The sequence below is a fragment of the Sminthopsis crassicaudata genome, chromosome 2 (genome assembly GCF_048593235.1).
Source record: "Sminthopsis crassicaudata isolate SCR6 chromosome 2, ASM4859323v1, whole genome shotgun sequence".
NCBI lineage: Eukaryota > Metazoa > Chordata > Mammalia > Dasyuromorphia > Dasyuridae > Sminthopsis > Sminthopsis crassicaudata.
This window is the reverse complement of record NC_133618.1, coordinates 645948036-646236393: the sequence shown is the minus strand read 5'-3', so window position 1 is coordinate 646236393 and position 288358 is coordinate 645948036. Positions and strand designations below refer to the sequence as shown.

The 288358-nt window shown below is 35.0% G+C and overlaps 1 protein-coding gene across 1 annotated transcript; it reads left to right on the top strand.

The window, feature by feature from the left end:
* Positions 1-55788: 55788 nt before the first annotated feature.
* SH2D4B (SH2 domain containing 4B) lies at positions 55789-193169 on the top strand. The gene is made up of 7 exons (XM_074296651.1): positions 55789-55942; positions 56586-56733; positions 75322-75469; positions 106997-107213; positions 110139-110263; positions 184073-184293; positions 192302-193169. The coding sequence occupies exons 1-7, from the start codon at positions 55842-55844 to the stop codon at positions 192392-192394; spliced, it is 1053 nt and encodes a 350-aa protein (XP_074152752.1). The 5' UTR covers positions 55789-55841; the 3' UTR covers positions 192395-193169.
* Positions 193170-288358: the final 95189 nt, after the last annotated feature.

The window sequence follows — 288358 nt, the reverse complement described above, 5'->3', positions numbered from 1 at the left end:
ACCCCCCCACCAGCATGCTTCTTCCTATAGTTACCAGTTACAATAATAATGTTATGTTGTTGTTCAGTCATTTCAATTGTGCTCGACTCTTCTTGATCCCATTTGGGGTTTTACTTGACAAAAACAATTAAGTAGTTTGCAGTTTCTTTCTCCAGTTCATTTTATAGATAAGGAGACTGAGGCAAACAGGGTTAAGTAATTTACCCAGGCTTACACTATTAGTAAATGTCCAAGGCTGGATTTAAACTCTGGTTTTCCTGATTCCACGTCTGACAATCTATCCATTGTACCATCGGACTGCTGGAATAATAATACCTAATATTCTTTATAGTGCTGATTATGCATTAGGTATTGTTTAAACATTTTGCAATTAATATTTTAATTGATCCTTCCAAAACCTTGGGAGGTAGGTGCAATTGTTATTCTCATTTTACTATGAGAGATGGGAGTAAACAGAGGTTAAATGATTTGCCCGCAGTCATATAGCCACTAAATGTCTGAGTCTAGATTTGAATTCAGGTCTTCTTAACTCCTAGGTTGGCACTTATCAACCATATCACCTAGCTGCCTCCAAGAAAGAAATACTTACTAGGATAATATAGTAAGGAAATTTGACATGAAAAATCCCTCCAAAAGTCTATTAAACTCTCTCCCATCACTTTTCAATTTATACCTCCAGTTCATTTGTTTGATGGCAGTAATCTCACCTGACAAGGATATTGGGGTATAACATTTTGTTACTTACTTTAAATGGAGTGGGTGGATTCACTCAACACAATTGGTATACAAGTTTCCTATTTTGCATTTGATTCAACTGGCATTTTTTTGAGTTGGATTTGCTGAAATTAGAGAAATGACTAGAAATTCCATTTCCTAGTTTTTCTTTCTTCTGACTTTTATTTTATTTTTTTTTTGCTTCTTAAGCTTTTTGTAGTAAAAAAAATGATTGATATTAAATTGTTGGTCTTCTTTGTGTTGCTTTGAGTTCTTATTTCACTTAAAACCAGGGGTTCATGAACTTGATTTTCAATTTTTTGATAACTATTTCAGTATAATTAGTTTTTGTTTTAATCTCAAATGTTTTATTTTATGTATTTAAAGTATTATCCTGAGTAGGAATCCATGGGCTGCATCAACCTTGTGAAGGGGTCAACAACACAAGAAAGTTTAAAAGTCCTTACCTTAATCTTTTAATTTTTGCATTTAATTGATGATTAATGTAATCTCAAGTTTTTAATATACTTTTCTTTTATGGATTCTTTTTTATATTTTTTCATTTAATTGTGTGATACAAAATCACATTTTCAATTCGCTAGATATTGATCTCATCTTCCAGTGCCTTTCCATTCATCTTTAATAGTTTTTTCAAATCAGATTTATCATGGTAGTATTTGATGCCTGTCCTTGAAAATATTTCTTAGGAGCACTCTTAGTTATGGCTCTGGTTATAAGCATGAAACAACATAAATATATTATCAAAGAGCTGTGCAGACTATCCCAAAAGTTTGTGCCATTTTAAATATTAATAGTTTTAAAATGGCATCAAGACTATTGCATAACCAGAAAAGAAGGTGAGATATAGTGAAAACAAGTGGTAATAAATGGACAACTTTTACTTTACTTTGGTGCTATGATAAATCAAGCAATAATAATGTCAAGACTTGAAGTAGAAGGCCAACAGCATGTTATATTGAACCCCTATGCAAGATTTTTGCAAGAAATGGACAAAAGGTGCATATGATAAGAAGAATGGATTTTTGTGATTTACGTTTTTGAAAGGAGTATCTTTGTTGTTTGGAACAAGGATCATTATTAGTACATTATTATTGTTTTTACTGTTATTACTTCTGATTTTCCCACTCATTATCTAGGAGACCTAGGACAAGTGATAATAATAAGATGTGTCAAGAATAAAGCTTTTTAAGTTTTACAAAGTACTTAATGCACATTAGTTCATTTGTGTCTCACGACAATTCTGAGAAACAAGTACTACATATATTATCATCTTTTTATGATAGACATGAAAACTGATATTTGTGAAGCAAGATAACTTCTCCGAGGCCATGTGGGTATTATGATTGGAGGTAGAATTTTAACTTAGACCTCTCCTGACTTCAAGTTGAATGTTGTTTCTATAGCAATATGCCACTTTCTTAATCTAAACCTCAGCTTCTTCATCTATAAAATGGGATTGCCTTCTTCTAAGGTTGTTGGAGGAACAAATTGGGTAATACCAGGCACTTAGAAGATACTTAATACATATTTTTATTGGCTGATTGATAAGAATAGGTATAGTAATGGAGATAAAAGTGCTTTATAAACTGAAAAGCATATATACATAATAGGTCATCATTTTTGTGTGGAAATCAATTTTGGCCATTTTCAATGGGGCAATTATATTTATATCTACAAATACATTTTATGAATATTTTTTGTTTTTAGATGATGGTAATTTCACCCCCTCTTAATGATTAAACCCTTTACCATGACAAAGAAAGGCAACTAAGCAAAACAATATGACAGTGACAGTATCTGACAATGCCTATAATATTTTGTCTTAGTAATCTCCTAACTCTTTTCAGTGAAGGAGGAGATATATTTCGAGATTGTTGTTTTTCTTATTATTTAGTGTTCAGCTTCCTTTTAGGCATCTTTGAATTTCCTTTATGATAATTATTATGTATCTTGTTTCCTTGTTTATGGTAATTTCATTCACCATCAGTTCATTCAAATTTATCAGTGTTTCTCTGAATTTTTCATATTTATCACTTCTCTTTAAAATTTTTATTATCTTTTGTTTTTATGTCACCTTCGTTTCCAAATATATATTTCTCTCACCCTTTATTTTTATTACACAGCAGTATTCCATTGTTTTCATATGCCATAGATTTCTTCTTATTTTTTTCTCCTTATAAGACATTTCCCAATCGATAGTCATCTACTTTGTTTCCAGTTACAAAAAGTGTAGTTATGGATATTTTCGTATACTTTGGACTTTTCTTTCTGTTACTGGCTTCCATAGAGGGATAAAGTATATGCCTACTAAAGCAGTCCCTAGCTCAAAGAGTATGGCTAGCTTAGTCATTTTTTCTTATAGAATTACAAATTGAAAACCAGAACATTTGGATCATGTCACAGTTCGATCAGCAGGGTATCCTTGTGTTCCTTGTGTAACCTCCCAAAAGTAGTGTTCCCATCTTTGTTATCTTTTCCAGTTTGCAATAGGTAGAAGGGAAGATTTGGTTTTGACAGATGCATGCCCCTGTGCTGATATTTGAGATCATCTAAAACCATCCTTTTTACATTCACAAGCTAAAAGAAAGGATATGAAAGGAGTGTATCTGTGCTGGGGCAAAATTTGGTCTTTTTGTTTATTCTCTTTTTTCTGACTACAAATTACTTGGTCACACAGCCTGACTTGTCACTAATAGATAAAAATAGAAAAAATGTCTTTTGAGCTCCACCCTCCTTATAATGCAATAGTATCAGATAGTTTGGGTGACAGTTGCTCTGAGGGGAAGACAGATACCTAAAATGTTAACTGCAAAAATATTTATATGACAATTTGTCACACTGTTGACATCTGCATTTCCATATATAAATTATACATTAAACTTATTCAGTTTTCTCGGAGCAAGAGACTATTTTATGGGCAATTAATTTTCTGATTTATAAAAGAATGAAAAAAGGGAGAAAATATACCAGAAATCTAAGGATTATATGCCTGAATTGGGCTTAGACATGTCACATTTCTCAACTTGTGCTGTTTTGGAATCTCCAGTGGAGATTCTAGAATTCTAGAAAAAAAAGGAACATATCCAGAAGAAGATTTTGAATTGTTTTGCTGCTTTCTAAGGACATTTGATGAGATTCACAAGAAAATGACAATGTCCTTACCTCTGGGGTTTTCTGATTCATTCTGTCCACACTTTGGAACTTTTACGATGTTTTTCTACTAGAGCCACCAGATTAATATCAATAGAAGAGTCATAATTAGGATTTCCAGATGGAAAAAAATTCAGATGGAGATGGAAGTGGGAGTGGGAAAGGAAAAGGGATGTTGAAGATATGCGTATCTGGTAGGTTGGAGACAGAATTCATGAGGATTGAGAAGGTTGAATAACTGGGATACCAGAACAGTTGGAAATGGGAAGAGATTGGAGTAGAGAAGACTGTGAACCAGGCACTGAATATATCATGGAGGAATACAGGGAATCAGGAAGTCTATAAATGATGGCAACATGGATATCACCAGAGTGAATGGAATAAACTTTAAAGGAGGGAAGATTGTTGAGAAGTGGTAGCAAAGAGATCTGAAGGTGACAAATGGAAAAGGGTGAAGAAAGAGTAAGTATTTATATAGTGCCTACTATTTGCCAGGTCCATAGTAAATTATATCATCTGATCTTCCCAACAACCCTGTGAGGTAAATGCTATTATTATGTCCATTTTAAAGTTGAGGAAACTGAAGAAAGCAGAGGATACGGTGGCTTAGCTAATGGCAGTCTGAAAAGTGGGGAGTAAAGAATTTACTAATTCTTCCTACTCATGTTGTATCTCTGGAGATGGTAGCGGAGGGAAAATCTGAAGTTGGAAATTGAAGGGAGCTAGAATGAAGACTTATATAGCACCTCCTGTATTTCAGGCATTGAGGTAAGAGCTTAACAAATAATATGACATTTGATCCTCACAAACATCTCTATGAGATGGGTAATGCTATTTTCCCTATTTTACAGTTGAGGGAACTGAAGCAAACAGAGATTGAATAACTTGCCCAATGAGAGTATGAAAGTGGGAAGTAAGGAATATGTTAGTTACCCTCTGCATCTGGGGAGATGAGAGAAAGATCAGTTAACCAACGAAGTATGAAACTTGGATTATAAACTCCAAGAGCTAGAATTCTTAGACTTCTGCATAAAGTATAACCTAGCATCCTTGCAAGACATGTTAGATAAAGACAGAATTTAAAGGGATCTTAGGGGCTTTCTAACCCAAGCCATATCATGATAAGGATGTTCCCTAATCCTTCTGCAGCAAATGATTAACTAGCCTGTATTTGCAACTATCATCTTTCCTAGCAGTCTGCTCTAGTTTTGGTCAATAACTTCAATCTATTCTTCCTAGTTCCTCTTTCTTTAGCTTACCAAAAATAGTATCGTCTCTCTTTTAACATGTTTTAGTTGTTGAGTCATTTTTAGTTGTATTTGACTCTTTCTGGCCCCTTTGGGGTTTTCTTGACAAAGATTCTGGAAGAGTTTGCCATTTCCCTCTCCAGCTCATTTTGCAGATAAGGAAACTGAAGAATGAAGGATTAAGTGACTTGTCCAGTCATATAGTTAGTAAGTATTGAGGCTGGGTTTGAATTCAGTTCTTCTTTACTCCAGGTGCAGTGCTGTGTCCATTGGGCCATCTAGAGGTCCACAATGGCCCTTTCAACATGACAGTTATCAGTCCTCTAAATAGATGAAAACAATAGTTATGAGTACTTTCTTTTAGGTATTCTAAAGCTTGTCAACGTTCATTCTGAAAAGTGCCATCTAGAACCTAGCACAGTCCTCTAGACATGGTCTGATCAAGACCTTCCTCTTCACCATGTATCTAAAAGCACGCTGAGACTATAGTGCTTATTTTTAATTAAAAAAATTGCAATGTTCTACTGTTGACTGGTATTAAGCATAACTTTCATTAAAATCTTCAGATGTTTTTTCCACAGGAACTGCCATGCTGATCTGTGGTTCTTAAAATGTGGTTCAGGGATTCCTGAGAGTCTCTAAGATGCTTTTAGGGAGACTGTGAGGTCAAAACTATTTTCATAATCATAGTAAGATGTTTTCATTTTGAATATGACAAATAATGATTGCTGTGGTCCATTCAAGCAAAAAATTCCTGTGTGTGTCTGTTTACTGTCCTCCAAAATCAGCACTTTCTCTGAACCTAGAATATTAGAATATTACTTGGACAACTGAGAGAAGAAGTGTCTTGCTCCTTTCGCACAGTATATATCAAGAAGTGGAACTTAAATACAATTCTTTCTGACTCTGAAGCCAGTTTTAGCTACTGCATTCCTGTTCAGTTATTTTCAGTTGGGTCTGACATCTGTGACTCCATTTGGGGTTTTCTTGGCAGAGATACTAAAGTGGTTTGTCATTTTCTCTTCTAGCTCATTTTACAGATGAAGAAAGCAGTTAAATGGCTTGTCCTGGGTCACCTAGCAAATAAATGTTGGAGGCCATATTTGAACTTGTGAGTCTTTCTAATTCTAGGCCAATATTCTATACATGCAGCCATTTAGTTTCCTCTGTTTGCTACATTACATTACCTTGAACAGAATAGGTTTTTAATAATTGAATTGAACTAACAAATGCGAGGGTTTTCAACTTTTTTTTGTGGCCCTTCCCTTCTTCCCTTGTTCTTCTCCCCATTCTGGATCTCATTGATCAACCAACATTAAGTTCCAGCCAAGCCCCACTTAGTCATTGTTTGGGCTCTGATTAGCTCAGAGTTAATGTAAATAGAAATGATTTCTGAGGGTCTTTTCCCTCTGGGATTGATATATCCATATCTATCTCAATATCAATATTGATACATCTCTATGTAGTCATATCTATAGCTATATTCTTGCTCTAGGAAAAGAATTCATTGTTTGCCTCATTTTTACCCAGCCTTAATCACTGAATGACTATTGCCTCAGTCAGACTGAGACCAGTTAAAGACCTTAGCTTAGTCCTGCAGCTAATGCAGCTTAGTCCTTCTGATCCATTTCTTGCCATTGAACTCAGATGGAACATAAAGTGAGGCTGGTGACTCTGCCAAGCCTCCCTCACTTAAATCCAATTCACTTGTATGTCATGGCCTTCACCTTCCTGATGTCATGGTCCCCTTTGAGAATGAACACAGACATCCACAATCCCCAGTCCCCCCAAATCTGCCTTGACAGCCTGGTGAAGTCTACTTAACTCTTCTCCAAATGATATTTTTAAGTGCATTAATTAAAATATAGAGGACCACAAAGGAAATCAATTATATTGAAATAAAACTAATGAAATATTAAAACATTAATTTATGAACCCCTGTGCTAAAGCAATTATGCTTCAGACCATTCCCTCCCTCATTTTAGATTTAGGGTTTGACTGTCTTTTCTCTTCTCTAGAAGAAATTGGCCAATTTAAATTAATTGGTAGAGCTTAGACACCAGTCCTTTTGTACACTGCTCCTAGATGGACTGTTCTCAGTTCTCTTCAAAAGAAAATTGTAAAAATGATAACAAAAGTGAAACATTTCTGCCACTGGCTATTTGAAAGAAACTGAAAAGAAGGTAAGGGAGAGAGGAGACAAAAGACCTTTGCTTGCTGGCAGGTCCTCTGGTTGGCCCCAAGGACAATATTCTCTCATACATACTTCTTCTAAGGAAAGCAAGGAGACAAATTAGTAGCTAGCTTGGGAGCATAAACATTGGAAGAAAAAAAAAGACTCATTAATTCTAATTGTATTAAGATGCATTTTATTTAAATGAGAAAATGCTGCAATTTAGCAAGAGCTTAGGATAGTAATGGGGAAAATGTTCCTTCTTTATCACTTTGCAGGTTTCTGGCCACCTCCCTTTCAGCATCACTTTGTTATCCACTGCCAGACAAAAAATGAGCTGCTTTTCCTCATATTTAGACCCTTGGTTTTCACATCTCTCCTCATCCTCATAATTGTGGAACACTTGCTCATAAAAATTCCAAATATATTTTTAATTTGCATTTGTGAAAAAAAAATTATATGCTAAGTGAAACTAATGCTTCATTAAGAAGGATGTTCCTCAATCTCCTTGGCTGAATCTGTGAGTAATTTCCCTCACCATCTTCCCAGTTTATAGTATGAGCTGGGGAGGGGAGGGAGGAGTCATCTGAAAAGTGTAATTAATGTTCACTTCGTAGGGCACCCACCACAGCTATACCCAATTAGGCATTTGATAAATACTCTTGTGTGGGAATAAACTGGGCTGCTTTTGCAGGGAAGCAGAGTAGATAATCATTTTTGGGGGGATGCTTTCAAGATAGAACTGAGTTGCCCCCAAATCTTTCTCCCATTCAGGTAACAATAATGAGCATTTATGTACCATATTAGAGCTTGCAGGGTCCTTGATAGTTGTATACATGATCTTACTGGTGTCCCACAACTACCCTGTGAATTAGGTACTGAAAATGTAATTAGCCCCATTTTATAGATGGACAATCTGAGGCTCAGAAGTTAAGCAACTTGTTCAGGGTCAAGGAGTTAATACCTGTCAGAATGGATTCAAACTTAGGTTTACCTGATTCCAAATATTCTATTCCTCTGCTCAGAGAATGATAAACTATTAGCATCATGTTCCTTTAGCCTAAATATTGTCCTTTTAAAATGAAGTGCCTCCATTTTGGGGACTGTCCTAGGTCATCCATCTTTTTTTTTTTTTTTTTTTTTTTTTACTTCCCAGCTCTGTTTCTTTCTTTCTTTATTTTAATTCTTATTATGTTTTTAATAGATATATTATAATATCCTTGCCCATGCCATCTCCCTTCTCCCACTGGTGAATTTTTTTCCTATGCCTCTATTTTGAAATGGGCCCATGAATGCAATGTCAGAGAAACTAAGGCAAGATAGAGATTAGAGGGTTTTTTTTTAAATAATTTATTAAATGGGAGAGATTTACTGGGACGAAATGGATCCATGGTTTGGTCCCAGGGCTGAATGAGACTATGCTCTCCAAGGACCCAGTATCCAGCCAGCATCCAGCCAGCAAACAGCAGCCAATGCAAGTTCTCAATGACATATATATACACAGTAGCTAAACAAAGGCAGGGGGTGGAGTCCAAACTCTGGTGAGTAGGAATCTCCAGGCAGGAACCATAAATCTGGTTCTGACAGGTTGGGAGGGAAGACCATAAATTCTAACTAAGTAGGAGTTAAGAAAGCATCTGACTATAGACACAACGTCTGGATTCCCCCTTTCTGAATTTACACATTGACCATTTATAACCTTAGAGCAAATAGCCCTGAGTTATATCAATCTTCATGAACCAGAGGGGGATTTGAGGCAGAACAATTAGGAAAACTGAGGCAGAACAATGAGAGAAACTGAGTCAGGACAATAAAAGAGAACACAACATGAGGATTATCTTTCATTCCCTTCCACTCAAAGGTAGAAGCTGTCTTTCTAACTCTCTCGACTTTGCCCTCATGCACCTTTGTGGGTACTTTCTCTTTCCCTGCCTTTATTCCAGCTCTATTTTATTAGAATATAAGCTCCTTAAATTCAGAGGCTACCTTTCTTTTTGGTCATACTTGTTTGGAAGAGATGTATGGGATGTTCAAGGACTAGTGCCTTTGGTGGGAGGGCTTGCCAAGTACTTTTCATCTACCTTTGGTTTCTACTTGGCATTCAACTTTCACCTGTGGCTATAAGGTAAGTATGATTAGTCCACCTCCCATTAAACCTCTCAGCAGATGGGTGAAACCAGGCTGAGGGGTACCAAACTCACTGGTGATTTAGGAGGGTGTCTATTTCAAGCATGAGAACACTTTCCCTGGAGTAATAGTTGGAGGACAATTTGTTCCATTGACCATGAAATCAGGTGAAGCAGGTTTTGTGGAGCATTTAGAGCTTGGTTGAGCATCAAAAACATAAAGGTCATACACTATGTCCCAAGTCTTAACTTGTCATGGACCTTTGATGACTCTGAGAGAAGGAGGTTGATGACTTTTGCAATTCTGTCTCCTTTAAATCTAATTCACACACAAATCAAGACATTATCCTGTAGTGTCATTTGTCCTCCTTGAAAAAGGAAGGAAAAACAATAACAATATACCTATACTATATCTATCTAGCTAGCTATCTATATCTATCTATCTATCTCTCTATCTCTCTATCTCTCTATCTATCTGTCTGTCTGTCTGTCTGTCCCAGGACTTAGCATAGTGCCTGGCACATAGCAAGCACTGAATTAAAGCTGGTAAAACTACCTATTGAATCCCTTTTATAACATCCCTAAGAAAAGGTCATCCAGCTTTCATTTAAAAGGTTTTTGGGGAAGGAATTTAAATTCTAATAATCCTTTAGGATCAAGTGTCAGTTCTCTCTCCTTGAGTAAGTTTCCCTCAATTACTCTCAACTTATAGTAATTATTTCCTTTGATTTCCCAGAGAATATTTGTTTGTTTCTCATACCAAGGTTCCTCCAAGCTCTAATCTACAAAGACCAGAACCATGATTAAGTCAATTAACAAGCAATTTTTAAGTGCTCACTATGTGATAGACACTATATTAAGTGATGGGAATAGGAAAAGAAAAGATAGCCGCTGACCTCAAGGAGCTTACATTCTAATGGAAAAAATTACATAAAAGGAAGCTGAAAAGGAAGTTGGGAAGAACAAGGTATCTGGCAGGGCAATGATGGAAAAGTTTAGAATAGTTCAGCCTGGTGGGAAATGACTCCTTAAGTGGAGATTCTAGGAGGAGTAATCTCAACAAAGAGTGGGGTTTAAAGGGGTAGAACTTATTTCTAAGGTTTGGATTTATTAATATGATCTTCTAGGATAAAGAGGTTTCTGGGGTATAGTATAGCACAAGGTTTCTTACATTTTCTCTACTTGTTATCTCATTTGATTTGAGAAATTTTATGTGACCCCAGGAATATAGGTATACAAATCAAACATCAATGAAAATAAATCATAATTTTGTAATCCCAACATTCAATTAGTTACCAGCCCCCATATGGGGTCTAGAACCCCAATTTAAGGGACTGGGGTCTAGAGGAGGAGAGTCTTTTCTGGGCAGTTCTAATAAATCATTCTACTTAGGCAGTCACTCAGAAGATGCTCAGCACCTAGCTTAGGCACATAGTATTGAAAATTGAATGAAGCTATTGAATGAACAAAATGACTAGGAAATGAATGCCTAAATCTTCTGTCTATGAATAAGGCCTTAGATGACTCAAATATGGATATTTTTTCAACCCTACTTATTGCCTTGTCATTTTTTGTACATTCTAAACTGTTATAAATGTTTTTCTGTATTGCGGATCCCTTTGGTAATTCCAGTCATAAAGCCCTTTTTGGAATCATGATTTTAAATGTATAAAACAAATTATATAGGATTACAAAGAAAATTACTTATAGTGAAATACAGTTATCAAAAAGCTTTTTAAAAATCTCATAGACCTCAGATAATTAATCAATTCTTAATTTAGAGAGATGAAAGGCATTGGAAGGAAAATAGCAAACTATCTTCTATAGTCAAGGTCAAGCTGTCCTTTCTTGACTGGTCAGACATGTTTGGGTGCTAGGAAGGCTTGATGTAGATGCTCACTCTTGGTTTATCTAGAAAGAAGAATTTTCCACAAATCTCCTTGAACTAACCAGTGCTCTAAAAGTGTTTCAAGGCATTTGTTTTTCTGAGGGAAGGAGAGGAGACAAGTCCCAGATCTAGCCATGTCTGTGAATGAAAAGTGCTTTGGGATTGATTACTCACACAATCATTGTTAACATTACTACTATTATCATAATTATGATTATTAGCACATTTACTTCTGCTAAACAAGGTGCCAATAAAAGGCCTCCTACACAAGTGAGAAACCTGAATCTTTCAGGTTAATGTAGCTGACACAAAGCAGAGAAAGGATGTCAATTCTATTTCCTCATAAAGGATCCTGCATCTGCTTCTGAAAAGTAATTACAGAATTATAAATGAACAATAATTTCCTTTTGAAACAGGGAATAGAGATAGCAACCTCATTTGGGGTGATGAATCTAGACGTAAGATTAGGGAACAGAGTTCTCTGGGAAGAGTTGCAGGATAAACAAACCGCAGATCAGAAGGGGAAACCTTGTGATGGCCAGAGAGGGTGGCTCTCATTATCTCTGAGTGATTTGGACACAGCTTTTCAGCTGCTTCTTAGGAGCAGGGTGACAGCAGCTGGGATGGTACTGGTGACAGGAAATGCCTTTAAATAATCATGTATTTTTTTTTTTTTCATGGAAGGGAAAATTTCAGAAACTCATTTTCTATTACCCAAAGATTCTGCTTCAGACATGAGGCCTCTTTGGCAGAGTCTGATTGTGTGACCCTGGACAAGTCACTTCATGGCTGTCCGTTTCTATTTTCTTATCTGTAAAATAAAGAAAATAATTGCATCTACCAACCTCACAGAGTTCTTGTGAGGATCAAATGAGGCCAGTGCATGCTAATTGCTTTGTAAATTTAAAGCACAATATAAATGTTAGCTATTATTGTAATCATCACCATTAATCAGCATGATATGGAGGGAGGATCATGGGATTTAGAATCAATATTAAAATCTTCTCTCTGCTACTGTGTGACCTTGAACAAACAACCTCCCTGAGTCTAAGTTTCCTCATCTGTAAAAGGAGAGCCTTAGAGTGCATATTTTCTAAATTCCCTTCTAAATCCTATAATTTTATGAATTGTCTTAATATGTTAAGAGAACTGTATTAACCGTTCATGGATTGTTGTTGCAAGTCCTTTATTGTGTTTTGTATTTCCTGTGGATAGTAACAAAGGTTGTCATCTCCAATATACATTGTTACCTTGAGCACTTGCTCAAGACCTTGTTACCCATGCACAGTGCCAGGCACATACAATGAGCTTACTAAATGCTTGTTAACTGGTTGAGTGACTTTGCAGCCTAGTTAGCTGATTTTGGGGTTCCCAGAGGAAACGGAGCAAAGGCAAATCAGGCTAAACAGAAATGATTTGGGGGGGAGGAGCACCACTATAGGGAATCAGGTCAACGTAAGCCCAGAATTTACAACTTTGGGTCACAGTCATATTAGTGTGATTCCAGGAGTTGGGGGAAGGTTCAATTTCTTTAAAGACAATACACACACACACACACACACACACCCCTTCTACCTTGCAGCTGATGCCTGAAATTCCACCCTTCAGACTTTTCCTAGATAAAGGCTTTGATTCTCTAGGGATAAGTGCATTAATCTGTTAGCAATCATTTACACTCAATGTGATTGAATTTCACATCATTTCCCAAGAGCAAAACACTGGGTCGCTAGGCAGAGAAAAAGCAGAGAAGAGAGAGCTAAAAAAGCAAGAAAAAGATACACTAACTTTAGAAATTTGAGGACAACTTTCTTTGCAAGTCACCTTTCTAAGTATTTGCTAAGGAAGACAAGATGTTCTTTTTCCTCTATCCCTCTAGGGTTGGAAGAAGATGAATTGTTTCCTCTGATACATTACTTGATGCAGATACTATGTATTCAGCTTATGTTTTATTTTTATGAAGATTGTCTGCATGGATATTATTCTCCCTTCTTCCTTGCCCTTCCTTCAGCTTGAACATCCCTGACCTCTGTGTTGCTGGATATTTAACTCCATAGGAGATTAGTCTAGGGAGAAAGGCAGTGAGAGTGATGTTTTCTATGTCAGATCTGGGTGAAAGATCTCTATTTGGGAAATTATTTGTGTTTCTCTTGGTTTAGAGTTTGCTTTTGTGTACACATACACAGAGGCATATGTATATGTGAGTTTGTGTGTGTTTGTGTGTGGTGTACTGTTTTTCATAGCTTCCTCAGTTGTAATTGCAAAGAGTTACTGTGAGGATCAAAAGAGATACTATTTGCAAAGCTCTCAGGAGCATAGTTAGGTGCTGTAATCTCCAAGAGGACCAATGACATCATGGAATGATGTCTTGACTCATGAGTGAATTTGATTTAAGTGAGACAGAGTGGCAAAAACCCATCAGCCTCACTCTCTCTTCCAAAATCATTGAAGTCCAATAAGACAGAAATCAGGATAATTGGCAATAATGTGAGATTCAGTGGGTGATTTTGGTATCTTTGATGCTTGACCAAGCTCTAAGTACTTGTTTTAGCTACTTTCATTGCTCTTGGAACAAATTGTTGTTATTCACTCATGTCACCAGGGAAAGTCTTCACATGCTTGGGGTAAACACCCCCCTAACTTACCAATGTGTTTGAAGCCTTTTAGTTACTTTCAACTTGGGTTGACACCGTATACTGGGGTATGGTCATTTCCTATGCTACATCTTCTTTGAGCCACAGGTGACAGTTGGGTGAAAAGGAGATTTCACAAGTGGATGAAAATCCCTGAAAAGACTCAGTAAGCCCTCATGGCAGAGGTGTGAGTCCTCCCAAATACTCTTTACACCATTGTTTATTCTCTTCTCTCTTCCCCTTGTTGCTTCCAATAATCTATAAACTTCTTGAAAACAGGGATTGTTCCATACCTTGTGTTTTTTATCCTTAGCACTTAGCACATCATTGATATTTAATTAATCAAAAAGTAGGTACTTAGGAAATGCTTTTTGATAGATTAAATCAAACTTTACCTTTCAAACCTATAACTTTGAAGATTGCTTCACAATATCTTTGACACTAGCATGAAATGACTCTTGTTAGTTCTTAAATTTCCTTTACTTTTTTCCCCAACATTCTTTTTAAAATAAAAAAAAAAAAAAGATTTTAGGCTAGACATGCACATTCATAGAGAAAACTCACAACAAAAGGGAAAATCAATGAGAAAAAGAAATAGAAGGAAAAAAGGTGAAAATACTGTACTCCAATCTGCATTCAGTCTCTGTAGTTTTCTGTTGCCATTCAGATGACATTTCTCATCCAAAGTTTATTGGAATTTCCTTAGATCACTGATTTGCTAAGAAAACCCAAATCTATCGTAATTAATCACCAGACAATCTTGCTGTGGCTATGTATAATGTTTTCCTGGTTCAGCTTGTTTCACTCAACATCAATTCATCTTGCCAGGCTTTTCTAAAATAATTTCTTATGGAACAATAATATTCCATTACTTTCATATATCACAAGTTATTCAGCCATTCCCCAATATGAACATTCACTCATTTTTTCCAATTCTTTGCCACCAAAAAGGGAGCTGCTACATTTTTTGCACAGATGGATTCTTTCCCCTCTTTTATTATCTCTTTGGGACACAAACCTAGTAGTGAGACTGTTGGATCAAAGGGTATAGCCTTTTGGTTATAGTTCTAAATTCCTCTCCAGAATGATTGGGTCAGTTCACAACTCCACCCACAACGCATTTTTGTCCCAGATTTCCCACATTCCTTCCATCATTTGTCATTATCTTTTCCTGCCATTTTAGCTAATCTGGTGTGATGATATATCAGATTTGTTTTTATTTGCATTTCTCTAATCAATATTGATTTAGAACATTTTTCACATGAGTATAATTTGTTTTAATTTCTTGGTCTGAAAATTGTTCATATCCTTTGATCATTTATTAATTGAGGAATGGCTTGTATTCTTATAAATTTGACTCATTCTCAATATATTTTAGAAATGAGACCTTTATCAGAAATACTGGCTATAAAAAGTGTTTCCTAGATTTCTGCTGCTTCCCTTCTAATCATGGCTGCATTGATTATGTTTATGCAAACTCTTTTTAATTTAATGTAACCAAAATTATCCATTTTGCTTATCATAATATTCTCTAGTTCCTCTTTGCTCATAAATTCTTCCCTTCTCCAAATATCTGATAGGTGAGCTATTCTTCTCTCTCCTAATTTTCACAATATCTTTAATAATACCACTCTTTATGCCTAAATCATACACCTATTTTAACTTTATTTTAGTATGGGTGTGAAATGTTGATCCATGGTTAGCTTCTGACATACTCTTTTCCAGTGTTTCCAGCAATTTTTATCAAATAGTAAGTTCTTAACCCAGAAGCTTGAGTCTTTGGATTTATCAAAGAGTAAGCAGATTACTATGGTCATTGATTATTGTGCCTTGTATATCTAATCCATTCCACTTCTCCACCACTCTGTTTCTTAGCCTTCTTAAATTTTTCTTTTTTCCAAATGAATTTTGTTATTATTTTTTCTAGCTCAATAAAATAATATTTTGGCAGTTTGATTGGTATGGTATTAAATAAATAGACTAATTTAGGTAGGATTGTTTTTTAATTATATTGAGCAATTGATATTTTTCCACCTGTTTAGATCTGACTTTATTTGTGTGAAAAGTATTTTGTAATTGTGTTCATCTAGTTCCTGGGTTTTTCTTGGCAGGTTAGCTCCCAAATATTTCATTTTGTTTACAGATATTTGAAATGAAATTTCTCTAACTCCTGCTGCTGGGCTTTGTTGGTAACATATAGAAATGCTAATTATTTATTTTATATCCTGCAACTTTGCTAAAGTTATTGATTTTTTTGAGTAGTTTTTAATTGATTCTCTAGGATTCTCTAATACCATAATATCATCTGCCAAGAATGATGGTTTTAATTCTTCATTATATACTCTAATTTCTTAAATTTCTTTTTCTTTATATTGCTAAAGCTAACATTTTTAGTATAATATTGAATAATAGTGGTGATAACGGGCAGTCCGATGATTTGAAAACTTCTTCCACTCATGTTAATCAACATTTTTTCTAGAATTGTTGTTGGGTGGAGGAAGTCCCTGATGTGTTGAACTAGACCCCTTTAATGAAATTGGATGTATGCTTTGGCTCATTGCTGAGAGAAAGCATTTTGATGCTATTGTCCTCTGATGGCTTGGGGCTCTGCTTGGCCGCTGAGGTTCAGGGTGTAGAAAGGTAGACTTTTGTCAAGAAGAGCTTCTGTCAGGGTGTTTATTAAACACTGAGGAAATGACTCTGCTAACTCCTTAGAGCCCTTCTTTTTGGGGAGTCTTCTACTTACTTTTTAAAAATCTTTTAGAAAATTTCTTGGGGACACTGAGTAATAAAGTAAATTACCCAAAATTGTAATATAAAGCTAATGAATACAGGAGAGAAGATTTGATCTCAGGCTCTCCTGACTCCAAAGCCTGCTCTCTATCCATGCCATACTGCCTCTCATTTCTTAAATAGTATTGTGATATCAGACACAGCTATACCCCAGTACAAGCTCTGCAGCACAATTATTTGGACATTAAACACCCCCATACACTTTAAATTATTTAAAGAACAGGATTTTCTTAGAGGAAGAAGAGCTAATGAAGCAACTGGGAAGGTAAGTGTGGCATAGGATAGGGAATTTTAGGGAAGATAATGAATCAAGACTTCACCTGCTTCACAATTTTGACCAGAGATGGTTGTGGTACTCAGTTAAAATAAACAAACACAAAGAAACAACTTTGTGAAGATGGCATTCACCCTGGACCTAGATGTTCCACAGTTGAGAAAGGTGGGGGGAGGTGGCCACACAAAGTCGGGACTCTGGACACTGAGCATGGAAGTCATACATGAGTTTAATTAAAAAAATGTTGATCTAACCACATTCTTACTCAGGATATGATATCCTGTTCCTATAGAGCAAGGCATTCTCAATGCCTATAGATAGAAACACTCATTATCACTCATAGTCCTCTGGAGAGTGGGAGAGACAATTTTTTTCTCTCTTTCTTACACACAGGGAAAACTATATTAGCTCATTTCCGAAATTGTCTTGTGGGGTTTGAAAATAGAAACCATAACAGCTCATCATGGGCTACAGTGGTAACTTAGTGTTTGTTCTTAATCTATTCTGTCCTTTGACCTTATACTTTGAATTCTTACAATAGCTTTCTTAAAAATAAAAGCTTTTAACCTGTAAGGTCCATGAATTCCTAAAGGATCCATTAATAGATTTCAAGAGATTTGAAAACTTAAGTAGGAAAAATCATGTCTTTATTTTCACCAGTTTCTAGTTGAAATTTGGCATTTCCTTCAATGATGAATGTAGGTAAGAATATCATTCCAAGAAGGGGTTTATAGATTTCACCAAACCACCAAAGGGATCCATGACAAAAAGGTTAAGAACCCCAGCTTTTTAAAAAAAGTTTTTTTTATTTTCAAAACATATGCATAGTTTTCAACATTCACCCTTGAAAAACCTAGTGTTTTATTTTTTTCCTCCTTCCCTTCCCCCAACACCCTCCACTAGGCAGCAAGTAATCCAATATATGTTAAACATGTTCGCACATTAATTCTTCTATACATATTTCTACATTTATCATACTGCACAAGAAAGTCATATCAAAAAAGGAAAAAAATGAGAAAGAAAACAAAATGCAAACAAATAGCAAAAAGTGAAAATACTATGTTGTGATCCACACTCAGAACCCAGAGGTCCTCTCTCTGGATGCAGATGGCTCTCTCCTCACAAGACCATTGAAACTGGTTTGAATCACTTTTCTGTTGAAAAGAGCCATGTCCATCATGTATAATCTTGTGTAATTAGGCCTTTCTGGACTTATTCCAAAGGCACATATTGAGGGTAGGAGACCTAATTTATGGCCTCAGTTTTCCCGCTGGCTGTTTGTGTTTTAGTTTTTCAGAATCCAAAATGTTTAGAATAACATTTTCTCTCCCTTCCTGTAAAAAGAAAACATTCAACATCTGTAAGTGCTAAATTTGGGCTCCTGAGATAAAAGGCTTGTAGAATCTCATGGTAGTAGTACTTCAATTATTAGTTTTGCTACCAGTAATTCTTAAGAGTATTTGATATACAGTAGAAAGTGTCAGATTCTAATCTTGAATTATTATTTAACTCTTTTGGATCATGGCCCACCTTGTAAGCTACTATTCTATACAATTCAGTTGAACCAGCACCTGAAGCTTCTACTAAGTACTAGGCAATGATGGTATAACAACAAAACAAAAAAGTTCCTTTACTCAAGTTTACAGGGAAAGGAGGGAGAAGAATGTAGCATATAAACACACAAGATACACAATTAGTTGGGGAGAAATATATCACTAATGTCTGGGAGTCTTTGGTATCTACATGGCTGTCACCCTGTCACCCCACCCTTTTTTTTTTTCTTTTTGGTTAGGGAAAAAGACACTTGGGATTAAGTGACTTGGCCAGGGTTATGCAGTTAGTAAGTGTCTGAGGCAGAATTTGAATTCAGATGCTCCTGACTCCAGGACCTGTGCTCTCTATCCACTACATCACTGAGTTGCTTTTTCTTTTGCCTGTGGCTCCAAAAAATTGTAGGATATGCAACAGCATTTTTGTAACCATTAAAGTGCTGGATAAATATGGCTTTTACCACTTGAGAGCTCACCATTTTCCAAGTGTTCGAGGCCCATCAGTGTAATTGTTGATTGGATTGTTGTTGGATGTCTGGGAATGATTGATTGAGAGGGGAGCATGTGACAGCAACGATTGAGAGGGAAGAATGGGAAAGGATGCTCACCAGAAACTGAAAAATGTGTTTCTCCTTCCCATCTGCAAGATGATCATGAGAAAAATAATTCTATATTTTTTTAATCTCATTTCCTTCATATGTAAAATGGGGATGATAGTGCCATATTTTTCTCTTCTTATTCATCTAATAATGAGAACAACAGTGTAGTATTAACTCTTTGCCCTTAATTTGTAGAATTGGGATAATAATGTAGTATTTTCTCTTCCTATTCTATCTATAAGCTTAATAACCAACAGCATGGAATCAAAATTTTTTCCCATAAAAATGTTTATTTGTTATCCCTCTACTCCAGGTTTGGCTCTGACTGAGGCATCCAAGGTCAGGTGAACAGCAGGAAATGATGAAGCAGATGGATTGCCTTTTCTTTTAATCCTAATTTGGCATTGAATGACTGTCTAGTCTTTATAGTGTAGACAATAGTAGTATGTGAATAATAGGTGCATGAGACAGCAAGGGAAAAAGTTTTCCAGAGGTAGATTTTGGTTTGTTGTCAAAAAACCCCAAACTTAATAATTATAACTGTCCCAATATGGAATGTACTCTTAGAAATCAATGGACTTCCTTTCACTGGAGGTCTTTAAGCAGAGTCTGAACATCTATTTGTTGGCAATGATGAGAGAAGGGACTGTCATGTAGGAATGGCCTCTGGTTGGGAGATTCTGATTCCCAGAGCAGCTGGAGTGTTTTGTGTCTTTCCTTATACCTTAGAATATTTTCTGCCAGCTTTTTGTTCTAGCTTAAATATCTTTCACTGGGGCAAGACTGGATGGTGGCTTTTCTTTAGGAAGTCAAAACTATTGTCTCTTTACAGAAAGTTGCATAATTAGCTGCTCCATAAAGGCTTGTCCGTGATGTTCTGGCCAGTTGAGTGATCCAGGGTATTTTGAAGAAAATCATAGTAGTGTGCTGGTAAGACCCTGAATGGCTCCAGTATGCTCTAGCTCAGCAGTATAAGAAGCTGCTGTTGCTGCTGAAGTCAGCTCTGTGCCACAAAAGGTCTTGTGGTACCCTTGCTGAGGGATTTGGAAAATGATTTACTCAGCTTTGTGTACAAGTACTGATATTCATCCAGGAAAAAAATATTTTCTGCCCTTTATCTCTACATCCCTCCTATCTCTCCCCTCTACCTCCATCCCTCAGAGGCCTTGGGAGTAAAATGAAAAGTGTAATGAAAAAAATTAGGATTTGTCCCTGCTGTCTCCCTTCCCTTAAATGAACAAGGATGTTACAGCCCGAGTAAATATAGGTCACATTTCCCACCTCCCTTCCAATTCTGCTTTGTTCTAAACACATAATCAGGGCAATTTTTTCTAGTATAAACTCTAATTTTTTTCCTCATTCAAAGACATATTTTTGAGGGTGTACTCAGCCATATTTGAGTCCATATGGTAGATTGTTCCTTCTAAATCTTGGTTGGATTGTTTCTGGGTGTCTGGGAATGATTGATTGAGAGGGGAGCATGTGACAACAACGATTGAGAGGGGAGAATGGGAAAGGATATTCACTAGAAACTGAAAAATGTATTTCTCCTTCCCCATCTGCAAGATGATCATGATAAAAATCAATCTACCTTTTTGAAACTCATTTTCTTCATCTGTAAAATGGGGATAATAATGCCATGTTTTCTCTTCTTATTTATCTAAAATGGGAACAATAGTGTAGTATTTACTCTTTGCCCTTAATTTATAGAATTGGGCTAATCATGCAGTATTTTCTCTTCTCTTCTATATATAAATGGGGATAATAATGTAATATTTGCCATTTCTATCTCATATGTTAAATAGGGATAATAATATAATATTGTTCCTTCTCCTCACAAGGTTATTTTAGGGTAAGTGCTTTTTAAATGTGAGTTAGTATTATCACTAAATTAATAAAATAAGGGGATACCACTAAATGATTCTTAAAGACCTTTCATGTCATAAGATTCTATAATTTTGAAGTTGAATTAGATGCATGCTTATAATGATAATAGCTCATAATCATATAGCACTTTAAAATTTGCAAACCAGTTTTTCCATACAGTTTCTTTTTGATCCTTATTATTCCTTTCTATAAATGAGGAAACTGAGGTTCAACTAGTTTAAGGGATTTGTCCAGAGTCACAAAACTTTTCAAAATAAGAGGTAGAATTACCTTTAGGGTTATCTCTTTCCAGGTCCAATCCTTTTAGCTACTGAGCAATACTGTTTTCACTAGGCAGATTGCAAACTATTCTCCTGTTCCCATGTCATATGATTCTTCTCCCTGGCTTTCTGTAAATTCTCCAAAGAGGAGACATTCAATGAGCCAGAGGCCTTGCTCCAGTTATTTTAATGTCTCCAGAGTAGTTCACCTAATGTTCAGGGGCAAGTTAGGCTATCCATCTGTTGGTTCTCCTTATCACATGACTGGTCTATCTTGTTTTCTCATCTCATGTGGCATTGATGAAGTTCTTATGTGACTTCTCATAAGGGAGTCCAACTGGGAATGGGTTGTAGCCACTTCTGCTTGTCATTGCCTTTGGTTACATGCAGGTCCAGTTCTTTAGAGGCCATGTGCGCCATGATTTATGGCCAAGTGGCAACATGAAGGATCCTGGTGCTAAAAAGATGGGTTTTTGTTGTGGCTAACAATCTGGAATTATTGGAAGCACTGGACACATCTCCAGATATGATCCAGCCTGATTTCTTCCTCCTCAATTGTGACCCCAGCTCAGTGCCCAAAACAGGATGGATCCAAGACATAGATGCATTAATGGACTAACCTAATGGCCTATTCACTGAGCTTCATGCCATAGCCTGAGTAATTAAGGCTTTTAATTATCTATCTATCTATCTATCTATCTATCTATCCGCGCGCGCGCGCACACACACACACACACACACACACACACACACACACACATACTTTTAAAATCTATTTTCTTTTCCCAGTGGGAGGGGAAACCCTAATGTCTTTTTCATTACTAGAAATTTTTTAAGGGAAGTTTGTAATAGCCTGGAGCTTGATATAATTAGTACATTTCTCTCTGATCAGGAACTTGAAGAACCTTTCTATTAATAACAAATTTTTTTTGTTTGAACATTTTCCAAGACATCGGACAACTCAACTGGTGAACATTGCCCCCTTCTATTTCTTCCCCACTGTTTATCCCTCTCTTGATGTCAGTACTTAGAAGCTCATTGAATAAAGCTATTTCCATATGTCATAGACATATAGATCTCTGTCCCAGATTCTTGAATAATTTTTTTTTATCTGTAGGAGAGAGGCCGCATTAAAAAAAATTTGTTTTTGAAAGAGTCTGTTCAAGGCTGCATTGTGTTACAAGCTGAAAGCTTTCAATAAATTTACCTCCTTAGGCTTCCTTGATGTTCATTACTTAACTTTCTCTTAGAAAACATCATAGATTTAGAACTAGGAGGGAACTTTGCCATTTAGTTCCTTCTTTCCTTCCTTCCTTCCTTCCTTCCTTCCTTCCTTCCTTCCTTCCTTCCTTCCTTCCTTCCTTCCTTCCTTCCTTCCTTCCTTCCTTCCTTCCTTCCTTCCTTCCTTCCTTCCTTCCACAGTCTTCATTGGAAAAAAAAGAAAAAGAAAATCTCCTATAATAAATATGTATATGTATAAGAAATATGCAAACCAAATTTCCAAATTACCTATTTGTATAAATATACATCTACTTTCATATCATAACTCTATTACCACTTTCTTAATAGCTGGGGAGCATGCCTCATCATAATTTTCCTAGAACCATAATTTGACATTGAACTGATCAAAATTTTTGAGTTTTTCAAAATTGTTTTTAATATTGTTATTGTAGGGATTATTTTTCTAATTTTATTTACTTCATTCTTCATTGGTTTATACAGGTCTTCCCATGTTTCTTTGAAGCCACCTTTTTAATCATTTGATATAATATAATATTCGATTGTGTTTAAATTCCGTGATTTATTAAGCCAATCCCTAATATATAAATATCTCTTTACTTTCCAGTTTGCCACTACAAAAAGAGTTGTGATATATATGTGTATATATATGTATATATATATGCCTATATGCATGCATACATATATACATTCTTTTCTTCTTTCTTTAATCCCCTTGGGAAATACTAGGGTCAAAGAGTATACATAATTTAATAACTCTTTAAAGGCATATTTCCAAATTGTTTTCCAGAATGAATAGATTAATTCATGGTTCTACCAACAATGCATTAGAGTACATGTCTCCCTCAAATGATTGTCATTTTTCTTTTACATATATATATCTGTCAATTTAATATGTATGAGGCAAGATATTAGACTTACTTTAGTTTTCATTTCTCTAATTATTGGTTATTTGAAGTATTTTTCCATGTCCATTTTCCACTGTCAACAACAGTTTAGAGTTCTTCTTTAGAAAATTCCCTGTTCATATCCTTTGATGATTTATGTTTTAGAGAATGGCTCTTATTAAATATCTGAATCAGTTCCTCATATACCTTGGCTATTAGACTTCAGAAGTGATACTCATAGCTAGACTATTTGATCCTCAATCCAGTACTCATCCTACCAGAATCCTTATTTTACATTTCATCAATGTGTTAACTTTATAGTCTGTTGTCATTTTTCAGAGGCCATAGCTTTTGATGACAGCTTTTTGAGGCTTTTCTGTGTCTTATCATCCTTGCCCTTTTGTTTTCCTAATTTGATATTTACTTTGATCTCTGCTTCAACCAGTCAATTACATGGCTGTACACAACCAACTGTAACTACTAGTTTTCTGCTTGGTAGGATTATAGTCAATTTTGCTTTTTATGATATTGTTGGGTGCTTGCCATGCCTTCTGAAAATGAAGGGTCAAGGGAATACTATGTGTCAAGTACTATGCTAAGTACTTTACAAATATTATCTCATTTGAGCCTTACAATCTGGGATATAGCTGCTGTTATCTCCATTTTATACATGAGGAAACTGAGGCAAATGATTTGAGGATAAATGATTTGCCTAGGGTCACATAGCTAGTAAATGTTTGAGTCTGTATTTGAACTCAGTTCTTCTTGACTCTACCCCTACCACTTTATCCATTTTGCCATCTTGCTACCCCTACTTTTTTTAGTAAAGTATTTTAGTCCCATTACTAGATATGGTTCTCCTTGGAAAGATGAATAACAGAGGTGGAAGCATGGTTTTCATTAGGTGCCTTAAGGAAACAAATACCATTTCATGAGATACTTGGTTATCTCTATTGCAGAGACTGAAGAAATAGAAAAAAAAACTCCATTCAGAACTTGACAAAATGCTGTGAAGTAAGTCAATATATACCTCAGTGTTGAAACTTTAGACTTCTCTATGCAAAAAAGAGTCACATTCCTTTAACTTAACTAAAGGAATTACAGGAATATGATATTCACAAATTCTAAAAAATTCATTGAAGCACTCTTTAGTGGCAAAAAATTTGGAAACAAAATCGATATGGGGGGTGGCCATCAATTTGGGAATGGCTGAATAATGGAATGTGAATGTGATACATCGTTATTGTGTTGTAAGAAATGATGACTAAGAAGAATTCCAAGGAATGTAGGAAGATTTCCATAAACTGATGTAGAGTAGTGCCAGCCAAGCCAAGAGAGCTATATTCACAAAGACTTTAATAGAGTAAATGACAATAATATCAAAAGACAGCTGAATGCAGATTAATTGCATTGAACAATCTTGGTTCTGGATAATGAAGGATGAAAGTCACATATTTCTCAGTGGAGAAGAGGGACTAGGGAGCAGGATGTTGTTACTATGTGGTTGCTTTGTCAGATCGTATTGCTCGTTTCAAGGGAGTATTCAGTGGACATGAGGATGGTCTATTGGGAAATTATACTGATTCAAACCACAACAAAAGCATCAATAAAAAAAAGAAAAAGGAGAGAGAGAGAGAGAACAAAGTATTTATGTTGGGCAGGTGTCACGTTTCTGCAGCTTAGAAGCCTTTGGCTGCTTCCATTTCTTGATCCTGTACTCTATTTTCCAAAATAGTATTTATCATTCTCTGTTGTATCTACCTTTGTAGAGAAAAATCCCAAGTTTCAACATCAAAGTATATATTGACTTACTTCACAGTATTTTGTCAAGTTGTTAATAGTGTTTTTCTATTTCTTCAGTCTCTGCATCAGATATTGGTGCATAAACTGTGATTATCTTCATGGTGGGCACTGTGAGCACTGCAGGGTGAGACAACTAAGCAGTTCATGAAATAGTATTTCTTGTTACCTTAGGGCACTCGATAAAACCTATGTGACCATCTCTGTTATTTACCTTTCCGAGGGAGACAACAGGCTGACATTGAATTTCGTTACTTTTTTTATGTCTTTTGTCTTCAATTATAGCAAGAATGGCAATTTCAATGCTATTCAGTTTTTACAGCAATGTCAATTTGTTGGTCTTTGAATGATAAATTACTAAGAAGATTAACAAATTATTAGTGTTAGAGATGGTATTATCATTTTATGTTTAATATCTTTTGCTTCCTTTTCCTACCATTGCTGTAGAAGTAGAAGGGCTATAGAGGACTCAGATTTTGTTTTAATTTTTGTCCATTGCTTATATTAAAGAATTCAACTGGGAGGAAGGATTTATTGTACTCCCATTTTTTTTCCAATCAGTAATAATCATTTCAATGTGATTCCATAGAGGTGGTGATTGTTGGTAATTATTAGTGACATATTTATCTAGTAATATGCATTTAGTCAGTTTTTAGTCAGCTTCATTAAATAATATTATTATAGAAATTACGTATTTTACATATATTATATCTAGGGATAATTAGATAACATGAATTCTTTCTTATAATAAACTTCCCAAATTTAAACTCCAAGCTATAGGTTACCGATTATATTACCTATTATATTACCTGTTATAAAGTTCACTTGCCTAATCACAAAAATGCTGACATGGGAATCTCTTTTGATCAGTCATTATGACAAAACTCAGTGTGAGTGGGATGTCTTGATATGATATAGAGAGTCCCCCAATTTATTTTTTTATCTCTGGATTACCTTCTCTTGCCCAACATGAAGAGGAGACCATCTCATGACCATTTGGTCAATGGGAATGACCCCTGCTTTGTCCATCCATGCTGATGCATCATTTTTAATCTTCTGGAGGATCAGAAGTAAAGTCTGTAAACCAATGACCCTCTCTTTTTTCTTTTGCCTCTTCTGAGTGTCTGGGTATCAAGTCTTAAAAAAGTATGGCTCTAGGGAAAGGGGGCATTTGAGCTCATGAGAAAGATCTGACATGGACCTCATGGCAGGAGGAAGGTCCCTGTAATAAAGTGCTATTGGTTTGGTTTCAGTTTTTGAACTGCCAAAATTTCTTTTGGACATTTTGGATTCCACAGGATTATAACACTAGAGTCATTCAGTTCAGTTTTTTTTCCTCCTCCCTTCATTTTAAATGAGTCCTCAAGAAGTCAAGAGCCCAAGTATTATAAGTAGTAAATGTCAGAAGTGGCTTCTGTTTAGTTTGCTTCACAAACAATAGTTATATTGCTTTTTTATCAGGTGCTACAAAACTTTTCCAACTTTCAAGATCTCTTATATAAGTATATATTTACAAGTCACAGATAGAACTTTTAAGAACTTATGGTCCTAGTGCTACTTTAAAGAGAGAAACTTCATGAGATTTCTAAGTGCCTCATTAATTCATCCTCCTCATGGCACAGGAAAAAAGAGCATCTCAGAAGTTATAACAGGAGTGGCTTGGGTTAATATTTGTTTAGCCCTGTTAGCAGAATGGTCCTTTGAGGTCATAACATAGACTGTTTGCATATATTCTATGACAGCATAGGGTATTAAGAGGAATACTGGATTTTTGATTGAGAGGACCTAGATCTGAATTCTACCTTTTCTACTTCTTACTTGGATAAACTTGAGTAAGTTACATAAAATCTTTGATCCTCGTTTTTTCATCTGTAGATTGAAACTTTTGAAGGAGAGGACCTCTAGGGTCCTCCAAATCTGTTCCTTCTTTGTGTCTATTGATGGAACTATGATCTTTTAGTCAGTCAAATCCAACATCCCAAAGTGACCCTTTTCTCCCTTCCTATAATTCCATTCTCTCTATCCTCCCTCACATTTACTGATCAATATTTATGGTATTGATCTTTTCCCCATTCACACTGCCAAGCATCCTAATTCAGGAGCTCATCACCTTTTGCCTGTGCTGATATTCTTGCCCTTTTCTCCTATAGTTCATACCTGTCATATAGTTGCTGAAAAGTACAGGACAGGTGACTTTCAGATCTTGGGGATGCTTTCTCCCTACTTCCTAGTGAGGATAAAAAGCAAAAGTCATATGCTGGCTTTAAAGCCTTCTTAAGTCAATTTAATATCAATTGACCTTTCTATTTTTATTTCACATTATTTCCCTTTAGGTACCAACTCTACATCCTAGCTAAAATAGAGTACTATCTATTCTCTGATCCTATCATGCTAGTTCCTAGAGCTTCTGAACTCTCTTCCAGGATATTTCTCTATGTTTGCAACATACACTTCCTCCTCACCTTGATGCTTTGATATACTTCTTTTCCTTTAAAGCCCAGCTCAAGGACCACTTCCTCCACAACACTTTCCCCAATTTTGCCATCTGAAAATAATCTCTTTGAATTTTCCTAGAATCCTTTGCCTTTCAACCTAGTTCTAGACTTTCCCTTCTGCCTCATTTCCCATCTTTGAGACCCCAATGTTAGCACAGTGCCCTGCACACAGCAGACACTCAAACATTTGCTGATTTGTTTTGAATGGATGAGTCCGGTCTCCTGTCAGGATGAGTACCCTGGCTCTCCGCCTGCTGGCAAACAATACAAAGTGGAAACATTGTCTGCGAGCTCATGAAAATTTGATGTGGAAAGAGAGCAGGGCTGCAGCCAAAGGCAGGATGGGATTTGCCAAGGTGAATTCAATATTCTTGCATTGATTTTGGTCATCATTTATAGCACAGAGATCACCCAGAAACTAATGACCCACCTGGGTTAGACTGATTCCTTGGGGCTTTATAAAGTGTATGATAGGATATTATACTCATGATTGAGTGGTTTTCTTTGAATTTTATTGGGAAGAATCAGTATGTGTGTGTGTGTGTGTGTGTGTGTGTGTGTGTGTGTGTGTGTGTGTATCAAATCATAGAATTCGAAATTATGAGGGTCCTTAGGGTTTGTGTTACTCAGTTGCTCAAACCAGAAACATGGACTTCTCTTTGGAGTTTTTAATGAATACAGATGACTTTAGTAGGGGTTTGGAGAAAAATAGGAAGTATAAGACATAGATAACCCTTTGTCTTCAAGGCACCTAAATGGCTCAGTGGTTAGAATGCTATGCCTGAAGGCAGGAAGATCTGAGTTAAAATTCTACTTTAGACACTTACTAGCGGTGTGACTCCAGGCAAATTACTTTTACAATCTCTAATTCCTTATCTATAAAATGGGAACAATGTTAGCATCTACCTCTCTGTCTTGTGAAGATCAAATGAGCTAATATTTGTAAAATGTTTAGTACACTTCCTGGCATATTGTATGTGTTATAGATGTTATTTCCTTTCTTAAAAATAATTAGGAAAAAGAATCACAGAATCTCAGACTTAGAAAGGATTCCAAGTCATAAATAAGAATTTTTTCTAAATCCTCACAGACAAGCAGTCATCATTAGTTTTTGTTTAAAGATTTATAGCAGAAACCTTTTCTTCCCTAGACAACCTGTTCTACTTTGGGACAGTTCTATTTGTCAGGAAGGTTTTATTTACTTGAATCTTAATCTGCCTCTTTATAATTTATATTCATTTCTCCTAGCTTGCCCTCTAGGGCCAAGCCTATCAAGTCTAATCTCTTCCATTTCCAGTCCTTTAAATACTTTCAAGCCTTTTCTCAAGGTTAAATATTACCATGTCTTTGCATTTATCTTTATGGAATGAACTCGAGATCCTCTCAGTTTAATGTTTGCTCTTAATCTATGACTGTCTTAATACATGATATCAATAACTGGGCATGATACTTAAGCTGTCTGACCAGACCAGGGAAGAGTGCACCAAAACTATGGATATAGCACTAGGCTTTGCGTCAGGAAGAACCTGAGTTCAGATCCTTCCTCAGACAGTTAAATGACTGTGTGAGACCCTAGACATATTACACATTTTCTTCTGGGCTTCAGATTCCTTTTGGGCTATAGATTCCATCTATAAAATGAAAAGAGTTGAAGGTTTCTTGTTCTAAATCTATGATCCTATATCACCTTCCTGTTCTGGACACTGAGGTACTCAATGTTGCTGATTATCATTTTTTTTTTTTTTTTTTTTTTTTTTTTTGGTTTTTATATCATACTGTTGACTCACTTTGAGCTTAGAGTTTGCTTCAAGATTTGAATGAAGTCCAAGATAGATTCTTAACTTTGGTCTGTAGAAGTGGGTAGGATTTGTCTGGACAGAGATGAGGTTTAATAATATGTTAGAACTTTAATGACAGTTTAATTCCATTTTTATTTTCATTTTTATTTCTTTCCTCCCATTAAGTTTTATTTCTCTCATTTCTTTTGGACAACTTCCTCTTGTGATTTAGGAGTGGTTTTTTCCCCCCATTAGAATTTCCTCAATAATATTGGCATTTGGGGTGTGTGACTCATATGGATTGATAAAGCCATAGTTTTGAAAGCATGCCTGAGTATCTTGGGAGCCATAACATATTGGAGAGGCTAAATGATTAGACAATTCACAGCCAAACCCTTGTTCCCTCAAACACCACATTTTTGAGCATGCCCAACTGGCCATTAGCACACCATCTACAACTCACATCTAGGTTTACTATCCAGGCTGTCCATGATCATTCGCTCCACAATTAAAATGACAGAAAGGAACACTTTTCTTCTTTAATGTGATACTTTTAACATTTAATGATATTTTGTTAAATGCAAACTCTTGATAACTTAGCAAATTTCCTAGGTTTTGTTGATGGGAACTCTGAGATTTGAACTCTTTGACTTGTATGAATTTGCAGGGTTCTTTGTATCAAATGAGTATCAGCTAATACCAAGAGATAATATTCGGACTACTTATAGGAAGAGCAATATCATGATTTAAAACTAAAATATAAAGAAGGATTTTTAATTTTTTTTTTTTTTTTTTTTTTTTTTTTTTTTTTTTGCTGAGGCAATTGGGGTTAAGTGATTTGCCCAGGGTCACACAGTCAGGAAGTGTTAAGTGTGGAACTCAAGTCTCCTAATTTCAGGGCTGGTGCTCTATCCACTATGTCAATTAGCTGTCCCAAGAAGGAATTTTTGAAAGGGAGAAATTCCTGGATATATTTTTGATTTCTTCCATATTCAAACATTCTGTATAGTGATTCAAAGAAATATCTTTAGTTTATGTACCCTTTGCAATTTACAATTAAATTACAATTATTTTTATCATTTGTTAAAGAACCTTAAAATTTAGTATATTGTCATTCTTATTTTCTTCATTTCTAACTTCCCTTATTGGAATGCAAGCACTTTGGGGGAGAGGTCTGTATCCTTTCAATACCAGAACACCAGATTTGGAATCAGAATGTCATCTAGTTCAACTATATCCTAAAGGAGGAATTTCCTCATTTAGTCTCTAATTAAAGCCCTCCAGTGGTGGGGAACATAATACTTCATGAAGCAAGTCTTTCAATTTTGGCACAACTCTAGTGATTAAGAAGCTTTCATTATAAATTTAAAATTTTCTTTTTTCCCCTCTTTGCTTATACTTCCTGATTTGTGTAGCATTTGTAGATACTCAATAATTGTTTAATGATTTGGTTGAGTTTAATTTGGGATATTTTTAATGGCGGAAAAATCTTCATTGTATATTGTAATAGTTGTTTACTTTATAAGGGTAAATTAGAGGAATGAAGGAGGAGAAGCAAAGCTTGCTGAAACATTCCTTGATGGGGTGACTTTGATGAAGCATGTGACTGATGTAATAGCATGTCCAATTGTATATGTGAAGCCTTTGTACTAAGTACTATGGAAGAAAGTGTTGGTCCATAATGAGTACCCGTAAATTAATTGTCCTGGTTTCTAGAGCCATTTCTTCAAGTGGTGATCATGACCAATAGGAGCCATCTTTAACTGGCCTTGATTGACTTAGAAGGCCATTAAACTAGCCAGAATTATGAATTCTTGTTTATAATTTCATATAAGAGGCAATGCGTTGGGTTTTGGAGTCAGGAATAGATAAGTTCATGTCTAGCTTTTCACACAAATTGACTCTGGATAAGTCATTTATTTTCTCAATGATCCAAAGGCAGGCAATTTTCTAAGACACTGAGGTGCAAAGTTACCAATCTACAGTGATAAAGGGGGTTTCTACCAGTAAAATCAGGGACCAAATGACAAAATGATGTCTTTCTTTAGGGAGAATGAAATTTCTTCTGCTAATTAGGGAAATCTCACCAAGTTAGAGTAGATATAATTAGTCACCCAAGACTAACTAGAAAGACAAGAATTTCAGTGGAATCACAACTCCAAGGATATAATCTAGGTTATTCTCTTCAGACCACACAGTGCTTGGAACACAGGGAGGGCTTAATAAATTTGTGTTGACTGATTAATTGTGAACATCACACAGTTTAGAGAACACACAGGTTAGCTGAAGAATATCTAGAGGAAAGCTATTATAGTGGCAATGGGCTTCAAGTTCAGACCTATAAGGAATGGTTGGAAGAAGTAGCCTGGAGAAGAGAAGACTTAAGGAGATCAGAATAGGCAAGTTATAATGAGTGCTGGTTCTGGAGTGGAAGTCTTGGATTCAAATTCTACCTTTGGAACTACCTATGCGACTTTGGCAAGTCATTTAATCCCCATGATCTTAATTGTCTTCTCTGAAGATGTAGGCATTTTACAATATGGCATCTGAGTACTCTTCCAGCTCTAGAAACATGGTAAGAACTTAAGATACATTTTTTTTTATTCATACATCTGACCATCCATCCATTTATCCATCTATCCATTCATTCCATTTTATGATCCTCATTATTTGCAAGTCTGGATGCCACATAATAGAGCAAATAAACTTGTACTTGTCTCCAGAGAACAGAATCAGAAATCAGGAGTTTTTGTGTTGCAAAAAGGCAAATGAGCTTGATTTAAGGAAAAAAAAAACAGAACTGTTCAAATTTGGAGTGAGCTCATCTTGGGGAGAAGTGGGTCCCCCCTTCATTAGAGGACTTCAAGCAGACATTCAAGGATCACTTGTTGGACATATCAAAGAAAGTGTTCTTGTTCTTCTCCATACCATGATACCTGCAGTCCTGGGTTTCTCTTCTTCTGTTAATCATTTGTATTGTTGAGGCAGCTAGGTGGAGCAGTGGATAGAGCGCCAGCCCTGAAGTCAGGAGGACCTGAGTTCAAATCTGACCTCAGACACTTAACACCTCCTAGTTGTGTGACCCTGGGCAAGTCACTTAACCCCAATTGCCTCAGGGGAAAAATTCATATTCTTACCCCTGTGACTCTCAGTGTACATGATACATTTTCACCTTACCTAATTGTGATTTCAGACTTACTACCCCAGTCATAACAGTCTCCATGCTATATTGGGTCTTCAGTTTTCCACTCCCTAAATTCATTTTCCAACTCTATCTTTTTGCAGTCTGCCATTAATAGAATAAAATTTCCTTAGGGTGGGGACTGTCTTGCTTGTTTTGTTCCCTTAAAATTGAGCACAGTGCCTAGCACATTGTAAGATCTCAATAAATGCTTTTTTATTCATTCATACATTCATTTCACTTCTAATGGCAATAATTCTATAAAAGCATGCCTATTATTTCTTTTGAAAAGCCCCAAGAGTATCTAAAATGGGACTTTATTTCCAATGGATGTACTATTCTTACTCTCAAGAGATATTTTCCCTGAGGAGTCAGTACCTACCAGAGTGTTAAACTCAACAAAAATTTGTCAACTGACTAATTGATTGGAGTCAGCATTAAGCATCGAAAAGTAGCATTACATATTTGACTATTCCTCCATGGTTTTAATTGGTCTTATTTGATGTCCCTGTTCTCACTGGACTTTGCTTTTTCCTTCAAGTCTCTTGCCTCTTACTCTAATAAAAGAAGACTGGAAATGACACCCTTACTCTTGGTGGGCGGCCATCAAACTGGAGATGGATAGCAAATGGAAATTGTCTGGAATGTCATAATTGTTAAAACAATGATGAATGAGCCCACAGGAAGGATGCTGATGTTGGCAATCTACTGGCCATGACTGCTCCAGTTATTTTAAACCACTCTTCATTAATCTCCATAATGCAAATAGCTAGATAGAAACTTAGTTCCTATTAAAAGCAATTTGATTCTATTCACCCATCCTGTTTCTTAGAGGAGACAGGGAAAATGTGTGTGTGTGTGTGTGTGTGTGTGTGTGTGTGTGTGTGTGTGTGTGTGTGCATGCATGCACATGTGTATGTGTACTTCTTTTGAAACCTAATGTAAAATCCTTTTGATTGTGTGAAAATGACTACCAATGAAAATTTCAACCTGATAATTTTTACTGCCTACCCAGGTTGAATGTTTTTTTTTTTTTTTTTTTTAAATATGTGGCTATATCTTTGTAAGAGTGATGATATTCCCATTTTTGCAGTGTCCAGCAAATGAGAGCTGTGGGTTCTTCCTTTTTTTCAATCAATGAGTATCCAAAGGCCACATTAGTGCAATGGAAACCTGCATAGTCTATTTTGGAAGCCCCAGCCCTGTGGTCTTGTGTCTCTGACAGGTATTTAAGAGCAGATTAAATACCTTTTCATGAGTATTTTGGGACAGAGCTTAGGAGAGTTTGCTTACTCTGTGGACCACATGTAACAAGGGCCCTGAGAGATTCTTAAGTGTCTCGTCAGGCAGTTTGGAATGTGACAACACATTGCATGTGGTTGAATTGTGGTTGTTGCTAACTGAGAAACAGGAAGAGTTTTCCACGTTTCCAGTTAGGGTCTCAGTAAGTAGCTGATAGACAGTTTGAAAGCAGAGGGAGAGTTTCAGATAGGTTTTGCTGAATGCATGTCCACTGGAGGGCAAAGCGCAGATCAGGCTTTGGATTGACTTTATGGCTGTCTGGCTGGATCTCTGTGAAGGGCAAATCTTTACATCTTTTGCAATAAGTCAATTAAATAGTAAGCAATCATTTTTTAAACAACTGTATGCCAGGCACATGCTAGGTGCTATGAATACAAATTCAAAAGACAGTCCCTGCCAATAAAGGAGCAAGGAAGGAAAAGGAAATAAGCATTTATTAAGTGCCTACTACATTCCAGGCACTGTACTAAGTGCTTTACACACATTATCTCCTTTGATTTTTATACAACCCTGGCACAAGATACCTATTTTACAGCCGAGGAGACTGAGGTAAACAGGATTAACTGACTTGAACAGAGTTACATAACTAGTTAGTATCTGAAGCTGTATTTGAACTTAGGTTTTTCTGATCCTAAGAAAACTGTGAACTGTGTGAACTGTGGTGCCATTTACATCAAGGGATTTACCAACTACTACCGTGTTTCCCCGATAATAAGACACTGTCTTATTTTTTTTTTGGACAGAAAAACACCAGAGGGCTTATTTTCAGGGGAGGGCTTATTTTAATGAACATTGACAGCAATTTTAATAAACAGGTAAATGTGAATAAAAAAATGTACCTTTATTCAATAATGATCGTATCATCTTCTTCAACAACATCATCATAAGTGTCCGTACCCTGAATTCAGTCCTGGATGTCTTGCGCCTCCATTTCCTTCAGAAGAAGTGGACCCAATCTGTCATGTCCAGCAATATCACTGCTGCAGCTCTGATTGGATGCAGCTCAGAGCGCGGCATGTGCTTCATGTGGAGGGGGGGGAGGAACGGGGACGACGGTGCATACAGAGGGTACCATAATGTAGTGTGTAGCGCAGGGGATCACCTTCACTACAGTAGCAATCTCAATAGGGCTTATTTTCGGGGGAGGGCTTATTTTAGAGGAATCTTACACAGTAAGGGGAGGGCTTATTTTCGGGATAGGTCTTATTATCGGGGAAACACGGTAGATGATAGAAATAGCTGCTACTAGATTCCCAATGTGTGATGTTAATTATCATAGCAATGATATTTTTTTTTATGGTGGCATTGAATATGGCACTGCATTTGTCAAAGAAAGAGGCAATAGAATCAAAGCTTAGTAATGATTGCATTGATTCTGAATGGCAAAGAAATGACCAAGTTTGGTGTAGTGGAAGTCAGTGGCTAATGAGAAAAGAACGATTCAAGTGAGCTTTGAAGGAAAAAATAGAAAAAGCAGAAGGCTGCTTTTTTTTTTTTTTTTTTGTCAATTCCAATCCTCTTTGTCATTAGCTCTGGGAGTGACAGTGAGACAGAGTGAAGTTCAATGATCCTCATTAAAGCAGAACATTATTCATAAATATTTCTACATTCATGTCTTACTTCAATGCCTTATCTTGGAGGGAAGGAATGGAGTTAGGTACTGTCTTGTCTTACCAAGGTGAAAAACTTTTAAATATTGGTCAGCAATGTATATAGTATGTTTATTGTCCAAAGACCAATGTCCAAGGAAGCTTATAAGCAGAGGGTTGGACACTAGTTGTTGATAGCTTTGGACCACAGTGAGTCATGAAAACAATTTGCTAAAGTGAGGAGCATCTTAAAAAGTGCTTAGACCAATGACATTACTGACATTTGGAAGTATTGATATGAATATTAAAAGATAAACCATCTCTTTTTCAATTAATACCAATTTCTACAATTTATTTTCTTTTCTTAACAATGAATTTTTGTTAATATTTTAAAATTTTCATTTCCTATATTTTCCAATATAACCCTTCTTCTTGACCCTCTCAGATAATAGCAAGAGAAATAATGTGGACACAAATAAATAGCTAGTACTATCCTGGATTAGGATCTGAGTTTGAATCCCTATTCTGTTGCTTACTACCTGTGTGATGTTGGGTGAGTGATTTAATGTCTTGGTTTAAATTCTCTCATCTGTAAAGGGAAGGGAGGACTAGTTGATCTCTGAGGATCCTTCTAGCTGTGAATCTCTAATTCTTTGTTCTTAATTCAGCCCCACAATTCATCCATCCCTGTCTCTGGTTGATGCACCAATGCCTGGTCAGTGTGGGCTTCCTTGTACAGAGCTAACTTTGAAAGGTTATCTCAGGAGCAGAGCTCAATATACTCCCAGCTAACTTTAGCTTCATATAATCATAATAACAACAAAAGCTGACATTTTCATAGGGCCTTACTGTCTGCCAAGTGCTTTTTATATAACTGATCTCATTTAAACCTCACAACAACCCTATGAGATCGGGCTACACAAATCATTTCTTCCCTTGGCAATACCTTCCCATCTCCCCTGCTCCTCCCATTCTTCTCATGATGAAAATACAAAGGGCATGCCAGAAGATGACCAGGTACAGTCCAGAAAAGGTCACCCACTTAAGTTTCCTACAAATTTGCACATGTGGCTCTTTTAGCAGAATCCTTGAGGGCCTTCTATTTGAGAGCGGCGAACCATCTTCTTGGGTCCAAAGACCCGCCTCTAGCATGCCTGCCAGTGGGTGACAAATTGGAGTTAAGAGGCAAAGCTACTCCTAAATGGTCTCTGAAACTAAGAGAGGGAGGCTTGACCTGTCAGAACTCAATGGATATGCTTTTTTTTGGAATATAATCTTAAAAAAGAAAAAGATTAAGAAGTTTTAAATATCAAGGCTCTTCAGTACAGAGGGAGAAGCAGATTTGAAAGAAAAATGCAGTTAGTGTGAGAGTAACTTTTAAAGAGTCCTTCCTGGGGGAATAAGGGGTTTGATACAAGTGGTGAGATAAATAGGCAAGCTGTGTGCTTACAAGATGCTCTCTATCTTTGGGGACTCTGGAAAAAAGCCGGCTCTCTCTAAGGAGCCATTTAATTGACAGGCTGTGATCCAGCAGCTCTGAACCTGCTGAGATCACAAGTAAACTATGGGCGTGGGAGACTCTGCAGAACTGCAAGATGTGACCCTTGTTGGCTCCTCTGCTAATTGTTGTGAGGTGCTATGATACTAATAAGAAAGATGTATCCTCTGAGCAGTCACTGATGTTTCTTAATAACATATTTTCATCATGCTTTAAGGTATACTTTTTCATATGTTTTCCCAGTAATAACCTGGAGGAAGGATGGAGGGGTAGAGATAGTGGAATGATTATTATTCCCATTTTACAAATGAGGAAATTGAAGCACAATGCATTGTTAGTGCCTTGCACTAACGATTAATGACATGAAATCAATGCCAGGTTTTATAAAGCTAAGTCTATGGTTGATCCCTCATCTATCTTATCACACAGCATATAAATAGGTTTTTGGATTTGGAGTAGGGGAGATTTGAATACAGATCCTGCCTCTGATACTTCCTGGTTGTATGATCACTTAAGTTCTCTGTGATTCAGCTTCCTTAGCTTTAAAATATGAGGAATAATACCTGTTGTATCTGTATAGCAGGCTGTTATGTGTAGTGGATGGAGGACTGGATCTAGGATCAGGGAAACCTGGGTTCAAATTCCATTTCTGAAATGTAGGAGCTGTGTGTCCATAGGCAAGTCATAATTTTCCTATTTGTAAAATGGGAGTAATAATAATAATGAATAATAATACTGCCTGTTTGAATCTCTCCTTGGGATTGTTAGGGCAGCCAGATGGAATAGTGGATAGAGTTCATGGTCTGAAGCCATAAAGACTCAGATTCCTGAGTTCAAATTTGGCCACTTACTAGCTGTGTGACCTTGGGCAAGTCACTTAACCTGGCTTACTTCAGTTTCCTCATCTACAAAATAAGCTGTAGAAAGAAATGACAAACCACTGCACTATTTTTGCCAAGAAAACCACAAACAGGGTCATAAAGAGTCAGTCAGACATGACTGAAATAGGGTTTTTATGTAACTCTAATGAGATAATGCAAAGCACTTTGACAACTTTAAAGTCGTATATAAATATCAGCCATTATTATAAATGAGAGAGGGAAGGGTTGGTATTTTATTTTCTCTCCAGATATAAGAAATTAAAGATAGAGGAAGAGAGTTAGATAGATAACTATGGTAAGAAGGTGGTCAGTTCTCACTTCCGTGGAGTAGAGGTTATGTCATGTTTTTACAGAACAGAATTCTTCAAAGTAAGGGATCTGAAGAAGTGAACATACCAAGCCCTCTGGAAATCTGAACCATTCTCAAGTTCCTACGGGAAGAAATTGCTCAGCTTCCCTTGGTCACTTCTTGTCAGAAGATGCAACCAGTGCTTCAATTCAATTAAGATAAAACTAGTGCCTAAGAGAAGATGTGAGCAGTCAAAATTTAGGGGAAAATCTTTAAAAGGTTTTGTTCAAACCACAATCCTCCTCCTCCATCCAGGTTCATTTTTGTTCTGTCATGAGGGAAGGTTAGTATCATGGGTGCCATCACCCAGGGCTGACTGTATTTAATGGAGTCAGCCACCTCTGTTTCCTGACCATTGTCTGGCAGGAGCTCCATCAGTATTAGGGTTAGTTTGGCCGGATTCCTTCTACCTAAGCTCAGAGAATATAGATTCATGGAATTTAAAACCAGACCAAAGTTAATCCTTGCCTGTGCTGTGGAGTAGAGGTGGGATTTCTAAAGCATCAGAGCCTGGCTATGGTGCAAGTTTTCTATGCAATGCTTCCTTTGTTCTGTCTGTATTCCTCTCTCTGTCCCTTTCTGTCTCTCTCCCTCCTTCTCCCTCTATCTTTCATTCTTCATTTCCTTAAGAAATTCCAGTGGTAAAGGTAAACAAATAAAGATTTGGCTTTCTCCAAGTAAGTGAGATATTAGCTGGCTATGATGCATTTTTTGGGGGGCAAAATCATAGTTACAGAATCTGAACTGAACACAACCTTAAAGGTAATCTAATTCAACCACAATATTATAAGATTTCTGATGAGTTTTCATTCTGTTTCTGCATGCCTTTGGTGATGGGGAACTCATTACCTTTTGAGGGAGCCTCATTCTGTTTATAAATAGCCCTAGTTTTTAGGGACTTTCCCTTTATGTTGAATCTAAATCTGTCTTACTGCAATGTCTGCCCATGCCAGAACCCTTGGTTTAGCCCTTTTGAGAAAGTGGAATAAGTCCAATCTCTCATCTAAGTTTTGCCCTTTAGATGAGTTATTTGAGTTAGATCTTTAAATTTGGGGAAGATTTCCCTTAGGCAGAAGTAGGAGACAAAAGCATTCCCATCAAGGAAAAGGTCATCTAAATGGCATATGGCATATTTCCTAGAATTTTTGTTTATACCATGTGCCTAGAGTCTTCTCTGGCTGTTATCAGCTTGTATCATCAAACTCAGCATTTTCCAAGTCCATGGTGGTACCCAGTTACATCCATTTCTCTTTGGGGACACTGTAACGGGAAAACAGTGTTCTTGGACTTGGAAGAACTAAGTCCTGGCTCTGCTATTTATTAGCTATGACACTCAAGGGAGACCAGTTTCCCTCGCCCAACCTCAATTTTCTCATTATAAAATGGGGACAGTGAGACTTCTCTGTGCTGTGCTTTGCATATGAGGATGGTGTTATTGATACTTTGTTAACAGAGGAGACCTTTTGTTGCATTCTACTGGAAGGCATGTGTTTACATTGAGCTGTCTATTCTTTCTCCCCTTGTGAACAACAGCAATGAGATTTTGAAAGGATTGCTCAGGGATAGTGTTGTTGTGGCCAAAATGGAAGCTAATGTATCTATGTGGGACTCAAATATACAGCCTTGCACATACAAATATCTCTTAAATGAGGACAGGAAATCATGTTCTTGCTCCATCATGTAACTGTTTCATAGGGAGCGATACTCTGCAAGAAGGATAAATGAAGGCTACAATGTTAACCTTCTGGGACAAAGAAAGCAGGAGGGGAGTGACCTCATCAAATGATGTTCAAGAGGACTAATTAGTCTCTAAGATTCTTCTGCTGATGATCTGCTTTTGGCCATTTTTGGTCACTACCTCAGAGAAGTCATTGTGATGTGAAGCTCCTTAGTTTCCCACAAGAAACTTAATTAGAATTGCAGGATATGCACATTTTTTTTCTCCCTGAATTCAATAGTATTTTATTTTCTCCAACTACATGAAAAGATAGTTTTCAACAAGTTCCAATTTTTTTTCTCTTCTCCCCTTACTTCTCCCCTCCCCAAGACAGCAAGAAATCTGACACAGGTTATAAATATATAATCATTTTGAACATATTTCCATGTTAGTCATGTTGGGAAAGAAAAATCAGAAAAAAAGGAAAAACCAAAACCATAAAAAAGAAAAAGAATACAAAAAAAGTTGAAAATAGTATTCTGTGATCACATTCAGTATCCATAGTTTTCTTTCTGAATGTGGATGTCATTTTCCATCCCAAGTTGATTGGAATTGTGTTAGATCAATGTTTTGCTGAGAAGAGCCAAGTCTATCGTAGTTGATCATCATATAATCTTGTTGTTCCTGTGTACAGCATTCTCTTGGTTCTGCTCACTTCACTTGGTATCAATTCATGCAATTCTTTCCAGGCTTTTCTAAAATCAGTCTGCTCATATTTCTTATAGAACAATAATATTAATAATATTCTATTACATTAATATATCATACCTTATTTAGCTATTCTCCAATTGATGGACATCCACTCAATTTGCAATTGATTATGAAAATTCTTGACTTGCTGTACTGTGGGGTCAGCCTCTTTTTGATTATGTATGTGAGGTTGTATGCTTCCTTTGAGATATACAAATACACTTTTAGACCTTATCCATGTCTGTGTGTTCCTGGGGGATCTAAGGGCCTCAGTCCAGGCTCTTGTTGGTTTGTTTTTATCTAAGAATAATAGGATGCTGGACAGGAATTGGAGAATCAGCATAAACTGGTCAGATTGCTAGGGAGTCAGTCATCACTGGTGCTAGATTAGATGATTGTTGGTACAAGGATTTAGAGCTTCAATGATTATTGTTTACACAGTATCAGAGACCTAGAGCTGAAACAGACTTTTGAGATCCTCTGGTCCCCAACCTCTTAAACTGTGGTTCGTGACTCCATATAGGGTCTTGTAACTGAATGTGGGGGGCTGATAAAAACTTTATTATCAGTAAATGTTTAATTTGTATACCTATTTCATGTACCTATATATGATCAGGGTCATGTAAACATACAGCCTTGCATATACAAATATCTCCTAAATGAGGACAGGGAATCATGTTCTTGCTCCATCATGTAACTGTTTCATATAGGGAGCGATACTCTGTGAAAGTGGGTTTCAAGTGGAAAAAAGTTTAAGAATCCTTGATTCTAGTCCAACTTTCCTATTTTATGAGGGAGAAAACTGAAGCCATAATGGAAGTGACTTCCATAAAGTCATAGTGTAAATGTCATAGCTGGGATTAAGATGTAAATTTTTGGACTTTCAACCCAGGGCTGTTTCAAAAGTAGCTAAATTTGGGAATCATCTGCAATTTTGGCTCTGAGACTCCTTTTTTTTCATTTTTTTTGTTGTTATTGTTAAGTAATTTTATTTATCTGACTCTTTGTGACCATAATTGGGATTTTTTTTTTGGCAAAGATACTCAAATGGTTTGACATTTCTTTTTCTAGCTCATTTTATAGATGAGAAAACTGAGGCAAACAAGGTTAAGAGACTTGTTAATGGTGCCACAGCATGAAGATGAGTCAAATGGTTTGACATTTCTTTTTCTAGCTCATTTTATAGATGAGAAAACTGAGGCAAACAAGGTTAAGAGACTTGTTAATGGTGCCACAGCATGAAGATGAGTCTTCCTGACACACTATCTGGTGCTCCATTCACCATTACTATCCTGTCTTCATTTTTAAGGCATGCTAGCTTGAGAAGAAGCTATTCCCTAATCAACTGAACTGATGACATTTGGGATTCAATAACAGAACAAATTTATCTCCACCTTGCCTAGAGGAATCTGCCACTCAATTTAATTTGAAACTTTTTGTAGTAAAAAAAAAAAAAAGCTAGGACTACTGCCCACTTATTCTGGAACTCATTGACTAGAAAGCTGTCTCCAAAAGAACATCTACAAAAAGACAGCTGAATGATTCTGTCAAATTTACTCAGGGAAACAATGTATGCTTCTTACATCTTATGACCATTAGCAAAAGGTACTAAGAAATCAGCAAAGCTCAAATCTCTCTATTTCTTTCCAAGAAAATGATAGCTCATCTTCCTATCTAGTTTCCATTTAGTTTTGCTTTTGACTTAAGAGCTATTCTTTTCCTGAAGGGCAGAGTTTTGTTTAGAAACATGATCATATTATGTAGAATGATTTGTAGAAGACCATCTGTCTTAATCTGCTGCCTCAGTTTTTGGAGAGGTTCTAATCTGGCTGCTTCCAATTTGGAAAAGAACAGTATATGGCTGGTTATTACCAGCCTTGTTGTTGTTTAGTCATGTCCAACTCTTTGTGACTCCATTTGAGATTTTCTTGGCAGAGATACTGGAGTGTTTATAATTTCCTTCTTCAGCTCATTTTAAGGATGAGGAAACTGAGGCAAACAGGGTTAAGTGACTTGCCCAGGGTTACATAGGTAGTAAAAGTCTGAAGCCAGACTTGAACTCAAGAAGATAAATCTTTATGATTTCAGACATGGTGCTCAATCCATTGCCCCATCCATCTCCGTCAGCCTAACTAAGCTTAAAGAAACTTGGCCCTAGGTAAGATGGAAGCCAGCAAGACTGTGAAAAAACTTGATTCAATGAATCTCTTCCATCCACAATCTATGATATATTTTAATGCACTTTAATTCAAATTCCATCTTTAAGCTACAAAAAGCCTAAATCAATTGTCAACCAATCTATAAGTATTTACAAAATGCCCCTGTGTACTACATATTTGGGATGCAAAGGCAAAAATGATATAAAGCAGTCCCCTGACCACTCAAAATCAGAAAAAAAGCTTTTCTGTTATTGACCTTAAAATGACCCATTCTCATAAAATATATCGATTTCTTAGATTAGGTGGAGGAGAAGGGAAAGGTGGCCAATTAGAAGGCACATTATAAACTATATATGATTTACTAGATTGAGGGCTTCTGCTTAACATCTCAGGGCTGTTTAAGAAATGTATCTGTGAATTAGGAAAAAAAAAAGGCTGAGAATAGAGAGCTCATTTTCTGGCACCTCTGGTCTATATGAGGATGATTGTTCCCACACTTTCTGGGTTTGGTCCCAGGTTTTAAACTGTTTCTCTTAAGAATACTTAACTAAGTCAGCTAATTTTAGCAATTAAGCTTAATTTAAATCTTGCTAATTTTAATAGCATTCATTTTTAGTATTTGCTATCCCTCCACCTGCCAACCATAAAATCATGTCTCACCCTCCTGTGTCTCACTGAGCTTTTTTTTCTAAGCTTCTGTTCAAGTAGGAGTCTGGACTTTTGCTTATCATCCATATTGTGCTATTCTCTGGTTGACTATGTGGGTTAATTTTGTTTTTCCAATGACACTGGAAATGCTATGATAGTGAGGACCACATCACACAACTCTTGAATCATCTACGGATTTGAAATCAGTTTTAGGCATAGATGAGCTGCTCAATTAATTGTTTATATGAATGTTTAGGAACATTTTGATGAGTAGCACATGGAATTTTTAACTTTAGTACATATATCTAGGATTGATAAGACAGATAGAAGTAAAAACAATACTGTATTTGGAGTCAGAAGTCTTGGTGTTAAAACGCAGCTAGGCACTTGGATTACCAAGTTGATTTTAGGAATATTATCTAATTTTCCAGAGTCCCAGTTTCCTTATCTTTAAAATGATGTAATGGGACTTAGATGATTTCTGAGGTGATTTGCAGCTCTAAATCTATAGTTCTAAAAATTAAGATAAGGAGGGAATCCAATTCTTCCATGGGAGAAAGCTGTGCAAAGTCATATCAATAGGAAATATAATGCCAAGTCCTCGGTGGGAACGGTTGTTGAGTCAATTTAGTTGGAACAGAAGATGGGTAAAAAAAGTGTAATATACAATGTCTATAAAGTGTGATTGGAAACAGATTGTAGAGAGATTTGGATTTTAAAAAAATCATATCTTAGAGATAGGTATATGCTGGAGTCAAATCAAAATGGTTCTAAAGATGGATTGTTAAATTTTTAGTGGAAATTTTGTAAGTGGTATAAATCGGAGCTTAGTTTACTGTTTTGTTGATTATCTAGATTTAAGAAAGATAAGGAGACAATGTTAAAATTCAGATTAAATTTAATTGTGTTATATATATGCATATAGTTAGTTTAATATTTATTTATTTAATATATTTTATTTAATTATTCAATATATTATACATTTTAAATATTTTATATTTTTATATTTTAAATATATTTTTGAATGTGTAATACAATAGTTATATACTATATATTATATACACACATACTATATATATATACATATACATATAAATGTATATATTTCCTCCCCTCTCTCCCAAAATCTGCTTGTTAAACATTTACCAGCACACCACTGCCTAGTGGTAATAGAAAAACATTGCAGAATTTTGTGCAAGAAATAACATTGTGAGTGTTGTGTTTTAGGATTGTTTGTCAGTTGTAGAGAGCTTGGAATGCAGAGCAAACTGATTAAAATACTGAAATTAATTAAGTAGCTGTTGAAATAATTTAGGTGACAGGTGATGAGGGTCTGAAGCAGATTAGTCAGTTGTGGATGAGAAAGGAAGACAATTACAACTGATTTTGAGATAGAATTGAGAAGCCTTGGTTGTAGTATTCTCTGGTTCTGTTTTCTTGTAGTTTCTGGGAGCAGGCTTCATTTCAGTTCAGTAATCACCACAAGAACAGCCAGGTATTAAAGTCCAGATTCTTTATTATCTCTTTCCTGGGGCTGGGCAGCTTTCTGGAGAGTCTTTCAGATCAGCCTTGTTCTTATTGGAGAAATGCAAGAGGAGAGCCTGCCCCCAAGATGGTGTGAGATGGGATGAAGGAATCGGAGTCCAAGGGCTTGTGCGTCAGCCTCCAGTCCAGTTGTCTTCTCTAGCTCTCTCTATGAATGAATCTAGCTGAGGCTCCCGGTTTATATGCTCTACACTGAATATATCACTAGGAACCATTACTTGTTGCAAGATTAAATCAATCATGCTGAATTTAGCTATTAAACATCATGATAAACTAGATAACCATTGTCTCATCAATTCCACTTAGTACATTGTAAGAATCCTTGTGTCAAGTTCAGAGTTCTGGCCCATAACACTTGGTGACTGATTAGACATGAGTGGTGATAGAAAGGACAAAGTCAAAGGTTATTCTAAGGTTGAGAATCTAGAAGGATAGCAAAGTTCTAAATAGAAATAGGGGAGTTGAAAGAGGAATAGGTTTAGGGTAGGCAGTTGTCCTCAAACTTTTTAAATAGGGGGCCAATCCGGAGGTCCGGACTATAGTAAAAACAAAAACTCACACTCTGTCTCCACCCCTCAGCCCATTTGCCAAAACCAGGCTGCCGCATAAATGTCCTCAGCGGGCCTCATGTGGCCCGCCAGCCATAGTTTGAGAATCCCTGGGGTATAGAGTGGACTTAACATTTAGATCATAAGGAGTTTCATATCAGAGATTATATTTAGAGCTAAATAAGACCTTGTGGGCTGTCTAAATCAAGCCCATTATTTTACAAATGTAGAAAATTAAGTTCGGAGATAGTAAATGTATTGATCACCTAAGAAATAAATGACATACTCAGAAGCTGAACCCAGGTTTTATGATAATCTTTCCACTGTATCCCATTGGATGCCAACGAAACGTTCAGGTGTAGATTTTCAGGAGGCAATGGACTACTTGGTCAAGTCAGTAAGCATTTACTAAATGCTTATTATGTGCCAGACATTGTGCTAAGTGCCACAGATAGACTAAAAGATGAAAAAAAAGTCCTTGCTTTCAAGAAATCCTTATTCTAAAGGGGAAGTCAATATTTAAATAACTATATAAAAACAATAAACACAAGTCATATAGAGATAATGGAAGGCCATCTGTAAGGGAAAGGCTAACTGGGAGGACCCTGAAAGGCCTTTAGCAAAAAGGTGGTATTTGAGCTGAGTCCTGAGACAATCTAAGGACACTAAGAAGCAGAGGGAAGATGGGAAAGAAAGGCATGGGGGACAGTCAGTGAAAAGGCAATGGATGGGAGATGGTGTGTTCTGTTTGAGAAATTGCAAACAGGTCAACATGACTGGATCAGAGTGGGTAAAAGATAGTAGTAAAAGAAAACAAGTAAGATCAAAAGAACTTTAAAGACTAGAATTTACATTTGATACTAGATGTTTTAGGGAAACATTGAAATTTATTGAGTAATGAGAAAACCGGTCAGACCTATAACTTAGAAAAATTACCTTGGCAGCTTCATGGTGAAAGGATAGATGAAAAGGGGGAGAGGCTCGAGGCAGGGAGAACAATTAGGGGCCATTGTACTAGTTAAGTAAATAAGGTATTGAACTACTATAGTGTCTATGTGAAGGGAAAGAAGGAGATGAATATGAGAGATGCTGTAAAGGTTGAAATGCCAAGACTGGTAACTGATTGGACAAGTGAGAGTAAGGCTTCAAGATTAACATCAAGGTAATTATCTAGGAGTATGGTGGTGCTCTTGATAATATAGAGAAGTTTGGAAGAGAAAAGAGTTTTTGGGAAAAAAGAATTGCTTTTGTTTTGGTTCTGTGGAGTTTGGTTTGCCTAGGATTCAGATGTCAAAAAGGCAATTTGTTCCATGTGAGAATTGCTCTGGAGAAAGTGTAAGGATAAATATAAAGATCTGAAACAATCTGCTTAGAAATAATAATTGAACTCATGAGAGCTAATGACACAATCAAATTTGAGAATTATAGAGAAGTAAGTCTAGAACAGGGAGTAGAATGACATTGATGAAGTCTCTGCAAAGGAGCCTGAGGAGAGGGATGACAACTGGCAGGAGAACCAAGGCCCTAGGTAGGCAGACAGATCCATTACAAATTAGAGCTAGTGAATTCAGGTATAAGTGATCAACCAGGTCAAATACTACAGAGGTCAAGCAGGATGATGATGATTGAGAAAAGGCTTTTAAGTATGGTGGTTAAGAGAAGGAAATAAAAGTGCCTACTATGTTCCAAGCACTACACTAAGTGCTTTGCAAATTTTACTACATTTGATCTTCATAATAATTCTGGAAGATAGCAGTCATTAATTCCATTTTGTAGTTGATGAAACTGAAGCAGAAAGAAGTAAAGTGATTTGTCAGGGCCACATCCCTAGTCCATATTTGAATTTAAGTGTCTGAGTTCAGGTCCAGTGCTCTGTCCATTGCACAACCTAGCTACTGATGAGATCAGGAACTTTGGAAGAAGTAGTTTCAGTTAATGAGGTTGAAAGTTATATCTTAGGACATTCAGAAGAAAATTAGGGGGGGGGTGGAGAAAACTGGATCCAAGAATTGATAGCTTTTTTAGGAGGTTTGGCTGAGAAGGAGAAAAGTGATCTAGGACAATAATTTGGATGAAAAAATCCAGTGAAATAATTTTTTAGGAGGAGGAAGACCTACTAACTGTAAAAGACCTAATAGATACAAAGAGATTTGTTAGGTTCTTACTAAGTGCTAATGAGATAATGAGATAGTGGGTTTTTACTAAGTGCTAAATCGGTACTTGACAATTTTCTAGTTCCAACCTTTCCTGATAGTTTGACTTGTGAATTCCTGGGGAAGAGCTTGCATGCTTGGGAGGAGCAAGTTCATTGGTTGAAGTGGTTCTTCCCAGAAGCCCTTGTATTATCCCACACCCATTCTCTGGGAGGATAAAGAGGGCAGCACTCCAGAGATAGAGAGTCTCTCTGCTCTAGACCAGGCTTGACTCGGCTCTCTGCAGGAAGGGAAGTCACTTCTCTGGATGAGAGTTAACTGCAACTGTCTGTAGACAACGGTTCTCTACAGGAAGAAGAATCTGTCTGAGAGATTTGAGTTGACACAGAAGATCTCCTCCCAGAGAGAGATCAGCAGCTTTTGGAGACAACAGCACATTACAGAGATTGATAACTAGTGAAAGATTAGGGATAAAGAGACAATCTGCTGGAGAATATAGGGATGGAATGAATAAAAGCTATAGGTAGGGGCATTGGCTTCAGACACTGAACTGGAGGAGATAATGGGGGAGCTATCTGAGTAATATAAAATAAGGAGAAATGAAGGAAGTTTCAAGATTTTCAGTGTAGTATGAAGCTATGTCCTCAGCTAAGAGTGTGACAAGATAGGTGCTGTAGGAAGCTTGAGGAGAGATGAGAGGGTTTGCAATAGCCACTGTGGAGAGTAGAATTGTGAACTGATAAAGGAGAAGTAAAATGATTGCTTTGTTGAAGTGACAGCTTAGTAGAAATTGGGTAACAGAAATTTGTTGTGGAGCCTTTCAATATAGTTTTGTGCTTTCTTTTAGTTCTGTTCAGAAGCATGTGGGTAGAAGCAAAGCAGATGGTAGGTATAATCACAATTAGAGTTTTGGTAAGGCATAATCAATAATAGGACAAACGACAGGGAATTTAAGTTTAGGACATTTAATTTATCAAGAAATGAGATAAGGAAGGTAGGAGAGTGATGACTTGAAAAAATATTGAAATTTGGAAGAAAAAAGGTCACAATGAAGATCAAAGGACAGGCATTATAGGATGTTGAAGCATAAGAAAAATAATGATCAGATAAAGGAATACCATAATTTGTGAATATCAAAGTGGAGCACATGATTAATGATCTCTCTGTGTAGCACAGGTGTACTCCACTAGTAGGTCATAGAAACTGGGTAGATTGAGCAATTAGGAAATTAAGGTATTATGGAGAGAATCAGCCTACAGGAAGTCCTCTAGTATGAGAGCAGGATTAAGGAGGTGAGAAAGGGAAGGGAAACAAGACTGGTCTTATTTCTATGTTAGGGCAATACTGGAGATGCCTTTGGCACAGAATTAGAGGTAACCAAGAGTAGTAATAGATGTATAACTTCACAGAAATTTGTAAGCCTTAAACTGATCTATAAATGTGAGCTGTTATTACTAATATGGATAAATTGAATTTTTTTCAGCCACATTTTTTGTGCTTTTCATCCCCAATCCCATCTTTTTTGTCTTCTTTTTTCTGAGCTCTTTATATCCATTGTTTTTGCTCCTGCCTCTTGAGTGAATCTTTTCATTTCCCTAATCATTCCTTCTTTTGGACTTCCTCCAGGGCACCCTTACTCTCTTGCCTCAGAGATGCGTCAAAGGTGGTACAGAGTTTCAGCCCTCCTTACCCCACTGAGCTACGATCTCCTGCCTCTTCTGTAACTCAAACCCATATAGCTTGGGCTGCAGCTCAATATAGCCTGAGTGCTTTGGCTGAGGTTGAGTGCAGCAGATGCAGCTACATTCCTTGCTATCACCCTGTCATCTAGTATTCCTGCTTTCCAGGTTTCTCTCACCTGGGAGCTAACAAAGCTTTACATTATTTTTATCAATGAGAGTTGGATTTGACATTTTTCTTACTCAGAGTTTAATTTTTTCATTTTAATTTTCACACTCATTTTCTTTACTTTTTAAGACCTCTGAATTGATAGTGGGTATCCACAAACATTCCCATGAGAAACCTTTGTGGATATCGTGATCTTTCTCCCTTTTCATAAAATTGTTAAGTTGTTCAAAGTTACCTGTACCTGCCAGAGTGCTATTAGGGGAGATACTGAGTCACAGAATCATAGATTGTGAGAGTTGGAGAAAATCTCAGTGGCCATTCAACTTATAGCTTCAACCCCTTTTCAACAGAAATTTTTATGAGACTCCAGATGTGTATGTAAAAAAATATAAATCAAATATAATAAATCATAATTTCTTGATCCCCACATTGATTTATGTGGAGTCATGACCCATAGTATAAAAAGTTTTGATAACTCATTCTTAATGAGATATGGGTCAGGAGAACTCTTTTGGTGTTACTCATATTATGTTATTTAGGTGACCTGTGTGTCTATGACTGGTTTTATTATAGATCTGTTTGTTTTACTAGTTATATTCCTCTTAAAAATAAAATAAGATGCAAAATCACCTTGTATCTCTCTCTCTCTCTCTCTCTCTCTCTCTCTCTCTCTCTCTCTCTCTGTCTTTGTCCGTGACTGTCTTTCTCTGTCTGTCTCTCTGTCTCTGTCTCTGTCTCTGTCTCTGTCTCTGTCTCTGTCTCTCTCTCTCTCTCAATCTCTCTCTCTCTCTCTCTCTCTCTCTCTCTCTCTCTCTCTCTCTCTCTCTCTCTCTCTGTCTTTGTCCGTGACTGTCTTTCTCTGTCTGTCTCTCTGTCTCTCTGTCTCTCTCTCTCAATCTCTCTCTCTCTCTCTCTCTCTCTCTCTCTCTCTCTCTCTCTCTCTCTCTCTCTTTGTCCGTGACTGTCTTTCTCTGTCTGTCTCTCTGTCTCTCTGTCTCTCTGTCTCTCTGTCTCTGTCTCTCTGTCTCTCTGTCTCTGTCTCTCTCTCTCTCTCTCTCTCTCTCTCTCTCTCTCTCTCTCTGTTTCTCTGTCTGTCTGTCTCTGTCTCTATCTCTTTCTCTGCCTTTTTCTGTCTCTGTCTCTGTCTCTCTCCCTCCCTCCACCATACTGTTAGTTGAGCACATTGTGAATAAGGCCAAAACAATTGAGCTCATTCCCATTTGAGCCAATTACTTTTTTCTGGTGCATGATTGAAGATCATGCCTTTGGCCTACTTGGAATAGCCATTGGATTCAGGATCAGGAGTCCTGGTATTAAAACCTGGCTTTGCCATGGATGGCATATGTTAACTTGCCCAAATCAAGTTTTTCTGAAATTTAGTTTTCTTACCTATAAAAAGGATGGAAGTGGGGTAGTGATGGTAGGTGACCACTAAAGAATCTTGAGATCATAGGATCATCCAAAAGTCCATTACCCTTATTTTAAATATGAAGAAACTGAGGGTCTGTCAGGTTGTGACTTGCTCAAAATCTCACAATTATTAAAAGTAAGGCCAGATATCAAGTTATCTGACTCTAAATCCTACATGTTTTACATTATACCATGATATAAATACATGTGCTATAACATTGAAGAGTTGGGTAAACATCACAAGTGTATATATCCACAATAAATAAATTCATGTCATGATATTGACACAGACAATATCAAATAGCATATAACTTAATGTGAAATGAGCAATTAAGGGACTGTTTTTGAGCTTTTTATCTCATCTTATTCATTTTATTTTTAACAATTGGGTCTCAGTCCCACTTTGATCAGTATGGACGCTCTAATTTCTTATTGGAAATGGTTTGCCCTTCCTTAGGAAACCTTTTACTCTTCCTCTTATTCTTCCTCATTATCCATTCCTAGGGACACACCATTTTAATGCCAAAATTAATGTAGTTATCAAATCAAATTAGTTTACTGCTGCTTACAATACCTAAGCTTAAGAAATCCACCAGCCTCAGTCTCCCTGGTAGCAGGAATTACAAGAAAAACTATTATACCCACTTCAGGGAGTGTTATGAAATATTGGAGGATCAGGAGAATAATTTTAGTGAAATTTTTTAGGAGGAAGTATGACTTAGTTTAGATCTTGAAAGATCAATAGAATTAGGACAAGTAGATGTGCATCTGGGGATAATTTTGTGAGCAAAGAAATAGAGGAAGTTAGTAAGGGAATCTTATTAATTATGACCTATCAAAAAAAGTCAACAAGAAATCAATCAAAATCTTTTAAATATCTACAATGAGTTAGGCACATATGCTAAGCACTGGGAATACTAAGAAAATTTTAAAAAAGAATATTTGTTCTCAAGAAATTTACATTCTTTTGGGAGACACATCATACAAATAATTATGAACACAAATGTAAATGCAAGGTAATTTCAGAGGGAAGGCACTGATAATTGTGAGGGGGACATAGAGAAAGGCTTCTGGCAGAAGGTAAGATTTAGGTTGAGTTGTAAAGAAAGCTATGGAAGTCAGGAAGTGGAGATAAGGTAGGACAGTATTCCAGGCTTGAAGGATAGCCAATGAAAAGGCATGGGTTTGGGAGATGCAGTATTTGAGGAATAGCGTGAAGGTCAATATGTTGGACTATAGGAAGAGGTAAATAAGAAAACTGGAAAGGTAGAATGAGGCCAGAAAATTAAGGTCCTTAAAAGTCAAATATGATTTTGTTTGATCTTAGAAATAACAGAGAGTCACTAGAATTTACTTGAGTTGCGGGTTCAGACCTGAGTTTTAATAACTTTGACAGCTGAGTGGAGGATAGACTGCAGTGGAGAAAGAATTGAGGCAAGGATGCCAGTCAGCAAGATGTTGCAATAATACAGTTCAGGTGTGAGGTGATGAAGGTCTGCATTAGGGTGGCATCTGTAAGAACAGAAATACATGAGACATGTTGTAAAGGTAGAAGTGCTAATATTTGGAATGAATATTTGAGTAGATGAATAAAACAATAGTTTGGGTATGTGAACTGAGTATAAGTGAGGAATCAAGGGTGATATCTAAATTATGAGTCTTGGAGATTGGGAGAATGGTTGTGAAAATAACAAGAAAGTTGGAAAGTGGGGAAAGTTTTGTTGGGAAAATATAATGAGCCCTATTTTGGACTATTAAATTTATGATATCTACAAGACATCCAGTTTGAGATGTCCAAAGGCAGCTGATCACAAATGGAGATCAAGAGAGAAATTAAGGCTGAATAAACAGAGAATCTGAGAGTTGATATGATTAATAAGATAATTTAGACTGAAAAGAGAAGGTCTAGGACAGACTCTTAGATTGATCTATGCTGTCACTGATGAGGCTATTCTATCACCAATTACCATTTCTATAGAGATAATTTCCTGATGTATATATCCAGCCTTGTCTTCTTTCTTGAGTTCTAGTCATAGACTACAAACTGTCTCCTTGGGCATTTTAAATATTCCTTCCTGTAGACATCTCAATGTCAACATGTCCAAAACATTATTCTCCTTCCCGTCTTTTTTTTTCTGAACTTCTCTATTTCTCTTAAAAGACATTTTCTAGTCACCCAAATTTCCATTGCCAGTGTCATAAATGGGTCCTCATTTTGCTTTATCCCATGCATCCATTTAGTTGCCAAGTCTCATTGAATCTACCTCCACAACAAAACAAATATTTGTTTCCTTCTATTCACTTATACCACCAGTACCTACTTCTAGCACCAATCACTTACTGCCTGAACTCTTGATATAGACTCCTAATGGGTCCTTCCCTTTCTAATCCATTTTTCACATAGCTTCCAAAGAGAAATTGCTGGAGTACAGATTCAGCCTTGTCATTCTCCGCAAGTCCCTCAAAACAACAACAACAACAACAACAAGAACAACAAAATGCTCCACTGGATTCCTGTTGCCCCTGGGATTAAATGCAAACTCTTCTGTTTAGACTTTAAAAACCTTTGCAATTTGTGTTTTGTCAGCCTTTCCAGGTTTATTACATATTACTCCCCTTTCCATTCTATATGGTTCATTCAAACTGACCTTCCTTGCTATTTCTCACTGATTGCACTCCATCTTCAACATCTGAGGCTTTGCCCAGGCTTTTTATATGCCTATAAAACATTCCTTTCCCATTTCCATCTCTTATAATTCCTAGCATCCAGCTACAACCATAGGGAAAAATATGTCAAAACACTAATATTTAGAGAAATGTCAATTAAAAAATTCCTATGTTCCATTTCATACCCATCACTTTGGCAAGGATGAACAAAAAAAAAAAAGAAAAATAGAAACAATTACAATTATTAGAGGGACTATGGGAAAGCACAACTGTTATGCCCAACTGTTGGTGAAGTTGTGAATTGATCAACCATTCTGGAAAGTAATTTGGTATTATGCCCCCAAATTGTTTGTACAAGTTGACTTAGTAATGTCACTGTTAGGCATATACTCAAGAGATCAAAGAAAGAGGAAAAAACTTGTCTCTCTCTTTCTCTGTGTGTATGTGTGTAGCAGCTCACAACTGGAAACTAAGGGGCGCCTATTAAGTGAAAAATGGCAGAACAACTTTTGGCATATAAATACAATAAATATTATTATACCATAAGAAATGAAGAAAGAGACAATTTTAGAGAAACAGAGAATGTTATATAAACTGATGCTGAATTTAGTGAATAGAATTAAGAGAAAAATTTATTTAACATTGTAAAGTAAAACAACAGGGCATCTGAGTGGCACAGTACATGAGTGCCAGACCTGGAGTCAAGAAGACTCATCCTCCTGAGTTTTGTAATTTCTTGATCAATTAAATCTTTCTTATACATTAAGACTCCCTTTTTATTCAAGTGTCTCCCTAGTATCTTTATGATCGAAATGCTTCAGTTTATCATTTACAGTTCCTTACAGTGAAGTCCCTTTTAACTTTTCTAGTCTTGGAAGAATGTGCTAGGGACATACAAAAAACTTAATAAATGTTTACTGACAGCCTTACTGATTCTTGTCAATGGCTTCTTATGTGTTTGCTGAAGAGAAGTCTACTTGATGTGCTGGGGGGAGGGATCTTCATTGATTTCTTTTGACATTGTGAACAGACCAGTGAAACACACAATCTGTCCATTGATAATCTCTTTTCATGTGACTATCCCAATTTCTTTTTTTATTAGGCATCTATTTGATCTTATATAATATATATGTATATATTATATATGTACATAAAATCTCTCTTTATGGCAATATCTGTTGTTAAACCAAACAATTTGAAGTCTACAAAGTGACCTAATCTCTCTACTTCTGGCCAGACTAGCATATCTGAGATCAAGACTCACTCCTTGGCCTATATGATCTAGTATATATGGTTCTGCCTTTATAGTTATACTTATTTAAAAGGTATTCCCAGAAGATTCTGGGAATTTGGCAGAGTAGATCAGACTTATAATTTTTCCCCAAAACAAGAGGCAGTGTGGTACTGAGGTCATAGTGCTCTGTGGGGAGACAGGAGATCTGGGTTTAAATCTCTTTTTTTTCCTCTCTTTTTATCTATTATCTATAGTCTATATGTATATAGGCATACACACACTTACATATGTCTTTTATATTTGACCTTAATTAAAATTTTTTTGAGTTTCAAATTCTCTTTATTCCTGTCCCTCCTTTATCTCAAATCTTATTCCAAATCTTGCCTTTAAAAAAATTTACTAGTTGATGTTAGGGAAAAACAAAACAAAACAAAAGCTTTTAAATAATCAGCTATTCAAAAATATTGTGCTGCTCTAGGAGGTAGTAGATTTCTTCTCATTGGTGGTCTCCAAGAAAAAATTGAAAGTACATTAATAATGTTGATTGTTTGCTATGGACAGTTCACCATTTCTATCAGAATTATCATATCTTCACTTGGAAAATTGAGAGAAGTCTTCTGATATCTACCTTATAGATTTATTGCAAGAAAATTGTTTTGTAAATATAAATGAGTGGTTATCATTTGATTTTGCATTTCTCCCAGTGTCTAGCATAGATACTTCATATGTACTTATTAAATTGAATTAATGTCCCATTTGGTGTTAATATATGTATTTGCTTCAGCTATTTCCTAGCCAACTGACCTTGTATTATTTTCCTTTCCCCCTCTCTTTTTGGGGTGTATATCACAGCAAACAATAAGCACATTCAATGGCTTCATGGGATTGATGGTGAAGTTTGGGTCTGGATTATGGGAGAAGCCCCAGGCGACAAGCCATATGAACAGATTTCGGAGGAGCTGATAGCAGAAAGGGCAAGACGACAGGCTCAGAAGGAGGCCGAGGAACTCTGGTGAGGGGGCATAAAAATGATGTCATGGAAAGGGCACTGATTGGGACAACAGAGGATCTATAGTCTAAATTTCATCCCTGACACTTTTTAGCTAATTAACCTTGAGAAAAGCATTTTACCTCCTTTCCCTATAAATTAAGAGGTTGGACAAAATGAATTCCAATCTCCTTTTCTATTTTAAATCCTGTCATTTTATGCCCATGTGTGATGAAGGGAAGCCAAAATGGTGGCAAGATTACAGGTTTTGTAAAATTCAGGATTTAAATGGATTGGTTTCTTGGCAGATCCTGATGTGACAGTCTTGCAGTTAGTTAGCTTTCTGAGTAGAAGAGTAGATTAAGACAGTCTAGGAAGGTTTATCCAAGGGCCTTCTCGAAGCATAATTAGCAAGGTCTAAAATTTTGGAGCAGGCTCATTATACTATTGGATTTTTCTCTCCTTATTTCACTTTTCAGACTGTCACAAAGTTGTTCAGTTCCCACAGTGATTTTATCCAGGATTTGCTTCAAAATCCAATTTTTTTGTTCTCTCATACTGGAAATTCAAATGGCAATTGTATCTGGGTATTTTTTTTAAAGTTACCTTCTTTTTTGGTTGCTTGTTTCAAAATAAGTGCTTATATTTATTGGTCTTCTCTTGGAAGGCGACAAAAGGAGGCAGAAATCACAAAGAAATTCCGGGATGCTATGGCAAATGAGAAGGCTCGGATCTTGGCAGAGAAATGGAAAGTAGAGATGGAAGACCGCAAAGCAGCCAAAATTCTAGAAGAGAAGATCCATGAGGAATTCAAGGTTGGCCAATGGAAATTTAGTAGCATTCGCCTTTACTCTTTAGAGTCTTTACTCTGAAGATAGAAAGGAACTGTGATTACTTATAAAACTGTGGGTTCTTGAGTGTTTATTAAATTATAGATTTCAGAAATAAAGAAAAATGGGCTCTGGTCCACCCTTTTATTTTACAGGTGAGGAAACTAATGTCTTGAGAGGGTTACTCTCAACATCACCTGCTTGTGATTTATATCTATATCAGAGAACCATAAAATTTAGAACTAAAGGGGACTTCAGAGGCCAATGGATTCAAATCATACACAAAAGCAACCTACACTATTAATTAGCATGCTTGAAGACCTCCAATGAGGAGAAATCTACTACCTCCCAGGGTAACCCATTCTGCTTCTCAAAAGTTCTTATTGTTAGGAAGTTTTTTCCAGACATGAAGTTTGAATTTTCTCTTTTGCAATTTTTACCCATTGCTATTAGTTCTACCCTCAAAGGAAAAATGAAAACAAGAGTAATTTTTCTTCCATATTCCTCCTAAGTTTTCCCTCATGCCTTTAAACAAATAAAGGTATGTATAATGAAAATATTTTGCTCAGGTAATAAAAATAGCTTATATTTATGTAACACTTTAAGATTTGCAGGTATTTCATTTGATTAATTAATGCTCTGAGAAAGCAACTATTATCATTCCCATTTTACAGATAAAAAAAAAACGATGTTTAGATTTATAAGTGACCAAATGTTCAAAGCTGGATATAAATGAATGAATGAATGATAAATAGATGGATGGATAAGTGAAAGAATAGATGAAAAAGGCTGTATAATAAATTTACTTCATACAAAGTATTGCACTAAGTGCAAAGGATTTAAACAGATAAAAGAGAGTCCTTGCTGTCACGAATCTCAAATTCTAATAAGAGAGATGATTTGTGTTAGAGGGTTCAGCTATAAGTCACCTGAGAAGGTCCATTGGTCCTTTGGGTACAGCAACAAAGCTGACAATAATGTATCTTTTTTTTTTAATTTAAATGTCATTTGAACTCAGAGTCTTCTTAATCTCTGGCCTTTAATCTCTGGCTTACAGCTTTATTTTATCCACTATGTCATTCCCTTAGGTACCTGATTGGAGAATAATGAAAATAACTCACAGTCATATTGAGCTTTAAGATTTCCAAAAACACTGCCCTCACAACAATTCTATGATATAGGTACTATCGATGATACTATTATTTTCTTTTTTATATCTAGGCACAATTAGTGTGGATAAGAAATGTCTCAAAGTGTTCTCAATATCTCAATTCACACACTATATTTCCATTGCTCTGGAACCAATGACCATATTTCACAAATTTGTAATTGCACATAGTGCAAAGTATCTGAGGCTAAGCAATTCACTTGAAGTACCATAAGTTGTAACTGTTGATGCTAAGTCTAAGTTCTTGTGTTTGGACTTCAAGGCCAGGATGCTTTCCATTTCACTTTAGCTCTTGGTGTTGTCTGTGGGTAGAACACAATTAATCTTCTTTTTTTCTATTTTTTTCTTTCTTGGTTCTGGAGTAGGCAGTATTTTCCATAATTCATCATCATAGCTTAAATTGTCCCTCATTCTTGTTTGTAGAAGATCACAATGTTGATTTCTTCTTACAGCACATGTATCTACCCTCCAATTCTTTCAAATCTTGGACTCCTTATATATGTTAGAAAGTTGTACCACTTAGTATCACTATTACTAAATATGTGTTAAAGTCTTTAGCTATGGGAAGTTAGATATTAATTTAACTGTTTTTGAAAGGACAGCAATTAATTTAACAGATTCACAGAACTAATTTAATAGCTATATTATTGAATTTATCTGGAACTCAAAATGTAATTGAAATCCTTTGCTTTCTAAATGGGCTAAGAGACTGACTAGAAACCAAAGAATTTCAATTATTATTATTTACTTTTTGGACTGTATTTTAGAATCTTTAAAAATTCTTTGTAGACAAGAACTGAACTGCTTCTCTTATAAGACAACAAACAGTCAACTATTTTAGGTATCTGGCTCATTTTAAAGAAATAGACAAATATCTTCTTGTCAATTTTTTACTAAAATTTTTGCCCAATGTCAGTTTAAAATGATACATAGAGAGAAAAAGCTATAACTTGGTTCTTTTAATTTATTTTTATTTCCTTATTTGCCATGTTGCAAAAAGGCAATAAAAACAAAGTGAAAAAGAGTATGCTTCAATCTGAACTCAGAGTTCAACAGGAATCTGTTACTATATACAATGTTCCCCTGATTCCATTCACTTCACTTTGCATCAGTTTATATCTCTTCCTAGGTTTTTCTGAAGCCACCCTGCTCATTGGTTTTCCTTCGTTCCTTCGTTCCTTTCCTTTTTTTTTTTTTTTTTTTTTTTGCATTTTCTATCCTAAGTTTATTGGTATTGATTACTTTGGATCACTGAACTGCTGAGAAAAAGCACATCTTTTATAATTGATTATCACATAATCTTGCTGTTACTATGTACAATGCATTCCTGGTTCTATTTGTTTCACTCAGCATCACCTCATGTAAATCTTTCCAGACCTTTCTAAAATTAGCTTGTTCATTATTTTTATAGAACAATAATATTCTATTACCTTCATATACCACAACTTGTTTAGCCATTCCCCAAATAATAGCTTTTTCCAATTCTTTACCACCACAAAAAAGCTGCTACATTTTTGTACATGTGGGTATTTTCCTCTCCTTTATGATTTCCTTGGGCTCATCCTTTCTTATAATATAATAGTATTCCATTACAATTTGCTATAATTTGTTCAGTCATTCCCCAATTGATTAGCATCCCCTCAATTTCCAATTCTTTGCCACCACAAAAAGAACTGCTATAAATATTTTTGTACATATTGATCCTTTCCCCTTTTTTGATCTCTTTGGGATATAAATCTAGCAATGATATTTGTGAGTTAAAGGGTATGCACAGTGTTATAGCCCTTTGGGCATGGCTCTAAATTATTTTTCAGAATGGTTGAATCTGTTCACATCTCCACCAAAAATACATTGACGTCCCTATTTTTGGGTTGTAATTTTATTCTATCCCAAACAGTTCTGACCTGCAATGGGCATGGACATTTTTTCCCCTTCCTTGGAGTATAAAATCCAATTTTAAGGCCCATAATTTTGTTCCTAATATGTACAATATTAGAAGACATTTAGCCTAATTTTTTCCTTCTTTTTTTAAATAGTTTTTATTTACCAGATATATGCATGGGCAATTTTACAGCATTGACAGTTACCAAACCCTTTGTTCCAATTTTTCCCCTCCTTCCCCCCCCCCAGATGGCAGGTTGACCAATACATGTTCAATATGTTAAAGTATAAATTAAATAAAATATATGTATACATGTCCAAACAGTTGTTTTGCTGTCCAAAAAGAATCAGACTTTGAAACAGTGTTCAATTAGCCTGTGAAATCCAAAATGCAGACAGACAAAAATAGAGGGATTAGGAATTCTATGTAGTGGTTCATAGTCATCTCCCAGAGTTCTTTTGCTGGGTGTAGCTGGTTCAGTTCTTTACTGCTCTATTGCGACTGATCTATTGGGACCCATTGTTGAAAATGGCCACATCCATAAGAATTGATCATCATATAGTATTGTTGTTGAAGTATACAACCATCTCCTGGTCCTGCTCATTTCACTCAGCATCAGTTGATGTAGGTCTCTCCAAGTCTCTCTGAAATCATCCTGTTGGTCATTTCTTACAGAACAATGATATTCCATAATATTCATATACCACAATTTATTCAGCCAATCTCCAATTGATGGGCATCCACATAGTTTCCAGTTTTTGGCCACTACAAAGAGGGCTGCTACATTTTCTTGCACATACAGGTCCCTTTCCCTTCTTTTTTTAAGATGTCTTTGAGATATAAGCCCAGTAATAATAGTGCTGGGTCAAAGGGTATGCACAGTTTGTTTGGTAACTTTTTGAGCATAGTTCCAAATCACTCTCCAGAATTAGCCTAAACTTTTCATGTTACAGGTTAGGAAACTGAGGTCCAGAGAGATCTGTGCATAAGACAAGATTAGTAAGAGAGTGGGATTCAGAAAGAAGGAGCAGCCTGGATTTTCTTTCAAGATAGATAGGATGGTAGCTTCATTGCTAAGATGTTCCCTGTAGAGCAGTGTTTTTCAGCCAATGGAGAGGGGAGCATCTCTTTTGTTTCTAGAAGTAGTGGGTTTCTGATCTTTGAAGATCCCCCAAATAGCAGCTAAGTGATTAATGTAAGGAGCAGGAAAGATATTACTGCTCAAATACAAGTTGGATTTGAAGACCTTGTTCTTTGACCTCTGAGAACTTTTTGATAAGTAACTTTCCTAAGATCACAAGGCTAGTTAGAGGTAGAACTGGCACTAGAATGAAAATCTCCTCACTCCCATAACAATATTCTTTCTACTGGACCCCTGGATCAATTAGGGGCACAGTAATTTCAGAGATCTAGATCATTTAGTCAGACTCTCTTTTCTTCCAGGTAAGGTAACTGACAGATTGCAGAAGTTACTTGCTCCAAGGTCATAAGATGATCTCATAAATAAATGGAAGAACTGGGATTTGAACACTGTTTCTGTGACTCCAAGAATCTCTTTCACTACATTATGTTTCTTCCATGCCTTTGAAAATATCATCTGGATATCCCTTTCTACTTGATCTGAGAGGCAAATCAAGTATTGTCTAGATTTAGAGCACTAGATTTGAAATCAGAAATACTTGGGTTTAAATCTCACTTCAGGCATTTACTGTCTGTATAATCCTGCGCAAATCACTTCCTTCTGTGTGCCTCAGTCTCCGCATCTGTAAAATGAGGAAGTTGGGTGTGACCTCTAAGCTCCCTTTTAGCTCTCCATCGGTGATCCTGTGATCATTATTCAAGCATCAGACAGAGGATTCAATTATGACTTGGCTCTGGGACAGCTCTGGTTCTTCCTTTGACTTTCTCTATTGTTCTACTGATTTCAAAGGATGGGAAATGACAGGCAGCCACTCTGAATACCAGGATGCCATTTGGTTAAAAATCTCTTCATGTTTAACTGCAATCACAGAAAGCCCTTAAGAAGTGTGACTTTCATGAATGATTCAATCAGGGTACAGAATGAAATGCAGATCAGTTAACAAGCCCACTTTAACAAGTTTAAAATATTTAACAAGTCATTAATCATCCTTCTGCAGTGATGACCACAGCATATTTAAAACAGTCTCAGAAAAGGGGAAGGAAAAAGCCTGAACTCCATTAAAGTTTCATTATCTTGAAACATTCAGATTTGCAAAATTAAAGCTCACTGTCCATTCAGGTGATGTGTTTAATTTCCAATCAAATTGCCTCAGACCCACCTACCTGGGGGTAATCAATCGCTTTTCTATCTCTTGATGGATATGGGACTTTAAAGCTGGCTAGACTAGATAAATGATGTTTGCCATTATCAGAGTGAGTGATGATCCCAGTTTTCCCCTTGCCATTACTAATTTTATTACCTCCCTACTCACTAAACCAAGCAATATTTAATATATGATGCTGAAATCTAAGTGTGATGACTCTGGATTTGGCATTTAAGAACCATGAATGTTTTTATGCATCCCTTAATGTGAACAAATAAGCATGTTTTAGTATTTGGCAATTATTGCTCACTAATGTTCTCAAAGTAGTGATGAACTGAATATCCATTGTCCAAGAACTATCATCACTAAGTTCTGAAATGCTCATTGCTGGAATGGTCAGAGAGTAATGCTTTTTTTTTTTTTTTTTTTTTTTTTTTACCACGGTAACATTAGAAGACTTTCTACTAACTTGTAGAATTGTGATTTTTGCAAGTGAAGGGAGTGAACTTCTCTATAAAAGAAATCCCAGGGTCTTTTAATATTGAAATAATTCTCCAAGAGATATTGGGAGCTGGAATGTAATTACCTTACTATAGGCAATAGTGGGCCAGTCCAGTTGAATAGGGGTTAAGACTGGGGCAAGAATACAAGATGTAATATTGGAGGGTAAGTTTGCCATGAAAAATTTCTTAGAAAGTGCTCTTCTCCAGCAATAAAAATAATGGGTTAATTCTAATGAAGTTCATCTCCTGAAAGGTAGTTTAACAGGTCTGATCAATGGCTCATTCTTCTATGATTCTGTCTCTTATTGAAAGGTTTTGGAAAGAGTAGGTAATTGCTCCTCTTATAGCCAGAGATTATATATTCCTTGTGTTTTCCAAATTATGAGGTCCACAGCATATTGTATATCCTCAATTGAACGAATGAACAAATGCTGACAACCTAAAAAGTTAGGAATATTCCCTTCAAATTTGTGGCGCCTCCATAGTATTTGATTTCTGTCCAACATAAGAAGGCATTTCTAATAAGAAGTGTTGTGCATGATTAGAGAAGATTTTCTCAATGGATTCCCTATCATTGTCTGTATTCAAGGGGGTATTTAAAAGGCTATATGGGGTGTCCAAGGAGGATTATCACTTTTAGGATGAGGGCTGGCCAAGACCATTTCAGGGCTGCTCAATGGCTCCAAGAAGTTGTAACATGTACCCCACCCTAGTAAACCTTCTTAGCAGATGAGCTAAACCAAATTGAGGGTAACCAATGGGTCTGAAATCTATCAATGGCTTAGTGGAGTGTCTAATCCAAACATGTGAAGATTTCCCTAATGGAATGGGCAGATGAAAAAAAAATTCCACTGGCTGTGATAGCAGCTGAAGCAGGTGCTATGGGATACTTAGAATTTGGTCACATATTTAGGACATCCATTGCATCTTAGGCCAGCCCAGTCATTTTAATTTTTGTCCTACCAGTGGACTTCAATGACTGGAAGAGAATAAAGCTGATAAATTTGCAGAGCTCAGCCTCATTTAGAATACAATTCATAATAGAAGACAAGATATCATTCTGCAATATTATTGGTTCTCCACCCCCTCCCCCACAAAAAAGGACAAATAATAGTAGGAACAACATCAAAATAAGTATTCAAGAAATTGTGTGTATGTGTGTGTGTGAGTGCATGGGGTGAACAGGGAAGGGGGCAGTGTCAATCACCTGTCAGTAATATTGTAGGGAGGCAATTTGCTATTTTTGGATAAGAGGATGAACTAGATAATCTCTGAAGTCCTTCCTAACTGGGAGATTCAACCATTCTAAGACTCAATGACATGCGATCAGGAAGGAAGGATTGAGTTTACTCAATGAGTTTTACTACCCAAAAGCAAGTTATATCTCATACATTTCTTTTCCTCTTCTGTACTTATAAGGATACTTATATTATCTATCTCAAAATGCTCTTGTGAGGAAAGTGCTTTGTAAATCCTGAAGTAGTAAATATATATGAATAAGTTATTATTAACTGCTGCTTAGCAGCTCTTGTGCTTAAATGTTTGCAAAGTCTCTATATATGATACCTATCTATCACCTATCTACCATTTATCTACCTATTTTATCTATCTGTTCTATTTGTTCTATCTTCATTCCCCCATTCCTTCCTTCCTTCCTTCCTGCTATCTATCTATCTATCTATCTATCTATCTATCTATCTATCTATCTATCATCTATCATCTCTCTATCTAATGAATAATCTCATTTCAGTCTTATAATACTCTTTTGAATAGGTGCTGTTATTATTCCTAATTTTACAGATGAAATTGAGGCTGAGAAAGGGTAAGTGAGCTGCATTGGGTTATTGGTAAATGTCTGAGGCAGAACTCAAATGCAAGACTCCTGGTTGATCCACTGAAGTTATTTTGATTTTCAGCCTGTGTTTCTCAGGGAGACAAGTTTTTTTTTTTTTTTTTTTTTCATTTCTCTACTCTCTCTTTTCTTCCTCATTTCCTCCTCTTGACTTCCTTGGCTTCTTCAGGTGTAAGTTAAAGGTACCATCTGCAAGAAGACTTTCTGGGTCTTCCTCAATTTTGGTGCCTTCCCTCTGAGATCATATCCTCTATGCATGCATGCATACATATACATTTATGTGTATTGGTACATATATGTGCAGAGTCATAATATATGCACACATATATACACATGCATATATATATACATATTTACCTATAAGTGTTATATATCCATCTCTTCCTCTCTCTTATTCTGTCACTTCATCCCTCTCTTTATTTGCATGTTTTCTTTCCCATTTGACTTTGACCCTAAAAGAAAGGTTTTTCTCCTTTTCTTTTAAGTTCTTATTAAGCCAGTTCTTAATAAACTCAGTTGCCTGGGCAAGTCTCACCACTTGAAGGTGTCCACTGGAATCTTAACTTTTTATATGGGATGGAAGTCTTCTCAAGGTGACATGCAAGCATATGGATAGAGAATGGACAGTGGTTTATAATTTTAGGAATATTTTTCTAGAGTAGAATTGAGATTTTACTGAAATCTCTGATCCACTGATGACAACAGCTAGGAAATAGATACCAAGTCAAATCAAGTCAAGAAACATTTATTAAGCAGTCATCATGTATTGGCACTGAGAAATGTACTGCAGATATAAATGCACATAAAAAAAGCTGTCTCTGACTTCAAGAAAATTGCATTTTTTTCTTGGGTAAATTAAAATCAGTTTTGTATAATTGGTGGCCAAAAAGAGCGAACCTGTTCAACCTTCAGTATTTATAAAGTCAAAAATTACATTCTAATATAGTTATTTTATCATTTTTCATTCATTTTCGACTCTATGACCTGGAAGGTCTTACTGGTTAGGGATACTGGAAGGACTTACCATTTCCTTCTTTAGCTCAGATGAAAAAACTGAAACAAACAGGGTTAAGTAATTTGTCCAAGGTCATATAGCTAGTGAGTGTCTGAGGCCAGATTTGGACTTAAGAAGATGAGTCTTTTTGACTCCAGCCTGATAACTCTATCTACTGTGTCACTTTGCCTAAGAGGAAGAAAGGAATACTCATGTGTGGTGACAAAGTCTAGAGAATAAAAGATGGACTCATTGAAGGAGAAGGGAGCTGAAGAAACCCTGATGGTATAATTTCAAAAAGTGTAATATTGAATAAAGCACTTTTCTTTAAGTGCTTCACATTTTCTAAAGAAGGTCCTAGGAAAAGAAAAGAAATAAACTTTACAAGTTTATTTCTTTACTGTTTATATACACACATATGCGGGGAGGGAGAGAGAGAGAGAGAGAGAGAGAGAGAGAGAGAGAGAGAGAGAGAGAGAGAGAGAGAGAGAGAGAGAGAGAGAGAGAATACTTAGCATAGTTCTTGGTACATAATAGTTATAATTAACTTAAAATGTTTATTGATTGATTTATAGGGTCATATCCATGACTAAACAGTACTAAGAAGTCACTCCTATGGCTATTGGCCAGAGTAGGATCATTTTACCATCTTTCTTCATGAGCTACTATAACTTAAAATCTAGGGGGATATTTATTCATTTAGATACCTGGATCTGAAAGGAATTTTAGAAAGCATTAGTGTATCTGCTTCATTTTAATGAAATAATTAATAAACTTTATTAAGTGTAATATATGCTAAGTACTATGCAAGATTCTGGGGTTACAAAGAGAAAAAAATGGAAGTTTTTTGGATTTTGAGTATATTTTACAGGTAACAAAATGTAACAATAATAACTAGCATCTGATAGCTCTTTGAGGTTTGCAAAGCACTTTACAATGTTATTTCATTTGGTGCTTAGTATAAATTAGGACTTTCCTGGGAGAAAGGTGATATTATTATTTCCCCTTATGCAGATGAAGAAATGGAAACATAGAAAGGTCAAGTAGGTTTCTCAGGTTAATCACACAACTAGAAAATGAATGAGGCAGGATTTGAATTCAGATCTTCTCAATTCCATCAAATCTTCCAATTCCAAATTCAGCATTGTAGCAACCATCTGACAATTATAATTATCATCATTATCTTTATTAATCTGAGGAACTATGTATAACCTTGTAATGATTGTTGAATTCAGCTGTTTTCCCTGTTCATAAGCTCTCCTGAATGTCATTGAGGTTAGTTCCAGTGGTCTGGTTTCAATTACAAAAAAGAGACCTGGCAATATACAGAATTAGGCTTTTTCCTCTTAAAAGTGCTAAATTGGGGGCAGCTAGGTGGCGCAGTGGATAGAGCACCAGCCCTGAATTCAGGAGGACCGGAGTTCAAATCTGGTCTCAGAAATTAACACTTCCTAGCTGTGTGACCCTGGGCAAGTCACTCAACCCCAGCCTCAGGGAAAAAAAAAAAGTTCTAAAATGCACCTTGGGTAATAATTTTTTAATCTGCTACATTTAAGATGTGTCTATAACTGTGATGACTGTTTGGTATTGGGGCAATTAGCTACTAATCTGGAGACCCAGCTTTGTATAGCTAAGCACATGAACTGCCTTCTCCTAATTAGGCCTTTTCTCTTCAGTTTCTGGGATGTTAGGGGTCCAGGTTCCTAGTGGAAATCTGACAAGGAGTCACCTCCAGCTCAATGATATTTTCTATTGGCAGTAGGGAGATGCATGTCCTTTGTGGATCATATTTGATGTGAAATTACTGATGAGTTATCAGAATGAGACAGATTAGATTAGCTGAGCAGCCAGTAGAAATGCCCTGGTCCTAGAAGGTCTTCTGGACTCATGTGGAAAAGGTGTCCAATTCTTCATCTTCTCAGGATTTTCCTGAAGATGGAAAAGGTCAATTAAATTGAACATTCATGTTGGCTTAGATATTAATAGTTTTAAAAATTATTAGTAGGAATAAGAAAGGAGATATTATTAGTGAATGCTGCAATTAATATTATACTTGATAATCATTTTAATATGTATAATAATAATTCTTCTTTGATAGCCTCTCTCCTACTTGGGTAAAACAGTTATAATTATAATAATATTGATTGGCTAAGTTAAGGAAGTGGGAATCTACTATTTTGACAGTATTACATATGCTTTCTTTCTATGCTTGTCCCATTACAAGGACATATTCAATCTCAAGTATTTGGCCAGTTGAATTTCTACTGCTATTATGAGTTCATTTTGGATTCTTATCAATTTCTCAAAATAAAATGAATGAATGAAGAAACATTTCTTAAGTGTTTATTTTGTTCCAGAAATTATATAGGTGATAAAGAGACAAATGCAAAAGCAAATAAGAGCTGATACAGGCAATTACTAATTGTGGGACTGGGCAAATTAACTTAACCTCTCTTAAATCTCATTTTCCTCATCTGGAAAATGAGTATAATAATGGCAGCTATTTTATAGGGTAGTTGAGAGGACCAAAAGAGCTAATATATGTAAAACACATTGCAAACATTAAAACACAATATAGAGGTTATGGTGATAATGATGATGATGATGGTGATAGTAATGATGGGAAGATAGCATATATATGGGAATGATAACCAGGAAAGATGATTTTGCTCTCGGGAGTCTCAGGGATTGCTAGTAGAGTAATAAAGCAGATTGTCATGCACTTTTATCAGCCATGGTATATTGGATTGGATTGGACAAGCTGATTGGAGTATCATTTCCAGACTAAGGACTGGAAAATGGAAGAGTAGTTATAGAGTTGGGGGGAGGAGAATATGTGCCTGGGAGTAAGGGTAGATGGCAAGAAGCGCAGGTGGGGCCTATGATTTTTGATGGATGATTAGGTGAGATATGAAGAATGATCTAGAGCCATTAGATAGGTGAGTTCATGCTACTCACTAATAAGCTCAGCCCAAAGCAGAATAATAATCCTTCAGTTTTTAAACTTTTTTTTCAATCTTTTAATTGTACTCCAGCAGATTCATCATTCTAGGACGAGGGAGATAGGATTGAGGATTTTTTCTCTGAAAAATTCAGGCAACTGTTGAAATTTCTTCTTCTACCAATAAAAGAATTTATAAAATAAATAAGCATTTTCTCCATTCAATCTTTGTTGTTCAATTATATCTGATCCTTTGTGACCCCATTTGGCGTTTTCTTGGCAGAGATGCTGGAGTGGTTTGCCATATCATTTTTCAGCTCATTTTTACAGAGGAGCAAATTGAGGCAAACAGGGTTAAGTAACTTGTTTAGGGTCACACAGCTAGTGAGAGTCTTGGGTCAAATAGGAAAATGAATCTTTTTGACTTCAGAACTGGCATTCTATTCATTGTACCACTTAGCTGCCCTACCACAACTAATGTCTCTAATAAATGACAATTTACTTTAAGAAATGATCTTCATCTTTGAGTATGTGAAAAGACAAAATTTTTCAATCTTTCTTCTGATCTTCCATCACAACTTAGTGATAAACTCATGTTGCATCATACTCATGGTTCTCCCCTCTCCCATTGTATTAATTCTTCAGGTTCTTGGAATAGAACTCACTCTTCTATACCAACATGTATTAAGAAACTAAAAAGGTAAAAAAAGAAACTTATAGGTAGAGAAAAGACCATTTAAAAGTGAAATGGCAGTAAAAAAATACTGGAGATAGTGTGTGACATCTCTCATTTGAGGCCCAGGAAATTTTTAGTTCAATGTTAAAACTGCCTACTCTGTGAAGAATATTATATGTTCTGAATGTCATGAGAAATTAAATGTTTTGCCATGGAATCTTCCTAAATGACAAATCTTTTTCCTCTTTCTATATGTCACTTTCTTACTCAAGAATTTTCAGCGGCTCTGTATTATCTTTAGGGTAAAATACTTACTCTTTAACATGGCATTCAAAGCCCATTGTGGTTTAGATCCAATCTAATGTTTCAGCTCTATTTCAGATCACCATCTAACTCATTCATAGGCCCCTAGGCAATGTGTGAGATTGCAATTCCCCCCCAAAATTGACACGAGTATGTATTCTCATACGTGCTCCCCTTTTACTTAGAATAATATGAAGGAGATAACAAACAAGTGAACAATTAACAAGAACTGCTAGATCTTTCTCTTCTAAACATATTGCATGCAGGAAAATCAGCTTGGGAAAAGTTCTCTTCCCTAATGGGTCATCAGATTACCTTTTGAAGATCCCAGGAACAAGACATCATTATCAGTTTTAGATTGGGATTAATGATAGGCATTAGTGGAATCATTATATCTGAATCATGGATCAGAATCACGAGCTCAAGGATGAACAAGGCCAGCTGTCAGGCCTATGATAAAATGGATTTGGTTGGCCATTCTGACTCCATACTTCCTTTTTTTTGCAAACCAAGGCAACTTTCTAGGTTTAGAGGTTGAAAACAACATGAGAGACTGTGTACTGGATAAATATCCACATGTGGTTCAGAGAGTATAACTGAAACTGTATATAATTCTAACTAAAAAGTTCTGAAGAACATGGGACTAGTGCCCCCTTATTCTTGAGAACCTGCTGAAATCTTTTTGAATAAAAAAATCTGCTTTCTAAAAGTTAACGTAGAAGATATCCATTAAAATACCTCTTTGATGTTTCATTGAGGTGTGGAGGTCACTCTGGGATCTTCAAAGTAGGGCCAGAAAAAGCACAAGATGTACATTGCGGGGGGTCTTAACCTTTTTTATGTCACAGATCCCTTAGGCATAATGGTAAAAGTATATGGACCCCCACCCTCAGTGGAATAATGTTTTTAAATGCATCAAATACAATACATACGATTAAAAAGGAAATTAATATTACAATAGTTATGTATATACATGCATGCAATCATATGTATATTTGTATGTATGTGTATATGTAAATATACACATACACACAAATATAATTCCCAAATATCAGGTTTATGGTCCACATATTATGCTGTAGAATATCTGGCCAAGTTAAAATATTTCTAATTTGAAACTGTCTCCACTGTTTTTCTATCACTTGAGAATAATTTCAGAGAGGTTCAACACCCCTTTGGCTATATATAAAGTGATGAATTTTTAAGCTACTGCAACTCATAGTGAAGGTCTAACAGGTTATGAAAAAAAAACTCATCAGTGGAGAAATACCAACCTGATTAATTCAATTTAAAACTTTTTAAAGTATGTATACAATGATTTTTATACACACACATATTTATGTCTCATGGTAGTCATCTCTAAGGGGGGGAGAAAGAATAAATAAGAAATGTGCATGATAAATTTATTAAATAGCAAGTTGTACATGATAGATTTGCAGTTTCATGTGCAATCGTCTTTTTATTTTGCTATGTTATGGAAATGATTTTTTTATTTCATAAATTAAAATTAATAATAAATTAAAAATTAAAAATTTGAAAATACCCACTATGTGTCAGGCATTGTACACACTAAGTCTTTGTCCTTATAAGGTTAAATTCCATGGCAAATAAATTCTGACTCCATTCCATCTTTCTAGGTTTCTTTTTGATACCCTCTGAATGCATGCTATATACTATCCAGAATGAATCAGTCATTGCTCCTTGTACATCACATTCCACTTCTGATCTGAGTGCTTTTGTATTGCTTGTCTTCCATATCTGTAATGCACATATGCCTCTTAGACTCCTTACCTCCATTCAGAGCTCAGTTTAAGGGCAACCACTTTCATGGCCCCTCAGGTACTAGGACCCATGAAACGATTTTGTATTTATCTTCCACGTATTTCTAGAGCCTAGCACTATTCTTGGCACATGATAGGCATTTAATGAGTGATTATTGATTGGCTTAATACAAAGCCTTGAGAGAGAATGAATACAAGATGTTTTACTGAATACAGGAAAAATAGCTAAAGTCATTCTAGATTAATTTCTTTCACCCATTGTACTTGATGTTGGGCCAAATTTTGAATGAGGACCTTTTTTTAAGTGATGGGTCACTGGGGTAGTAAACGGACTTGGCTTGATCTTTTTTCAACCTTGAACAAAAATATTGGGAGGACTTTATCATCATCAATCAACACTTGCTGAAAGTAATCTTTTCACCTTATATACTTTTAAAAAACCTTTCAGAAAATCATCTTGAAGCCATTTGGTTACTACCAACAAAATAGGCCAATGATTAAAAGGAAAGGAATAATGGATTCCTAAGGGGATCCATTAGGTATATGGAAATGAGAGAGCTCTCAAGGAGGCTTAATAGAAAAGTGGGGCATGTCCAGTTGAAAATCTTGACTACATCCCTAGGAGAATAATAAGTCAATCTCCCCCTCCATCTTTGCCTCAAAAATTCACCTTCCTTTCCCTTTTCCTCTGTGCCAAGGTATTAATTCTAAAAAGCAGCACCAAATTGCAGAAAGATTAATTTAAAACAAAGCTAAGAATTCTAAATATCAACTGAAGGCTGTGGAATTTGTTTTATGGTCTGAATTGAAGAAAATCTTTTATATACACACACGTGTCTGTGTGTGGGTGTATAAAGTATGCATATATATGTATAGATTTTTTTCAACTGGAAATGGTCAATTTCCAGAGAAAAATGGGCTGGGAGCACATGTGTCTACACATGCCTACATAATGCTTTCATATTCATTCTTTAAAAGATTCCTATGATGATTCCTTTTAGATTCTGGAATTTTTGTAGAAAAAAAGACAAGTGAATCAGACAAAATTGTCAGAGATGGAGGAGAGCCTGAGAAATGTCTCCATGCTAGTGGATAATTTTTGATAGATTACCAAGGCACTTTCATGACTTCCTTTTTTTCTTAAATTCACATTCCTGTATAGGTTAGACTAGTCTATTGAGAATTGCTCATTGTTCATATCAGAGTCATACGTCCATCAGAAACTTGAAGAAATTGATATTTGAACCTTTTATTTTTCAGTTAACTAATTTTAAATTAATTCAATATATTTATTAAATGGTTTTTATTTCTTAGCAATGTAGAAGGCACTTTAGGGGACATGAGAAAATATAAAACAGTCCCTGCTCTCAAAGGGCTTGTGATCTTTTTAGAGCAATTAGACACGCAAACATAAACTCACACACAATGTTGAATAAGAATGCATACCTGAAATATGAGACCATAGTACAGTAGATATCACAAAACAAGTGCCTAATGAGTTGTATAAACGTGTTCAAGGGGAAGTAGTGAGAAAGCATGGTTAGTGTTTTTCAATCAAAGTCAGAGAGACTTGGATTCAAGTCCCCCCTCTATTACTTACACTCTATGACCATGGGTAGATTACGTTTGCTCTCTAGACTGATTTCCTCATCTGTAAAATGCACATTGTAGTACCTGCCTTACAGTCTTATTGTGTACCTACATTACAGCCTTATTGTGAAGCTCACCTCAACCACAACTTTTAAACCACTCATGTTTTCCCTTGATGTAATGTAAGCTCTTTGATTTTTTAAAAAAAATTTCAATGGCATTTTATTTTTTTCCCAATTATACATAAAAATAGTTTCCAACATTCATTTTGGTAAGATTTTTGACTTTAAAAGTTTTTCTCACTCTCTTATCTTCTCTCTCCAAGACAGCAGGCATTCTGATGGAGGTTATACATGTACAGCAATTTAAAACATATTACCATATTAGTTGTAAAAGAAAAATTGGAACAAAAGGGAAAAAACATTAGAAAGAAAAAAAAACAAGCAAACAAAAAAGGTGAAAATAGTATCCTTCGATCCACATTAAGTTTCCATAGTTCTCTCTCTGGATGGAGATGGCATTTTCTATTGCTGAGAAAAGCCACTTCCATCATAGTTGATCATCATGTAATTTTGCTATTTCTGTGTACAATATTCTCCTGGTTTTATTCACTTCATTTAATATCTGTTCATATAAGTCTTTCCAGGCTTTTCTGAAATGAGCCTGCACATTATTTCTTATAGAATGATAATATTATATTACTTTCATATATCATAACTTATTCAGTTATTCCTCAATGATGGACATGATTATACTCATTTTCCAATTCTTGCCACCACAAAAAAGCTGATATAAACATTTTTTACATATATATTTTCCCCCTTTTTATGGCTTCTTTGGGATACAGATCTAGTCAAACTCTTTGATTGTGGGAAGAATTTTTTTCTTGTTTTTGTATTCTTTATTCCTACCACATTGCTCCGCATATAGTAATCATTTAATAAATGATTATTAAGCTTAATTGAGTGATCAGTGAGGGCAAGGGTGGTCAGAGAACATTGAGACTTAAGTAGGTCCCTGTGTGATTTTTAAAAATGTATCTAAATAGCTATTTTTAAGTGGAAAAAGACTGAGAATCAAATTTAATGAATGTTAAAACTACAAGAAATATTATATCTAATTGGGAGGGCCCTCAGAGATTATTAAGCTTTTCTCTTTTCTGATGAAGATCTAAAGATTAGGTGACTTGACCAAGGTTATACAGGTAACAGGGCTGGGATTTGAATCTAAAACCTTTGATTCCATCTTTAATAATCTTTTTACTGTACCACATTGAAGACTTAGGGCCTCAGAGACAAAATGACTTGTTCAAGGTCACAGATCAAGTAGCAGAATTGAGATTAGAATCAAACTCTTCTGACTTCAAGTTCTTGGGTCTTTCTAACAGGCCATGCTTGCTTCAGAAATTCATTAATTTATATCAAACTGTGCTTGCTTCAGAAGCTACATTCTTTCCTACATATTTCTCTCTTAAGTGCAAAATTTATTTCACCACATAGATACATGAAAAAAAAATAGCAAGAGTATCTCTATATCAATAGTGACTTGTACCATTTATCTACTTCTAATAATTCATCATGGATTCATTACCAGAGCATTACTGGGAATAGCCTAATGAGGGATTAATGTAGATACAATACTGCTTTAACTGAAATACTAATGTAACTTTCCTATTGATAAGACATTATTTTCAAATACTACTTGAAGGGTTTTTAATCTTTATTCAGAAGTTGCCTATGAGTGAAGAACAGAGATTGGGATCCATGTCAGAGCCTTCAGTAAGAGTTTGCCTCTATTATGAGTGTGCCATCAATCAACAAATACCTTGGTATATTCCCTATTGGATTGGAAAGGCTTATGTTTGGAGGTGTTTTCAGAGCAGGAGAGCATCCCCCATAGGTTTTTTTCCAGGACTTCTGAGATTCTGTATTGTAATCTCATTTTTGGTTATTAAAAAAATTAGTGAGTAAAATCCCCATTTTTTGCATACTATTTAATGAAATTTAAAATGGATTGTTGAAGGCAGGAAGATCCACATACAATCTAATCTCTTGGGGAAAAGGTAGTACAGAATTAGATTGTCATAATCCACTGAAAGAAATAAGGTAGACACATTACCCTCTGAAGAATACTACTTGACTTCTCTAGATAGCTTGGATCCTTTTTAGTTGTTTAGAAAATGTATCTTTGAATTGGAAGATAGTCTATATTCTAAAAAATGTTACCAACTAAATCAAATCTTGTTAGGGCCACTGAAAAGGAAATAAATCTGTTGTTTTGCTTCTGTTAGCATTTTGTACTGGAACAACTTAGTACTGGGGAGATGTTCACGGATACAAATCATATTCTTTCCACAAGGCTTCCCAGCCGAATAGTTCGTCAGGCTGAATTTGTTCTTGGGAACATTGCTGATTTGTGGTTAGTGGGAGCACAGACATGACTGGAAGTGGGTTTGCCTGGACAGTTATGCAGGTGTTTTGACAAAATGCCTTGGCCCTCAGAGCTCATGTTATAGACCTCCCTCCCCTTTCCCATAGAAACCCATTTTCTTCTCTTTAGTAAAGTATATGACATCTTTCTCAATATATCCCATTTTAGAGAAAAGAAGAGGAGGAGAGGAAAAGGGGAGAAATGCAGATTCGCCTTCAGGAAGAGCTGAGAGCCAAAGAGTTATACTGGACCTTGAAGCAAGCCCAGCAGCAGAGCCAAGCCAGTGAAAAGGAGGAGCGTGAGTGGGAAGAGCAGTGTGAGTAGACTTCATGTTTGCAGTTTGGCTGTGAAAACAGCAAAGGGATTTGGGCTGACAACTCTTTAGTTCTATTGAATGACTTCATCAGTGTCTCCATTTTTAAGATTCCTTAACTGTTAGTATGGTTCTGAGTCTCAATAAACAGAAAGAAAGCCATTGTTATCTCTACTATGGCATCAGGCTTTGCAAACAGCATATAAACTACTGATAAAACTCACCTATGTGAAAGGGATCTAGAGAAGCATTCCCTTTTTCCTATCATGGCAGCATCCTTGGGGGTCTGGTCTGGCCCTTGAAAATGGAAGCATCCATATGATAATAGCCCAGGAAGTTGGAACCTGACTACCTGACTACAAAATGACCTTACACTGAAACTATAAGGGGCTGTGTGATTTTATTCTAAAATAGAAAACACAACTCTAGCTTTTATAAAAGTAGCAAAGTAGATTAAATAGGCAACCAAATAACCAGTGACTATACTGATCCTCTGCTTGGTTTTTAAAGCTCTTCATTACCTGACTTCTTCTGAACTTTTCAGTCAGCTTGCACCTTAATCCATTTCCTGTGCTCTAAGATCCATGAGTTTGACCTCTTTGGTCTTTTTCACATAAGACATACCATCTCCCAGCTCTATGTATTTTTATTCTCAGTCTCCCATGCTCGGAGTTTACTCTTATGATTTTGTTCCTGCTTTGTAGATGTTCCTTATTTTCTTCAAATCTCTGCTAAAATCTTGTTTTCTGGAAGAAACCTTTCCTATTTTTCTCACTGCAAGTACCTTCTCTCTGAGATAATGTTCAATTTATCATTATATATCATGTTTATAGATAGTTGTCTGCATGTCATCTCTTTCCTTTCCCTCAATTCCCTATTGCCATTAGACTTTGAATTATTTAAAGGCAAAGTTGTTTTTGGCTTTCTTGTATCTCTTGGCATAAAGCCTGGCACATAGTAGGTTCTTAAAAAAATGCTTGTTAATTTGACTTGATCAATCACAAAGGGGTCAGATAGCACTAAATAGAGGGGTTGGCAGAATTGCTTTGGTGTCAGGATGTGTACTTTGAGACTTATACAAAGATTTTAACTATATTTCCATATCCTTTCTCTCCTTCTTCCATTATTTCCCTCTAGAAAAAAAAAGGGCTTGGTATAATCATCTAGAATTATATATCTGCTCTCTAAGTCACAGTGACAAAATGTCAGCTAGCAAGGCAGTAATAATGAAACAACCAGAATTCTTTGGAAGAAATAAATATAAAATAAGATTCCCCTCCCAAAGGTTTTTTTTTTTTTGTCATCAGGAATGGATTAACAAATTCAGAGGTTGGATTCTCTTTCAGGAGAACAAATTATGCCTGAAAAGTCAAAAGACCGGAAGAGACAAGTTAATATGGTTTTTGCTCATCTCTTAGTTTTATCTCCTCAATGGGCTCTTACTACTAGAGAGAAAACTGTGAGGGTACTAAGGAAAAATCTTTAATGTTAGCTTCTGAAAGAGCAATTTTGGTCATTCTTATTACTAATAATAGCATACATGTCTATGATGCTCTTAGGCTTAGAAAGCATTTTTCTCACAAGAACCTTGTGAAGTGATAGGTCAAGTATTAGCCCATTTTAAAGATGAGGGAAACGAGGCGTAGATTTTCTGAAGGTCATGATAATTCATCAGTTTTAGAGCAATGACATTTTTTGATGTGACTTCAGGCGTGGGTGGGAAAAGGAAAAATGCCTACTACTTAACATTTAAATGGTCTTTTAAAGTTTACAAAGTTCCCTTCACAATAGCATTGTGAAATAGGCACTATTATCATGCCCATTTTTATATGAGAATGTTGAGGTTCAGAGAAACCAAATGAGCCTTGAATTATATTCAGATCATCCTTGTAGGCAGTGTCTTGTCTTTGAAAAATTGTTTCTATTTGTTTGGGCCCTAAGGAATCTGCTGAAAATAAGATTGACAATGTTTTTCTATTAAAAGTATTTGAAATCAAGAAATCATTTTATAGGAAAGTGTCTCCAAAAGTCACTTAGTCCATGCCTTTGTTTTTCTTTAGGGCCAAATAATTCCCTATGGATAGTAATTCCCTATGGATAGTACCTCTCTTCTTTCTAAGGTATTTCCCAAAAGGTGATTCCCTGGCTTTCTGTAGTAACTGATAGTGTAATAATTCTCCACTCCTAAGAATTTTTAAGTATTCCTATTGTGTCATTAATATTGAATACTAATTAACATAAATATTATATTATTCTTAGCAATCAGTCAATAAAATTAATAGTATTAACTCCCATTTATCTAGAATCTAAAACAATTTAAAACTTAAACAGATATTTCTTTTGCTAGTTCTAGGTAATAGTAATTGATGAACATTATATTGATGATACTCAGGCATAACAAAGTCTTGACAGTCAAAATCCTGAATAATCAAGGATAATTTCAATTCTATTTAATGTCATTTTAGGGACAGCTGTATTTTATTGTATAGTTAATCTATGACTTACAAATGGGTATTCTCCATCAAAAAATCCATTCAATGGGTCATATGTCATATATTTTAATAGAGAGAGGAGAAGGGTGTCTGTGGAAAGAGGAGGGGATAACGCCTACATTATATGGGCTGTAAAGGCCAAGGCATTTTGTCAAAATACCTGTATGACTGAAAAACCACTCACATTCACTACTGAATGCTAAAGTTTCTGCTGCCATGAGAACTTTTGAAGAAGCAGTTGATTCAGAATTAGAAGGAGAGAAGAAACTTTACAAGTAAGAGATATTTAAGGAGTCTGATTCTAGAAGATTCCCAGGTCAGCTTGGCTGGCTATTGGAAAGAATCTTGGACTTCTTTTCAGTCAATGAGCACTATCTTTTAAAAATGTAAATAAATTGAGGGGGAATTTTTTTCTTTTTTTTCTCTCTTTTTATTAATTTTATAATTATAATTTTTTTGACAGTACATATGCATGACTATTTTTTATAACATTATCCCATGTATTCATTTTTCCAAATTTTCCTTTCCTTCCCTCTACTCCCTCCCCTAGATGACAGGCAATCCCATACATATTAAATATGTTACAGTATAACCTAGATACAATATATGTGTGTAAATCCAATTTTCTTGTTGCATGTTAAGAATTTGATTCCGAAGGTATAAGTAACCTGGGTAGGAAGATAGTAGTGTTAATAGTTTACATTCAATTCCCAGTGTTCCTTCTCTGGGTGTAGGTGTTTCTGTCCAAGTGAGTTGGATCTTCTTTATGTTGAAGATATCCACTTCCATCAGAATACATCTTCATACAGTATTGTTGTTGAAGTGTACAGTGATCTCCTGGTTCTGCTCATTTCACTCAGCATCAGTTCATGTAAGTGTATCTCCAAATCTCTCTGTATTCATCCTGCTGGTCATGTCTTACAGAACAATAATATTCCATAACATTCATATACCATAATTTACCCAATTCTCCAATTTATGGGCATCCATTCACTTCCCAGTTTCTAGCCACTATAAAAAGGGCTGCCACAATCATTTTGGCACATACAGATCCCTTTCCCCTTTTTAGTATTTCTTTGGGATATAAGCCCAGTAGTAGCACTGCTGGATCAAAGGGTATGCACAGTTTGATGACTTTTTGGGCATAATTCCAGATTGCTCTCCAGAATGGCTGGATTCTTTCACAACTCCACCAACAATGCATCAGTGTCCCAGTTTTCCCACATCCCCTTCAACTTCATCATTATCTTTTTCTGTCATCTTAACCAATCTGACAGGTGTGTAATGACATCTCAGAGTTGTCTTAATTTGAATTTCTCTGATCAATAGTGATTTGGAACACTCTTTCATATGAGTGGAAATAGTTTCAATTTCATCATTTGAAAATTGTCTGTTCATATCCTTTGACCATTTATCAATTGGAGAATGGTTTGATTTCTAATAAATTAGGGTCAGTTCTCTATATATTTTGGAAATGAGACCTTTATCATAGCCTTTAACTGTAAAAATATTTTCAATTGAGGGGGAAATTAATGTAATTAGATTTTTCTCCTAACATCTAGGTATAATCAGCCACACTAAAGGGAATGATGGTTGATCTGGGAAATGAAGGTCTCAGAATGCAATTGATATTGAAATGTAGAGAAAAGAGAGGGGTAGATAAAACTTGTCTGAATGGTGCAGAAGAAAGAATGGGGATTTTTCAGTAAGAGGAACCAAGGACTGACTTTTGAACTTATTGCTTAGATGATCTTAAACAAATTGTTTTAACTTTTTGGGCTTCAGCATATTAAAAATTGGTCTCAAAGTCCCCCAGAGTTCTCAAACTTCGATCTGTGATTATCAGTTCAGAGGACCCAGAATTCATCTTACTGCTTTAAATATGCACACAAATTAGAGCTATTAAATACAATTACTTACTTGTTTGTATTCCCTAACTAACTCTGATCCTGGTAGCTCTCTGCCTCATCCCTCACTACTAGACTATTGTGGTAGACTCTGGTTGGTCTCCCCAGATTATGGCTTGTTACAGCAGTCTGCCTTCCACTAAGATGTCTAATTGATCTTCCTAAACTGTGGATGTGACTATTTCATTCCCTTATTTATTAAACTTCAGGGATTCCCTGTTACTTCTAGGATCAAATGTAATATCCTCTCTTGGCATTCAAAGCCTTCGTAACCTGGTTCCTATCTAGGTTTCCAATTTGCTTTGCTGGAGGATTCCACATACTCTGCCATGCAGGGACACTGATAGACTTACTGCTCCTCAAACCTCTTACTCCCAATTCTTTTTATTTTCCCCTGCTGTACCCATGTCCATTTGCCTCACTCCCCTCTGCCTTCTGAGTATAGAGACCCAGATTCAAGTCACACCTCTAATTCATTAGAAAGTTTTTTAACCTGTCATTGGCTCAGGACACTCTCTATAATAATAAGTTACAGAACAAGAGGAAAATAAAAAGAAAATTACTAGTTACTCCAAAAAGTGATGTTAAATAATCCCATGTTGCAACAGGCAATTTTTTTGCACCTTCCTAATTGACTTGCTATCCCACTCACCACAATAACTTTCCCAAAACTTCCAGTGGTTTCCCTTTCCCTTTCCATCTCAGCTGAGAAGCTTGCTCCATATTTCACTGAAAAAAAAAGATCATAGGCCCAGAACCTCTTCTTCCTCCTCCTTATCTCCTGTCACTCAGTTGTCTTTTGCTACTATCTCTTCTATCACTTCATCTCACATAAAAAGTGGATCTACTTCTTACCAAGTTAAAACCATTCCTGATTTTTTTCCTCATTTTCATCTTTGCCTTCTGACATCTTTTAAACATCACATAAAATTTTACTTTCTATAAGAAACCTTTCCCAATTCCTTTTAATGCTAATGCTTTCCTTTTATTGATTATCTTCAATTTATCTTGCATAAATCATCCATTTGTATATAGTTATTTACATGTCACTATTTAGAGCAGGATCTCATCCATCCATAATTTGCTTTTCTTTGCATCCCTAGTTCTTAGCATACTGCCTGGCACATAGTAAATGCCATTAATAAATATTTATTGACTATTATTGATGATATCAGAGGATCTGTCCAATTAATAATACTTGCCTTTGCTTTTATAAAGTTGTCTGCAGGGAAGGTGCTTTTTAAATCTTAAAACATGATGTAGAATTGAGCTATTATTACGGTTAAACTTTAAGGTTATTGGACACATATCTCACTCAAGTCATTGCTTATAAAGGGCTGAACAACTACTTGATGGTAGCTGTGGTTTTTCATGAACTTAAAATTCTATAGAACTCATGGGTATAGTGGTAGAATTCAAGAATTCATGCACTTTGTGCCACAACAGGCTTTCTGAGAAAATTTTCTGTCAGAGATTTTATAAAATTCCTGTTACCATCTTTTGGGAATAGCTATGAATATTGGGAAAGAAAAAATATTTAAAATCTTCACTAGTATTAATGGGCATAGGAAAAAAAGATGGGAGGAGTATTAAGGATGTGTCTGCTTTAATTATTCTCCAAGTAACATTTTATATATATTTTTCCACTGCCAAACTCCTAGAAAAACTCATCTAAACTTACTGTTTCTACTTCGATTTTCTAAACAAACTTAAAGCTAACTTTCTGACAGAAACCATCGTCTCTAAGATTATCAACTATATTCAAACTCATAAATCTAGTAGCCTTTTCTCACTTCTTATCCTTCTTGATTTCATCTTTGGAAAATTTTGACTACATCTTCAGCTTTTTTCCTTTCTCAGCTTCCCCCTGCTGGTTTTCTTCCTACTTCTGTGACCATTCTTTTTTAGTCTCATTTGCTAAAATACCTTCTATTTCCCACTCTTAGCTGTGGACATTCCCCAAATTTCTGTCCTGGGTCTTCTCCTGTCTCTTTACAATCTCTCTCTCTTTTGGTGATTTCATCAACTATCTAGGTTCAATTGTCACCTCTATGATAATGCTTCCTAATATTTTTCCTGACTTCCCGTTTTTCATTACTAATTGTCTGTTGGAAATTTGCATATGGATTGTTCCGTAGATATTTCAAACTCAACATATTATCAATCTTACTTATCCTACAAACTTCACTAATCAGGAAGAGGGTGCTATTGTTCTTCTAGTCTCCCAGGTTCATACCTTGGAGTCATCTCCAATTATTTCTTCTTCTTAATCTTATATGTAATCAATCACCAAGTCTTGTCAGTTTGATCTCTATCACATCTGTCCAGTTTATCTTATTTTCTCTATTAACAAGGTTATTGCCCTAGTTGAGGCTGTCATCATCTTAGACTATTATAATGCACTTATAATTAGTTTCCTAGCATCCAATTTCTTTCTTTCCAATGTATTCTCTACCCAGTCAGTGAAATAATTTTCCTCAAGCATAATCACTTGACTCTGGGACTCTAACAATCCCTTTTTGTCCACCAGGTAGACCATCACATAGCACTTAAAAGTCAGCTTTTTCAGACTCTGTCTCATGAATTCAGCATTCTATTTGAACTGACTTAGTTCCTGGTCCCTGAAGTTGGCATTTCACTGTACATAAGAACTTATACATAAAATCTGGTACACAAAATCTTTCTTCCTCGACTTTACTTCTTGGAATCCTTAGAATGTTTTCAAGACTCATTTTATTTACCACCTCTTATAGGAAGGTTTTTCTTTTCCTACCAATAGCTATTCCCTTTTGTCCCTCAAATTATCTTCTATTCACTTATGAATTCTCATAAGGAAGTATCTTGAGGTCAAGGATTCATTCATTTTTGCTTCCCCAGTGTCTTTCACGGTGTCTTGTACATAGCAGATACTTAAAACATGTTCATCAAGCATAATAAAAGACAGTATATTTTAAATGTTTTTTGAAAAGTAAAATGGCAAATAATCAAAAGGGAATATATATGATATAAATCTTAGAACGTTGGGAGAAATCTGTCTTGGAGGTGAAAAGTAATCAATTACATGTGGATATTTCAGGATGTTTTCATAGATTCATAGACTATATGAACTGGAAGGAACTTTAGATGACATCTTACCCATTCCCTTCATTATATAGATGAAGAAAATAAAATGCAGAGAGCTCAATTTCTCTCCTCAATTCTTCTTTTCTCTCTTTAAAATATTAAAGTGGAAAAAAAGAAATGTGATGGTCTAGTGCATTTCAGGCTATAAAGAATTGAAATTATCTGGCTTATGGACTATAGTTTTGCTAATTAATGTACTGTGTGATAATAGAAAATGGAAAACCATTCTAAAAGAGAAAATATACAATTATTCCAGTCTTGTGTTTTTCCTCTTTTCATTTAGGGTTTCTTAAAGACAGATTAGCTGAACTCAGGAACCTGCCATTCACATGCAACTGAGTTATTCTGCACCATATTAATTTAATTTGAAGGAAACAATGGTGCATTAATCCGATATGATGCCTAGTTATCAGAATTTCTTGTTAAAACCCCAAATTAAATTCTCCAAGTTAAAAAAAAAAGAAGGAGAATTTATCTCATGTGGGATCATTTGAATATGGAGTTAACTATTCATTCTGAACTGCAGAATTGGTCGTAGGTCTCTAGGAGATGCTGAGAATGAATTTAATTTACCAGTTTACCAGCTGTGAATGGTTTGGCAGGATAAGGGCAGTTCAAGCTGGAGGCATGATCCATTCACCCAGAGAAGTTTCAAACTGCATAAATTTAAAATATGATCCACTGTAATTTAATGGATGAACTTTTTTCCCCCAATGAAGTCTCACCAATTTCTTTCTCAAGGAAGGCTGATTCTAAGTATGTATTTTTAATATTCATTCAAATTCACCATTTAATTTTTAAAAAGTATTAATAGAGTTTGATTTTAGACTTTCATTTTCCAAAGTATCCTTTCTCTCTCCCCATCCACAACTATCTCATATCAAAAAATAAAAAAGGAAGAAAAAAAGAAATTCAGAATAATTAGTCAACACATTAGCTTTATCACTATATTCAATATTTTATAGCTATAGTCTCAAGTAAGGGAGAAAGGTACATTCTTATATATCTCCTTTGGGGCTAAAGTAATTCATTATAATTATAAAATTTAGGCTTTTTTCCACTTACATTCAACAAATATTTATTAAGTACATACTATGTGCAAAATACTAGACTAGATGCTGAAGGTATAAAAGAAAAAATTGAAACAATACTTGCCCTCAGGGAGTTTTTTATTCTCCAGAAAATAGAGATGAGACACCATACATGGATAAATGAGTATAATATAATTAACAGTGAAAGAACACTAACAACCTGAAGGAGGAAGGATGGAAACAAAGCTAGAACTTAAAGGAAGATTAGATTTTTGAGAAGTACCATTGAGGACCAAATGTTTTATAGTTGTTTGATGACCAGTACAAATATGTCATGAGATATTCCTGAAAGGAACAATGGTTGATTAAGAAATTGTGACAAGTGAACTATAGAGGTACATGAAAAGTGAGTTAGATATAATGCTTAATTTTACATTAAATTATTATTATTATTATTATTATTATTATTATTTATTATTATGTAATGGAATTATTGGGAGATTGACAAAAATGAAAGTGAATCATAAGGGGGAAATTCTGGAGAAAAAAGAGATATCAGTTCATGCAAATGAGATCAAATCATTGTTTTAAATGTACCCTTTTATGCTTATGAAGTCACAATGTTTGCTTCCCTCATTTTTTTTGCTTCTGAAAGAAATTTTGCTATGAAAATGAGGAAATTTATGGTTGCTCTGTTCCAGCAGTTAGAAACCATAAGCAGTCCTGACTGATGAGAATTTCAGAGGGAACTAGAAACCATTCAAAAGTGATATGAGGATTCCTAAAACTGTTATGGAGGAGATATTTAGGCTCTTTAATGATCTTGCTAATAATTTAGCCAAATAGTGGGAAAAGAACTATAAACTTGTAGTTGGTGGAGTCAGATATGCAATCCAGGATAAATTATTTCACTTCTTTGGCCCTTAGTTTCCTCATCTATAAAATGGAGATAATAACACATATCCTATATATCTCACAGGATTGTTGTAAGGAGCCAATAATGTAATATAGGTAATATTGACACTTGGTTGAAAAAAAACCAAGCAAACAAAAAAAATAACCAAACAACAATTGTGTGTGTGTGTGTCTGTATACATACATACATACATACACACATACATATATATGTATATATGTATATATATATATATATATATATATATATATATATATATATATATATATATATATATATATATATATATATATTAAGAGTGATATCCTTTTGTTCAGTCATTTTTCAGGCATGTTTGACTCTGACATCAACTGGTTGGAATGATTTGCTATTTCCTTTTCCAGATTATTTTACAGATGAGGAAATTGAGACAAATAAGATTAAGTACTTATACTTGTACAGGATCACACAGCTGGTTAAATGTCTTAGACTATATTGAACTCAAGTCTTTCTGACTCTAGGCCTGTCACTCTTTCCACTTCATCCACCTAACTGTCCTGTACTGATATCCTAGGGAAGAGATAATTTGAAAAAGACCTAGCACTTTTAATGGGCTTCATGTTCAGTACATCTGCATGGCTACAGAGCAGTGACTTCCATGTTGTCTTTGTTAAATTTTGTTGTTATTATTTATAAAACTTCCATGAGATGATAACTAGATTCTATACCCTCAAATTTGTAGGAATATCAACAACACCTGAATAATGCATGTACAGGAACATTTCTTATGTTTTTTTGAAGATCAAAAAAATTAATCCTGCTTCCCTCAACCATTAATTAGACATACCTATAGAAGTTCAGTTATCACTGAGCAGATATTGATAGATTATTGTTATTATTCAGTTTTATTGGTTATGTCTGACTCTTTGTAAACCCATTCTGGGGTTTTCTTGGCAAATACACTGGAGAGGTTTGCCATTTCCTTTTCTAGCTCATTTTACAGACGAAGAAATTGCAACAAACAAAGTTAAATGACTTGCCCAGGGCCATACAACTAGTAAGTGTCAGAACTCAGGAGGATAAATCTTGTTTTGATTCCAGGCCTGCACTCTATCTACTGCACTACTTAGCTGCTTCAAATAACAGAAGCTTAGGGAGCATTGTGAAAAATGGATAAAAATGCTTATGTTTCCTTTTTTACATTTAGGAAACTTGAAAAACAATGTAGTGCAAAGAATGCATCATTGGGGAACTCAGGTTGATCCTCAACCCATATGTTAAATCCTAGTGAATTGTATGACCAGAGAAAGGTTAAGGGCTAATAAATATCAAATGCAAGATTTGAACCCAGATTTCAGTCTAGCATCCTATCTATTTTATCATATTGCCTTTATGTAATGAATGAAAGTGGCAATGTAACTTAATCCAGCACGGATTTCCCAATACAATAGTCCTTGAGCCAAAGATCATAACAAGCATTTGTTAAATATTTACTAAATGTCAGATATTATTTTAGCATATAAAGTCAAAAGTGAATGAGTCTCAACCCTTATAGAGATTACAATCTAGCAGAGGGATTTAGCATAATTACATATATATATACATATACATATATACACACACATATATATACATATACATATAGATACATATACATATATATATATACATATATATATATATATGCTATATATATGTATAGACATGTGTGTGTATATATATACTTCCAGTCACCATTTCTGGTAAGGAAATAAATGAGACTCAGAGAAAAGGAAACTTGCCCTGGGTCACATAATTAGTTGGTAGCAAAGCCAAGATGAGAATTGAGATCTCTTTGCCCTCATGTTTGAGCTCTAGGCTTGTGTTGACATCAACCCAGACCAGCTGGAATTCCATACTCTATTGCTAGTTTGGCTTGGCTTGGGAGATTGACTTGGCTCCTGCTCTTCAGCTTTTCACTTTATCCTTTTTGGGATGAGCATGTAGGCTTTTTTTAAATTGGAGTATGAAAGCTCAAGGCTGAGGAAGGTCATCAAGATTGAATATCCCACTCATAAGAAGATGCTCATACTGCTCTAGGAAGGGATTTAGAACTATGACAGATTCCTTTTCTCCGTGGCTATTTTTTCTCAGGTTCTTTAAGTAGTATACAATAGAATGCTCAGGTAGCTACAGCACAGTGAATAAATGGAGATGATTTTGACCTAGAAAAAGAGAGGAACATTTATGAGGGCTTGCATTCATATGGATTTGGGGATAAAATTTCTTGCTTGGTATAAATATACAAATTCAAAATGCTTTTATAAATAATATAATTCTCAAAAGTGACACTAAAGACAGAGACACAGATATTTCTGTGTCCATAGGATGGAATTAAATGGCCATTTTATGCTTATGATCGACCCCTATGATCTTTCATGTGGCTGATAAAGAAGGGTCAATGGGAAATCATGAGAGAGGATTTATTGGTAGGAATGAGAACATTCAGGGGAAAATCTTGTATGTCCTTTGATCTTACTTATTAGTTCTAATCAATTCAAGAAATGTTTAATTTTTCTTATTAGAATCTTTTGGCTTGCTCTTTTACCACCTCTAGAATGTTAGAAGTAAAATCTATATTCCAAGTTATATAGCAATTCTGAGAACCAGTTTGAGGATGCTTTCTTTTTTTAAGGTGGGGAGGGGATAATTTATTTTTTTTGAATCAAGAAAGCCCTATCCTAATAACAAAAGGAAGTCACCTCCTCAGTCTAGTCAAATTTCTTATTAAATTTAAGTGAGAAAAAAGGGGAGGAAAAGAAGCATTTATTAAGTACTTACTATGTTCGAGGAACCATGCTAAATGCTTTATAAATATACTCTCACTTAATTTTCACACTAATCTTAAGAGGAAGGTGCTATTTTCATCCTCATTTTATAGTTGATGTCACTGAGTCAGATAAAAGTTAAATGATTTGCTTAAGATAACTTGTTAGTATGTGTCTGAAGCCAGCTTTAAACTTATTCTCATGAATTCTCATGATTCCAAGCCCAGAACTCTAGCAGCTGCACTGACTCTACCAGCTAACTGCTGGGGATGAGGTATCATTCTTTCCATTCCAAGCAGCTAGAAGATCATGAGATGCCAGTTGATAATTATTATTTTTCACAGGTTATAAATAAGCAGACTCTTAACAGATTTTAGGTCAATTAGTAGGTGAGAGTAGAGAAATCCCAGTCTAAAAATACTTCCAATTTAAATAGCACTTTTCTTTTGAAAGACTCATTGTTTTCATACTATTTCATTTGTCTCACAATATTTATATGAAACATTAATTATTCTCCCCATATGGAGAAAGTCAGAGAAGCCTCAAGAGCATATTCTAAGAATCTAAGGCAAAATTGAGAATAAAGCCTATTCTTGTCCATTGTATTTTCTATTCATAGAGATTTCCAGTAGAACAGCTTCAAATATGGATATAATAGTAAATATCTTTCTGGGTATTTCAAAGGGGCTTCAGTGACTCCAACCTTATTCTGCAAAGTAACAGGGAAGCAGTAGTGATAACCCAGGCCCTCCTCTCCTATTGCTGAAATTAATCTTCCAGGAGTAGACTGGCCAAGTTCCATCATCTCTTGCCTCCATGCAGCCAAGTTTGACTCTGGGGCAAGATGTACAAGGGGTCAGGGTGAAAAATGAGCCATAGGGTGAATAGCAGGGTTGTAGGAGGTGAACATGGCGACAGTATCAATGTCATTAGCTAATTAAGTAAAGGGATGAAATTTAGAATGGAACAAAGATTCATCTCTCAGCACCACATTGTCTCCAAGTGGTTTGTGTCTCTAGAGAGTGGATTATCTACTTCTACTTTTAGTGTCTGCTTTCTGTAGTTCCTTTACATCTTGCCAGACCAAATAAGACCAATGAAAAGATCCAAGACTTCAAGGGGGTATGTCTTCACAATGGCAAATTATTATTTTTGCTGCTACTTTTGAGGTAGGAAACACACTGGATAAAACATCTTAATTTATCAGCAACAATAAAATAATCAGGCAGAAGATGACTAAATATAAATTAGGGATTTATTTTGATGTTTATTTTATAAGATAATATTCTGCTGTGGAACCAAAATAAGTTTGTGACCAATGTTTCCCTTACTTTTTAGTAACTTTAGAACTGGATCAACACATGGCTTTCCATGCCCATTAACAAAAGTTTTTGTCCAGAAATTATTTTTTTTCTTTTAGTTAATAAATGCGATTTGTGGAGCAAAGTGACTGTGTTCCTTCTGAAGAGGCAGTGAGAATGCCAGGAAAGATGTGGAGATTTATTGGGGTAGAAATTCCAATATTTCATGCTTGCATGTAACAGCTAAGGATTCCTCTCTTGATACCAGAGACAATTACTGAAAAATTAAGCTAAGCATTATAATCATATCAATTCCCACAAGTTAGGGGAAATTGTTCTCATAACTTCTGATGGCACCATTGGGAGGTGAAATTAAATGGTAAATGTTAACTTCTCAAGTGTATCTAAGTTTGTTATATTCTAATGATGAAAATTAGAAACAACATCTCTGGACATTTTCATACTTTTTGAGCTGCATGACTCAGCATATGCTACTTAACTTCCCTGGGGTCTCAGTTTCCTCATCTGTAAAATGAGGGGATTGAAGTTTCTCCTTCTACTCAAAATTTATGGTCCCATCAATGTTTACCTTTTCTAGTTTTGTTTAATTTCTGATCTAATACTGACCAGTCGCTTTTTTCAATCATATGTATCATTTATCTGCTGATATCTGTACTGTTCCCACCATCTGTTAGGTATAATAAACTCATAAAAAGGCATGGCCTATATCTATTTAACCTTGCTGACTAGTGTGTTGCACAACATATATCATTCTGAGGACAGTTATTGACTATTTGATGATTATGATGATGAATGATGATCTTAGGATGATACTGGTTATGAGAGTGGTGACGGTGATGACAGACAGGTTTTTAGTGAAAAAAATTTCTGCAAAATGTCATTTTTTGACTAATAATAGCAATAGAGAGCAACTTTCATTTTTATCCTCCAGTGTTTTTCACAGCACCTTGGACCTCATAATAGATTAATGAGTTGTAAATCAGTAAACAAGCATTTTAAAGGGTCTATTATGTGCCAAGTGTGCTAAGTGTTAGAGATATAAAGAAAGGCAAAAACAGTATCTGATCTCAAGGAAGAAACAGGAAGAAACTTTTGACTGGAGGCTCAGACTCCTTATCAAATTTAGGAGAATGACCCAGGTAGGAAATATTTTTGTAACCATATTATAGCAAGAAAGAGTTTCTTTTAGGGCAGGGACATTGCCAATATCTTCCTCAATACTATGTTAAATGCATAGGAGGTAAATGGATTGTCTTGAACAGAAATTTATATAATGATAGCTTACTACTTTTATTTGTTTCAAATTTTACTTTTTGCTCAGCACTGAAGCTGGATGGATAGTTCTGAGGAAGAAGAAAGTTATTTGGACTTCAACAACTGTAATTGTATTGGTAAAGAAAACATTAGTCTAATAAAAGCCCAAGTATAGGACTGAGTGTTGAAGGAGAAAAGGCAGAAGATTTTTAAGATATTACCTCTTGGCAAAACTTTTTACTTTAATTCAAACTGCCAGTCTTTCATTGGGCCAAAAAGAACATCTGTTCCATTTTTGAGATACTTGTACCTTTAAACAAATTTTCTTATAATTTTTAGAGATAACAATGTGTTGTGACCATAAAAAAAAAACATAGTGAACCCTTTCAGCAATCATTAACCATGAAATACTGTCCATTTTAAAAAGTATAAAAAGACAACTAGAATTACTAATCTTTTCCAAAGAGGGTATTTGATTTGAGTTTCTTCCCTGACATAATAGTTGAATCTTCCCATGTATCCCTTAGGGATCCCTGGACTCAGTAATAGGCAATTTCCAAGAACATGAAAAAATGCTTCACAGTAAGGACATCGCTGCTGATAAATGCTCTGTGTTTTTCTCTAATCTCTGACTGCTTATTACATGTCTAGTAGCTGTTCCATAGGCAGTTTATTAGTATCTCAGAGCTTTGTTCCTTATAGTAACCATGATCCAGGTTCTGTTGAAAGTACTTGAGTGGATTTAGTTAGGGAATTTTTGACTTCATCTTTAATGATATCGAGTTCCTAGGACTCATGGAAACTTGCAGTAACATGTTTGGCAGGATATCATGAAAGGTCTATGAGAGGACAAGAGGAAAGATGGACAGGAAGAAAAGAAGTGGAGTTGTTAATCCTTCTCCGGTGTCTTTAATCAAACAACAAAGGGGTTATCAAAAGGCTTGTGAGATGATATAATGGGTATTCCACTCTACTCTGGCAGACCTCTCACAGGTCACTTAGTTTTAATGTTAGGGATGGCTTAAACCCCACTAAATGTTTGCCCCATAAACAGAGAAGAAATATATTTCAAAATCATTAAATTAAGGCAAATAGCAAAATAGATGAGCAAAAATCACATAATAAGATCATTCTCAGTCTTTATGAATAATATCCCCCTGAACAATCACATGCCAATGGAGAAGAGAACAAATTCCTTGAAAAATCACAAACTGGGTAGGAGGAATATCAGTACTATATGCTCTTTTTTCATTGTTGCTGTTGATTTGCTGCTGTCCCTTGCTGTGGTTCTGAAACTCTGAGTTGCAGTAGCTGTCAGCTAGTGATACTCTTCTATGATGCTATGGGTTTCTCTGCTGCATTAATGCTCCTCTCTGCTTCTCATACTACTTTACCACTACTGCTGCTGCTTAAGGGAATTGTCATCATTTTACAGAGTGAGAACACCCTAGCCAACATGCCTCAGGGCCAGTCAACCTATTCTCAACTTCAATGTTAGTTTTATTGCTCAATTCTGCTTGGTGGGCAAAAAGGCTGTTTAAGAAGCTCTAAGAGGAGAGTGACACTTTTTATCTCTTTCCTTTTGGCTTTTCTTCACCCTTCCTGACCCCTAGTAACTAACATTTGACCATGAAAGATCAATTGTCTTAAGGTTTCGATGTATCTCAAAAAGGGACTGGAAATATTAGAAAAGCATATAGCACAATTTGGTGGCCTTTGCTAAAGGAAGATGGAGCTGGATAATTCTTTTGGTTTACAGAGAAGAAATCAACTCCCAAGCCTCTGCCTTTCTAATGAGATAACCTATTATTCCCAAACATAAACATAGGTCAGTGTCCTCATTTTTCTTTGAATGTGTGAAGTTTATCAGAAATTTTCTTTATTCATGCTGGAGTATCTTTTTCTGGAAGATTTCCCCTTTGATCCACCCATCCAAATCATATCTCTCTGATAAGATCTGGGTCATGTCTCTTTTTTTCTCATTTAATACAATATGTAGATACTTCTACTTCCTCTGAGTTCATACAGCACTAGTCTTTACCACTTGCTCTTTGTCTTAATTGTAATATATCATATATAATCATATATATATATAGTTATAGTTATAGTTGTTTTATCTCACCAAGTAGATGGTTAATTCTTGGAAGGATGGGATAATTTTTTCCTTTAATTTCAAACAATTTCTACACAGTACCCATTAGGGTAGCCAGTGCCACAGTGGACAGAGTGCCAGCCCTGAAGTGAGGAAGACTTATCTTTCTGAGTTCAAATATGGTCTCAGACACTAACTAGCTGTGTGACTCTAGGCAAGTCACTTGATTATTTTACCTCAGTTTTCTCATCTGTAAAATGAACTATAAAAGAAAATGGTAAACTCTAATATCTTTGCCATGAAAACCCCAAATGGGGTCACAATGAATAAGATATGACTGAAACACACAAAAAACAGTGCCTACTAGACATTCAATAAATACTATGCCAAATGAATAAATGAAAATAGAGCTTCCGAGGACTCAGATGAGTTCAGAGAAACTTAGTTAGTCAAATTAGTAATAGCATCTACTGAGCTGCTATTATGTGTAGAACCCTAGTCATCTATGTTTTTAGCTTTTGTTAATTTTTATTAATCCTCTTAAACATGTGGCATTATTATGCTGGTCTTTTGTCCTATGAATATTTGAGTTAATGCATTATTATTATTTTCCTCACACCACTCTGAGTAACCAGAATGAAATCTCATTATAAATAAGAGTACTTCCAGCTTTATTTTGTGTAGCTTCACCTGAATTTTCTGCATTCTGCTAGATTTTTTTTGAACTGCAAAGGACTTTACATGCCAACTGCCTTAGACAATCCAATTATGTACTAAGAAGAGGGAAGTCAAACCCAAAGAACTCTGGGGACTTGACCAAGGTCATATAACTAACTAGCAACAGAACCTAGACTAGAAAGCAGGTTTCCCAATTCTTAGTTAAGAGTCTTTTCCACCATTTAGCTCAATTCAATAATTTTTTAGCCATGTACGGCATGATTTACCCTTTTGTACTACAGCTCATTTTGTAGATAAGGAATCTGAGGTAAATAGGGTTAAATGATTTGCCTAAGGTTACACAACTAAGACGTCTGAATTCAGATTTGAACTCACAAAGATGAATCTTTCTGGCTCACTGTGGCAACTAGCTGCCTACTTTCCACCATATCATGCCAGAACTCTGATTTCCTGTATCTAATGTCAATTTGAGAAAACCACAACCATTTATTAATTGCCTGGTAGGAACAAGGCACTTTGCTAAGTGCTGAGAATCCAAACACAAAATAAGCTCTTATTTTCAAATAATTTATATTGTTCTGGGGAGAGAGAAGGCTTTGAACATGCATATAAGTAAGCACATAGAAGGTATATGTTAAGAAATACAAAATAATTTTATTTGGGAAAAAGGACCACTGAAGGGATCAAGAAAGATCTCATGCAGGTGATGATTCCTAAGACATAGTTAGCAATTAACTAGTAATTGTGTATGGCAGTGGGGAGAATGGAGCATATTTAGACATCAAAGATCACTTGTGGGAAGTTATGGAAATGTCATACCATGTGGAGGAGGGCAGTTTGAATGGAATAGGATATACAAAGGAGAATGACATGAGACAAAAGAGTAGATGGGATCCAAATTATTTAAAATACCAAGATTTTGTATTTCATCCTGAAGTAACTAGGAGCCACTGAAGATTTTTGAAGAAGGAAGTACAGTAAGATTGAGTTTTAAAAATATCAATTTGTTGGTTGTATATTTGATAGATTGGAGAGGGGGAATGACTCAATCCAGGGAAATTGATTGGGAGGCCAAAGTAACGTTCAGGTAAAGGATGGTGATGTCTACCTTGGAAGACAGAGTCTGTGCTAATGGAGAGAAAAGAAATGGATGCAAGCAGTGTGGAGGAGGTAGGATTGATTAGACTTGATAACTGATTTAACATAGGGGTAGAGGGAGAAGGTCAAAGATAATATTAAAGTGATCAGACCTGGATGACTGGAAGAATTGTAGATCTATAGTGTGAAAGTTAATATAATAAGTTAGTTTTGTGCATGTCAAGTTTGAAATTTCTTTGGGGTATTTGATTGGAGATATACAAGAAGTGAGAAGTAATAATGAACAAAGGTTAAAGAGAAAGATTAGGTTTAGATTTAAGAGTCATTTGTATAGATGATAATTGAACTCATTTGAGTTTAGTGAGAATGAGAATGCTTCACAGCTCTGGGCTTGACATGGCTCTTTGGCAGGCCATATTATTCTAATGGATACTCCTGCCCTCTTCATCCTCTATTACTCTGATGCAATATTTCTATAGGTCTGTGATCTCTTTAATACAAGAATTCTCTACAGTGATAGAGATAGCAATTAATTTTTGCCCATCCTGTGTAACTCTTGTGCATATGCTTTCATAAATCCTTCCCATGGAATCTGATTACTATCTTAGGGGATTTCTCCTGGATATATTAACCTTTAGTGGCCACCAGTGGAGCAAATGAGCTACCCATTGGTTATATCTTGCTTTAGATATATGACTAACCTATTTATTTTTTCTGGCTTTACATTATGAAGGCCTTCTTTATACTTATTGTCCTAAACTATTCTTCACTGGTAACTTATTTTTGTGGCACACATAAGCATTAACTTTTCCATTGTTCTTTCAGTGACTTTTAATTTTTATTTTCTAGACACTGAGATTTTCCCTGACTTACATCTTCTATTCTCTCATTGTCATCAGATATCCTATGAAAGCCTAAAAATTCATCCTTCTAGGTTGGACAGGCAATATTCGAAACCATGGATTCAAATGTTGAAAATTCAAAATACCCACTAAAGCTCAAAACAAAACAAAAAAAAACCCCTCTACCTTTGTATTGACAGCCCCTGAGGGAACACGAAGAAAGCCTTCTCATACATAGATGGCTTATGAATTTTCCAGCAGGCAGCTTAATTCAAAATATCATGAACTATACTTTCTCTTTCTTCATTCTGACATTCTCTAGGGAATTCCCTTTTCTGTCGAGCATCATTTGTAGACCCCACATATCCTTCAGCATTCATAAAAATGAAATACAGGAGTCACAACTCAGCTACACTAACTCAATAGCTGCTGACTGCTTAACAGTGATGTAATGTCTTGAGGTTAATAATAGCTTGTAGTCATACAAAGCTTTAAGGCTTCCAAAGACCTTCACACATCTGAGCCTCACGCTTGGCAGGAAAGTGACCTATGTGTTACTATCCCCATTTGACAGATGTGGAAACTGAGGCTCAAAGACTTATTCAAGGACATACAACTAAGATGTAGATCTGAGTCTTAAGCCAAGCTCAGTGCTCCTCACTATCACTGCTGGCTCTCAGTTGTGGAGCTTGGCTTTCATTAGCTAAGGCTGGGTCTTAGGCCTTTTGATAGAACTTATGAACTAGATAGAATTTCCGGGCCTTAGAGATCTTCATGTTATGAATAAGAAAAGTGAACAGAGAAGGGAGCAGATTTGTCCACAGCAAATGTCCTGACTTAGGATGCCAGATTAATTCACTTCTCAAATCATCAGACTCTAGTCCGTTCTGGCACAAGCTAGAAAGAGTTAAACATGAAATGAGAAATTAGGCTTTTAAGCTGCTTTTTAAAGAAAAAATTAAGAGAGTTTTTTTTTTTTTTTTAGTTTCTCACTTCTATTCAATAACAAACACCTGAGTTATCAACATAGGACCTTCAGTACTTTTACTAAGAGCATGCATAAAATCCCTACAAGGAGACAGTTAGTGGTCATATTTTGTTTCAAAGGAGACATCTAAGGTAATTTCTCAAGACCAGAAATGAAGTCAGCAACTAGTTAGTGAATCAGATGGTCAATAAGCTTTTGCTAAATGCTTATTATGTGTTAGACACTGTTCTAAGTGCTGGGAAAGCAGAAAAAGTAAAAAAAAAACACAGTTCCTGCTCCTCAAAGAGTTTACATTCTGATGGAAATAACAACATGATAAAACTATACATATATACTATATATATATATATATTTATAATATTGAAGCCATCTCAGAAAGAATACACTCACCACTGGGGAGGGGGATGAAAAAGGTATCTGCTAAAGTTGGGATTTGAGCCAAATTAAAGAAAGCCAGGAAAAGTAAGAGGTAGAAGCAAGGACATGAAGCATTTTATGGGGGCCAATAGTGCAAAAGGAAAGGGACTATCATGTGGAAGGAAGCTGAATCACAGAGTTTGGGGAGAGAATAAAGTGTAAGAAGCTTAAGTGGAGGCTATCATACTATCTAGAACTGCAGGGGACATTAGAGTTTATTGAATCCAATCCTCTAATTGTGCAAATGAGGTTGAGAGAGGGCAGATGTGCAGAGAAATTGTGGAACATAATCTATATTAGCACTTGTATCTTTAATTCCTCTGAGGTCAAATTGGGGGGAGTCATTCAGCAAGGATATACTGACAGGTGGCGGTGCTTTCCACCAAGGAGATTGATAAGTCCCCATGATGTCAGGCAATTGTTAGTGTTCAAAGATTTGGACTATGGCTCATTCTTTCTCTCTGAAAAATGTAAAAGACTCCCCTTACTCTCTGTTTCCTAAATTTTACATGCCCTATCTTCTCCACAAGGCTGACTAGCCTTGAAAATGATCCATCCACCAACCCCTACAGGAATTAAAATCTGTGCCATTCAGAAAGTTTCATTACATTTAGAGTTGCAAGAGATCTCAGAGGTCATTTACTCTAATCTCTTTCATTGTACAGATGATGCCGACAGAAGTGACTTTCATAAAGTCAATAAAACTTGTTAGAAATAGAAGTGGGATTTGAAACCAGCTTCTCTGGCTCCCAATCCAGACCTCCTTTTGCTCATCCATCCTGTTTCTCATATTGACCATATAACCTCCTTTATTGTCCTGTCGTTCTATTCCAATTTTTTGGTGACTTTGCTCTGTCTCCCCTATATAAGACTCTGAATGGTTGAGTTCTACGGCTATATCATGTCTATGGTGTCCATATCACGTGGCATAGTGTCCTGAATTGACTTTAATAAATTTCTATGATAATGAGAGGAGAAGGTAGTACTCAAATCATTGTTGTCTTGGCAAATACTGTTTACTGAAAACTTATTGCAAGGGAAGGTACCTACCAAACTTTAGGCTCTCTAGGTGACATTAGACAGTCATAATTCTTAAGGAGCCTAGAGACAAACTGAAGTGATCATTAATAGGAATCACAATAACAAATAAACCTCTATTTATTCTAACAAATGCTTATTAAGTAATATTATTATATCCAAGGCATTGTTCCAGGTTGTGTATTCCACAAAGCTAATTCAAGACATGGTCCTTACTCTTGGTAACTACATTCGAATTTGGCAAAAGATGAGGATATAGGTGAATATAACAGAGGGTAGAGAGTGCTAAGATTAAATGAGCAGCCTAAGCAAACTGCTATCTAAGAGATCACTTCAACACTAGGGAATATGAGATAACTATGGCACAGCTAGGAAAAATAGGAAGCTAATAGGTTGACTTCAAGGGGCAAGTTTCCTGGCTCAGCTCCAGACATAGCACTTTGTGTGCACTATTTTCTGCTTTGTCGCTCTGATTTTAATAATCATGAGGCTTTTGAAAAAGATAAATACTGTGGCAAGTTAGGAAGGTCTTCCGCTCACTTCTATAGTATATGCTCTCTGGTAAATGGACCTACCCTACTCAGGATTCTGAGGTTGAGAGTGGGGAGAGGTCCTCTTCTAACTCTAACCCTAACCCTAACTTTAATCCTAACCCTAATTCTAACTCTAACTTAACCTAATCCTAATACTAACACCACAGTCCTTAACACTAGTTCTACCCAGTTGCTATCCCCTTTTGGCCTCAGTCCCCACTGCTCCCTTTGCATCCCATCTCTACTCTGGTACACTGAAAAGACCTGTGGATTTTTAGAGTCCTGGCAATAACTAATTTTGAATTCTGTCTCTTGTTCACTAGTTAGTTGTATGACTGTAAGTGAGAGACCTCACCTTTCAGGGGCTCAGTTTCATGATCTATAGAGTAAGACAATTGGAGTAGATCTCTCTGAAGATCCTTCTGGCTCCAAATCTGTGATCCTTCTGGCTCCAAATCTGTAATTCTCCGATCTGATATCTCCTCCTTTCACATTCTAACTTCTAGGGCTCACTGACTTCTATATTTCTTTCATCTGAAAATACCACATCTCTTGGTGCCCCTCTTTGAAGCTGGCTGTCTTGGAATTCCTACTCAAAGCTCTGGTCCTTACATCAATTGACACAGGAATTAGGCTTTGAAGGAAGAGAGAGACTTCAGAAGATTGAATGAAGAAGGTGGGATGCCTAAGCTAGTCACGAAGGACAGGATTAGTGAGGAAGAATTCATCTTTTTTTCTCATGTCTGCCCTCACCTGGTTATATTTTCTCTAGTTTCTGTGACAAATTCTCTCCTGTGGAACTGTCTCTGAACCAACCCTGGGCTTGATATTCCTCAAAAGTGATTTTGAGGCAGGAAATTAATTTCTCTTTCACCCTGACATGTGATCTTCTAGAGAATCCCATTCTAAAGAGTTGGTGTTGGTGTGTGCATATATGTCTCTTTCCCTCCCTCTCTTCCTATTTCCCTCTCTCTGACTCCATCTCCCTCTCCCTCTCCCTCTTTGTCTCTGTCTCTGTCTCTCTCTGTCTTTTTGTCTCTCCATATATGTCTCTGTCTATTTTTTGCCTTTCTCTGTCTCTGTTCTCCCCCCCCTCTCTCTCTTTCACACACACACACACACACACACACACACACACACACACACACACACACACACACACTAACACTAGTCCTACCCAGTTGCTATCCCCTTTTGGCCTCAGTCCCCACTGTTCCCTTTGCATCCCATCTCTACTATGGTACACTGGAAAGACCTTCTTGGAACTTCAGAGGCCTTGGTGGCCATCCTCAGGTAGTAAGTCTTGGAAGCTCTCTCTGATGTGTTGCAGAAATGAAAACTGCCATGGATGAGTCTTTCTTGTGGCAGGATCCAGAATATGTTTTAATTTTGTCATAGTTGGTTACCTCTGGAGAGGAAGCTCAAAGGCAAGAGCAGACAACAGATGGAAGGAATTCATCATTGAAAAATAGGGGAAAAAAGAAAGACATAGATAGAAGTTTTATGGACATTTCCGTTTATTAATGTCTCTGCTAGAGAACACAACAAAAGCCTGTTGGTGATTTGAAGTTTTCCCACTTCTCCCTCTTCCATCTCTTATCTCTTTCCTTATTTCCCAAAGTCTCAATGGATCTGAAAATTATCCTTGAAAATGTCCAGTAAATATCAATGTAAATTAGTTTTACTTCAAGCTCTTTCTTTACTATATTAATGACATTGAATGAAGTGCTTAAAATGACAATCACTGTGATATTTGGAGACTTAAAAAGAAGTTGACTCAGAAAAATGGATTGGTGGATCTTTCATCTCCTCACACAGAGACAATTGAGGTCTGTGCACTTACTTAGGATGTTCCCTGTGCCTGGAGTGCACTCTCCACCTTTGCCTTTTAGAATTCCTAAGCTTCAAGTTTGGTTTAGGGGACACCTTTTAGATGAAGGCTCTCCTGTTCCCCTTAGCTGCCATTGTCCCCCAGTCCAAAAGCTTCATATTTACTGTGTATATACAAGGATGTGTGGGTATCTTGTCAGTATATCTGTTTGATAAGGGCAGGGGACCCTTCTACCCTCTCTCTGTCTTTCTTTCCTGAATCCTTTCTTCTCTCTGAATCTCTTTCCTTCACTCTTTCCCTCCTTCCCTCCCTTGTTCCCTTCTTCCTTTCTTCATTTATCTTATCTGTCAATTTTTTTGGTCTTTTTATCCCCAGCATTGCTCCTGGCATAAACTAAATGTTTAATAAATATTAGATTATGTGAAGTAATTTTTAGTACTACTAGGCACAAGAATTCTATTCCATGATTCCTTCCCATCTCTATGTGAAATGAGCACAATAGTGAGTATTTTTCAATTCAATTGAGCAGACATTCATTAAGTGCCTAATAATAAGTAAAGAAATAGTATATAATTATGGATAAAGGGCAGATATTTATAGTGAAGACCTAGTTTCTGATAAATGCTGGTAAAATACTTAATCTCCCAGTACCATGGATAAGTAACATTTATTATATATCTAATATATTTCAGGGCAGCTGAGTGGCAGCCTGGAGTGAGAACTCAACTTTCTAAGTTCAAATACAGCCTCACACTTACTAGTTGTATGTCCCCTGTGGAAATCACTTAACCCTATTTGCCTTGATTCCTCATTGGTAAAATGAGCTGGAGAAGGGAAAGGGCAGATTATTTCAGTATGTTTGCCACGAAAATCCCAAATGAGGTCTCAAAGAGTTGGACATGACTGAAACAACTGAACAATAAAAATATATGCCAGGTACTGTGCTAAACACTGATAAGACTTAATCCTAGAGTCAATATGGAGTCACTGGAGTTTACTGAGTAGGAGTGACATGCTTCTGATCTGCATTTGGAAAATCCAATTGGAAGTATATGAAGGATATATTAGAATGGGGAGAGATGAAGCAGGAAGACTGATAGAAGATTATTCTACTAATCCGATAAGAAGTGATGAAGGCCTGAATTAGAGTGGTGGCTGATTAAAAAGAAAAAAAGGTAGAATTAAAAAGATATGGCCATTGATTGCTTAAATTGATGAAGTGAGAGAGACAGAAAGAATTTGAACATGATACCAAGTTGAAAAATGAGGTAAATAGAAGGATGTTGATGCTCTTGAGCATAAAGGGGAAATTTGCAAAATGGGTGGATTTGGAAAGATAATGTAGGGAGGAATGAATGAAACAAGCATTTATAATTATAATTTTTTTTGACAGTACATATGCATGAATAATTTTTTTTTACATTATCCCTTATATTCATTTTTCCAAATTTTCCCCTCCCTCCCTCTATTCCTTCCCCTAGATGACAGGCAATCCTATACATATTAAATGTATTTATTAAGCACCTACTTTGTGTCAAGGACTGTGCTAAATATGTTGTAAATATTGTCTTATTTTATCTTACAACTATCCTGGGAGGTAAGTGCTATTATAATCCCCATTTTTATATGTGATTTGTTCAAGTTTGCACAGCTAGTAAGTATACAAGGACAAATTTGAACTGTCTTCCTGACTCTAGGTTGCTCTGCTATCTAATGTTTTCCAGTGTCATGATATTTGTGGAGTCCCTAAAGCACTTGTGCAGCTTCTCTGGGTAATAGTTTAGGTTACATCTGCTTCAGGGGGTCTGTACCAGACTTTAAAGGGGGAACCTGGGAATTTGCATAGCTGAGAGAGGAGAATAAATATTGAGAGAGAGAGTTAGATATAGCCATATTGGAGATAAACCCAATATTTGTCCATTTCTCAGATATTATATCCCATGTGAGGTACTACATATCTTCCCACTTGCTTGAGTTCACTCCCTCTGGAATCGGACCATGGCTCCCTGAATTGAGATTGTATCCCTCCAATCTTTAGTCCCAATTTTATTTTATTTTATTTTTTGTTGAGGCAATTGGGGTTAAGTGACTTGACCAGGGCCACACAGCTGGGAAGTGTTAAGTGTCTGAGGCCAGATTTAAACTCAGCGCCAATGCTCTAGTCACAGTACCAACTACCTGCCCCTTTATCCCCAACTTTAGAGACCACTGTTCTAATGCATTTATCATGTGTAACTATGAGTGATAGTTACTTTATCTTGTGTCTATGTGCTTCATGAAAGCAAATATTGTATATTGTGTAAACTCCTTATCTCTCCCTGAAATCATGTGAACACAGTAGGTGTTTAACAAATGTCTGAATAGACAAACAGGTATTATTACCACCCCCATTTTAGAATTGGGAAACAGAGGTTCAGAGAGAAATTAAGTGATTTGCTATAAAGTTACACATTAAATGGTAGAGTGGAAGTTAGAACTTGTTTCCTAATGTAACAACCAGACTTTTTCCATTACACCATGATGCCTCCCTAGAGTATCTGCCCTATAGCAGCCTTTGTCCACGGGCTATGTTTTCATGGACAGAACAGTGAGGGCTCTGTGGCAGTCATGATTAAGTCCAACCTGTAATCTCTGGAGTCTCTTCCATCCTCACCATTCACAGAGCTGATTTAACAGCTTCAGGGGAGCTTCCAGCAAGTTGCTTACCATCTGTTGGGAAAGTTCAGGCCAGAGTCATATGTGAGCATGTAGGAAATTCTAGGGATAATGCCTGAAGTAGACTTTCCATAGAGATCTATCTTCTGTGATTTGCTGTCTTTGTTATCTTTTTAACAGACTTTCCCTGCCCTTGGGAATTTACTACTTTTGGATTCATAAAGGGGATCCTTTTCATCCCTGGCTTGGACTTGACATTGTAGTTATTAAAAAAAAATCTCATCATAAAAAATGTCTATGAGTTAGAGAGTGGGGCATGAACAATTATTGTTGCACTGAGATTAACTAGGTCTTCCCTGATGATTGACCCCATTAATCAATGGCCATGCAGCAGGTCCTGAATAAATACTTGCTGACTGTGTGTGCCTGAGGATCACCACAGTGGCACCTTATCTACACTGAGCTAGCTCTGATTATTACCTATCTTCATCTCTGACATGCTAATGCCCCAGAAGCTGATCCCTGGGTTTTTGAATGTGCTTCATTTTAAAGTGAGGACATTTCTAGGTACCTGACTGCAGGGCAGATCCATGCTGAATTGTCTTCTGAGAGTATACAACTTGACCAGGGCTTTCTGCTACTCAAGATGAAAAAGTTTGAAATTTTCAAATATAAACAAGCAATCAACCTGCTAGTAATTGGGCCCAGATTTCTGTTCTATATAATTTTCTCCATTTTTGTCCAGAGTGAAACTAGATAGATGGATTTATTTGACTTATTTTTAACAACCAGACCCCCAAATGACACACTTAACTTTTCCTTCTAAGCATCAGGGCCCTCATCTTTTAAGTACTGCTTTAAGTTTGAGGACTCTTTTAGTCCCCATGCTTCAGGATTCTAAGAGAAAAAAAAATTAGTGAGATAAAAGAACAAACTGATTTGTCTAGCCCAATTCATTCACATAATTTGAGTCAAGAACTTTATTTCATTGATCTATGAATCAATAGACATTTAAGCACCTACTATGAACCCAGTACTTTATTAGTCACAAGAGAAACAAAAATTTTAAAAAATTGTTTTTCCCTCCAGGGAGTTTACTCCCTATTAGGAGAAACAACATCTACTTATCTATTATATTATTATTATTAACTAAATTCATAAGTATTAATTACATTATATTATTATGATTAAATTTATATTATTAATTATTATTTTATTATTAAAATTATATACAAAGTAAATGTGCTGTATTTTCTTTTTCTTTTCTTTTTTTTGCATATTAATATTGTTTTATTTTTATTTTTATTTTTTTTTATTCATTTTTCCAAATTGTCCCCTCCCTCCCTCCACTCCCTCCCCCCGATGGCAGGTAATCTCACACATTTTACGTGTGTTACAATATAACCTAGATACAATATATGTGTGTAAATACCATTTTCTTGTTATGTGCTGTATTTTCAAATTGGAGAATACAATAGTAGCTGAAGGATAAGTAAAGCTTTACATAGGAATTACTAGATGAAATGAGCTCTGAAGGAAGGAGGGATCACACAAAGTAAAATTAAAGAAGGACTTTATTTCAGGGATGGTAGATAAACTGTGTAAAGGTGCAAAGATAAGATGAATTTTTGGGTATGAAGAAAGGTAAGTAGACCAGTTGGCTGAACAAGTTGAGTGATTTGAGAGAAGTAATATATAATAAGCTTTGCAAGGATAGCTGGAACCAGATTGTGAAGGACTTTCAATGCCACTTTGTATGTTATGCTAGAAGTAATAGAAAGGCATTGGAGTTTATTAAGTATGGGTTATACTATATTTGAATCCCACTTAGGATGTATTAGCCAGGAAATGACTAATTATTGGGTTTATCTTAAACACAGACATATCTATCTTTATCCATCAATATTTATTTCCCTCTCTCAGCTATGCAAAATTCCAAGTTCCCCCTTTAGAATCTGGTGCAAACCTCTAGAGGCAGAATTGGTTGAGGTGGTTGGACCCATTCTTTAGGAAAACTATTTTGGCATTGGTAAGGAAGATAAACTTGGGAGAATAGACTTGAGGCAGGAGGACCCATTGGAGTATCATTGCATAAGATAAAGGTTGTTGGTATAAGTAGAGAGAAGGGGACAGATTAAAAAGATGTCATGGATGTAAAATCAACCAGGTTTGGCAATTAATTGGTGAGGGATGATGAAGAATTGAGAATAATTGAAGTTGTAAGGATGCTTGTACACTTGACACATTTGGGAAATTTTTAAGATTTTGTTTTTGGGGAAAGGTAATTAGTTCCCTTGGATCTGTTTTATTTGAAGTATCTATAGGATATCCAGGAAAATATATGATAGGAGATTTGTAATGCAAGATTGGAGTTAGGGGAAAGACTAGGAATAGATACATTTGAGAATCATCTTCCCAGAGATAATTGAAGTCATGGGAGATGATGAGATAGGTGAGAAAGAATAAAAAAGGGACCACGACAAAGACTTGGGATATTTTTACAGAAAGGCAGGTCCTAAATGACGAACACAAGAAAGGATACAAAGAACAGTCAAGCAAATAAGACAGAACCAAGACATTCAGTATCATAAAAACTCTGAGAGGGGAGAATATCCAAAAAGTTATGGGGGTCAGCAGTGTCACACTACAAAGAGGTCAAGAAGGACAGGAACTGAACAAAGGCCATTGTATTTGACAATTAGAAATGATTTGTCACTTTGACTATGGCAGTTTCAGTTGAGTGATGAGGTTAGAAATCATATGGCAAGAAGTTTCTAAACAAACTGGAGGAGAGAAAATGGAAGCAAATATGTCACTAGCATTTTAAAGGAATTTCTCTATGGAAGGGATTAAAAGTATAGGGCAATAACTTGAGGGACAAAACAGTCAGAACCTTGGCGTCTATATAGGAAGAAAATGCCTGCAGATAAGAAGTAGCAAGAAAGGATTTTGTGGGGAGTTATTGTATGAACAGTCTAGAGGAGGGGAGAGAGAGGAGTAGAATTAAGGGTTCAAATAGAAATCTTGACTTTGACAAGGAGGATGTTCACTTAACCAAAAGTGTAATAAAAGAAGAGAAAGCAGAAAATGAACTTGAGATACTCTTATAAGTTGGGAGGAAGGGAAGGCAAATTAGGTAAGTAAGCCCCTTCTTGCATGATTTTTTTTTGGTGGGAGTAAAGGAAGCAGATGACTTTAATTTGATGGAGAACATTTAGAACCAGAACATTAGTATATAACTGATGTGTTATGTCACCCAGTGCCTTAAGCAAACTAATTTTCTGCCAGTTAGGAAGCCATTCTACTGATACCACAGAAATTTAGCCTATTGTGCTGAACGAAATTTGGCTTTACAGACTTCCATTATAGTTTTCATTTTATTAGTACATATTACATTATTTGGAACAGGGTATTAACTGGGGCAAAAAAGATTCCCCCACACCCTTAAGGGTATACTTCTCTACAGGTTGCTCTGTCACCAGTGGGGGAGAAGACATATAAAGGAACATGTATGTCTGGAGAACACATGTAGGGAACACATATGACCAGGGCAATTTAGACCTCTAAAAGTATAGAACCTCTGATATCTAATAGTGATTTTATCATATAGGTTTTTCTTGTTTTTTATTGAGATCCTCCACACTATGTTGGATATCCCTTCAGAGTTGCTTCTCTACCCACTGCTGTTTATTAGTGTTTGTATATTTTTCAATCTTCTTTATCATGAGGATAAAAGTCTTTTAGTTTTAGTTTAACATCCCAGTAGATTATCTTACCCTTTTTCTTATGCATCTACCAGCCATATATTCCTAGCCAGCTATTTTTAGAAGCTCTTAAAAGTTCTGAATTTTTGGCCATTCATTTTAAATTCTTAATGGACATGAGTGAGAAAATTCTTTTTTATCTTCTTTTTGCTTCCATAACTCGTTTCTGATTCCATGATGCCCCCTGTGGTTTATGCATATCACAGAATCTGCTTGGGGAATATCGAAAAAAGACTGGTGATGTCTTCTATTCCTTGCCTCCCTGAAAGCAACCAGGTTGCTACACGACCTACACGTGCTTTCCCCTCCCCACTGTGACTCTCAGTTTTGCAAATCTGCCTTTTCCTTATTATAGATGTTCAATATTCTAGATCTTTCATGTTAAAAATCTGTTTACATTCAGCAACATTGAGTTTCCCTAATTTCATGTGAAAATATACCCAGAACATACTTCCAGCACAGTCACTGACTGTTCACATGACTGTGAACAGAATACCCAACTCATTCTCTCAATCATTCATCACTGACCAGCTTTGAGGTTAATTTCTAGAGTTTCCCAACTACCCTTTAAAAAATTACAAACATCTGCTTCCTTTACAATACCATTGAACCATTAGCTTGTGAAAGAAATCTGCAAAGGTAACAATTCTATCCCCCTTCAATATAACAGCATCCTTAGGAATTCAATAAATATTTATTTCTTGATTCACTATTTTTTTAAACACATTTTCATAATTTTTTTTCTCTCTCTTTTTTTTCGCAGTACGTCGTTCTAAAGCAGCAGATGAAGAACGGAGAAGGAAAGCTCAGAGAGCCCGAGATGAGTACCGTCGGCACTCACTCCGAGCAATTCAGAAAGGGACAGTTGCAGGTCTCAGCAACATGTTCCAAGAAATTGGCTTGTACAATGAACAGGAGGCAAAGCCCAATAACCATCATCCTAACCCCACTCCGCCAAAGTCCCTTCTTGTCCCAGTTAGGTAGGTATCAATCAATCAATTAATTAAACCAGTATTTTTTAAGGCCTCTCTTGTTCCAGGCACTGTCCTAAGTAACAGCATTCAGAAGCCAAGACAAAACATCTCCTGTCCTTACTTGTGTTTAATTCTGATGGAGAACATGAACGTTTCGAGAGACAATTGAAGCAAATTTGTTGCTGATTGAATCCACTGTCACTTTTTTACCTCACATATTTTCCTTACTAGAAATTTCCAAAATCTTTGCTTTTAACTTGAAATATCAGAGATGAAAAGATTTGTCAGAGGCACAGATCAAAAGTATCCTTTTAAAGAAAGTATTGTTTTGGTAAGTGCTATTCACAATGTATATCTGCTATAAACTGAAGATTCAGAAGACAGTCTTCCATTAACATTTTGAACCAGGGAATAAATAATATGAAATACAAACTAGCTATGGTTTAAAGTAAGACTTGTAATACTGTAACATATGATCCAACAGTCTAGAAATGAGTACCAGACTGCTTGTAGAAACTATTTTCTGAAATGTGTCAAGCTCTAGTACATCCTTTGCAAGTCAGGTTTTTTTTTGCCAGAAAAGTTCCTATACATTTTAAGTTCTTAATAAAAACTGATCCCTCATCTGTTTTTCAAATACATATGAAATGCCCTAATAAAACATATGCAGACCTAGCTGTAGGATAGCTTTGCATAGTTATCAAAAATTCTTCTGGGATATTAGGACAATTGCATAAATGTGATGACCAACACAGTTCAAGCAGTCCATGGAATTAGAATTGAGAGTCCTGGCAATGAACAGTGGACAGTTCCTTCATCATTCCCCGCCCCCTGTCTGCTCCATCTTGCCAGTGTCAGTCACTGTGGCTGTGATATGTAATTGGGGAATAAACTCAGAGGCACTTGTGTCTCTCTCTCTCTGATCAGAAGTATTTGGCTTTGACTGGTAATCTCTCTGACCGACTGGGCTGAAACTCACTGCTAACGTGAACTGAAATTCCCAGCTTGTTGAAGAATCAAAGTGAGCCATCTGAAGGGATAGCAGGCTCTTAGACTTTGCCAGGCTGCTGACAGGCCACCTGTCAGAGCAGCCTTTCTCATTATTTTTATTTTTGTGAGATGCTTAAATCATTTGGCCTTCATGGAGAGAGAGGAATAGAAACACTAATGAAGGCAGTAAATCCCAAAGACAAGGAGCTGTAAGGCTGGATAGCAAAGTCCCAACTCTTACTAAATTAGGTTGCTGGCTACAGATCGCCATGTTTAGTAGAACATTGCTGATTTTTTCTTCATCCTTGGGGCTGAATAGAGGCTTTGAGATGAATGTGATATTATGTCACAGTGCTAGATGCTAGTCTTTAGCCTTTCCCACCAAACATTACAATATTACTCAAATATTCTTCACTCAAGTACATTATGGTTCACACACACACATGTGTGTGTGTGTATATATACTTATACACATATATAAAATATATACAGAAGTATTATCTATCTATCTATCTATCTATCTAATCTATCTATCTATATTGTGTTTGGGGTTCCTTCCTCAAGTAATATGCAATTCTCAGTATCATTATTAGGAAAAAAAAATCTCCTAATTCCTTTCCTGCCTCCTATTCCCAACTCTAATTTTGTTATGCAAAGCATAATTGATAAGAAGGTGAGAGAAGGCACAGTAGTGTGGATTAATGGTTTTTGAGAAATCAATCCTTGATCCTTTAAAAAAATAAAGTTTCATTAATGACTTTTGCTTTTTACATTACAGGTATTTCATAATATACTTTATCTGCCCACAAAGAGAATCATTCCTTGTTACAAACAAGAAATTATTTAAGTAAAGCTGATACAACAACCACATCCAAAGACAAACAACATACGCTGCACTGTTTACCAACATTTCCCCATCTCATCTGACTTGAGTTCAATTACTTTTTACCATAATTTTCAATGACATAATAGCAATCACCATGTGTACTGTTCTACAAGTTTGATTCTATTTGTTTAGCAACTCTTCTTAAGAAATATACATTTAATTGGTTAACCTGCCATCTAGGGGAGGGGATGGGGGGAAGGAGGGGAACATTTGGAACAGAAGGTTTTGCAAGAGTTAATGTTGAAAAATTACCCATGGATATATTTTGTAAATAAAAAAGTTATAATAAAAAAGAAATATGCATTTATTCATTGAATTTTCACTATGATTTGTCCCTCTAAGAAGTAAAATTTTTGTTTGTTTCCTTGTTCATTCACTCATTCATTGATCTATTTTTATTGATATGATTTTTTCCTATCATCTTCATGTTCATATATACTTCCTCCCTCCTCTACTTAGAAGCCACTCTTTGTAACAAAATAAAAGAGAAAAGACTATCTCCCTAGAATATTAGTATGTGCAATAAACCATTTCCATAGTATCCCACTTCTATAACAAAGACAGAGGAGTACATTTTTTTCTCATCCCTGATTATTAGAATTAGATAATATTTAGTTTCTTTATGGTTGTTTTTCATCTATATTGTTATTACCATTGTTTACCTTTAAAGTTTTCCTGGTTCTACTACATCACTTTATACCAATTCACATATGTTTTCTCATGCTTCTCTATATTTATCATGTTAATTTTTTAACAGCATAGTAATATTGATTTTCAGTCATTGGTTCAATCCATCTTGCCAATCTCCACTGCAATTAGTGCAATCTTAGGGAATTAAAATAAGTAACAATAATAGGAAGGAAAGAGGTAAATTATTTGGAATGCTAATCATTAATATACCCCAAACACAATGAAATTATTTGGGGGATTTTTGGGTGTTTGGAAAATTTTCTGCTTTTATTTTTCTCTATAATCCCAAATTAGGTTTTAGTGAAGTTTGTTGATTCTCATTGAATGCCTCATGCAGCATATTGATGTCTATCTCTTTATTTCAGAGCCTGGGAAAGGCCCCTCCGTCCAGTCTCTAAAGATGTCATCATTCGCTGGTTTAAGGAAGAGCAATTGCCCCGCCGGGCTGGCTTTGAGAGGAACACCAAATCCATTGCCCCTTGGTTTCATGGTAGGAATGTTTTTCATTTCTCAAAGGAACAATTTAATATGTTTGTCTCTATTCCTAGATATGAGTAAAAGTGGATTGATAACAAAAGTCTGAAATAATGAAGGGGAAGAAAAGTACCTGAAATGACTGTCTTTCTTTTCAATATGTGAAGGTGTCTAAAGCTTTAGAGGTTAAAATTGTTCTACTAAAAGAGAAAAAACTAAGGCAGGGATGTAAACATGGCTTTGTCTAAGATGATAGCATTTTCTTTTATCTGCAGACTAGTATTTCTATATTCCATTGGTGTAGCCAATACCCTGGCCTATGTCCCCACAGGTATTTGGAGAGATGACTTCTGATACTCACTGAAGCTTAGTTTTCTCTGGGTACTCTCTTCAAGCCTGGAAGCCTTCATTAGATTTTCCATCACACCAGGCTAGAAGGAAAAATGGCATACCTATTACTCACCATGGCCAAATTCAGGCTTTCTTATTGCCTCAGAAACTACTTTTTCTGCTCTAAATTTACTATAAGCTTTCTTGTTCTTTGTTTACTGTTACCTATGAATCTCTAAGTCATTGTTCCTTCTCTCCAGTAAGCTAAATATTGAACTCATTCTGCTTGATGGCAATTCTTATTGGCTATGAACTCCATGATTTCTGAATTTCTGTATTTCCATGACCATTCTCCTCCCAAATGAATCTATTAAATACAGAATTTTAAAAATGAGTAGATTTCTTAATATTGTCAAGTTTCACTAGTTAGATTAAGAATTTTGTTTTTTTATTATATAAACAAAAGGAAATTCATGGCTGTGATTCAAATCTCAGATAAAACATAAAACTAGTCATTTGGATCAGCTCATTAATATGCTGGATTGATACTCTGCCATAGAATGAAGTTTTGGGGGAAAAAACTTTAGATATCAAGAATGTCAGCCTCACAATTTTATTTGATGTAGCAATGTCACAAAAGAAAAGGTAGTTATATAGTCACATCCAGACATGTAGTCCATAAAGTTAGGGGAATGGCATGTAACAAAGATTTCAAGATGGGGCTGTACAATCATTTATATGGATAAGATGAAATCAGCATGATAAAAATACATAATTATGCATTTAAGTTACTTTTATTTTAAAATTATTTTATCTCATTGCACATTTCCCAATAACATAGAAACTTTTAAAAATAACCATTTAAAAAAATGTTGGCTTCCAAATTTTTCCCCTCCTTTTCCTCCTTCCTCCCTCCCCCCTCCCTGAGATAATAAGCAATCTGATAAAGATTGCATATGGACACTCATATAAAACATTTTAATATTGGTTATTATGTTCAACAAAACCCAAACAAAAAAGGAAATTTAAAAAGTGTGCTTTAATCTATACTCAGACATCATATGTTCTTCTCTAGGCAGATAACATTTTTCATCATAAGTCCTTTGGGATTGTCTTGGGTCCTTGCATTACTGAGAAAAGCCAAATCATTCACAATTTTTCATCATACAGTATTGGTTTTTTATTAAAGCTTTTTATTTATAAAGCATATGCATAGATAATTTTTCCAACATTGATCCTTGCAAAACCTTTTGTTCCAAATTTTCCCCTTCTTTCCCCTACCTCCTCCCCTAGTTGGCAGATAGTCCAATTCATGTAAAATATGTTGAAAAACATGTTAGATCCAATCTATGTGTGTATATATACATATATACACATAATATATATATATATATATATATATATATATATATATATATATATATATATATATATATATATATATATATATATATACATATAGTTATCTTGTTGCACAAGAAAAATCAGATCAAGAAGGAAGAAAAAGAAAAACTGAGAAAGAAAACATGCAAGCAAACAACAACAAAGAGAGTGAGAATGCTATATTGTGTTCCACACTCTATTCCCATAATTCTCTCTCTGGATGCAGATGGCTCTCTTTATCACTATACAAGTGGAACTGGTTTGAATCATCTCAATGTTGAAGAGAGCCTCATCTGTCAGAATTGATCATCATATAGTATTGTTGTTGCCGTGTATAATGATCTCCTGGTTCTGCTCATTTTGCTTAGCATCAGTTCATGTAAGTCTCTCCAGGCCTCTCTGAAATCATCCTGCTATTCATTTCTTACAGAACAATAATATTCCATAACATTCATATACCATAATTTATTCAGCCATTCTCCATTTGATGGGTATCCATTCAGTTTCCAGTTTCTTGCCACTACAAAGAGAGCTGCCAAAAACATTTTTGCACATGTGGGTCCCTTTCCCTCCTTTAAAATCTCTTTGGGATATGAGCCCAGTAGTAACACTGCTGGATCAAAGGATATGCACAGTTTGATAACTTTTTGAGCATAGTTCCAAATTGCTCTCCAGAATGGCTGGATGTATTCACAATTGCAAGGAGAAAGTGTACTCCTTTCTGTCTCCATTAAATTTTCTTCAAAGATCTATTATATCTAGTTTTTCTAGTATTCTATTTACTTCTTTAGCTTCTTTCTTATTTATTTTGTAGTTTGATTTATTTAGTTCTGAGAGAGCAAGGCTGAGCTCTCCCACTATTATAGTTTTGCTGTCTATTTCTTCTTGCAACTCTCTTAACTTCTCCTTTAGGAATTTAGATGCTATATCACTTGGTGCATACATGTTTAGTATTGATATTGCTCCATTATCTATGGTACCCTTTAGCAAGATATAATTTCTCTCTTTATCTCTTTTAATTACATCAATCTTTGCTTTTGCTTAATCTGAGATCAGGTTAGCTACTCCTGCTTTTTTTTTTTTTTTTTTAACTTCACCCTGAAGGATAATAGATTTTGCTCCAACCTTTTACCTTTACTATGAATGTATCACTCTACTTTAAATGTGATTCTTATAAACAATATATTGTAGGATTCTAGCTTTTAAACCACTTTGCTATCTGCTTACATTTTATGGGAGTGTTTACTCCATTCACATTTACAGTTAAAACTACTAATTCTATATTTCCTGCCATCTTATTAACCCTAAATTATACTTTTCTCTTTCCTTTTCCCTTTCCCTCCTTCCCAGTATTTTACTTATGAGCACCACTTGCCTCAAGCAGTCCTCCCCCTTTAGAGAACCCCCCTGTCTAATACCTTTCCCCTACTATTTCTCTTTTCCCTTCTATTTAGACCACTTTTTCCTTTTTCCCCTTTCCCCTCTCACTTTTCTATAAGATGAGAGATGTTTCTCAGTGAAACCAAATTTATCTAATATTTTTTCTTTGGATCAAATTTGAAGATAGTATGATTCACACACTATTTGTCACCCTTCCTTCTTTTCTTCAATTATAATAGGTTTTCTTTGCCTCTTCTTGAGATGTAATTTTCCTCATTTTACTTCCACTTTCTCCTTGAATTTTTTCCTGTTACAATCCCCTTTCCACCTCCACCCCCAGAAGTCCCAATCATACAGTATTGTTGCTACTGTGTATGATTTTTTTTATTCTACTTATTTAATTTTGTATCAGTTTATATAAATTTTTCTATTTTTTTTTCTGAAACTATCCTACTTGTCATTTCTTATGGGACAATAATATTATATTACAATCACTTACTACTACTTGGTTAGCCATTCCAAAATTGATTGTTATCCTATTTTTTTCACTTCTTAGCCATCACAAAAGAACTGCTATATATATTTTTGTACAAATAGGTACTTTCACTCTTTTTTATGTCTTTGGGATATGACTCCAATCTTTGAAGAAAATTCCAAATGAGATCATAAAGTATAGAGCATGTTACAACAACTGAACAATAAACTAGATTGTTTTCATGATCACTACTTTGTAATATTGTGTGCAATATGGAACTATTCAAATGCTTTCCTTAATTTTATTTTTCAATGATTCTCTTGGTATTCTTAACCTTTTGTTATTATTCAGATCATACCATATCATCATATTATACTATCATTCAGATGAATTTTTACTATTTTTTATAACTCTATAAAATAACATTTTAGTAATTTGACTGGTATAGTACTGTATAAGTAAATTAAGTTAGGTAGAATGTAATTTTTATTATATTGGCTTGGTCTGCCTTTGAGCAGTTAATATTCTTCAATAAGATCTGTCTTTATGTGAAAAATTCTTTGTAACTTTGTATAATTCCTAGTTTTGGCTTGGAAGGTAGAATCCCAAGTATATTATACTCTTTGAAATTATTTTAAATGAAATATCTTTCTCTCTTCCTGCTGTTTTTTTGGTAATATATAAAAAAACTGATAACAAATGTATTTATTTTGCATTCTACAACTTTTCTGAGGCTGCTGATTATTTCAATAGTTAGCATTTCATTGAATAATGGGACAGTTAGGTTACATAGTGGATAGAATGTCAGCTCTGAAATCAGGAAGACACATCTTTCTGAATTCTAGTCTGTCTTCAGACATTTACTAGCTATGTGACTCTGGACAAGTCACTTAACTATGTTTACTTTAGTTTCTTATCCATAAAAAGTGGAGAAAGAAATGGCAAACCTCTCAATTATCTTTGTCAATAAACCCCCCAAAAGGCCATAAAAAATTGGACCTGACTGAAAATAACTGAACAACAAATTGAATAATAATACTGATAATATATATCTTGTTGATAATAGACATCTTTTTTGACCCCTGGTCTTATTTGGAAGGTTTTAAGTTCATCCTTGTTGCAGGAATGCTTGGTCTTGGTTTTATATAGATGGTACGTATTATTTTAAGAAAGGCTCCATTGATTCTTAAGCTTTCTAGTATTTTTATAGTAATGGACATCGTTGTTTGTAAAAGTCTTTTCCCTGCAATCATTGAAATAATTATTTTTTGTTCTGTTTTGTTTTGTTATTGATATGGTCAGATATGTTTTTCCAGATACTGAACTAGTTTTGTATTCAAGGCATAAATCTTACATGGCCATAGTTTATGATTTTGTGATATGTTGCTATTATCTCTTTGATTTTATTAAATTTTTAATTTTTAAAAAATATTTTAATTTTATTTAAAATATTTTATTTATTTATTTATTTTTAATTTAATTTAATTTAAAACTCTTTTATTTTTATTTAAAATTTTATTTTATTAAATTTTTACTTTTATTTATTTTTTATTTAAAATTTTATTTTATTTTTTAAATTGTATTTAAATTTTTATTTTATTTAATATTTTATTTAAAATTTTTGCATCAATATTCATTAAGGAAATTGGTCAATAGTTTTCTTTTTCTGTTGTGTTGTTTCTGGTTTAGGTATCAAAATAATATTTGTAACATAAAAAAATTGGCAGGACCTCTTCTTTGTCTACTTTTTCAAATGGTTTATATAGTTTTGGGAAAATTGTTCCTCAAATTTTGTCAGATTTCATTTCTGACTCTATCTGGTCTTGAGCATTTTTTTTCCTTAGGGAGTTCAATGATGGTTTATATTTTCATTTTTCCCCCATAAGATTGGGTTATTTAAGCATTTTATTTCCTTTTATGTTAATCCATTTGACTCATGACATATAATCAGGCAAATAACCCCTAGTAATTACTTTAGTTTTATTTTCACTGGTGGTATATTTACTCATTTCAATTTTTATAGTAGCAATTTGATTTTCTCTTTAAAAATATCAAACTAATAGTTTATTTTAGTATTTTTAAAAAAATAAAATTAGCTTCTTATTTTATTTAATGAATAAAATGTTTTGTTTATTGTGTTCAATGTTTTTAAACTTACAATTTTAATAATCTCACCTATATTTTTTCAGGATTTCCATTTTGATATTTAATTAGGGATTTACAAATTGTTCTTTTTCTAATTTTTTTTTTTTTACAGATGCATGCTTAATTCATTGATATGTTTTTTCCTCTCCTTTATTAATGCACAATTTGGAGAAGTAAAATTTCCCCTAAATACTGTTTTGGCAATATGGAGTCATTAGCTTCCAATTGCTTAATTCTAATTTGCAAAAAGTTATTTTTACTAGTGAATTTTTGTACTTTTTTTTTCCCATTTGTCAAATTCTGCTTTTTAAGATGTTATTTTCTTCAACATTTTTTTGTGCCTCTTTTACCAAGCTGCCAATCATGCTTCCATATTTTTCTTCCTTTGCTTTCATTTCTTTACCTAGTTTTTTTCCTTTATCACATTTATTTTATTTTGAAGTCACTTATAGCCATTCCAGGAATTCTTGTTGGGCTTGTATCCAATTTATAATTTTTATTTGTAGTTTTGCTTGTAGGTGTTTTGACTGCATTATCTGGTCAGTTTATGTCTTGACCTATCACCATTAAAACAGATATTTTTTGTTGTTTTTTGTTCACTTTTCCCACTCTATTTCTTCATATAGAATTTTATGTTGATGTTGGTCTATGTCTATCTCAAGCTTTAGTTGTTTTTTTTTTTTTTTTTTTTTTTTTTTGCACTGATGTTTTCATAGGTAGTTATAAAGATTTGGAAGTTTTAAGTGATTCATAGGTGGTATGGTCTGGGGAGAAGTGTGGTCAGTGCTCTCATGGTTTGCACTCTAGTCCTTCCCCAGAAAGAATCTCCAATGCCTTAGGATTACAATTGATTTGTTTCTCAGGGCACTTTTTTCCTTGAAACCAGAAAGTGATGTTGTTTCTCAGGATACTTGATCCCTAAGGACTAAATTAATATTGCCCCCCTCAGGACTTCTATTCCTTCCTGACTGAAAGTATTTCTTTCTGTCTTTGAACTATGATTTATAAGTGGGTATAGACAATAGAGTTATTAAATAGCATTTATTCCTGTGTCTAGTGCTAGCAGAGGTCTATCTTGCAGTTTCTTTCTGGCTAGTTTCCAGGTCCCTTTACTGTCTTTGGCTTAAGAGATGCTGAGTTGCTGCTATTCCTTTTGCTACTATCTAGTCATACCACTGGTGTTTCATAGCCTCCTCTCCCATGCTAAAAAAACTCTCTGATCTTCTGGAAAAATGGCTTACTCTGAACTTTTGTTGGCTCAGACACTCCAGAATTCAATCTGAGGTGTTATTTTATGCTTGTTTGTAGGAGAATCTTGTTATTCTCCTACAATATTGCTTGCATAATAAGTATATGGAAAAAAGTACTCTGTTGATGTTGCCTACATGTTTAGTATGAGCTAATAGTGTGATGAAGATGCAAAAAATTAATCCAATATTGTTATTTTTAAAATGTGTCAAAATATTTTGTGATGTAATCGTCAGAAAGCTAACTTTTGAGCTGAGAAGATGTGAGTCTGACTGCATTTAACATGTGCTGACTGTGTTGCAAAACTCTCTAAAATGATATATAAGTTGCAGAGAAGGTACAGATATGAATAGGTAATTTCCTTACTTGTGTCTTCTCTATACTAGTGGAATTTTAGGTCCAGTCATATCCTTCAAAATGCATAGATAAAAGAGAGATCACAGTAATGGAATTCTTCTCAAATCCTCTCTGAAGTATTGTGTTCAGGTCTGAATATCATATTTTTAAAAGGACATTGACAAACCAAGTGATCATAGAAGAGGGAGACCAGGAGTCTGGACTGGTCGAAGGAACCTAGTATCATCCTTTCAATTAATTTGGCAAGAATTAACATCTGGGCTATACCTAGGAATTAGGACCATCTATTCTAATTAAATTAATTTAAGTTTGGAAAGCTATCTGTTTGGTGGTTACTTTACACTTTCCCAAAGTGTGTTCTGTGTCAATGAAAATATTTATAATCATAATAATAGTCCAAGTTCTATGCTGAAATATATCACAGCATGGGATATGTGAACTTGCAGAATTGAGGCCCATTATTAATTCTAAGCTGGATCTTGAGTGACCCATTGTCTTTCACTTTTGAGCCCTAGAAGTTGATGAACTGATTTCTATGAAATTTCTTTATTCCTTCTTTGATTCTAGGGTCTCTTCATATCTTTTAGGACAGAGGAAAGCACATTGGTTTCTTACTTCTCTGAGACTGCTGCTATAGGAAAAAAAAACATATAATTCATTTGTAAGTTTTCTGAAGGTTCATCATTAGGAACTGTAGGTAAATATACAAAAGGGGAAGGTAATAAGAAAAACAAACCAATGAAAACCCAGCTATTTACAAACTCATGTACATACATAGGGAGCTAGACTATGATTCTTGGTTCTTCCCATTTCCCCTACATTGACTGGTCTTCTATTTCTTTCTTTTCCATATTCTTTGGGACTTTGCTTCAGTGACTAGACCAAGTTTCTAGATTCACTCATTTTATTTTCACAACAACCTTCTGAGTTGATTGCATAAATATCATTATCCCTGTTTCATATCTAAGAAACCCAAAATAAGGACTAGAGCTAGGATTATACCATGAATCTCCAAGGCATCGGGAAAGCATCAATTAATCATTTACTATGTGTCAAACACTATACTAAGCATTAGGGTTACAAACAAAAGTAAAAACATTTCATGTACAGAGCTATTTCCACTAGACCATGATGAACACAGGGATTCTCAAATTAAATCCATCAGCCTTTGGGGAGTCCTAGCAAAACACAAGGTACTATGTGAGTAGATTGCTTCAAATTAATATTGTCTTTTCTTCTTCAACTCCCATATGTTTCCATGAATATATTATTAATTCAGGTAGATGTCTCTTTTGTCTCTCCTGTGTTCCAAGATTCTGGTCTTCATAAGTTAAAAAAGGTAGGTATGAGGAGTGAGAAGGAAAAGGGAATGATGCTTACTGACTGCATTTAAGAATTATGACAACTGAGGCTTTTTTGACAATTAGAAATTACTTTTAGCAATTCACTATACATTCTTTTTAATTTAAAAATGTTTTGCTACAAATAGTTTATATTTATTATAAGAATATGGATCTATAGACTCAGTGGTGATTAGTCCATTTGGAAAGAAAAAAAAAAGTACTAAGAAATAATAGTTACAAAACAATGAACTCCCATTTTAAAGAGAGAAAATCGGGCAAATAAAAATACCAATTTAGGTGAAATTTAGAGTATTTTTTAAAATGAAATATAGTATTTATTTATTTTTTTTCTGAGGCAATTGGATTAAGTTACTTGCCCAGGGTCACACAGCTAGGAAGTGTTAAGTGTCTGATTTGCATTTAGGTCCTCCTGACTTTAGATCTGGTGCTCTATCAATTATGCCCCCAATACATTCTTTTTAAAAATATATATTTACATCTACAATCCTACAAGCCCTTTTCTAACTTTGCATTACACTGTATGGATCCTTTAATATTTATATTTTATATTTATCAAAGTTGGTTTTCTTTTTGGTGTTATAGTTTCAATTGGATTGATGCATTACTTTGTTCAGTCAATCTCCGATTTGGGGTCCTAAGATTGTTTCCAGATTTTTTTTTTAATACCACATATAAGACTTCTGGAAACATCTTTGTATAAGTTTTATTTTTCCTGAAGACATTTTAATAACAAAGTTATTACCTAGTTGAACTATGATCACTTTTATAATCCTTGTCTATTGTCAGATTGCACAAATTCTGTCAGTATTGGAAATCTTTTTTCCCCAAAGTTCTGCTCAATATTTGAATTGTTTTAAAGCAACTTTTGTCAATGTTTGTGATTATGAAAGCAAACAGCTTGGAGATTTTAACATAGCAGATACCAGAGAAAGTTTAAGTCCTTACAAATTCTACTCTTTTGGAGATTATTTGAAAATTTCCTACATTAAGGATTTCCCATCCTTCCATTGACAACCCCACTTCAGAGCTCTTAACTTCTCTTCTTAAAGACAACATTTATGCCTCATTTTGAAGAAACTGATTATTAGATTTAAATACATACCTTTCAGTAAACTGAGGCTTTTAGAAAGATTATGTAATAACCTGCAAAGTAGAAATTTTCTTAAGTTTTGCTTAGCCCTGACTATTTCCAAAGGGGAATTTGGGGCTGTTTCTTTTTAAAAGAAAAGAGAAATGTACAGTTTGTGATGGGTTATTTCTTAGGGAAAATAAAGTCATTGATTGTTAGTAGTTAAGACAAAAGCTCACTGGGTCTTGTTTTGGCTCAGCTCTTGGATATTGAGAAGATTGGGTTTGGTGCTACAAGGTCTTTTGGTGAATTATTTTCAGTGTGGAGTGATGAGATCAGTTTTATCATTTCATCTTAGTTCAATTCTATCAGGTTTTGATCAGCAATCAGGGAATAATAGGAAGTACCCTTGGGTCCATTCAAGAATGTCACAAATCACTGCCTCCTGCAGAACTCTGTAGGTACCCTCAATTGACTTTGGTTAGCTCTCTCATTAAATTATAGGCAGTCATTCCTACTTTCATTCAGATATTCTTTTCTTTTGCCACATACTTTCTCCCCTGTGTATTCTTACTTATTTTGTTGAATTGACATTGGTTTTCCCGATCTCATTTTTGTGTACACTATCCCCCGAACATCCTAGTATGTCTATATGTATGCATGTATATACACATGCATATGTATGTGGATAGTTAGCAGACATGGAAGAAAGTAACTAGACATGTGTACAAAAAAACAGAAAAATGAGACTCTAAGTATATAGGAGTACAAAGTGTTCTGAGATCAGATGAAATTTTCGAGAGTGGGTTCTGTTTAATTTTGTGTCTGTATCCAGTGATTAGCATGTTATCTGACATACAGTGGGCACTTAATAAATGCTTGTTTTATTAAAACAAGATAGAAAGCATTTCTATCCCTGTAAATGATGAAAAGCTGAGAAGCACTGGGTACTAGGTGAGGCTCTCTGCTGCCCTCTGCTGATAGGTAGGTTGGGTAAGCCTCTCTACCCAGAACCCAACTAATTATCAGTCCTAATTCCTTTATAGCTTGTGGCACATTTGATTTAATTCAACTTCCAAGTATTAGGCTATTGGTAATATAAAGAAATATATACTAGGGTGCTTGCCCTCCGGGGCCTTATAGCCTATTTGAGAAAAGGATGTGTAAGGAGACCATCCTAATGGAGACCAAATCAAGATGCAATTTAATGAAATACAAGCAAATATGGCAGCAGGGAAAATCTGTGTTTTAAAGGTTTAGAGAAGAGAGGCAGCCTTGTGGAGTACTGGGTCTGGAGACAAGAATCTTAACTTGGATTCAAATTCAATATCCTACATTTATTAGGCATGTGATTTGGACATATAACTTCTTAACCTCTGTTTGCCTCAGTTTCTTAAAATGTAAATGGAGGGGCAGCTAGGTGGCGCAGTGGATAGAGTACCAGCCCTGAATTCAGGAGGACCTGAGTTAAAATCTGGTCTCAGACACTTAACACTTTCTAGCTGTGTGATCCTGGGCAAGTCACTTAACCCCAACCTCAGGAAAAAAAAATCCTGAAAAAAAATGTAAATGGAGATAATAAGAATAAGAGCATTCTAAAGTAGCTAAGAGGATCAAATGAATTAATATTGCAAAGTACCTGGAACATAGTAAGAAAGTATACATATGTTAATTTTTTGTATTAATGTAGTCATTTTGCCAATTCTAGTTATAGTCATCATGATAGTAGTAGTAGTAATAATAGTAGTAGTAGTAGTGGTAGTAATAGTAACATTAGTAATAGTAGTAGTAAAAATAATAGTAGTAGTAGTAGTAGTAATAGTAATAGTAGTAGTATCAGTAATAGTAATAATAGTAATAGTAAAAGTAGTAGTTGTATCAGTAATAGTAGTAGTAGTAGTAGTAGTAGTAGTAATAGTAATAGTAGTAGTAGTTGTAATAATAGTAGTGATAATAATAGTAGTAGTAGTAATAGTAATAATAATAATAGCACTACTAGTAGTAGTAATAATAATATTAGTAGTAGTAATAGTAATAGTAATAATGGTAGTAATAGTAGTAATAATAATTATAATAGTAGTAGTAATAATAATAATAGTAGTAGTATTCTACTACTACTAGAAGTATTACTTTAATAATAATAGTAGTAGTAATAGTGTTAGTGGTAGTAATAATAGCAATAGTAGTAGTAGTAGTAATAATAATAGTAGTTGTATTCTACTACTACTAGAAGTATTACTTTAATAGTAGTAGTAGTAGTAGTAGTAGTAGTAGTAGTAGTAGTAGTGGTAGTAGTAGTAGTAATAGAAGTAATAGTAGTAAATAGTTGTAGTCTTAGTCATAGTTGTAGTTGTCATTAGGGAAGGAATACTCATATTTTATCTCCTATACTGGGATTGTTAGAAGTATCTTGGTGGTCTGGATTTAGGCCTGAAGGCAGAAATAACTCTTTTCATATAAAATAGTGAAACACCTCTTTTCATAGTTCTGCCTCTAACACTATTTGATATTTCCTGTTTGTGGGGCTTAAAATAAGTTATTTTCTTCTTTGAGTTGAGGCAGCTCTCTAAGGCTTTTACCTACTGAGTCATTAACAGGCAGTAGAATTTCTCCTACCAAAGAAAGCAGAGATCCTGGGTCTATTGAGCAGATTATAAGATCCCTGAAGGCAAGTATATAGAAGGCAAGTCTTTTTTTTTTTTTTTTTTTTTTTTTTTTTTTTGCTTCACCATAAGCATTTTATGTGATGTCTTGCCCATGGTGGGATCTTACAAAATAGTTGCTGACTGACTATAATTGAAGGTTAATACAGATGGGGTTGGCTGGAAAAAATTAAAGGGAAAATCAAAGGAGAAAAAAAACCTCAATGGGCATTTGAAGCAGGGTGAACCCAGCAACAAGCTGTTTCCTTCCCTGAGTGGTTCATTATTTTTAAAAAGCCTTTCATGATTTTCACAATAATGATAATAATAGTACCTAACATTTATATCTAGTATGTTAAGGTTTGCAGAGAGCTTTGCATATCTTTCTTCATTTTATTCTTGCAGCAACTATGAAGTAGTTACTATTATGTTCCTCATTTTACAGATGAGGAAATGTAATCTGAGAGAAGTTAAGTCATTTGATCAGAGTCCCATAACAACCAAGGAAGAATTCAAACTCAAATCTTGATTCCAAGTGCAACCCTACTTTCACTGCACTATCCACCTGGGTCTGCCCATAACTCTTATATCTAAACCTTGTAGAGTGTTAGTGTTCCCATCTCTCTTGAAAGAGCAGAACTCAAAGAGAATGAAGGAAGGACTTTGTCTCCCTCAGGATCTGAATAGAGAGAGTGGTTAAGGTGGTGGTGGCCTGGCACATGATGCTTCAGTTAAGCTGCTTGCCTGCAGCTGGATGGGATGATTGACTCCTTCCTCACAGGAGTCACCTCTGCAGTTGATGACCATGAAGGCTAGGTGAGAAACAGGACCTAGAAGATGTAGCATCAAGAATATCTGAGTTTGGGATAGCTGGAGAGCACAGTGGATAGAGCACCAGCCTTGAAGTCAGGAGGACCTGAGTTCAAATTTGATCTCAGAAACTTAACGCTTCCTAGCTGTGTGATCTTGGGCAAGTCACTTAACCCCAACTGCCTCAGTAAAAAAAAAAAAAAAACAAAAAAAAACAAAAAACAAAAAAAAGAAAAGAAAAGGAAGAAGAAGACGATCTGAGTTCAAATTTCTGGACAAGCTTTCATTTTTTTCATCTATAAAATGGGAATAACAAGAACACCTATTTCACAGGGTTGTTGTGGGAATCAAATAAGATAATGTTTGCATGTAAACCACTTTTCAATCTTTAAAGTCTTATACTGTACAAATTGAGCTATTATTATTTGGAGATCAAGCAACTGGACATATATGGAAAAATCTATGAGATAGGAAAGTTAAAACAAATAGACAGACATTGCAACCAATTGTGAAAAATCTGTGAAAAGAACAGGCTTCCTTCTTCCCTAACCATCAAACACACATATGCTTGCTAATCTTGGGATGTCAGAACAATTGATGTTATTATATCTAGAAAATGCTTTTAAATCTTATGTAGATCTTAATAGTAGTATATGGTATAAGTGAAAAATTTAAGGTCAAACTGATATGGATTTAATCCCTTTATGTAGGAGAGGTTAGAAAGGAGAGAGGAGTAAAATGAACTTGGAGCTTTAAGTAATTTGCTTTCTTGTCTTGTTCAACTTCTTCACCACTGTTTGTAACTCAGCACTCTTAATCCTAGACACTCTAACTGGTTTTCTTTTAAACTTATCTCTTTCTTGCCTGTGTAAGACACCCAGACTTGAGCTGTATTGATCTAGCCTAAGGGAATAAAGCTATTGAGTTGTCAGGGATTTTTAGAGGTGGTGATATTTTTAGTCTTCTAAAGTCAAATAATTCTTTTCTTAGGCAGTATCTGCTTTAGCACATTATCATCACCTTCACCTTCATCATCATTGTTATCATTTGTCAAATAGAGACATTGCATCATATGATTTCTAACTTGCCATCTTTAAAATCTATGAACTCATATTCATTATCAGTTATGTACTGGGTGACTACTATGCTCAGTCCACCAACTAATGTTGAATTTAGGATGTATCATGTGTGATCTCTGCCTTTAGGGGAGCTTGTGGTCTATTTAAATACATAAAGCTAAAAATATAAATGAAACTATAGCTAATAACATAGACTAACATATATAAAGGGCCAAATGAATGGTTCAAATATATCAATAGATTTCTGCCTAGTGGTCAAATGACTCTGCATAAGGGAAGTATAAAGAAATGTGAGAGATTATATAATGTGTCATTTAAAAGTCTCTGGTGAGTAGAATACCAGGCCTAGAATCAAGACTTATCTTCCTTAGTTCGAAATTAGCCTGAGTCCCTTACTACCTGTGATCATGGGCAAGTCACTTAATCTCATTTACCTCATTTCTGTTCAAACTCAAATCAAACATGCCTTTTTTCATTTATAAATTTATATATATATATAAATATATAATTACATTATATTATATTATAAAATTATTTATAAAATGAGCTGAAGAAGGAAATGGCAAACCACCCCAATATCTCTGCCAAGAAATCACCAAAAGGGTTAATGCAAAGTAGGAGCTGACTGAAATAACTCAACAACAACAAAGGAAGCTAGACTGACATTTAGATGAGTTAATTATTATTTTTTTGGGGGGGGCATGTTTCTTTTTTAAATTATTTATTTAATATGTCCCCCAGTTACTTTTAAAACAAAAAAAAATTTGTTTTTAAAACTTTTGAGTTCCAAATTCTCTCTCTTCTCCCCACCCAAGTCCATGTTAACAAACCACATGTGAAGTTATACAAATTATTTCCATAAAAGTCATGTTGTGAAAGAAAATTCTCCCACCCTAATAAGAAAAAATACTCAAGAAAATAAAGTTGAGAGACAGAAAGAGATTGAAAATAAAGTTGAAAGAGAGACAGACAGACAGAGAGGGAGACAGGAAGAAAAGGAGAGAGGGAAAGAGAGTCCTTCAGAATAATCAGGAATCATTGTACTGCTGAGAATAGCAAAGTCATTTACAGCTGGTCATCTCAGAACCTTGCTATTACTTTGTAAACAGTACATTTCATTTTGCTTGAGTTCATGGAGATGGAGGACTTTCCAGGATTGTTCTTTTTTTAGAGCATCCTGCTCATTATTTCCCATAGAACAATAAAATGCTATGACAATCACATAGCCCAATTTATCCACCCATTCCCCAATTGTTAAGCATCCTCTCAATTTCCAATTTTTTGCTCTGAGAGCTGCTATAAATATTTTTGTACATGTTGATCCTTTTTCCTTTTTTAAAAGTCTCTTTTGGTATTCATACCTAGTAGTGGTATTGTTAGGCCAAAGGATAACATAATTTATAACCCTTTGGGCATAAATCATATCTTTTGATCATTTATCAATTGGGCATGAATCTTTTTTATTTAAATTTGACTCAGTTCCCTCTATATTTGAGAAGTAGGACCTTATCAAGAAACTTGCTTCAAAATTATTTTTGCAATTAATATTGCTAACCTTATTTCTCTCCATTTATTTTATTCAATTCATACTCAAAAGTGTTTTGCAATTGACTTCTCCTTATCCAATATGCCTTCTCTTTTATCACCAGATCCCCTTCCCATATCCCATGCCCCTCTTATTTTCCTGCAGAATAAGATAGATTTCTATACCCATACTGAGTTTGTATGTTATTTCTTCTTTGAGCCAATTCTGATAAGAGTAAGATTCACCAGCTTACCTTCTCCTCTCCTTTTTCCCCTCCATTTTAAAAGAATTTTCTTGCCTCTTTTTATGGGAGATGATTTACACCATTTCACTTCTCTCTTTTCCTTTCTCCCAGTACATTCATCTTTCACCCCTTAGTTTCATCATTTTAAAAAGATATTATTACAATTACTTCATATTCAATTCACACCTGTGCCTTCTGTCTATATAATCTCCTATCTAGCTGCCATTATAATGAGGAAATTCTAATGAGTTACAAGTAAATTTTCCATTGTAGGAATATAAAGAAATAACATTTATTAAGTTTCTCATTATGTCACATTCCAGAGTCCTGTATTAGAAATCAAATTTTCCATTTGACTTTGGTCTTTTCATCATGGATGCTTGAAAATCCTCTGTTTCAATGAATGACCACCTTTTCCCCTGAAGAATTATATGCGATTTGATGGGTAGGTAATTCTAGGTTGTAATTCTAGCTCCACTGCTTTCTAGAATTATATTCCATGCCTTCTAGTCCTTTAATTTAAAAGCTGCTAAATTTTGTGTTATCCTGACAGTGGCTTTACTATACTTACTTGAATTTCTGAATGCTTACAATATTTTCTCATTGACCTTAGAGTTCTGGAATTTGACTATAATATTCCTAGGAGTTTTTGTTTTGGGATTTCTTTCAGGAGGTGATCAGTGGATTATTTCAATTCCTATTTTACCCTCTGGTTCTAGAATATCAAAACAGTTTTCCTTGATAATTTCTTGAAAATTGATATCCAGGATTTTTTTTTTTTTATCATGACTTTCAGGAAGACCAAAAGTTTTTAGATTATCTCTCCTGTTTTATAGGTCAGTTGTTTTTCCAATGAGATATTTTATTTTTTTTTCTATTTTCTCTCTTTTTTTTGTTTTTCTTTATTGTATCTTGATTTCTCATAAAATAATAAGCTTCCATTTACTCAATTAAGGAATTATTTTCCTCAGTGAGCTTTTGCGTCTCTTTTCCCAAGTGACCAGTTTGGCTTTTTGAGACATTTTTTTCTCATCATTAACTTTTTGCATTTCCTTTTGCATCACTCTTAATTCTTTTCCTAATTTTTCATCTATCTCTCTTATTCGATTTTTCAAAATCCCTTTTGAGTTCTTCCATGGCCTGAGTCCAATTCTTATTTTTCTTGGAGGCTTAGGATTTAGGAGCTTTAATTTTACTATCTTTTTCTGAGTATGTATTTTGATCTTCCTTGTCACCATAGTAGCTTTCTATGATCAGAAACTTTTTTGTTGTCTGCTGATTTTCCTTGCTTATAATTTAGCTTTTTATTCTTTTGTTAAAATAAAGCTCTATCTTCAGGGTGGAGAGTGCGATGTCTGAAACTTCAGGGATTTTGTGTAGTTGTTTTTGGAGTCCTTCTAGGGACGTGTCCACAAGTACTCTGTTCTGCCCTAGAAGTGTGAGTAGTTCCCCTTGCTCTATTATCTGATGCTGGGATTGGGACTGTGCTGATGTGGTCTATACTGGGATTGCTGGTGGCCTTTCACCCTATTGCCATAGACTTTTTCTGCTGACCCCAAGTCATCTTTGGTGTCTCTGGGCTGAGAATGTAGAAACTGCCACTATTGACATTAATTATAAGGTACCTAGATCTGTTCCTGCTTTGCTAGTGTGAGGCTGGGAGTGGGGGGCGGGCAGGGAGGATGGGCAAGAGAAAAGGCCTGGATTGTGCTGGCCTAGCCTGCACAAGGACTGCAACTGGACTTCCACCCTAGGGTCACAGAACTTTTATAAAGACCTTTTGAGTTGCCAGCAGTTATAAAATGTTTTATTGATTTTCTGGGTGTTCTGATACTCTAAAACTTATTTAAAGTCATTATTTAAAGGCATTTTTGAATGATTTGGGGGACAAGTTGGGAGTGTTCCTCCCTTTACTCTACCATCTTGGCTCCATCTCTGAGTTAATTGTCTTAATTTTATAAAGGGGGTCAATTTACAGAGGCTAGTAGAGGCTAAGTAATTCAACTTAAAAACTGTATTTTCAGGAAATACATTCTACATAGGATGGAAGAAATAATTAAATGCAAGTTAACAAGTAGACACCTAATATGGTGCCTAATCGTTGGCACCAAAATATTGGTTTATGTATTGTTGATGAAAAGACAAACATGAAATAATTCCTGTACTACATGATCTTATATTTTATTGGATGAATATGTTATGCATCTAGAAAAATAAATACAAAGTAATTTGAGGAGTAAGAGAACATTAGAAATTTTATGTGGAGGGTGTAGGTGGTAAAAATCAGAGAAGACTTCATGGAGAAGGTAACACTTTAACTGAGGATTTTAAAAAATAAGAATTTTTAGAAATTGAGATAAGGTAGGAGTTCATTCTAGGAATGTGGGATGAAATGTAGAATTCAAGGAAAAGCTGATGGTATAGTTTAACTTGAATGTAGAGAACATGAAGAGGGAATGACATGAAATATCATGACTAGGTTGGAATCAGATTGTGAAGATTCTCAAGCAGATGAAGAATTTGCATATTGTTTTAAGAAGTCACTGAAGGCTTTTTTTTTACTAGTAAATTTTTAATATACATTGCATTATGAATCATGTTGACAAAGAAAAATCAGAGCAAAAGGAAAAATCATAGGAGAGATTAAAAAAAAGAAAAAAGAAGACTGTGTTGATTTATATTCAGATCTCAATAGTCCTTTTTCTGTGTACAGGTTATATTTTCTGTCCAAAGTCTATTGGGATTGCTTTGAATCACTGAAGCAATGAAAAGAATCAAGACTTTTTATTGTTGATCATCACATATTCTTGTCTTATTTTGTACAATGTATGTCTGGTTCTGCTTGTTTTGCTCAGTATCAGTTTGTGAAAATATTTCCAGGCCTTTCTAAAATTAACTTGTTCATCATTTTTATAGAAAAATAGTATTCTGTTACCTTCACAAAACACAATTTGCTCAACCATTCCTCAAATGGTGGGCATCAACTTGTTTTCCAATTCTTTTTTATTACAAAAAGAGTTGCTACAAACAGTTTTTGCACATGTGAGTCCTTTTTCATCTTTTATGATTTCCTTGGGATACAGACACAGTAATGGCACTGCTGCCATTTGGGTCAAAGCTTGATAGTCCTTTGGGGATAGTTCCAGATCCTCTCCAGAATGGTTGGAGCATTTCACAACTCCATCAACAATGCATTAATGTTGCAGTTTTCCCACATCCCCTTCAACATTTATCATGATCATTTGCTGTCATCTTAGCCTATCTGAGAGGTGTGACATGATACCTCAGAGTTGTTTTAATTTGCATTTCTCTAATCAATAGTGATTTAGAGCATTTTTTCTTATGACTAAAGATAGCTTTAAATTCATCATCTAAAAATTGTCTGTTAATATCCTTTTATCATTTATCAATTGAGGAATGACTTGTAATCTTGCAAGTTTGACAGAGTTCCTACTATATTTTAGAAATGAGACCTTTATCAGAAACAGTGGCTGTAAAGATTTTTTGCAGCTTCATATTTCCCTTTTATTCTTGTTTCTGTTGGTTTTGTTTGTGCAAAACCTTTTTAATTTAATGTAATTGAAGTTGTCCATTTGCCTTTCATAATGTTCTCTAGTTCTTCTTTGATCATAAATTCTTCCTTTCTCAAAAGATCCAATAGTAAATCATCCCTTGCTCTTCTAGTTTGTTTATGATATCATTCTTTATGCCCAATTGTGTACCCCTTTTGACCTTATTTTTAGTATGAGGTGTGAGATGCAGGTCTATGATGAGTTTCTGACATATTAGTTTTCACTTTTCCCGGCAATTTTTATCTAATGGGGAGTTCTCATTCTAAACTCTGGAGTTTGGGGGATTATGAAATCATAGATTCCTATAGGCCTTGATTATTGCCATGTATATTTAATCTAATCCACTGATCCACCATTCTATTTCTTAGCAAATACCAAATGGTTCTGATGACTGTTGCTCGATAATACAGTTTTAGATTTGATCCTGTCATCCTATGTATTTTTTTTTTCATTAGCTCCCTTGATAGTCTTGACCTTTTGTTTTTCTAGATGAATTTTGTTATTTTTTTCTAGTTCTACAAAATAATGTTTTGGCAGTTTGATTGGTGTAGCACTGAACAAGCAGAGCAATTTAGGCAAAATTATCATTTTAATTATATTAGTTCTGCCTACTGATGAACAATTGATATTTTCCCAGTTGTTTAGAACTGACTTTATTTGTGTGAAAAGTATTTTGTAATTGTCTATTCATACAGTTCTTGGGTTTGTCTTGGCAGGTAGATCCCCTAAGTATTTAATTTTGTTTATAGCTACTTTAAATGGAATTTTTCCTTTTCTCTCTTGTGGATAGGCTTTGTCAGAAATATATAGAAATGCTGATGATTTATGTGGGTTTATGTTATATCCTGCAACTTTGAATTGTTTCCAGTAGGCTTTTGGATGATTTTATAGGATTCAATAAGTATATCATCATATCAACTGCAAAAAGGAATAGTTTTATTTTCTCATTGCCTATTATTATTCCTTTAATTTTTGTTCTTTTCTTGTTGCTAAAGCTAACATGTTGAATGTCTAGAACAATGTTGAATAATAGTCATGATAATAGTCGTCCTTGTTTCACTCTTGATCTTATTGAAAACGTATCCATTACAAATAATGCTTGCTGTTAGTTTTAGATAGATACTATTTATTATTTTAAGGAAAGTTATTTTTATCTTTATGTCTTTTATGTTAGGTATCACTAGCATATTTGTGTCATAGAAGGAATTTGGCTGTACTCTTTCTTTACTTATTTTTATAAATAGTTTACATAGTATTGGAATTAGTTGTTCTTTAAATGTTTGGTAGAATTCACTTGTGAATCCACCTGGTCCTGGAAAATTTTTGTTAGGGAATTCATTAATGGCTTGTTCAATTTCTTTTTCTAAAATGTGACTATTGAAATACTTTATGTCCTTTAATGTTAATCTAGGCAATTTATATATTTTAAATATATTTATTTAAATATTAATTATTTAATTACTTAATATTAATTAAATAATTAAATATTAATTATTTAAATATTCATCCATTTCATCCATTGTCAGACGCTGCCATATAGTTGGGCAAAATAGCTCTTTGGACATATTGTCCTTGCTTTAGTTGATGTTTTGGTCTACTCTGTCACTATAGTAGCTTTCTATGGTCAAGATGTTTTCTGTTTCTTGCTCATTCTTTCTTTCTAGTATTTCTTTTTTTTTTTTTTACTTTTAAGGTTGAGCTCTGCTCCTGGAGTAAAGGTGCAGTTGTCCCAAGCTTCCTATGTAGCTCTGAGCCTTGGTTTTGAGCACATGGACCTTTTATGTTTGCAGGAGGTAACTTTGCCTTCTCTGTTCAGAAAATAACTTGGTTTCTCAGAGTTTGTTTTCTGAGCTGGGACTGGAAGCTGCCACCCCTTTCCCCATTTGCTCCTCTAGGAAGACAGAAGTTCTTAGTTGATGATTTGCTGTGATTAAGACCCTCTAACTGTCTTCTGCTTATTCTATCTGAGCTGGGCTGACCACTCTTTTCATTCCTGTGAGACTGATTTTTTTTGAAGTTTTTCAGTTTATTTTGAACTGGAGATTGGTTTCATTCCATCAGACTCTGTTCAGAGGCTTGGTTTCCTGTGGTTTTAGAGGGAAACTGGGAAAGCTCAAGCATCTTCCTGGCTTTACTCTGCCATCGTGGCTCCTTCCCTCTTCCCCCTGTCTTAGAAGTGTTTTTTTTTTTTTTTTTAACCTACTCTACCTACTCCCTTATATTGTATCTCACTGAAGGTTTTTGAGCAAAGGACTGGTGAGTTCTGATTAAAGAAAGGAGCTACAGTCAAAATGATCTTGAAAATATCACAAGGACAAATTAGTATAAAAAGTTATAACAATGGATAAAAAAGAAGAAAAGCTGAATCTTTGTTAAGTATGAGATATCTATAGAGTGCTAGACTTGGAATCAGGGAGACTATTGAGCAATACACATTTATTAAGCACCTACTATATTCCATGCATTGTACTAAGCACTGGGGATATTAAAAAAATAGGCAAAAGACAATCTTTGTTTTCAAGGATCTAAAAAACAACATATAACAGAGAAACACAAAGCAAGCTATAAACAGGATAAATAGGAAATAATTAAAGGAGGAAAAGCATAGGAATTACATGAAAGATTAGAAATGAGTTTCTATTGAAAGTGGGATTTTATTTGTGACTCAGAGATTTATTAACTCTTTGACCCTGGTTAAGTTACTTTACCTCTCTCAGCCTCAGTTTCCTCATTTGCAAAATGAAGATAATTATAACATCTTCTTCATAGAGTTGTGAGGATCAAATAAAATAATATGTAAACTATTTTGCAAACATCTGAGTATTATATAAATGCAAAATATCACCAGATATGTATTTCCATTTGTAAATTAACAATAAGGAAAATTCACATGTATATATCTCTCAGTGTAAGGAAATGTATTACTCATCCCAGAAAGAAGACATTATCATAACATTTGTAATTTATCAGGATGGGTATGGTTATGATCATAACTGGGCCTGTTGTGGTCAATATAGTTGGAGGCTGTCATAGAATCATGAAAGCTGAGAGTTCTAAAGGATCTTAACAGTCACTTAGCCCTTAAGCGTTCATCCTTGAAGAAACATCTTCAAAAATGGTGATATAAATTATGCTTGAACATTTCAAGATAAAGAGTAAAATTAAATAAAAAATGAAAAATTAAAATTAATTATTTTAAAAATTCAAAGCATTTACTTTCTTTCCCTCCCACAAAAAAGGAGGAAAAATCAAACTCTTTATTTTTACAGTTATAATGTTATGACATAAATTGTTTCCATGGTTCTGCTCATTTCACTCTGTTGCAAAGACTTATAAATATATTTATGTCTTCTGCCTCATGTAGTAATAGATATTATCTGTTAGAAGAAAACTAAAATATCTCTCTAGTTATTATGAAAAATTTATAGAAAACTAAACAACTTGGGATATTAGTGGGATCTTAAACATCTCTTCTAGTTAAAATGTGGAACTTTAAGAGAGAAGAGGGGTGACATGGGAAATTAAAAGTTGGATATATGGATGTTGTCAAAAGATAAGATTTGTTTGCCTGAACTTCCACTTAAGATTCAGAATTCTGGGCTCCTAACAATGGATAGAACTGGGAATAATGAATTTGATAAGTGTCTTAAATACATTCTATAGAGAGTTAAATATGAGGATTATGGAGATAGATGTTCAAATAAAACTATAATATTGTATAACTTGGAGAACAATGGGTGTATGTTAGGAACAAAATAATACTGGTTATACCAGATTATTCATAGAAAAAAATATAAAAGTGGGTTAAGGAAAGTATTTAGAATTTATTCAGAACAACAGATGAACAATAAACTTTGAATCTGAAATTTCAATACAAAAAAGTAAATATCAATAGATATCATTGAAACTTTGTCAAATGGACTTTAAGACTTTGGTTCAAAAGAAACATTTGATAAAAAGTGATGGTAAGTAGCACTGAATCTCATTTACATATATGTAAATCCAAAAAGCCTTTGAGTAAAAGTCAGGTGAAGAATATTTGCATAAGGATAAAAATGAGGAAATAATGATTAAAAGGAGGAAATATCAAATTTCTTCAAGGGCTTCTATTTTGGGGAGGGGCCAATATTCTTTCCTCCACTGATTCTGCTATTGGATTATCACCATACTTCTGCTATCATCTCACTTTGGATCTTCCCTTAATACCTGGCACTTTTTCACCTTCTCCTCTTACTGACCTTACTATGCTCCACCCAAGGCTTCCAGTTTGAAAGAGACCAGAATTCCCCTTCTGGCTTTGCTTTTGACAGTTGCATGTCATGGCACCATCCTCTTGAAAAATGAACAATAAAGAACAAGCTTTGTGAACAGCCAGTTGAGCAGTACAGCTTTTTCATTTTCTTTTCTCTTTCCCTTTCCCATCTCCCCTTCCCTTTTATTCATTTTTTTCTTCTACTTTCCTTTCCTCCCCTTCCCTTCCCTCGATTCACATAGGATATACCATATCTGTGGGTTCTTGGCCTAAAAGAACGTAAATTTTTATCTATGAAACTTTGAAAGATATCTTGGGTTTACAGGCTAGATTTCTTTCTGAGTTAATCAGAGCCCAAAAATGACCAAGTGGGGTTTGGTCTGGGACCTATTGTTGGTCAATCAGTGAGAGCCAGAGGGATTTGAGTTTAAGGCATAGTTCTTAAGAAAGAAACCTAGCCTGTAAACCCCAAGATGTCTTTCAAGTTTCAGATATAAAGAGAAGTTTGCTTGAGACTTAATCACTGATTGGGTGTTGCCTCAGCCAAACTAACACAGTGTCCATTGTTTGTTAAATCCAATTCACTTGCATATTATATCATAATCTTCCTAATCTTAATGGTCCTTCTTGAAAATGAAGGACAAATACAAACAACTGATAACTGTACCCCAGTGCAGGTACCTCATTTTTTGTTTTCTCTTTGTATAATTTTCCTTTATTAGAACATAAATTCCTTGAGGGAAGGGACTATCATTCTTTTTGCTTGTATTTGTACCCTCAGTATAGAGCCTGGCACATAATAAGTATTTATAAGTAAATACTTATTACTGTGTCACATGTCTTTGTGGTAAAAATTACAGATTAGCCAATCATACAAATAATAGCAATAGAAATAGGGATTGGATCTGTGATTTTATTTGTATAATGACGTTTCCCACTTTAGAAAACTCCTATTAATTCAGCTAACCATTTATTTTACAACTTTTATAACTGAAATGACTGAATCTGTAGATTTAAAGAAATGAGTACTTATATGATTTACCCAGGGACATATAACCAGTATTTTTCAGAGATAGAATCCCATTTCTTCCTATCTTGGAGGTCAGTGCTCTATATTCTATGCCATCTTGCCTCTCATACAGATAATGTAGATGGCAATTTCATAATGCAAATTATAAAATAGGCACAAAGGCAAGATCTAATGGTGGTGAAAACTATTTGACTATATGCCAAAGATTTTGTTTCATTAGAAATGGAGCTTATGATAAATTTTTGACTCACTTAGTGACAGTTTCTTTTTTGTGATGTCACTGAGATTGCGGACAGGGGCTGCTATTCTAGATCTTATACTGATGAATGAAGAACTAGTTTGGGTTTTGAAAAAGATAGAAAGTTTGGGGGTATGTTGACCATTTTTTCTTAGTGTTTGTGATTGCCATGAAATATATTATTGGGTTTATTCCAATATCTATCTTAGATTTTTAAAAAGCAGATTTCAGAATATTCTAAGGAAAAAAAGATATATGATCTGATGATGCAATCTAAAAACAGAGTCAAGAATAAAATGGACACTATAATTTAAAGAAGAGAATGGAACAGAAAAACATTGAGTACTTACTGTATGCCGAGTACTGCAAGGTGTAAGGCAAATCTTAAAGTGTCATATAAATGTCAGTAATTTTTATTACCATTATGTCATGTTTATAGAACTTTAATAATCAGTAAAGATAGATAGATTTTGCTTATAATTATCAGAAAATAGAAAAAAAGGGTATATATTCTTATAATTTCCTGTCTGCCTGTCTATCTATGTTCTGTTTGCTGTTTATTTCTCCCTATATCACACTACATCTTACATAATACTAAGAATCTTTCCATTGTCTTGTCCATATCCTTATTTTAAGAAAGGTATTCATTATTATTTATACTAGACCATTTCTTCTAATAGATTATAACTAATTTGAAGGCAAAGACAATTTTTTTACATTATTATATCATCTTTTCCCACGCTCCTTAGACAAAAGCCAGAAATGCTTAGTATAGTGGTTCTGCGTAAACAGTCACAAAAAAATGCTTTTTGAAAGAATGAACAATCTGAGGCCAGTCAATAAACCTTGAAGGATGTTAGAATTAGTACAAGACTTTGAGTCATCATAGTCCTAAGTTAAATAAAATTCTGCTTCTGAAACATATTATTGATCTAACTTTCAACAGGTCACTTAATATCTTTAAGTACCTGTCCTTCATCTAAAAAATAGTGATTAGTATTTTTACAGGATTGTTTTAAGGATCAAAATAGATATTTGTATTTAAAGAGCTTTAATTTATCCAACAAGAAAGGATAGGATTATTATATTTATAACTGAAAGAAACTTTAAATCTAATCTAATCTAATCTTATTTTTAGATATAAAAATGGGCTCAGAAAGCTTAATTAGTAAGTAACAGGGCAGAGGCTTGACCCCAGGTCTTGGGAGAACAAATCCAATTATTTTTCCATACCCTGTCTCAGTGTGATACAGCCTCATTAAAAGCATAAAATGTACATAATCATCTAAAGATGAAACCATGATTTTATTTTTAAAAGAGATATAGCTTCATATGGTTTCTTTAAAGTCTTAAATAAAATATCCTAAGGAACAGTACTAGCACATCATTTTGTTTAAGTATCATTAGCTCTCTTTACATTCAGTAAATAGTTCAAGGACTATAATCCTTTTTCCTCCTACAATCCTCCTGATTTCCTAGCTTTTAATTCTGACTTTAGTATCTCAAAAGCATCATATAGTTACTGAAAGAATAAGGATCAGAATTCAGGTCCTGGAATTAAAACTCATTATGAGTAAGCCTTGAAAACCCCTAGACCTTGAGCACATATTGTTTCTTTTGAAGACATTGAAAAGTGGGAGATGTTAAAAGAACATGAGCCATCCTAAATCCTCTTCAATATCTATGAGCCCTTTATGTGGCATGGGGACAAATTTCCAGTTAATGCTAGCCACCCTATGTATGTGCTGTGAATCACTCATCAGAGCAGGTCAGCAGGGGCACATCCCATTAACCCAAAGCATCCGTCACATCCGACTGTTCCATGTGATTGCATGGCCCCTTGACTCTCTGTTTCTTTTTCTAAATGGTCTTGACATATCTGATGGAAATGGGAAAGGAGGACCCTGGGAATTGGTTTACTGGGAACTTTTTGGAGTTCAATTTTAAAGCTGCCATTTTTGATGGACTTTTCAAATCAAGCTGTAATAGAGTGATAACTACAAAGAGTGTCCCTTTCTCTAGAGAGCTGGGTCTGGAAGCAGAAGACTTGGGTTCCAGTACATGCTTTACAAACACTTTGGAATCATTTCATCATTCTAGACTAAAGTTTGCTATTTTCCCCCAAGAGCAAAGTGCCAGATTAAATAATCTTTGCAAATTATTTCTCATTGTTTTGTAATAGAAAGGGTTTTTTTTTTTAAATTTTCATATAGAAATCAGGGAAGAGCATTGGGACAGTTTTTTGTGATAACTACATACCTTAGGGAAGAAGCCTAGATTTCTTATAGTCCATTCTATCTTTTGTTATAGTGATTAAAACCAGTGCTAATTGGTGAATTTAATAGAATATAGAAAAGAAAGTTATCTCTTTAAATATTTACTCTATAATTCTGATGTACAAAGCATAATTTATACAGATCCTACCATTTTAGGATTTTATAGCCTAGGAGAGAGGTTTCCTATTTTTATTGTATTTTTTAGTATAAAGGCAACTTTATAATGTCAAACTTTTTTTAGATCCCCTCCAACATGATAGTATTAGTATTACTATCTACTGAATGATAAAATACATAATGAGTTTTGCCTAACCAATGGTTAGTTACAAGGATAGTTTTTTTTTTCTTTTTCAATGGAGGACAAGGGAGGTAGGAAGGAATAAATTTTTGTTAATTATAAAAATTGGCAAAAGAAAAAAAGAAATGACAAAAAGCTGCTATTAATTATATAATATTTCCCCATTAGTTTGTTAATTCCTGATTTGGGGGACATCTGAAAAAAAAATAATAATATATGTTTGTGCAAGCCACATTATTCAGTCTACAGAGAGTAGACCATTTTTTATCTCCTTTTTCTATATCATCTAACTGTTGATTTTCTCTAGTGCTCTATCTTTGGCCCTCTTTTCTCTCTACATTCTTGCTTTCATTAGCTACCATCATTTAATTATGCTGATAATTCACCTTTATTTCTAGTTTTACAGTCTCGCCATCATGAACAACCTAATGGACATTTTGAATTAAATGTCCCATAGGCATCTCAAATAAAATATGTGCTAATCAGAACTCATATTTATCTTCCCCCGAATTCTCCTCTCTTTATTTTCTCCCCTGTTTCTGTTAAGGGCATTCTTATATTTCCAGTTTCCCTGATTCACCACTTTTGTGTTGTCTTTAAGTCTTCACTTTCACTCCAATCTGTTGCTAATTCTTATTGTTTCTGTCACCACAACATTTCTGGCATACATTCTCTTCTCTCCACTTCCCATTACCACTCTAGTTTGGGTTCTTATTATTTTCTCCAAGATTTCTAATTAGTTTCCCTGCCATCAATTGATCCTTTAGAAAGTGACAAACTAATTTTCCTAAAGTCAATGTGACTGTTACTCTCCTAAATTCCGTTAGCTCCCTATCACCTTCTTAATCAAATAGATACTCCTTTCTTTGTCATTTCAAATGCTGACTGCCTGACCCTCATCCACATTTCTATTTTTATTATATATAACTTCTTTCTTCCCATACTACTACAAATTATACTAAGCTTGTTCTTCATACAGGGCACATGTACAGGCTTTCTCTATGCCTGAAATGTATTTTCTCCCTTCCAAATCCCAGCCTGGTTTTCTTCAAGGCTCAGCTCAAGTATTATTTTTGACATGAGGACTTTATTGATCCCTAAGCTGTTAGTGCCATCCCTAACCCATTTCCCAATCACTCATCTATTCACATACTATTTCCACTGGCTAGATTATAAATATCTTGAGGATAGGGATAATTTTTTAACTGTTGTCTTCACAACCCCAGTGCCTGACACAGTGTCTGCCATAAACTATGTACTTAAGTGTTGATTGATTATTTGTAGATTCCCTTATAGATTCCCATACATCTCATAAAAAATAACTCTGCGGTCCTTAGCTTGAGAATCACTAGTTTAAGATGAATTAAATAGCTTCAGACATATATTAAAGAAATGCAGATGAGACAAGTCTTATTGGTTCAAGTAGTTATATGCTCTATTGAATATGTACTTGAATTAAAAGAGCAGTTGACTAATAAAAAGCTGTTCAGATTCTACTCTAAGAGGATGAATTGTAGGTGAAATGAATAGTTAGTAGTGTCTAATGAACCTCATTTCCATCCGACTTGTATCTGTGAAGCAACTAAAGTCTGGAGTTATTGTTCTTCATTTGCTTCAACCATATCTGACTCTTCATGATCCTGCTGAAATGACTATACAACAACAAAATGAAGCCCTGGCCAAAATTAATGAAGGTCTAATAATAGATCTTAGAAGGAATTTTGGAGCAAGTGTTTCCCTTGGGCTCTCTTATATCCTCACCCCCTACCACTTAGACAATACAATATAACATATAATACTTTCAGGTTAAATCCCACCAAGCAAAAGCCAAGGTTTTCAGCATTCTCTTTATTTCAGATCAATATGGAAGTTTAGTCTTTCTGAATCCAGACAAGCATTCTAGCCATTGTGCCATCTTGTTGCCCAACCTTACTGTTTAGGAGAAGGCAATGAGGCAAGAATGATCTATAGCCAAAAGAACACATGAAGCAAATTGGACACTTTTGTTACTACTGTGTGGAACAGTTTATTTTTAATATGCGATATTCTTTCAGTTTATTTTATATGATGAGTTTTGGGGTTTGCTGATAATAATAAAAAGAAAATATTTTTAAGAAAACATTGAGCCAATCAAAATACAAGACCAAAGACACATTGCCTTTAGTGTTCCTAGGAGACATGAATGTGTCACTTCACTTGGCTTCAGAACTATAGAATTCCCCACATGTCCATTCTCTTATTATTCCTGAAGGACTGGCCCAGCATGTAACCCCAAGACCTCAGCCCTTTGGGAGAAAGTAAACAGCCAAAGGAACAAAGGTTCCCTCAGAAACAAGACATTTGCATTAACAGAACTGCTCAGTTGACAGTTTCAAGCCCCCTAGGGTAAATTTAGCAAAACAGAGGCCTTGACCCAATTTTCCTTATTTCACTCATGCTTATAGGATCATAGAATTTTAGAGCTGAAAAGGACCTTAGAAACTATGTAGTTCAATCTCCTCATTTCATAGTTGAGGATACAGATATCCTGAGGGGATTTAGATCTGTAGAACTGTTATGATCTGACTAAGCTTGATTTTGATTTTTATCTTACAAACTAGAAGGAGTGGAATGAAAATAAGAGGGTATAGTAAGAAAGAAAGTAAGAAAGCATGGTAAAGAAAGTGGGAGAGGGGAATGGTAAAGGAGGAGGAGACTTAATGATGGAATCGGCTCATCATTAATAGTCCAGGTTGCTGATGTATATTCTAAAATGGCCCTAGATTAACTGGAATGAAGGAAGTGATTATATGGACAGAAGGGGGATAAAGTACAATTTTAAAGTATACATTGATGATGTCTTATATTTTGGGGTTCCATGTAATGGGGTTAATGTAAGAAACAGTCAGGTGAGAAGATGGTATTATTGAAGACCTTAGGAAGAATTGTAGGATGAACCATCTTCCTCATTGAAATGTGAAACTTTACCAAAATAATTCCTTCTTTGTGCTAAAGTGATGCTCTCTTTCCGAAGTGTCTTTTAATACAGGTAACCCTGGATCCAGTAGTTAACTCTTAGAAACCTAGGATTTCTCTCTATTTTTCAATTTGGGTGTGTTATTTTGGATCTTGAGTTATTTATATTGTGAATAGAATTCACATCAATGTAACTTCTATATCAGACCATGTAAAAGACACATAAATCCAAAAACAAAAAGCGCTTTTAATTAAGACAGAATTGTAAGTAAACAATAAGATAATGAACCAAGCTGTAAAACCACACACAAAATAGATGCTGTCTCATACTTTTAATGGACGAATAATAAAATTTCCCTCTAATCTGTTTTGATCAGTTAATTCATCCACATGGTCCTAGTAGTTGGGCAGAGACTTGATACCATTGATTGAGGTTTTTCATTCTAGCATTGTGATTGGAAGGGGAAAGTATCTATAGCACTGATACCTCAAGAATAGCTGAAACATGTCTCATACCACAACCAGGTGTTGCCATGTTGTCTTCTGCTATCCCAGTTCCTTGGTCCTGTTCTATTTTCATATCTACTTGCATCCATGGTTTTCTTGCTGTTTAGTTCCAGTTTTCTCTGTGTTAACTTGTCTCCTATTTAGTCAATTCTTTATCATCTGAACCTTAAATTCACCTATTTGCCTTCTAAATCTGGGCCACTTCTCTTTCCTTTTCATGTGGCGTCTTTATTCTCCAAATGAGTCTCTGTTTATTTATTAAAATTAGAGCTTTTTATTTTCAAAATATATACATGGACAATTTTCAACATTTACCTTTATAAAACCTTGTATTCTAATTTTTCCCCTCCTCTTTCCTTATCCCATTCCCTAGATTGCAAATAATCCAATATATGTTAAACATGTATATTCTTCCATACATATTTCTACAAATATCATGGGGCACTAAAAAATCAGATCAAAAAGGAAAAAACTGAGAAAGAAAACAAAATGTAAGCAAACAACAACAAAAAAGTGAAAATACCATGTTGTGGTCTACATTCAGTTCCCACTGCCCTCTTTCTGGGTGCAGATGGCTCTCTTCATCACAAGGCCATTGGAACTGGCCTCAATCATCTCATTGTTGAAGAGAGCCATGTGTGTCATAATAGATCATCACATAATCTTGCTGTTGCTGTGTATAATGCTCTCCTGGTTCTGCTCCAAATGAGTCTCTCTTGAAGTAAGCAAAGTACTCTGGGACTGCCACTGAGAATTTTCTCCAGTGAACAGCATCTCCATGAATCTGTAAGGTAACAAGTCTGGAGTTATTGTTGTTCACCAACTCTTTGTGACTCCATTTGGGTTTTTCTTGGCAAACTACTGGAATGGTTTGTCACTTCCTTTACCAGCTCAGTTTACAAATGAGGAAACCAAGACAAACAAGATTAAGTGACTTGCTTGGAGTCATAGAGTTAGTAAGTGTCTGAGGCCAGATTTGAACTCAAGAAGATGAGTCTTTCTGACTTCAGGTCCAGTTCTCTGTCCATTGCACTACCTAAAAAAGTCTGGAGAGCATTCAGTCATTTTATTGGCAGGAGGAGAGAGAGCTTTCAAGCACCTTAATGTGCACTAATTGGTCAGACTGGTGGGAGAATCCAGGAGTCAAGAAAAGCAAGGCTTGGGGGAGGTAAAGGCAATAATAACAAAGAATACAAAGTCTGCCCACTCTGCAATTTTTGCTAAAGGCTGGCATTGAATCTAGTCCTTGTCAGTGCTCTTTTTCAGCAGTACCAACATCTACCCAAATTGCTTCTGAACCTCCTTAAATTAAAAATATGTTTCTAGTGACCAGATAAAGTTTAACTTGGGAATTAACAGAGCTCTTAATTCTAGCTAAGTGCCATAGGAGAGAGAGAAACGACTGCAGGGTAATTGTCTTCAGCAATTCACATTTTAATTTAAGAGAACAAATGTTGTTTAGAGAGTACATAGAAACCAGAGAACATGCTGCCTCTGCCCCAATGAGCACATTTTGGACTGACTGGAATTCTTTCTTTATGTTTGCAGATGGAAGAAAGCTATTTCACATGCATGGTTCACGTTTATTAATTTTCCATCACCCAGGGTGAGAAATCCAATTTATTCTCCCCCTCCCACCTCAGCATAGTGCCTGAGCAGAAATATTCATTTGGATGAAGATGGGAGGCTTAGGAAAGGGGGTACCTTTGAGGTTTGTGGTTTCTATCTCCTTTATGCATTTATCATTTTACATTACAGTTTACTTGTGTTTCTTGGTCTCATTGCTTGTCTACTAAACTATGTGTTTCATGAGGACAGGGCTAGGTTTATTTATCTTTCCACAGCCGTTCAGAGATCTTCCTTCCTCTCTTATCCATCTCTCCTCATGTTTTCCTGGAGGGTAAGATAGATTTTTTATAATCAACTGAGTGTTTATGTTACTTCTTCATTGAGCCAAATTCTGATAAGAATAATAATACCTACCTTCCACTGTAAAAATTCTTTTGCACCTCTTTTATGTGAGTTGGGGCAGGGCAACAAGGGCTTTGCCTCAAGGCTTCAAAATTTAGAAGGTGCTAATAAACATTTCAGTTCTTTTTTCAGTACAGTAGAAATACTTGAGGTTATTAATCAATTAAGATGAACTATTAGTCAAAATAGGAAGCAAATGATGCATTTTCTCCCCTGGTTGACCACAACAAAGGTCCATTCAGTCTCTGCTGAATCAAACCCTGGACTTCCCCACCTTTTTCAACTTCTCCCTAATAATGGCCTTGAAATGTCTTAAGACTTTTCTCTTAATTTTACACAAAAGGTAGATCATAGGGTCTCTCCACCTCCCAACTGAATTTGTTTTGCTAAGTTGATTTGACAGAATGATTCATTCTGCTTAATTCAGGACATGTTGTCTGGGCTACTACTATTGTGAGTTATAATTTAATGATGAAGTGAGTGTATAGAGTGCTGAGCCTAATCAGAAAGACATCTTCTTGAGTTCAAATCTGGCCTCAGATATTTATTAGCTATATGACTCTAAGCAACTCACTTAATCCTGTTTATCTCATCTATAAAATGTGGTATGGAAGCAAATGGCAAATGACTCTAGCATCTTTGCCAAGAAAACCCCAAATGGGATCATGAAAAGTTGGATAGTGGTGAAAAATGACTGAACAATGCAGAGTTTAATAGAATGATAAATAATAATAGAATATTATCTTGAGATCAGAGTACTCTCATTTGTTTTGCATTTGTGCCCTCATTGCTTGACATTGTGCTTGGCACATAGCAGACACTTGCTAAATGCTTATTGATCAACTATTATATTTGTGGCCAATGACATTGTTAAAGAGCTTCCAGTTGGTCATCCAGCATCATTGTTTACATATGAAGCAAGCCTGAAAATGCTTGAAACAAACCTATGCCAAGGGTAAAAACAGAGCTGGAGCTTAGAGTTGACTCATATCACTTGAAAAACAAAACAAAACAAAACAAAAATAAAAACAAACCAACTGTTGATATTAATGAATAGGGTAGATATCATTATGGGGCAGCTAGGTGGTACAGGAAATATAGTACTTGGCCTGGAGTCAGAAAGATCTGAATTCAAATCCAGCCTTAAATACTCACTGTGTGACCCTTTACAAGTCACTTAATCCAAATTGCTTCAGTTTCCTCATCTGTAAAATGAATTGTAGAAGGAAAAGGCAAATTGCTCTAAAATCTCTGCCAAGAAAATCCCACGCGAAGTTATGGTGTTAGACATAACTGAAAAATGACTCAATAACAACAGATACCACTGGATTGAATCAGAAGACACAGATTCTCTTCTGCCACTTATTGTAATCCCTATGATTTTGACAAGTATCTTCATTTTTCTTGGTCAATGAATGGTGTGGCCTAAATAACTTTTCTAATTCCTTCTGCTTCTAAAGCTACATGTGTCTTCCCTTTTGCCTAGAACATTATCTTCTGTATCTCTGATATTTGAAATCCTATTTGTATGTGTATCCTTCATGAGAATGTTTTTTTCCTCTCAATTGGATGTAACAATTCTCTTATCTGAACCCCACTAACATTTTGATTATGTCCGATTTAATCTATCCTGAAAAGCATTAATAAGTATTTGGTATGTATAAATCACTGTGATAAGCATTGGGGACACAAGACAAAATGAAAAGAATTTCCTGCATTTGTTTTTCATTTTGGTTATAGAAATTCTTATATTCTGACTTGTATTATTTGTATTTCAACTAATGAGAAAGCACTTATGATTTGTCTTTTTTCCTAAGATAGATCACAAACTCCTTGGAGATTAAAGACATGTCTATCTCACTTTTATATTTCCCTCAACCTCTTACTTTAAGCACAGAAAGCATTCTACAAATTTTTAATGAAAGAATTGATTCCTTTTGGGTTCAGACTCCTGTCCAATGTTACTGGCCAATGCACAGTGTTCTTTATCACTCATATATATCATTGCTATCAAGATCTAGAATTGGGCTCTTACGTCTAACTTGATTTCATATGGATCTCTATATGATGCCTGAGTTCCCCATAAGAGGAAGTACTAACATATTTCACCCTATTTGTGCTTTTGAGTTTGGTGAAATGGATGAGACAATAGGGAGAGATGGGACTTGTGTAGGGCAGGGGTAGTGCCTTTCTTCTGAGACCACTAGACTTCTTGATGAAGTCTAAATTTGTGATAAAGTCTTTGTGATAAAGTCATTTGTCCTGGCCCCTGCTTTGCTTCCTGGTCTGTGGCTGGGGGTTGTAAGAGTGATTTCTTATTAAAAAGAAAAAAACAAGATTTACCCCCGAGGTGAACCAATATATGTACTCCTGTCATAAAGAAAAGAAAAATCTATTTTTTGAAGTTGGACATGCATCTGAAATGATTATGAATCTTCTCTTTCTGAACCTGGCTCAGTTGAAACCAATTTCTTTCCCTGAACTTCAATTTTGCCCAAAGATAAGAATATGGAACAATCTCAATGCAGATCATGGCTGATTTACTTGACAGTAAAAACAATTGTTATGCTTCTACCTCTTTTAGAGTCCCTAGCTTGTTCCTGTTGCTTGACATTGCATGAATTGATCTCTTTAATTCTGGAGGTGTATGGGGTAATATATTCAGTGAGAGAATCATTTGGACAAAATTAGTAAATGGATTTGAAATGTTATTGTTGCCTAGGAAGCTCTATATCTGGGGTTCTACTGTCGTGGCAGATGCTACACTTGATTGGTGCTACATTTACTCCAAATGTAAATATTGCTTCCATCATGGCTCCCAGTGAGATGCCCCCCCCCCCCAACCTGGGATGCTTAACCAAGTAGTGTATGCTTGAGCTAATGGTGTGAGAGGCATAGTATTGCCATAATGCCTCAGGAAAAAGCTGTGAAATAAAGCAGGTGCGTGGAGTAGTCAATCATCTATTGCCATCTCTACCACCCTGCACTTTTCATTGAGATTCTGGGATTATAACAGGTACAAAGAAGAATTTAGAGTAAAGGATGCTATTTTAAAATGGACATTGAGGAAGAATATTGGATAGTCATGTGCTAGAGACCAGGAATAACCGCTGGATGGGCACAGACTCTGATGCGTCTTTGTTTTTTAAGAAAAAAGCAAGAATCAGTGTACCCCATATGGCATCATAGGAGATGGACAAGACTGAATGTAATATGATCTGCAACACTGAAGAGAATATCCATATAGAATAGAGCACAGATCAATTTTAAGGTTCAGGTGAGGTTTTTTTTGAGGTTTTTCATAACTCTCATACCTTATTATCTCATTTGCTCCTCAAAACAATTCTATGAGGGTTGTGCTACATAGAATAACTCCCGTTTTACAAAACACAAAATGGATAGACTTAATGACTTGCTGTGTTTAATGACTTGTTAGAGACAGAATTCAAACTTAGTTTTCTCCTTGCCCAAAATTCATTACTCTTTCCAGCAATATACTTGTTTTCAAAACTACCATATCCATCTTTCATGTCTTCATCTTATTTCTTATAGGGACACAGCTTTTTGGAACATTCTTATTTCACATCCTGTTTGGTTAGGATAAACCTCATTGAGTTCCTATGACCACAACTTCATCCCCTCCTAGAAAAGTGCTTTATCCCTTTTAAAATAGGAACAATTAAAAGGCAGTGGAAGGAGAATATGAATGAAGGGAGGAGGTATTTTTAAGACAGTGAACTAAAAGTCACAAAAAGTGATCTTGGTCTACAGTCTTGGAGATTGTAACTAGATGGTCTTTGAGGCTCCTTTCAGTTGAAATCCATAGTCCTATAATTCTAAATATTTAGAAGATTATTTTGTAGAAGACAGATTTGGCTTGTTCTCTCTGGCCTAGAATTAGAACTAGAAATAATGTGTTATAAGTGAAATTAATAGAGAGGCAAATACTTTAAAGCTTAAAATAAGGGAAAATGTTTTAATAATTAGAGATATCCCAAAGTGAAATGGACTGCCTTGGAATTTAGTGGATTTCCATACATTAGAGGTCTGTAAGCAAAGGCTAGATAGTCATTTATTGGAATGTTATAAAAGTATTCTAGGTCCTTGTTGAAAGTGAAAATAGTCTCTTCCAGGTCACCAGTGACCTTTTGACTGTGAAATCCAATATCTTTTCCCCAATAATTAGAAAATATTTTGCAAACTTTCAAGTGCTGTGTAAATGCTGCAATCATTGACCTCTCTGCTATGGTTGATATTGTTGGCCACTGAAGGCTTCTAGATCCTTAATTCTTCTTGGATTGTCATGATACCATTCTAGTCTAAAGCCCAGAGCATGTCACCTCTGTACTTGGTGATTCTCTATTATTTCTTGGATAATAGAGAAGCTCCAGTGATTCTTTATTATTTCTAGGATCAGATATAAATTTCTTTATTTCAAATTTGAAACTTTTTACAATCTGACCTCCATACCATCTTTCTGCCTCATTAACACTGATTTTCTCAGTACACTCTAAAATCTGGTTAAACTGATTTTCTTGCTAGTTTTCTAATATACAAAACTTCTTCTCCCATCTCTGTGCCTTTGCATTGGCTATTATTCTCTGTGCTTTACTTTCACCTCTTGAAATTTCTCGAATTTTTTTTAAGTCTTAGCTCAAGTGCCACCTTCTGCAGGAGGACTGTCCTGACCTCTGTCTGCTGATGCTTTTCTCCACAAGCTTGTTGTATAAATCTTCTTTTATTCATTTTATATAAACTTGTGTGTGTGTGTGTGTGTGTGTGTGTGTGTGTGTGTGTGTGTAAGTTGGTCAAAATTAAATTCCTTAAGGACAGAGGGTTTTTTCTTTTTTGGTAATTATATCTGTAGACTAAACATAAATCTTGAGTATATATAATAAGCTAGTCAGAAATACTTGCATGCATGAGCTATTAAATGCTAAAACTTAAACTTTTGAGACATCTGTATAAATGTCACATAGGCATAGATACATGAACATGCATATTTAGATATACATAGTGACATAAATGTCTATATATATCTACCATCTATCCATATATTTATGTATTTCACATAATGGACAGATCAATGGCCCAGTAGGTAGAATATTAGGTCTGGAGTCAGAAATATTTGAGTTCAAATTTGTCCTCAGACACCTACTAGTTATGTGACTCTGGAAGAGTCACAACACTGTTTGCCTTAATTTTCTCATCTGCAAAATGTAAAAAAAAAAAAAAAAAACTAGAGAAAAATGGCAACACTTTCCAGTCTATTCGCTAAGAAAATCCCAAACAAAATTAAGACTTGGGTATAACTGAAACAACTCAGCAACAATAACATGTACATGATATACACATACATGCAAACATGTGTACATACACATACACATACATACTCAAATACTAGTGTTATTTGTTATTAAGTGTTTTCCCCTACGAATTCATATTTTGGAAATATTCTCCCTCTCTATCTTTAATTGCTGACCTCCTACCTATCATTGAAAGTTCCATACGACAGAGTGGTCGGTCAACAGTGAAGGCTTTATTCATTTGTTTGCTTTCAGTCTATTGCAGTGTATTATAGCTTATGTGGGCCTAGATTTATGAATTATTGTATCGTTTTAGCTAAACTAACCATCACAAAATGTACAAACACCACTAAAAGATTCCTGCAAAGAAATCATGGCCCTTATAAGATACTTCTAAAAATGTGAGTATGAGTGAATAACAAAGTGGGAGAGCTGAGTCTTGCCCTTTTTTGAGTACCTGTGGGATGAATCCTTTGTTGGTCAGTATGTGTATAAAGCAAAACAGACAATCTAGTCTTGTTTGACAAGAAGTTGGCCAAACATCTGCCCCCCAAAATACCCCCATAAAAAAGCAAAAGCAAAAATAGCAAAACTTTCTCAAGATTATTTGATATATGGATTTACAGCCAGTAATGTTACTGCTGAGTCTGGCCATAAGTGTATTTTGAGCCTTTGAAATTTGCTAATTGTTAGGATTACTAAGTGAGAACTGAGGTTGTCTGGATAGTGACAAGGTGAGAACTCAGGTTGACTTGATAGAGGGGGCAAGCTCATTGGCTGGGGTGGTTCTTCCCAGAAGCCCTTGCATTATCCCACGTCCATTCTCTGGGAGAATAAAAGAGAGGACTCTCAGAGAAAGAAGAAGACTCTCTGAATTGCATCAGGCTTGACGGGGCTCTCTGCAGGAAGGGAAGTCACTTCTTTGGACAAGAGTTAACAGCAACTGCCTGGAGACAACGGTTCGTTACAGGAAGAAGAATCTGTCGGAGAGATTTGAGTAGAAGACACAGCAGATCTCTTCCCAGAGAGAGATCCAGCAGCTTCTGGAGACGACAGCTCGCTACAGCTAATTATGGACATACTTAGCAAGAAATTTTAAAAAGTTATTCAACATGTGAAGACAAACCTCTTTAATTTTTTTAAAGTAAAGTTTAGAGTTATGTATCATTCAATCTACTACTTTGTAAAGTTTCTTTTGATTTGATGATAAATGTTTAGAAGCTTCTTTTAAGGTTTCTTCCTTAAAAGCAAAAGACTAAAACTACAATCTATTTGGGAAACTCTTCTTTCTCCTGCTTTGTTAAAAAGACAAGCTAACACATAAAAATCTGACTGAAATAAAGCTCAGAAGATAATATGGCAACAAAACAAAACACATTCTTTTTCCAGAAAATACTTGTGGAAGACAAATAAAAAGCAATGCCCAAGATTTAAAGAGACAAGTATTAGAATAAATTATGCAGTATGACAGGTCTACTGAAAATACAGATAGAGAAATTGGATGAAAGTACACATTTTTTCCTAACATTTCTCAGTTTATAGTATTTCCTAGATTCTGTTTCAATAACAAAATTTGTGGGAAAAATGGTTTTGGTGTTAGCCACTAAAGGACAAGTGTATCAGGGAATGTACATTCTCTTTATAAATATATATTCTGCTATATAAAGTAGCAATGGGAAGTTGTTGCTTTGACAAAAACACTGTTTTATGGTAAAATCATATAAATATGGCCACTAATGGAACAACTGTTCTGACTGGAATAAAAAATGGTTCTCTGGATTGGGCCATAAAGAGTCCCACATATGAAATTAATTCACCAAGTTATACATAGACAAGTTATTACTTCACAGAAGTTGGATCGAGAAGTATATAATAAACTCCAGATATTAGTGATTTGGCTAATCTAATCAAAGTAAGATCTTTAAATAGTAGCATCTTTACCCTATTTTGTAAAGAGATAAGAAATGATCACAAAGATTTCTTGTGGCATATCTAATGACAAAGAGCTGAAAGGAATCATCAAACTTATAGATAAGTTAAACATTTTTCTTTTACAAAAAAAGAGTGCTCCAAATTTGTTTGTGTGTGTGATGGAAAGTAGCTGTCAGAAGTGTTCTACCTAGAAGATATTAAAAAAAACAACAACACTTAATCTATCCTTTCAAGGTAAAAGTGTCATTCTAACAATGAATGAAGTAATACTACTCTTTGAAAGAAACTGGTTTAGAGAGATTTTGAAGATGGATATTTGGAAATGGCTCCTTTCTTGTGACTTTGTTGTTGAACAAGATGTCATCTATAACAATAACAACAAAATAGGACTCATCGCTACATATTTAAAAAAAACCTTTAAAATAGAATTCCCTGTTTAAAAGTCTAATCAATTTAAAATTGAAGAGTTTTAATGGATTTTGAACCATTGCTATTATGCTAATATGTTATATAAGTTATATATATATATGTATATATATATATATATATATATATATATATATATATATATATATACGATGTGCATACACATATGTAATGGAAAATTTAAAGGAATTAGATAAATATTACATGAGCAGCCATTTGAAGCATTTTAAAATTTATTTGATTTAATAGTACAAAGAATTATCAATTCTCACTATTGGTAGTGAGAGTAGTGTGACTGAACATGCATCATTAGTTTTTTTTTTTTTTAACAATCTCAGTTATAATAAATTTGAAGATATGATTCTGAGGAACATATGGGGTATTCAGGGAGGACTACAACCTCTGGTGAGAGGACTTACTAAGTCCTTTTTCTATCTTTGGTATCATGTCATCCAATTCTCTCCAGAGATTCCAATATACTACAGCATGTATCACAGCTGCACCCTGGAAAAAAATATCTCAACAGATGATCTAAACAAAGTTGAATATAATTGAAAGGCCTCAGATCCACTTGTAAGCTAGGGGGATGTCTATCCCAAGTGGAATGGATGGGTCACCGTTATTTGTTCCAACACTTGTGAAGATAGTTAAAGAAGACCTAGTGGAGTTAGAGCTTGGTCAGACATTCAAGATGCCAAGATTATCCACTGAAACCTTGGGGATCACTAGGCATTCTGACTTTTGTCTTGCCACAGGACATTGATGATTCTGGAAGAGAGAATGAGGCTGACAACTTTGTTCAACTCTGTCTGGCTTAAATCCAATTCACGAGCAAGTCAAGACATCATCTGTAATGTCATGGGCCTTCATTTTGCTATCTAAATTCCAGATTAATAAGGAGACATAAGATTTATACAAAGAAGTATAATGTAAAATAACATCTATCTGTGTGTGAGAAGGCATGGCCTGGAGTCAGAAAGAACTGAGTTCAAACTTAACTTTATATATACCTGGCTTTGTGATCTTTAGAAGTCACTTAACCTCTGTCTTTCACAGTTTTTTTAATGACAAATTGTGGATCATAATTGTACTATTTTCCAGGGTTGTTGTGAGGATCAATATTTAAAAAAGCTCTTAGAACAATGCTCAGAATATAGTAGGTGCTTAATAATCCTCTTCCTTCCTTCCTTCCTTCCTTCCTTCCTTCCTTCCTTCCTTCCTTCCTTCCTTCCTTCCTTCCTTCCTTCCTTCCTTCCTTCCTTCCTTCCTGTCTTATTCAGTATCTAACAAGAGAACTTCGTGTATATTAGGCATATAATTAGAATTTGAATAAATGACTTCACAAACATATAAATAGGAAAGTAGAGTTAGTGAGTGGGGTGATGTTCAGTGTATGATAATTCCTATAATAGGAGAGCTTCATGGAGGAAGTGAGATTTTTTGACTTGTGCCAGTAACTTCTGTGTGTTTTACCACTATTTTGGATTGGATTGTTCAATTCAACAAACATCAATTTAAGCAATTATTATACATTTTTTGCTACCCATGCTCCTTTAATCCCAGTTTCATCCCTCTGAGGTGACCTTCTATTGACAGTGAATATATCCAGTATATAAACAATTGATTACAAATTCCTTCCATTAGTATTTGAGCTCTGTGAGATTGGAGTCTTCTGTTTTTGCCTTCCTAAGCACAGTGCCTGGAACATAGTAAGTGCTTAATAACAACATATATAGTTTATACTCTCACAGAGATTTTCATGCAAGTCATAGAGAGAAAGACTTGTGCACACATACTTGACTGCCTAACACTCACCTTTGCAGATATATGACCTTATGACATGGAAAAGAATAGACATTATGCAAGTGCCTGAATAGGGTCTTGAAATTCTCATCTTGATTCAAAGCAATGTCTGAAAGTTTCAGTCAGGATATATTGCAGGAGATAATAGCTGTCCTCTGCTTCAGCTTCAGCTGACATTAGAACTCTGTCCATTGCATAAATGTGAACATTGAGAGGGGCTCCTGAGCTGGTGGTGTTTTTTTTAAACTAACATGAACTTCACAGAGGTCAACATATTTTTTCCCTTTAGGGAGTAGAAAGGACTGAATTATGGCAAAATTTTTAGCGAGTTATATGGTTTCATTTTTGTATTGTCTCTGCTTTCATAAATCATTTTGCCTTATGCATGGATTCTGAATATACTCTCTGCACTTCTCTAAAAACAAACAAGTTGTTCAAAATACTTTTTAGTTATGTTTCTTTAAATCTGTTTTGTCTCCATCTCATTCCAGTTCCAAACATCGGGAGTAAGGAAGCTTTCCCTCCGTTTTATCATGTAAGAAATAATCCCATTGGACCCTTACTCTCTTCTAATCACTATTAATCAGTTTGATCTCATAAATAAATCACCTAGGGATAATTAGATGAGTGAAGTTCTTATAGCAGGCCTCATACCGTGTTTCCCCGATAATAAGACCTATCCTGAAAATAAGACACCCACATACTCTTTAATATTCCGCTAAAATAAGCCCTCCCCCGAAAATAAGCCCTATCGAACTTACTATGAAAACGGTCATCATGGTGATCCCCTGCGCTATATGCTGCGTAGCGGTACCTTCAGTAAGCAGCGCCGCCCTCCCCTCCCGGGTGAAACGCACGTCGCGCTCCGAGCTGCATCCAATCAGAGCTGCAGCAGTGAGCGCGTCATCCTCTTCTTCCCTGGTGATTTGCTTGCTGGCGCTACTGAGAGCAGCGCCGCGGAGTAGAGCTGAGACAGGACCATCTAAAAACTCGGTAAGTTCAGTAAGCGATGGAGAATAAAATAAGCACTCAGGGGGCATGATGGAGGCTAAAAGGGGCATGATGGAGGCTAAAATGGGCATGATGGAGGATAAAAGGGGCATGATGGAGGATAAAATAAGCCCTCCCCTGAAAATAAGCCCTCTGGTGTTTTTTAGTCCCAAAAAAATAATAAGACAGTGTCTTATTATCGGGGAAACACGGTATTTTAACATAATGTTCACTACTTATTTATTAAGTTATGAGGTTCACTTGTGCAGTCAGAAGAATGTTGACAAAGATATCTCCATTCTATTTTACTCAAATTTCCTTATCTTAACCCACCATGGGTAGGATACTTTGATTCTTTGGAAAGTCCTCCAACTTATTTTTGTATCTTCAGATCATTTTCTTTTGTCCTATGTGAAAGGTTTTATAACCATCTTATGACTACTTGAAATGCCCCATGCCTTACTCAACCTGTCATCTTTCTCTCCGCCCACTGATATACCATTTTTGGTCCTCAAAAGCAAGGTCTATCAACCAATGAGATTATGTGTTTTACTAATAATTTTAAAATTACCTCTCCTGGATCTATTTTCCAGGTCAGTTGTTTTTCCAATATTTCATATTTTTTCTATTTTTCATTTTTTGATTTTGCTTTATTGTATTTCCATTTCTCATAGTCATTCCTTTCATTTGCTCAAATATATATATATATATAGCTAATGTGATTGAGGTTAAGTGACTTGCCTAGGGTCACATAGCTAGGAAGTGTCCGAGGCCAGATTTGAACTCAGTTCTCCTGACTTCAGGGCTGGTATTCTATCCACTGTGCAACCTAGCTGCCCCCTCTCATTATATTTTTTAAGGAATTATTTTCCTCAGTGAACTTTTGCAATTTCTTTCCCAATTGGCCAATTTTGCTTTTTAACTTTATGCATTTCCTTTTGTGCCACTCTCAATTCTTTTCCTAATTTTCCCTCTATTTCTGTTACTTGATTTTCAAAGTCTCTTTTGAGCTCTTTTATGACCTAAGCCCAATTCTTATTTTTTAGAGGCTTTAGGTATAGGAGCTTTGACTTTGTTATAATCCTCAAAATATATATTTTGATCTTATCATCATATATGTCATCATTGTATGGTCAGAAAGTTTTTTTGTGTTTATTGCTCATTTTCTAGCTTATTTCTCTCTCTTTTTTTTTTTTTTTTTTTTTTTTTAAACTCTTTGTGCAGCTGCTCTCAGAGATTTTTCTGGGGACCTGACCACAGGCATTCTCTTCTGCCCTGGAGCTGCACAAATGTCCCCACCCCACTATGGCTGTAAGATCTAGAATGCCAATCAACAGAGTTCTGCTTTGCTGATACTCAGGCTCTGGGGCTGAGGTTGGGACTGCACCGGCAGAGTCTAGGCTCCCATTCCACAGACCTTTTCTGCTGAACTTTTGTCTCTGACTTGAGAAGTCTGGAAGCTACCAGTACTGTTGCTGATTCAGAGATTGGGTTGAAACTAGGCTGGGATTTGGCCAGGGCTGTGCTGGTGTGATCTGAAACAGGACTGCATGCTGGACTCCTACTCTGGTGTTTTACTCCATCTTTTTGGGTGTTCTGATGCTCTAAAATTTGTTTAGAGTCATTTAAAGAAATCTGGAGCTGTTTGGAGAGAGATTGGGTGAGCCCTGCCTCCCTCCCAGGTCTTTCTCAACCTTCAAGCCCTTCTTGTATAGAATGGTTTCTAGTCTTCTCACTATCCTCATCATGTTGCTTTGGACACACTTGTCCAACATCTGTCAATGTTCTTTTTAAAACTTAGCATGATACTATATCGTTTATTAGGTAGCATCATATCTTTATTATATATTAGGTAGAATGATGGATAGATACAACTTTGAAACTGGTAAGGTTTGTAAGGATTTTTTCCATGACCTTATCTTCTACTTTCACCAAATATTCTGTATCTCTTATGGCCACTCCCCATCTTAATCTCTTTCACATTCATTAATCCTCTATGTCTACTCCAGCCTACAGTGAGTTCTTCTTTTTCTTTTCTTTTCTTCAATTAGTGTTTTCTTTAAAAAAAAATTACATAGTACTTTATCTTCAGCTATATTTCAAGAAAATTTTTGGCATTTATTTTTTACATGATTTTAACATGATTTTAGAGTTACAAATGTTTCTTCCTCTTCTCCTTTCCTGGAGTTGGTAGTCAGTTTGATTTAGTTTATGTATTTGCTATGTATTATGTAAAACATATTTCTATATTAGCTCCAGTTGCAAAAGAAGAAACAGATTAAAAGGAAAAAACACAAAAAAAATAAAGTGAAAAAAATTAGCTTCAATCTGAATTGAATCCATTAATTCTTTATTTGGATGTAAATAGCATTTTCCTTCATGAGTTCTTTATACTTGTCTTGGATCATTGTGTTGCTGGGAAGAGCCAAAACATTCAGTAACAATCTTGCTAATGCTATGTGCAGTGTTTTCCTCATTCTGCTTATTTCATTTTGCATCAGTTTGGGTTCTTCCTTTTCTAAATCTGTACTGGTATTTATCCTGGGATTTAGTAGTTTTCTAATTTTTTCAGTTATATCATTTTCCTCACACTTTGTCATTTTCCCTGCTGAAACATGCCTTCCATGTGACCAGAAGCATTTGTATCTCGCTCTTAGAATATGAGTTCTTTGAGTTTGATTTTTAAAATAAATTTTATCTCCAACACTTAGAATAGTGCGTGATATATAGTAAGCACTTAGTAAATACTTTTACATTCATTTATTCTCTCTCCTATTGAATTATAAGTGTTTTGAGGGCAGAGATAATCTATTGAACTTCTTATATATCAATTAAAGAGCCTTGCACATAGTAGGCACTCAGTAATATTTGTTGCTTGAATGATTGACCCAGAACTGGACTAGATCTGTTTAGAGGATATAAGGATTATAAATATCTGAAAACAGACTGTAAAGTCTACATCAGTGAAAGGACATCATCTGGGAGGATCAAATGACCTTATAGATTTCTTCCAGTTCTAGATCTGAATATCTGTGGACTTTAATGTTTGTTTCTTCTGTGTAATTGCCCTTTCTTAGCATTTACTATGTAGGTAAATGCTTGCTGGATTAAATTGGATTAAAATCATTTTTTTTTTACAGTGCTGAAATGTAGATAAGCATAAAAAGAGAGAATTAAATTTTGATTAATTTTTTTCTTTTGTAATACCTTCTACAATATCTAAACAAGATGTTAAAGGGCTGAGACAAGGAGAAAGAAGTCCTTTTTGTCTGGCGAGTGTTTTGCATTCCAGAGAGAGAGAGAGAGAGAGAGAGAGAGCGAGAGAGAGAGAGAGAGAGAGAGAGAGAGAGAGAGAGAGAGAGAGAGAGAGAGAGGTATAAATAGATAAAGCAATTATTCACTCAACTATGGTGTTGCTGAGATTAATTTCATTTTTGTAATATCCTTAACATTCCTCAGAGACTTTTCCCTACCAAAATGGAAAATTTTCATAAATGTACATTTAAATGTTGATAACATCATACTCCCTGTTGAAATGCCCTCTGTCACATGATTCTTCAAATTAAATTAACTCTCAATTGTATCCTCCAGTTCTTCTCATGTATAGTACAATTTCCTATATACTCCAGTAGGCAATCAATCATTGTTTGTTGAATGACTGAATGAATGAATAGACAAGAAGAAATATAAAAAGGTCTATTAATTTTCAGATTCTTTCTATGTGTTGTCTTTCCTTTTATCCTCAGTGCTTAGCACAGTGTTTGGCTCATAACAGGCACTTAATAAATTTATGTCAACTCTGATTCTGATATTACCTGAGTTTGGGCTGAATTATTTTTTGGTTTTCCTCATAATAACTGATTTGGATAGCCTTTTAACTTTTATAAAGTGCTTCATCTGAAGTAGTTTCTCAAAATACAGTGAACAACCTTGTGAGATAAGTACTATAGGAATTATTACCTCCACTATTGATGCAGAAATTAAATATCCCTGATAATAAGACTTGTCATATTATATACATATTTACATACATACACACATACCTAAATATATATATACATATATATATATTATCTTAGAATCATCAACTTCTAGCAAAGTATCTGGCATATGGTAGATATAATAAACGTTAACTGATTGACTAAATTACCTGTTTATTATCATACAACTAGAAAATGTTAGAATCAGGATTCAAATCAAGTCACTCATTATTCCAAGTTTTTAAGCATTTTCCCCCACTATACTAACATGACTTTTCCTGAATAAGGACCTGCTATGTGTTGGAAAAAGAGCTGGACTGGGACTTTGAATTCAATCAATCAATTAATCAATCAACATGCATATTTAAATGCCTCATATGTCAGACAGAGTCCTAAGTATTGGGAATACAAAGACAGAAATGACATATGTCTTGCCCTCAAACAGCTTATAGCTCATTAATTCTAATTCTTCCCATAACAAAACTTTTTTTTTTCCTTAGAAGAAACAGTTTAACAAAGTGTGGAGTTAAAGATCAGAGACTCAAGCTCCCAAATTAAGAAGTTGAACTGGTGACCTTGAAAGTCCTTATTTAGCATGCTTTGATTCAACATAAGGCAACAACAATTTAGATATCTATCCTCAAACACTGGATTTTTATTGAATCACTGTAGTACATTGTATAGCTATTTTCAGATCGTGTGTGTGTGTGTGTGTGTGTGTGTGTTTGTGTGTGTGTGTTACAACTATTATAATGCTATAGACAAAATACTATTGATTAAAATATCACATGTCAGACTGGTAACAGACTATTTTATCTATACTGACATCATCCTTTATATAAATATATTTGAAACAAAGAAGTGTTGGTTCACATGAAAACCTGTCTTTCTAGCTAAGTTAGTTGGGAGTAAAATTTGAATCTTGGATAGTGAAAAATGAAGGGGCCAGGATTGGTAAATTTTAGTCACTTTAGAAAGCTTAAAGAAATAACTTTAAATGAGGATCTTAATAATTCCAACCCCTGTTAATAAGATCATGTAGAGAAAGCATTTTGAGAAGAAGGAAGAAGATGCAAAAATTAATGAGAAATTGCTGAGATGTAAAGGAGAAATCTCAGGCTGGTGAGACACATTTGTGATGAAAGCTTTAAGAAATATGTACGTGGGATAAATTGAGATGCATAAAAAGCCCAAAAGATCTTGTCTGGACTGCTCACATTTCTCTTTTGGGCAAGGAGCAATGATAGGGAAATAAAAGAGCTGGAGTATATACTCAACTTCAATTCTGGGTTAATGCTCTCGGTAAGCTGAATGAAGGGGGGGGATGATTTTATGCTTTGAGAAGACATTAACAAACAAATTTATAGGTCCATTATACCTGTGCTGCGTTTGAAGAAATAGAGAAAGCATCTTTCTTTTAGAGGTATTGCCGCTTGTTAGTGACTACAGTGTAAATATTTTGACAGAGAATATAAAGAGGTTTATGGTATTTGAGAGGAGAAGTGTGGAATGGAGTATAAGGAGACAATTAAGGGATAGTTTTCTAGCAGAATGCATGGGGAAATCATATTTGAGGTACATTAGCAGTAATGGGTGGTGCACCCCTGATTTCCTGAAATGTGTTGACTGTTTGACTGTGAATGTGTTTAACCACCATATTAATTTTCAGAAATTAGAATGAAAGCAATATTGTATGTGCTTTCTGGTTAAATAGCTTTCACCCTTAGTAGCCTATTGCCATCCAAGGATGAAATAGCAATGTAAATAAGGTATATTTGCTCTCCCCACCTTAAATCAAGAACAAACCTTTGGATGTTTTCCTGAGCATCATTTAAAACCATCATATGCATGCCGTCAGATTAATCTAATGCACAGGTTTGTCCATATCACCTTTCAACTCAGAAAACTTCAATAGATCTTCATTGCTTATTGAACCAATCATAGAAATATAGACTTTAGAGATTGAAGAGACTCTTGTACTTCTGTAGATGAGGTCACTTGTTCAAAGATAAGTGAAAGCTTCAATCTTAAAGTATAAGTAGTGTTTCACATTCATAGTCCCCCATACCTCCAAAAAGAAGTGAGGAAGGTATTTTCTGATCTCTTCTATGGTGCCAAGATTGGTTTTTATAATTTATATGATTTTCATGTATCTATTGAAGTCATTGTTTACATTATTTCCTTGGTTCTGCTTACTTTAGTTTGTGTCAATTCTTATCAATCTTCTCATAGTCTCTGAATTCTTCATATCCATCATTTCTTAAAGCTCAAATTTATATTCCATTATGTTGATGTACTAGAATTTATTTAGTCATTTCCAAAGCAACAGACTTCTAATTTGTTTCCAATTTTTGCTATTATAAAAAAAATGCTCTTATGAATGTTTGGTTTACGTGGGACATTTCTTTTTGTCTTTCATTTCCTTGGGGTACATGCCTAACAGTGAATTTTTTTTTTTTGGTAGAACAGAGTCATTGAAACTAGATGATAAACAGGAGGCCACTCAAGAATAAAAATCCCTGAACTCTTGTCTCTTTTTTTCCTGCCAACTTCCAAAATTACTTATCATAGCAACTTTTTGAGCTGAGCAAGATTGCAGAATCACAAAATTTTAGAGATGGATAAGACTTCAGTAGCCATTTAGCTCAATCCATACTTGAAAGAAATACCTACCGTAACACGTTTGACAAGTAGTCATCCGGTGTCTGTTTGAAGACCTCCAAGGAGACATAATCTACAATTTATCAAAGTTGGCCATTCCACTTTTGGTTGGTTCTAATTATTCGGAAATTTTCCCTGATATGTAGCCCAAAGTTGATTCTTTACCTTTGCTATCCATTTCACCTGGTTCTTCCCTCTGAGACCAACAAAAACAAATCTAATAGCTTTCTTATAAGAATCCTTCAAATACTTAAAGACGGGTATCCTGTTCCCTCTTAATCTTCTCTTTTCTGTGATAACTATAATTCCTTTAAAATACTCATATGATATGAACTCCAGGAAGTTTACCATGCTGGCTACCATGCTCTGGACATTCTTCAGCTCATCAACATCTTTCTTGTGTTTTGCTTTCTAGATTTTACAGAATCTTCCAGATGTGATCTAAACAGGACAGAGGGCAGAAGACTTGTCATTTTATTCCTAGAAGTTATTCTCTCTTTATGTAGCTCAAGATTGTATTAGCTTTTTTTGGTTCCCATGTCACACAATAGTCATTCTTTTTATTTCCAAAGAAAGGGAAATTGGCAGTTAGATCATCCTTTACTGAAGGTATTAATGAGATAAAAGGTGGAAGTTTTAAAAAAAAAATATGAGAGCAGTTTGGCTGTTTCTTATTATTTTTTTTCCTATTAGTATCGTAGTATTACTATATCTGCTGACATGCCTCAGATACAAACACTGGACAGAATTTCTTCTGAGACTTGGCTTTATCAATTTTAGCATAATCTAATTTGATGTGTATCATTGAATTAACTTGTCAATAGCCTCCAGAGTTTTCAACTGTGTTTAAAAAGATGTTATGCAAAGTGTGCTTTGTGGTTGAGGGCATATTATTCAGCAAAACATGAGGGTTCATGTAATAGCTTCATAGGAGGCACCCCAGTCCATACAACAAAGAAGATTCCCTTGACCACCTTGTTTAACTTGGTAAAATCTCAGCAGAGATAGATATATTGATGAGATAATCTCATCAAGATCAAGCCAAAATTAACTGATTTTTGAACAATAAATAATCTAGAAAAGTTAAAAGTGGACTCTTACAAATTAAAGTTCCTCCCAATCTCAACCCTAAGATGACCTTTTAGAGCAGACAATGAATTTTATTTGGCCTTTACAGACAGAATACCAAAAAGATATCAATATTATAATACACATTTCCACTAGTCTAAGGAGAATGTAGCATAAGAAGGATATCAGTTTAGGGGAGCCTCCACTCAGGAATATATATTCTCAAAATGATATATTCAACTTTTATGCCTCTCCAATATTTACTAACAAAGAATAAAATAAACTAAGAATGAGAAAGACACTGGCCAAATATAAAATTTGGGGGAATGTTAAGCTGCTATTGTTACTGCTATTCATAGTTTGATTATTGTACTTACAAATATTCTAATGAATGGAAATCAAAGGCACAGACAGCTTGGATTAATCTACAGGTTCTGGGGAGGACCACCACTTACACTTAGTGCTCGTTATAATCTCCCTACAGACATTCCATGTTGATCTGAAAAAAGCTTTTAGAATTCCTCAATGTACTCAGACAGTTACTGAACACCAGTAATAAATCTCCCAGTGTTTATCTCTTGCAAGTGCTGTCTCTCTATCACACTGGCATATCCTGGAATTGTGGGACCACACTTCACACAATCTCACATAGTGTTATTTTTAGATGTTGAGAACAAATTGGAAGCAGTGGAGGCTCCCTTGTTTGCCCTAGCCTGATCACCCATGGTAGACTTTGGAGTTTGAGAATCTGGGTTCAAATCTTTTCCCATCACTTACTATCTATATAATGTTACAAAAGTCATTTAACCTCTGTGAGTCTCAGTTTCTTCTTATATAAAATGATGGGGCGAGAGTAGGTGACTGATAAAGCCCCCTTTCGGTTTTAAATCTAAGATCCTGTGAACTAGAAAAGCAGATTAAGTTAGAAGGTTAGTTAACACTTACCTTCTGGGATTTATCCAGAATTCTAAACCAAGGACAGCCCTGATTGGCCCATTTTATACAAAGGATTATCCTATCTCTTAAAAGCTTGATAACAGAACAATCAATAAATATACACGCATTTGTTAAGTTTCTCTTGATATGCAGGCACTCCACTAGATTTTGAAGGCATAAGTAGAAAGAATGAAATAATTCCTCCTGGCAATGAGCTTAGATTTTAATGATAGCCTCCTGGTCTCCATCTCCTTCTTCTTTAGCAACCTCACAGATAAAGAAAATGATGTATGTGGAAGCCTAGGTTCCCTTGTCACTATGACAGCACTGAGCATTAAGAATGGGCATACTTTCCCTTTGCTCCCTAGTAGTCTGAGTGGCTCTCTGGCAGGATGGATGATGGTAACTGAATGAGTTGGGCCTGTAATGGTAGCAGATGGTGAATTACTTTGGCAGTTTGGTCTCCTTTTCTAGCATCTTTGATTTATTGCTGTGGAGTCTTAATTGGTTTTTCCCATGTGAGTGCAGAAACAAAACTAAAATGAGCTCTGAAGCTCAGTTATTTGCATGGTAGTAGCTTCAAATCTTTCCTTCTCTCCACCATTATTTGCATATCCCTCTGCCCATAACAGAAAAACTGTCCTGAACATGAAAACCAAATGGATGTCTGTGGTACTCTGCCACCTGATTTCTGAATGGAGCCAATAGTTCATTTGAAAGAATAATAAAAAATAAGGAAAAGAAAATTGAGGCCATATTTTGGAGAGCTTTGAGCACCAGGTTGTGTCAGTCAGCTAGTCAACAAGCATTTATTAAGCACTTACTATATGTCAGGAATTATTCTGCAGGTTGAAGAGAAAAATAAGGGCAAAAATTCAGTCTCTTCCTTCAAGGAACTCATGTCCTAATCATGTATTTCCTAGAACAATATGGAGCCATTGAAAATTCTTTAGAGAAATCATGATGAGTTTATGCCCCATCATGATAAGAGCATGTTCCATGTCAAACACTTTCTATTTTGTCCTCAACACAAGCTATTAGTAAAAGATAAATTCTAACTTTATTAGAGATAGGAAGTTCCCAAAGCACAGGTATTCTATGAATTTTCTTTTGAAAGAAGATCTGTTGTGGTGGAGGAGAAAAATGGAAGTCTCTATCAGCTTCTGGATAAGCTGTAGATGTTTGTAAAATCCTTATATGTAAACTCTGAACTGATAAGGTCATTTTGGAAACAATGGGATCTAGCCTCTAGACCTCAAGTCCTTTCAGTCTATTATACTTTTCATTTGACTCTGCTGTAGGTTTGAAAATTTTTTTGATGTGTTTTGATTTTTATGATCTTGTATATTCTGATGTATCCTCCATATCCTACTAATTTCTACCTTATAAGAAAAAGCACAATTTCTACCTTATAACAAAGAATGATTAAATAAAAACAGCATAGTACCAATAACTGAGCCAATACTGATTCTATAATTAGACAAACTAGGTTTAAATCCTACCTCTGTCACCAGTATGACCATGGACTCACTTTTTCTAGACTTGAGTTTTTTTATTTTGTTAAATGAAAGAGTTAGACTAGATGAATTCTGAAATACTTTGGAGCTCTAGATCTGTGATACTATGACCCACTGAACAAACAAAATGAAAACAAGCAAACTCTGTGTTAACATGTGCATAGGAAACATTATGATTCTGCAGTTCTTCACTTCTCTACTAAGATAGAGAGGGAAGTTTAGTCTTCACAATGTCAGTTCAGCTTTTTTGAATGTTGAAGTGAAGGAGGAAGACAAACTCCCATGAGGATCGCCAAAGATGGAACCTGGATTTTAGAGTCCAAAGTCACCAACTTCTCTGCTCCTCATCCTGTTGCAAAGTGAGTCTGGCCTGTCTCTCACCCTGACCTCTAATCCTAGCCTATGATTATCTTAACATTCAATAAGCCTCAACTGTGAGAAAAGCCATTTATCCAAACATATGCTAATAGAGTCATTGTCTCATATCAAATAGGTAATTAGCCTTAAATGCTTGGTTGTCTGATTCACCTTTTTGGAGCTTCATCTCTCTACATCTCCTGCTTTCTTCTTTTTTATAACAAAGTTGATCACGACCCCTCTGACTTCTCAGGAAGAGAGGTGAAAAACACTAAAGGGAAGTGGGGAGTCAAGCCATATATTGCTAGTGGGTTTCTGGGCTGAAGGATCTGACTAGAAACAGGTATGCACAAACCCATCAGCATGGGAGATATTACACAAGCACATAGCAATAACACAGAGGGTATTAGTGATGACTCACCCCACAGCTGGTGCAGGCTCAATGTGATGTAACAAACATGAATTGTACATGCAAGTAGTGATATAACAAACAATATGAATCAACATACGCCTCCTTCAGCAGCCAAATCCAAAACCAATCTATTGTCCATTACTTCATGTGTCAGGGAATCCAATGATCCCTGCAGATTTTGAAGTCCTACAACAGTCTTATCATGTCTCAGAGAATCCAATGATTTCTGAGGATTTTGAAGTCCTATAATTTTTGATGTCCTTGAGTCAAACACCATAACTGCCAGGCTCTTTCAGTGGTGGGTACAGTCAGTGATGGAACCACCCAATGTTTCTGGGGTCTTCTCCTTCATTTCAAGGGTCTTCTCTGTCTCTCTCCGATGGACAAGGTGAATACGGCTCATTGGCACCCAACTGATTCCTTCTCCATCTGTAGAGATTACAAGCAAACCCTCTCCCCCAAGCAATTAACCTATCTGATCCCTTCCTTTCACCACTTTCTGGGTCTCTCCACATCACCTGGCACTTATCTAAAGATAGTGGAGCTGTTCGCACTGGACACTGCCCTTCTAGTGGGTTATAAAACCTGTCTGCAGGAGCCAGTGCATCTTTGTCAAAAATCAAGAAGTTAATAGTATAAAGGGCTAGATTTGAAAGTTCTCTAGGGTTACTTGTGGCTCCCCCTTTCTTTTGTTTTTGGAGGAGTGTCTTAATGTCTCTGTTTCTCCTCTCTACTATTGCCTGTCCTTGAGGATTAAAGAGTATGCCCATAATGTGTAAAATCTTATACTGTGCACAAAAGTGTGCAAAATGTTTAGAAGTATATGGAGGTCCATTGTCTGTTTTTATTGCTTGTGGCACATCCATAATTGCAAATGCTTGTATAAGGAATTCAATGACCACTTGGGCTGTCTCTTTTGCTGCTGATATTGCAAAAGTGTCTACCACGATGTGGCTAAAAGACAGAAGACCAAAAGATTTATAATGGGTCACATCAATTTGCCAGATTTCATTGAGTCTCAAACCACCAGGATTCTTCCCTGGAGCGACCTTAGGAGCATGGAAAGGAAGGCAACTGTACAGGCTTTTACTATGCTCCTAACTTCCTCTCTTGTTATCCCAAATTACAAATGTAAAGCTTGAGCAGCCTGATGATATTTATAATGAGATTCTTGGGCTGCCTGAAATAAAGGAGTATTGATCAACATGATTAGAAGGCTATCTGCCTTTGAATTACCATCAAAAATAGGACCTGGAAGTCCACTATGAGAGTGTACATGCAAGATATAAATCTTACCTGGATACTTTCTCACTCACTCTTGAAGTTCCTTAAAGAGCTGATACATATTGGAAGCTACAAATTTTAATTGGGCTGTGGCAATTCTTTGTATCACACTACTGAATAGGCCATATCAACTATCATATTTATATCTCCTGGATAATAAGTAAGAGCTAGAATGATTGCATACAATTCATTCTGCTGAGTGGACTGAAAAGGAGTTCTCACTACTCTCTTTATAGTTAAGTCACAAGAGTATACAGCACAAATGTTATGTTTAGATGCATCTGTAAAGATCGTTGGTCTTTTGAGAGGAACTTTAGAAACATGTTCTTCAATAATCCATTGCCAATTATGTAATAGTCAGGTTATCTTTAATGCAGACCCGTGTATAAAATTTGGAGCCATGGCTAATAAAATTTGCCACTCGGAGATGGTTTCACAGCATACATTAATTTGTGAATTAGTATAATCAATTGGGGAATGTCTAAATAAGTTATGGTATGTGAAAGTAATAGAATAATATTATTCCACAAAAAATGATGAGCAGGCTGATTTTAGAAAAGTCTGAAAAGATTTACATGAACTGATGCTGAGTGAAGCTAACAGAACCAGGAAAACATTGTGTACAGCAACAGCAGAACTGTGTTAATCAGTTATGATAGACTTGATTCTTTTTAGTAATTCAGTGATCCAAGATAATCCCAATAAATTGTGGGTGGAGAATGCCATCTGCACCAAGAAAGGGAAATATGGAAATTGAATGTAGATTAATACATACTATTTTCACTTTTTTATTCTCATGGATTTTTTCCTTTTGTTCTGATTTTTCTCTCTCAAAATAATACATAAGAAAATATATTAAAATGAAGGTACATGTATAACAAAAATATTCTTAAATGTAACTGGGGAAAATAAAAATAAAAAAATCATATAGGGAACAAAAACAAATAAGTTACCACAAGAAAGAAAAAAGAAATGCAAGGAGACATTATTCCCATATTTTATAAAGTAAGGAATCAATCTAGAGGGGTTAAATAAATTGTCCAAAGCTACACAAGAAGTACAGAGCTAGGAATAGAATCTGCAATTTGTAGGCTACAAATTCAACATAATTTCTGCTATGCAATACTACTCAGTAGGGAGATTTTTTTTTTCTTAAAAAGGAAACTTGTATAATCAATGTAGAGTGATTGTATTGGAGAGATAATGCATTTTCTATCTTTTGGACATGTTTAAGCAATGGCCAGAAGGCGGCTTGTTGGATATGTTGTAGAAGGAATTGCTTTTTAAACAGACAGGTTACCTAAATGACTTATCTCATCTGTGATAGATGCTCAATAAATATTTGTTTATAACTTGATTAATTGATGATTTTCATTTTTTTCTCTGGGTAGAAGTAGAAACAATAAAGGTCAAGAACTGGTATACAGGAACATTATTCCAGGATTTAATAGCATTTAACAGACCTAGCAGCACATAATTAAATGCCAGCTCTATTTTGCTGAACCACATACACATGATTTAACAATAATACAGTTAAGATCACCCAAGTGAATGAATACTTCAATGTTACTTTTAAAATCATTTGATACTTCCTAACAAATGACACATCTTTCACTAAGAAAAGACAAAGAAGCAGTAGCATCATGCAGAAATTTTATGCTGATTGTATGAGATGTTAAATTGGCTAGCTGGGGCTCTGAAATCATGTAAAACTTTATGGAAGAAATAGCCCTTGAGTTACATCTTAAAAGGATTTTAACAGTAGATATCAGGCATAGATAATTTATTTCAGTCATCAGCAAATATTTATTGAGGACTTCCTCTGATTAGAACACTGATCTCTAGATCTTGTGGAACTTCTGAGGAGCTGGGAATGTTTTGTCTATGTTTGTAAAGATAGAGGGAAAAACATATAGAAGTGAGCTTAATGCATGGGTTTTTAAACTTCTTCTTATATAGAACCCTTTTTTAGTTTAATTAAGCCTATGAACTATTTCAGAGGATAATTTTTTTAAATAGCATTTTTTCCCATTGACATCTCAAGAAAAAATTTAGCATTAATTTAAACAGGATTTTGAGTTCCAATTTTTTTTCCTCCTCTTCCCTCTTCCAAAAATGGTAGGCATTTTGATAGTTTTTATATATGCTATCATGTAAAATATATTTCCATATTAAATACAGTTGTGAAAGAAGAAACAGAATAAAAGAAAAAAAAACATAAGAAAGAATAAGTGAGGAAAATGCTTTGCTTTCCAATCAGGGTTCATACGCTATCTATATAGTTTTAGATAGTATTTTTCTTCATGAGTTCTTTGTAGTTATCTTGCATCATTGTATAGCTGAGAAGAGCTGAGTCAATCATAGTAGATCATCACAGTGTTGCTGATTGCGTACAATGTTTTCCTGGTTCTGTTCATTTCACTTTACATTGGCTCATACATGTCTTTCCAGCATTTTTCCTGCACTCTGCCTGTTCATCATTTCTTATTATACAATAGTATTCCATTACATTGATATACCACTGCTTGTTCAGTAATTCTCCAATTGATGGATATCCCTTCAGTTCCCAATTCTAATTGCCACTATAAAAAGGACTGCTATAAATATTTTTGTACATGTATATCCTTTTCCTTTTTTATGATCTCTTTGGGATACAGACACAGTAGTACTATTGCTAGGTGAAATAGTATGCATAGATTCTTCTTTGGGCAAAGTTTCAAAATATTCTCCAGAATGGTTGGATCATTTTACAACTCCAACAGTACATTACTATCCCTTTTCCCTATATTCTCTCCAAAAATTATTATTTTGTAGTTTTAATTTTCACTTTTTAGTCAATAGTGATTTAGAGCACTTCTCCATCTGCCAATAGTTAGTTTTGATTTCTCCATCTCACAACTGCTTGATCATATTCTTTGACCATTTATCATTTGGGACATTGACATTGTTGTTCTTTTCTGAGTTTGTGTCTTAGAATTTTCTGTCACCATAATAACTTTTTGTGGTCAATTTTCTTTCCCCCTATTTTTTTGCCCATCTATTTTGTGGTCTTTCCAGTTACTTTTAAATTTGGTGCTCTGCTGCTAGGGTGAAAGGAGTACTGTCTCAGGCTTCTTGAACCAGTGGGTATAAGCTCTGGCTATTTACCAGGTGCTGCTTTAATGTTGCCCTGAGGATCTTCTGAAACCCTCATGTCTGATGTACTGAGGGAATGGAGGGGTGGCTGGTGCTGCAGGAAGTTGTAGGTCTCTGGCAGCTTATTTGGTGCTGAGCTTGGGCCCTAGTAGTAAAGAATGGTGTGTACTGAGGCCTGATGGTGTGTTTCTGCATTTCCTTGGAGCTACACTGAAGCAGAACATAGTCTGGTAACTGCTTGCACCAAGCTGAATTGATTCACTTTGATCTGGCCTCTGGAGGACAACTGCCTCAGCTATAACATGGGGAGACCTGACTGCTGGGGAATGCTTGCCCACTCAGGGCTATACCAAAGCACGTGATGCTTCCTGGACCTGGAGTCCACTGGCTCCCCTGGCTATGTTAAGGAGTGTGGTGGGGTTCTGGTACTGGCAATCTCCTGCTCCACCACGCTAGGGCTCAGGATCACCTACTGGTTTGCTGAGGTGGGGCTTGCTGCCTGCTTGTTGTTCCTCTCCTGGAATGACTCCACTCTTATCCAAGTGAGAAGGGCCCCTTGGCCCGAACCTTCAAGTTTCCCGGGCTATTTTATTCTACTTCCTTGATGGTTCTACCCATCTAAGATAATATTTTAAAATGAAATATATAAAATAAAATAAATAAAATTACAAAGGAAACCAATTTTGCTGAAATAAGTTATCAAAATATTAAAAATAAAATTTACCAAAAAAAAAAAAACCTTACCAAGGTTATGGATTCCAGGTTAAAAAATCCACATAGAGGAGTAGAGGAGTAATTTTTCTGTGGGATTAATTTAAGTTTATTATATTAGGTGAAGCTTCACTTGAATGAAGGTTCATATGTGGCATGGAAGTGAATTTATTCTCCAGAATAGTTTGCTTGTGAGGGTCTTTTGCACGTCCTACCAATAAGGGAAAGCTTTGAGGATGAATCAGAGGATCATGGGTCTGGGATGTCTCTTGTCCAAGAACCAGCCTACCTCAATCTAAAGAGCCTCATCATCCCAGAGTTTGATATTAGCTGATATCTATATCTATATCTATATCTAATTAACGATGGTTTGGAGAATATTGGAAGAAGCTCAAGAATCTTCAGTAATTACAAACAAAATAAACTTCAACTTCTACTTACCATTAAAACCCCCTACAATCCTCCTGATCTTTCTAGTTTTTTTATTTTTATTTTTCAAGAAATCCTTGCTTCATTAATCTTTTGATCTTGCCCATATATCTACTTATCCTCACATTGAGTGTAATGTAATTTCCTTGAAGAGAACTCTTCATTTGTGCAAAGTGTCTTATAGTAGATGCTTAATAAATATAAATTGAATTGGATTGAGTTTCTTCCTCTGTTTGCTTCCTTATTGTTTCCCCCCTCCATCAATCCATTAAAAAAAATGGATGATTGGATGATTAATTATTAAGTGATTGACTTTTATTTATGATAATTCTGACAATTAATTATGACTTAATAATTAGCCAAATATTTGCTGTTCTTCAAATAATATCAGTGGATAGAATACTGAACCTGAAGTCACAAAGACCTGAATTCAGAGGCATCATTTTTGGAAATGATGGCCAAATGCATCACCTTCTCTTAGACTGGGTATGTGCAGTTAGTAATCAGGTAAGTATGTAGGCCTAATCCAAATAGACAAATAAGAAAAAAAGAGCTGGGATATTATAGTGGCAGAAGACTCCATTTTCTTTTGGGATCATGTTAACACGGGGTTCCACACATTAATATAACTCCATTAGTTTGGGAATCTATCCTCTTTGGTCAAGATTAATGCTTCTTACTTTCTTTAAGGGTAGGGAAGAATTAACAAGAAGAGAGAAAGACAGGCGAGAGGCATTAATTTCCACCAATGAGGCAATTCCAATCTTTTTTAAGACTGGGGTTAAAAAGTAATGGATTAAGTTTTCATTTGAAAAGTTCAGCCAAAGTCTTGACTAGAAAAGATAGATACCATCTCATCTAGTACTTTGTAATTTCCTTTCTTCTTCCTCCCTCCCTTCCTTCCTCCCTTCCTTCCTCCCTTCTCCCTTCTTTCCTTCCTTCCTTCCTCCCTTCCTCCCTTCTTTCCTTCCTTCCTTCCTCCCTTCCTCCCTTCCTCCCTCCCTTCCTTCCTTCCTTCCTCCCTCCCTCTTTCCTCCCTTCCTTCCTCCCTTCCTTCCTCCCTTCCTTCCTTCCTTCTTTCCTTCCTTCCTTCCTTCCTTCCTTCCTTCCTTCCTTCCTTCCTTCCTTCCTTCCTTCCTTCCTTCCTTCCTTCCTTCCTTCCTTCCTTCCTTCCTTCTTTCCTTCCTTCTTTTCTTCTTTCCCTTTTTCTCTGTTGTTTATTATCTTATTTTTCAAGTAGCAAGGTTTTTTTTAAAAGCAATCTCTTCCTCCAATACCCAAACTTATGTAAAAGAAAACTCCACAATCTTTAATAAATAGCTATTTAATTTTATTTAAAAAATTCCTATATCGACCAGAACTGTAAAACTCTCCTATATCTTTAGTTTGTCATCCAGCAGGAAGTTAATGATCTTTTCACTTTTATTCTTTTGTATTTACTACTGTCATTGTGTTGTTCAGATTTCAAAAATCTTTCAAAATTGTTTTTCTATATAAGGATATTATCATTGCATAAATTATTCTCATTCTGTTCACTTGGTTCTGCCAAATTCATAAAGGTTTTTTTTTCTGTTTCTGCTGAAAATTGTCCATTTCATCATTTGCTGTAGCATAATAATATTTCATTAAATTCATAGACTCTAACTTGTTTATCCATTTCCCAGTAGGACCTCTCTTTAGTTTCTAATTTTTAATCTACTAAGAAAAAAGCTGTTATAAATATTTTGCATGTGTAGATCTTTTTCCTCTTTGATTTTTTTTGGAGTGTAATTCTAGTAGTAGTATGAGTGCATTGAAGGATCTAGACATTTTGGTAACTTTCTGAACATTGTTCCAAAACACTTTTGAAAATAGCTAGATCAATTACATATGTTTGTGAGAAATGATTCATCTGGACCACTCCTTTATTCCAGTCAACATTGATCAGTTTGATGTTTTTGATAAATCATACAGGAATAATTATTTAAGATTGGGTTTTATATAGTTCTTGATAGTGGACCTCAAACTTTAATATTCACTACTTATTTACCAGTTATGATGCTCACTTGTGCAATACAACAATGCTGATGATGATATCATTTTATTTCACTGAAATTTCATTTCCAAACCTAGCATGGTGAGGTACTTTGAGTATTTAAAAGTCCCCCAACTTATTTTTGTATCCCTAGGTCACTCTCTTTCCTCTAATATGAGCAGGTGGCCATCTTATGATCATCAAGAATAAGATTTATCATCTAATGAGATTCTCTTATTTGCCTTACTTCTTTCCTCTATTTGGGTATGAAGCCATATACAAGGTTCTGGGGACTAGGGGCATCTCAGGTTGTGAAGAAGATAGGAGGTTCACTTCATTAGAGGAGACCATCCATTCTCTAATAAAGTGGCATTGACTCAGAGTTCTGACTTAGTTGTTTTTCTTGCAGGTTGGGAAATTATAATTTCCACAGATTTACAATCAGTACAATAGAGTAAAGATGTCCTACTTGCCTATGCCCTTTAAAACTCCTGACTATGATATGACTAGAATCACATTAAAATGTAACTGGGAAATATTTAGTGATACAATTAAAAATACTATTATTTTGTCATTTTTTAGGTCAACATGCAACCCCTAGGAAGGCATTTCTATTTAAGTTTGATACCACTGACCTTAAATTACCCCTTTTTCCATGGCCTCTGTGATATTTTTCATTTTTCTCTTTTTTCATTTTTACCAAGCTGATCTGAGATAATGATCTGAAGAGCAAAAAATTAGGAGCTATCTAAAGCTTTATGGAATTAGTTACCCTTTAGGACCATTTTCTCTACTCCTACCATACACCACTATCCCTACTTAGTTTTATCCCCATTCCTAAGGGGTATATGTAAACAATATTATAATAGTGCATATCCTTCTTCCTAAAACTCAGTTCTCATCATGCCCCTAACTTTTTTCTTAATTAAATTTTATTTTCAAACAAAGATTTTTTTTTTTAAAATATGGTTGTGAGGTGAAACCTCAGAGTTGATTTAAACTTAATTTTCTCTAATTAGAGTATTTTTCACATATATTGATGGAGTGAATTCTTTTGAAAACTTCCTTTTCATATTTTTTGACCATTAATCAATTGGGGAAATAGTTCTTAGTCATAAATTTGAATCTGTTAATGCTGTCTGTTAGAAATGAGACTTTTATCAGAGTAATTGATAAATTTTTTCTCCTCACAATTACCTGTTTCCATTCTAATTTTTACATTAGATGTTGTTTTGGCAAAAAAAAAAAAAAAAAAAAAAACAAAAAAAAAAAAACCCAAAACAAAACAAAAAAACCCCCTCAAATCTTTTCAATTTAAATAATCAATGTCCATTTTATTTTGTGTAATCCTTTCTGTCCCTTATTGGTCATGAACTCTTCCCATATCCATATCTATGGATATGGATACATAATTTCTTCTCCTCCTTTCACAAGTAAGTTATGTTTCCTTTTGGAGAGGCAGTTTGGTAGCACAGGGGACAGAGTATAAAGCCTGGAGTAATGAAGGCTCATGTTCCTATATTTAAATTTGGCCTCAGATATTTACTAAGCAGTGTGACCTTGGGCCAGTCACTTAATCCTATTTGTTTGGATTTTCCTATCTGAAAAATCAGCTAAAGAAGAAAATAGCAACCCACTTCAGTATTTTTGCCAAGAAAAGCCCAAATGATATCACAAAGAATTGAACATGACTGAATAATGACTCATCAACAACATCCGTTTGGAATTTGTCTTGATCTCTGTAGTTATTTTGAGTAGAAATTGTCTTTCAATGTCTTCTAAGCTCTCCATTACATTATCTATAAAAAAGTAATAATTTTGTTTCCTCTTTGCAGATGCTTAATATGAGGTAAAGTATATATACTAAATTGACATGTAGCTTTCCCATCAGTTTTTATCAAATAATGAGTCTTTCCTTCAGTAATTAAGATTCTTGTGTTTAGTAAACATAGTACTATTCTTTGCTGGTTTCTGTGTATTGTGTCCCTAATTTGTTACATTGACTGATCTTTCTCTCTTTTTATATCAATAACAAATCATTTTAGTGATTACTAAATTGTAATACAATATGAAATCTGAAACTGATAAAATTCCTTCCAACCTACCTTTTTTCATTATTACCCTTGAGATTCTTGATCTTTGGTGTTATTTTCTTCTAGCTCAATAAAGCATACTTTTGGAAGATTGAATAAATAAGTTTATTTATGTATCATTGTCAGTATACTATACTGGCTTGACCTCCCAATGAGTAATTAATATTTCTTCAATTATCTAGGTCTTTATTTCTGCAAAATGCTTTTTAGTTAAATTTATGTAGTCCTTGGGTAAATCTTATTAAATCCCCCCAAATTTTATAGCTTCTGTAGTTATTTTGAATAGAAATTCTCTTTCAGTCCCTTACAGCTAGATTTTTAATGCTTACAAGATTGATGATAAATTGTGTAATATCCTGTAATTTTATTGAAATTATGAATTATTCAAATTAATTTTTAGTTGACTCCTTAGGGTTCTCTAAGCTCACCATTACAGTATGTATACAAAGTAGTAATTTTATTTCTTCTTTGCCTATGATTAATACTTCTATTTATTTTTGTCTTAATGTTATTGTTGCTATTTCTAGTATTCTATTAAATAGCAGTGGTATAAAGCAAGGTATCTTTGCTTCTGAATTTATTAGAAAGACCTCTCACATTTCTCTATTATATCTAATGTTTGCTTTTGGATTTAGATAAATAGTGTTTACTATATTGAGGAAAGGTCCATTTATTTCTATAATTTCAAGAGTTTTTAATATAAATTAGTTTGGATTTGTTAAAAGCCTTTTTAAGTATCTGATATGATTTTAAATTTAACATCATTTTATATATTTAATTTTATTTATGTTGAAACAATCATATATGCTTTTTATACACTTAAAATAAAATTATTATAAACTTAACATTCATAAGTAAAGAGTAATAAAATTAGCATTGTATATAAAGCTATGAACTTTCATTATATAGTATAGTTAATAAAGTATATATTAAATTTAATAAGCTTGTGCTTTATGTCTTTTCTGCATGTCTTTTTATTTTCTTAAATAATTTTCTCATCCTGGCATTTAATTTCTGAATTTTATATATTTTATTTTTTCCTTATAAACAGACCTTAGAAAATCTCTTCTAATGGTGTAAAACATGAAACAGACAAAAATAAACAGAGAAAGGGAGAGAATCATTTATGTTTCACAACAATGCCTTGAAGTAGGCATTGAAATATTAAAATCCCCATTGAAAAAATGAGACCTATGATTTCATTGACATAGATATCTCCTAGGTAAGAAAACTCCCCTTCCCCATTCAGTTAGTAATTTTTTTTTATGATTGATAGCCATAGATAATTTCCTCAACTACTAAGAGTCTAAGAGACTTGCTCAGGATGACACAGTCCGTATGTATTACAGTGGGATTTGGGGCTAATTAAGAATTATAATACAGCATGTCTATGGATCTGGCAGACTCAAGTTGAAAAGTTGAGTTTGAGAGATCATTGAAGGTTTAATAAGCAGGGATAAATAAAGACACTGGAGCAAAAAAAAAAAAAAAAAGTTGTCCTGGATGATTTTAAGGACACTTAGAATCCCCACAAATTGGTATTGTTATCAGAGGCAAAAGACCGGGACTGGACCATTGCTCTTTCTCATACAATATTGTTTCAGCCACTTCACTTTCTTATCCCTCCTTTTGTATGGGCTTCACTCTTTCTGTCTCTGGTCTCTCTGTGTCTCTCTTCTTCTCTGTGTCTGTCTCTGTCTCTCTGTGTGTCTTTCTGTCTCTTTCTCTGTGTGTATCTCTGCCTCTATCTTCCTGTCTCTGTCTCTGTCTTTCTCTGTGTGTTTCTATCTTTGTCTTTCTTTCTTTCTCTGTCATTTTCTCTGTTTCTCTATTTCTATCTCTCTGTGTCTTTCTCTGTCTCTCTGTTGCTCTGTTTATATCTCTTCTTTTCCCCTCTTTTTCCTCTTGTTTTCTGCCTCAACAAAAGGCAAAGACTGTGCCTTTCCTTCAGCTAAGGTGTTTGGCCAAATTAGACTCAACATTTACCCTATTGCCATTAACTGCATTATGCACAAGCAGAATAAGTAGTTCCCCTGCAACAGAAATTCTAAAATCACAGAATAGTCAAATATCAAAACTGGAAATGACCTTATGTGTCATATAGTACACCACCTACCTAAAGTATGGAGCCATTTTGTGTTTCCCCATTGCCTTTCCACATAATGTTTTTACTAGACCACAAAATTTTGAAGATACGTCTTAAAATATGTAAACTTAAAAAAAAAAACAACTCTTATTCCCCTTTTTTTGCTGCCTACTCTCAGTGTCTAGTTTCTTATAATCCTAGATCCTTCCTTTTCATCTGGTCCTAGCTAAGATTATATCCTGAAGCTGTGGGAAGGTAGAATTGTTAAGAATGTCAAACCCTAAAAATAAATGACCAAAGAGTCACAGAGGTCAGTATTCCCATGGGCAGAAAATTTAGATATTTTACTGGCTAACAGCATAATTCAAGTTAGGAAATTGCTCTGTAACCCCAGATCCCCTTTTTCATTTACTTCTGTACTTGAAATTCCAATATTAGAGAATATTCCTTTGGGAATTACAGACTTTGGTCTTAAAGATATTTTACTGACCCTTGAAAATAACCCCAATCTATTGCTGTCAACTTTTATCAATTAGAACCTTTGCTGATGGATTAATTGATAGCTAGCTGGGAATAATGGTCTGGGATATTATAGAACCTAGCATGAACACTATAGGGGGATGAAGGGATGGTGACATACAAATTCAGAAAGAAGGAAGAAAGGAGGAAACCAAGAAAAGACACTGTCTATTTATTCATTTTTCTGAGAGGTACCTCTGAGGATCAAGCCAGCAGAATAGTAGATAATGATAGATGTTTTGATGATGCTGTCATTTCTTTATTTTCTGGACCATGCTCTTTGCTTGTACAATAAATGGTATAGAAATGTTACAGAGATATCTGTGCTGTATTTATAACATCATGTTACTTCTTGGTAAAGTAGGTTTTAGAGCAATTTCTCTTTCCTTTCTCTTTTGTTCCATAAGTAATCCCTATTCTCCCTCTTTCCCTCTCCCTCCCCTTCTCCTTCTCCCTCTCCTTCTCCCTCCCCCTCTGTCTCTGTCTCTCAATCTCTCTGTCTCTGTCTCTTAGTCTCTGTCTCTCTCTCTACATCTGGCCACCATCTGGCATTACACTTGTAAGCTGAACCTCAAAATCCGTTTAGACTCTCCTCATTGGTGGAAACTGATTATTCAACTGAGTATTCATGTTGCATACCCACATTAGGCTAGCACAAAACTTAACAGAAGATATCTGATGGTCTTTTGACTTCCAGCTTTGAGGGAAAAACAACAACAACAACAACAACAAAAAAAAAAAAACATAATTCTGTAATCTTTTCATATCCCTGAAGGAAAATAAAGGTTGTAGGAAGAAGTCAACATATAAAGTAACTGCTTTAATCATGTCAGCTTTATTGTGTCCTCTTTATTGAAAGAGCAAACTCAAAGATTAGGATTGTTCTTCTTTGTGCCTCAGTTTCCTTTATTGTCCTACCTCAGTTTCCCTAATTGTCCTGTCTGTTTCCCTAAATTGTCCTATCTCAGTTTCTCTAAATTGTTTTGTCTCAGTTTCCCTGATTTTTCTGCCATAGTTCCTTGAATTGTTCTGCCCTCAATCCCCCTGGTTGCAACCCCTTTTCTGCTCATTAGGACTGAGATAATTGGGGCTGTGGAGATCTGACATTCCAAAAGGTAAGACTCCAGATGTCCTGTCTCAGATATCTAATTGGTAAACTCTATATCTCTAAGTTACAGACTTTCTGGCTCAAGTTGGACACCTCCTAAGCTCTCTCAACTTGTAAGAATTTATGGTACTAACCCCCAACCTGTAATGATCCCTGCCTGGAAATTTCCACTCTCAGTGTTCTGACTCTGTCCTTACTTTTGTCTACCCAAGCTTAGAGCCAGTATACATACTGGGAACCTCACATTCCCTGCTGGATTCTTTTGAGACAAAATCCTGATTAATCCCTGAGACCAAAAATGGATCCTTTTGGTCCCAGAAAATCTCTCTCTCTCAGAAATCCAAATAAAATATTAAAAACTCTCTATTCTCTATCTTGCCTCAGTTTCTCCAGCATTATACTTCCACCAAGTTCTGGCCATCCTCACCTCTTATGTGGGGACAGAGCACTGAATAATCAATATCCACAAATGAGAAATCTAGTGTGAATGGGATTTGAGGGATAGATTACATGTTTCTGAATATTCACATTTATTTGAAATTTTTTCTCCATACAATGAGACCAAATCTTCCTCTCTGCACCTACTATTGCTTGTTCTATCCCTTTGCTAACAAGCATCATAAGTCTACATACATTACAGACACATTATAGATAATCCTTCAAATACATATCTTTCCTTTTCCCCTCAACTCTTATAGGGCATGTTCTCAAGTCTTTACTTTGTCCTAATATTCCTCTACTGAAATCTTTTCAACTTGTCAATCAATGGCCTCTTTAGAACGCGATGCCCAAATTCAAGTAGAATCAATATTTTCAAATCAGGACAGAATACAACCAAACTATCACATCCCTCACTGTGAACTACATTTCAAAGCAGTCTAAGATTATATTAGTTTTTTTTTTTTATTTGTTTTCAGCACCATATTGATTTGTATGACATTGCAAGCCACCACCAAAACTCCTTGTTTTTTTTTTCCTTCTTCATAAAACTATTGTATAGACATAGAAAACAGAAAGATGATTTATTAGCCTAAAATATCTAGTGGATCCCTGTTTGATCTCTAAGCTTACAAATATAGAGCACTTTAGAGTTCCCAAAGCTCTTTTCTCATATCAGCTATGTGAGATTAAGAAAAGTCCTGCTTCATCTCTTTTTTTTAATTAATTTTTATAATTATACCTTTTTTTGACAGTACATAAGCATAGGTAATTTTTTTTTTTTTTTACATTATCATTATATATTACAAGTACTCCCTTCTGTTCCAAGTATTTCCCCTCCTTCCCTCCATCCTCTCCCCTAGATGGCAGGCATTCCCATACATATTAAATATCTTATAGTATATCTTAAGTCCAATATATATGTACAGAACCAAATTTTGTTGTTGTTGTTGTTGCAAAGGAAGAATTGTATTCGGAAGGTAAAAATAATCTGGGAAGAAAAACAAACAAACAAACAAAAATGCTCAGTTTACACTCATTTCCCAATGTTCCTTCTCTGGGTGTAGCTGATTCTGTCCATCATTGATCATTTGGAATTGGATTAGCTCTTCTCTATGTTGAAGATATCCACTTCCATCAGAATACATCCTCATACAGTATCATTGTTGAAGTGTATAATGATCTCCTAGTTCTGCTCGTTTCACTCAGCATCAGTTGATGTAAGTCTCTCCAAGCCTCTCTGTATTCCTCCTGTTGGTCATTTCTTACAGAACAATAATATTCCATAACCTTCCATATACCATAATTTACCCAACCATTCTTCAATTGATGGACATCCATTCATTTTCCAGTTTCTAGCCACTACGAAAAGGGCTGCCACAAACATTTTGGCACATACAGGTCCCTTTCCCTTCTTTAGTATTTCCTTGGGATATATGCTTTATCTCTTTTACAGATAAGGAAACAGGCTCAGTCAGAGAGGTTCAGTGACTTGTTCTGGTAGTAATTGTCAGGACTTGAACACAGACCTTCTAATTGAAAGAACTGTGTTATTTCCACTATTCCATGTTGCCTCCTATTTTTCTAGGCTCTCTCCTTGGCAAGTTACAGATGCCTTTTCAAAATAGTATGTGTCATGTGTAGTCCTATATGCAGGAACCATCATGGATAGTCCTGACCTTGAGTACAACTTGATCTGGGGAGACTAAAATGAATACATGAAGTTTCCCTGAGACCCTTGTGATAAGACAGCTATTGCAAAGAGGTCTCATAGCCTTCAATAGCTGAGCCTGTTTCAAAGGATTACCAGTCTTGAAAACCGCCAATTTCCTCCTCCTTTAAGCTCTTTGTGGAAATACCTTTAAGAGATTAGTAGGAATTGTCTAGAGGATGGAGAGAACAGACTTTGAAATTCTGTTTGCAGATAATAATTCCAATTAATACCTGAACCACCAACAATCAAAGGGTCCAGGATTCTAAACCTCTTAGCAGAGCCTTGGGGTGAGAGCAAAGTTTCCTGACTTGAGTTCAAACAATTTTCAAATGTTCATGCAGTGTTTCCACAGATGTTGTTTATTTCTCCTCAGCAGTCTCAGGAGTGAGCAATCTTTCTCTCTCTCTCTTTCAGCCATCATGAGAATTATACAGTGTTTTGAAAGGGTGGGAAAAAAAAAGTTTTCATTGCTTTAATTACCAACCACTGAAGATTTAGATTTAGAAAGAATAAAACAAACAAACAAACACAGGAAGAAAAGAGGTTCTTAGAAGTTGTTAATAGCTTTGGGTTAGCATAGGTGAAGAAACCAGCTGGCTGGTAATTTATTAGTGGATCATTAGGTAGAGAGAGGAATGAAAAGAACTTTTAAGCAATATGTACCATTTTATAAAATCACAAATTTTTAGAGTCGAAAAGGATACTTCCCTTCATTTACTAGGTGAGAAAACCAAGATTTGGGACAAAACTTCTTTGGGACAAAAATTCTTAATCTATGATTTGTGACCTCTTTTTTTTTTCTTTTTCTTTTTTTGGTTGTAAATTTTGATTAACATTTCAATATAATTGATTTTCTTTGTAATCCTATGTATTTTATCTTATGTATTAAAAAATGTGCTGAGATTCATCAGATTTTTGATGGGATCCATGATGTAAAGAGAGTTAAGAATCCCTCTCCCAGAGTTATAAAATGACTTATCCTACATTATATATCTGATATGATAAAATATAATACCCTATATTATAAAGGAGCTAGGTCAAAAGCTCTAGTCTTCTTTTCTCTCCATTAAATTCTCTTTTCTAGAACATAATGTGAAATCCTTCTTATCTAACCAATGTTTCTGGAAATGGGACACTAGCTGACTTGTCCCAGAGAGTCTTGTAAAAAGCTGATTCTCTTTGGCTTTCTATTGATTAATTTATTGTGATGTTTGACCATTCTGAGGCTTTGTCAGAAGCAGGACTTAGTGTCTTATAAAGAGAGAGGGTAAACAGCAGTCACAGGAAGACATGGATGAAAGCTTAGTGGGAAATCTGGCTATGGGTATGTTAAAATGTCTCTACTCAACCCCTGGGCTAGTTAGGGGGCTGCATGGTTGCCAGAACAAATAGTTTTGATTTGGGAACTTAGGACACTGCATGAGACCCTAATTTATGGCTTCATTCAAGCCAAAGGGTCCTGTCAATGATTTGTCACTATGTGATTTGAGCCCTTTTCTACTTCTCTTCTCTCAAACTGACTTGGTCTCATTGATCTTTCCTCAGGGCATTTTGGCATATACTTTCTTTGTGTATCTGTGATCTTGTGTAGAGGGAGAAAACATCTCTGTCAATAAAAATTTTATCTAATGTTCAAGGCCAGTTCAAATACTATTCTATGAAGGTTTTCCAGATTCCCAATAGGACATAATCTTCTCTTCAATTCAATTCAATTTGACAAAATACCCCCTATCTATATCTATCTACCTCTCTAGCCATCATCTATCTCTTTTTATCTATCTATCCATCCTCTCTCTCTCTCTCTCTCTATCCACCATTAATCTATCTATTATTTATTATCTATCCACCTACCTATGCATCTATCATCCTCTCATTAGATCTATGACTTCCTTTGTTACTTTCATGTGAGGAAAATAGTACAAAGGATTATTATCTTCATTTAGAGATGAACTATGGTCTAGAGAGGTTAAAGGTGCCTAAAGTTAAACAGCTAGCTAGTAGTAGCAGATGTTAAATCTAGGAAATAGAAGAGCCTTTTATTTGTGGTAAAATTGAGTTTTAGCTAGACACTCAGTGTTTGTTTAAACCATAATCCACAAGGGAGATGCCTATAATGGCCACATTCATTGTTACTATTAATCATTTTACAAGAACACACCTCTCTGGTCTGTCATGTGAATAGCTAACAACAGAAAAGGAGAGATAGGAAGAAATAGATGAAGCATTTAATGGAGAGAAGAAATAGAAGAAAAAAGGAAAGGAGAAGAATAAAACAGGGCAGTTGAAAAATAATGAAGGGAATATGTGAGGATGTTTTTGAAAATGAATTAGAGCAGACAAGTGAAAAATTTGAAAGATCTCTGTAAGAATGTCACTTTAATTTTTCAGTTATTACACCTTTCTTTCAGGAATATCCTTATCAATCAGGACTCAGCAACCTTGATTTAGAAATCATTCCATTCCAAACACTAGAACTTCCTGCTATCCCTACAAGAACCCTTCTCTGGGGGATGGTCATCATGACATTAGAATGCTCAGTGGAAACAATGAATGACAAGATTCCTTTCCAACTACTCAAATTTCATTTCTTGCCCTGCAGCATACCTTAAGGACATACTATGGTTAAAAGAATGCCAGGAAGAATACATGAAAGAGGTCTTGAAATTGGGATTTTAGGTGGGAGTCATGCTTTAAGTGAAGTTTGAACTAAATGACTTTTTCCAGATCTGGGATATTCTGGTTGTAGGTTGTTTGGTTCATCCTTCTAATTGATGCTGGAGTCTCTTCTATAGAAGCCCTAAGAGGAAATAATCACATCATGTGTAGGTAACAGAGAAAACATGAATAAACATTTTTGCATTAGTTACCAAAGTGGTTAATGAGCCCCGAAAAGTTAATACTGAAACACAAGCATTGAAGTTGTTCCCAAAAGGCCTTATTGAGTTTTTACATTGTCCTATAAAGAAGTAAAGGGCAGAGCCCAGTCTTCTTATGTAGTAAAATATTTTAATAGGAACTGTACTATTTTATATACATGCATACATACATACATATATACATATATAGGGATACTTTGAGAATCTTGGATTCACTTTTATTTGCTTGTGAAGAAAATATTTATGAAGTTCATGAGTGAGGTACAGTAGGTAAAGCACTGTTTTCAGAGTTAAAGGACTGTGTTCATATTTCACCTTTGACACTTGCTACCTGGATGACTGAGCAAATCAATTAAACCAAACTCTCTGGGTCTCAGTTTCCTCCTATGTAAAATGACTAGCTGGAATTTTAAATTCCTTGAAATCTCAAATATATGATCTTTACAGAGTAAAGAAAATTGCTTGGGAGTGATTTTATTACTTAAGGAAACAGAATATTCAGGTATCTGGTACTAAACTGATAATTGACCCAATAATTACAAATCATTTGAATGTGTTCATTAAAACAATCCCTCGGTCTGTAGAGGAAAACAAAACTTTATGAGTCTAGGTCAAATTATTGTGTGTAATTAAGAGCAATAAAATTGTCTTTTTAGAAAATATCCTATAATTCAGACAATGTTTGTCCCACCTCATTTGTTCAAGCTAGTGAGGTTAAATTTAGGCTCTCATTGTAGTTCTTGGTAGCAGTGTATACAGTAGTGTATACAATGTATACACTATATTGTATACACTATATTGTATACAGTAGTGTATACAATGTATATAGTCTCTCAGTATTTGTTATTGAAGTTGCTGACAGCAATGTTGTTTCTTGTAGGGATCATTAGCCGAGAAGATGCAGAAGACCTTCTGTCAAACATGACTGAGGGGGCATTTCTGATTCGTGTCAGTGAGAAAATTTGGGGCTACACCCTCTCCTACCGCCAGCAGCATGGGTTCAAGCACTTTCTTGTGGATGCATCAGGGGATTTTTATAGCTTCCTGGGAGTGGATCCAAACCGCCATGCAACTCTCACAGATCTTATTGATTTTCACAAGGTATCCATTCTGGGAGTCATGGACATGAACACTTGGCTGATGGGTGAGGTCAGAGATAGTCATTTCAGAATCATCATGGTGACTAGGATCAAGCCAGAGGTGTTGTATAATGAGTATGATTGAGAGATGTAATGACATAAGGTCCATCAGGGCAACTCCTAACAGAAAGACCCCAACCCCAGTTCTCAGCCCCATTCTTCTTGGTAACATTCCTTATTATCTTCCTCTGGGGAATATTTCTGATTCAAAAATCATCTCTCTGGGATTTACCTACATTCCCTTTTGTTTTCTCTTAAGAACAACAAAGAGAAAAGTGAAATAATAGGTTGCTTATAAGTTTGCTCTTTATAGGAAAAATTCCCCATTCTCAGGATAGCAGCCATAATACTTGAAAACTGTCCTTAATACATTTTATTTGAAAAGTTACCTAGTTACATCCATTTTCCCACAGGAACACCATTTAATAAAAGGAAATCATGGAGAGTTAGTGGAACTCCATTTTTCAAGCATCGTCCAAACATCTTCCTGGACTTGCTTGTGGCCTAGCACCATGCAAGGAGTTTCTGTCACATGAGAGGACACATAGCCTGGGTCTTTAAGTATCTTTCATTTCTAGACCTGCCCCAACCTCCTGTTAATTGGTATAAGATAGGTATAAAATAATCATAAATGCTTTCCCTAATTAAATTGAAAGATCATTTTTCATATAAGTGGCCCCTTAATTAACTAGTTTCTCATTTTCAGGGCTTGGGTTCCATTCATTGACATTCCTTTGAATATAGGAAAATCAATATCAATATCAAAATATATATATGTGTGTGTGTGTGTGTGTGTGTGTGTGTGTGTGTGTGTGTGTATACACACACATAAGCCCAGATGTACTCCCAGTTAACAGTATGTGCTAATTTTAACAAACTTTCTTTTCTAAGGATTATTATCCATTTAATGAACTGGGGTTTAACAGGCCAATGTACCTGTCTGAGTTGCTTCACATTGCAATTTAAATATTCTAATGATGTCCTGTCTCCCAGAAGGTCAATTCTGGACACTTGACATGTTCGTGCCAAAAGTGGCTCCAAAATGTACTTTGTCAGAAACCCTGGAGCCTTTAAAAATCAGCTGCCTAAGCAAAACGGAGGCTATGGAAATGAGGAACAGAATTTCCTTACTGCCCCATTGCAGTCTTTTTTTCCATATGAAACTTCTTCAGGTTAGCTCCCTAAGGGAACTGAAACTGCAGGGAAGCCAGAGGGAGACAGGACCTAATCAACTAAATGGGATTGGGGCCAGAACAGTGGAGTTAGCTCCACTGCTGGAGCTTTTGACAAAGTGCCCCTGAATTCTGGCCTGGATTCAAGCCCTAGTGGCCCAACCTATAATTTCCCCTACAGTTCCAATTATCAGCCTGACATAAAAATAAGGCTCCTTAGAAGTTGCTTAAGACTGCTCTTTCCCCAAGTATGTTCAGATAGATCTATTATTGAACTGGGTTTAGTCTTAAAGAACATGTGATTAATTTATTCATTCAATATATAAAAAATACATTTGTTGTTATTGTGAAGACCTGAGGTTTCATGGATGCAGGGATTTCAGGTGAGACAACTTCCTTTATCAGAGCAGACTGGCTACTGCTCTGAGACTTAGCGTCACCTGTGACCACTGAGAGATCAACTGATTTGCACAGGGTCATACTACCTGGATATTGCATATAGAGGTCTTAAATGTAGACCTCCTGACTCTGACTCTTAGGCCAGCTTTCTATTCATGATGCTAGGCTACCTCTTACTACACATAAGTGTGTGTGTGTGTGTATGTGATATATATACATATAAGCATATATACATATACAGCACCACTTCTCACAATACTCTTAGGACATGTCTCTCACTCTGTATATGTGTGTGTGTGTGTGTGTGTGTGTGTGTGTGTGTGTGTATATATATGTGTGTGTGTGTATAGACACACATGTGTGTCTATATATACATACAAATATATGTACAAAAACACACAAATGTAGTATAGAATTATATATAGTAGATATTTATCTTTTATGGTATACTTATGCATTTACATGTATATATTTATATACACATATATACATATAGCAAATATATGCCTATATATACATATATTACCTCCCATTAAAAAGCTAAGTATATATGTACATATACATTGTATATATGTATATATATGTATATATATACATATATATATATATATATATATATATATATATATATATATATATATATATATATATATATATATATATATATATATATATGTATATATAATCTATACATAAGTATACAGAGTACTTAGGCCTGGAGTCAGGAAGGTCTGAGTTCAAATTTGATCTCAGATACTAAATGTGTAACTCTGGGCAAATCACTCAATCCTGTTTACTCAGTTTCTTCATTTTGAATTGGAGGAGAAAAAGGAAAATTACTCTAATATCTTTGACAAGAAAACCCAAATAGTGCTCAAGAAAAGTTGGGCACGATGAAAAGCAACTAAACAAAAATAAAGGTAGATAAAACATTAGATTTGAAGTCAGCAAGATCACCAGTACAAAGCTAGTCTCAAATACTTAAAGAGTCTGGATAAGTCATTTAAGTTCTGTTTACAGGGCATCTATGTTTTTACAATGGATAAAGTACCAGGTCTGGAATTAGGAAAACTCATCTTTCTGAATTCAAATCTGACCTCATTTACTAGCTATACTATCCTGAGAAGATCACTTAATCTTCTTTGCCTCAGTTTTCCCATTTGTAAGGAAAGCATCAAATTGCTGTAATGTCTTTGCCAAGAAAGCTTCAAAATGGAAGCCATTGAGTTAGATAGACATGTGTTAAAAATGACTGAAAACATACTACATATATACACACACAGAGTGCACACATGCGCGTGCACACACACACACACACATATATATATATATATATATATATATATATATATATATATATATATATATATATATATATATATATATATATATATATATATATATATACACACTTTCTCTTTCCAAGTCTTTCCAAGTTTTCTGGGAGCCTCTAGCTCATCATTTCTTATAGCATAATAACATTCCATCACAATCATATTCCACAAAATTGTTCAGCCATTTTTCAACTGATGTGTATCCTCTCAATTTCCAATTCCTTGCCACCAGAAAAACAACTTAAGATATTTGGGCATGGTGATAGAGTCAATTTGATGAGGTTTAAGTCCCTTGGATTCCCGGTCAGGAAACCAAAAATGGTAAGGTTTGAATCCCCTAAATTCCTGGTGGTGATGAGGTTAGTGGCAATAAGAGAGTTGTTAAAATCCCCTTTTAATTGGCTGCAGGTTTAAAGTGAAATAATTCACTTATTCCCAAATTAATTGCAAAATGAAAGTTTATTGTTGGATAGAAACCAGTTTGCTAAGAGAATGACTTCTATAGTGGCAAAGACCTATTGGGGAGATGGAATTTGGTGCTGAGAATGCTCATCAGACAGGGTTCTAGCAAATTGCTTGGGCCTTCTGCAAGGAGCTAAGCCAAAAGAAGCTGTTATGGGCATCCTGATGTGGGGCTGGGACAGCCTGAGTTGATCAGACCAGGGTTTCTCAATTGAATGAGAATTTAGAATTTCAAAAACATCTATGGGAGTTGATTTGCCCTTGAATAGTATTGCTTCTCTTATCCTGGGAAAATGGGCTTTCTCTAGACTTCTTGGAGCCTGGGAGATCCTGATCTCTGAGATCAAAAAAGGGACAACAGAATTTAGTAATAATCTTAAAGGGAACACAGCTTCAGTAAAGGGAACAGTTTCCCTCCTTCAAATTCAGAACAGTATATCAATAGTACATGAAAGTCTAGATTTTCCTACATCCCCTCCAACATTTGTCACCTTTTCTGCCTTATTAACCAATCTAATAGATGTGAAGTAGTAACTCAGGATTGTTTTAATATGAATACCTCTAATCAGTAATGATTTAGAATTCCTATCTGTCAAGTTCTGATCATCTCTCAGTTGTAATCCTTCTCTGGGAGGAGGTTTCTTTTCTCTGTGAATCTTTTTCTCTGTCCTCTTCACTTTCGAATCCACAGGATGTCTTCTCCTTGATCCAATCCAGAACTGACTTTACAGACTCTAACTTCTTCTTTTATCCTCCCAGAGAATGGGCGTGGAATAACTCAGGGGCTTGTGGGAGAAATACTTCAACCAATGAACTTGCTCCTCTTAAACATGTAAGCTCCTCCTCAGAAGTTCAAAGGGATAAAACTCCCCTTAAAGACCAGAACTAGATAATTGTTAAGTAACAATTTAGCACTTAGTAGAACCTAATATCTCATTATCTCATTAGCACTTAGTAAGAACCTAACACCTATTTATATGCCTATAGATAGATATAAACAGTTTTGATTACTTCATCTGAAAACTGGTCACTTTTTTGATCATTTATCCATTGGAGAATGGCTTTAATTTTTTATAAATTTGACTTATTTTTCTATATATTTGAGAGATTAAAACTCTATTAGAGGAATTTATTTCAATATTTTTTATATTTATAATTGCCACCTCTATTTCCCTCCTATTTATTCTATATCTCTCTCCTTTCACCCTGTCCATCCTCAAAAGTGTTTTCCTTCTAACTGCCTCCCCCAATTTGTTCTGCCTTCTGTGAACATGACTCCCTTTTTCTTATCCCCTTCCTGTCCTACTTTGCTCTAGGATAAGATAGATTTCTATACACAATTGACAATGTATATTGTTCTTTCTTTAAGCTTATTCTGATGAGAGTAATTTTCAAGCCTTTCCCAAGGCCTCTTCCATCTCCCTCTCCAGTGTCTCAGCTTTTTCTTGCCTCTTTTAGGTGAGATAATTTCTCCCATTCCACCTCTCTCTTTGTCTCAGTGCACTCGATTTTCACACCTTTTTATCTTATTTTTAAAGATATCTTATTAGACCTGAGCCCTCTGTTTATATAACTCCTATCTGACCTAAGAAAAAGTTCTTATGAAGTACAAGCATCATTCTCCCATGAAAAAATATAAATAGTTTAACCTTATTAAATCCCTTATGATTTCTCTTTCCTATTTACATTTTTATGCATTTCTTGAGTGTTGTATTTGGAAGTCGTTTTCTTTCAACTCTGATCTTTTTATCAGGAATGCTTAGAAGTCCTCTATTTCATTGATATCCATTTTTCCTAACTGAAGGATTAAACTCAATTTTTGCTGGGTAGGTGATTCTGCTTGCAATCCTACCACTTTTGCCATTCTGAATATAATTTTTCAAGACCTCTGATGTTTTAATGTCGAAGTTACTAAAATTTTTGTTATTCCAACTATAATTCTATGATACCTGAATAATTTCTTTCTCACTGTTTGCAATATTTTCTTGTTGACCTAGGAGCTTTGGAATTTAGTTATAATATTTCTAAGAGTTTTCATTTGGGGATCTTCTTTCAGGAGGTGATTTAGTAGATTCTTTCAATTTCCATTTTATCATCTGGTTCCAGAATATAATTTCTATTGTTTGCTCATTATCCCAGTTTATTTCTTGACTTTTCATTCTTTGCTAAAGTGGAACTGTTATTCCAGAATGTAGGGTGCACTGTCCTAAGTTTAGGGGCTTTGTACAATTTGAACAATTTTCTTGATAATTTCATGAAAGATTAAATCTAGGCGCTCTCTCGCTCTCTCTCTCTCTCTCTCTCTCTCTCTCTCTCTCTCTCTCTCTCTCTCTCTCTCTTTCTTTTTTGATCGAGGCTTTTAGGAAGCCTAATAATGTTTGCATTGTCTCTCCTGGATCTATTTTTCAGATCAGTTGGTTTTGTAAGGAGATATTTCACATTGACTTTTATTTTTCATTCTTTTGACTTTGCTTTATTATTTCTTTGTATCTTGTTGAAGCGTTAGCTTTTATTTGCTCAATTTTTATTTTTAAGGAATATTTTCTTCAGTGAGCTTATATTTCCTTTTCCATTTGGCCAATTCTATATTTAGGAGCTCTTTTATTCAGTGAATTTTTGTGCCTTTTTTTTTCAATTGGTCAATTCTGCTTTTTGAAGGAGTTTTTCTCTTCAGTGAATTTCTGTATGTTCCTTTCCATTTGGACAATTCTATTTTTAAGATGTTATTTTCTTCAATAGTTTTTTTTTCTTATGTGCCCTCTTTACCAAGCTGATTACTCTTTGACATGATTATCTTGCATTCCTCTTATCTTTTTTTCTGTCTCTCTTACTAGATTCTCAAAATACTTTTTGAATTCTTCCATGGTCTGAGAGCAATTTATATATACTTTTGGAGGCTTTGGATGCAGAGTTTTTGACTTTGCTATCTTCTGAGTTTGTTTTGATCTACCTTGTGAAAATAGTAACTTTTTATATTCAGAATTTTTTCTATAGTTTGCTTATTATTCTAGCTTATTTCTTGACTTCTAACTCTTTCCTAAAGTGAAGTTCTTATTCCAGAGTGAAGGATTCACTATCCCAAGCTTTAGAGGTTTTGAATATTTATTTTCAGAGATACTCATAGGGACCTGTAAGTTTTCAGTTTTTCCAAGATGATGTGTTTATTACTCTCCCAGACAGTGGGTACTCTGGTTTGTGGTCAATCCATATGCACTCTTTTCTGCCCTGGAACTGTGACAAGGATCTGCACTCAATATGTGACTACAAGTTCTGGTATGTTAGTATTGTTCCTTGCTTTGGGACTGCCACTTAGGACTGTGATCCAGATCTGAGTATGTGTGAAACAGCAGAGTTCTGTCCCTAGTACTAACAAAAAGATCCCTGTAATTTCCTTCTGACCAGTTGTTTAACCCCCTTATTTTCTGTGAACTGAGAGTTCCAGAAGCAGCCGCTAATGCTGATTCAGTCACTTGCAAGGCTTATTCTTGATTTTCTGGAGCCTGGTCTGCACTTGCACAGCCTGCATTGGACAGCACTCCACTCTCACCCCAGAGCAACAGATCTTTCCTTCCAGCTTTCTTAGTGGTCCTAGGCCAGAAAAATATTTTATCCTGTTCTTTTGTGAGTTCTACCACTCTAGATTTTGTTTAGGGTGGAATTTACATGTGTTTAGAAGGGCTTGGGGGACATCTTAGGTGAATCCCTGAATTTTCTTCATTATTTTAGCTCTGTCCTATATTTCGGAGGCCAAATTTGAAATCAGGTGTGTTCTGACTTCAGGTCCAGTGCTGTACCACCAGGTATCTGGGAGAGACTGAAAATTTGAATTCAACTGAAAATGAGGAAATATCTGTTATCAAGTATTTGAAAAGCTATCACATGGAAGAGAGTAGATATGAAAGACTAGAAAGAATTCTGGACTTGGATCTAGGAAAGTCTGGGTTTAAATCCCACATTGAACACTTGCTAGATAAATGATTTTGGGCAAGTCACAATATCTGAATTTCTCTTTCCTCATCTGAAAAGAGGGATATCTGCAATATCACTTACTCTTCAGGTTTATTGTGCAGTTAAAATAATATAATCATGTATGTAAGGTGCTTTGCCAACCTTAAAGAATTATGTAACTATGATCTATTATTTTGTGGAAGAGAGATTTTAACTTTTTTGTTTTGTTACAATGAGAAAAATAAGAACCATTTCAGGAAGGTATTTTTTTTTGTTGTTGTTGTTGTTTGTTTAAAATAAAAAAAAAACCTTTCTAATAACTGTTCTATAACAGAATGAGAGACATTATAATAATAGTCTCCTTAGATGTGTCTAAGAAAAAATTGAATGATCACTTTTCTCCAATGCTTGGCACATAATAATCACTTAATAAATGATTTTTCATTCATTGATTCATTCATTCTTATTCTAGAGTCATTCCTGTTCTAAATGGGAACTTAGTCTTGTTGCCTTCAAAAATCTTTTCTAATTCTAAGTCTTTGAATTCATGAACTCTTGAACTCTTGAACTCCATCTCTCAGAAAACAGCACACTTCAGTTGCCATAGGTTAACTAGACATTCCCTTCTATTAATCTCATTTTTTCCTTTTTTCAGGAGGAAATCATCACAGTGTCAGGTGGAGAGTTACTGCAGAAACCCTGTGGACAGAGAGACAATCCGCCAGACTACCACATGCTATTTGATTGACTTTCTTCCATGGAACAGGCCTTTATTAGATTCCTCAATCACCTTCATCCAAGACCTTCCCAATATCCCTTACTTCATACCCACATAAGTTGGGCATCTGAAGGAATGGTTAAATTTTATAAGCTTGTTCTTTTCCAAATTCAACAAATGGCAGCCAGTAATATCTCCTAATGATTTAGTACCTACTTAGCATTAAGGAAAGTCACCCAAATCACATCCTAGGTACTCAATTATTATGATTATTTTAAATTTGAAATCAATTTATTGAAAGTATAAAAATATGACTTCAGTGTATGTTCACGAAGCTGGTAGTTTCATCACCAGGTATTAAATGACAGGTATTAAAAAAGCATTGGGGCATATAGAATGCTGGATAAGAATTCAGGAAGATCTGGATTCAAATCCTACCTTTGGTATTCACTGTGTGGCTATGGATCATTTTTTAAACTTCTCTAAACCTCATTTTTCTAACCTGTAAAATAATGTTTCTTTCAGTTCTAAATCCATGATCCTCTAAACCCTGGATCTTAATGGTCAGACTATTTACTAGTTATCTTCCACTACCTGTTCTATTTTCTTTGTATCTTTTCTACGAAGGCGAATTTGTATTATTTGAGCTCATAATGTCTTGGATTCTGTAATCAGTTTTTTGAATGTAAGCTCCTTGAGAGAAGTGAATGTTTCACTTTTGCTTTTGTCCTTTTGTCCTTAGTTGCCTGGCACAGTTCCTGGAATGTGAAGTATATATTTAATAAACACTTGCTCACTGAAACAACAGTTGTATTGTTTCCTACAGATTTGTCCAAGTGCTTAAATGTGTAATTGAGAATATTCTCTGATTGTTCATGGGATACATTATGTTAAAAGGTATAATCTCTTTGTTTTCTGGAACACTGCCTTTGTTTCTTTATTAACATTATCACATGTGATTTCATAACTTTTCTGGGCTTAATCCAATTATCTGCATAGACAAAGTGCACATGGGGGAGAAGGGAGAAAATCACATGCTTTATTTTCATTCTTTAATGAATGAATCTCTTGCTCATCAGTGTAGGTGAGACCTCTGATACAGATTGAAATCCCTCCACATCTTCTTTATCTTATGCAATTCTTATCCATATGTTTTCATTAATGACCTGAAGAGGCTCTGCCCTAATACATCCCAGATTTTTGTCTGGATCTCTGAATGCCCCCAGGGCTAACCAGCTGTTTACTCTCATTCTCATCACATCACCAGATTTTGCTATGTATGCACAAGAAAGCATTATGAAATACATGACTGAAGATCTAGCTTATAAACAGCCATTTAAAAGCTGGGAAACAGGGCAGAGTTATGATGAGAGTTATGAAACTCACTTGATCTCTTTCACCAACCACTCAATTAAATAATGCCATGAAACAATTCCTGGAGCTGCAGAATCCACAGAAGGATGGTGGGGGGAACAATTTTCCAGTCCAAGACAATTTAGAAACTCAACAGGAAAGGTCTGTCACCTAGCTCCAGCAAGTGAGCAGTTCTTTGGAGCCACTGAATCAGCAGGTGTAGAGCTACTTCTGAAGCTCTCAGCCCTCAAACAGTAAGGCACTTAGACAACTGATGAGGAGATTACAGGGATCTTTTTGCTAGCACTGAGGCTGGACTTTGTTGATTCATCCATATTTGCATCTGGGTCACAGTGCTGGGTGACAGTCCTAGGGCAAGAAGGAGCACTAGCACATCAGAAATGTGACTACAGGGGATTCAGGAGCATTTTCACAGTTCCAATTCAGAAAAGAGTACTTATGAGTTGCTCACAGACCAGAAAATTCATTGCCTGGGGGAGAAGTAAACACACCTCTCCTTAGATCATACACCATCTTGGAAGAACTGAAAACTTACAAGTGCCTAGGAGTATCTGTGTAAATAGTTCTACAAAACTCCTGAAACTTGGGACAGTCCACCTTTTACTCTTGAAGCAGAACTCCACTTTAGCAAATAGTTAAAAGTCAAGAAAAAGGTAGGGAAAATGAGCAAACAGAAAAAAAAAATTCTAACTATAAAAAGTTATTATTGTGACAAGGAAGATCAAAACATAAACTCTGAAGAAGATAGCAAAGCCAAAAGAACTACCCCAAAGTCACCAAGGAAAATATGAATTTGTTCAAAGCATAGCATTATTTTTAAAAGGTTTTGAAAAACAAGTAAAAAAGGTGGCAAAAACTTGGAAAGAGAAAAGCGTAATGAAAGAAAATAATGAAAAGAAAAACACAATAGCTTGCTAAAGAAGCACAAAAAAACTATTGAAGAAAATACCACCTAAAAACATAGACCAAACCAAAATGTGAGGAAGTACAGAAAACCAATGAGGAGAAAAAATATCTTAAATATCACAATTGGCCAGATAAAAAGAGATACGCTAAAATTCACTGAATAAAATAACTCCTTTAAAAAGTAGAATTGACCAAATGGAAAAGGATTTACAAAAACTCAAAGAAGAAAATAATTCCTTAAAAATTAGAATTGAGCAAGTGTAATCTAAAGGCTTTATGAGAAATTAAGAAACAATAAAACAAAACCAAAAGAATGAAAAATAGAAGACAATATGAACTATTTCATTAGAAAAGCCATCTATTTACAAGAGATAATTTAAAAAATTATTAGATTGCCTGAAATCCAAAATAAAAAAGAATATGGATATAATCTTTCATGAAATTATTTTAAAAAACTAAACAAACTCTTCCCTGATTGCCTGAAACCAGAGGACAAACTAGAAATTGAAATAACCCACCTCCTGAAAGAAATATCAAAGTGAAAACTCCCAAGATTATTATAACCAAATTCCAGATCTTCCAGGTCAAGAAGAAAATATTGTAAGTAGTCAGAAAGAAATAATTAAAGAAAGAAGACTAAAGAAAAAGAAAAGAGAATTAAAGAAAGAAAGAAAATATGGAACCACAGTGAGAATAAGACAAGATTTAGCAGCTCCTACAATAAAGGATAAGAGGGCTTAAAATGTGATATTTTAAAAGACAAAGATGCTAAGATTACAACCAGAATCATCTATCCAGAAAAATTGAGTTTAATCTTGCATTAGGGAAAAGAAAATGAAATTCAATAAAATAGCTGAATTGAAAATCTATTCCAAAGAATAAAAAATAAACAGGAAAAAGATATCATAAAGATTTCAGGTTAAATTATTTATATTCCTTCATGGGAAGATAATACTTGTACCTTCTAAGAACTTTCTCATTATTAGAACAGTTAGAAGAAGTATATATAGATGAAAGGGTACAAGTGTGAGTTGAATATGAAGAAATTATATCATAAATAAAATTAGGAGGTGAGAGAGGAATGAATTTGAAGAAAGGGAAAGAGAGTCATAGGATAGAATAATTTATCTCACATAAATGAAGAAAAAGGTTTTAAGTGGAGGGGAAGAGATAGAAGTAAGGAGGAATGAGTGAACACTTAGCAGAATTGATTCAAAGAGGGAATAACATACATACTCATTTGGGTATAGAAATCTATTTTACTCTACCTGGGAGGTAGGAGAGGAATTTAATAAAATAAGGGGAGAATGAAAGAATGAAAGACAGATTTGGAGAGTAAGCAGTCAAAAAACAAAGTAATTTTGAGGAGGGATAGAATGAAAGGAGAGAGAATAAAACAGAGGAATTGGATTTAAGAAAAATTTAGATATTAAAACTAACTGTGGAAACATTGATTAAAGTTTTTCTGATAAAGTTTTCATATCTCAAGCATATAGAGAACAGAGTCAAATTTATGAAAATAAAATAAATGATATTTAAAAACTGATAAATGATCAAACTATATAAACAATTTTCAGATGAAGTAAACAGTTATTTATAGTCATATGGAAATATACTCTAACTCACTATTGATTGGAGAAATGTAGATTAAAACAATTCTGAAGTACTACCTCAAGCCTATCTGATTAGGAAACTGAAAAATGTTGGAGGGATTATGGGAAAAATGAAACATTAATGCATTGTAGATTGGTGTCAGGAACTGATTCAGCTGTTGTATAGGGAATTTGGAATTATGGCCAGTGTTGAAAACCATGCATACTACTTGTTCTGATCCTCAAAGAGAAAAAAAAGAAAAGGATTTTTATGCACACAATTATTCATAGTAGTTCTTTTCAAGTGACAAAAAAATTGGAAATTAAGGGGATGCCCATCAATTGGTGAATGGCTAAACAAATTATGATATGTAATTTTGATGGAATAATATTATGCTTTAAAAATGATAGGCAGGATGCCATCAGAAAAACCTGAAAAAACTTATGAGCTGATCTAAAGTTAAATGTACTGTGTACAAGATGACAACTATTCTCAGCAATACAATCCTTTAACAGAACTCTGAAGGACCTATGATGAAAAGTGCTATCCATCCTCAAAGAAAGAACTGATAGTGTCTGAATTCAGATTGAAAGATGCTTTTTATTTTCTCTATTTTTTGGAATCTATTTTCTTTTACAATATGTCTAATATGAAAATGTTTTGCATGACTGTACATCCATAACATTCATCAAATTGCTTGCCTTTTCAATTGGGGTGGCTGTGAAGAGGGGAGAAAGGGGAAAACTTTTAAAAACAAATGTTAAAAAATATTTTTATATATAACTGGAAAAAATTGAATAAGAAATAAGAAAAACAGAGTTGCCTGTGTATTTCAAAGTTAAAGAACTTGCCCAGAAGGGGTCAGATATGGGGCCTGATCAGAGATTCTCCAGCCTTAGAGGTAGTGGTTATCGATATCCACTTTTAGATGTTGCCTTTCAACTTAATCATGAAGAGCTGCTGTGAATCTCATCATTCTTTGTTCTAAAGTCCATTGCCTTTAAACTGGAGCTTCATGGAAAAAGTAGAATGTAACCATATAAAAGAGGGAAGAGGAGGGGCAGGCAAGGGCTAAGAAATAAATAGAAATAGAAAGCCTGCTGTGGAGAGCTTCAGTCTGGAATAATGCCTAACTCTGCCAATTTCTCCAACCCTACTATAAGTTTTAAGTAGAAAACACCTATTTCCCACAAGGCTAAAAGAAAAGTAAGGTATAATGCAGGTAATTTCTATAATGATCAGGACAGATCAGATATTCAAGGATCTTCACCCTAGGCTGAGGAAATTCATAATGATTATGAAATGGTATTTAACAAGTACAAAATATTCTTTGTTCACAAATACAAATTCCATGAAAGATTAGGTTCTATTGATGTCTTGGTTTTAGGGGAAAACAAGGAAATAAGATAACATACTCTGAAAATTTTTTGAAAAAAGTTAAAAACCTTTGATACATATAAGATGGTGGATCTATTAGAGCTTGAAGAGAGATGGAACGCAGTGATATCATTGAAAAGAGTATCAGATACCAATGGAATTAGAATCTTCAAATGTTTTCAAATGCTCTAAATATAAGGAAATTTTATTCTATATGAGTGTATGTATGAAAATGCACTGAAATGGTGAATTCTGATATATGGGCTTAACAAATGCATTCTTTATGACAGAAAGATGATAGACCAATAAACAGAGTAAGAAACACATTTTGAAATGTGACCAATGCTGGAATTTGTTTTACTCTACTGTGCTCATAAGATAATTGAATTCTTTTCTCCAGTGAATTAGGGAAGGCAGAAAAAGGAAAAATAAGATTGTTGAAAATTTAAAAAAAGTTAGAAGCATTAAGTCATGCATAACAATGAATTTCCTGAGCTTTTGGCCATATCAAAAACAGCTAGAAGGATATCAAAATTCATGTTACTATACTCCCTCCAGCTGTAATGAGGAATACTGCCATCTCAGTGCTAGTGAGGCCAAATAATTCTTATAGATCTTAAAGAGTTTGTCTGGTTTACTTGGTAGCACATTTTATAATCATCAAATGTGGCTAATAAGAACAATTTGACATTCAAATTCTCTGCATTAATTATGGTTCTCCTTATTTTGCATTTAGTATTCATTTGAAAGAGCAAAAAGGGTATGGCCATTTTGAAGAAATTAAAGAAAAATTTTTTTCCAGGAATCCACAGTGGTCCTGGTTACCATGAAAGCTTGACAGTTGGGATTTGTGGGCCATTGGCACTGTTGTCCCTAATTAATATGTGAGAGACAACAGCCAAATTTTCCATTCTTGATGCATTTCTTATTTCTTTTATTTCAGATTGGTATTCTGTGCATGTCTCATATATTTTAGGTTTTACCTAGCTTTAAAATAAATTCCTAGTAAGTTGTCCTGCAAATGAAATTACTGTCTGGAAAACTGCAATTTCATCTTGAGAGTTTTATTATGTTAATAAATGTCAGGATACTCAAATAAAGGAATTGCTTTTTTTTCCCCTCAGCATCCTACAGAAACAATGAAAAACAACCAAGCAGCTAAGAGACCCAGCAAAGAAAACTTTACAATATATAACCAGAGAGAAAGCTGTAAAATATAGTACAACTTAACTGAAGATAAATTTCAGAGGAAACAAAGGCATAGTAGAGAAAGCCCAGATTAAATAAGAATGGAAGTTCTGTAGCAGGGAAGGCAGAATTGAGTGGAGGGGAAGGAGTAAATGGGAATGAAATTTGGGCTAGCCTGGCTGAAATTCTCAAGTTTTAAGAATCTTAAGATGGATGTTTTTGCTCCTCCCCTCTGCAGAAACAAAAGTTGATATTGATTTCCAAAAAAGGCTTTAAAAATATTATCATTGTTATATATTCCAGCCTGCCTATCTAAAGCAGTCTTTTATATCTTCTAATTATTTTAAAAAGAAATATAATTGGAAAAAAATAGGTTAAGATTCTCTGAGTATGATTGCTATTGGGTCAGGAAAAGGATTCATTTGTTGGGGAGGGAGAGAGAGAAAGAGAGAAAGAGAGGGGAGAGAGAGAGAGAGAGAGAGAGAGAGAGAGAGAGAGAGAGAGAGAGAGAGAGAGAGAGAGAGAGAGGAAATGGAAAGGAAAGAAAATTAAAAGAAAGCTTCCAAGAAACTTAAAAAAAAACTTATTTAAGACTGAGAGAAAAGAAATCAAATTATGAACATTAGAATGAGGATGTTCATTGCTATGAAAAGTCATTTTTAATTGTATTTGATTATGATCCCATTTGGGGTTTTCTTGGCAGAGATATAGTAATGATTCACCATTGTCTTTTCCTTTTACAGATGAGGAAATTGAGGCAGAGTTAAGTGACTTAGGCTCACACAGGTTGTAAATGTTTGATGCCAGATTTAAACTCAGAAAGAGGAGTCTTCCTGATTTGAGACCCAACCCATTATCTAAACTGTCAAGCCTGAATAAGAGTGTGTAGAATTCTCAGAAAAGCACCATTGTCACTACCAGAGAAAACTATCACTATAACTTTCAGGTCTTGTTTCCCTAAAGCATTGTCAATGTGGGTTTGAATATGGAGCTGATTTGAGTCTGTGTCCTGCCAAGAGTCAGAATCCTATGATATGACTTCCATTGGGCCCCTAATACTCAGTCTCTACTATTATTCTGGGGACTCTTTTAAAAGTAGATTATTAGTCATGACTTTTCATCCTTGTGACTCTGCTCCACTCATATTAGCCCTCTATATTCCTTTCCAGGACTAGTATTTTTAAAGTATTTACTTATCTACTCTTACCCCCAGGAAATATATATATATATATACATATATATACATATATACGTATATATATACATATGTATACATATATACGTATATATATATATGTATACATATATACATATATATAATATAATATTATATTATTTAAGCTATTTAGTTAGATTTAGAAAATAGCACAGTAAATTTAGTTATGATGGTCACTTTTATCACAGATTATGGCATTCCCCTTCCAATTTTGTCCTCCAAAATTAAAAATAAAAACAAAAATCAAAGTTATCTAAGGTTGGAGTTCAATTCTTCCCTTTTCAGCTTTTTAGTAATAACATGGGGACAGGAGGATAGCCAGTCAAGAAGTCATTATCCTCTAATAAGCTTTTTAATGTAATGTGTATGCTCTTTTCTCTCTCAGGGTCAGGTTACATTAGCTCTCAGGATTCCAAGGTAGCCTGAGAAAATGAGGTATTTCTCTTTTCTAATGAGCTAGTGCTTCCACTGATTATATTCCCCCATTTTAGGGGCCTATTATTAGCACAATAGTCTTATTTAACTAGTTCATATTGGCTAACTTTATAAAGGAATATTTATTTTAAAGATATACTAAGAACAAATGTATATCCATTATTACCAATTCCATTTAACCACTCAAGATACAGTACCTTTAATCAGGGAATACTGACTTCACAGATAAAACAAGAACAAACATATAAAACATTCCCTACTTCTCTCCTCCTCCACCCTAATAAGTCCAGGGATATATTTTCCCCTACAAGAATGGTATCAAATTCAAATAAAAGCATGGGCCACTAAACCATACTTGTGAATCCCCATGGTCTGTCAGGAAGATCTGAGTTCAAATCAGATACATACTAGCTGTGTGATCCTGGGCAAGTCCCTTTTTGCTGCAGTTGCTATAAAATGACTTGGAGAAGGAAGTGGCAAACCAATCTGGTTTCTTGGCCAAGAAAACCTGAAGTGGGATCAAAAGAATTGCATTCTGACTTAAAATACCAAACAACAACAAAGAGCTTACTAGAGCTTTTCTGGATATTCTGAAAGATCTGGCTAATCAGCCATCACAAAGGGGCTTCTTATAGTCATGTAGTCAACATAAAATATCCATGCCTAGTCTATAGTTTCTTTAAGTGACCATGAATCTTCTAATAAGCAAATTGCTAGGGCCCTCCATATGAAATAGTTGAGTCAGCAGAACAATCTAATAAGGTCAACACATATTCCAGAACTCCATTAAACTGTTTAAGCAGAATACTTTCTGGTAACACAGAGTATTAACTCATAAGTATAGCCTACATCAGAGATGTTTACTATAATACCAAATTAAAATGTATTTGGGAAATGTTTAATAATATAAATGAAAATGTAACAAGGCATAGATAGTATTAATATGTAATTTTCTAAGCCAATACATCGCCATCAGGGATCCTTATGTGTGGTTTCATGGTCCTGTGACCAGTGAATTACCCTGAAATTATTTGAGTGTTATGGAAGATTTTAATAATTCTCATAGTAGCATCTAGACAAGTGAATAGAGAGATAAGTGGGACTTAATCCCAGGGTCAAAAGTGTCATTTATTGTCTGGAATCCCACTCTATAACAGTTTGATGAACCCATTGATCTTTTTTTTAGTGCCTTTTTTGGAACTATTGAAAGTTTCCTAATATGCATATACCTAAGACAAAAATATATACAGGATAGAGTTGCTCTCTTGTTTTTAGTTTTCTTTTTCCCAGTGTCAACCAGTTTCTCTTTCATCTACTTCAGTTTAAAGGGAAGATGAAAACTGTGTTAGTATATTGACAAAAAGTTGAAGATACTTCTCTCTTCCATAAGTATAAGTCATATTAGGGTCACCTATTGCTTTAATTAATTCAGGGCTTTTATAAAATAGATGCATTAGAGTAGATCTATAAGTTTCCTTTCAGTTCTTAGATTCTGTAATCTTCCATCTTCAATTTCCAAATTACATCCCTATAGTGGATAAAGCTAAATTCTCATTTAAGGACCATGCTTCAAAGTATTCCTAAGAGATATAAACATTATTATTTTTGTTCAAAAAATCAAAGGAAAAGATATTCCCCTTGTATAGAGTGGACCTGAAAAGGATTAGTAAAATTGATAAGGCAATAGGCAGAATGACTGCAATATTGTTTCTGCATAAATAAAAGTGTGTGGTATAATCCTATACAAAACTGCCAGTCAGGATGGTTTTGTTTGGATTATCTCCATGTGGAAATATAGAAACATAGCTTTATATACATATATATATATATATGTAGATATATATAGATCTATATATATAGATCTATATATATCTACATATATAAATTTAACTCATCAATTCTCACACCTCAAGAAGTTAGCCTTCACACCACAGGAAGATGGTTATGAATCTAAAGACAGACTCACAATGCAGCTAGATGGCAAAATAGTTGGGTGTGGATTGAGGAAAACTTGAGTTCAAATATAATTTCATACAACTATTAAGTTATCCTAGTCAAGTTATTTCAACTCCATTTGTCTCAGTTTTCTCATCTTAAAAATGGAAATAATAACACTTCTCTCCCCAGGTTGTTGTGAATGTCAAATTAGATAATAACATGAAGTTCTTAGCACAATGCCTAGCATATAGTAAGTACTACATAAGTATTAGATATTATTATTAATCATACATCTGTCATCTGAGTCCTGTTCAATACAGAGTCCTGCTGTCCCTTTCTCCCTTCACCCCAGAGAAAATTTTGTGGTGTCTAAGCATTATTACAGAAAAGAGAGTGTAAAGATCAAGATATATGATATTACATATTATTATCAGTATGTTATATAATAATAACATAAGATATCAATTATTGATGATTATTATTTTAATAAATAATAATATAATTCATATTGTTATTGTTATAATTATTAGCATTGCAATCAGATGGACCCTGATTCTGTTCGTCTCTGCTCCAGACTAACTGGATAGCCATGAACAAGGTCCTTCACTACTAAGAATCTTTGTTTCTACAACTATAATTGGAAGAAATGATCTCAATTAAGAGATATGTTTTCCTACAATGATTCCCCATGGAGGCATAAAAAAGATCACCACAGAGTAGGAAGATCAAAAATTAATTTTCTTTTGCTCTTTCAAATAAGAATTCTTTATTTTCAAGTTTCTAGACATTTATGTCTATACATCTGCCAAAGGGAAAGAAGCCTAGGCAACTGAAATAGTCCCTTGATGCTTTATAAAATAAAGCACAACATATTTTCATTTATTTAATAAAATATTTCACAATTACTTATAAAAACTTTTTTAACATTAAATTTTTAAGATTTTGAGCTCTAAATTCTCTTCTTTCCTCCCAATTCTCTTCCCTCCTTGGAAAGGCAAATAATTTGATATCAATAATACATGTGCAATCATGCAAAACATATTTTCATATGAATGAAAAGAAAACACAGACCTAAAAAAACCTTCTGAAAAATAGAGTAAAAAAAAAGCATGCCTCAAGCTGCATTCAGAGTTAATCAGTTTTCTCTTGACATGGATAACATTTTTTCAAATCATGGGTTCTTTGAATTGTTTTGGATCATTGTCTTGATCAGTGTAGCTAAATCATTCACAGTTGATCATCCTTAAAAAATCTGCTGTGTAGAATGTTCTCTTAGTCCTGCTCATTTCACTTTGTATGAGTTCACATTTAACTTCTGAAACCATCTAGCTTGTCATTTCTTATACCACAATAGTATTTCATCACCATCAATGTACAATCAAATATTCAGCCATTTTCCAACTAATGGACTTCTCTCAATTTCTAATTCTTTGCCATAAGAAAAAAGAGTTGCTATAAATAAAGAAAAAAAAGAAAAATATATGTGTGTGTACACACACACACACACACACACATAGGTCATTTTCCTTTTTCTTTGACCTCTTAGGGATATAGAACCTGTAATGATATTGCTAACTAAATATTGTTACAAATTGTCCTTTAGAATTATTAGATTAGGTTACAATTCTACCAACAGTGCATTAAAGTTTCAGATTTTTTGACATATCCTTTCAGCATTTGCCATTTTCCTTTTTGTCATGTTAACCAATGGGATAGGTCTCAGATCATACTTCAGAGTTGTTTTAATTTTCATTTCTCTAATGAGTAGTGGTTTAGAGCATTTTTATATGACTATGTATAACTTTAATTTTTTTTGTAAGCTACCCATTCCTATTCTTTGACTATTTATGAACTGGGAAATGACTCTTATTTTTGCAAAGATGGCTCAATTGCCTACATATTTGAGAAATGAGGCTTTTATCAGAATAAAAAACCAATAAAAATCTTGCTAACATCCCCCCAATTTTCTGTTTTCTTATAATTTTGGCTTCAGAAGTTTTGTTTTTTCGAGTCTTATTTTCAAGTAATCAAAATTATCCATTTTACTTGTGTGAACCTATTTCTTATTTGGTCATTAATTCTTCTCTTAGCCATAGATCTAACAAGGACATGCATCCATTCTCCCCTAATTTACTTAAGATATCATCTTTATGTCTAAATGATGGATCCATTTAGATCTTACCTTGGTACACAGTGTTTGGCATTGGTGTATGCCTTGTTTCTGCCAAACTGATTTTTTATTCCCCAGAAATAATTGCCACATTTTGAATTCTTACCCACAAATCTTGGATCTTATCAAATGCTAGATTACCATGGTAATTTACTATTGTGCATTGTGTGCTTTATCTATTTCATTGATCTATTATTCTATTTCTTGGTACCAAATTATTTTCGTGATTATTTCAAATATGGTTTGAAATCTGGTGCTGCAAAGACATTATTCTTCACATTTTTTCCATTGGTTCCCTTGATATTACTGATCCAGATTCATTTTATTATTATCTTTTTTAGCTCTATAAAATATTATATAGATAGTTTGATTGGAAATTACTATTTTTTTTTTTTGTATTGGCTTGGCCTATCAATGAGTAATTAATATTTTGCTAATTATTTAGATCTGACCTTATTTGTATGAAAAGTGTTTTATGATTATTTTCAGATCATCTCTGGATTTGTCGGACACCCAAATATTTTTTACTGTGTGCAATTATTTTAAAAGGAATATCTCTTTCTATTTTTTTCTGTTGAGTTTTGTTGATATGTAGAAATTCTAATGACTTAATGTGGATTTGTTTTGTATCCTGCAACACAGTTAAAATTGTTAATTGTTTCAACTAGTTTTTATGTTGATTCTCTAGGATTTTCTAAGTATATGATAATATCTGAAAAGAGTAAGAGTTTTCTTTCCTCATTGGCTATTTTTCTTTAATTTTTCTCATCTTATTGCTACAGCTTCAATTTTTAGTACAATGTTGAATAATAGTCATAATATTTGATATTCTTGCTTCACCTTTAATTTATTGGGATTATCTCTGTCATACTTAATGTTTGCACTTGCTTTTAGATAACTATTTTTCATTTAAAGAAAGATTTCATTTATTCCTTTGCTTTCAAATGTTTTTGATTAGAATGTGTGTTGTAATTTGTTAAATGCTTTTTCTGCATCTGTTGACATGATCCTATAATTTTTGTTTTTGTTGTTGATATTGTCAAACATGGTTTTGATACTTAAACCAGGAAGAGAAAAACAAAAAAAAATTATGGATCCATATCCTTAATGAATATCAATTAAAAATTAAAATAAAATACTACCAATGACATAATAGTGAAATATTAAGATGACATACTATGACCAGATGAGATTTCTACCAGCAATGTAGAGCTGGTTTAATATTAGGAACACAAGGTGTAGTAGATAAATAGAGCACCAGCCCTACAATCAGGAGGACCTGAATTCAAGTCTGACCTCAGACACTTAATACTTACTAGCTATGTGACCCTGGGCAAGTCACTTAACCAAATTATCTTATGCAAAAAAAAAAATTAGGAACACTATCATCATTCTTACAATAAGATATTTTCACATTTTTCTATTTGTCTATTCTTTTGATTTTGTTTTATAGTTTCTAGATGTCTCTTGGAATCATTGGCTTATATTTTCCCAATTCCAAATTTTAAGGAATTTTTTTCAGTGGGCTTCTGTAACACTTTCTTCCATTAACCAATTCTACATTGTGACATATTGAAATCTCATTGTTAGCATTTTATTGAAAATTTTTGTATCAATATTTATTTAGAAAGTTGACCCAAGGTCTCTTGTTTGGCACTTCCTGGTTTAGATATCAAAACCATATTTGTGTCAAAAAAGAAATTTGGTAGGACTCTTTCTTTATCTATTTTTTTTTCAGCTAGTTTACATAGTATTGGGATTCATTGTTCCTTAAATGTTTGGTAAAATTCATTTGCAATTCTATCTAGACATGGGAAATTTTTCTTGGGGATATTCCTTAGGTTACTTAATTTATTTTTCTAAGACAAGTTTATTTAAGAATTTATATTTCCTCTTCTGTTTCTCTGAGTAGTATATATTTTTGATATCAACCATTTTCACCTAGATGATCCATTTTATGGATATATAATATGGCAAAATAACTCATAATTGTTTTATTTTCATCTTTATTAGTTGCTTTTCTCTTTCTTAAAAATAAAATTAACCAATGCTTTATCTAATTTATTGTTTCCTCCTCCAAAAAAGCCTAGCTCCTAGTTTGATTTATTAGTTCAATTTTTAAAAGTTTCAATTTCATTAATCTCTTCTGTTATTTTCAAGATTTCCATTTTAGAGCTTAATTGGGGAATTTGAATTTTTTCTTTTTTCAAACCTTTTATTTTTAATGTCTATTCATTGCTCTGCTCTTTTTCACTTTTATTGATGTACACATTTAGAGATACAAAAATTCCTGTAAGTACTGCTTTGGCTACATTCCATAAATTTTAAAATGCTGTTTTGTGTCATGAAATTATTGGTTCTTTCTATGTTTTGTTCTTTGATGCTCTCATTTTTGGAATTAAATTATTTAGTTTACAATTAATTTTTAATATATATTTCCATGGCCCTTTATTGAATGTAATTTTTATTGCATTATGTTATGAAAAGGGTGCATTTGATATTTCTGTTTTTCTACATTTGGTTGTGAGGTTATTATGCATTAGTACATAGTTAATTTTTGGGGAGGTACATGTACACCTGAGGAAAAAAAGATATATTTTTTTCTATTTCCATTCAATTTCCTCCCCCTCCCCCCAGAGGTCTATCACATCTAACTTTTCTAAGATTCTATTCAGCTTATTCCTGGTTCTGGTTGTTTTGCTAGCATCAATTCATGTACATCTTTCTAGGCCTTTGTGAAATCAATTTGTTGATCATTTCTTTTAGAACAATAATATTTCATTACCTTATATACCACAACTTGTTTAGCCATTCTACAATTGATGAACATCTACTCATTTTCCAGTTCTTTGTTACTACAAAAAGAGCTGCTACAAACATTTTTGCACACGTGGGTCTTTTCTCCTCCTTCATGATTTCCTTGGGATACAGACCCAGTAATGGCACTGTTGGGTCAAAGGGTATTCACAGTTTTATAACACTTTGGGCATAGTTCCAGATTGCTATCCAGAATGGTTGAAGCATTTCACATCTCTAACAAGGCATTAGTGTCCCAATTTTCCCATATCCCTTGCAACATTTATTTCTGTTATTTTAGCCAATCTGAGAGTTGTTTTAATTTGAATTTCTCTAATCTATAGTGATTTAGAGCATTTTCCCATATAATTATAAATGGCTTTAATTTCACTATCTAAAAATTGTTCTTATCATTTGATTACTTATCAATCTGGGAATGATTTGCATTCTTATAAATTTGGTTTTGTTATTGATATGATTGATGATGGTAATAGTTTTCTTGATATTGAATAAAGCCTTGCATTTCTGATAAAAATCCCACTTGGTCATAGTGTATTATCTTGCTGATAAGTTGTTACTGATAATCTCTTTGCTAATATTTTATTTAAAATTTTTGCATTGATATTCATTAAAAAGAATAGTCTGTATTTTTTCTTTCTTTTAGCTCTTCCTGGTTTATTACCAGTACTATATTTGTGTCATAGAAGGAATTTGGCAGTATCCCTTCTTTACCAAATTTTCCAAATAGTTTACATACTATTAGAATTGTTCTTTAAATGTTAGAATTCACGGGTGAATCTATCTGGTCCTGGAGATTTTTTTTTTCCTTGGGAGTTCATTCATGACTTGTCCAATTTCTTTCTAAAATGGGACTATTTAAGAAATTTATTTCCTCTTCTTTTAAACTAGGCAAGTTATATTTTTGTAAATATTCATCCATTTCAGTTCGATTGTGAGATTTGCTGCCATACAGTTGGACAAAATAGCTCTTAATTATTGCTTTTCTTTTTCATTGTTGGTAAATTCATCCTTTTGATTTTTGATCCTGGGTATTTTGTTTTCTCTTTCCTTTTTCTGATCAAATTTACCAAATGTTTATGTATTTTGTTGATTTTTTCATATGCCCGAATTTTAGTTTTATTTATTAGTGCAGTAGTTTTTTTTAGTTTCAATTTATTAATCTCTTCTTTGAGTTTTAGAATTTCTAATTTGGTATTTAATTGGGGGTTTTTAATTTGTTCTTTTCATAGCTTTTAAAATTTCATGCCTAATTCATTGATCTTGTCTTTCTCTATTTTATTTGTGTAGCTACTTAGAGATATAAAATTTCCCCAAAGAACTGCTTTAGTTGCATCCCATAGGTTTTGGTATATTGTCTCATTATTGTCATTCTCTTGAATGAAATTATGAATTTTTCTGTGATTTGTTGTTTGACACTCATTCTTTAGAATTAGATTATTTAATTTCCAATGGTTCTTAGTTTATCTTTCCCTAGTTCTTTATTGAAAATAATTTTCATTGTATTGTGATCTGAAAAGGAAACATTTATTATTTCTGCCTTTTGGCATTTGATTTTGAGGTTTATATGGTCAATTTTTGTGTAGATGCCATGTCCTGCTGAGAAAAAGGTATATTTCTTTCTGTCCCTATTTAGTTTTCTCCAGAGTTCTATCATATCTAGGTTTTCTAGGATTTTATTAACCTTCCTAGTTTCTTTTTGTTTATTTCATGGTTAGATTTTCTGCTTCTGAGAGGGGAAAACTGAGGTCCCCCTCTAGTATAGTTTTGCTGTCTATTTCTTCCAGTACCTGGTTTAAAATTTTCTCTACCACCTTTTTTCTCTTTTTAAAATTTCTTTTAATTAAGTGGGTTTTTTTTTTGTTTGTTTGTTTTTTAGATATCATGATTGCCATCACTAATTTTTCTTTAACTTAAGCTGAAGCATAATAGATTCTGCTTCACCCTGCATCTTAACTCTGTATTTCTCTGTTTTAAAAATGTTTCTTGTAAAAACATATTGTTGGATTCTAGTTTCTAAAACATTGTGCTATCCACTTTCATTTTATGGATAATTTCATCTCTTTCACTTTGAAAATTATGATTACCAATTTATTTCCTTGCATCCTATTTTCTTCAATTTATCCTCTCACTTTTTATCCTATTGCTCCTTTAAAGTTTGTTTTGCCTTTGACCACTATATTCTTTAATCTGCTAACCCCCTTTTTAAACCTTTCTTTCAATTTCTATTCTATTTTATGATTCTCAGATCTTTGGACAGTATTCCTTGAACATTTTTTGAAATATGATGTCAAAGCTCTTTTTTTTTGATGATGATTTTCAAGTATAATAATTCTTAAATTATCTCTCTTCAGCCTATTTTCCAGGTGAGTTGTTACAATAAGATATTTCACATTTTCTTCTATTTTTCTATTCTTTTGATTTTGTTTATTGTTTCTAGATGTCTCATAAAATCATTGACTTCTACTTTCTGAATGTCACATTTTAAGGAATTTATTCATTGAGTTTTTGTACCATTTTTTTCCATTAATGAATTCTACTTTTTAATTTGTTATTTTCTTCAATTTTCTTTATGCCTCTTTCAACAAGTTGTTACTTCTTCTTATAATTTTCTTCCTTTGCCTAATTTTGTCTCTATAATTATTTGATTTTGAACATTTATTTTTTTGTTTTTCCCAGAATTCTTGTTAGACTTGTGTGAATTTACTTTTTTTTCTCCTCTGAGGCTTTGCTTGTAGCTGATTTTACTTTATTGTGTTTTTATTCTGCGTATGTTTCATCATCTTCCTTGTCATTATAACAGGTTTTTATGGTCACATTATTTTTGTTTCTTTGTTCATTTTTGAAAAGAAAACAAACCCTATTTCTTAATTTGGAACTTTTTTTATTAATGTTTTATTCTGTTCCTAGCATGGGATAGGGATGAGGAGTTGGTGCTCTGTCTCAAGATCAGACTTTTTTCCACACAGCTGTTTTCAGAGATAGTTGTGGAATTTGGAAAGTTTCAGTGCTTTCAAGATCTGAGGAGAGGTGTGGTCACTGCTCTCCTTGTCTGCACTCTGATCCTTACTTGAAAAGGCCCCTTATTCCTTGGGATTGCAATTGATGCTCTTCAGAGTCTCTCTTTTCTTGGGATAGGAAACAATACTGTTCTTCAGGTTCCTTCATCCCTTGTGATCAAAAATGATAATGCTCATCAGAGATCTACTTGACTAAAAACACTTACTTTTAACTTTTGAATTATGATCTAGAAGTGGATTTAGGCAATTTATTTGTCAGATGGCATTTAATCCTGCCTCTAGCACTAGCACAGGGGTCCCCTGTAATCTCTTTCTGAACAATTTCTAGTTCCCTTACTGTTTTGGGTTTGAGAACTCCTGAAGCTGCTGTTTCTTTTGTTTCTACCACCTAGTCCCAACACTGGTGTTATAGTCACAACAGCTCTGGTCAGCCTCCACCCATGTCACACATCTCTCTTTCTGACCTCCTAAATTGTTTTAGGCTGGAACAAAGGCTCACACTAAAGTTTTGTTGTTTCTTCCAACAAAATTTGATTTGAGGTGTTATTTTAAAATTGTTTGAAGAAGCGTGTTAGGAGAGCTTATTCAGCTAGCTCTGCCTTCTTAGTTATGCTCCTACAAGTCTTCCAGGAAATTAATTAATGGAGGAAGTGATACTGAGTAAGGAGAAAGGTTAAAATAAGTGAAAGGAAGAAAGCAAGCAGGGAAAAGAGCATGACTAAAGGAATGGAGACAAGGATGCTCTTCAATATATAATCATAAATTTAGGACTAGAAGGGAACTTCAAGGACATCTTGTATAGTACTCTCTTTTTACAGATGAGACAATTGAAATTCAGAGAGGTTAAGTAATTTACCTATGGTCACACATTTAGCAAATAAAAGCAGGATTTGAATGTATGTTCTATATGTCTAGAATCAGTATCCTTTCCACTTGTACTATATTGGTCCCATGTGTTTGAGGAAGAGTGAAGTAGAGAGTTCATGTATAGAAACTGTGGGCATTTCCTCTTACCATCTGCAAAAATTAATTAATTAATTAATTAATTTATTTATTTATTTTAATTTTTAAATTTATTTTTCCAAATTATCCCCTCCCTCCCTCCACTCCCTCCCCCCCAATGACAGGCAATCCCATACATTTTACATGTGTTACAATATAACCTACATACAATATATGTGTGTAAATACCTTTTTCTTGTTGCACATTAATTATTAGCTTCCGAAGGTATAAGTAACCTGGGTAGATAGACAGTAGTGCTAACAATTTACATTCACTTCCCAGTGTTCCTTCTCTGGGTGTAGTTATTTCTGTCCATCATTGATCAACTGGAAGTGAGTTGGATCTTCTTTATGTTGAAGATTTCCACTTCCATCAGAATACATCCTCATACAGTATTGTTGTTGAAGTGTATAGTGATCTTCTGGTTCTGCTCATTTCACTCAGCAACAGTTGATTTAAATCTCTCCAAGCCTCTCTGTATTCCTCCTGCTGGTCATTTCTTACAGAGCAATAATATTCCATAACCTTCATATACCACAATTTACCCAACCATTCTCCAATTGATGGGCATCCATTCAACTTCCAGTTTCTAGCTACAACAAAAAGAGCTGCCACAAACATTTTGGCACATACAGGTCCCTTTCCAATCTTTAGTAATTCTTTGGGATATAATCCCAATAACAGCAATGCTGGGTCAAAGGGTATGCACAGTTTGATAACTTTTTGGGCATAGTTCCAAATTGCTCTCCAGAATGGCTGGATTCTTTCGCAACTCCACCAGCAATGTATCAGTGTCCCAGTTTTCCCACATCCTCTCCCACATTCATCATTATTTGTTCCTGTCATCTTAGCCAATCTGACAGGTGTGTAGTGGTATCTCAGAGTTGTCTTAATTTGCATTTCTCTGATCAGTAGTGATTTGGAACACTCTTTAATATGAGTGGAAATAGTTTCAATTTCATCATCTGAGAATTGTCTGTTCATATCCTTTGACCATTTATCAATTGGAGAATGGTTTGGTTTCCTATAAATCAGGGTCAGTTCTCTATATATTTTGGAAATGAGACCTTTGTCAGAATCTTTACGTTTAAAAATATTTTCCCAATTTATTACTTCCCTTCTAATCTTGTTTGCATTAGTATTGTTTGTACAGAAACTTTTTAGTTTGATGTAATCAAAATCTTCTATTTTGTGATCAATAATGATCTCTAGTTCTCCTCTGGTCATAAATTCCTTCCTCCTCCACAGGTCTGAGAGGTAGACTATTCTCTGTTCCTCTAATCTATTTATGATCTCATTCTTTATGCCTAAATCATGGACCCATTTTGATCTTATCTTGGTATATGGTGTTAAGTGTGGATCCATATCTAATTTCTGCCATACTAATTTCAGTTTTCCCAACAGTTTCTTCCAAATAATGAATTTTTGTCCCTAATGTTGGTATCTTTGGGTTTGTCAAAGATTAGATTGCTATAGATGTACCCTTTTTTGTCCTTTGTATCTAATCTGTTCCACTGATCTACCGTTCTATTTCTTAGCCAGTACCAAATGGTTTTGGTGACTGCTGCTATATAATATAGCTTTAGATCAGGTACACTTAGACCACCTTCCTCTGACTTCTTTTTTCATTAGTTCCCTTGCAATTCTCGACCTTTTATTCTTCCATATGAATTTTGTTGTTATTTTTTCTAGGTCATTAAAATAGTTTCTTGGGAGTCTGATTGGTATAGCACTAAATAAATAGATTAGTTTGGGGAGTATTGTCATCTTTATTATATTCGCTCGGCCTATCCAAGAGCACTGAATGTCTTTCCAATTATTTAAATCTGACTTTATTTTTGTGGCAAGTGTTTTGTAATTTTTCTCATATAATTCCTGACTATTCTTTGGTAGATGGATTCCCAAATACTTTATACTCTCAACATTTGTTTGGAATGGAATTTCTCTTTGTATCTCTTGCTGTTGCATTTTGTTGGTGATATATAAGAATGCTGAGGATTTATGTGGATTTATTTTGTATCCTGCCACTTTGCTAAAATTCTGAATTATTTCTAATAGCTTTTTAGCAGAGTCTTTGGGCTTCTCTAAGTATACCATCATGTCATCTGCAAAGAGTGATAGTTTGATTTCTTAATTTCCTACTCTAATTCCTTGAATCTCTTTCTCGGCTCTTATTGCCGAGGCTAGCATTTCTAGTACTATATTGAATAGTAATGGTGATAGTGGGCAACCTTGTTTCACTCCTGATCTTACTGGGAAAGGTTGCAGTTTATTTCTATTGCATATTATGCTTACTGAAGGTCTTAAATATATGCTCCTGATTATTCTAAGGAATAATCCATTTATTCCTATACTCTCAAGAGTTTTTAGTAGGAATGGATGTTGGATTTTGTCAAATGCTTTTTCTGCATCTATTGAGATGATCATATGGTTTTTATTAATTTGATTATTAATATGGTCAATTATACTAATAGTTTTCCTAATATTAAACCAGCCCTGCATTCCTGGTATGAATCCTAGTTGATCATAGTGTATTATCCTGGAGATGATTTTCTGAAGTCTTTTTGCTAATATCTTATTTAAGATTTTAGCATCAATATTCATTAAGGAGATTGGTCTATAATTTTCTTTCTCAGTTTTCGATCTACCTGGTTTAGGTATCAGTACCATGTCTGTGTCATAAAAGGAGCTTGGTAGGACTCCTTCATTCCCTATTTTTTCAAATAGTTTATATAGCATTGGGGCTAATTGTTCTTTAAATGTTTGGTAGAATTCACATGTAAATCCATCTGGTCCTGGGGATTTTTTCCTGGGGAGTTGATTAATAGCTTGTTCTATTTCTTTTTCTGAAATGGGAACTATTTAAGCAATTTATCTCCTCCTCTGTTAATCTAGGAAGCCTATATTTTTGGAGGAAGTCATCCATTTCACTTAAGTTATCAAATTTATTGGCATAAAGTTGGGCAAAGTAACTCCATTATTTCTCTAATTTCCTCTTCATTGGTGGAAAGATCCCCCTTTTCATTTGTAAGACTAACAATTTGATTTTCCTCTTTCTTTTTTCTGATCAGATTTACCAAAGGTTTATCTATTTTATTGGCTTTTTCATAAAACCAACTCTTGGTTTTATTTATTAATTCAATAGTTTTTTTACTTTCAATATTATTGATTTCTCCTTTTAATTTTTGTATTTCAATTTTAATTTTTGGTTGGGGGTTTTTAATTTGGTCTTTTTCTAGCCTTTTAAGTTGCAAGCCCTATTCGTTAATCTTCTCTTTCTCTATTTTCTTCAAATAAGCATCTAAAGATATAAAATTTCCCCTTATTACTGCTTTAGCTGCATCCCACAGATTTTGGTATGATGTCTCATCATTGTCATTATCTTGGGTGAAATTATTAATTGTTTCTATAATTTGCTCTTTCACCCAGTCATTCTTTAAGATGAGATTATTCAGTTTCCAATTACTTTTTGGTCTATTTATCCCTAACTTTTTACTGAATGTAGCTTTTATTGCATTGTGGTCTGAGAAGAAGGCATTTATTATTTCTGCCTTCCTACATTTAATTTTGAGATCTTTATGTCCTAATATATGGTCAATTTTTGTATAGGATCCATGAACTACTGAGAAGAAAGTATATTCCTTTCTATTGCCATTCAGTTTTCTCCAAAGATCTATCATACCTAGTTTTTCTAATGTTCTATTTACTTTTTAAAATTTCTTTCTTATTTGTTTTGTGGTTTGATTTGTCTAAATCTGAGAGTGCAAGGTTGAGATCTCCCACTATTATAGTTTTACTGTCTATTTCTTCTTGCAACTCTCTTAACTTTTCCTTTAGAAAGTTAGATGCTATACCACTTGGTGCATATATGTTTACTATTGATATGGCTTCATTATTTATGCTACCTTTCAGCAGGATATAGTTTCCTTCCTTATCTCTTTTAACGAGATCAACTTCTGCTTTTGCTTGATCTGAGATAAGGATAGCTACCCCTGCTTTTTTGGCTTTACCTGAAGCATAATAGATTCTGCTCCAACCTTTTACCTTTACTCTATATGTATCTCCCTGCTTTAAGTGTGTTTCCTGTAAACAACATATTGTAGGGTTCTGATTTTTGATCCAGTCTGCTATCCGTCTCCGTTTGATGGGACCGTTCATCCCATTCACATTTACAGTTAAAATTACTAATTCTGTATTTCCTGCCATCATATTATCCCCAGATTATACTTTTTCCCTTGACCCCCCTGAACCCCTTCCCCAATATTTAATTTATAGACCCCCCCTTGTGACACACAGCCCTCCCCTTTTTTTTTAGTATCCCTCCCCCCTCCCTCCACGTCCCTTCCCTTATTCTCCTTTTCCTTTTCCCTTTTCCTCTCCCTCCTTTTAATGAGGTGAGAGAGAATTCTCTGAAAAACAAATATGACAATTATTTACTCTTTGAGCCTCTTCTGATGATAGTAAGATTTACACAATGATTCTCCCCCTCTCTAAATTCCCTCAGATATGGTGTATTTTCTATGCCTCTTCCTGGGATGTAGTTTCCCTCTTTTTATCACACCCTCCCCTTTTTCTGATACTACCCCCTTCCCTTTACTACACCCCCCTCCTTTTTTTTTCTTTTATATCAGTAAAATCAAATTATCCATGCATACTTTCTATATACCCACAACAGAGATATAGTTCTCAAGGGTTCTGTGTACCTTTTTCTGTTTCTCTTCAGTCTTGTGGATGTAGATCAAATTTTTTGTTTAAGTCTGGTTTTTTTCTTAGAAACATATGGAATTCCTCTATTTCATTGAATGACCATTTTCTTCCATGGAAAAAGATGCTAAACTTAGCTGGGTAGTTTATTCTTGGTTGCAATCCTTGATCTTTTGCCTTTTGGAATATCAGGTTCCAGGCCCTTCTATCTTTTAATGTGGAGGCAGCCAGATCTTGTGTGACCCTTATTGTGGCACCTTGGTATTTAAATTGTTTTTTTTTCTAGCTGCTTGCAGGATTTTCTCCTTTGTGTGGTAATTCTGCAGCTTAGCCACAATATTCCGTGATGTTCTTTTCTTAGGGTCTATTTCAGAAGGAGTTTGATGAATTCTTTCAACATCTACTTTCCCCTCTGTTTCTATTATCTCTGGACAGTTCTCTTTGATAATTTCCTGTAAAATATAATCTAGGCTCTTTTTTTGGTCATAGTTTTCGGGAAGTCCAATGATCCGCAGATTATCTCTCCTAGATCTATTTTCCAGGTTTATAGATTTTCCCAGTAAGTATTTGACGTTATTCTCCAGCTTTTCATTTTTTTTTTTTTTTTTTGTTTTGTTTTGTTTTGTTTTGTTTGACTTATTCTTGGGTTCTCAATGAATCATTCATTTCTATTTGTTCCATCCTGAATTTTAAGGAGTTATTTTCTTCATTCACAGTTTTTAGTTCTTTTTGTAAATGCCCAATTTCGTTTTTAAATGAGTTATTTTGCTCTATTGCATTTTTTTCCATTTCCCTAAATTTTTTTTTTTTTTGAGAATTATTTTTTTTTTCCAATTCAGAAATCCTATTTTCTTGAGACTTTTTTATCTTCTCCAATTCAGAAATCCTACTTTCCTGTGATTTTTTTACCTTTTCTAATTCACTAATTTTGTTTCCCTGCATATCCTGTGAATTCTTTATTTTTTCCAACTCCAATTTCAGAACGTTGTTATTCTCTATCATAGCTTCTCTTTCCTTTCCCCATTTTTCTTCAAACTCTCTTAACTTTTTAATAGTCTCTTCAAGGAGAGAGTTATGTGATGGGGGGCAGAAATCGTTCCCGTTTAGGTTGTTATCTGCTGACTCTCTGCTGTTAACTTCCTCGGGGTTGGATACCCGCTCTTTCTTTGTGTAGAAGGAATTTATAGTTTTTTTTGGCTTTTTGCTCATACTTAAAAAATCTTTTGGGGTCTGTCCCTGGGGTAGGAATTTATTTATTTATTTCTTTACCAGATTCCTCCCAGACCGGATGGATGCAGCGGCCCCTGCGCCTGAGCTAAGAGAGAGCTCTGGGAGAGAGTTCCCCACCCCCTCCCTGGAAGTGCCTCAGAGGTGATCAACACTGCTGTGCTTTGAGGGCGCTGTGTTTTAGCGGCTTCCCTGAGGTTTGAGATTGAACAGTAAAGGCGACTCAAAGCCTAGCCTATGGGTCTCGGTGGGGCGTGGATGTCTGCAGCAGGTGATGTGAAAAGCCCCTGAGCTCAAACTGGAAGTGTCTGCCAGAAACCACGGTCCTTAGTTCAAAGGTTCCGCTTCTCTGGGACTTCCGTTCCACAGCCTCCAGCCAAGCCAGGCACTATGAGTTACCGCCCCGCCCACTTTTCAATCTCTTAACTACTCACAGGTGAGAGCCTGGATTGCCTATGTCGGCCACACCCTCAGTGCCGAGATCTACTGAGTCACCCCTGTGATCCGGGAAGATCCAATCTGGTTTTAAATTTTAAAGTGGCTTAGATTTCTCTTCTGAACTGCTGTATTATAAGCAGAGAAGAGCTAACAGCCTGTGCCAGATTCTTTTATCTCAGTGGCTTCTCTGATCCCAGAGCCCTCCCCAGTGCGACCGGCGCAGTGTGCCACTACCCCACCATCTGTGCTGACCTCTCTTCTTCCTCCCCTGGGAGCTGACTTTTCCTGTTGAAACTCCAGATTCTCTTCAGCTGGTAAGTCATGCTTCCAGTCCTTGTGGATTCTATCAGTCCAGCGCTATTTCTGAGGCTGATTAAATCTAGTTGGTTGTGAGGGAAGAAAGGAGCTTACACAGTCATGTGTATCTTCTCCGCCTTCTTGGCTCCGCCCCCCATCTGCAAAAATTTAAACAATTTAAACAAATTAATATCCAAAATGATAGTTTCTTGACATGATTCTGAGTTCTCTGCTCCTCTGTCTTTTAAGACTTTATTATATTTCATAATGGAATATCCCTACTTTCATGGTCATAGAATCATAGATTTAGAAAGGACATCAGAGACAAAAAGACAATTGATAAATGATTCCTTCCTCAATATCCCTATTAAACTGTCATATCACATTTAACTGAAGATCTCAAGCAAGGTATTTCAATATTTACAGAGGGATCCCATTCTACTTTTGTATAGCTCTGATTATTCAAATGTGTTTGCCTACTTTGTTTTCTGTAACTTCCACTCTATTCTTTTTCAACTCATCAGCTTTATCATAACTCTATTCAACATTGATGAGCAAATCTCCTCAAGGTTCTAGGGCTACCCCTAAGGGGTTGAGATTTTTCTTCTCAAATACATTTATTTTCAGCTGCCATTGTAGCTGCCAATACCAATCACCAATTATAATTTGTCTCCTTAATATCTTTGTTACATTATAGTGTTTAATGTCACAGTTCCATTTAAATGTCAATACCAATCCATTTTTACAGAGTTATTTACTGACAAGAACCAGTTACAAAGCATTTCCCCACACATGATTTAAGATAAACTTTTCCCTATATTATTTTTGTCTTTGGGTTGAGTGTGTTCAATCCAAAAACAGTTACTACGAAGCCTGCTACTTCAAATTCACTCTCATGGATGAATCATTATCACTTTTTCTTCACTGCCTTCTGTCTACTGCTATGCTAGGTCAAGCAGATTATTGAGGAATTTTGTCCTTATTGGCTTTTCATGTCCCCAGGATGTGGATATGAACTCTGGCTCCCAGATCTTTGATAACTAGCTTTCCTGACCTTTCAAAGCTTATAAATTTGTAGCTCAATTTGACATTCATTTATCTAAGAGCAAGAAAGAGCAAACATGAAGAGACAAAAAAAAACAAAACAAAACAAAAAAAGAGGTCCATATTCATGGCAACATATTAGTTGAGATAGGGAGAGCTAACAATCTCACTTCATCCAGAGATTTATAGCTTGTCTTCCTCACTCAAATCAGCAAGGCAAGAAAAAGGGCTCCATTGCCCTTATGGAACTCTTCTGTTTTAAGTTCTAATGGAGTTCTAAGAGATCAGTGAATTAAAAAGTCTGAAGTAACATCTAGGTATGTTCAGAAGTCTATGGAGAGATTGCATCAGAAAATAATGCATATATGATGCACATGCTTTCTAAGGACTATACTCCCCCACTACATATCTGACAAATATATGGATATGGGCTTTTAAAAGCAAGGTGGGAAAAAAGAGATAAAATCTATTCAGAAAGTAGATTAATTAATGTTTAAGATAACCTAATAATAAACTACTTTTAAGACTCAGCCACAACTTTCTTCCTTGTGCTTTTTCTTCCTGCCTGACTGCACACTCAACCAATTATACCACCTGGAGATGGACATGCTTTTCAGGCAATTAGCATCATGCATGTGTTAGCATTAAATATTAGCTGAAGATACATTTTCATTACAACCTACATGTTCTAATGAATATTTACTTTTCCACTCAAGAATTACTTAGAATAGTAATACTACAAATTTACTTTGGTTCAATTTTACCTATTATGTATAAGGCGCCATATTAGGAGCTGTTAAAAAAAATAAAAATGAAATTGTGCCTGACCTCAAGTTGCTTAAAAGTAAACATTTTTATAGCTTCCAGATCCATAATGTAATTTATATATTATTTAATTTGATCCTCATAGCATCCTTCTATGTGGGATGAAGTACCATAGGTATTATCATTCCCACTTTATAGATGAGAAAACTGAGTCAGTGACTTGCCCCTAGTTACACATCATTGTGAATGTCAAAGGTGGGATTCAATCCCAGGTCTCTGTTTTCTCTCCCTATGGAACTCTTTTCACTATATCATATTGCCTCTATGAGACAGGAATGGTTACTGGATGAAACCAGAACCTTAAAAAAAGAAGTTGAATGATTTATTCCTTATAGCCTTATAGCCCAAAGAAATGAGTAAATTAGAACTTTGTTGAACGATTCTTCTTTGGGCAGGGATCTTTGTAGATTTTTTCCATTATACTCTAAAGAAGTGCCATTCTCACTTATACTAACATTCCAGATAGAATTCTAAAAGTCTGTCACTACATTTCTGAAAGGGACAATTGACTTCTAAATAGGGAAAAGAATCTGTTTTATTAATCACTTTCCCTTCATTTGGTAAAATAAATAGAGTATATTTTTCTGCACCTCCTGACTCTTATAGAAAGGGTAAAAAGGGCCCACAGTATGGTTGGGACTGAAGTCCAGATGACTTTCAGCTACAACTTCCTATGACTTTTGTTTCAAGAGTCTTTGAGGCTCTATTTCTATGGCAGGGTGTAACATACTATATCATCCATTCATCTATTCTCAGAAGGTGCTTCAAAATGAATGGTTTAGAAATGATTTCCTCTCAGGTCAGGCACCTAGTGTTTGGATGTCAGGGAATCCTCCCACTGTAATTTGTCAAAGGACACATTAATGGCCAGCAAAAATCTATGTGCCTCCCAGCTGGGTAATTACTATGTAGAAAGCTATTCTGTCACCTGGAAGGACCTGCCCTACTAAGATGAGAGCCAGGATTTGGAATTTCAGAATATTAGCAGCAAGGGACAAAATGCCTTCAAGACAGCATCTCTTTTGCAGTAAGGATCATTAGGAGAGAACTGCAGGTCTCAGGCCATTTCAAGAAGGATGCTGGGGAAATGCATACTTTTGTCACATATACCAGTTAAAATCTTTAGATTTTTTTTCAAGGATCAATTCAAGTAACATCATATAACAGAAAATTCTGATTTCCTAAGTTATTAGGACTCTTGCTCTTCTAAAATTTTATATACATATTTATAAATGTACAACCATATATACATACATATATGTGGATATATGTACATGCCATATTTATGTTTATGTATATTTATATATAATTATAGAATAATTTTTAGAATAATATTTTAAATGCACAAATTAAATTATACAAGATTCAATGGAAAACAATTATATTGACATATAGACATTTTAAAAATCACAGACCTCTTGAAATCTATTGATGGATCTTTTAAGAGAATGGATGGGCTTGTGAAGCCCAGGCTAAGACTCCATAAACTAGATGGCTTCTGAGGTGCTAACTATGAGAGTCTATTTTGTATACTGGCAAGCTCTGCCTTTAATCTATTTTTTTTACTTCTGGCCAATGGTTTCTGCTCAATATTCTTTGAGGTAAGTCCAAACACTTTCTGAACCTCGGCTTCTACAATTGTTGCAAAATTTGCCACCCTTTATAATCATCTTTTCTCCAAATGAGGTTTGATTGATAAATACTCTTCAGCCTTACAACATTCCCACAATTCATTCTTTGTTAGCCTTAGATATTTGCTAGTAATTGATTACAGCAGAATACTTGATAAATCTTTGAAAATTACATCTTTGCTGTTTCTTTTCTTATCAGTGTCAAATCAAATCAATGAAGATTTAATAGAATAGCTTGCTTTAAACTAGGGTTGAATTAAAGTGGCCTTACCTGTTTCCTTATCAGGTAAGATTGTCTGGTTTCTAAGCTAGAATGTATGAACATTTTCCTCTCCCTAAGAGGTTGATGGTAGTTCAGTTGTTGGGTTGTTTTTTTTTTTGGTGAAATTAAGCCTTTTATAGAATTTAGTGTAACAATGTTTTACTAGTAAGAAGAGAAGTTAGGCTTTGTTCCACAAAGATTTATCATTTCTCTGAAAGTCTTAGGGGTACTTTTCAGTAAAGTAGAATCTTATCTAAAAAGATAATGCTATTTTAAAAATAGTAGCATTCTAACAATATTGGGCAGCAGTGGAACAAAGAATGTAATTGTCTTGGAAGAATTAGAACTGAGTATTGCACAAAGGGCAATAGAAAAACCTGTGGTAGGTATGAGTAGACTATAACATATATCCAAAGAGGAATTTGGAACAAGAACGAAAGAATCAATTGAGTAATTATATTAGAAAGAAAAGATGGGCTTGTTATGTGATGAGGGCAAGAGATGACATATAGACATCCAGAGAATTACACTAAAGCTCTTGTGATGTCAGGAAAAAATAAAGGAAGACTTCTAGAGAATTGCAAATCCCACATGGAAAATTTAGACGATCACATGGATAAGAGGTATATAAGATAGGAGGTATGGATATGTTGGAGAAAATTTCAAAATTGATGAGATGACAGCTCTCTTTGAGTATTACTATAACCAAGGTCACATCTGTAAGGATTATACTAAAATGGCAATAATTGCCATCAATAAATTTAAAGAAGTTAGCAGCTAGGTAATGCAGTGGATAGATTACTTGTCCTGGAGTTAGGAAGTTATTGTTCAATTATGTCTGATTCTTTGTGATGCCATTTGTGGTATTCTTGGCAAAGATACTGGACTGGTTTGATTCTTCAGACAGATAAGAAACTGAAGGAAATAGGAATAAGTGACTTTGCTAAGTTCACATAGCTAGTGTCTGAGGTTGGTTTTGAACTCAGGAAGATTAGTTTTCCTCACTCCAGCTCCAGCATTCTAACCACCATACCACCTAGCTGCCTAGAGTCAGAAAGATCTGAGTTCAAATTTAACCTTAGAGAATTATTAACTGTATCACTCTGGGGAGGTCAGTTAACTCTTCTTTGCCTCAATAGTCCCCAAAATGGGCACAAAATATACCTACCTTATAGAGTTGTTATAAGAGCAAAATATGATATTTACATAAAACAGCAAACCTTTAATTGCTATATAAATGCTAATTATTTTTATTTAAAAGGAGAGATAGGATATTATTCAAAGGATTATGGTTATTTTTTAGAAGACATGAATTCTTAGGGAGGAAACTCCCTCTATTTATGAAGAATAGATTTGTAACTGCTTAATTACTTGTAGCCTTAGGAAAGATTTTTGGGGCACTGAGAGGTTTAAAAAGTTGCCTAAGATCACACAGATATATATATATCTTAGAGGTATTTTTTTTTTGTTCTGGATCTATTTGATCCTTAGGTAAATTATATGTCCATTAAGTTATATATCAATATCTCTAGAACAAATAAAACATAGCTACATATATACCTGGATAACTATAACAATAAGTAACGTATGGGAAATGTGGCAAGTGTTTTAATCAAAATGGGAATTAAGATGAAGAGATCATTTCCACCTGTGAAGACCAAATACCTACATGTACCATAGAGAAGGTAGCATTTGAATTGGGCTGAAGGTTGAGCAGAATATTGATAAGTAGAAAAGAGGATAAGGCAATCACGGAAGTGGGAGAGTAAAGAACATGGGTAATAGAATGATGGTATGTCTAGATCTATCAATCTAGAGAACATTGTCTTTATGAGAAATGAAATGAAGCAGCCTTGACATATAAGAATAAGCACTCTGGATTTAGAATGAAAAGATTTGGCTTTGGATTTCATGTCAACAATTTGTTATGTTAAGCAATTAGGTGGAGCTCTGGATGGGGAATCAGACTGGAGTCAGAAGACCTGAGTTCAAATGTAGCCTCAGATATCTATTATTTGTGTGATTCTGAACAAGTTACATCCTTTGTTTCTTTATCTGAAAAAATGGGGATAATAATGGTACCTACTTTTAGAGTTGTTGTAAGGATCAAATGCAACATTTGTAAAGCATTTAGAATATTTGTAAAGCAATTGACAGTGTTTTATACATATTAATTATGATAATGATGATAATGATGATTTGTAGCATTTTGAGCAAAGGTCTTGGGCTAGATGAGTTCTAAAATCCTATCTGCCTCTCAAGCAGGTGGCTAGCATATAAAATATAATCTAGCAAATAGCAGGTAGAAGCTTAAGTTTTATCTTAAAGTAAAAGAAACACCCTATAAATAAGAAGTAAGAAGAAGGTATATTGCCAGTGTGGGGAATGGCTCCTATAAAGGCAGAGAAATGGGAGTTTGATTACAATGTGTAAGGAAGAAAAGGAAAATTAGTTTGGTTAGATCTGGGAGTAGGAAAAGGGGAAAAATGCATCATGATGCTAAAAACAATCAGATAGGTCAGCTTTTAAAAATTAAATAGAGAAGTTTTATCCATTGTGCCATAATCCATTATTTCAATATTATACATTTCTAAAGAATAAATGTTCAAAGTGGAATGACTCATATACTTAAGATGGTTTGGGGAAAAACAGAACAAAACAAAACAAACAAAAGCATTTTATTTTCCTGTGGGTGCCATGGGGGAGGGGGAAGTGGAACAGCTCTTAGGTCGGTTAGTCTCCATGTACTCCCCAAAGGGAAAATATCTGGCTAAAATATGACCTTACCTGCTGTATTTAAGGCTCCAAATTCATCCAAATAATGTGAATTTGGTCTATACCAACTTAAGAAAAAAAGGTGGCAACCTTATGATGTCAGGGAATTAGTAGATCATCAGAGCAGTGATGAAGCTTGGGAAATTGGTAGAGCTGGTACTGGAATTCCTTATATTTGGGGTGAAAAAACCCACTGCTCTCAGTTGGTTGCTTTTGGAAATATGTTCAGAGGAGATTGCATATTTGTACCCACCAAAATCTGGCGCCATTAGCACCATAGAGAGAACATAATTCAAAAATGTTATGCCATCTGCTCTAGTGGTGGACCTGGTCATTTCAAAAGATCATCAAATTGAAGAAATCTCAGAATTTCCTTAGTAGTTGATAAAGATAAAGTCAAATGGTATAAGAAGACTAGGGAAGACGCTTTATGACTTCAAAGGAAATAGTGGAGTTTTTATTTGATCCTGGAGATAAGTCATTGAAGTTTCCTGAATAGCGAAGTGATGTGGTCAATTCTGCATTGAGACAAAATCACTTTTTTTTTTAAATTTTTTATTCATTTTTCCAAATTATCCCCTCCCTCCCCCCACTCCCTCCCCCCGATAGCAGGTAATCCCATACATTTTACATGTGTTACAATAAAACCTAGATACAATATATGTGTGTAAATACCATTTTCTTGTTGCACATTAATTATTAGCTTCCGAAGGTATAAGTAACCTGGGTAGATAGACAGTAGTGCTAACAATTTACATTCGCTTCCCAGTGTTCCTTCTCTGGGTATAGTTATTTCTGTCCATCATTGATCAATTGGAAGTGAGTTGGATCTTCTTTATGTTGAAGATTTCCACTTCCATCAGAATACATCCTCATACAGTATTGTTGTTGAAGTGTATAGTGATCTTCTGGTTCTGCTCATTTCACTCAGCAACAGTTGATTTAAGTCCCTCCAAGCCTTTCTGTATTCCTCCTGATGGTCATTTCTTACAGAGCAATAATATTCCATAACCTTCATATACCACAATTTACCCAACCATTCTCCAATTGATGGACATCCATTCAACTTCCAGTTTCTAGCTACAACAAAAAGAGCTGCCACAAACATTTTGGCACATACAGGTCCCTTTCCACTCTTTAGTATTTCTTTGGTATATAATCCCAATAACAGCAATGCTGGGTCAAAGGGTATGCACAGTTTGACAACTTTTTGGGCATAGTTCCAAATTGCTCTCCAGAATGGCTGGATTCTTTCACAACTCCACCAACAATGTATCAGTGTCCCAGTTTTCCCACATCCCCTCCAACATTCATCATTATTTGTTCCTGTCATCTTAGCCAATCTGACAGGTGTGTAGTGATATCTCAGAGTTGTCTTAATTTGCATTTCTCTGATCAGTAGTGATTTGGAACACTCTTTCATATGAGTAGAAATAGTTTCAATTTCATCATCTGAGAATTGTCTGTTCATATCCTTTGACCATTTATCAATTGGAGAATGGTTTGGTTTCTTATAAATTAGGGTCAGTTCTCTATATATTTTCGAAATGAGACCTTTGTCAGAACCTTTACTTTTAAAAATATTTTCCCAATTTGTTACTTCCCTTCTAATCTTCTTTGCATTAGTATTGTTTGTACAGAAACTTTTTAGTTTGATGTAATCAAAATCTTCTATTTTGTGATCAATAATGATCTCTAATTCTCCTCTGGTCATAAATTCCTTCCTCCTCCACAGGTCTGATAGGTGACAAAATCACTTTTATATCTTTTTGGAGTTTGGACTGGAAGCAGCAGAGATAATTAACAAGTTAAGTCAAGCTGAGAAACCCGTGATACATTTTTATAATCACTGTTAATGAGGGAGGATGAGGCTGATTGAATTGAGTTCAGGAATTCTGAGTTGCAGTAGGGTTAAAGTCAATCAGGTGTATGTATTAATATGATAAGCCTTTGGGAACAGAAGGCTGCCCCAGGAGGGGTAAACTAGCCTAACTAGAAAAAGTGGAGCAGGTTAATACTTCTACTGATCAGCATTGGAATTAGGCTTTTGAGTGGCTACTGAATTTCCTGCCTGGAGGACATAGAGACCTGATCTCAAAGCTACTGTACTTCCCCACCCCTCTTTTCCCTAAAAACACAAACAGATTTTGGGTTTTATTGAGAAGTCTTGGGATTTACTGAATCCATGCTGGACTTGGCATATAAAAATCTCACATTAATACTTGCTGATGGATTGACTGATTGATAGAAGTCTTTTGAGTTTTTGGTCACTTGTATACTATGAATATCTTTAGCAACAAGTTGATTTTTATTAGATATTGACATCTAAAGAACATTTTTTTAAAAAATTGTTTTTCATCCTCCATGAGGTCTGAAATAAATGGGTCCTTTGTGCATCTCCTGGAGATCAAAGTGAAGGAAGGTAAGCCCAAAGGCAACATCTGTGGACTGTAGGTACTAATTCAGTCTCTGATATTGGCTTGCTGTGTGGCTCTAGGCAGGTCATTGAGCCTTTCTGAATCTGAGACTCCTTGGTGATAAAATTATCAAGCTCCTGGGGCTTGATGAGAATGAATTAATGCTTCAAAGCACTTGAAGATCCAGGGATGCAGGAGCTTGTAGAAATAGAGAGTGCTGTTATGATGTCAGTCAATTTGGCTACTCTATCTAAATGAGAGCATCTGCAGTTCTGTTCTTGAAGGCAGGAATAAACCCTACTGATTATAAATGATAAACCATTTGAAATTAATTCTACCTTTTTTACATTCTACTTTTATGATCTCAAAATAGCAATACTCTATATATGTTAATGTTTCCCTTGAACTCTGTTGCTTGAAATGAATTTTGAAAAAAAAATACAGGGTCTTGTTGATGGGTTGCTCGTATAACAAGATGCATTTGTTTTACTCATAAAACCTTAACATGGGGTACTATTGTTCACTGGGAAATATCTCTTAGAATTCCATTTTCTCCTGAGATTTAATGGCTGTGATGAAGAGTGTGTGTGTGGACTCAGGTGAAAAATTCTATAAAAGAGAAAGCCTGTAAGTTGAGGCTTCAATAACTAGCAACCATTGAGGTATTACATAGACCTGTGAAATTAAGAGGAAATATTCAGGAAGTCAAAAAAAGGGAAATTCTCTGACTGGTGATATTGGATATTCAGTGGGAAAGTCTAGCTTACCTTTGTCTAGCCATATCAGAAGCTTTATTATCAGTTTTGACATTCTAGATAGACTATGTATTTCTGGGGATTCTTTTCCCCATTTGGCTTTATATGTGGCTTACATAATTTTCCATTTCAAGGATAACATTACTAAACAACAAACTTGTTCTCATTATGGTAAAAGGGAGAAGGAGAAAAGATCATATCTCAAATTGGATTTGTGGAATGCTGGTTTTACAGGTTACTTTGTCAGAATTGGAAATGAGTAGGAGTCATTTGGGGAATGAGTACTGAAATTACTTCAACTGTCTTACATTTTCTTTAATATTCCAGTTAATTTTTATTTAATTATTTATTTCACTGATTAAGTAAAATCTGATGGATTTCTGTTAGTGTGGTCTTGAGTTTACAAGATAATTTTAGAAGTTGCCTATTTTTAATGGATTTGGAGGCTCAAACTACATAGAGTACCTTTATGAAAAGATACTTTATAAATAAGAATCTAAATCTGGCAATCACTCAACTACTGGTTGACTCACGGACAACTCTAATAATACATATATACACATACATATATGTATACTAATTAGGAAACTGAGGCTTAGATAACTTAATAAATTTGCCCTTGGTCAGAAAAAACTAAGTATTGAATTTGAAACTAGGCCTCTTCTAAACACAAATCCAGCCAATGTTACACTCTTGAAAAACAATATATGTTGACTTAGAATTCACAACTGTTCTGAAATGTTCTGTTTTGGTAGCCCCTTATTTTCTATTTGAAATAGGAAAAAATAAATTTCTTCTCTTTCTCCCTTTCCCCAACAAGCAACTGAAATCTTGCTGCAGTATGGGTAGAGCTTTCTAGATTTCACATGTTCTTATCACTTTGGCTCTTTCCAATGAAGCCTTGCCATCTTTAATTATCTTCACCCTTTCTCCCCATCAGATCTCCCCTTTCCAAATTCCCCAAATAGTTCTCATCTTATTTCACTCCTTCCTATCAAAATCTGATATTGGGGGAAAAAAAAGTCTTCTAGCTGTTATTTCTGCTTCCCTTCACCTGCCATGTTAAGGCAGATCTCTTGCTTGTGGAAGGAATTTATCTCATTAAAGAAATTTTAGACTTCAGCAGAAGTGAGAGAATTTTTTTTTGAACCAAGAAAAACTTTTTGGACACCCAAAAATCACTCCCATGCAGGAAACTTCCTTTTCCATCTATGCTTAAAGGTAACTTGTTTATGGACAATCATGAGATAGGCTAGACAAGTTCTATTTTATATCTGGGGAAATTAAGACTCAGAGAGATTAAGAGACTTGCCTTTGATAATGTTTGATAGTGGTACTTTGCTGCAGAACCCAAGTCTTCTGGCTCCTACTCTAATCTTTCCAATATTCTTACTGTTTCAATGTGCACTGGGGAGATTGTAAATAGCCTTTCTTTCAGAGATTGGCATGAATGTGTCTGTCTCAGGGATTTGAAACAATAGGGCATCCATCATGGATTTCTAAGCCTGGCTAGGGTTACTTCCTCCTGTCTTGCAGGTTTGAGATTACAGGAGAACTACTCCACATCAAATAACATATTTCATTTTTAGATTATATTTAGGCTTCTGCAAAGCCTGTGATATTTATTCCTGGTTTTCAGACAAGTACTGAGAAGGAGGTAGGAGTTCTGCTGTTTGGGGGCTTTGTACTATCACTCATCCTTCTGTCGACAAGTATTTATTGAGCACTCACAAGACAGACTAAACTGGGTACTTCCCAATGACGAATGTCCCCAAGCTTTTGTAACCATCTCTGGTTCTTTCCTTTGACAAAGCCAATTTTGTCAGGGTTTGTGAAGGGAGCCAAAGCAGAAAAGAAACCAAATTAACATTCTTTGAGCCTTATTTGCCTTATCTTGTGTTCCTCTGTCTTGTTTACAGCAATATAATTCCAGGAAGCAGAGAGACCCAGATGGAGATGGCAACTGAAGCTTAGAGGAAGGTTAAAGAAGTCTAGATTTATTTTTGTTTATGTCTTATTACTTTCAGTACTTTGGGCTGCTCAGTGGCATAGTGGATAGTGTGATAGACTTGGAACCCTGAAAAACCTGAGTTTAAATCCTGCCTCTGACACTTACTAGATGTGACCCTGGGCAAGTCCTCCCTCAGCCTCAGGTTTTTCATCTGTAAAATGGGAATAATAAGCATATTTACTTCCTAGGATTGTTGTGAGGATTAAATGAGATAATACATGTAAAGCATTTTATATAGTGCTATATAAATGGTATCATCATCATTATCATTATTCTTGCTATTTATGAGATCATCCTGAATAGTCCATCACTAAAAATGGCTATTTGAGAAGCAATATTGTTAAATGATAAGAAGACTGAACTTGGAATCGTGAGACTTCTGTTTATATCAAGTCTCAGATCTTTCTTAGCTTTGTAAACCTGTTATTTAACCTCTTGGTCTCTTCTGGAAAAATGGAAATATCAGTTTCATATCAACTACAGGGTTACTGTTAAGAAAGGACTTTTAAACCTTAAAGCTCTAAATTATTGTGCATTATGTCTATTACTCCCAGAGGAAATAGGACCATGGCCAGAGGCGGGGAGGGGAAGAAGAGTTTGTTCCTTTATATCAAAAGGTCCTGGGTTTGGCAGAGAAAAACTAAAATATTGATGGAATTATTCCTAGAGACAAACATAAAAGGGCACTGGTGGGGATCAGTTCAGTCTTATAATCCCACCCTTGGTGGAGGTTATGGGCAGCTCTACCCTACTATGTTCAGTCAGAAATCTGAGTTATGCCAAATCCCTGAGGTTAAATTTCCTCTATAAATCTGTCCATGGCTCATTCCCTTTTGGGTTACTTTTTTTTTTTTTTCCCTAAGGCTAGGGTTAAGTGACTTGCCCAGGGTCACACAGCTAGGAAGTGTTAAGTGTCTGAGACCAGATTTGAATTCGGGTCCTCCTGAATTCAAGGCTGGTGCTCTATGCACTGCGCCACCTAGCTGCCCCTCTTTTGGGTTACTTCTGCCTCAACACTCTGTGGTCCCATGCTATAAAGTATCTCTCATCCCCCACCATGTTTCTATTCTTTCTCCTTATAGCTAATTAAATACTTTAGTGTGCTAAACTACTTTATAGATTTAGCCTGCCAGCTAAGTACATACGCCAATCTTAAGGGATATTCCCTTTCTCCTGCTTAATTGTGAGTTCCACTAGGGTACTTGTTTTTTCCACCATGAATTGTTAAAACCTCTTTTCTTGCTAACTATATGCTTTCCCAACTCTATTTCATATTTACCAATCCTAGTGTCTATTGTATTACTTCATTTTACCTGTAACCACTTCTCCTAAATAAACCTATATTTTGCCAAAGAGAATGGCCATTGTGGATCCTTCACATGAGTGAACCCCAGCATTTGGTGCCTACATCAAACACATCATCTATGTCTTATCATTCAGTCCTTCCAGCATCTTGTGCAGCTTTGAAACAATCATGCCCAGAACGTCATCTCTGTGACTACCTTTCCTGAGGTTTACCTCATGCCCTGGCTTCTATACTGTCTTCCAGGACACTACTACTTTCTTTTCTTCATGTTAACTTAAAAAGTCCCCCTCACCTCATGAATCTGCTTCTAATTCCAAAATTCCCAGTTAGAGATTTTATTTTATTCTAGTACAGGGGTTCTCAAACTACAGCCCGAGAGCCAGATACGGCCCACTGAGGACCTTTATTTTGGCCCACCTGGTTATGGAAAATGGGCTGAGGGGCGGAGACAGAGTGTGAGTTTTTGTTTTTACTATAGTCCTGCCCTCCAACAGTCTGAGGGACAGTGAACTGGTGCCCTATTTTAAAAGTTTGAGGACCACTGTTCTAGTACCTCAATTCAGAATATATAATAAAAAACAATTAGCTCAGATAATTTTCTTTAGTACACCTAGGGTCTGGCTTTCTGTATTAAAGGAAATTTCTGGGACAACCAGAGAAACTTTCAGACTAGTAGAGCAGGAAAGAACCATCTAGTTCTCTTTAGATCATCTAGCCTAATTCTCCTGTTTTATGGATGAGAGAACTGAAAGTAAGAGAGCGAAGTGGCTTTCCAGGGTTACATAGCTGCTTAATGGCAAGATTTTCTAGTGGCCCAGTCTTCTAACTTCCAAACCAGCCAGTATTCTTTCCTGCCTTACTTAAACACTCCATGCTTTTGGAATTAAACTCCATTGTTGAGCATAATGGGAGATTGATGGGAAGATAGAACAAGAATGCTTCAGGATGAGAAGGTATGTGAATGGTTGCTGTCTGTATTGTTAGAGGGAGCAGCCTTATTGATGCAATCATAGATAGATCCATTAAACTATTCAGCACCAGAGGCCGTTATGAATAACTTGTAGCTCAAGGTCTCTAAATTCTGGGTTATCATCTACTGAGTTTAAGCTTGTGCTATCCCCTAAATTCAATATCTTTAGCTTAGAGGGCCCTTATTTGGAATTTACTTAGGGAAATTGAAGAATATAGCTTGTTTCTAGATCTTCAGAGATATGGTTAATAGATTCTCATAATCCTGAATAAATATTTTAGGTAATAAATTCCATTATCTGGCACAGGACATCCTTTATTTTACCCCATGGAGAATGCACACGCTGTAAACTACTCACTGGAGCCATAAACAAATGTAGAAAACACATTAAGGATTCTGAGTGACTTACAAACATTCAATACAATTATCCTTCTCTCCAGTAGACTTTGCATTTCCTTAGGATAGATACTACAGGGTCCTTTCTAGACTAATAGTGGCACCTTTAGTTTTTACTCCCTTTGGAAAGGAAATTCACTTTCTGACTTTCAAACAGGTAGTTCCCTTCTCACTCACCCTACACAGATTCAATAATTTATGGTAATGTTGTTGAATCATTTTTCAATCATGTCCAATTCTTTATGATCCTATTTAGGGTTTTCTTGCCAAAGATATTGAAATGGTTCACCATTTCCTTCTAGTTTATTTTACAGATAAGAAAACTGAGGCAACTAGGGTTAAGTGACTTGTCTAGGGTCATATAGCTAGGAAGTGTCTGAGATTGGATTTGAACTCTAGAGCAAGAACACTTCCTGATCTAGGTCCAGCACTCCATGCATTGTGGAGCAACCTATATGCTAAAATTGGTAAAAGCAAAGAGCACAGTTTAGACCATTTGTTTGCTTGTATTGTGGCATATATAATTTTACAAGGTTATAAAGAAGATCAAATAGGATGCTATATCTAAAAAACCAAATATGTGATATATGATACCATATATACAAACATTATAAATATACACATATATACATACACACATAATAAACTACTTAAATTTTAGCTATTATAGGCAATTCAATATCAGTTAAGACATATTATATTTTTGAACATAGGGCTCTTGTGAAAATAGTTCTCCTTTGGTTCTAGAATGCGTGAGTTCAGCTTTTTAATATGCTTTTCAATTCTAATGTGAAAGGAGACATGTTCTTTGGCATTGTTTATGCTTTATAATCAAAGTATAATTATAACTAGAGCTTACTTCAGTCTTGGTTGACCTTAAGTCCTTGCATTTCACTTTTCTATTGGATATGATCCATGGTATCGAGGATCTGACTCACATTTAGGGAAAACCCCCAAAAAACTATGACTCTGAAGAGCTATGAATGTATCAAGTCATGTGAATATCTCAAGAAATGTTACCTCAGGAATCTATATATTTCTTTGTAAGGCAATTTACCAACTCCTAATTTTTCTCTTGTATAAATTCAGGTAATTTTATGTTATTTATTTTTAAAGACATTTTAATTTTTTATCTCTATGGTTTTTGAGTAAAATTCTAAGAAATTTTATAATTGTATATTATTTTTATATCAAAAGACCACAATAGACACTCCTTTCATATATGCTCATCCATGTTTCCTTCAAGTCAGCTAAATTTTCAATTCTTTAAGAAGTCTTCTGGGCCCTCTTGATGAAAGTACCTTCCTTCTAAGATAACCTCCAAAGTATCTTTTCTTTATCTTGTTTGTAATTCCTTCACAAGATTATAAGCTCCTTAAGGGCAGATACTATTGTTGTATCTCTATACTTTTCTTAAAAATTTTCTTCCCACTAAACTCAAAAAGTATTAAACAAAGACACCTGTCTGTAAATTTATCAGGCTAATAATGAAGCAAGGCTGTGGGGCAAGAATGAATTCCCTACTAATGTGTAGAAAACATAAAACAGATTTAGGATACAGGTATTCAAGCTGGTATTGACTATATTATATGTATATACACATATATACATGCACACATACATTTGTATATGTATGTATATGCAGTGGATAGAATACTAAGATTACAATCAGGGAGACCTGAGTTTAAATCCAGTCTCAGATGCTCATTCTCTCTGTGCCATCCTGGGGAAAATCATTTAATCACTTAATGCTTTGGTTCCTACAACTATAAAAAGGGAATAATGACATCTATCTCTCAGGATTGTTGTGAGGGTCCAATGAGTTAATATTTGTAAAGTGCTTAGCAAAGTTCTTGGCAGTTAGAAAGCACTTAATAAATGCTTATTTCCTATTCCTTCTTTCTCATATGTATGTGCACATATGAATAATTTTACATGTATATGGATAACTATATAGACATACACATACATACATGTATGTGTATGTATATATATATTTATATATAAACATACAGATGAGGAAACTGAGGTACATAAAGTTAAGTGATATGCTTATGATCACACAATTAATGTCTGAGGCCAGGTTCCTGACTCCAGGTTTGGCACTCTACTGAGCCATCCAGCTGTTCCATAAAAACACACACACACACACACACACACACACACACACACACACACACACACACACACATATATATATATATATATATATATATATATATGCGCACATTGACTAAGAATACATGTGTGAGTATGTGAGATATCCTATAAGCCCACTGAAAACTGTTGAAAGGCAGAAATCATTTAAAGCCAGAGGAAGAAAAAAACAAAATCTTGGGAATTAACAAACAATAGTGACTCATTATAATGATTATGAGCTCACTCCTTCCCAGTATCTCTACCACTGAGGTAATATAGTAGACCCAGCATAGAGTTATGAGGGCCTAAGCTCAAATACAGTCTCAGGTATTTATTACCTATATGACTTTGGGCCAGTCACGTAACTTTTTCCTAAATTTCCTCAATTGTAAAATGAGAATAATGATATCAACTTCTCAAAGTTCTTGTGAGGATCAAATGAAATATTGTAAATCACTTCGCATACTACTGGACACATAAGTGCTTTATAAATTCTTGTTCACTCATTCTACTACCCATAGATTAAAAAAATCAACTTATTAAAAACTTTCAAACCTATATCATCACATATCTTAGAATTTCTGTCCTTTTTCACTCAACATTTCAACACTGTGTTTTCCATAAGGTCTTCAATATGAACATTTTGGACTTTTGTAATCAGTAAAACCTATGGTGAAATGAACTTCCATATTATCTTTAGAAAAATTATACCTGAAAATTTGCTCCATTTGGAAGCTTTGTTCATCCCAGAACTATCAAAAAAACCAAAAACAAACAAACAAAAAAAACCTTTTGGAATCTGTTGAAATGGAAGGCTCATTCATGTTCATAGATCTGTTGTGCTACTCAGCCCACTGAAAGATAACTGAGTCATTGCTTGAATGTCACTGGATTAGTTTTGTTATGTGAAGTTAATTCTATAGAAAATAGGGGTGCATTGCTGCCTTATTCATTCATCCATACCTGTACTTTGAGACAGTCATTGAGTATGAACTTATAGAAGCTAACCTTTAACATTATAATTTCTAAGAAAGGAATTGTACTCTTTCCCAAGTAACACCTGCACTAACTAGAGCAGATACATGGAATGGGATGGGTAAGTCTCAATGGAATCTAAGTCTAATGCTGAAAGAGATATATTTGGCTCTTTTATTTTGCTTTAGGGATAGAAGCCAGTATGCTTCTGACCAAAATCCAGATCCCAGATTTATTCACAGCTGAAAGAAAAGGACTCCCCCAGGCATTCTTTCCTTCAAGCAACAGCTCTTACTTCCTCCTCACACCCTGTGGTGCATTCTTCCCTCCTTCCTCTTTACTCTGGTTGCCCCCCATCTCCTCTCCATAGTGGTCCTTAACTGCTGCAGTCTATACTAACATCTCTTTTTTCTCTCTATTGCATATATAGTCTATACTACATAGTTTGTCCTTAAATTATCTATTTGTATAATAAGCATTATAAGTATAACAAGCATAGTTCATCCCCTTTTATTTGATGTATCAGAGCATCTTTGCTCACCATCCCTACCCATGGAGAGATTATTATAGTGTTATTTTGCTTCTTTTCCAAATTTGCTTAGGAGCTGGTAGCAAAAGGGCTCTTAAGCTACATGACTAAGCTTTATTTCCCTCTCCAATACTGTTTCTATACTCAGATACATGAAGGAGTCTAGTCTTGAACATATTTGGCCTTGAGTTCTTTTGCAATGCTTATGAAAGTCTAATATTCTGACCTCCACCCTAGCTAATTCTTTACTCTAGTTTAAATGTCAAAAAACGAAATGTCTTTCCCCCTCCTGAAATCTGCCTTTTCCTCTTAGTCACATAGCTGCACAACAAAACAAAATATGCTAAACAATTGCAGATTTTGTTGACTAATAGGTTATTATCACAATTTAAAAGTCTGGAGAGGAAAGAGAATATTTAGGATAAGATCATCCTCCTAAAGTCAGGGTTGTTTGTCTACCCAGCCTGGCAGGGATAGATGGAAGCATCAAACAGAACAGTGAATAAGCCATAAAGATATTTGGCTCTCCACTGAAGAAAGGGAAAGTGAAGGGAAGAAAATTTAACTAATTTTCTTTCTGCCTTTTGCTTGACTAGCAATTTATCATTCATATTCAGATTTTCTTCAGGCAGGAATACATTACTCCAAGCATATTCAAAGGATCATATTGCACTTGGATGGTCCTCCCTGGAGTTTTTCTCCTTTCTCTCATAAGCCCCTTTAATATCAAGATCAGGGATAGTTTGAGGGCCTTAAACTTGAGTGAATGGCTGAGTAAATCTAGCTCGACCAGAACAGATCCCTAAATCCCATAGGGTCTTTCATTCTATGTCCCCATGAGTTTCCTAGTGTTAGATTACCTGGCAGGATAAGATACCAAACTCTGAGGTCCTTTCTTGAATTAAACTGCGAAGCATTCCAACCCCACTGCAGAGAGGACAATTCTGTTGGACTGGACACACTGTTTGAATGCCAAAAGTACCTTTGCCAAAAAAAATATTTTATGGAAAACTTACACATGGCAAGTGCTCACAAGATGATCAGAAAAAGTGATACAAGGCCACTCAAAGTCTCTCTTGAGAACTTTAGGATTAATTGTGACATAGGAGACACAGGACCCCACCCAACATGGCATGCTCTCATCAGAGAAAGTGCTGTGTTCTATGAGCAAAGAAGAATTGAATTAGCCCAAAAGAAACTTGAGATACATAGAATCAGAGAGTCCAAATCATATGTTCATATGGACAATCTGTGTCCAATTTGTGGCAGAGCACTCTGAACTTGTATCTGAGTCAGAAGATACACTGTAACTCAACCCTAACAGATTGATGTCATTTTGGTCCTCTTTGAGTAAAAGATAACAACCAACAGACTCCATGGGGGTGCTAAAAGGAGGAATTTGAAATAAGATAGGAAAAGGATGTGAGAACGAATTTTTTCCCTTAATCCAGGACTGTGATTTTAGTGGCATAAGGAAATCCCAGTAAGGGAACTTTCAAACAGTGATTCAAATATTTCCTCATAGATACTAAATTTTGGAGTCTTAGAAAGGCATCAAAAATTTTAATCATTTGTCAAGGATCATATAACCAGGATGTTCTCTGACTGATGAGCCCAGTTCTCCTTGAGTTCGAGGCTACCTCTCTTTCCACTATGCCCTACTGCTACAAGGTTTATATAGGAAATAAGAAGATCAAAATGCAATTATGCAACTTACATAATAATGAATCTAGAAAATACAACTGCCTTAATTTTTTAAAAAAGGAAGCAATAAACAAATTTAGCAAATTTGCAGGATGGAAGATTAATCCATAAAATCATCAGTGTTCTTGTTTACTAATGATAAAGATCAAGAGAACCTAATTTAAAGGTAATAAATCCACTACAATAACAACATAGGTAAGTTAATTCCCAAATATTTGCTAGTTAAAGATTATACAGGACTTGCACAAGGGCAGCTATAAAAGTATAATGGCCTAAATAAAAGAAGATCTAAATAACAGGAAGACTATCAAATAAATATGGATGGACCATATTGAGATATTAAAAATTACAATACTACATAAATTAATTTATATGTCCAATGTAATATTAACCAAAATGTTAAGGAGTTTCTTTATAAAACTAGACAAAATCATAATGTAATTTAGATAAAAGGGAGTACACAAAAATATCCAAGGACATAAAGAAATGAAAAGCTGATGAAAGTGATCTTGAACATTTTTAAAACATACTACAAAGTGATTATTGTTTAAGTTATTTGATATTAAGAGCAAGAATATAGGAAGAAAGACTGAAATAGATATAGTTGACATCCAACAAAATATATACAATAGCTTAGAGTTTGATATAGTTATAGAAAGTAAAAAATCGGAGAAAGAAACCACATGTAACTGGGGGAAATGTTGTTGATCTATCTGAAATGGGATTTAGACTGATAAATTCTATACTCCAATAAATTCCAGTTGAATGAGAGACACCTCCCCCATCTCTCTCTCTCTCTCTCTCTCATATATATATATATATATATATATATATATATATATATATATATATATATATATATATATATATATATATATATATACACACACACATGGATATGGATATGCATGTATCTGCAAATGTTTATTTATACCCATATTTATATGTATATGTGTACACATATATACATACATATGTACATGTGGATAGCTAATATTTGCAAATATATATAGTTGGAAGGTGATAGAATAAAATATTTATTTCAGTTATGAAAGAGAAAAGGATAAATAGAAGGGATTATTAGGGAAAAGATATATGTTCTAACTACATTACGTAGAATATATATGTTTAAAATGTATAGCATTAAGCAATATAACTAAAATAATAGTGAGATAGGAAACTATGATTATTACATACAAAAAACTGATATCTAAAATGTATGAGGGGATATTAAGAAGTCACAGTAATGATTCCTAGTAGATAATAGATGTACATGGTCAAAGTATAATTTTATTTTATTAATTGGAAGGCCACCTACACATATTTGAAAATAGCAATATTTGTTACCCAAATATAAGAGAAATTGTTTAATCAATCTACAAAATGCATGTTTTATTACTAATTATTTAAGAATATTGCTGGTGTTCTTTTGTACTTATAGCTTCATAGACCATTGCAACAATCCAATACCACTGAAAACTAAAAGGGCTTATTGACTTCAATTTGGAAATAACTGTTTCAGAAATATTGAAAGAAAAATTTGACTCATAAAAAGGATTTTAAAAATAAATATATGTATTTGTCTGGCTGGATCTTAATTTTTCTTTATAAATATTGTGGAGAACCATGATTTACATTTTAAAAATAAGTTGTCTAAATTCCATTCCTAATATGAAAGTGTGCACTCTTGCTCAAAGGAAAAAAAAAAGCAACAACACCAACATCAAAAATAAATAGTATAACTTTTCTTGATGGCCTTATTATGAAGTTTGCAAAACTCCCTTTTTAAAATTAGTGTCAATATTTTATGGGATTTGATTATTCACATTAAAAACTGGATCTGGTTCCTTTATTCTATTACTAAAAATATTGTTTCATTATTTAGATGTCTTCTTAAGTATTAGGGAACTTTCCCCCCATCAAATAGCACCATAGATTCTGCCTTTATGACAGTAATTTTGTTATTTTCTATCATTTTATAATCCATTAATGAGAAAATTAGTTTTTAAAAGATATCATGAATTTAGAAATGTTTTTAAATGATGTTGGATCTTGCAAATCATAAGATTTTAGGACTATAAATTTTAAGATGGAAGCAATTTTCAGAACTAAGTAGTTAATGCTGTTAATTTGAGGAAAATAAAGCTGAGAGTCAAATGACTTAACCAAGATCACCTAGTGAGTTGGTGATAGAGCCAAGTTCTCTGAATCCAAATCCAGCTCTCCTTTCATTGCTCCATTGCTGCCTTATCTACACATATTATATAATGGTAAAAATAAATATATTTTATATGTTTATTTAATATAGACAGAATAAGTCTTCAATGGAAAATTTTAATGCTAAAATAGATATAATCTAACTAATAATTCTAGAGTTCTCTTCAAAAATTCAGATCATAATCCATTCATGTCTGCCCTTCTTATGTGATTCTTGTCTATGTTTGCTTAGGAGTTCTTCATTTGATGGACAGAGTTCCACTCAATCTTTTAGAAGCTGTCCTTATTTATACCTGATACTGTGAGGATCCCTGAGAAATGTTTTTATCATATGACCATGTCTTTATCTTCCTATTACACAATTTCTTGATTTTTCTGTTCCTTTTTTTTTAAATTTTTTTAAATTCTTCATTTGATTTTTTAAGTCTGACATGCAAGGCCATTTTCATTATAAGAGTGTGAATAAGACTTCAGCAAAAGATCTTATCTCTGATAGCAATCCAGTGTCTAGACTCTAGATGGACCATGGGGAGTGGATCCACAGGATTATCTTGCCCCTAAATGAACTTTTGTTTTAGTGGGTCCTAGTTGTATTCCCATAGCTACTCCTTGAGGCCTGTAAGGAGAAACCCTGACAGGATCATTTCTCCTTTAGTGGGCCTTTTGTTCTTAAGTGGGCCTTTTATTATCTTCCAAAATTATCCACCCCACTTCCCTGTAGCCAATCAGAAGGCTATCAGCCACCCCCCCCTTTTTTTTAACTATAAAAGAATCTAAGTATCCCACTTCTTGGCTTACTAAATATTAAAATGGTTAACTCTTTTTAGCATTAGGCTGTTTACTAAGAATGACAAGGAAGGTTCATTAGGAACTGCCCTCCTTATGGCATCAAGTTTTTCTAGGAACTTTGCTTGTGTTATGGTGTCTTTCCCCTTGTTATAGCTAGTTCATTAGGAACTTTCTTTGCCTTTAATCATCTTCCCTCTTGTTAATGACCATTCCACTAGGGAATTTAGTTCTCCTCTAGGTCCTTATTAATTGCTAAAACTCCCTTTTGGAAATTAGCTTGCTGTTAACAGCATAATAATATCTTTGCCATTTGATTTGAAAATGATCTAGGTCTACAAATTCTTTTGAGACCTAGCAATCCTTTTGCATAACCTCAATATGTTGGGGGCGTTCAACTTCTGCTTGCCAACAGAAGCATCTGCTATATTCTAAGCACATTTTGGTATGATGGATACAAATACAAGAATAAAACAATTCTTGCCCCCAAAGAACATACATTGTGCTACACAAATGTTTTTAGAATTTGATTCATAGATTCCCAAGGAGTCATTGATTTTTTTTTTTTTTTGGTGGGGGGGGAGTGTCTGTGAACTTAAATGGAAGAAAAATTCTGTCTTTATTTTTGTAACTCTTGGCTCAAACACTCAGTTGCATGGATCTCTCTTCTCATTGGTGGAGAGCAATTCTCTATACCTGTAGAAGGAAAAGTTGATGAAAGTGAGAAAGAAGAGAGATCCAGGCTCTTCTGACTTCCAACTTCAAGAGAAAAAAAATGCAGGTTGCTAAAGAGAGAGAGACTCTGGGAAGAGATTGGTATGTTGGACTTTGATCATGTTTTTATTCCCAGATTTCTGCACCAGAGCGTGAGAATGGGACTATCTGTTATTAAAGTTGCCTCACACCCAATGGAAAATTTAATTCAGTTGTGTTGTTTAGCATATGTACATTTTTGTACACACATGTACATTTTTGGGGAGGATTTATTTTGATTTCCACTTGAATAAACAAATTTATTTATGATTTGCTATGTGTGATCATTGTGGAACTGATATTTGCTAGAAAGAAGGTCAAGCCTTGAATATATAGCTTGGAGTTCTTGTTTCTTATTAAAGGGAGAATGAGCAGGAACTTAGGTTGAACTTAAGAACTATTTTCCCATGACTAGTAATTTAAAGAGCAGTAACCAACTATAGGCCCCAGTGGCCAACTTTGCCTCCTGGCAGTAATTACATTTTTCCTTGAGAAAAGTTGGGGGAGAAGACTGGAGATACTAATTCTTGTCTACTTGTAAGGATTATCTAGAAACTTATTTTGACCTGCACAACCTACATAGGAAAGCAAAACAGCCCTTAATAGAGTAGTGGACCTGAATTCATAAACCTAAGTTCAGATCCAGTCTCAAACATTTCTTAGCTGTGTATAAGGATGCAGTTCCCGCAAAACAAGAGAAGGGAATTGTAAGGGCCCTTTAAATGGGCGGGCACAGTGCAACAGGAGATTTGAGTGGCCCAGAAGTATTCTCTGTGGATATAGGACTGCCCTGTGGGTGGGATCTTGGCCATACTGAGATAGCTTTGTAATGGGTGATGGCTCTCTTGCTGGTTGGCTGTGTGTGTGACCTCACAGACCCTTTATAAGCCCACTGCAGACAGCAAGTCACTCTCTTTAACCTGGCGCTCTTTAACCTGGCTCCCTAGCCTGGGGTAGCCAAGCCAAGCCAAGCTGATGGATAGCCGAGAGAGATAAAAAGTTTGGTAGTGAACACGTGGGTCTTCAGACCAGGTGTTCCTTAGGGAACTAACAAGTCAGGGCATTATGTGAGTAGGTATAATAAAGGCTTTTAAGATTACAAGTGGCTGTTCTTGAGTGTGCTACCGGTTATTAAACTACTATTCAAGAAATCATGGCCAGAGACCTTTGAAGGCCTCAGAGGAGGCGAGCTGGGTAGAGTTGACACTGCAAAGGTCAGTGGTCAAAGGTACTCTGTTGGGCTTAGGACAGACTGGTAATTGTAACTGCCAGGAGGGCATGTAACAGCTGTGTGACCTTGACCAAGTCATTTGATTTCTGTTTTCTCATCTGTAAAATGGAGATAATAATAGCACCTATCTCCTTGGGGTGTTAGGTAGATAAAATGACAAAACATCTGTAATGAGATTTGTAAGCCATAAAACATTATGTAAGTAAGGTCTATTTTTGAGATAATTAGTTGCTTTTGTGATCTTATATATTTGATTTTGTGCATTTAAAGATATTATTCAGAGAAGGAGTCTAGAGGCTTCATCAGATCCTCAAAGATCAGATGTTTCATGACATGTTACTACTACCTGTCTATAGGTATTGAACAGGTATAAATAAATGTATAGAGGATAAAGAGAAAGTGATTTAGTAGCAAGGACTATTGGCAGGTATGGGGAGTGAGGGATAGAGAAGGGTTCATGAAATGTGGCACCCTGAAGTGAGTTTGTAGGATGACATAAATTATAAGTGAGGAGGGAGAGCTGTGCAGATTGAACACGTAGGATGTACTTAAGACGTATTTCTTTATTGATTAATTGACCAATCTATTGAAGATAAATTCTATTAAAGAAAAAAAAATGTCCTTCTGAAAATCTATCTGAAGAGTAAATTGTCTACTATCTCTTTGCTCTTGATGTGTAGGCTGCTTCTTTCCCAGGGGAAACAAGATTGGGATGAAAATCATTATATCAAGTGAATTTCTTCTGAAAACTCATTCATGATAATGACTAGGTTACCCACAGCTGGATTTGAACTTGACCTGTGGGTGAAAGGTTTCCTAATAGAGCATGGCTTATTTCCTGAGTCATTCAATCTCCTAAGTGATTGTTTCTGACATTTCTGAAAAACTTTGAGCAATCAATCCCAAGGGTTTATTCCTGGAAGAAGATAAACTGATAGTCTCTTTGGATTTCACTCCACCACAAAGCATGGTTTTATGGAGCCATTTACTAAACCTTTAGCTATTTCTTGTTGATGGTGTACAAACTGAGAGAACAAACCTATAATTTTTTATTTCCATAGAATACAGCCAGCCCTCCTTAAGCAATAAAAGAAGGAAGGATCTTAGAGGCATATGTTTCCTGATTCATTCTCCAAGAAATGAGATTTTAAAAAAGAGATGGGATAATGGTTCCTAGAATGGGAGAGATGCCCTAAACTCTTGACCTTACCTTGAATGAGGTAGAGGAATAGCATCTCCTTTAGTTGGGTTTGGCTTCCTTTAAAACAAAATGAATCACCCAAACTTCTGGAAAGAATAGGTAGAGGAAATATCTGGCTGGCAGACACTTGAGATTCTTGACCAAAGGGGGAAAATATTGTAAAGAATTCCAGCTAGTCAGGGAAATATGTTGCTTGACAGGAATATAACAAGTATCCATCCCATCTGGCTCCTTCCTTTACCTCAGCACTAAGGATGTTATCTATCCTGTGAGGGTGCTCTTCTGTAGCTTTATAGGGGACCTCTGCAACATTCCCCCAAACAACATAATTCTTGAACCACAATTCAGTACAGAAACCTGTGGTGAGGAGCAAAACAGTTAACAGAAATAATTTTCCCCATAACCTAATTGGAGAATAGGGCTCAGTAGAGTCTACAACTCAATTATGGAGGAGAATGGGGATAGAGGATGGAGCTGTCCCTGGTCCTTTGCAACAGGTAGGCTATGCTTCCATTACCCCTTCCGTAGTTGTTTCTTAAGAACCAATGAAGCAACACACACATGTACATAAATTATATATTAAATATACATGTCATACAGATATATGGATACAAATGCATGCATCCATGTGTATATGTAGTTTTTAAAACATAAAATCAAAGAAGCCAACTATCTATCTATTATTCTACTTTTCTGTCTTTTTATCTCTGTTTCACAAAGACCCTAAAGGGAATTTCCCATGAAGTGAAGAGACATTTGATAAATTTGAACTTACATTATTTATATGTGTGTATACACAATACCCTTATATGTATATACAACACACATATATGCTTACACATACATGTATATGTGTATATATCTATAATGACTACATTAAACATATGTTTTTGTGTAAGCATATATCTATATAAGGGTATAGTATATTAGTTGAATGTGATTTACTTTTGTCTTTGTATCCTCAGTACCTAGCAAAGTGTCCAAAACATAATAGTTATTTAATAAATGCTTATGGTTTGATTGCTTTTAACTCTTTTGACCTGATATAATTCACCTAGAGGGAAAAGGAAAAAAAGCCTTGCTGTTCTTTACTTCCCAGAAAATACAGATCACATGGAATCTCAGACAGAATGGAAAGGGGGGAAAAAGCCAACACAAAACTGGATTCAAATTTTGAAAAGGTCAGAGACTGAGAGTGGCTGTAATTTTAATTTTAGCTATTCAAGCAGAATGTAAGAGTTTGTAAAAGTTGTTACCATATCATGTCCAGAAAATAGAAAGTACATTTTAGAGAACCATTAACCCCTGAGTGCCAAGTGACCTTTTGAATAGTATTATATGGAGAAAGGAAAATATAAGAATGAATAAATTCAGGGTTTCCTCTTCTTTCATCTGCTTCCTTTCCCTCTTTCCCCTCTCCTTCTTTCTTTTCCTCATTTATTTTTAGTGGAAGTATTTCTCTACTGCCTTTATTTGATGTTTTTGAAAAGTATTCCTTCATAGAGTGTAAGAGAATTAATTTCCTAGGAGATAGACAGACTTTCTGTGTCTCTCTGTATCTCTCTCTGTTTCCCTCTCTATATAGTCACTCATATACTTTCATATATAATACAAATGCACATACATTATAGGTTTAGTTCTATACAAAATCTGTTTTGAGGTGGTTAGTTTGCTATCAGTTGGCTCTGTAGGCAGTGTATGTGAGACAGAATGAGCCATCTTACTCATGACCTCTGAAAGTCAAGATCTTTTGGGGAGGACAGAGGCGTGATGGGGTTTTGAAATAGGCAGAATATGGCATGTGGCTTCTTATGTTACATGGTTGGATCATGGTGGGGCCAGTCTCACTGTCCCTGCTATTATCTCAAAATATCTTTCCATTACTTGTCATGGGGACCTGAAATGCCAGCATTAGAGATTAATAACATTTTTGTCCCTAAAGGGTTTTCCAGTCTGAGATGTAATGGTGCATTTAAACTGTGGTCAGCTAATGTCTTATTTATCTGTTGAATACCCACCATATACTTAAAAATGTAAGATAACAGGTAAAGTGAGAGAAATGCCAACATGATATTAGGAAAGAATAATGAATTTGAAGTACATACTGGATTGGAATTCTGACTTTTTATTAGTTGTATAATCATAGTCAAATTACTTAGCTCTACTGAGCCTATCATTTGTAGACTAGGTATCATTTTCTTTCTCCTTATCATCATTACTAATATTTATATAAGACTTAAAAGTTTGCAAATCACTACACATATTATTTTATTTGATCTACTATTCTGAGTATCTCTGGGTTCTCAAACAAAAATAAGAAAGAAGAGACCAAGGCATAAGGAGCATTAAATTATAAACAAATTTTTTTTAAAATTTCATTCTATAGGTAATGGACTCCATCACCATCTATTTCCTGAATTTATATTGTGTCAGCTTCAGGTCATACAAAATGAAAAACAATAGTTTCTCTCCTCCAGGAGCTTACATTCTAAGGGTTGCAGAGAAACAATTTGCATATACAATGTTATTTCAATAGGGAAGAAGAACCCCAGGAGCTGTGGAAATATAGAAAAATTTTATGCTTCATAGAGCATTTAGCATCTGAGTTGTGCTTTATTGGTATTTTAAGAGGCAGAAATGAGGAGAGAGAAGAGAGCATTACAGACATGAAAGACCTCTATACAAAGGCACAGAGTTGATAAATAGAAAATCATGTAAAGTAGCTTACTACTTTGATTAGAATGGTAACTTTATGAGGGACTAGAATGGGAAGTAGGAGCAATAGTGGAAGATTTCATGTTCTAGGTTACTGATTTTTGTATTTTCTGTTGTAAAAAACAGAGAACCATTGGGGCTTCATGAGCAGGAAGTAACAATCATGTAGAAAAAGCAATTTAGCAGCTGTATGGAGGATGGCTTGCATATGACTGGATGCAGGGAGACCAATTAAGAGCTACAGTTCAGGTGAGAAGAAATAAGAACCTGAATTACATAGAGATTATGGAGAGTTTAATGGAGATTTGTGGAGAGAAAGAAATGGTTAAGAGACCTATTGTGGAGGTAGGATTGACAAGCCTTTGTAACTCATTAAACATATGTGTGTGTGTGTGTGTGTGTGTGTGTGTGTGTGTGTGTATGTGTGAAGAAAAGATGCAAATATAATGTCACCTGCAAAGGGGAGTATCTATGGAAGCTCTCTGTCAAGAAGGAACCCATCTTTTGTTGACTGTTTTAAGACCAGTTTCTGTGGCAGTTACCATTGAACAAATAAATGCTTTCCAATTTGAAGCATTAACTGATGTTGATGGTCAGTCAATAACTAATTGAACAAAGTTTATATTTATAGTTGATTGTATCAAGAAAACTTACATTATCTTAAAAAATCCATGGAAGTTATCTTATTTGGGGAGAGTCTTTAAAAGCTGTATTTTATTCTACTGTTCAATCTTGGATTAGAGTACTTAAGAAATCTCTCTCCTTTGGCCTTTATATTACCTCAATCCAGAGATTCCTCTGGCATATCTTAAGATATTATAATGTGGGTAACAGTTCTCAACTCATTTACAGGCATTTAAGCTTAAAAATATATTTATTGATTTCTAGACAGTGAGTCCATTCCATTGAAAATAAAAGTTATGCAAAAAGATTCACAGGGCCCCATAAACAATAGAGAAATCACATGAAGGATTCTACATAGCCCCAATGAGTCAGTATATTTCCCTAGAATCTGTAAAATAAAAAGGTTGACTTAGATGTTGTAATTTTTTTTTTGTTCTAACCTCAAAGAGTTAAAAACATCATGACTTTTCTTGGAGTATCATCTATAAAAATCTTTTTAGATAGCAAATAATTATGCTTCTCCCCATCCCCTTCCTCATATCCAGTCTCTTGCCTAAGCAACTATTTCCACTGTTGGATGTCAAAGTGCCATCTTTGAAAGTCTCTTATTCAAGGTTCATGATAGCAACAATTCACTTTTATGCAGTGTTTTTCCAGTTTCCATGGTTTTTTCCTTATAACAACCCTAAGGAATAAGGATTGCAAGTATTATTGTTTCTATTTTTCATTTACTATATCTCACCGATTCCGACCTATGACATTTTTTTTTAGATATGATCATTTCTCTATACCTACTCAGCCACCACTGCAATTCAGATCTTTGTCACCTCCTGCCTGGACTATTGGAATAGCTTCCCATAGGTTTACCTGCTTCAAGTCTTTCCCCAATCTTATTCTTCTTCCCCTCCGCTATTGAAATTTCTTTCTTAAGACTTAGGTCTGACAATTTCACTCCTTTGTTCTATAATTTGTAGTTAGTCTCGATTAGCTCTGTGATCCAATAGAAATGCTTCTGTTTGTCATGTAATGTTCTTTACCACATGGACCTTCCTGCCTTTCCAATATACTTCCCCATTGCTCCCTTCCAAGTGTTCTATTATCCGGCCAGATTTGCATTTCTCACAAATGTGAGCCATCTGCCATCTTCGTGCATTGGCTCTTCCCCTTTCCTGAAATATTCTCCTACTATACCTCTGTCTCCTGAAATCCCTAATTTACTTCAAGTCTAAGCTCAGACTCCACTAACTGCATGAAACCTTTCCTGCTTACCCTAGCTAGTAATAGCTTCTTCTAGGTGATATTATAATTGATTTGTATGTTTTATATAAAGTTATATATGTTCATGAAATCTCTCTCATTAGAATGTAAGTCTTTGAGGTCAGGAACTGCTTCACTTGTGTCTTTTTTCTCCACTGTGTTTAGAATTATTGGCTCTCTAAGTTCCTAATAAATAAAAAAATACACCTCACTCTCAAGGTCTTTCTTAAGAACTTTAGAATTGATTGCATGGCATGGGAGACATTGGCATGGGATTACGCAGCATGGTGTGCCCTCATCAGAGAAGGTGCTGAGCTCTATCAGCAAAGCAGAATTGGATTAGCTCAGAGAAACATAAAAAGTGCAAAGTTAGAGAAGCCAGACCAAATGTTCATAGGGACTGTTTGTGTCAGATCTCTGGTAGAGCATTCTGAGTTCATATTGATCTGATCAGAGATTCAGATTGTCATTATCCCCAATTTCTCAGCCCATATACCTCAGCAGCTGCCCAACCTTTCCATTTTTATAGTATATCATCTTTCACATCAATGTCTTCTCTGCCCACATAGATATCACTTCTCAACTGGATTACTGTAATGTTGTTTTAATTTATCTTCATTGCTTGTTTTCATTTTAATTTATGTTCCATGCATTTAAATGACTCATTGATAATCTAGCAGGAAAGCCAAAGCCAGGCTAGCTACAGACACAGGTGGGATAATTCTAATTCTCTTTCTTTTCTCTCCCCTTTATCATTCTATCAGTAGTTCTATTGATAGATCTATCTATTAATAAATCCTAGAGCAGATGTTTATTGAATACCGGTTGTTGTTCTGCTATTTTAATTGCTACCTTATGACCCCATTTGGGGTGTTCCTGGGAGTGGTTTGCCATTTTCTTGTCCAACTCATTTTACATACCGGAAACTGAGGCAAACAGGATTATATAACTTGTCCAAAGTCACGTGATTTGAATGTGTCTGCAGTCAGATTTGAACTCAGAAAAAAGAGTCTTCTTGAAGACTTTAGGCTTAGCACTCTATTCACTGTTTCACCTAAGTGTTCTTAAACTCTATATGCCAGACATTGCTTTAGGAGAGGGTATTCTTCTCCTCTCTCTATCTTCTGGGTCCTTTTGGCAATGTCTAATGAAGCCTATAGAGCTCTTCTCAGAAAAATGTTTTCAAATGGCTAAAATATGTATGATTACAAAGGAAAATTATAATATAAAATTAATTTGTCAAAGGGAAAATGCATAGACCTCAGATTGAAAAACTCCGACTCTGGAAATTTGTGACTTCAAACAAATTTGTGAAACTATTTCTGACCTCATGGAGCTTATTATATTCTATGGGGGAATGTTGTTGAAGACAACATTCACATAGATAAATACAAAATATATACAAGGTGAATATAATCTGCCTTCTAGATGATAGCTTTTGAATCTTGAATGAAATTACTAATCACAAGGAATAGAGGTCCTGGGAATGTGTTCCAGGAATTGGGAATCCCTAGTGCAAAAGTACACAGAGTGTTGTGAATAAGGAATAGTCATAAGAATATCAGATTCCCATGTAAAAAAGTAAGGAAACCAAAGCTTTGTTGTCTGCTTGGAAGATAAGGGAAATCTTCTATGACACGTGTCAAGAGGTGATTTCATTGAAAGAAGATTTGCAGAAGGCTGGTCCATATCAATGATCCTTTTGCATTTGTAATTCTTTTCATTTATTAAACATTTATTTTTTTGTTCTTCCCACTTCCCCCTCCTTTGATGAAAAAAAATCCGTGTAATATATAAGTGTAATCAAGAAAAACAAATAGGTAGCTGTGATCCATTTTAGACCTTTGGTAAAGCAGAAATACTATCCTCAGTTCTGAGAGTGTGTGAATTTGTTTAGGTGTCTAGGAGGGAGCCTCAGGGTTACTGGAAACCATCCAAGTCAAGAATGATTTTCTAAGGTTGTCAAAGTTAATTTATAGACACAATAGTGGCAAAATGATTGTGGAATAGTGCATCTTATTAATCACTTAGACTAATTATGAAAATTTTCTGGTTTCTCCCCATTTAGAGTATTAGAGATAAATGGCATGGCACTGATATTTTGATGAATGTCCAACAGCAAAATTTTTTGCTGTAGAGTAATGCAGGTCATTAATTGGGAGAGGTTGTGTTCTGAACAGGGCTCTAGAGATTTCTGTCCATTCACAGTGTAATCGAGTGAGCTTATTATCAGGGAAACTCAGCAACTTTGAGCACCGGTGTGTAAGTGAGCCTGTGTAGCTTGCTTCTATCTCAAAATGCTATTTGAAAAAAAAAATCTTATGTCAACTGGCTCATTCCATTGTTTATGAAAGCTATAGGACAGTTTTGACCTTGAAAAGTGACCTAGAATCAGTGTGAATAGCTGGTCCACATCTCAGAAAAGGCAGGAAGGTGGAAATGACCCTGAGAATAATCAAAATTCTGGGAAAACCAATGGGATTTCTTTGGCCATTTATCATACAATTACAACATCTGAGTACATTCAAATTCCAAACCAAGCTCTGACTTCTAGGCTCTTTCCTAATTCTTCTCCTTCCTGGTCCGTAGAGGATGATAGAATATTAAGAGTGCAAATAACACGTTATTGCCATGTTTATGCACAAAACGCAGCATGCTTAGACTGTGAAATTTACCTGGCAGCTCAGCAATGAAATCGTAGCTAATTAATTTTGCATGACTTTATGGAATCCTGCTCATAATCCTCCCTTTGCACTTGCCAGAAGATGAATGAGGGTAATGCTGCTGAAAATGTAACCTTTCCCTGGCAAAAAATAAAATAAAATCTTTTTCTGATTCCCAGTATGTGAGGGAGCCTGACATTTACCCCATAGGTTACTGCAGAGGACTTAAATATAAATGAAAGTATTCTCTCCCAAAATGGCATTTAAAAAAAAAACAACACATTTTTAAGAACTGGATTCTAGATCTACCAAAAATATTAAGAACAAGGTGGCTTGAGCCAGAAAATAATTGTGAAAAGGTAGCAAGAGTGACATCTGTTTTGGCAGGTTAAATATTCTAGAGTCTTGGAATTGGGGGGGGGGCTGGGCTGGGTGAATAAGAAAGGTGTTTTTTTTTTTTTTTTTTTTTTTTTTTTTTTTTTTCCTGTTAGGAACTATCTGAAGCTCATCAAGTATTATTGTCTGGGATGAGGAAATTGGAAATCAATTACAGTGGTAGAATTTAGGATACAATTCCTGGCCAAATCTGACCATAATTCTCATCATTACTTACATTTCTAATTCTTTTATTTATTTTATATTTCCAGAGACAGTGCATAGTGAGTAGACACTGGATTTGGAGTCAGAAAGTTCAATCATAAGTTCGATCCTTTGTGACCCCATTTGTAGTTTTCTTGGCAAAGATTCTAGAGTGGTTTGCCATTTTCTTTTCCAGCTTATTTGATAAAATAGGAAACTGAGGCAAATAGGGGTAAGTGATATGTCCAGAGTCACACAGCTAATGAGTGTCTGAGGGCAGATTAGAACCCAGTAAGATGAGGCTATTTGACTCCAGGCCTGGTATTCACCCACTGTGCCAACTACTTGACCTCTAGTCAAAAATATTTCTATTCAAATCCTGTTTCAGGGCTTAGCTGCAAGCCTGAATAGATTTTTAACTCCCCTGGATTTGTTTCCTCATCTGGAAAAAGTAAGAGTTGGAGTCATCAGCCTTCAAGGACTCTGAACTCAAAATCTCTATTAAGTTCTATGGTGATTCAGGTTTTATACTGTTTACAGAAAAAGGATAAATATAGAAAATAATGAACACCATCTCCTACACACACACACACACACACACACACACACACACACACACACACACACTTAAAAAAATAAGCTTTAGATATGGAAGGGAATACCTAGATCAGAGTTTTGTAAACTGACCACAAACTTGGTAACTTGGAAGGTTTATAAAAGAGTATATGGACTTAGATGGGAAAACTCCATCCTATTTTCATTAACCTCTAAATGAAATTGAGTGTTTCCTTCAACTATTTAAAAACATTATTCTGAGAAACAAAAGAGCTCTAAAGATTTCACTAGACTAATAGAAGGATCTAGGAGACACACACATACACACAATTCAAACCCTTCACATAGTCCAGTCCCCTTGCCTTCAAGATATGGAAATTGAAATTCAAAAATATAAAAATGATACAATAAACAGGCAGCAGAGCTGGTGGGAGATACAGGACCAAATGCCACAAGTTCAACAGTTGTTTTAAGTGTTTCAGTTTCAACCAATCTCTCCCTAGTATATATTTCAGTAGCTTTCATAAATAAAATTCTTTCCTGAAATTCTCAGGTTTTGGTCCATTTGATTGGAGAGCTAAAGCATCAGCTGTCCATAGTGCCTAACCAGAGAGAGCTGATGTTATAGAGTGGATAAAACAGTCGGCCATGATTAAAAATGACTGAACAACAACAGTCTTTAAGATGAGAATTCAGTTAAATTCAATCCAACAATCATTTACTAAACACTTACTATGTACAAATAGTGAATCCAGTATGGGGAGGTTTGCTATTACGGAAGGCCTAGTGCTAGATTCTGTAAATACATAGATAAAACAAGATAAAACAAGTTCCTGACCTCAAGAAGCTAACTAACAATCTAATAAAGCAGATACATAAGTGAAACTTAAACTTAGAATTTAGGAAGGGGAGAGACTCAACAATTAAAGACTTTAGTCAAACAAGAATAGAATAATCACCTACTGCATATCAAATACTATAGAGATAAATACAGTGGAAAAAACAATCCCTACATATAGGCATTTCCTGTAAAAGAAAGCACATAACTAATTTCTATACTAATTCTCCATATCATATAGGATTATTGTCTGTGAGGAGACTGCTTGGGAAACCTTAAAGTGTTTTTTTTAATGTAAGTTATCATCATTATTCACATATTCATCTGACTTCCTTTAATATCTGCTCCTACAGATGGATCAAGCCACACTCCAGCCCTAGAACTTCAGGGAGCCAAGAAATATATCTGAGGGGGATCCTCTGTACACAGTATAAACTTGCTCTTTTTTCCACCTCAACTTCTATCAAGTCTCTACCCTCCCTATTATAATAACAGGCAGGCCCCTTGTGTAGTGGGGAAGATATTGCTTGCACTTGCTGCAAAGGAAAAATAAATCACAATTTTTTTTTAAAATTCCATTTCAAATTCTGGGTTCCCCAAGGGCTGAAGGTTTAAGTATGCCCCCAAACAAATTTAGTCCACTTTTACATTGTAGATTGTCAGTTAATAAATAAATACTTCCTAAGATTGGGAACATTGAAGTACCGAAGAAAGTAGGGAGAAAAGCACAAGTAACAAAATGAGTTATATGGAGCTTACAATCTAGATAAATTGACATAATATGGAATTTGTTTTAGTGGTTAGTTCTGGATAAAGATTCTATAAGTTAGTTTGGCAATGAATCAATAAACATTTTTAAAGTACTTACTGTATGTCATCCTTTCTGGATGGTATGGGACGGAACTGAAGCAACATGGGTTCATGTTTTCCTTTTGACAATACTTTTTTTTTACCTTAGATAAATCACTTAATTATGCTCAGTACTTTGGGCTACTTTTAAAGGCTACTGGTAAAGAGATTTTCTTCATGCTGGGAGTTACTGATACCAATGAAATCAGAGGTATAGTTTCTATTTTTATAGGCTAGGCACTGTATTGGTTTATAGGAATATAAAGAAGTAAAAATAATCCCTGCCCTTGAGGAATTTACAATCTAATAAAATAAATGTAAGTAAAAGTTTTGTCAGGGACCATAAACTAGGACAGGATACAGCAAGTTGGAAATATTTCTAATATGATATAGGTGATGGATTGTATGTTGCCTGAGGGCCAGGCTCATTATGATTGGAGGTAATGATTTGGAATTATTACCAGCAGATAGAAAGGTGATAGATTTGTTGGCCATGGTAACCCACAAAACAATTGACACAATGAGAAGTCATGTTTGGGGGCATAAACTACACTATAGGAAGGAGAACTCATATCAAGAGGAACCTGGATTTATTGAAGAAAATGGATTATGCAACTGTATAAATTAGGTGAAACTAAGGATTTGTAGATTAATTCATATGTTTGATTAAAAACATTTTTTCAGGCTTACCATATGCAAGGTATTGATGTCAGGTATTGAGAGGTACAATAAAGTAAATAAGGATGCTTTTTATCTTCAATGAATCTACAACCCCAAACGAGCTTGACAACAGGGAGAAGAGCTATATGCCCTGAACATGCCTTTGTTCTGCAGCACTGAACTTAGAATGAAGTTTAGAGTTGTTTTAGTCCAATTCTGCATTAGACATATGGGGAAATTGGAGACAAATTGTACACACTGGATTCCTCCAATAGATTGTAAGTCCTTGAAATTAGTGGAGGTTTCTTTTACTGTTCTGGGTCTCCAACCCTTAGGAATGCCTTGTATCTATTAGGAATTTAATAAATGTTTATTGAATTAAAATGGGGCAAAACTTATCTGAGGTCATAGATACAGCCAAGATTTAAATCCTATCATTGTAGATAGAACCTTGAGTAAAAGACAAAACAAAATAACAGCAACAATGACAACAAACAAATACACACACACACACACACACACACAGCCCTAAATCCAACAACAGAAAACAAACAAACAAATAAAACATCTTGAGTTAAAACTTACCTCAGATATTAGTTTGTGCAACTCTGGGCAAATGGCTTATTTCTTCTGTGCCTCAGTTTCCTTATCTGTAAATCTGGGGGTTGGACTTTTTTGACCAGCTCTAAATCTATGGATCTTATGGTTTCTGTCTCAAGGTATCACACCACAGCTACCTTTCTATTTCCATTAGAAATGGCACCTATGTGTATATGTGAATATATGTCTTTATATTTATACCTATATCTAAATTTATCTTTAGATAGCTAGATAACCATATCTATATCTGTCTATCTGTCCATCTATTCATTTTTCTATCTATTTCTCTATCTGTTCATTTATTTATCTGATCATTTATCTCTCTTCATCTATATTTCTCTCTCTCTCTGTCAGTCTGTCTGTCTATCTATCTATCTATCTATCTATCTATCTATCTATCTATCTATCTATCTATCCATCTATCTCCATACTTAAATGCAGCCTTCTCAGGGGGTGGAGGGAAGAAAAAAAATAAAATAAAAAATACATAACAAAGAACAAAATAAAACCTATAAGGAAGTAAAGATTCTCTGAACAATGCATGCTATTTATTATATAGGCATTCTTGAAATGGAAATTTATTGCTTTTTATTTTGAATTCTTTCTGCTGTATATATGGCAATTTAAAAAAAATCTTATTTAAGTTTTAAATAAAAAAGAAAGGAATGGAATCCTAGGCTATTGCAATTCCAAGTTTGAACTATAGGAGAAGTACTTAGACTTGTAAGTATGCCATCATTTGCTGTCAACTGCCTTCTAAAGGATAAGTCATTCAGTTGTATATGTTTGTATAATCATGTTGTCTTTGAAAGTGGTAGTGTTTCAGTTTGGTTTATGAAGCCTCCTCCTATCACCTGAAAGGAGAAGGCATCTTTTTCCTACCTCTTTCTCTTCTCTTCCAAAAATAATTTACATCACAAATTACACAAAATACAAAGATAAAAGGCCGTATTATTCAAGAGTGGATTTAAAATGTTATGTTCTCACACCATATCACTTCTCTCTTTCTGTCATTGATTTTTTTCCATTCTCTGCACTGTTCTTATCATTTTTCCTTTTCAATAGCCTTGTGTTAAGGCAATTTTAGGTATTAAGACCATTGTGGATAGAGTGCTGGGCTTGGGGTCAGAAAGACTCTTCTTCCTGAGTTCAAATCTGGCCTCAGGTACTCACTAGCTATGTGACCTTGGGGAAGGCATTTAACCATGTTTGCTTCAGTTTCCTAACATATAATATGAGCTGGAGATGAAAATAGCAAACCACTGCAATGTATTTTCCAAGAAAAACCCAAATAGGGTCACCAAGAGTCAACCCTGACTGAAAACAACTGAACAACAAAAAGACAAGATTTTCTTTGACCCATAATGTCACAGAATGTTGCTTCTGAAAGGGACTTTAGAGACTATTTATTCTTACCCCTTCATTTTACAGGTGACAAAACTGAGGCTTAGGGATGGAAGGTAAGTTTCAAGATCATAGTTAGTGATGAAGGCAGGACTCAAATTCAGATCTTAACTGTCCACTATTCTATATATATATATATATATATATATATATATATATATATATATATATATATATATATATATATACACACACACACACACACATGGAATTAAATGGAAATAAACTCTCTTAAACCATCAAAATCACATTAATTTTTATTGAATCAATCAAAACTTAAAAGTCTATTTGGTTTTCTAGATTATAATGGTGATAAAAGTGAATGGACAGTCAGAACAGTGAGAAGTCAGAAAAAAAAAAAAAGGTAGTCAAATAATTTCCTACCTTTCTGATTAGTGACCTTTCAAGTCACCTTGACTGTCCAACTTTCTACCTTTAATGCCCTATCTCAGGTTCCTCTTTTCGGCAATAAATGAAATGTTGCTCTCAGCTAGTGTTGTCAGTTAATTCTTTCTAAAGTAGAAATCTTAAGGTCTTTTGTATTATGAAATCTTTTGGGGCCTGCTGAAGCCTGTGTATCTCTCAGAATAATGCTTTAAAGTGCATAAAATTAAATATATAGGATTCCAAAGGAAACCAGTCACATTGAAATATTAAGAAAGGAATTTATGGACCCCAGATTAAGAATCTCTGCTCTAAAATATTAATGGATAACAATATTCTGTGTCACTTAACTAAGAAGAGGCCAGATATCTTGCAGTCAGAATTGTTTTAAACAATTCTTGTTTCCTCATAGCAGTATTTTCATTTTAAAAGGGGACAGAAAAAAAAATCAGAAAAACCTTCAAACTCTTTGAAAATTGTGGAAAGGTAAAGTGTAGAGACATGTTTTGGGGTAGGGAACCAGATGTTACAGAAGGGTTTAGACACCCATTTATGTTGTTTAATATAAAGTTGATTTGCCCAGAGATTAGAGCTTCTCTTTTATGAACTTCACCTTCTTCCATGGCAATTTCCTCTCTGTGTATTTAATCCTTCCTAACACACAAACACACACACATATATATACACGTGTATGTGCATGTACATCTCAAGTAAACAAACAAAAAACAAACAAAATTATGGTCAAATAATTGAGAACTAAGTGCAGTAGGTAATCAGACAGCATTGCAACTCCTGAGAGTCTGGCTAGGGGCTATTGGTTATTGGATGAGAACAAGCCCCTCCATCTTCTGCACAGTCAGAGAATATAGCTGCACTCTAGTATCAACACTCTTTACTGCCTAGGGCCCCATCATGTGTACTAGGCCTTGAAATTAAGGTTTGTAATAAAAGTGATCCCTGGCTTCATTGGGCTCACCTGGTGTGTAGGTGAGAGTCAGGAGATAGGTATGTGGGAGGGTGGCTGGTACTCCACAGTAGAAGCTATAAACAGTATATCTGAAGAGGAAAGCTAATGAAATCTTCTCTCAGTTTGTAGGGCAGAAAATGCTGCTGTTGATATTTATAATATCATCATCAGAGCTACTGAAGAGAAAACCAGAGAACAATATCTTATCTTTATATAAAACCATGGCACAGTAGCACCTCAAATATTTTGGGTGGTTTTGGTCGCTTGAATAATGATAATAACTGGCATTTATATAGTGCTTTAAAAAGTACATTAAATAGTTGATTCCCTTTGAACATTACAGAAACCTTAGAAGGTCAATACTGTAGTATTTTTGTATTTCATGAAGGCTTAAATTTAAAGCTCAAAAAAATCTTCCTTGAGCCACACTGCTAATAAATATGGAAGACAGGATTTGAATCCAGACTTTCCTGATTTTGAGGCTAGCACTCAATTATCACTAAATTTCACACTTTGGGGTCTCAGTAACATTTTACATATTTAAAAAATTTGGGGGATCCCTTCCCTTGTACCCAAAGAGTTTTTATTTTATCTATCATTATTTACTGTTATTAGAAAATGAACATCTTACTATTATCATGAAGATAGTTTTAATCTCACATATTATGGGACTTGGGGGCTTCTAGACCACATTTTAAAAAACATTTGCATTATACTATGTTACCTCTAGATTATAATGAACAGAGAAAGTCAACTTGATGTGAAGAAGAGTTTGTAAAACACTAGACATATTTAGTATTGAGCAGGGGTTTTTAACTTCTTTGATGTGTAGTGAAGCCTATGCCTTGCTTCTCAGAATAATGTTTTTAAATCCATAAAATAAAACACACTAGATTACAAAGGAAGCCAGTCAATTTGATAGTAATCAAAACAAGTTTTTTTTTTAAAGTTCATGGATTCTAAATAAAGAACTTTGTCTAGAAGTTGTGAGTCAGTGGGAAATTCAAATATTTAATTTTTTGAAGGACTATAAAGTAGAAAAGTAGATATATTCTGCTCTGCTCCAGGAAGCAGAGTTAGTGCCAATAGGTGAAAGTTACACATAGGGAGATTTGGACTCAATGTAACTAAGACGTTTTCAAATAATTTGAAGCATCTAACAATGAATCCTAGGGATATAGTTAACTTTTTGTCTCTAGAAGTGTTAGAAGCTTGGAAAAAGAAAAAGAATAAAAGTGTTAGAAGAGGCTGGATGGTCAGTAATCTGCTGTGAGTGGGAGGCTAGATTACTTAACCTTCAGGTAATTGGTAAAATTTAGTCTTGTAATCTCTGAAATAGAGGAAGCTGGGATTGTTGAATTGCTTGATTTTTAGAGTTCTGAGTTATGGTAAGGCAAAAGCTGATCAGGCTGTCTGTCCTGCATCCTACACCGACAGTAGTTCTTCAGCTGGACAAGGAGAGGAGAGGGAACCAGATTGTCAAAATAAGAATCAACTAATCCAGATTAGGAAAAGAGCAGGTCAAAGCTTTTCTGATGATCAACAATAAAATCAGGTCCTTGCATTTCCACCTTGGGGGAAATAAGGAAACCTAATCTCATTTTGTTTTTGTTCTTGGCAAAAAATATGGGTTTATTACACTGAGAAGTTCCCTCTTTTTGATTAGGAATTAGCAGGGAGACCTAATCTCAAAAATTAATATATTTTCTTAATAATCCTGACTAGTAAAATAGCCATTAGTTTATTCACTCATTCAATAATAATTAACTATATTATTAATGACATTTAAAGCATAGCACTAAGGGTTTCACAGAATAGCTTAATATTTGGAATACAAAGATGAAAATGTGCAGTATTATTTTTTAATGTAATAACTCTAGGAAAGAATAGACTACAGTAATATAAGAGTATTACAGGACCTAATGTGTGATAAGATGCAGAGAAAATCATTTAGGACAGGTGGAGGCTAAAGTTATGGTAACCCATAAATTTCTATTATTACTTTTATTATTATTATTTACTGGGAATAAGAAAGGCTTTCTAGGCATAGACTTTGGGGGAGCAAAAACAAAAGCCTGGATGTGAGAAAGCACATATTTACTTTCTATGTGTTTATATGTGTATTTATGGAATGGAAAATCCCTAAAAGTAAGGTTTGTGTCTTCTTTGCATATATCCCTACTGCCTTTCATAATGCCTGGTACATGGTAAACTATAGTAATCCCTTAATGACTAATTGAAAGAACTGGACATAGATTTTTGGGACTTTAAACTAGAAGGGCATAAAGCACATATAATTTTAAAAATCCTCATTTTACAGATGAGGAAATTGAATCTTGGAAAAGTTAACAGAATTGCCTGACCTTATTATACAAAGAGTAAGTAATAGAATCAAAATCTGAACTCTGATCTTTTCATCCCAGATTTAGTGCTTTTAATTAGCCTATTTTGCTATTCCTAATGTACAAAGAGCAGCAAATCATTCAGTTTTGCTGGAGTAGGATATAAAGATTGAAAGGGAAAGCTTCCTTAGAAGCACAAACTAAAGAGATTAACCCTTTCTGGGTTAAAAGGTGGAGGGTATTTGAGGGGGATATGTTGAAGATTTATAAAAATGTGAATTCCAGGAATTGGATGAACAGATTTATTTAAAAGTGACCTACTAGGAAGAGCAAAATAAGTCTAGGTAAATGCCAAAAAAATATATTCATAACCACTGTGGACTTTGGAATTCATTTCTAATGATGATACTTGTAAGAAATTGAGGTTTTGGATACATTTATCGATGGCTAGTAAGAGAAGCTCAGAAACATACATGGTCTTCCAGTTGGCATCTTCCTCATAGGCATATGGATCCCTCCCTTATTTTGTCTCTTTTTCCTCTATTCTCCCATTATTTATCTCCTGAGGCTGCTGTCGGCAAAAGAATCCTGGTCTAGCTGGGCCATGGGTTTGATGTAGTATAGGAATCCTGATGGAAATTTTATTTCCATAGCAAACATCTACCTTCTTTATTGATAGATAGACGGATGGTCTCTCAACTATTAAAGCCAAACAGCTTGATATTTTACCCAGTGGCTGAAAAGCAAGAGGGAACAATGGGAGTTCTGTAGTTTTGACATTCTCTTGTCATATTATTAAATAAAGCTGAAAGAGAATATTTCAAAAAAATAAACCCAGCTAGAACTGGGTATAGGAGCTTCGTGGTTCTACCTCTGTAGAAATTGCTTAGTTTCTCCGGGTTGTTGCTTCCCTGTGTGTCAGGGAAAATAACCCTGAACTCAATCTCAAACAATATTTCTATCATGTGGCTGGTGGACACTTGAACTCAGCTAGGAACTCACTAGCCTTACATGTAGGTGGTTACCTGGGTAGTGTGATTTGAGAGGCATCACATTGTAATAGAAAGGATACTGGGTGGGAAATTAAAAAGACTTGGCCCTGGTTCTTGGTCCTGCCATTGGGTTTTTGTTTTTGTTTTTGAATTTGAACGAATTATTCCATTTCTCTGGCACTCAGTTTCCTCACTTGTAAAATGAAGAGACAGACTATGCTGTGGGGAGAAAATTGGACCTGGATTCTGAATTTGTGGGCTCAAATCTTTTTTTTTTTTTTTAAAGTCACTTGCTTTTTAGTTTCAAAAATTTCTTGTACCTTCTTCCCTACCTCCAAATGACATTGAAAAATATTTTCTATGGATACCTGGAATGCTTCTATCAGGAAATTTTCTCTTTAATTTGATTCTTTCTAAACTCCTCTTGAAGGAGAATGCTTCTAAGGGGAGTGTGACACATGAATCCCTAACAGTGTAAACTGGGTGAATTTCATCAGATAATTTCTTCTTGACAAGAAAGATTGGATAACAGGAAAACCATGGAGATACAAAGAGAAAAAGAGGATTAAGAAAGGATGTGGAGCGGACAATGGAGAGACTGTGTATGAAAGGAAATAAATTAATCCTAGTTGGAGTGGCTTGTGAGTTGGAATGTACTCTTTTTGTCTCAAAACATCCCTTATTTGTTTAAAATTAAGCTCAATATCACCTACTGAGACCTTTTTTGACTCTCTGGGACTTAATGTCCACCCTCCCTAAATTATCTTATAATAAATTCACACTGATTCTATATCTGATGCTATATTTATATGTCATATAATAATAATTATTATTATTTAATAATGATAATAATAATAATAATAATGTGAGATTCTGAAGGGCAGAGATGTCTTTATATTTGTCTCTGTATCCCCAGTGCTTAGCCTAGTACCTGGTTCTTAGTAGAGACTTAAAGTGTTGTCCTGATTGATTGATTAAGGCTTATTCCAACTGGGCCATTCTGTGATTTTATTACTTTGGATGACCACTCATATAAGGTTTTCTTGATTGGAAAGCCACAAAACATTTTAAGGTGAGAAAAGACAAACACAGTTAAATTCTCCTCCACCACTTTTGCTTCAGTCTTGCTTTTTTGCCCAGATATTTCTTTAATGAATCAGATTGAGTATTATAGGGGTTAAACATCTAATCTTCTAGCAATTTAGTTCTTGGGAATTTTGCTAACAGTTTTCCTCCTTATGGTTAGTGGTTCAGGAGAAAAAAATGATTCAATTTCTCAAAGAAACTGGCTCTTGAAGACCTTGAGGGGGAGCATCTGATTGAGGGAGCCATTGATTTTCTCCCCCTCCAGCTTCCCTGAGAGGCTTGTTGACTGTCCTCAGATCTACAGCCTGTCGTTCCCACTAAGGCACTCATTTTCTGTCAGGAAAAAGAGAATCTCCACATTTACTGGTTTCAGAAGAGAGCAAATGGTCTGTCTTCTATGTGCAAAAAACCTAGGTTGATGATTATTTATGACTTATTAAGAATTCAGAAAGCCTGGCAGAACAGATAGAATGCCAGTCTTGGGAGTCTGAGAAACCTGGGCCCAAGTACTTTCCTTTGGCATTTTATGATTATGGCACCCTGGACAACCTGGAGACAATAAGTTGAAGAGCATTAGAAAATAGGGTTTCCTTGAGAAATTTTTTTATGCCAGTGAAACCACAGGTCTGGATTTCCTGCTGTGAATAAAAACCCACACTCACATATTCATTCGTTTCCCAGTGTTTAGCACAATGTCTGAAGCATAGTAGGCTCTTAATAAATATTAACCGTCTGACAAGCAGAGGAACCATAGTTTTTGACATTTTTGTAATATAATAGGGAAGTAAGTGGGTACTATTCCGTAAAATTTAAGAAACATTGAAAAATCTCAAAAACATTGGATGTTTTGTATGGATGGATGAATTGTCAGCATCCATCCATACAAAAGATACTTAGCAGAAAGAGACTAGACACTGTTATCTCCAGATCTCACATAAAACAAGAGTCACCAGACCCACTGGAGAAAGGCAGCAAGTGGAATTGTACTTCAGTAGCTAGAGCTATGGGTTTGGAGTCAGGAAAACCTGAATTCAAACTTAAATCTGAGAAACTTCTAGCAGTGTAATCATGGTCAAGTAATTTAACTGTTAAATAAGAATAATAATAGCACTTATCTCTCAGAGTTATTATGAAAATCAATATTTGTAAATATTTATAAGGTACTTAGCATTGTGTAGATATTTAATAAATCTTTCCTTCATTTCTTTGTTCCTTTGTAAATTGCTTCCTCCCTCCCTCCCTGCCTCTTTTCCTTCCTCCCTGCCTCTTTTCCTTCCTCCCTGCTTCTTTTCCTTCCTCCCTGCCTCTTTTCCTTCCTCCCTGCCTCTTTTCCTTCCTCTCTGCCTTTTTTCCTTCGTTCCTTCCTTTGTTCCTTCCTTTGTTCCTTCCTTTGTTCCTTCCTTCGTTCCTTCCTTCGTTCCTTCCTTCGTTCCTTCCTTCGTTCCTTCCTTCGTTCCTTCCTTCGTTCCTTCCTTCGTTCCTTCCTTCGTTCCTTCCTTCCTTCGTTCCTTCCTTCGTTCCTTCCTTCGTTCCTTCCTTCCTTCGTTCCTTCCTTCGTTCCTTCCTTCGTTCCTTCCTTCGTTCTTCGTTCCTTCCTTCCTTCCTTCCTTCCTTCGTCCCTTCCTTCGTCCCTTCCTTCGTCCCTTCCTTCGTCCCTTCCTTCGTCCCTTCCTTCCTTTGTTCCTTCCTTCCTTCGTTCCTTCCTTCCTTCGTTCCTTCCTTCCTTCGTCCCTTCCTTCGTCCCTTCCTTCGTCCCTTCCTTCCTTCCATTCACCATATAAAATCCAAAGTAATTAAAAACTTATTAGACATCAAGTATATGCAAGGTAAAAGATCATGAGCAATGACTAGAAAGCCATTCTTTGAGTCATTAAGAACTTTGTTCAAATCTTGCCTCCAACATATAGCTGTGAGGTCTTGGTGCCCCAGTTTGAGTTTTTGAAACTGAGGTAGAGAGAATTTCTGATCTGTATTCATGATGTAGGTAATATATATTAATAATAATTCAATATATTTAATGATTAAGTGCATAGGAAAGGTGAGAAACAGTAGCGTTGAGAGAAATCATTTCTAATTGGAAACATCAGAGAGAGTTTTCCCCTGAACTGGGGTTTGATGAATTTCAATAGACAGAAATGTAGAGAAAAAGAGATGGATATAGTACCGAATTGACAAATGCATGGAGGTGGAAAGTGGTAGATGAGATTGGACAGTGAGAGGTCCAACTGACCTAGAATAAAACATAGTAGAGTAAAATAAGGCTGGAAAGATAGGTTAGACCTAGTTTCTGGAGGACCTTGAAGCTAAGAAATTTGCTTTTATTTGGGAGAGTGAAACCCACTGAAAATTTAGAGTAAAGAACTTTGACTAGATTTTTTGCATTATGAAGAGCATTATCAGCTGACAATTTAAGCCATCTATATTTTGCTTTCCCTACCTTTCTCTTCTCACCTCTGACTGATTAGAGTTTATGCTATTACCCAGATGTCTCAGACCAGTGTCTTTCTACTATGCCATTTCTATGCTATCTTAGTTCTGTACTGATTTTTTTCCTTTTGTGTCTGGACATAGGAATTAATCTGTGCATATCTCTCCCAATATAGAACAAATCTAAACTTAAGGATCTAAATTGCAGATAAAATCTACATAAAAGTTGATTAGGCACCCTGAGAAACTAGGTGATTTGCCCAATACCACAGAGTTTTTAATGCCCTGAATCCAGCTTTTCCTGACTCCATGATCACCTTTCTATCCACTATTCTAGCTGCCTTTCATCTCTATAAAAATGAAGTTCAAAATTATGATTTTATTGTGACAATTATATAATGAATAACTGATTTGTCCAAAGTTGTATTTGAAAATTATTTACATAGTTAACCTATATTAGTTAAAGAAGGAGCTGAATTAATGCAGAAGCCACTAAAGATTAAATTTTGTTTTCATTTATTCCCTTTATACAGTCAAGTAGGGCAAAAAACTGAAAAAAAAATAGAGCCTTAAATTTTTGGCTTCTAGCATATTTTCTTCTTTTCGCTGCATTTTCTGGTCTCCCCAATGACCCTTTCTTTGGGTTTCAATTTTTAAAACTTTATGCACAGGGTAACCTACACAAGCATTGACAGCATACATAACTTCTCAGTGGTCCCAACTCCCTCTTTACTCTTTCTACTGTTTTTCTCCCTAAAAACCTGATCTTTCCCTTGACCATATCTTCTTTTATTTGAAATTTAAACACTTCTAGGATTCAAGGATGATAAGAGACACTATGATATGGTAGGAAAAAGGTCCCTTTTCTATTCTGGTTGAATCTTCACTGGAAGATATATTTTTCAAATTATTAAATTTAGTTCAGGTTATACTCTGTGGATGTTGCAACCCTCTTTGAATATATGAAGGGTTGGAAGGTGGATAAAATTCAAGTAAGATCATTCATGTAGATATTTTTTGCTTATTATATTCAAACAAAGATGTTTTTCTTCCTGTGCTAAGCATAGTGCCTTACACATAGTAAGCATTTAACAAATGCTTATTGATTGGTTCTTGACCATCATATAAACAAATAAAGCTTATATTAATGAAAACAATGGATGAGAAAGTTTCTTCTTTTTATTCTTGGGAGAAGAGGACATCTATTTGTGGTTTTATTTGCACTTGTATTGAAAATCCTTTTCATAAATATACACTGGCAACTCATTTATAACATAACTATAGAGTTGTTTAAGATCTTAGAAAGTTAACTAATTTGACATCTATGAATCTCTCTCTCCCTCTTTCTCTCTTTCTTTCTCATGTATATCTTAGGCAGGACTTCAACCCAGTTCTTTTTGATTTCAGAACCAGCTCTTTATTTACTACAATTTCTTTTCTCTTGTATACTAAATATAGTATTGTAGATCCAGAGGCTATCTTTGAAGTCACTTAGTCCAACCCCTTCACTTATAAATGAGAAAAAATGAGGAAAAGGTAAACAGTTAAAAACCTAGGAATATTAAGCACCTTTCCTGAGATCAAGCAGATAGAAAGTTTCAGAGATGGTATCTGAACATTATGAATGTGATTTTTTCAGTGTTACATTAGGATTTAATAAAGTCTTCAATTCCATTAAACAAACATTTATTAGACATCCATTATATACCAAGCACTGTTCTTGACAACAGCAAAAAAGTAAAAGAAAGGAAATAGTCTTTGTCCTGAAGGAGCTGCCAAGCTTTTGAAGATAGAAAGTAAAATGTACATAGAAAACTAAATAAAAAATAAATATGAGATAGATTCCAGGGAAAGGATACTAGTAATTGGGGGAAAAGTGAATAAGCCTGGATTTCCTGGGGATGTTACCACTTGAGCTGAACTTATATATTTTATGGGGCATATATGAGAAGGAAATTTTTTCTAGGAGTTATGGTATATGGAACATGTGGTATGGGCATTGGCAAGCAGGTCAAGTAAATTGAAATGTAAGTTGTTTGAAAGACAAGAATGTCCAAAAAACTTGGAAACTTAGATTGGATATGTGTTAGAAAGAACTTTTAAAAGAATCATATAGGAATTTATATGAGACCCTAGGGCATGAAGAGCTCCCTGTAATATGATAATCAGGAGAGAGAAAGGTGACAGACAGACTTATTCTTATGGTGATCATAATGATCTCTTCTATCTGTATTTTTCCTTTCCATTTCCAATATTCCATCCTAGTTTGTGCTTTTAATATTTTCATGCCAAGATTATTCTCAAAGCCTCCTAACTGTTCTTTGTTTCTAGTCTGTCTGTCTGTTCCTTTTTCTGTCTGTCTTTTTCAATTTCATTCTAAATCCTCCTAAGAGACTATTTGATCATTTTTCCTTAAAGGATAATTGTGATTGTGCTATTCTTTCTCAAAACCTTCATTTTCCAAATTCTAGTTTGATATTCAATACTCTTTATAATCTGGTCTCAATTTACCTTTTGAGAATTATCTCCTGCTATTGTCACTAAATATTCTATGCTTCCCCCTATTTAAGCTACTCATTTGCAATTCATTCTTCCTGAGATACTCCCCCCCCACATTCCCCAGATTTCTCTTCTCCATTTTTGCTTGACCTTCAAGCCCAGTTTAAATGTCATATCCTTCCCAAATTGTCCTAGGAAGAAGGGAAACCTCCCTGCTCATGGCACCTGCTTTGTGCCAAGTTTCTCTTGTTTTTTTAGTCTGAGAAGGCTGTACTTGAACTGTTGGTGGGCCATGGCACAAAAGCAATCCTGAGAAATCCAGGGAAGCTCCCATTGGGCCAATTGTCCTTCAAGCCCACCAGTTTGACTATTTCCTTAGCCACTGTATTTCTAACCAAGGATTTTGGCAGCCTCTCTGGAAGTAGAGGCCCTTTGGCCCTGGGATCTGTTTATGTTGCAAAAACATCTCGCACAGAGCTGATCGGCCTGTTTGCCTTGGCATCAGCTGCCCACCACTCAATCATCCCCAGCTCAGATTGCTGACACATCCTGCTGCCTCAGATTCAGTCGCACTTCACTGATCAAAATGTTATTTCATAGGAGCCATTTGATGCTCAAGAAGCCTTTGAATAAGTCATTTGAAGCCTTTATTCCTCTCCTCAAAGTGTTTTGCCAGAAGTTAAGTGAACCTGAATACTAAAAAGTTAGAGTTTGGCTCCGAACTCTCTGTTTGGCTGAATATAATCTCCCTTTTCTTCTTCTTTAGGAGAGCTGGCTTCCTTGGATGACTTTCTTTGGTGGAGTAATTGGTCATCTTCTCACGTTCATCTTCTCTGTACTTTGTTCTAGCCAGAGTCATGAACATCTGAATGTGCCATTCCCATGTGCATGCTCATTCCTGGAACTCATTCTTCCTTTTCTCTGCCTTGTCCCCTAAAATTCATCTGAAAAACTGTGGCCTTCATGAAGTCTTTTCTGCTCTGATCTTACTACAGTTGATATTGCAACTGTCTAATTTTCATTTCAGTTGTAACTGACTTTTGTGATCCTATTTGGGGTTTTCTTGGAAAAGTTACTGAAGCTCTTTGCTATTTCCTTTGCCAGTGGATCTATTTTATCAGGCAATCAGAGATTGTTCAAGATCACACAGCTAGGAAGTATCTGAGGCTGGATTTGAATTCAGATCTTCTAGACTCTGGTCCAGTGTTCTATACACAGAGCCACTGGTGACTCTTAAAATGTAATATTAGATGTTGTCTATATTGTCCACCTAATAGTAGGTGAGTCTATATTATCCATGCATGAGCCTGTAGGTACCATGGAGGCAGATACTATATTCTATCTAAGTTCATCCCTTTCCCTCGAGCTTAGCCAGGAGTATTCTTCAGAGAATTATATCTAATAAATGTTTATCCAATGAATAAGTGAATCAAAGAATAAAAAATGATGCTCTTCTATTTCCCTGCACCATTCCAAACAGTGAGTTCAAATCCTAACATTTTCTTTTTTTAGTCCCCAAATTGCTAATGCTTTTCCTCCAAAATTTCTTTTGATTTTACTTTGAATTTATTCTATGTTTTCTTGTATTTATATGTATTGCCTTCCTTAAGGTAATATAAGCTCCTTGACAATCAGGGACTAATCTAGTTTTGTTTTTATATTCATAGTACTTAGCATGGTCCATGCCTGTCACATGGTGGATATTGAGAAATGTTTATTGATTTCTTGATTGGTTAACTGTATGATCTTGAAAAAGTCACTTAGGGGAAATTGAGATATCAAATTCCTTAGTTGCAATAAGGAAATTGAATTTTGTGAGTTCCTAAGATTCCTTCTAACTCCAAATATATAATTCTGTGATCCCCAGGGCTGGGAGCTTTCTTTCATATCTTCTGTTTATACACTCACTAATGCTGCATCTAGGGTAGGTCAATTGGACTTTGTCCCAGGAGGCTTTTTTCTGGGTCTGTGCCTGAGGGTCATTGATTGTGTTTTTAGTAAAGTCATTGTATCTCTAAACCTTCAATTTCTGAGGAATTCATTATACCAGAAGTGGAAACTTCTTATACTCTTGGTTCTCATCCAAAGAAGTTCTTTCTGGCCTGACCCTTCCCAGCTTACCTGCCTAGCTCCAGGATGCTCCCCTCAGGGTCCAATTCCTGTGATACCTTTTTTCAGGACACACATTTCTCAGGGCCAGCATAGTCTGACACTCATTACCCTCTTTGTCCTGTTCATGCCTACTGGATAGGTTAGCAAGTCACAGTCTACATAGTACTGCAAGAAATGGGCTAAACTTTTTAGAGAGTGGAACCCCTTTTTCTACTTTATTATATATAGCATATATAATACATATTATTTATTAATATATGTAACATATATAATATGTTATATATATATATATATATATATATATATATATATATATATATATATATATATATATATATATTGTATCCTTGAGTATATAATATATACTTAAATGGAGTGAATTATCCTCCCGTACTCAACTTGTTACACCAGGACTAGGGACTTATGTCATTTCTTTCATAAGAGATACCCATATCATCTTTCTGTTCACAGAAGAAATCTGGGGTCCCTGTCCCCCTGACTCTCACCCCCAAGTGTTATCCTGAATTTTCTCTACTCCTTAGATTTTGCATTCTAAAGTTTTCCCCTTAGATTCATGATTTGTTCCTGACTCTAGTCTATACCTATCTGTCATTTGGGTTCAGGTCCCACATATAAAGGTGTTCTGATTAAAAAAAAAGATTTATTCAATAAATTAATTTATAGTGCTTAGCTCCAGCTCTACACTAAGCATTATAAAGTTTACAAAGAGACATGACACACTTCCTCCCTTCCTGAAATCCCAGCAATTTCTCCCTCCGGCTTTGTTAGAGTCACTTGCCTCACTTTCTGGCTCTTAGATACTTCCTGAATCCATGTACAAATTAAGATTTTCTTAGCTGGTTTATCAAGATTTCCTTTCTGGCCCTGCAAGGTGTTAACTGTCTGCACCAGCCTCTGGCAGGTGCCTTTTACATAATTCTGAAATTTTCAGGGTCTTTGGTTCCTCTCTGGAAGCTCTTTTTCTTTTACATCTGATATAGTTTTTCTATCCTTGTTGATTTTCTTGGAGCAAATTCACTAGCCAGATAGAATGATTATGTCATTATGTGGAAAACCAGCTCAAACCCTGGCTCTGATACTTTACCTGCAGGACCTTGAGCATGCTTCTCAAATCACTGTAGAACTCAGTTGATTCCTCTGAAAAATGAGGAGATTATAATAGGTAATCTCTAAAATCTTTTCCAAATCTTGAAACTTTTCAATAGGAATCAGAATTATATGATTTAGAACTACAAGAACTAGAATTCTGTGGTTATTGATTCAGTCCTCAAACTTTTCTCCTTCTCTCTGCATGGATCCTCTCAGACTGACTTTACTTTTCTTTTCCAAACTTATGATTCTTTGTGGACATCCCTTGCCTCCCAGCTCTTTGGTAAAACTGAGATAACAGATATATTCTAAGGTCAATGAGTAATTGTCACTTTCCTAGACCCAGCTGGTGGTTCCATCCACTTCCCTGCTGTCAAGCTGATGAGGACATTCTCAGATGTCCTTGTCAATTATCACCCCTATGTAGATGACTATCAAATGTTTACCTTTACTAGAACCTCTGCTCAGAGATCCACTTCCATGTTTTTATCTACCTGCTGGGTATTTCCATCTGAATGTTTGCCACTCAACATTTCAAACTCAATAGCCCTAAAATGGAACTAAGCATCTTTCCCCTAAACCAATCCTTCCCCCCCTAATATCTACATTTTTAATGGTACTACAATCCTATAATTCTCCAAAGCTTTAAACTTTGGAATATTTTTTTTTAGTTCTTTGTTTTCCCTCCTCTCATCTCAACCTATTCTCTCTCTTCTTTCTTCAACTACCTCTTAGTCCAGGCCCTTATTTCTTCTCACCCAGAATATTATAATAGTTTTTTAAATGACCTGCTGGAATTTGGTCTCTTCTTTCCATAACCTATCCTCCCTACAGTTGTCCAAGACATTTTACTAAAGTGTATGTACATATCCCTATTCAATAAAATCTGATGACTTCCTATTGACTATAAGATCAAATATTATTTCATATTTATCTCTTCTTTTTTAAAATTTCTACTTTGCTTATGTAAGTTTTGTAATGCATATAGTTATGGGCATAGTACTGAAGTCACACATCTGAAACAATCAAATAATAAAAAGTGTATATTAATAATAAATAACATAATATATAATATATACTATCATTTAATATAAATATTAGTAATATATAATAAATAATAATATATCTCATGGACACATGCTAAAAACATTTTTCCTTATTGGGTGAATGGCCAAGAATGGTGGAGATAATATCTTGGGCAAGCTCATTAGAGCAAGGCTTATGGATAGTGATCGTTGGTTGGCACTGGGTTAAGTGGTGGGAATATAAATACTAGATGAAAGATATTCCCCACCCTCAAGAAATTTCTATTCTACAGACAAAAGCTTAAAGTAAGGATGGGATGCTGATAGTAGAGAAAGTCTAGGACTTAGCCCAGGGAGGAATGAGATAATAGCTGTGTCAGTCTCTATAAGTGGAGGATCTGGAAGGAGTTGTGAAGTCTAGGGCTAGATTGGGTTTCTAAATAGTGTGGAGAGATTATATTTTGCCACTTTTTGTATCCCTAGTGCTTAATACATTTTGTGGTATATAGTAGGCATTAATAATTGAACTGAATTGGAAATCCCCTTTGTCCAGCATAGAACCTACTACATAATTTCTGCTTAATAAATGTCTTTTAAATTTGTTGAAACAATTGCTGATTGTCAAGAATATTCTGCTGATACAGGGACTGATCCTGAGATTTAATGAATCTTGGGAACTCTCAAATGAAGAAACTCCTTCTACCAATTCAGGCAAGCAGCTTCTTTGTAAATGTATAATCTTAAAAGATTTGTATAGTAGTACTGAGGGGCCAAGTGATTGAAACAAGTTCACATAGCCAGTATGTGTTAGGAGAAGAACTTGAACATTCCTTGCTTTGAGGTCATTTCTCTTTTGATAGTGCCATTTCACCTTTAGTTATAGAATCATAACCAACAAACAAATACCTTGGCCTTTGTAAAATGTGCCTTTTCCTGTCCATCATCTCTTGGTTTTATCTCACAAAAATAAGACACCCCAAAACATGAAATATTGAACAAATCTTGTATCTCATTTGTTTGGCTGAACCTGTTTTTTAGAAACTACTAAATACTCAAAGAACTCCCCCCAACCCAAATTATTATGCAAATAAGTATTTGCACATCTTATCCCTGAGATGATTTTTAAGAAGAAATGCTTATATTAGAATAGCAATTATATACATATAATTTCAATATCTTTTCTCTCTGTTCTGTGCTATTCTTGTGTTGCTGAGTTATAAGAACATTTGTTCAATCTGAAAGAACTAAAGCTATATAACCATATAGCCATTTCTCATCTAAATATAGCACTGGACTTCTCAGCCTGGTACTACTAGAATAAGGGGACCACTAGAATAAAGGGATTGATCCACAGTAAGTGTGAAGTCAGTTCAAATTTGAGTTTAATCTATTTTATGGCTCTGGGTAAGCCATTTTACCTCTCTGACTCAGTTTCCTTAATTGTAACATGAGGACCGTGATAGCACTTATCTCATAGGGTTGTTATGGCTCTCAAATGAAATAATATTTGTAAAGTGCTTATCTGGCACTTATTTGTATTAATTACTAATTTCTAAAGGTACCCTTCAGTGAATTATTTCAACTCCATTTAATTCAATAAACATTTATTAAACACATACTGTGTGCCAAGTACAGTGCTAAGCTTTGGAATTGATGTTATGGTTCAGAATTCATCTTTGTCTCAGGTTTTCTGAGACATATGTCTTAATACCAACAATTATTTAATATCCAGTGTAGACTGAATACTATTGCAATTCTCATCAAACTTGTGGCCTTGGAGATAAAGTATTTCTTCTGTGTTTCAAAACCATGAAGAAGTAGATGAGAAAAAAAAATCTGTGTTTTCTGAGAAAAACTACAATCCTTGTTCCCCTGGAGAAGATGGAGTCAATTGCAAGCTCCAACTCTGACCTGGGTAGACCCTTCTTTCATTGCCCGACACCTTCAGTAAGATCCGTCTTTTAAGGCTTTTGATAATGCCCTCTTGGGATGAAAAGGATAATCCATCTTTTAAAAAGTCTCATCAGAAGCCCAGCTCCAGTGCTTGTTTCTCATGTAAGGACGGTTATGTCTTTCTCTTCAGAGGAGAAATTGGTTTGGGGGCTATTTTCTAAGGCAAAGGAAATAGGATTCAGCGATTCAATAGAAATGGAACACCAAGAACCAGGGTCTTCAGTTGTTAAATACTTAAGAGTTATAGAGTATATGAAGCATAAAGTTACTCTCCAGGCTTTTAGGAGAGGTATGACTTCAATTGGCAAAAGATGTTAAATTAGTCATTTGAAGATTTGTCTTTTAAGACTGAATTGCTTTTGGTACTATGCATATTGGGTACTTATGTTGCCAGCCCTTAACTTCTGCTTAATCTGGAATTTGAGTAGGAGTAGGATGTTGTGTGTGTGTGTGTGTGTGTATATGTGTGTGTGTGTGTGTGTGTGTGTGTGTGTGTGTGTTGTGTATGTTTAAGGCCTGTGTTTTGTCCTTGATAATTTGACAATACTCAACAATGAAAGGCCCTATATCTCTATTCACAGAAACACCTTATATTTCAATTAAACTATTCCTTTCTTCCAAATGTAAAATAGCTCTTATACATTGGGGGATGAAGATCACAACTCAAATATTTGCTTTTTAGAGATTCATAAAGTTATGGATCCAGTGGACTTTGTTACTTTTCCCAAAGCTAAACAGTTAGTGACAAAACAGGTACCTTTCCTAGAAATAAGTTTCGAGGCATGAAAATTTAATGGAAGAGATGAAAAGAAATTCATAGCATTACTTTGTGGAAACATTTACTGGATTCTGGTGGATGAGCAAGCATTTTCTAATTACTCTTCATATATTTCCTCTACTTCATTTTGACAAGTGGTCATTGAGCTTTTGCTTGAAGTTTTTCAGTTATCTCAATTCATAAAACAGCTCCTTTCTATTTACCTGACAGCTCTGTTAGGGAGTTCTTAGAATTGAGCTGAGTTCTGCTTTTTGCTACCATTGGTCCTAATTCTGTCCTTTGAAACATTACAGAATGATTTGAATTCTGTTTCCATAGAAGATCTGATCAGACATTTTAATACATTTCTCATAGTTCACCCAAGCCTTCTCTTTTCCTAATTTTTTAAGCCATTCTTCCTTTGGCATAGTTTTTAAACACTTTTAATCCTAGTCATTCTCTTCTGAATCTGTTTTGAGTTTTCATAAATAAATATGTGGCAACTGGAAATAAATAAGTGACAAGATAAAACTTTGTCTTGCAAAGCTTAAAGCATTATATAAACATTGGATATTATTATTATTACCAATCAATTAATTATTATTAGTTGATTATCAACATCATCTTGGGAGCTTCTTTTAATGTTGTAGATAGCAACCCATCCATATTCACTCATCCTCTGAAACTGTTGGCAATGATCACAACTTGGCCCATTGTGCTAAAGGCCTTTTTTTTACTATTTTTACTCTTCTAAGAGGAACACTCTTGCAGGTCACTTTTCATCCTTGATCTTTCCATAATACTCATCTATTTCTATTTCTGTAATTAAAAAAAGACTTTAGTTACTTTAAAAAATATTTTTTCTCAATTATGTGTAAAATAATTTGCTTTTCAAAAATTTGAGCTCCAATTTTTTTTTTTACTTTCTTCACACCTTCTTGAGAAGGCAAACAATATGATGCAGATTATACATGTGTAGTCATGCAAAATATTTCTATTTTAGCAATGTTGCAAAAGAAAATGGAGACCAAAAAGATCCCAAGAAAAATAAAGTAGAAAACAGTATGCTTCAATTTATATTCAATTCTAGCATTTCTTTCACTAGAGATGAATAACATTTTTCATCATAAATTCTTTGAAATTGTGGATTTGTGGAAATTGTAGATCACTGTTTTGCTGAGAATAGCAAAGTCATTCTCAGTTGATCATCACACAATATTACTATTATTATATACAACATTATCTCCTGGTTCTGCTTACATTTACTCTGCATCAGCTCATGTAAGTCTTCCCAAGTTTTTCTGAAAGTATTCTGCTCATCATTTCTTATAACATAATAATATTCCATCAGAATCATATACCACAACTCATTCAATCCTTCCTTTATTCATTGGCATACTCTTAATTTTCAATTCTTTGCTATCACAAAAAAAGCTGTTATAAATATTTTTCTTCTTACAGGTTCTTTTCATTTTCCTTTGATCTCTTTGGGTTATGGATTATGGACCTCATACTGGTATTTCTGGATCAAAGGGTATGCACAGTTTTATAGCTCTTTGGGCATAGTTCTATATTTCTTTCCAAAATGGTTGGATAAGTTCATAGCTCCATCAAAAGTGCATTAATGTCCAATTTTTTTTCTCCTTGAATCCAACATTTGCTATTTTCCTTTTCTGTTATGTTACCCAATTGGATAGATGTGAGATGTTACTTCAGAATTATTTTAATTTTCATTTATCTAATTAATAGTAATTTAGAACAAATTTTCAAATGACTATAGATAGCTTTGATTTTTTCTAAAAATTGCCTGTTCATATTATTTGACAATTTGTCAATTAGGGAATGGATTCTTACAGATTGATTCAGTTCTTTCTATATATTTGAGAAATGAGGCCTCTCTCAGAGAAACTTGCTGTAAAATTCCACCTCCATTCCCTAGTTATCTACTTTTCTTTTAATTTTGGCTGTATTGGCTTTGTACAAACCTTAAATTTATTATAAACAATTATTCATTTTATAATTCATAATGCTCTCCATCTTTTGTTTATTCATAAATTATTCCCTTTTTCCATAGATCTGACAAGTAAAATTTTCCATGCTTTCCTACTTTGCTTGTGATATCATTCTTTATATCATTTTTAATGAGTCCTGTTTTTGTTCAAGAAACAGAATTGTGTACATAATAACTTTGAAATCAAATTAATAAAAAATGATTAGTTTATTGGATCTAATATACCAAAGAGATCATAAAATAGGGAAAAGGACCCACATGTGCAGAAATGTTTGTAGCAGCCCCTTTTGTAGTGGGAAGGAACTGGAAACTGAGTGGATGCCCATCAATTGGTAAGTGGATAAATGAATTATGGTATATGAATGTAATGGAATATTATTGTTCTATAAGAAATGACAAATAGATTGATTTCAGAAAAAAACTTGGAAAGACTTAACGTGAGCTGATGTTGAATTAAACCCATAGAACACTGTAGAACAGCAAATTTATGTGATGATCAACTATGATGGGTTGGCTCTTCTCAACAATGAGGTGATTCAAGGCAATTCCTTTAGACTTATGATGCAAAGAACCATCCACATCGAGAGAGAGAACTATGAAGACTGTGTACCAAAGCATAGTATTTTCATCCTTTTGTTTGTTTAGTTTTTTATTTTCTTTCTTTTGTTTTTCCGTTTTAGTCTGATATTTCTTGCATGGCATGACAAATATGGAAATATGTTTAACAGAATAGCACATATTTAAGCTATACCAAATTGCTTGCTGCTTTAGGGAGGGGGAGGTAAGGGAGGAACACAAAGTCTTACAAAAATGAATGTTGGAGATTATCTTTACACTAGAAAAATAAAATACTACAGAAAAAATTTTTAAATGAATAGTTTTCCAGACTTTGCAACAATGTACCTAATAAAGTCAGGTACCTGAGTTTGAAACCTAGATCTGCCATTTACCACAAGTGTGACCTTGGATTAATAACTTTAGTAATCTGAGTTTCAGAATTTTCATTTGTAAAATGAAGGGATAAGACTAAATGATATGTAAGGTCTCTTCCAGTACTAAATCTATGACTGTATTCTTTATTCAACCTTCCCACCAGGATAACAATGTCTGAACTAATTGCACTTATTTATAGAATCAAAGGACTACAACTCAAGAGCTTTTGATTTCCTAGTTAATTTTGTGGTAGTCATTTGGGAAATTGTCACACCATACCACAATACTGAAAACAAATGAGTAAGATTCAGTTTGGCTGATCCTAGATTCAGAAAATTAAGCAATGAGTTTACCTTTCCTCTCTCCCTCCCTTCTTCCCTCCCTTCTTCCCTCCCTCCCTCCCTCCCTCCCTTCTTCCCTCCCTTCCTTCCTTCCTTCCTCCCTTCCTTCCTTCCTTCCTTCCTTCCTTCCTTCCTTCCTTCCTTCCTTCCTTCCTTCCTTCCTTCCTTCCTTCCTTCCTTCCTTCCTTCCTTCCTTCCTTCCTTCCTTCCTTCCTTCCTTCCTTCCTTCCTTCCTTCCTTCCTTCCTTCCTTCCTTCCTTCCTTCAGATTGCTTTGGATAATGAGCATAATACTAAGGCTAGTTTTTTAAGGGAAAAAAAGTTCATTGTGCTTTCTATAGAGGAGAGAAAGGTATGAATGATATATTGATTTTTTTTAAAAAAGAGAGATAGTACATTTAATTATTATTATAATATAACAGGACCATGTAGAATATACTATATTCCTTGGAAGTCAGCAAGGGTAAAGTAAGGCTAGAGGACTTAGGAAAGATGCATATAAAACTAATAAGAGGTTATTTATGTGTGTGTGTGTGTGTGTGTGTGTGTGTGTGTGTGTGTGAGTGAGAGAGAGAGAGAGACAGACAGACAGACAGACAGAGACAGAGAGAGAGAGACAGACACAGAGATGGAGCCCTTTTGTAGTTTGGTGATATCTAAGGGCCTCTTCTCAGAGAAATGTTTTTAAATGCATGAGATAAAATCCATGGGATCTTGAAGAAAACCAGTGATATTAAAATAATAATGTTATTTTTTTTCCCATCTAAAGTCACAAATTCCTCTTGAAATCTATCTTTGGATTTCAGGTTAAGAATTAGTAGCATAGTAAGGCAGAAATTGATCATGGATCCACACTTAAAACCATCTACCAAGATAAGATCCATGATTTAGGCATAAAGAATGAAATCATAAATAAATTGGAGGAACATGGGATAGTTTACCTCTCACACTTGTGGAGGAGGAAGGAATTTGTGACCAAAGGAGAACTAGAGATCATTATTGGTCACAAAATAGAAGACTTTGATTACATCAAATTTAAAAGCTTTTGTACAAACAAAACGAATACAAACAAGATTAGAAGGGAAGCAACAAACTGGGAAGACATTTTTACAGTTAAAGGTTTGGATAAAGGCCTCATTTCCAAAATATATAGAAAATTAACTCTAATTTATAAGAAATCAAGCCATTCTCCAATTGATAAATGGTGAAAGGATATGAGCATACAATTCTAAGACGAAGAAATTGAAACTATTTCCACTCATATGAAAGAGTGTTCCAAATCACTATTGATCAGAGAAATGAAAATTAAGACAGCTCTGAAATACCACTACACACCTGTCAGATTGGCTAAAATGACATGAAAAAAATAATGATGAATGTTGGAAGGGATGCGGGAAAACTAGATTGTTACATTGATTGATGCATTGTTGGTGGAGTTGTGAAGGAATCCAACCATTCTGGAGAGCAATCTGGAATTATGTCCCCAAAGTTATCAAACTGTGCATACCCTTTGACCCAGCAGTGCTACTACTGGGCTTATATCCCAAAGAAATACTAAAGAAGGGAAAGGGACCACAAGAATTTTGTGGCAGCTCTTTTTGTAGTGGCTAGAAACTGGAAGATGAATGGATGTTCATCAGTTGGAGAATGGTTGGGTAAATTGTGGTATATGAATGTTATGGAATATTATTGTTATATAAGAAATGACCAGCAGGATGAATACAGAGAGGCTTGGAGAGACTTACATCAACTGATGCTGAGTGAAACAAGCAGAACTAGGAGATCATTATACACTTCAACAACCATACAGTATGAGGATGTATTCTGATGAAAGTGGATATCTTCAAGAAAGAGAAGATCTAATTCAGTTCCAACTGATTAAAATGGACAGAATCAGGCACACCCAGAAAAGGAACACTGTGAAATGAATGTAAACTCTTTGCACTTTTGTTTTTCTTCCCAGGTTATTTTTTACTTTCTGAATACAATTTTTCCTTTGCAACAACAACAATAAGATTCGGTTCTTCACATATATATTGTACCTAGGATATACTATACATATTTAATATGTATGGGAATGCCTGCCATCTAGGGGAGGGGGTGGAGGGAGGGAAGGGAAAAATCGGAACAGAAGTGAGTTCAAGGGATAATGTTGTAAAAAACTACCCATGCGTATGTACTGTCAATAAAAAGTTATAATAATAAAAAAGTCTTTTTCAGTCCCCCATAATTTAAGTGTCTTCCTCTGTCATAACTGTCAATTTAAGATAATTAATAAACAATACCAACAATAAAAAAAGAATCAGTAGCATAAAATTCTAAAAGTTTTCATATTGTCATCATTAGCAACATATAAAGGGACCCATAAATCTTAGTGCAATTTTAAAATTTTATTAGCCTAAGGCTACACTAAGACTTCTTGGACATTCAGCATATAAGCTTCAGCAAAATAGGCACTATTGATTTAATTTACTCTTAAACCCATTGGGAAATGTCTCATATCTAACTTAGGTCTCATTGACAAAAAAATTTAGAACTAGTCTCCTAGTTGGCTCCTGTGGCCTCTTCCAAATCTAAATTTTCTTCCACTTTTCTTTTGTAAAACATTGTGATAATAACAGTACTTTTTCTTGAACGTTACTTGTTAGAAATTCCTGTGTTCAGAGTTGAAAGGAATTTAGAATAATTGATCTAAACCCTCTCATTTTATAGAAAAGGAAATAGGGATTTAGAGAAATGAAATGACATAGCAAGGTCACAAACATAATAAAGAACAGAACTGAGTTTCAAACACAAATTCATTGTCCAGAGATATGTTGGAGCCAGTTCCAAACAGGTCACAGGAATTGTTTGTTAAATTTTCTGTGTGTGTGTGTGTGTGTGTGTGTGTGTGTGTGTGTGTGTATCTTACAAATGGGAAAGCATTACAATTCAAGACTTGGTTTGTTGTTTTGATTGTGTAAGATTTTTGAAAGTGATAAAAGAATATTAGTAATGTAGATTAAATTGGAAGTTTATTCAGAGTAAATTTTCTTTTTAGAGAGCTGATTGTTAAATAACAAATCTTTACCTTACTTTCTAAATCCAACTCTCTGTCCATTCTAGCAAACTACTTCTCATTAAAATCTGGAATGATGAATCATCACTCAGGAGGATAAAGTCAGGGGAAGAAAGGTTTAGTAAAGTAAAGCACTATGTTTGCAGGAAAACAGCTTAAATAGGTGAATTGGGCAAATTGCCATGAAAGCAAGGTCACTCCCAGATTGGTGGTGTCTGACACAGGAAGAAGAGCTTATGAACTGATCTCTGTTGAGCTAGCTAGTGGTTTATTTAGTTACTTAGTACACCTTGGCATGGAGGTATACATGGCAGATTGCAGGGTAGTCAAGCAGTAGAATTTGTGTTTTGGACACAGGAAAAAAAATCCTCTTGCCATTATAACAATGAAGTAATGAAACAGCAGGTAATTAGGCAACAGTGTGTTAATTAGCAGACTAAAAACATCAATATTTTGGTGACTCGGCATCAGTAAAATGCACATATGCACACAAAGACTTAAACCCAAAGAACAAATTCAAGCACTTTCAAAATATATAAAAATCAAGAGGTGGAGTCAAGATGGATTAGAGGCAACACAGTTGAATTCTTTCAACATTCCCCTCCTAGACACTGAGAGTAATAAGCTTAGCACTCTCTTTGCCTTATAACTGTAACCAGGGACCCCTGCTTCCTTATGACCAATCTCCAGTTCTCCTCTTCACCCTAGAATTGTAACCCACAAGTATGTAGCAATAGAGTTAATGTAACCATTCTGTCCAAGAATCACCTGTGAAGCAAAACTGAGTATATTTTCCCCTTTAAGGGGAAAAATAGATCAGAGCTGGGTAGAGTTTGATATTCAAACATAAGACTCAAGAGAAACATAAAAAGTTAAACATGGTTAACTAATCCTAAGTGCCTTAATGAAGTTAAACTGTTTACATTCCTATATGGGGAGATAATATATTTAAATCCTAAGACTTTAGTCTTACACAAGTTAAAGGACAGTTAAAAGGAATTTACGTAGAGAGCAAAGACATAAGTCAATTGCATGAAATTATCTTAAAAAATAAGGTAGGAAAAAGGGAAGTATCAGGTTGAGAAAAAGAGTGGTAGAAAGAGGAAGATTTTCTCATGTCAAGGAAGTGCATAAGGAAGAGCTTTTTGAATGTGAAAGGAAATATAGAAGGTGGTGGCAGAAAAGATTTGAACCTTACTTTCAGCAGAATTGTTTGAAAGAAGAAAGAATATATACATATACACATCTGTGTGTCATACACATATACATAATTGTATATAAAAACTTATTCAATAAGGAAATAAGAGGGGGATGTTTATTATTATTTTCATTTTATTTTTTAAAGAAAGGAAAGAGAGAGAGACAGAGACAGAGAGAGAGGAGTGAAAGAGGGAAGAGAAGGAGGAAAGGAGGATAAAGAGAAGAAGGAAGGAGGAGGAGGAAGAGAAGGAAAAGGGAAGGAGAAAGAAGAGGAGAAGGAACAGGAGAAAGAGGACTTAGCAATACCACTTCTAGGTATTCTAGGTCTGTATCTCAGAGAGATTAAAGAAAAAGGAAAAATATATTTATACTTCTGTATATATACATATATAGTTTATATGCACACACACACATATATATATACATAATGTACACACACACATATACACACAAAATATTTATAGCAGCTACTTTTTGTAGTGGCAAAGAATTGGAAATTGAGGGGATACTCATCAGTTGGGGAATGACTAAACAAGTTGTGGCATATAATTGTGATAAAGTACTATTGTGCTATGGGAAATGATGAAAGGAGTGATTTGAGGAAAAACATGATGAGACTTAGATGAACTGAGGCAAAGTGAAGAGAGAAACAGGAGATTATTGTGCTCAACTACAGCAATATTGTAATGGTAATCAAATGTGAAAGACTTGCCCATTCTGATCAATACAATCAGTACAATTATCTAAAAAAAATTCCATAGAATTCGTGAAGAAAAATGCTATCAGTCTAGATAGAACTGATGAACTTTGAGAGAAAATTGAAATATAACTTTATTTTTCTTGCTTTTTAAAAAATATGGTTAGTGTGGAAATGTTTTGCATAATTTCACATGTATAATTGATATCATAGTGATTGACTTCTCAGTAGGTGGGGAAGGAGTGGGAAGGAAGTAGAGAATATAAAACCCAGAATTTAAAAAGAAAAAAAATGTTAAAAATAAATAAATAACAACTTAGAAAATTTTAAAAAACATATTAAAGATTTTTTTAAAAACCTAGCTACAAGGTTTTGCTTTTTTTTAAAGCAGTAAACAACTAGATGATTTAGAACATTAAATATTACATTTTTTTTCAAAGAAAAATGTCAAAAAGAAAGGACAGAGATAGTTTGAAACATAGAATGACACATTGTCTTTGAATTCATAAGACCTGAGTTCAAATATGACCTCTTTTTCTTACTATGTGCTTTTGGCCAATTTGTAAAATATCTCTGAGATTTAGTATCCTCATCTGTAAAATGGACTCATATTAAATGGATTTTGAAGTCCCTTCCATCTGGACTTTTTCAGTCCTATCAATATAATTCAGAGCCAATTTTGGGCATTTGGAACTGAGTTATAAGTGAGCTCAAATAATCATTATAGTTGGAAATGGGACACCCTTGTCTTTCAATCAATCAATTTTTATTTTACTATGCAAACCTTAGTTTCTGAGATTCTGTAAAGCTGGAAATTTTCAATCCTCCCTCTAAACTTTATTACCAGGAAATTCAAATTACCCTGGCAAGTCAAGTTCTGTTTTTCTTTCTGAATAATAAAAGAGGGTTCTGAAAGTCAACAAGAATTTTCTCACTATTAAAGCAAAATTATGACCCAATGAAATTCTGGTGGTTTTCAGCAGCTCAACAACTGGTATTTCCTGCAATAGGAATAATTTGTATGCTAATGTGTCCAAAATTATCAATTTATGAAGCTTATTAGGAGCTCAGAAATGGCCGATTTGAATGGCCCTTCTCTCTCTTTGGGTCACTTTCTTCCACATGCAGGAGAAAGTGAGAACCTTTCTTATGACTAGGTATCCTTTTCATCTATCAATCAAGGAACAACTTAATGAATAGCTTCTCCTTTCTGATGTCAAGAAATAATACTTGGAGCAGCAGCAACTATCACTCACTAGCCATAATAAAAATGGCTATCTCCATTTAGAGCAAACCCTTAACCCCAGTCATTAGCATATTTTGAAAATTGGAGTAAATGACATTGCAAAACATTGGTAATTTTGGAATTTCTATTTTTCTTTAGAGTAAATAGTTACTTTCTGAGTAATTAGATAAATTACTAAGAATTATCTTTGAGTATATATTTTTGAATCTACCCAATAAAACCTAGGATTATAGTATTTAGATCTGGAAGGTCAGAAGTCAACTCATCCAACATTAATGTTTTATATATGAGCAAACTGGGACTAAGTAGTTTGTCTGAAGTCACATAGGTAGCAAGTGGCAGAAATGGAGTTTATTGTATAGTTGAGTCAGAAAACTTTGGTTCAAATATTACTTCTTAAGCTTGGCAAATCACTGAAATTTCAGTCTTTGCATTTATAAAATGAAGGCTGAGGATGAAGTGTTATGATAATTAAAAAATTTAGAGCTATTAGAATCTTATATGTATATTCTCATTAGAGGGAATACTAAGATTCCCGGGAGAGAAGCATTATGTTCTTCATATCTGGAGGCAAAGCTGCTGTTTTGGACTCAATTCCTTTTAACTCCTTTATCTATGAACCCAAGTTCTAACATCAAATCTAGTTTCTTTCTAGTAAATTCTGGGAGTTTTTAGCCAATTATATCATATTCTTCCCTTGGGGACTGCCATGTAATAGAGACTCCCTGGAATCTTTACTCCCCAAATTGAGGAGTCTGGTTTAGCCTTTTTTCATTTTAAGTTTTCTCACTGGGTCTTGCAACTGGAGAGAGAAATCATTCATCAAGAGCCACTCTAAATCATAGTGAGCAAAGCAAGTAGAAGTGCCCAGTCTGTGTGAGGTCTATCATGTCCCTCCCTAGAAAATGGGCTGTGCCTCATGCTGCCATGTTTGGCTTTATGCCTCATTGCCAGGCACAGCCTCATTAAGTGGCAACAACGGCAGGGGAACACACTCTGTGCCCTTGCTCTCTGGGAAGACTCCTCTGTGATAATAACTCATGCTGCATATTTCAGGGGAAGCCTTCCTCATTTTTCAACACAACAGTTTTGCCTCCAGATAAAGCCAGCATGAGGAATAAAATGTTTCTCTCCTGGGAATCTCAGTGTTCCCTCTGAGTGGAACATGTGCCAGGCTTCTGGATGCTTCTGAATTTATTAACTGCCTTAACTCTTTAGACTGCCATTTTCAAGGTAGCTATAGACTCATAGCTTGCAGTTTCTTTATTCATTCACTCATTCAGAGTTATTTATTGAATACTGTTCTGTGTAAGGCACTATGGGAGGCATGGATACCTTAATAGCTTCAGTACCTTCCTCTCTCCCCACTTCCCAAATTCCTACAGAGGCCTGAGGATCCCACACACATTATGATGGAGAATAACTTGGAGCTATTTAAGACTTTCTCCCTGAAAGTCCAGGAGTAGAGTCAGGCATGTTAAGTACAGTGTGGAGCAGTGGTTGGAATTGGAATGAAAATACTCTGAATTCAAATTTTGCCTCTGAGACTTGTAATTGTGGGTAATATATCAGATAGAGCACTAGCTCTGAAGTCAAGAGGATCTGAGTTCAAATGTGGCCTCAGACACTTAACACTTCCTAGCTGTGTGACCCTGGGCAAGTCACTTAACCCCAATTGCCTCAGCAAAAATAAATAAACAAACAAAAAACCCACCTACACACACACACACACACACACACACACACACACACACACAAGAAAAACACACACAAAAAAGCAAAAACAACAACAACAAAACCCAAAAACCTTGAAGAATAAATAAATAATAATAAAAATAAATAAATTAAATAAATGATAAAAACTCCATGACTATCTCCTGCACTAGTAGAATACCAGTAAGGAGTAGCTCTTTAATAAACACTTATAAAGTTCCTTGTGGTCAATAAAATAAAAATTACTAATAATAAGCTTTGATTTAGTTCTTTAAGGTTTGTGAAGCATAAGACACATAAGATCTCATTTGATTCTCACAATGACCTTATGTTAAGTGCTATAATTATCAAAGCCATGATGGGGAGAGGCCCTAGAAATTAGAACATCAGGAATTGCTTTGCATTAGAGGTGGTCTTTGAGTTGAAATTTCAAGGAACTCTAAAAAAAATGCATCCTAAGCATGAGAGCCAGCTGGTGCAAATGTGAAGGATGGCATGTTATTGAATATAAGGAGGAGCAAGAAGGTTAGAGAGGAAAAGATAAAAGGAAAAAATTCTCCTAACAAACATGCATAGCCAACAAAACAAATTCTGTTATAGCTATATTCAAAAAAATGCACATCTCCTTCTGCAACCTGACTCCCTCATGTTTCTTTTTAGGAAGTGTCTAGATGCTTAATCTTTGATTCTCCAGAATCATGATTTTTCATTATCTTTGTTATTGATCAGAATACTAAAGTCTTGAAAAGTTACTTTGCTATATACTATCATTAAATATAAATTATTTTCTTAGTTCTATTCCCTATACTCTCATCAATTCATACATGTCTTATCAATTTTCTTTAATGTTATTTAATTATTTCTTATTTGACTACAGGGTTCTTGAAAAGGAATAATATATCATGAGTATGGGAAAAAAGGTTGGAGCCACATTACAAAAGGCTTTAAATGCCAGAGAATTTTGTACTTCTTTTTAGATATCAGGGAACTTTCTGTATCAAAGTCTACTCCTAGTAAGACTCTGATATTGGTAATTTACACCTTAATATTAGTGAGTTTGAGTTCTGGCACGTTTCCTTTCATAAGGTCATTTGCCTTTTATTTTTATTTTTTTAGTAAGCTGACAAAAAAGTAGGATGAAAAGCTTTGTTGACTATTAAAGGAATTTCATGAAGGCAGATGGAACATCTATCTCAAGGTCAACATGGCCATGGGAACATGTTGAATTTTCCACCTCCCTCTCCTGCTCTTCCCTCTGACCCCCATAAAATCCCTGCACTCTTTGCTGAGAGGAAACTTGATAAAACAGATAAATGGCCACTTTCAGTTAGAGGAAATTCACTCTAGCACCAAAGAGCAGTTTGGAAAACAAATGTTTCTGCTGCAAACATCCTCCACAATCATAAAACTCAGCATCTTTTCAAAATCCCATCTAAGGAGTGACATGCATAGCCTTCCTTAATCCACCTTAATATCCTGGGTCACTTGGAGTTTATGAGCAGTTACAAATGCATTGGGAATTTGTAGAGGCTAAATGCCAAAGACCGGGATGAGCTTACATATTCAGTCGGTGCCAGGATGTGGTAAAGCCACATGTTTTAACTACCTGTAGATCAGTCTTTACCGATCATCTTGCCAAGACATTCATTTGTTCCAGAATTAATTGAATACTGGCCAATTCAATTCATTCTAATGGGTTGACACACATTGTGTCTACTATCTATAAAGCCCTGAAGTAGGTTTCTTGGGACTATACACAAAATATAAGGTAACAAACTCTACCTTCAAGGAAATTGATTTGGGAAGAACATGAAAGTATGAACCAGTTAACAATGATATAAAGGCACGTAATTGTCCCAAAGGCATGGTCTAGGCCATAAGTCTCCCAGAAGTGCAGAGGAAGGAGAATTCACTTTTTCCAAAGTTGTAAGTACCAAAGGGCTAATGGGACATTGCTGTAAACTATCATGGAGGTAGGATCCTGTCAAAATACTGAGTCCACTCAAGGTCAGTCTGTCCTCTGAGACATTATCCTTCTTCAATTCCAATTGCTTCAGTCACCATTTTGGCTCACAGTGGCTCTGATTATACTAGGTAGTCAAGAATAGAGACTATGAGATTTGAATTTCATTTTGAAGCATAGGAAGAACAGAGCTCTGGATTTGAATCAAGAGGATATGTTCAAATCCCCACTTTGCCATTTACTATCTGTGTGACCTGAGACAATTTCTATCATCACTAATTCCACTATCACTACCATCATCATCACCACAACCACAATAATCTTCATTATAACCATTAATAATAATAATAATAACCAGCATTTACACAAAAATTTAAAGTTTGCAAAGCATTTTAGCAAGTTATCTCATTTAATCCTCATTACAATCCTGCAAGGGAAGTACTTATTATCCTTATTTTATGGATGAGGTTGAAAGTCATGTTACCAGTGTCATCCAAGCATTAAGTGCCTTATATCAGATCTTCTGGATTCCAAGTTGAATACTGTTCACTGCACCAACCAACTTCCCTTTCTGTGCCTCAGTTACCTCATAGGTAAAATGAAAAGGGTTCGCATGGATGATCTCTAATGTCTCTTTCAGCACTATTCCTTTTATTCCACAATTTGTCTATGTAGGGTTTATCAATTGGAAATATTTTATCCGTGCTTTTATTTTTGGTTTTATATCACTTCTGAATAACCACCCCATCCAAATAGAATCCCTTCTTATAATAAAGAAAAGCAGCTAAACAAAATAAGCAAACACATTA

Bases quoted from the DNA above. Each gene is read 5' to 3' on its own strand.
- SH2D4B (XM_074296651.1), top strand. From the start codon at position 55,842: ATGGGAGAAGCCCCAGGCGACAAGCCATATGAACAGATTTCGGAGGAG. The intron at 107,214-110,138 runs GTAGGTATCAAT...TCTTTATTTCAG, and splicing joins TCCCTTCTTGTCCCAGTTAG to AGCCTGGGAAAGGCCCCTCC. The intron at 110,264-184,072 runs GTAGGAATGTTT...TGTTTCTTGTAG, and splicing joins CATTGCCCCTTGGTTTCATG to GGATCATTAGCCGAGAAGAT.